We start from the raw sequence: 288,358 nt of genomic DNA, 5'->3' as shown, positions 1-288,358 counted from the left end.
CCTTAAACATCTATAACACAATAAGATTGAATCATTCTTGTCAGTGAATAGCAACAAAATTTATTTCAAGTAAATGCATACAGTAGTTAGTAAGAGTAGATATCTTACCTGGATGCCTACAGATGCAGGGTCTATTTTAGTGTGATCTAAAATGACTGACATTGCTTTTGTTGCACATGCTCAGTGACTACAGCCAAAATAAAGGTATAATTCTCTTTTTGCCTAACCATCCCCATTCCACATTATTTCAGTATTTTTTACCATTAAAATTTAACTAAAATTTATCACTTTTACTTCAGTTCCTCCAAACCCCACCCCCCACAACAAGTCTATTGCACTTGAGAGACCAAACTCCAAAAGCATTCTCCGTTCTCTTAGATAATATGTAAGAGAGATGTGCTCTGTGTTCTTTCCTTTGAAGGCTGACACATTTGGTGGAGCAGAATGGCAGCTTCTGGTTCATGATCTGAAACCATACTTACGAACGTGTTCATTGCTTATTGATGACCTTCCATTACAATCTATCACTGCCATCGATGCAGATCAGCAATTCCTGGCCATTGAACATTAACAAGCTCCATTTTGGATTTAAGGATCACTTTCCCTTTGGGTCTCCTATTAGCTATTTGAAGTTATTTGACTGCTTTTTGAAGGGTCTTTGCTAAGATATGAGGTTTTTTTCTAAACATATGATGCCCAGGTTGATGCTCTATGTATATGATGTATAGATTTGTGGCATTCACTGTGATCATTTCATTGCATAGTTTGAAGATTTCTTTCTCTCATTATAATTAGAGATACCTCAGTTTCTGCAGGCTTTACACTAGCTGGAGAAATTTCTGAAGCCTCGCTTGCTTTATTGCTGATTGATTTAGTACAACATTACTTTCTTGAGTACCAGTGATGATCCAGCTATCTGGTCTGGGAGGAACTTTTTCTCTAACTGCAATTGCAGTTGCTGTTTCTGCACCTCCTTAACAATTTCTGTAAACAGTAATATAAATAGATTGCTTCAGTTGTCATCCATACTCTTGAAGAAAGGACCGATTCTCCTTATTTTCAGGGACTGTATCACCTGGAAGAAAAAATACAATAATGTTTGAAGTTTCAGATTTGTGTAAAATAATGGCTTGTGTGCTGGATTTTTTCTCTGTGGCTATGTTCTGAAAAAAAAAGACTGCTGTTTGGTATCTTTTCTTGGGGATGACCAGTACCCCTTTTCCTGTCATTTCCAGCTTCTGTTTTAGAAAATATAGAGGGTCTGCACCATTTTCTGCCAATGCCACAACAGGTATTGTGTTTGATCACTGCTGAGAATGCCTAAACCCACGTAAATCAGGTCCACCCATTTTAAAGTAAAACTGTATAATAATTAGGAATAATGCCAAAATTGCTATAATCTATTTTTCCGCTGGGGTGAAGCACTGGACCTTTCAATTGTATCGTTCCTAAGCCTCACGTGTGGGATATAATGTAGGTTGGTCTGCAAACATCTTGTTTTTACAAAAAGAATCAATAGGTCTTTCCTTGCATCCAAATTCAAATTTTTTTTGCCATTTACCATAACATCACTTCATGGGTCTTTCACTGACTGAAGACGACGCCATCTGGTACCCCTAAGGACGAAGATGAACCTACTTCTTAAATCACCACAGATGCAGAAGTCTGTCTTTAAGAGTCTAAATTATTGGAATCTGCTTTGTCAAACTGCCTGAAACTGATCTAACATGATGCTTGACATTCTGCATCAATGGCTGGGCAGGGCTATTGTTGATGTGTGCTTTTCTGATCACATTTTTGAGCAAAATGCAATGGTAGAAAAAGTTATGCCTTCCCACTGTGACTGAAGTCCATCCAGCTCGTTAGTCCTGTTCTAGATAATGGACTGGACGAAATCAGAGTCATGCACCAAAGACATTCTCAGTCTTTGCAGATAAAAGTCTGTTTTGCTTGCATGGTTCAGCCCATCCGGCATATTGGATGGCTTTTTGAAACGTAAGATCTACTCCAGTCTATAAAACCTGATCCTGCACTCCCTGTCATAGTGCAGGCCAGTATGAAATTGCCTTTCAAATTCCTATTGGCAAGTTTGCATGAGGCAGTATAAAACACTCGCGAAAGAGTCAATTGTTTCTCCTGATTCTTTTAGTTGGGTTTCTTCTTTGGGCTGAAATAGAAATTGAATACAACAGAAACTATTGCTGGAGAAACTCAGCAGGTCTGACAGCATCTACGGAGAGAAAACACAGTTAATGTTTCGATTCTGACAACCCTTCTTCAGTATTGAAAATTTTGATTACATTGTGAATCTCACAGTTTCTTCCATGATGCCTGTACCTTGTCTTGAAAGAATGTTATCCACATGTAACCAATCACATGCAACAATAAACTGATCTGGTCCTTGTTTGATTTCTCATTGCAATCCACCACAATGCGGTATCTGCTGAACTGTTGGTGACAATTGATCCACTATTAGAGCCTGGTCTGAGCACTCTATATATTTCTAGTGGTCTGAAAGGATAAATGTTTTTTCCAACATCAAACTATTCATAATGTCAGCCATGAAAACTAAATCATTCTAATCTCTCCTTTCCTTTTCCAAAAGTTGCACAAGTCTTCACTTTCAATTGGGGTTTTTCAAAATTCAGTTAAGAATGAACTTTTCTTATAATTATCATTTCTTTTTTTAGGAAAGGTTAAGCTATAATACTAGTGCATCTGTAAGACTGACAGTATGAACGTCGAGAACTACCCCTGCAACCTTGCTGTGCTCCACTGATTTTAAATAGCCACAAATGCTTTTTGCTACAGTAATTTCCCAATTTTAAATATCTGTGCAGAAACATTTGAAAAACTGAGATTTAGAAAAAATTGAAAGCTTAAGTTGAGCTGTGAAACTTGTCAATTCCCCATATCTCTTTCATGTTTGCAAGACATCACAAAGTATATGAAAATGAATAATGCATGATAAAGGTTTTGTTCTCAAAGGCTAGTTAACTTTTTTTCTAGTGTATTTTCTAACAAGATGTGTTTTTCTTTAGAGGTTTAAAATGTCAACTTTATTTACTGAGCAAATTATTTTACAATGTAATTGATCTAATATGACATTAAGAGGTGATGACTTGCAAGGTTCTAGTAAAACCAGTATTCCAGAACATATCATTGACTTGTCAGCTTCATCAGATCATTCTGTTTCCCTTGCTTCTTGATATTACCTAAAGCTTGTACATTTATTATTCTTTTCACATCCCTTTAAAATCATGTCTTGGCAAAGTGAACAACCTTGACTCTAATGAGTTGTAACTAGGCGATATGCTTCTGTTTTGAAAAAAAAATGTTGGATTACTTTAAAATCTCATTATAAAAGTAAGTACCTGCATTGAAACCATTGACAAAAGATGTTGGAAAATCTCAGCTGGTCTGGCAGTATCTATGAAGAGAATTCAGAGTTAAAGTTTCAGGTCTGGTGACCCTTCCTCAGATCTGATGGTAGCTTGGAAAATGTCCATTTATATGCCGACGATACGGTGAGTGGAGGGGATAAGAGTAAACAATAAGTGGAGGTTGAGGTTTAAGAGAGAGAAGAACAGTTGGGCAACGCAGTTCTGGTTAAGAGAGCGAATAGCTGTTAATCTGACTTTTCTTCACAGATGCTGACAGATCCATTGAGCTTTTCCAGCAACTTCTGTTTCTGGTCTTGATTTACAGAACCCACAGTTCTTTTGATTTTTATTGAAGCCATTAATTAGGATTACGTGCTAATAGTTACAGATAATCTGCATATTGAAGGAATGTTATCTTTTCATACTGATGTTTTAACATTGGCTTAAAGAGTGGGAAATATATGGGTGTAAGAACAAGTTTAACACTTGATTTTATAATTCTCATCCTTGTTATCAAAGCATTCCATGAACTCACCCCTTTCTATCTATAATCTCTGGCCTGTTGCACATCTCTAATTTTATCGCTTGCTTGTTGTTGGCCGAATCTTCATCTGTTGATGTCTGCTGCTCTGGAAATCCCTCTCCAAAATACTTCATGCCTTAACTTCTTTCTTTAAAACCTTCCACCAAACCTCTAAGTTAACAAAATTTTTGTCACCTATCCTAATATTTTCTATTTGTTTATTTGATAATGCTTTTGTGAAGCGCCATGGAAGTTTTTACCTGATTAAAGGCACTGTATAAATGCAATTTGTTGTCACTGTCAGTCATTCAGCATGGGAAGAGACTCTTTAATTCAACCAGTCCAATCGAAACATAATCCCTAACTAAATTACTTCCTGCCTGATCCTGCCCCCTAGTCTTAAAATCCCCCATTCTAAGGAAAAGACGACTACAAGTAGCTCTATCTATATCTCCCTTTATCTTATAAACTTTTTTCAGGTTGCCTCACAATCTCCTACACTCCAGTGAAAAAGGTCCAGCCTATCCAGCCTTTCTTTACAACTCAAACCTTCGATAACTGGCAACATCCTGTTAAATCTCTTAGGAACCCTCTTCAGCCTGATAATATCTTTCCTATAACTAGACAACCAGAATTGGACAGAGTATTCCAGAAGAGGCCTCACCAGTGTCCTGTACAACCTCAACATGACTTCCCAAATGACTGAGTAATGAATGCAAGCATGCCAAATGCCTTTTTGGCCACCCTATCTATATGTAACACAAACTTTAAAGAATTACGTACCTGCAACACTAGCTTCCTCTGTTCTACAACACTACCATTAATTGTATAAGCCCGACCCATGTTTGTTGTACCAAAATGCTATACCTCGCATTTATTCAGACTGAACTCCATTTGCCATTTTTTAGCCCATTGACCCATTTGATCAAGATCCCTCTGAAATCTTAGAAAACCTTCTTCACTCTCTACAATGCCACCAATTTTAGTGTCATCTACAAACCTACTAACCACACCTGCTACATTCTCATCCAAATCATCTGCATAAATGATCCAGAACAAATCCACAGGAACACCACAGTTCACAGGCCTCCAGTCCAAAAAGCATGCCTCCACCATTATTCTCGGTGTCCTGCCATTAAGCCAATTATGTATCCAATTGACAAGGTCACCCTGCATCCCATGTGGCCCAACTTTACTAGTTAGTCTACCATGGAGAATACTTTACTAAAAACCAAATAAACAACATCTACTGCTCTGCCATAGTCAATCTTTTGGGAAGCTCCTCTAAAAGAATTCAATCAAGTTTGTGAGACGCAATTTTCCTTGCACAAAACCATAATGACTATCCCTAATCAATTTTTGCCTTTCTGAATGTCCATAAATCCTGCCTTTTATAGTCACCTCCAACAATTTACCCACAACCGAAGTCAGACTTACAGGTCTATAGTTTCTCCTTACAACCTTGCTAAAAACAAAGGTACAACGTTAGCCACCCTCCAGTCAGCAGGCACCTCACCTGTAGTTATAGATGATGCAATTATTTCTACAAGGGGTCTCATAATTTCTTCCCTTACTTCCCACATTGTTCTAGAATACATTAGATCAGGTTCCAGGTGTTTATCCACCTTTATATTCTGTAAGACCTCCCAAGCATTCTCTTCTGTAAAGTGAACTGTTTGTAAAGCATCAAAGTTTATTTCTCTGCACTCTGGAGGCTCCATTTCTTTCTCCACAGTAAAAACTGATGTGAAATATTCATTTAGTATTTCAACCCATTTCCTGGACTTCCACACAAAGATGACCACTTGATCCTCAAGAAGCCCTTCACTCTATCTATTTAGCCTTGCTTTTTTTGTATTTGCAGAATCTCTCTGGATTATTCTTAACCTAATCTGCCAAAGCTGTCTCATATCTCCTCTTTGCCTTCCTGACTTCTCTCTTAAGAATGCCCCTACACTCTTTACATTGATCAAGAGATTCAATTGAACCAAGATGTCTAAATCGAAAATGAGGTTCTCTTTGATTCTTGCCTGGAACCTCAATATCATTATTCATCCATTGTTCCTTAATCTTACAAGCCTTATCCTTCACCCTAACAGGAGCAAAATGCCTCTGAACTGGTGCCTCCCACTTATCAGATGTCATTTTACCTGTGAATAGTCTACTTCACTCAACTTTTGAAAGCTTTTGTCTCATAGCATTAAAATTTTCCTAACTCCAGTTAAAAGCTTTAACTTTTATGGAAGGCTTATCCTTTTCCATAACCATTTTGAAACTAATAGAATTATGATCAGCAGACCCAAAATGTTCCCCCACTTTTACTTCAGTTACCTGCCCTGCCTTATTGCCCAAAAGGAGGTTTAGGTTTGCTCCTTCTGTAGTAGGAACATTCACATATTGATAAAGAAAATGTTCTTGAACATATCTGACAAATTATTCACCATCCAAACCAATAACACTATCATAGTCCCAGTCAATCAGTGACGGATGAAGTGAAGCTGACTTGTAGGTCACTTTGCAGCAAATAGCATAACTCAAGATATTTTTAATTAGAAAGTAAAGATTTGACAGGTTGTGATTCTCAACTAAAGACAGATAGAGGCACTTCTAACTGTTGGTGGTCTTCCTGATGATATGACTCACTGAGGTAACGCACTATAAATTAAGCCCCTCTATTCCTGGAGTTCTACCAAATATTAAAGCCTTTTTAGAAGTTATTCACATTATCCCAATTTATCTTACTCTGAGTCCAAGACTGATAGAAATCACAGACCAGGTTTCTGTATTAAACAAGTATTATTATTTACTATAAATAATTAAACTAGATCTGCAAATAAACACATATAAACTGTTGGTCTATAATGCTGTTAACTAAAGCTCTAATGCCGTTTATAAACACTCTCACTCTCACACTAGTCGTGGAGGTAGTCAGAAAGTCAGACCAGTGGCCTTTGTTTCCTGGTTATGATTTTGAGCTTGGCTGCCTGGATAGATGCAGCTCTGACAACACTCAGGCTTGATGCTATCTATTACAAAGCAGCCCATTTTATTGGCACTACATCTACTCCCTCCACCACTAGCTGTAGTGTGTACTATATCCAAAATACACTGCAGAAATTCACCGAAGATCCTTAGATAGCTCCTTCCAGACTGATGACTACTTCCATCCATAAGGATAAGGGCAGCAATTACTTGGGAACACTGCCACCTGCAAGTTTCCCTCCAAGCCACTCACCATCCTGGCTTTGAAACATCTCGCCCTTCATTCACTATCACTGTAAAAATCCTGATTGGAACATGACCTCAGAGAATATGATACCCCTGATTGGGGCTGTTAATCTTGTCCAATCAGGGAGCCTTGGCTGATAAGTATAAACAGGAGTGTCAGAGGTTCTGCTCACTCTGAGAGTTGACTTTGAGGGAGCTGCATTGGTGCCAACGACTCTCAATGTGTAAATAAAGGGTGAATTGTGATGAGATACTGACCTATCTGGAGTTATCTCAAGTTTCACTTTAAAAATTTTGTTCATGGGATCTGGATGTCACTGACAAGGATTAATTAAGTCTTTATTGCCCCCATCCCTGAACCAAAGTGGGGAGTTAAGGCGACTTCTTGGCTCCTGATCCTCTAAACAGCCCAGGATCCTATAGCTACAGAGATAGAGTTCACAATAGTATTGAGATCCTTGTTATGAAATTATGAACCCACTCTTGTAAATCCTTGTTTTAAAAACAGATTTTTTCATTACAGCTCACAGCTTTTAAAGACATAAAAATAAGACGACACAATCCTTATGCTGACAAATCAGTGAGATTCACCTCTGGTGCATCCCCACCAGTTGGCATTCTTCCAAAACACTTATTTCTTGCCTTAAGAAGCAAAAAGAGAAGGGATTTTCCAATATAACGTTATTCACCGTATGAAATGATGGGATGCTATGAGAATGGCAAATATCCAGACACATAGTATAATCAGATGAAAAGACTGTTGACAACAGCACAAATACTGCACATAATAAAGCTAAATTCTTGTTCTTTAAACATTTCTCTGCTTACAGGATTGTTACAATAACGTACAGCACAAGTAAAAATTAATCAATGCAAACGAGATGGAGGTAACAGAAATTGATTTCAGAAATTGGGGCATGCACTCAGACCAGGCAAAGATGTGATATTGCAGATCCACATCTGTCTGTGTTATGAATACACTAACTGTAGGTGATAGCCTGTGGAAACCCAAAGCCTCAGCCAGTAGGAAAACAACACTTATTTGTGGAAGAATTGTTCTTAATCACTGTGGTCACATTTCAAAGTGTTAAAATGTGCTGCTTGAGAGTGGGAGTTATAATTTCTGTAACAGTTCATGCACGAATAGTTGAGATGAAGTCTAACCGTGACAAACCAGTCATCCACTGTTAAATGGGACGTTAAAACCATTACCTGACTGTTGCAAAGAAATGTTTGAAGTTCAATGAAATTGATATCCTTTAACACCAGAACTTCCAATATTATTCTGATTTTACTCCACTGTGTTGGGAAGGTGGATAGAGGGGGCTCTTTGTGTTATGAAGTTTATCTTTAATTATCTTTAGTTATATGGGCTGAAAATGTAATCCCACTTCAATGTTATCACAGGGCTGGTGCTCACAAGCCTTAACCATATCTGTTCATGTATTTGAACCTGTTGTTCTTGCCCAACCATGCAAGGTCTGCTCATTTACTTAATTTGAGGATATTTTCCTTGCTTTAACGTGCAGTTTAGTTGTTGAAGGAATTGAAGCTCTTCTTGCTTTTAGAGGGCATTCAAAAAAAATTCGAGGCTGCCACAGAATGCAGTTTGGATCTTTACAGGAGACTGCAAAACCACACAACTGTATTCCATCCTGCACTGCTGTGTTGCTGTAAAACAAAGATGTACTCCTGAAAATCATGTCAGTGACCAAACAAGAGTCTGTTTGAATTGGACCTGACACGATAGAAACTGCCTCTGCTAGCTTCAAGTAGGCCATGTCTTTTGAAGCTGAGTGCAATAATCAGTTTGTTAACCATGAAGATCAAAATATAGGTAGATGAAGTTGACTTGACGACCTCTTGTCAAAAGTCACAGTGCTGACCAACTACTTCACTGATTTACAGCTCCTAACGTACATTCTCATTGACCTCTGCTGTTTGTATCTTCAATGGAAATTAATACCTGGTCACCCATCAATACTATCTGACTCTTTTTCTCCATCCTCTGTTCTGCCTTATTCATGGTAATAACGTACAACAGTAGGCTCATATGTAATGTTCCAGCAGCTGCTGAGAGCCTTCACTGTGCATAAGAAAGTGAAAGATATGCTGATGAACTGACTCTATCAGAATCAAGTCAATGAATCTGTAATCAGGAATTCCTCCCAAACCAATTGAAAAACACACTGTTTAACTCCCCAGATTTGCAAACACCTGATGTTTGCTTTTGATCAGTTTAGCCTGGCAGCTGCTGTGCGTCTTGTGTCTGAGGCTAATTTATCCAGGGTTCATAAACACAGCAAATCCAGGAAAGTTGCAGCTGCTACACCATTGGCTCACACTCTGACATATGTAAATATAGGAAATGTTGGGCAGATTGCAGGAAGATACAGGAGCAAAATAGCACGCAATGGGGACGGCGCATGAGTGAACGAGGTTGAGAAACAATTTAATGGCCCAAAATGGCCAGAAATGATTTATCCCTGATTTTCATACTTTTAAAATTAAAATTTGTCAAATATTAACAGAAAATTCCCAAATATTGTTTCACATTTTCAATACATTAAGTCTGTAATAACACCACCCCCCATCCTTAGTTCTGGACACATTTGACAGTGGACTAGAGAGAAAGAAAACATCTGCATAATACATAGTAGCATCAGGGTGTATTGTTCCTAGCAACAGAATGTACCATTGGTTAGACAAAATGTCCCTCTGCTGTGTGTTTTCAATGGTGAAAGCTTGTAAAGAATGTCAGGTGGCTCATTCACCTCCTAGTCATCCACCTCTGAGTTGACTGCCAGCATATACGATTTTGGCAGAATTAAAAATCCATAATCTGCCAGTTTAAACAAATGATTAAAAGTCTATCAGCCTTGTTAGTGAACCTACTAATTAGGATAATATAATGTCCATGTCATGCTTCTTGCCAGCATGTCAGCTGACTCTCTTTCAGGGCTGAGCAGTCCATTTGTAAATGCAATTTTTGTTGGATCAATTTTCAGTTGATTTGGTCAGCAAAGAGCAGGAATCCTCAGTGGGGTGAAATGGGAATACAGTCAATTGGAGTTACCTCTGCAGTTGTTGTCCATTGTGAACCATGCATTTAGCCCCACAAGAGCCAATGGATTTGTGTCCTTGCGCTTGTGCTTCAGGGAAGGAAATCTGCCATCCTCACCTGGTCTGGTCTGCATGTGACTTCAAACCCATTGCAATGTGATTGACTCTTAATTGCCCTCTGAAATGGCCTAGCAAGCCATTTAGTTGTACCAATCACTACAAAATCTCAAAGAAATGAAACCAGACAGATCAGCTGGCGTTGACCTAGGCACTGGAAAAGGCAATGGCAGAAACAGCCCTGTTGACACTGGAATGTCCTCCTCGCTCCTCACGACCAAAATTGGGAGAGCTGTCTGACAGACTAGTCACGCAACAGCCTGATATTGTCTGTAAGGGGTGATTTTACGAGTATGATTATGTTCCAGACCCCACCATCACCATCCCTGGATATATCCTATCTCACCAGCAGGACAGACCCCAGAGGTGGCACACAGTGGTATACAGTCAGGAGGGTGTTGCTCTGGAAGTCCTCAACATTGATTTCAGATCTCCTGAAATCTCATAGCTTCAGGTTAAACATGGGCAAGAAAATATCCTGCTGATTACTACATACTGCCCTCCCTCATCTGATGAATCAGTGCTCCTCCATGTTGAACAACACTTGGAGGAAGCACCAAGGATGGCAGGGGCACAAAATGTACTCTGGGTGGGGGCAACTTCAATGTCCAGCACCAAGAGTAGCTTGGCAGCAGTACTACTGATCAAGTTGGTTGGGTCCTAAAGGACATTGCTGCTAGATGGGTCTACGGCAGATGGTGAGGGAAATAACAAGAGGGAAAAACATACTTGACCTCATCCTTACCAATCTGCCAGCTGTAGTTCCATATGTCCATGACTGTATTCGTAGGAGTGACCACTGCATAGTCCTTGTGGAAACAAAGTCCTGCCTGCACATTGAAAATAACCTCTATCGTGTTGTGTGGCAGCACACATCCTGCTAAATGGGAGAAACTTTGAATAGGTCAAACAACTTATGTGTGAGCATCCATGAGGTACTGTCTGCCATCAACAGCAGTAGAATTGTATTCCAGCACAATCTGTAACTTTGTGGCCTGGCATATTTCCCATTCAATCATTACCATCAAGCCAGGCGATCAACCTGGGCTCACTGGAGAGTGCAGGAGGCCATGCCAGGTGCAGCACCAGGCATACCTGAAGATGATGTGTCAAACTGGTGAAGTCACCAAACAGGACTACCCGCACGCCAAACAGCATAAGCAGCAAATCATAGACAGCGCCAAGTGATCCACAAACAATGGATCAAACATAAGGTCTGCAGTCATACCACATCCAGTTGTGAATGGTGGTGGATGATTAAACAACTAACTGGAGGATAAGGCTCTGCAAATATCCCCATCCTCAATGGTGGAGGAGCCAAATACATCAGTGCAAAAAATAGGGCTGAAGTTTTTGCAGTAATCTCCAGCCAGAAGTGCCAAGTGAATGATCCATCTTGGCCCCCTCCAGTGGTCTCCAGCACTCCAGATATCAGTCTTCAGCCAATTCAATTCACTCCATGTAATATCAAGAAATGGTTGGAGGCACTGGATACTGCAAAGGCTACAGTCCCTGAAAACATTCCAGCAACAGGGCTCCAGAACTCGCAGCTCCCTTGGCTAAATTATTCCAATACAGTTACAAAACTGGTATCTACTCGGCAATGTGGAAAATTGCTCAAGTATGTCCTGCACATAAAAAAGCAGGGCAAATCTAAACTGACCAATTACCGCCCATCAGTCTACTCTCAATCATCATTAAAATGATGGAAGCTGTCAATAACAGTGCTATCAAGTAGCACCTGTTTAGCAATAACCTGCTCAGTGAATCCCAGTTTGGTTTCTGCCAGGGCCACTCAGCTCCTGATCTTATTACAGCCTCGGTTCACTCATGGACAAAAGAACTGAATTCCAGAGGTGAGGTGAGAGTGACAGACCTTGATACCAAGGCTGCATTCAACTGAATGTGGCATCACAGAGCCCTGGCAAAACTGGAATCAATGGGTATCAGGGGCAAACGCTCCAGTGATTGGAGTCATACCTGACATGTAGGAAGGTAGTCGTGGTTGTGGGAAATCAATCATCTCAGCTCTAGGGCATCTCTGCAGGAGTTCTTCAGGGTAGTGTCCTAGGCCCAACTATCTTCGGCTGTTACATCACTGATATTCCCTCCATAAGATCAGAAGTGGTGTTGTTGGCTGAAGTTTGCGCAATGTACAGCACCATTCACGACTCCTCAGATACTGAAGCAGTCCATGTTCAAATGCAATAAGATCTGGATAATATCCAGGTTTGGGCTGACAAGTGGCAAATAACATTTGCACCACACAAATGCAAGGTTATGACCATGACGAATAAGAGATAATCTAACCACTGGTCTGTGGCATTCAACAGTGTTATCATCACTGAATCTCCTACTATCAATATCCTGGGGATTATCATTGATCAGAAACTCAACTGGACTCACCACATTAACACAGTGCTGCAAGAGCAGGTCAGAAGCTAGGAATATTGTGGTATCACACCTCCTGACGCCCCAAAGGCTGCCCACCATCTAAAAGATACAAGTCAGGAGTGTGATGGAATGCTCCCACTTCCTGGATGAGTGCAGTCCCAACAACACTCACAAAGTTGGACACCATCCAGGACAAAGCAGCCTGGCTGATTGACACCACATCCACAAGCATCTATTCCTTCCATACTGACACTCTGTAGCATTAGTGTGTATTATCTACAAGACGCACCACAGAAATTCATCAAAGATCCTCAGTCAGGACCTTCCAAACGCATGACAACTTCCACCTGGAAGGACAAGGGCAGCAGACATAATGGGAACACTACCACCTTCAAGTTCCCCTCCAAGACACTCACCACCCTGACTTGAAACTATATTGCCATTCCTTCACTGTTGATGGGTCAAAATCCTGGAATTCCCTCCTCAATGGCATTGTGGGTCAATCCACAGTGGGTGGACGACCCCCGTGGCTCAAGAAGGCAGCTCACCACCACCTTCTCAAGGGCAACTAGGGATGGGCAATAAATGCTGGCCAGCCAGTGATGCCCACATCCCACAAATGAATGGAAAAAAAATTTGAGGGATTAGGCCGTGGTCAGTCCTACAAGTCAAGTGCAAATAGTCCAAGGATTACAGACAGATCAGTCAGGGTGCAATGGAGACCATGGTGTCCACAGTTTGGGCTGTGATCATTCAGGCAGTCCTGCCAAGTCATTCAGGGGTTGGACCAGTCAGTTCTGGGGTGATGGGCACTAATGGTCAGTTCAAGACCAAGGATTATTGTGCTGGGTTACTTGGGGAGTGGAGACAATGGTGGGAGATAATTGTACATGGTGGGGTGGGACTAGAGAACAATGCCACACTATTGTGGAAGTTGTGCTCGTCACCACTGCAGCCAACAAATAAAGTATGTCCTGGGCACATTCACGGGTGAATGAGAACAAACTTTTGAAGATGAAGATGAGCTTGAAGTTCAAGACATTGAATGCGAGGGCTGCCCATGAAAGCATGACAGAGCACTGCACCATAGAATCTGGAACTAACTTAACTGAAGCTCACTTGTTGGAGGTATGCACTAGTTTAGGACTTTAATTGTTAAACTTTTTGTTGGTAATATGGAAAGCAGCTTTCACTTAGAGCAAAGGATGTGCAGACAAGGTAACTTGTGCAGTCCTTGACCTTTTATGTTGCTGAATAAATGTCTTGTAGACTAGAAGATTATGTGCTTGATATCATTCAGTGATCCTTCTTTCAAGTATCCACACACAACCTGTCCTACTTATGTATGAATAGAATTGGTTTGGAGTGCCCAGTGAGTGAGTAGGAAGCACACAGAACAGGTTTGTTACAGGCTGGTAATGATTGTTGATTAGATTTGATGCATGCAATACAGAATTACTTCCCACAAATGTTGGTGAGAGGTGTGTGCAGTAGCAGAGAGTCTGTGTGAGTGCGTGTGCGCACACGTGCGTGTGTGTGTGTGTTGGGGGGGGCGGGTAACAAAGAAAAGATACTGTCGCTTATCCTCACAGAATACACAAGTTCGTTGATCTTCTTCCTGCAGGACTGGAAATCCCTGGGGCACTTTCCCTGGGTTACAGCACTGACCCAAGCTACTGTTAGTTCGGCTGCAAGTTGGCTTGGTCTGGTGGCGAGGCCTCCTCTGGCAGTCAGCTGGGAAAATGATAGCATGCCCCATTCTTTGATATCTCCACGTTCCTTCTGTATAGCAGGGAGCGTGTTTTCTGTTCCTCTATGCCATGTGTTCAGTAATAACCATTTAGCACCATAATATGAGGAGCACTCCCTGGCCTACAGCATCTGAATTTATTTGCAGCAGTGTTGTGCCTGCCAGGACGTCCTGGCAATGGGGGCCTCTCTGGATGTGCAATTCCTGGAAAGGTGTCTGAGATAATGAGAACTGAAGATGCTGGAGAATCTGAGATAACAAGTGTGGAGCTGGATGAACACAGCAGGCCCAGCAGCATCACAGGAGCACAAAAAGGCATCTGAGAACCCAGTTCTATGATTCAAGGAGGAGACGGGCAGGAGTTTGATAAGTAAAATTATTCTGCACCATCGTGGATGCCATGGATCTCTCTCAACAAAATGCTTTCATTTAAAATGGGAAAACTATAGTCTGGATACTGTGCATTTGATTCTACTGAACATTATATACACTCAGCTGACTAACTGGACACTAATCTGACTCATTGCACAAAGACAGTGTAGTGAGCACCTTTTACAACAATGTCATGCAGTTGTCTTGAAGAGACACTGCCTGATTGGTCTGGAATCTATACAAAAACATAACAGCTTCCTTTTTCCCTTTAAGGAATGTGAAGAACTTTCTGATAACAGATAGTTACATTGACTCAGATATTCAGAAACTAGAGATTTTCTTGAATAGTGAAGACTGGAATTGTGTGTTTGGGCCATGTGGAATCACAGCTGACTTTGGGGGTCTGTGCTTACTGATGTTACTTTACGTTACATAAACATAACTAATTGGATACTCTGCACTGACTCCATTGTACTGTGAGCCTGATTGAAAGTGAGGTGAGTTTCTTTATACAAAATGTCACGTCAAAATGTCACCTAGTTCTGTTCAAGACATGCTACTCATTCAAAAACAGAAGTTGCTTGAAAAGCTTAGCAGGTCTGGCAGCATCTGTGAAGAAAAGATCAGAATTAATGTTTCAGGTCTGGTGACCCTTCCTGAAAATTAATGTTAGCTAGGCGATGTTGGTTTATTTGCAAAAGATAGGGAGGGGAGGGAGTAAGGAGTAAATGATAAGTGGAGATAGAATCCAAAGAGAGACAAGCAGTTGGAGAGGCAAAAGAGTTGATAATGATCTGGCTAGGATGGTGAATAACTGTTAATGGGGACTGTTAGTGGCTAACAATTGGTTGTGTGTAATGGCAGGTTACATACGAACAAGGCCTGGTGTGTGGGGTAGGGGACTAGGACATTGGAGAGATGAGAAAATCTGAAGAAAATCTGAAGAAGGGTCCCGAACCGAAACGTCAACTATCCTGCTCCTCTGATGCTGCCTGGCCTGCTGTGTTCCTCCAGCTTCACATTGTTAATATATTTATCATGCTTTGGCTAAGTCAATTATCACCAGTTGAGCTTGATTTGCTGTCTATGTTATATGGAAAAACAAAGCCCAATTAGAATAATTTTCAAATCATACGGCCTCAAAATTATTTTTCTCAAGTGATTTTCTCTCTGGTATGATATATTAGAGATTACAAAAGGAAAGATAACGTGTACAATGTATTGCTTTCATATTTCCAGTGGTTTCAGTTCAAGTTTTGGAAGAAAGAACATTGATGGGCAGAGATTTTAAATTTGTACAGGAAAATGTTGTTTTCAGACAGTATTGGTTCAGCTGCCCATCAACTTTCATGGACCATGAAATGGATGGGGTGTACATTGAGCAATTCATCTGATTACATTGTTTAAAGCCCCTAAGGAGGTGGGAGTTTCTGGTAGATGTGTGGAGCACGGTGCTTTTTAAGTGAATTCTTTAAGCATATTTCGCCAAGTATGTTTGGGTCAAAATGTAAGCTTGATATTTTGGATTTTAGCTTAATTTACCCCGTGGGAAATGGAGACGCTTTGCAATAATTCCTCCTTGTAAGATAACATAGGGTTGAGTAAAACTTGTGGAAAACTGGGATGCGCTTGGGTCTACTGGAAGAGATGAGTTTGATAGAAAAGGGAATCCATTGGAAAACATTTTTCAGTTTTCACATGTTTATTCAGTTCAGTGCTAATTATTACCAGCAATAATTTACACTTGGCAGATGATTTTTTTTAAACTGTCTGTTGCTCAAATCATGTAAAACATCAGTAAACAGAAATTTGTATTGACATCACTAATAAAGAGAATTAGTTACCACGAGGACTTATGAAGTCAGTGACTATTTGCCATGTTGTCAATAATTTCTGATTAAAAAGGCAATCATGACTTTAGCAGGAATGGTTAATTGTATAATAACAGTATTAAAATAGTCCAGAGGAATGTTTTGTGCTGAGTAAATGCCAGAGTGCATTCCCGCTCTGTATTTCTCTGACCTCTGTCCCGAATACTTTATTTGAATTCGCTTTTGCTTACAAATGCATTATTTGCCTGCCAGCATGTTTATGGCGCTTTATGTGCTGACATCCTACATTAACTTGTTACTCAATTTACTTGTTCAGCCTTTTATGTGCTGTTTCAGTCTTTATTTATAATCAACCATAAATTGGTTCAAGTATTCACCTCATTCGTACATTTAAATTATTCCGAGAAAGATTTAACAGAGCATCAAATTAAACTAACTTCAATTTTTAGTGTTACTTCAGTTGTTATTTAATGTAGTCCAAATTTTAAAATTCTCTGTATTGTTCCTACACCTGTTCAGAATTCTTACAAATGCAGAAGGTCATATTTCTTTATTGTTTATGAGATCCTGCTACATGCTTAATAGCTTCTCTGTTTTCCTACACAATATTACATGATACATTTCAAAACAGTTGATTGTGTACAAAATGCATTGAGAGATGTTGGGTGTTTATGATTACAGCACGCTGGAACACATTCAACCTGTGCCTGCTCTTTACCAGAATAATTCAGCCACGCCTCCTCCTTTTTCCCTGGAGCAATGCTTTTGCTTCTCTCATGAGATATTGACCCAAATCTCTACAGAAAGCCTTGATTAAATCTGCTTCAACCATATTCTCAGGCAAAGCATTTTCGATCCTACCCAGTCAATGCATACAATAATTTTACTCATGTCACCCTTGCTTCACTTACCAATAAGGGACTGACGAAATGCATCTCTTCATTTCCTTTCAGGTTTGAATAGAATGCAAGAACGGGAAGGAGAAAATCGCTACTTACTTTGGTTCAAGGTAAAATGCTCAAAGGAAGACAAATCATCAAAAGGTGTCAGAGTATGGAATACAGAGTAAAACGCCCTGAAATATATAGGAATATAATTGAGTAGCCTGTTACCTGGCCCTGCTTTAGAAGAACACAGCGTAAAATCACTTACTTATAAAACTACATCAAAGACTGGGCTGAATTTTCCCGAGGAGTGATAGTCTCTTTTCTTTTTATGAATGGAGGGAGCACCTCATTGATGAGTGGAATTTCCGATCAGGATGTCCTCAGAGCTGTACTTCCATTCTAAAAGTTTTGTTTTTGTAATTGCAGAATTCTCAGAGGCAAACGAACCACACCCCTTTCCATAGCAGCTAGCTACCAGCTGCTGAAATTTGTAGGTTTTGACAGCCATTTTGATAGTTGCTGTCAAATGGTAAGTACAACAGGCAAGAGTGATGTTGCAGTGAAAGGTAGGACACCAATGAGCAGGGAGTAGGTTTCCAGCAGGGTCAGCTGCCAGGACATTAGATACCAGATGGTGAAGGTGTTTCAGTTCCATTGGGCCTGGAATGGAGGAACGGAGTCAGCTTCTTGAGTGTGAAGGCGTTCAGCTGCAGGATGGAGGAAGTGGAGTAGGGGGAGGTGTCAGCCTCTTTCTCAGAGAGGGGGTGCAGAACCGGGGAATAGGATGGTCAGGTCCAGTGGTGCTGAAGGAACATCAGGTTTAGAGCAGTGGAAAGGGATGTGTGGGTTCAGAGTGGATGAAGAGAACTGGGTACCAGGGCTGTCAGGTCAGAATCTGTGGACTGTATGTTGTCTGCAGGATGTATATTTGGTGAGTGTCTGAGATGATTATGGTGTCACTTTAACAGTTATCAAGGAATTAGACTATGTATTTAATAGTTTAACTTTTCCTCAGTAATTATTTTCATAATTTCATTGGAACCCTCCAAATTCTCCGATTTGCAATCAATACTTTCAGAAGGTTCCACGACTAGAGGAATTGTGCCATAGAATCTTCAATTTCTCAGCAATTCCTTCTGTCTGCTACAACAGGGATTCTGCGAGGTCCCCATGTAAAACTCCCATCCATGCTGGAACAATGAATGCCAGGACATTGGAAAAGCAGACCAATGAATTACAGCATTGTAAAGCATCGCAATTGATTTAATCCATAATATGTTAAATGTGAATACATTGTTCTAGGTGACCACCAGTCACTGTCTTGGTAAATAAAACTATAATTCCACTTTGCATATAGAACCACAGAATTTCTTCATAAAGCTATAACAAAATTCTGTATATTTACAGCAACCACTGGGATCTAATGCTTTGCTCAGTTGTTGGTGCTCTTTCATTTAATTAATCCTCTCATTTGCTGCACATGTGGCCTTGCTTTATTCAAATTGGCAACTGTGTTTGCCTGTGCAATAACATTGATTTCTCTCCAAAATGCAGTGACTGTAATACATCCTGAAAGTGTGATAGGGTTTTAATTCTTTTGTTACATTCAACCATGAGGTTTCATAATAGATAGTGAAGAACTTGGATCTTTAAGGAAAAGGTTGAATATTTATGAAGATAGTCAACACCAAGTTAAAATTCTACTTCCATCCCAAAATTGTGATCCACATTCTATTCAGAGTCTGTGTAATTAACCAGGGCTGAAAATTCAATGTTAGTAGAACATGGTTGTTGGACTTGCACTGATTGTTCTGTGAAGTCATCATGATATTTTAGATAATTAAAATCATTAAATCAACAATGTTTGATCTATGAATACTGGATATCATTTTCATTATGAACTATTTATTTCAATCATTATACCCTCTCAAATTAAATAATTCCTTTTAACTGCTTTTAAAACTCAGTTTTCCTCCCACATAATAGAGTGAAGGTTGTTCTCATTATGGATGGCTGAATTGGGAAGGGATTGAACAAGAGGATAAACAAGTTTGTTTTCTTTAAGTTTGGATGCTTCGTCAGAAATCAGTTGTCCCAGTAAGTGAAATATAAATCAATTTAATAAATACAATAAGTAAGAACTGGGATAATTTCACCGAAATTTGCTCATTTCCATGTGTTCAAAATGTTTTTTGTTTAACAATGGCAAATTTTTAAAAATCATCCAAAAAGCATATCACACATATAACAAAAAAGGAGAGATGAATTCTTGATAACAAAGTGTGGAGCTGGATGAACACAGCAGGCCAAGCAGCATCTCAGGAGCACAAAAGCTGACGTTTCGGACCTAGACCCTAGACATCTCTGATGAAGGGTCTAGGCCCGAAACATCAGCTTTTGTGCTCCTGAGATGCTGCTTGGCCTGCTGTGTTCATCCAGCTCCACACTTTGTTATCTTGGATTCTCCAGCATCTGGAGTTCCCATTATCACGAGATGAATTCTTGATGGTTTTGACTGAGGAGGTATAACTGCTCACTAACATTTGCCTGAACCTGTTACCTTTTGAACGATGAAGGCAGAGGTATTGGGTCATTGAAATTTCCGTATATTTCGCACTAACTTGTAACTATTGGTTTCTGAGATAATAAGGTGTAGAGCTGGATGAACAAAGCAGGACAAGCAGCATCAGAGGAGCAGGAAGGCAGACGTTTTGGGCCTAGGCCCTTCTTCAGAAAGTGGGTCTAGGCCCGAAATCGAATTCCATAGATTCACAACCCTTGGAATGAAATAATTCCCCCTCATCTCCGCCACCTCTGAGCCTACAGCTATGACTTCTCATTACCCCACAAGGGGAACATCCTCTCTACATCTACTTTGTCAATCTCCTTTAGTATCATTTATACCTCAGTTAGACTTCCTCTCACTCTTCTAAACTCGTGTGAGTATGGGCCTAAACAGCTCAATCTCCCCTCATAAGACAAACTTTTCATCCCTGGAATTATTCTAGTGAACCTTTTCCAAAATACCTCTAATGAAATGATATCCTTCCTCAAGTAAGGTGACAAAACTGGATGCTGTACTCCAGATGTAGTCTAACTAATGTCTTATACAGCTGCAACAATGCTTCTCTACTTTCATACTCCAATACATGAGCAATTAATACCAAAATTCCATTTTCAAGGAAGCCGGGGTACATATTCCTGTACCATTGGCCCTGCTTTCTTGCCTTTTCATATGGGCATCATCTCCGTAAATAACCACAAGAATCAAGATGGCACAGTTAACCATGTAGGCCATGAGAACTTTGAGTCACAGAAACAGCACATGTTCACATCGGAGAGCTGGAATCCCAAGGTAGTTCGGGGTGAGGATTGTGTCTTAGCACTTTCATATCTGTCCTGAACAGTGTGTTACAGTACAGAAGAAATTAGGGAGTCACTTCAAATAAAGACTGCTACGGATGTTGAAAAATTTCAAAAACAAGAAGAACTGGAAATGGAGAAGACTGCGGCAGCAAGAATAGAGTCTCAGAAGACTTCAGTTCTAAGGCTGGTGAGCAGAAAGACTCTAAAGGGTGGGAAAAAGGAATGTGAAAACTTCAGAGCATAAAATGACAGTACTCCTATGAGGACCTCTTCAACAGGTATGAAGGAAAAATCCAAGTACTCATCCATGCCAGTCTGGTACAATTGTCGAAAGTGATAGTAGCTTTGATAGAAACATTACACTGCTTGAACCATTTGTTAAACCGGAAAGCCCACAATGAGGCTAGAAGTAATATTATGGAAGTGACAGTTCCATTTCTTTAGTTCAGCTTCAGGCTTATGTACAAAGGAAGAATGAATCACAACATTTTTATAGTCTTTCGCTGCAATAGCTGGTGATGTTCTTGCAAGGCAAGGCATGGAAGAAATGACAACAAAGTATAAAGCAATGATTAAATCATTCAACGTACACTTTAGCCGCAAAAGAAATTTAGTGATAAAATGGATGAGAATTAATCAGTAATCTCAATGTTTGGGAGAATCAATAGAAGTTATTTTAGTGGCGTAATATTGTTGAGCAGGAAATAGTGAGTATAGATTTTGAAGGATGAATTAGTTAGAGCATGTATAGTAATTGGTGTCACCGATAAAGATTTATCAGAGCCTTTTCAATTGAAGGAAGATTTCATACTGGATGCAGCAATCCAATTCATTGCACAAGTAGAAATCAGGATTTAAAATCATTCAGTAGTCTGAAGAAATATCATGAATTTTCCTGTGTAAGAACTATGACAGCTTATTCTGAATTTTTAAAATTTGTGTGTTGAATTGAGAAAGCTGTTTTAAAATCAATGTTTGAAAGGTTGGATGCAGTTTTAAAAAAACTGTTAACCTAACATGCATGTCAGGCATTATGTAAATAACCATTTGAACAAACAATAATTGAAATTTGAATTCAGAGCAGAGGGGTTGCACAGATACAGCTTTTGCTGGCAACAAGTTGATTGGTCTAAGGACTGATGACCATTTGTCAATGACAGAGGCCTTTTGTCTGTCAATAACTGTGGTGGTTGCTTCTTAAGTAAGTGAGCAGCTTGGATTAGAGAAAGACAGAAAGAGAAAAGTGTTGCATTTTTCTCTAGCTCAGGAGCAGGGTCTCTATTCTTTGCAGTGAAATCTCACTGTAAACCTGAGGAAAGCCAGCTTTTCTTTTCTTCATTAGTTGGTGTTTTAAGCTTTGATGTTTTAAATGATAAGTCAGACACATGTTCATCATTGAACCAGCCACCTTTTGTTTCTTACCAACTCGTGAAAGCATCTGGAGAAAGAGGACTGAAGCAATATGCTGGATGAAAGAAGAGTTAAAAGTATCACCTCAACAATAGAACCTGAGAACCAAGACAACTGAACTGTTTTTTCCAGATTTTCCCCTCTATCTATAACCTTCTCTTACTCTGTCTTTTTGCCTGTCTTTATTTGTTATAAGGGTGAGCTTATAAGGCAATTAGAGTTTTAATAGTATTATATGCCACTGGTTTATACTTGCTCACCTGTAGCTATAGTCTCATTATTTCTAATTCTTGTTCAGTACTTAAACCTAGTCTGTGCTTCCTATCAATCCTTGTCTGGAGGTCAGCTCAATTAGGAAACTTTGCACAATTCATAAAATCTTTAACTTCTGCCCTGACAGCAGTACACAAAAGTCTGACACCTTTGCCAGCAAAAGTGGTCAAAATACAATCCAGCAGACAAAATGCTGATGAGGTACTACAAGTTTACTGGACTTGAATTCCATTGCCTGCTTTCCTTCTTGTCAGGCTGTCTGGTCTCGTTAAAGAAAGGAAGAAATTATTCCGTATACTCACTCTCAGTACTCCATTGTGTAATCATTATGAAACATATGCTGAAGTTAATCTTTTTATAATTCTGAACTTAGACTGATGTTTGTGCTAGAAACTTCTCGCTCAGTACCACTCCTTTCTAAACTGGCTGCGATTCCTCCCTACTGATTGGAGTCAGTTTTCTGGATGCCCTGCTCAAAGTTCTGCTTTGAACCAGTTTCAGAGAACATATTGGCTAGTAGTTCATAGCAAATCTTACAAAGAACAAAGCTTAGTTCAAAATGGCTGCCAAATTTAGCAACATCATAACTGTTCCAGTTTTAATAAAACCTTAGAAACATGGTAAAATGTGATATATACTGTCTTTTTTCTCATGTTTCATGATATCTAAACCAACACAATAATTGGATCACCTTACTTATTTTACTGCACTCTTTTTGATTAATGTCCAATTATATATTAAAAGCACAGAATTGTTTGAGTAGAGGAAATGTTCAAATATTAATAAATCAAAATATCACATGAGACTAAAATAGCTTTCTTTACAATACATTATCAGTGTAGCTAACAAATTCGTATCTCTCAATCAATTACTGGAGGGTATGGTTGATTAAAGCAAAACAACACAGCTAGTAGGATGTATTGCAAGCAAAATCTCTCTCATTAATATGTAACAAAGTACTGTTAACTGAAGAGAGACTAATTTATTTAATTCATCACACACAGGATCCTATTTTTCTTAGAATGTCTCCATTGTAATTTATTTTATTAATCATGTGTTTTGAAACTCAATGTGCTCAGAAAGCTAGAGAGATTTGACTCTCAAAAGATATATTGCAGAATTTGCAGACTACTTTCTGCTGACATTGGCACTCATTTACAAATCATTGAAATAAAAATCCATTTAAAAATAAAGTTAATCTTCCTGGAGGGATTATTCAAAGTCTGTTTTGCCTAACTATCAAATTTCTGATAAGACAGAATCAAAATTTGATGAGGCCTTCCAAATTGCGAATTTCTCGTCAAATTGTCACAGATCATTCCTAAAGTCTGTCTTATCACAGAAAGACTGCAAATGAGTTAATTCTAATGAGAATAAATTGCTGGTTGGTCTCTGCTTCTATGCCCTTCTCTCATCCTCATTAAACAGGGATTAGGATTTGTATCCTTACTTTCAGAATGTACAATAGAAACTCTTTGAAGAGTTTCACTTACAAATACAAGTAACTGTGGCCGTCAGGTAATTGTGAGGGAATCTTAGTAATGGAATTGATCAGAAATTTGCAGCTGTGGTATTTCCCCAGATGACCAATGCTGTTATTTATATATGTAATATTTGACATCTCCACCACTATGTGGTACTGAGTAAAAGATATCTGAGGTGCCTAACTACCACCAGTCCTCCCTTGTCTTTAGTTTCTCTCAGGACTAGCTAGTGATTTATGGGAGAGGACACACAATCATAAAGAAGAGGCAGTGTTCTTAGATAACAAGGCGTTTTATTGCATGCTACTGAGAAGTACAACTACATTAAAGTCAAACATGATTACTAGAACCTTAATGGAACTGGTCCAGATACATCTGCTCTCTGTGAAATCTAAAGTAAACCCCTTCTCTGAACCCAATGACTGTGTGAGACATTAGTGGAATGTGTGGAGCCAATGTAACCTGAGCATGAACTCCTTCAGAACTATGACCTTATGAACAGTAGCCATAATTGTTAGCTTGAAGTAATAAGAAGTATGCCACTTACATGTGGTTATTCAGTTCTTTTGAACAATTGGGATGATCAAAACCATTGAGGCAATTGACTTTTAGTTGTTTCTGTTGTTCAGCTGAATAGATCAAGTTACATGTGCAGATTATGAAAGGGTGTGGCCAGGACCAAGGGAAAATGTCCAATGCGTCTCCACTCCACCATGGCCAATATTCTCCAAGCCCATATTGTGGACGGGATATCTATTGAACAATATTTTCTAGATCTTCTTAGAGGAGTCTTTTCCCACTAACTTGAAAGTTTATTTAAGCAATAAACTTAATTTTCACTACCTGAGTGTATTTTTTCATTCAGCTGATGAAACACTTTATGCAATTATTCACATTTTTATTATGTGGATTTAGCAATTTAGAACATGCTCGAAGATGTGCAAAACAATTTTAGGGATGGAGTATCAACATGCTTCTAAGAATCTTAGATCTTAAGTCTTAGATCCAATCATGTCATGTCAAGGTGACCTTTATTGCTGCCTGGATATACAGTCAGACAATTTATGAAAGCTCACATTTCATTGAATTTAAATCAATTTTAATTCTTTTGATCAGTATGGTAACAGAACACAAATAATTCAAAATAAATGCTTCTTTGGAAAAATTAAATTCTGGCAATATAATTGTATCCATGTCAAATTTACGGTTGAGGCCATCACCTCAAATTCTTTAAATGTGATAGTTTCCTTTTACCTACTTTGAATTAATCTAAAAGTGCTCAGGGTCTCAATAATTTACTTTGACCTACTATGTAATAAATGATAGGTTGTCAACAATATTTTCCTTTTGTGTCAGTGAGATGGAGCATATCATGTTCCTGTACTGGTTAGCAGCTGATATTAGAACAAACTTTCTGATGCCCTTAGATAGATTTCTGAGCATTTCATTAGCCTTAATTTGTAAATATTGCTTTAATTTGCAAGATTATGGAAAGAACGAAATAATGCTGCAAAAATGAAATATGCTTACCTGAAATATTCCCTGTCCACTACTTATTGGTATTAACTACTTGGCAATACATAGATTAATACTTTATCAAAGTAGAATGCATTTCATAAACACAGCTGGATTGTTGCTACTGAGACAGCAGTGTAGCTTGAATTGGGAAATTACCTAATTTGAAGATTCATCTTGGTTGTGCCTATTTAGATACAAATTTCATTTGGTGGTAGTTTGGGACAGCAGATGAAGAATAGACTTGGTCCAGAAGATCTTGGAAACAGGTCTTAGGGGGTCACAAGCCAGGCATGTGAAAGGGCAGGGCAGGTTGAAGGGCAGGAGCATAATGGGGCAGGCTAGTTGGAAGGGCTAGGATTTTTTACAGTTGTAATAAAAGTAGTTATGCCTAGATCTCATCCCTCATACCACTCCTCTCCCTTCAGCCAGACCCAGGGCGGCATGGTGGCTAAGTGGTTAGCACTGCAGCTTCACAACGCCAGGGACCCGGATTCAATTCCCGCCTTGGGCGACTGTCTGTGTGGAGTTTGCACATTCTTCCTGTGTCTGCGTGGGTTTCCTCCAGGTGCTCCAGTTTCCTCCCACAGTCCAAAGATGTGCAGGTTAGGTGGATTGGCCATGCTAAATTGCCTGTAGTGTTCAGAGGTGTGTGGACTATAGGGGGATGGGTCTGGGTGGGATGTTTCAAGGGGCGGTGTGGACATGTTGGGCCAAAGGGCCTGTTTCCACACTATAGGGAATCTAATCTAATTATTCATAACGTCTATGCCAACCTGTGCACCCAGCAAGTCCTATTAAGGCCTCATACTCTCCCTGACCCACTCGCACTTTCAATCAAGCCAAGGGGTCAACTCTGGTTCAAACAAGAGAGCAGGAGAGCATTTCAGGAGCAACACTAAGTATATCTGAAAATGAAGTATCAACTTTGTGAAAATACAAAACAAGGATATTTGCATTTCTAACTAAGAGATTCCACAACCAATGTTCCATATGTAAGCTCTGCGGTCTTTCCACATCCAGTCATGAATGGTGGTTCACAATTATGTAACTCAATGTAGAAGGAAGTACCACAAACATCTACATTTTCAATGATGGAGGATACCAGCACGTCAAGAGGAAAGAAAATGCTGAAGTACTGACAATAATCTTCAGTCAGAAGTGCTAAGTGGAGGGTCCATTTTGACCTCCTCGCAGTATTCAGCCAACTGAATTCACCCCATCTGAAATCCAGAAACAGGTGGAGGCACTGGATTTTTCAAAGGCTATGTGCACTGACAACGTTCTGGCAGTAGCACTGAAGGCTAGTGCTTTAGAACTGGCTGTGTCCCCACCAAACTGGCATCGATGCGACAATGTGAAAAATTGCCCAGATAAATCCTGTGCACACAAAGCAAACAAATGACAAATCCAACCCAGCCAATTCCCCCTCACCTTCTCAACATCAGTAAAGTGATGGAAGGGATCATCAACAGTGCTATCTAAACAGAGGACCTTGATCGGCGCAGGTTTGGAGGGCCGAAGGGCCTGTTCCTGTGTTGTAGGTTTCTTTGTTCTTTGTTCTTTGTTCTATCTAACAATAACCTGTTCACTGACACCCAGTTTGGATTCCAACCTGACCACTTGGTTCCTGACACTATTATAGCATTAGTTCAAATGTGGACAACAGAGCTGAATTCCAGAGGGGAGATGAGAGTGGTTAGCCTTGATACCAAGGCAACACTTGAATGAATTTGGCATCAGAGTCCTAGCTAAACTAGAGTAATTGAGAATCAGGGTAAATCTCTCCACTGGGTGAATCATAATTGGCACAAAGGAAAATTATGTCTCAGCTTCAGGATGTCATGCAGGAGTCCCACAGCACTGTGTCCTAGGATCAACTATGTTTTGTTGCTTCCCCAATGACCTTACCTCCAGTATAATGTCAGGAGTGGGATGTTCATTGATGATTGTATGATGTTCAGCACCAGTTGTGACTCCTCAGTTATTGAAGCAATCCATCTAGCAATACCTGGACAATATCCAGTTTTGAGCTGAGAATTGGTAAGCAACATTCATGCCACACAAGAGTCAAGCAATGACCATCTTCAGTAAGAAAGACTTGAACTAATGCATTGACATTCAATGGCATAGTCATCATTGATTTCCCATTTATCAACATCGTGGGGGTTATCATTGACCTGAAGCTGAACAGAAATGTCATATAATTACTGTGGCTGAAAGAGCAGGTCAGGGGCTAGAATTGTTGCTGTGAACAACTTATCTAATTTTCCAATTCCTGTCCATCATCTACAAGGCCCAATTCAGGAGTGTGATAGAATATTCTCCACTTATCTGAATGAATGCAGCTCCAAAAATGTGCAAGAAGCTTGAAAACATCCATGACAGAGCAGCTTGCTTGATTGGCACCATATCCACACACATTCAGGCTGTCCACCACCTGCAGCAGCGGTGTGTACAATCTACAAGATGCACTGTAGAAATTCACTAAGGACCCTTGGGCAGAACCTTGCAAACCTGTGACCTCCACAATGTAGAAGGACCGTTATAAAGTGGAGGTGCTGATGCTGGATTGGGGAGGACAAAGTCAGAAGTCACATGATACCCGGTTATAGTCTAGCAGGTTTGTTTGAAATCACAAGCTTTGGATTGTAGTCCCTTCAGTCACCTGATGAAGTGGCAGTTCCCTGAAAGCCTGTGATTTCAATAAACCTGTTGGACTATAACCTTTTATCATGTGACTTCTGACTTTGCCTGCCCCAATCCAACATCGGCACCTCCACATCATGGCTTATAGTAAGTTGTTTGTTCTTTGATCTCTTTTGTATGAACATAAGAAATAATGAGTTGATAATTTAGCCCTTCAAGCCAACTCTGCTATTTAGCATGGTTATAGCCGATCTCATTTCAGCTTTAACTCCAGATTCCTGTTGGCTCTTGGTAATCCTTTAACCTGTTAGTAATTAAAAATTTTGGGGTAGTGAATTCCACAGATTCATAACTGTTTGAGAGTGGTAATTCCTCCTCATTTCTATTCTAAATCTGCCACCTCTTATCCTAAAATTATGATCTCTATTTTAGATTGCCTCAAGAGGAAACATCTGCTCGTGATGTTAAGTGATATGAAAGGTTTGAATGATCTGTTACTGATACTTAATAATCTGTCTGATTTAAACTTGTATAGGATTATAGAATCAGCAGCTACTTTACAGGAAACATCTATTATTAACCCACTGCGAAGCATCTGCTATTTTTCTTTAGCTAATATAGTCATGCTTTGTTGTTATATGGTTTGTTGGTTAAATACACACTGCATTTTGAGTGAGTGAGCATGGTAGGGGCATGAGCTGTCATAGACAATACGAGCCACAGGGAGTGGCTTGGGGCATGTACTGGCACTGAGTTGGTATGGAGAATTTGAGAGGTCACAGGGAGTTGCTGGAGACACACATCTTTCAAAAGGTCTCCAAATACAGAATTTCAAGACTCCTTTGGGAAGCTATGATTTACAAGTCAAGGATAAACTGGCCTGACCATGTAAATTATATGGGGCTTGAAGTTGTCCAGCCCAAATGGAGCTGACCAGTTTGGGAGGGTGTCTTCTGGGTGTGTTGGTTATATTCTTATCCTTCACAGGTCAAAATGACCAGCGCCTGGAATGGTGTGAGAATGTTGGAATTTTGCCCTTCCCATCATTTTTAACTGCCCTTGGAATCACTCTAACTCTGAAAGTCCAATCCATAGTATCTGATGATCTAAAACGATTGAATTCCCACCTTTATATTGCGGTAATAAAAACTTGTACTCGAAGTGCATATAATTCCCAAAGCGCAGAATGATTCTACACATTAACTGATTTAATACATCTACAAATTTATGATAACCACAAGAATGGTATATTTATAGGTTTTGCACATTACAGCAAAATGTCATTACCAAAGAGAAACCACATCAGAAATAAGTCCTTCATTTATAATGAAAGTCATTGAAATAAGAAGAAAAACTTACATTGTCAGAGTGTCTCTTATACTTTTAGCACATCCCAATTGCAATTGCAAATGGATGAATTAATTACTTCTTTTATCTTCAGTGTAACTATTGCTGTTTCACGCACTTTACAGTTTGCAAACTCTAATAAGCCATTAACTTGTCCTCTGTTTGCTACATTTCTGCAACAGCTGACTTGTAGAACTGCACCCTCACCTCATACTTTGCTGTTTAATCTCCAAGGAAAATCATAAATTTCTCATATGCACAATTCACTCTGTAGTCATACATACAACTGTTTAAGTCAAAGGGACATGGACTTGAAAACATTTTCCATGTAACCGATTAATTCATTTTCCATGCAGTCTAGTTGGGCCACATAAAGCACTGTCCTGTTCTAATCTTTTAGAACTTCTCAAAACATCATGGTCACCCCAGTGTACAAAGATAATTGCAGGTTTCTTTCCTCTGTTAGAAGCCGTCTTCTCCAACTACACGAACTGACGAAGGCCTTGAAGTATATAAGGAAAGTAGGAAAGAAATTAAACAAGGAATTAGAAGGGCTAAAAGGGTCATGGAAAGTTCTGGATGTGAGTTTGCTCACTGAGCTGGAAGGTTAGTTTTCAGACCTTTCGTCACCATTCTAGGTAACATCATCAGTGAGCCTCCGACAAAGCGCTGGTGTTATGTCCCGCTTTCTATTTATCTGGTTAGGTTTCCTTGGGTTGGTGATGTCATTTCCTGTTCTTTTTCTCAGGGGATCCTCCAAACAGGGACATCGCCAACCCAAGGAAACCTAACCAGATAAATAGAAAGCGGGACATAACACCAGCGCTTCGTCGGAGGCTCACTGATGATGTTACCTAGAATGGTGACGAAACGTCTGAAAACTAACCTTCCAGCTCAGTGAGCAAACTCACACCCAGAACCTCAACCTGAGCTACAAATCTTCTCAAAACTCGGTCATGGAAAGTTTTTAGCAAACATGGTTTAGAAGAATCCCAAGGCTTTTTTTACTCATATAAAGAGAAAAACATTTGTATTTCCTGTCTTGATGCCTCCCTGAATTTCAGACCCTCTTGATTAAAATGGTAATTGTAATGTAATTCATGTGGGTTCTCTTCAGCTTGTTAAATTATCACAGCAACCATTTTATGCCAGTGGTGTCCTTCTTAAAACCATTCTTAGTTCATTAAAGTTGCAGATATTAAAGTCAAATGACTTGAATATGAATGAAATGAATGATTTGAAATGATTTGAATATTGATAGTTCACTTTCATAATGATTGTAGTGTAACACCATTAAGTTCTGATGCTGCTGCTTCCCTTCTTTCGCTAGCTCACCAAAACCAACATCCTGTAAGCTTCCCCTACCCTCTGCTTAATCTTATGTCTTTGTCTAGTTTCTCTCATGTCTCCTTTCATGCCCGATCTGGGCACAAAATGACAAGAAGCCCCACCTTTCATACCTCCATTCCTGTTCTCATTAAACTTCAGACCACTGGAATGTCACTCTTAGTCCTCATATTACCAATGTTACTCTTCAGATTATCTTTCCCCTATTAACTGCTTTTCATATCGCTGTCTTCACAACCATCCCTCTGTCCAGCATCAGACTGTGATCATTCTTTTCAGATTTCCTATCAATCTGCTTTAATTTAGCATATTTTCTTTTCAAACTTGGCAGTGGACTGTATTTTAGACCTTGAATTAAAAAAAAGGTTTTATCTCAGGAAACATCATAACTGATCATTTATAATGTATTACATTCATGAACTTTTCAGTAATCACTTCTAAATAACAATTGGAAATAGGAACATGGGGTTTTTTTTGCCTTTACTAGTCTAAAGACACTAAAGTCAATTATAAGGCATACATTGTTGCCCCAAGTGAAATCAACAGGCTTAAAGTAATCCTACTTTATAATGGAATGGCCTGCACTCTGATTAGTATTAATAGGATTACTAATTGATGTCAATTTAATTGGTGAGCTTCCCAGCAACAAACTCCAATTTGCCAAATTAACTACTTTGATGATGCCATCACTTCACACAAAATAATTACATGTACACTTCTTAGTAGTACGATCAATGCTCATAAAACACTACTATTGGAATTAGCTCAAAAAATTGCTGTATAAGGATGGCATCAAGCTTCAAGGAGGTTAGATATTCAGACATCTTTTAAAAAAACACTCTTCTTTGGTCTTGATAAATGACGTTGCAGGCCTTGAAGCATTTTGTGCATTGTCAGCTTCTGTCTGTCAGTAGACGAATAGAAGGAAACAGTTTCCCATTGCTTACTTAGGCCCCTTGTTGCTTACTTACTAACTTGTTCTATTGTATTTTCTCAGGCTAATCTGATATGATATTGGCAGTGGTAGAAATGCCAATCTGTTCAGCTAACATCTTACAGATCACATGAAATGTAAGTAGTTATGAAATCAGGTAAGTAACTTGGGGCACCCTGGGTAGTCTCTCTGCCTCTGACTGCAGATGCATGAAATAGAAAGAAAAGCAAGAAAAGATTATAATTAAGAACTACTTCCAAAATTGAAGCGATGGACAATAATTCATGTGACTTTTGGCTGAGTTCAGAAGGTCGGTGCCTATTAGAGGTTCTTTACCATGCAAACAAGGATTCAGACAAGTGCAGTTTACTAAAGGCAAGAATTTGTTGCAGAATTCTTTTTGACGTTGTTGAAACCATAGCAAAACCTTGGCATACTGAATCAATGTTAACAGCAGTAAGAGATAACAGTGTGGAGCTGGAGGAACACAACATGCCAAGCAGCATCAGAGGAGCAGGAAAGCTGATGTTTCCGGTCGGGACCCTTCTTCAGAAATGTGAAAGGGGAAGAGAGGTCAGAAATAAATAAAGAGAGGAGGGGTGGGCTTGGGGAAGGTAGGTGGAATGGTGATAAGTGAGTACAGGTAGGGCCTGGTGGGGATTGGTCAGTGGGATGGATAGGTGGGAGAGAAATGGACAGGTTGTGTCAGATCAAGGAGGCACGGATGAGAGGGTGGGTTGGACATGGGATGAGACCAGGTAAGAGATTTTAAAACTGATGAAATCCATGTTTAGGCCACCCAGCTGTAAGCTTGGGGTGGCATGTTGGCTCAGTGGTTAGCACTGCAGCCTCACAGCGCCAGGGACCTGGGTTCGATTCCAGCCTCGGGCAACTGTCTGTGCAGAGTTTGCACATTCCCCCCATGTCTGTGTGGGTTTCCTCTGGGTGCTCCAGTTTCCTCCCACAGTCCAAAGATGTGCGGGCTAGGTGGATTGGCTATGCTACATTGCCCGTAGTGTTCAGGGGTGTGTGGGCTATAGGGGGCTGGGTCTGGGTGGGATGCTTCAAAGGGCGGTGTGGACTTGTTGGGCCAAAAGGCCTGTTTCCACACTGTAGGGAATCTAATCTAATCTCCCGAGATGGAATATGAGGTCCTGCTCCTCCAGTTTACAGGTGGTGTCGTTGTGACACTAGAGGAAGAAGGTTAACACCAAGTTGCTTCAGTTTAGCTTCAGTTTGGTAAGAAGCAAGGTAGTACAAATTAGTTAAATTCTTTTTCAACATTTCAGGAATCTCAGGATACTTTGCTTTTAACAATTCCGTTGACTTTCAGGGAAGGTTTCTCTCCATGAGGTTGAGTGAGATTTCTCACCATATCATCCTAAACTCGCCTCATTAATTATATTCTACACCTCTATAACACCCCTTTTGTCTAACGCAAGCCTGAATCTAACGTTTAGCCATAGCTGGAAGAACTCATGGCTCAGTGGATATCCTGGAAATGACTGGCACTCATGGTCCAGTGTTAACTTTACAATGCTGTTGCACACACGCACTGCTCTAGGATAGGTCAGGCTCACTCCACCCAGCTGTGGAACCTGGGGATGCACACAGATATAGTGGAAGGACAAAAAAAAGAGAATCTTTGAAGGTCACATTTGTGACATGGGTGTTCATTTCACTGCAAATATGACCTGATGTTTGAGGGCTTCTCTAAGCATGATTTAACAAGGTGTTTACTCATGGCTCTGTGTAACCGACTGTAACTATCACACTCTGAGTTCAGTTCACATACATAATGTTCCATGAAGCAATGCCTGGTTTATGTAGCCGCTGCACCAAGTGAAGGCAATGTGAACATCTCATTTAGAAGGGTCTCTGGCAACAAGCGCCATTTGTCTAGGTGCACAGACATTGTTGGCCACAGTGATCAAAGGGGTTGGTCTTGCATGAAATGGTCCATAATGTTTGGAGCGAAGAGATGTAAAGCACACAGTAAGGCAATGCATAACGGGTCACCAGGGAACAAGCATCTACTGGTGTATCTCCTCTAAAGTGAGTAGGTCTATATGTTGTCAGCCCTTGAACGTCCTCACTTTGCAGTGTTTTGTGGTCCCCTCTCTCATCGGTCAAGGAATTTACCCTGTCCTCTCTGAGTGTGGGTTTCCATTGCACAGTTGCGATTTCAATGATAATGGAAGGCAATGGTGACCATTCCTTATAAGGTAATTTCCAGACTCTGCTGATATGTACTGATAGGCCTCGAACCTCAGAGTCTCCCACATGGTAACCCTTCCTGTGAGCCCTGCAAGCTTTGCACCATTTCAAGGCCAATCCATGCCATCTCTGAGCTTTCGTTTGTCTGCCTTACCCTCCCAACCTCCAATAGACTTTGGCCTCTGAGGTGACTATGCCAGGTCTGCTAAAGCACTGTCACACCAGAAGCCAACAAACATGATACCATTCCAATTTCTGCTTTACCACATCTTATATATAGTTGTGCCTCCTACAGAATGTTCAACCTACCTCCTCCCGGTGTAAGTGTTAATTAAGTAGGTGCTAAGTGAGCAAGAAAGCAATTCTGAGACAAAGCTGGGCCCAATTTGTGAGCTGGACCACCGTCCCTAAAAACAAATGTCTTTGCAACATTATTTCATTGTGTAGTTGCTGGTGGCTTCTGAAATACAGCTTTTAAAGGCAGAGGCATTCTTCAAATAGATTGGTTAAGCTAGCAGTGTTTCAGATGCCAGTATCCATGGAACTGTAGCTCCGTAGCCATAGGTCCAGGTTACAACACGAATGTTGCTACTACAAGCTGGACTCTTTGGGAGAATTGTTTTGGCTGGATTGATGGTGTGAATCAGATGTAAACTGACAGTAAAGGGTTTGACTCCCTGTTCTGGGTGGCATGGCTTCAGAACCTACCTCCTTGACTGACCTATGGTAAAGGCCATGGCTTTGTGGTGGACCTACCACTGGCCAGACAACTGAAAAAGTGTACTGATGTAAACCAATATTTACTCATTTAAACCTTAACCCTTCATATTTTGCTTAACACCGATCCAACTGCATGGAAAATATTTACAGGGATATAATTTTAATTAGTCACTGGCAATTTCTGTTAGTCAGCTCTTTCCCACTTGAAGAACTTCCTTCTTCTGAACTACAACCACCTTTTGAACATTACCTTCTCTACTATTAACAATTCCAAGGGATGCCTGACTTGTTTTAAATTACACATGCACAAAACCTAGCCTGCTCCATCCTGCCTCCAGGAAATTGGAAAGGCCATGTTCGACTAGTAATTTTGGCCCACATTTGACATTTTCATAAAACTCCATAAGAGGTTTCTGTGTTGAGAAATATGACCAATACCTTCATGTTCTTCATATGGTATTCTTGAGGGTGTAAGTGCTCTTCCTATACAATTATGCTATCCCCTCTTTGCTTCAGCAGCGGTATGTAAGCAAAAATTGGGAAATTGAGATATTTTACCCGAGACTGTGGTGTCTGCATTTTATCAGTAGGCTACCTCCAAAAATGCAGTCTACAGCTCAGCTGTTGTGGGATATTTGAGGGTTGGGCTTCTCCTCTAAAGGGAGATACATTTCTTTGTTATCACTCCTGCAGCACTTCTTTAAATCTCTTCTGACAAGTGAAAAGCTTACATCTCAGGCCTTGTTTCACATATTAGAGCTGTTAAAAATTTACACCAGGATTTCTGTGAACAAGCAACAATTTTAACAAGGCATGACATTCTTTTATTGAGGCCAGTGATTAGTCTTTTAAAATTTGTTGCTGCTTAGTTTGATTCCCTCCTTTACCAGCTAGTGGTGCTATTAGTTGGGCTTTCCTTTGTCTATTTAGTCCAGGACATAATCTTAAAATGTTAAGGCTGCTTGCCTCATGCCCAGCCGCACACATCTGTGTACCATAGACAAGTACAGCACTAATTTTTATTAATATCTAACAGTTAAACCACTTGAGCTGTTTTATGCTGGTCAAAATTCAACTGTGTATTGTTTCAGACCTTCACAGGTATGTGACTCTGAGGAGGCATGTCAGAATATTTGTGAGTTTGCTCTGAAAGAATTTGCCTTTGATGTTATGTCAAGACTTATTTTTGGAGCATTCAATGTTGTGTAAGAAATAAAGATTTTCCCTTGGGGTTTCAAGTTCCTGTTTTGGCTGGTTATTTCCACATTAAAAGGTGACCAAGAGAAATTCCTTTCAAAAATCATTAGAAGGTCAGCATTTCAACAGATTCTGTTAAGAGATTCCTGAAAGCATGTCAAAACTTTTTAAAAATCTTCTTTGGAACCATTTGATTATTGTTACCATCATCAAGTATTGTATTACTTGTGTTACTTGCGATGTTGGCTTGTTTCTGTATCAGTGTTCCAAATAAATTTGGTGACTAGTTTCAACCCAAGTAATGTGCTCCAATCATCGGATATTTGAGTCTTTCATGGACAGTTCATGGACAGTTCATGATATCTCCTGTCAACAAAAAAACATGCTTTAAGAGTAATTGCTTCACACTGTCCCACACCATCATGCAAAAATTGCAAGTTTAAGTTTATGCATCTAGATTCATTTATGAAAAGTTCTTTTCTTTTGCTATGATGAGAAGAGCACAAGAAAGCATTAATGGTAACAATTATATGTCGAAATAAAATCAGAAATATTTTTCTGATCCTGTGCAATATAATTGAATTAAAATAAATTAATAAATTAAAATAAGTAAAGTATCTTGTTTTATTATGACTGCCTAGTTTCATAATTTACATTTTAGCTTTGTTTTTAACTTTTAACTAAATAACGGGCAGAATCAACACAGTCTCATAGGGCCATAGCAAGAAAATTGACAATGTCAGATGAGCAGTCTAGTGAGGACCTTCCCAATGTTAAGATCAATGAATTTCCCATTGACTGACCTCATGTTGAATGATGAGATCCTGCCCAGTGAGCAATGAAAGGATTATTTACAAGGATCATACGTTGTTCTCACTCTTTATTACTGTTTAATCTCACTTTATTAACATGCAATTTCCCATTCTTAAATTGGGGGAGTGATAGGAGGCAGATGAATAGTTACTCAGATGTTAGATTTGGGTTTTAGCAGTCTAACTGTTTCCTAACCCTAATCCTAACGCTTACTTCACTGCATCAAACTCCTAGAAATTTCTGATTTAAATGGAAAATTTTGGAAGGTTCCATGATTAGGGGAATTGCCCATCTCAATCCTTGATTTCCTGGGAAATTCATTTGGATCCTGCTATGATGGAAATTGCACAGTGTCCCCATATGGATCTCTAGGCAATGGCACAGCAACAACTGTCCAACCATTGACAGGGATTTGCCAATGTATTTTGTCATTTTCTTTAAACTTTTTTTTAAATTGAGGTATTAAAGTAATGAAAATAGGAGGATATGAGGATGTTTGTCTGACAATAAAGCATCATGAATTTGAGTAATGAACCTTCTTGCTTTCCACTTGACATAGGAAGCAAGTATCACAAGAATGGGTGTATAGGTTGATTCTTAGCTGAAGCATGGGGAAGACGAATGAAACCTCCAGGAATATATTTCATCACGGTTGGCAACACCAGCCTCTGGCAAAAGGTAATTGATTACCAGTGCATTTTTCTGTTGGAAAATCTTCTCTGCAGCCTAAATTGAGCTGGAGTACAGCAGAACTTACACTGACCAAGAACAATCCTATTCAGTGTTTCTGCTTGAATTCCTGAAGCAGGGCAGGAAATTCTTTCCTTTTGCTTTTTCTCTGCAAAATTTTTTGCTGTTGTGTGGATCTGGGATTATTGCTTTTTAGGTATAAGAGTTTTAATAAGTGTAATAATATCCTTAAATATGGAAATGGATTGATAATATGGATAGAGATAATGGGAACTGCAGATGCTGGAGAATTCCAAGATAATAAAATGTGAGGCTGGATGAACACAGCAGGCCAAGCAGCATCTCAGGAGCACAAAAGCTGACGTTTCGGGCCTAGACCCTTCATCAGAGAGGGGGATGGGGAGAGGGAACTGGAATAAATAGGGAGAGAGGGGGAGGCAGACCGAAGATGGAGAGTAAAGAAGATAGGTGGAGAGAGTGTAGGTGGGGAGGTAGGGAGGGGATAGGTCAGTCCAGGGAAGATGGACAGGTCAAGGAGGTGGGATGAGGTTAGTAGGTAGCTGGGGGTGCAGCTTGGGGTGGGAGGAAGGGATGGGTGAAAGGAAGAACCGGTTAGGGAGGCAGAGACAGGTTGGACTGGTTTTGGGATGCAGTGGGTGGGGGGGAAGAGCTGGGCTGGTTGTGTGGTGCAGTGGGGGGAGGGGATGAACTGGGCTGGTTTAGGGATGCAGTAGGGGAAGGGGAGATTTTGAAACTGGTGAAGTCCACATTGATACCATTAGGCTGCAGGGTTCCCAGGCGGAATATGAGTTGCTGTTCCTGCAACCTTCGGGTGGCATCATTGTGGCACTGCAGGAGGCCCATGATGGACATGTCATCTAGAAAATGGGAGGGGGAGTGGAAATGGTTTGCGACTGGGAGGTGCAGTTGTTTGTTGCGAACTGAGCGGAGGTGTTCTGCAAAGCGGTCCCCAAGCCTCCGCTTGGTTTCCCCAATGTAGAGGAAGCCACACCGGGTACAGTGGATGCAGTATACCACATTGGCAGATGTGCAGGTGAACCTCTGCTTAATGTGGAATGTCATCTTGGGGCCTGGGATGGGGGTGAGGGAGGAGGTGTGGGGACAGGTGTAGCATTTCCTGCGGTTGCAGGGGAAGGTGCCGGGTGTGGTGGGGTTGGAGGGCAGTGTGGACCGGACAAGGGAGTCACGGAGAGAGTGGTCTCTCCGGAAAGCTGACAGGGGAGGGGATGGAAAAATGTCTTGGGTGGTGAGGTCGTATTGTAAATGGCGGAAGTGTCGGAGGATGATGCGTTGTATCCGGAGGTTGGTAGGGTGGTGTGTGAGAACGAGGGGGATCCTCTTGGGGCGGTTGTGGCGGGGGCGGGGTGTGAGGGATGTGTTGCGGGAAATACGGGAGACGCGGTCAAGGGCGTTCTTGATCACTGTGGGGGGAAAGTTGCGGTCCTGGAAGAACTTGGACATCTGGGATGTGCGGGAGTGGAATGTCTTATCGTGGGAGCAGATGCAGCGGAGGCGGAGGAATTGGGAATAGGGGATGGAATTTTTGCAGGAGGGTGGGTGGGAGGAGGTGTATTCTAGGTAGCTGTGGGAGTCGGTGGGCTTGAAATGGACATCAGTTACAAGCTGGTTGCCTGAGATGGAGACTGAGAGGTCCAGGAAGGTGAGGGATGTGCTGGAGATGGCCCAGATGAACTGAAGGTTGGGGTGGAAGGTGTTGATGAAGTTGATGAACTGTTCGAGCTCCTCTGGGGAGCAAAAGGCGGCGCCGATACAGTCATCAATGTACCGGAGGAAGAGGTGGGGTTTGGGGCCTGTGTAGGTGCGGAAGAGGGACTGTTCCACGTAACCTACAAAGAGGCAGGCATAGCTGGGGCCCATGCGGGTGCCCATGTATAGCTGCTTGATGTCTGGAGGGGATAGATGGCCCTTCCCCCATCATTTTCATAGGTTCGTATGTTCATTACAGCAGCAAAACCGACAAGTTTCATTTATTCTGCTATTCTTGCAAAAAGCAAATATCACACATAGCTCAACAAACTGGAATGGATATGAAAGAGGTATAAAGAGGAAAACTTAAAGGGTAATTTAAAGGTATGATCAAAGTGAAGAGCTTTCAGGGCTCCTCCATGGGAGATGGGGTAGGGTAGAATTTGCTGATTATAACGGGCATCTTGCTTGTTATCTGCAGAAATGCTGGAAGCCCGATTTTCCTCCATTCCAAATGGCCTTGCTTACATGGAATTAAGGGCATCATAAGCAGCTTACCACACAGCTCTCCATTGTTGGTGTACCACTTGGAGCAGTGAAAGCTGCTGGTAATGCACTCAACAGAAGTCAATGAGGGACCCTCAGATAATGAGTGAAGGCAGCTGGGATAGTTGGGGATGATTTTACTGGAGGAAGTGGTGAGGGGTAACAGAGGCAAGGCTAAGGGGTTTCAGCAAGCTTCTACTCCATCCTGATATTGTGTCCCTCGATCAGGCACTGATAGCCTTCGTACAAAGGAGGCCCTTCATTTGCCTCCCCATCCTCTACCACCACCAGAAGTCTCAAGTAAACTTCACAGGCTTATTTTTCTGGCTCTCTACTTGATGACTCCCCCATGTGCTGCATTGATTGTGTGTTTAAAGGCCTCAATCAGCATCTGTATGGTAGGGTTGTTCATGAACTTACTTTCTTGGGTTAACACTAATGTGGGAAGATGGTGGAGGTCCCAAACTTTACCCTCCTGCCTGATTAAATACAGCCTTCCAAACGTGCCTTTGAAGAGGCATTAAATTCTGCCCGTAGTGATTAAATTCAAATATTATAAAGATGTGGTAACACAGTGGTAATATCACTGGATTAGTAATCTGGCATGCCAGGCTAATGTTCTGGGGTTTTGGATTTGAATCCCACCATAGCAGCTGGTGAAATTTGAATTTAATAAAAATCTGGAATTAAAAGGTGGGCTAATTGTAGCCACATAACTATTACCCATCGTCATGAAAACTCCATCACATTGTCCTTTAGGAAATCTGTCATCCACACCTGGTCTGGCCTACATAGGACTTCAGACCTCCAGTAGTATGATGACTTTTAACTGCCTCTTAAAAAAAATCACTGTTTCAGTCGCAAGCCACTCAGTTGTATCAAAGACTACAGCAATTCAAGAAGGTAGCTCTCCAGGGCAAGTAGGGGCAGGCAGTAAATGCTAGCCTAGCCAATATTGGTGTATTGCCTGAAAGAGGCCATTGGTGTAGCAGTGAAGCTGTCAGGCATTTTGATTGGTCAGTTGAAATTAGGCAATAGCCTCTGGATTGCTATTCCTGTGACATTCCTTACCATTCATAACAGTCTAAATCAGTTTATCTCAAGTCCAAGCTCCTGTGGTACACCACAAAATAAATTCAACAGTTTAATACCTTTTACAATCAAGGATCCTCAAGAGGCCAGCTATGGAGAATAGCAGCTGTTTCCGAGGGTTGTTGGTTTGGAGAAGATTAGTAAAATGGGGATAGGTGGGTCAGAGAGAAGAAGGATGAGAATTTTGAAATGGAGGCATTGTTTCCTGGTCCAGCAATGTAGGTCAGTGATTTAATAGTTGAAACAGTGTGCATTTATGCACGTGTGTGTTGGGGGTGGGGGAAGAGAAGAGAGAGAGAGAGAGAGAGAAGCAACACAACAGGAAACACCAGTCCAATAAACAAAAGCATACAGGAGGTCTATTTATAGATACATTGTTAGTGGGGTAGTCTTAAATTATTTTTGTTAGTCACTCAGTCTAATTATAAATATATTGTTAGCATTCTCTATGAGCAAGAACATAGAGAACTTACAATTATGTTTGCGTCACGGAAGTCATTTTCTGACTGGTTCTGTCAGAATGTGCATCAGAAATTTCAAACTAATGGCTGCAGAGCTTTGTTCAGCACTTAAGCTGAGTTTACACAATGCATTATCACTGGTTGAGTTTTCTCATGCTGTGAGAGGTTGGAAAAATAACCCTTAGACTTCCTTTCTCCCTTTTAAACTGTACTATGTGTCTGAGATCCATCGTTGCAATAGCTAAGAGTAACTCGCTAATACCTGTCATGTTATAGGTTGCATCATATTGTGAATCATACTCTACTTACCAGGACCGAACCCCAGCAATGACTGTTTCAACACGTGTAAATTCCTGTAGGCTTATTTAAAACAAAATTCCGGGGACAGCATCATCTGCTTCCAAATATCATTAAAGAGACTATCAAGTATAAGAGTGACCAGGCAGTCCAAGTGCCTGCACAAGTTCAATCTAAAACTGACTTGACAGTGTTCCGGGAGATCTATGGTAGGGTCTGTGAACCATTTACATTTTAGAGGTTAATTGCATGGATAGTCACACTTTCACTTTTACGAAGAATGTTGGTCAGAACAACAAATCAGTGGAGCAGGACTTCATTCAATCAATATGTGACCACATAAAAGCAAAATACCTCAAATGCTGGAAATCTGAAACAAATAGAGAGAAAGCTGCAGCAGTTCGGATCTGGCAGTATTTGTAAACACAGAAACACAGTTAACACCTTAAGTCTAGTATGACTCTTCTTCACAAATGAAAGATGCTAGAAATTTTTAGCTATACTTTTGACTGAGGTTGGAAGAGGTGCAAAGAGGAGGCAATGACCTAGTAGTATTATTGCTAGACAGTTAACTTCGAGACCCAGATAACATTCTAGGAATCAGGTTTCAAATTCTGCCACGGCAGATGGTGGAATTTGAATTCAGTGAAGTATCTGAAATTCAGAATCTAATGATGACCATGAATCCATTGTTTGGATTGTCAGGAAAAACCCATCTGGTTCACTGATGCCCTTTAGGGATGGAAACTGCCATCCTTACTTGGTCTGGCCTTTATGTGACTCCAGACCCACAGCAATGTAATTGACTCTCAGTTTCCCTCTGGCTAATTAGGGATAGGCAATAAATACCGCCTAGTCACCGACACCCTCATCCCGTTAATGAAGTTAAAAAAAGGAAACAGACGGTGGTGAGGTCCAGTGCCGTAACAAGAACTTTGAAGGTAGCAAGAACTGCTGATGCTGGAGTCAGAGACAACACAGTGTGAAGCTGGAGAAATACAACTGGCCAGGCAGCATCAGAGGAGCAGGAAATCTGACCTTTCGGATCTGGACCACTTAATCACCTTACAAACCTGTAGGCCTCAATATTGAATTCAGAGCCTGGCCACATACGCCTGATCTTTATTTTCCTCGTATTTTTGAGTTAAAAAGAGAGAGCATTTATTTTCCAAACTTTAGAAAAAAAATAATAATGCAACATGCATGCAGATTAGGATGAAGAGTCAAGTAAAAAGGAAGTTTATAAAGATAAACGATCAGGGGCAGTATCCTTCATAATCAGTGGATGGTAAAATATTATGACCACTATACTGATGGCACTAGTGTTTAAATATCAGAGGGAAATGGCTGAACCCCTCTGATATCTAAGCCAAAATACAATCCCCAATTTGTTATGACATGAATGGATGTTCCCTTCTAATAATTATCCACAAAACGCCTAGTGAAGCATGGCATTCTCCTCGTAATCTGTTAAGAGGGTGGTTAAAAGAAAGAAAATCCCTGACCCACTTTATAAATAATAAGAAACAATTTATTTATTTGACTCTAACAATGAAAAAATTAACAGAATTACCAACAAACTGAGTTATTCCCACCTAAGTACTAACTACTACCTACACTGTCTAAATTCTACTGGAATGCCGTTTGAATAAACACAAGTCCCGCTTATATAAACGCAATTAATACAACAGTGATAAATTACAAACTTAATCTCTCCAAGTTTGCACAAATTGTTTTCTGGAGCACTCTGTCTTCTCCAGCCTTTCTCCTGTCGATCTCATGTCACAAATGTCTTTCTTCTGCTGATTCTGCTGCCAGAGATGTTTTTCTCTGTAATTGCTTATATGAGGACTTTTAGCTAGAAATACCATGGTACCTTTTAATTAAGTGGAGTTTTCTCCAAGAGCTTAAAAGGTATTGTCTTTTGGCAGATGGCTTACTCCAATTTTTCAAATGCTCTCATCTTTCTACCCTTGATGACATAACAATATTTCTTGTGTAGGATTGGTTCAAGGTTGTGCACACTGTCAGGTTTAAATTTAGTAGGCTTTTATTATCTAATTTGAAAAGACATGTTGTCTTGATAAAAAATGCTGCTTGGCTGCTCAATGCGAAATGTTTCTATTCGGGCACTCTTTCTGTGCACCTCCGTTTCCAGCTGCTGGTCAGACATCCATTTTAATCCTAAGCACTGAAAAGAAACACCATCTTTTAAAAGGATGACACACTGCTTTTCTGCACTATCAATTTTTGCCAACAAATTCTAATTTCCTACCTTCCGATTCATGAATACTCTACACAACTTCATAAGACTGATATCATTAACATTGGTAAGTAAGCAGTAGATATTGAGGTTCATGGTTGTGCAGCTTGATCAAAATTCTTTTGTCCTGTTCTTTTCAGTGGTGTCTGGAGAACACGAGAGTATCTGTTTCCCCTTACCTGGGGTGCAATGGTGTTAACAGCTTCTGTCCAGCTGTTACCTTCATCACACACGAGGGTTTTAAGTCAGCTGTTAGCTGCTTTTTCTTAATCCCTGGAAGAGAAAAACACATTTTGGAATTAAAAGTCCAGTATGACCTTGTGTATTTCTAGATTCTGATCTGTCATCATGACACATGCCAAGATAGTTGCAAGAAGATAGCAGCAAAGCATTTGTTGAGTCCTCAAAGTATTTCTGAAGAGATAAAACTTACCTGTCAATTTATGGGAGTCTAGTTCCTAACCAAAATACGGAAGGTTTATTCTGGAAGGCAGTAAGCACCTTGCAAGACTTTGTAAGGAATGCACAAGTACAAGGCTGAATCATCAGAGAAAGAATGTAAACCTCCAACCTCTCATTCACCTAACCCTCCAGGCACTGCTTACATCACAAATGGCAGAGTCTGCAACTGTATATTGAATTTATTAAGCATCTCCAAACCCGTTGAACCAGAACGGAAGCAAGTCATCCTCAATTCTGAGGGACTGCTTAAGAAGAACAGCGCAGCATAGAAATTTCTGCCCGCACCCACCCCATCCTCTTCCCATTCCCCTCCACCTCCAACAATCTCAATTTGGTTTTTGAATTGGAAATTCCTTCTCTCTGATTGCCTCAATATTAAATATCCTGCCTGGAAAGTATTGATCTATGCAAATGACAAGAGCCAATATTCAATTCCCAGTGTTTAATCTGATTGCAAAGAAACTAGTGACAGGCATATTCTGATTACTTTTGTTGCTTCAAGCCCAGTTGTAAAAACAAATCAAATATTTCTGTCCTTGTTTAGTTTCCTTTAGACTCTAAAGTGACCTTGATGTTATGAAAAGAAGCTCTGCGTGTTGGGCTGAATATAATCTCTTAGACCACCCTAATGTAGGTGATGTGCATAATTTCAAATACAAATGATAGGCAAGCTGAACCATTTCAAAGATTTTGTATGGTATCCACAATCTTTGCTGTTGGAAGACAGGAACCTTGTTTTACCAATGACGCTGGCACTCTGAAATATTAGGAATGGGGTTAAGGTTGCACAGGATGTGTGTGGGGATTTGCTATGTTCAAATAATTTACATTCACTTGCTGTTTACATTCTTAAATGAAGTTGATTACTTGGGTAAGAGAAGTGTATTTCATGGGATTGTTCCAACTATTTAGCTGAAACTTTCAGAAGAGGAATGCAGATGACTGTAGCTATCGATTGGAACAATTTGGCTTTAATAAAATTCCTCTTTCCTTGCAATTCTTTAACTTTCTTCAACGACTCAAAACCCAATATCCAGACCCTTCCCTCTTGCTTGATCACACGAAAACATGCACACGTGTATAGGTTTTTTCCTGATTTTTGATCTTCCCCTAAACCTGTGTTCTGCAACATAAAATGTACAGTCTCCATTTATAGATGCACAATCGTTATAATTATCCACAAAGTCTCAATGTGTCACTAGTTCTTTTCTACCATGATGTCGACTAAGACTATGCAGAACATTATCACCGATTGTCTGGGTTTTATTTGGTATTTCATTTTCATTTTTGAAACAGAGGCAACAATTTAGTTCAATTACGTATCCAATCCTCACCCGATGTTTTTAAAGCACAACCCTGCTATTTAAAGACTTTCTAATTGTATACTGCATGCATAATAACATGTTGATCCTGTTCTGTGCTATGATATTGTAGTTGTATGGCAAAGAGGATGTCTAATTTCATGTACATTGTTACTGTAATTAGTTGATACATCCGTCACTCCTTATTTCACTGACTTAAAATCAAAGGCCAAGACTTCTAAACCCGATGCCTGAAAGTTCATAGCAAAATGAAAACTTCAAAATCTCAGACCGACAAATGTACTGTCGTGGCACAACAATATATCATCTGTGGAAGGCCGGAGATTAGACGAAGAACTTAATTTTCCCAAAGGGGTTTTCTGCTGCAAATTACTTCATTAGTGAATAGATACAATTACTGGTTATAGGAAGATATCTTGCCAAAGGTGGAACAGCCTATTGTAATTCTGCAGGGAAGACGTAATTGAGGACTTTAGGAGTTATGAGAATGAAGATACTTGTTTCACCCACAGAGTTATACTAGACATGAGGAATCCAGCCAGAGAGATTCATCACTATCGCTGAGAAGTAAAGAGGAATCCGCTTTCAGCCTCTGTGGTGTCATTTATTTGACTTAAGCATCTTTCAGTCTAACTTTGAGTGCAACACTTTCAGAATTCTGCCGCTGAGCCCTATTAAAGGGGATCATTTTCACTCATCTTTGCCAGTGCCAGAAATGCACATGAGAAAGCAGAAGGTCCAATAAGAGAGGTCAAACCTATTTTAATATGTACAGTTTTAAGAATGTCCTAAATGACTACAACAACTCAATTTCTAAAGTGTTTCTAACATCCCAAGATTGTTAACAATTGAGTTACCACATGAGATTTAACTTTGGGCCTCAAAAGGGTTTATCAAGACCGGTGATGAAAAGCTTGGTTTAATTAAAGGAATGTCATCAAAGAGGGTTAGAGAAGTGGGGAGGAAGGGATGAAAAGTGAAACAAACGGATACTTGCTAGGGAAGAAAGTTTAACATGTTTTGGATAGCTCTTTGATACCTTATGGCAAAGTAAAATGATTACTTTACACTTGATAGGTCATCAAAAGTAAAATGATTACTTTTACGCTTGATGACCTATCAAGTGTAAAGTAATCATTTTACTTTGCCATAAGGTATCAAAGAGCTATCCAAAACATGTTAAACTTTCTTCCCTAGCAAGTAGCACTCTCCATCTAATGGTACTCAGGACAGGACTACCAAGGAAGACCACACAACTGCAACATGAAGGCCTAACATACTTAATTTCACCATCTGACTGTGGATGCACTGCCTCTTCTCTGAGCTGGGAATTTGGAAACCATCAATACAAAGAAGCTTTGCCTTCTCCTGTCACTGGTCTTATTTTGGAGTAGTGAGATACTTCACACCCATAAAAAGAAATGTAAACTCCAGATACACCCAATCTAAGTAGCATTTGCTTCAAAGCTTTTTCTTATATTAATAATGATTAGAGTTTTTATTCTCCAAATAATTGCAAATCTCCAGCAATATTTGAAAGCTCTATAAAAATAAACAAAATGGTTCATTATTAATGCTTTGCGTTACTATTAGATGGAATCTTCACATGTTCAAAGTGTCCTTTCTATATGGTATAAACAAAAAGCACCAGCCCATTAATCATAGAAGCCTTACAGTGTGGAAACAGGCCATTCGACCCAACAAGACCACACCACTCCTCCGAACAGCAGCCCACCCAAACCCATTCACCGCCCTGCACTTTCCCAATGTCTTAGCTACCTAACCTAAACATCACTGGGCACTATGGGCAATTTAGCAGGACCAATCCACCTAACTTGTACATCTTTGGACTGTGGGAGAAAACCGGTGCACCTGGGGGAAACTCTCACAGGCGCAGGGAGAATGTGTAAACTCCACACAGACAGTCACCCAAGGGTGAAATTGAACCCAGGTCCCTGGTGCTGAGAGGCAGTGGTCCAATCACTGAGTCAACGTGTTGCCCCTTTAATGTCCCTTTAAAATAGCGGCGAGGCTTACCCAAAATTCACAGTCTTGGACTTCCTACAATCACTGTGTTCAACGTCAAAACCATCAAGAGATCTGTAGAAGAAACAGCTATATCATAATTAGGTGTCAATGACCACCAAACACACCCTGTTGTGTAGTAGTGGCTTAGGATTTCAAACCATTCCAGGTAGCCAGTTTGTAACACAGATGGGACTTAAACCAAAACTTCCTATCCCAGAGGTTAGGACACTACTACTGAATTGCAAGAGCCCTCATCCCAGGAGGATAGTGAAGGGAATAGTCCGTAACTTAACCCAATTACAGACAACAAAAACTTAATTTCCTCAAGAACCAGCGAGAAAATGACAGTCTGACAACAACAGTAGCAAAGGAAATATCATCAGTCTCATAAAACTGGAGAACAGAAAATCCTTATGTCTCCATTTGAAGTCAACCAGTACAAGAATACACTTTTCACACATGGTTTAAGACCCTGCTTGTTAGCATTCATTGTTGGAATTCTGCAATTTTTCTACTGCATTTGACTGAAGTGGTTTGATGCTGCTTCGTGTTTGACACACTAACCATCTCTAATAAATCAGCACTTATCCTTTAGCTGTAACTCTTGTCCTTTAAGTATTGTTAGTTGAAGTGCAACATTTAAACCATAGTTGGCTTATATTTTTCAAACAACCATTTAATTAAAAATGTAATGTAATTCCCAGCCTCTCTATGGTATGCATTATAAACAGGTTGAATCCTTTAATCACATACCCAATTAGAAATGTTATGGCAATTACAACCTGCATTGATGCTGATAAAACACTGCAGAATGAGACAATTCAGTCACTGTCTGTTTACTGTCGAATTGTAAGTCCCACAGATGGCCTTGCAAGGCTGACTAGTAGCTATCCAGTTTTAGTATTTCATTCACTAGCGTAGCATTATTTTGCTAAATCCAAAATGAAAGCAGGGCAGGGTAAGCCTGGGGTTATGAAGGCTTCTGGTCTCTGCATTCTTCCTGGTGAAAATTCACAGAAAAGGTTAATAAAACTAATACCATTAGTTATTGAGCACTGTCTTCTATCTATTCATTTCACTGAAGTAAATAATTGGCCTTGCTTCCATGATGTTCTGCTATTGGCAGCTGGGGAATGAGCTTTTCAGCCCCTAACATTAACTTAGGAATTTCTGCCCAAGCATAATTCCCCAAACAAAAACAATCGAAAATTGAAGTTTCATATTCCACTGATTCAGTTTCAGGCTTTGTATGCACGCTGCCTGCTAGACGAGGGGCCTAATCTTAACTGTGCAAGTAAATAGATTTTGAGTGAGTTAAAATCTTATCTAAAGTTTCACATTTATAAAAGTAGAATGTATCTGAACTGTTCCAAGTGAACAAAGTTATGATTTCAATGCAGAGCCATTATGCAGTAGATTCATTTTCGCAGAGTGGCTTGGGCAAACTGTTTTCATTTGTCTGCTGCTCACCTGAATTATGCGTCACTGGCAAAGAAAGAAACAAATCATGAAGGAAAACTGAGAAAATAAAATGGAAAGGAAGCATTATGTCAGGCATGTATTCCTCTCTGAAAACATTCTGTAATGCCAAAAATAACTGTGCAGAGATTGAGAAAAGATTTTCCCAATCCTTGATGAGTTAATAGACCATTTGCAGAAATGAAAAATGTTTGGAGTTCTGTCTATTTCCATGCTTTAGGACGATATGACTGTGGTAAAGCTTCTTGACTCTATCATCTGCGATAAAGGAGGTGAAGCACGAGCAGTCTAACTGCTAAGTGAGTAGTATCTGAAAGCCAACTCAACACAATGAATTCTACTTGGTCCACTTCCTACCAGTTTCTTACTTGGTGCCAGCTGATTATGGTGTTTGGGATTAAGGTGCTTACTTCCTTTGCTCAGAAAACCAACGGTTTCTCGAGCTGCAAAAACATACGTAATTGACAGTTTTTTATAGTAGTCGACATAGATATCTTGAAATCATCCTGCCTCTGCCAGCCTTAAATTCAAGGCAGGAATAATGTGGTCAACCATCATCAATCAAGGATTACTTAAGGGCCTCAGCCCACCACATTTGAGATTAATTAAGCTTCAAACAGGCCTGTTGCCATCCAGTATGCACAACAGCTGCTACCCTATGGATCAACACAGTGTGGAGCTGGAGGAACACAGCAGGTCAGGTAGCATCAGAGGAATGGAAAAGTCAACATTTCGGATTGGGACCCTTCATCACAACTGATGAAGGGTCCCAACCCTGAATGTCAACTTTTCTGTTCCTCTGATGCTGCCTGACCTGCTGTGTTCCTCCTGCCACACACTGTATTGACTCTGAACAGCATCTGCAGTTCTTGATATCTCTGCTACCCTATGGATACCATGTCATCTCAGGATTGGGAGGAGGGGTCAGCTGGTGTCCCTTCATCAAAGACTATGAGTATCTTATTGAAAAATAAGAAACGGGTGCCCTCTGTCCTGGTCTCCAACCTCCTGCCACTCTGTGCCCGCGATCCCCAATGTGAGAAACCCACATTCTGGCCCCGCCCACATTGCTTTTGTTTGTCCTGTATTCTCCACAAACTTGGCAGTTTGGGATTCCAGAGGTAGTATACTTCCTTCAAAAGAGCCACAGCCTCTTTTGTGATACTGTTGTACACAAGAGCAGCCAGCCTCTGATAGGAATAGCAGCCCTCACTAGGTGAGATTTCAACCCTGGGTACCCGATTTCAGGGAAAGACCAGCTGATCACCTTGGCGCTGCCTGATTAGCTTGTGATTTGGTGGGCCTTTCCTGGAAATGGCAGTGTAGGTCTCTTGTCAGCTCTTGAATCAGCTGGCAAGTCCCCCAACATGTCAATATTCCATAGCATGCCCTTGGTGGGGTTATTAAAAACCTGGGCCATAAGCAGAAGCATAAGATAGTGCAAATAATACTGGTAAGGAATAGCTCCTCCATTGAGGGGTTGGAATGTGGAAACTGATATGTACAGATACAGCTGATGTCTAAATGCAATTAATAGGAAGCTAGAAAATACTTGAAGCAGCAAAAAGTGGAAGGTTATGCTGATGGTTAAATGAAATAGTTGGGGTGAGGAATCATGTGGAACATAAACACTGGCACAGGGATAGTAGGAACTGCAGATGCTGGAGAATCTCAGATAACAAGGTGTCGAGCTGGATGAACACAGCAGGCCAAGCAGCAACATAGGAGCAGGAGAGCTGACGTTTCACACCTAGACCCTTCTTCAGATTTTTTCTGAAGAAGGGTCTAGGCCCGAAACATCAGCTTTCCTGCTCCTCTGATGCTGCTTGGTCTGCTGTGTTCATCCAGCTCTACACCTTGTTATCTCTTAAACACTAGCACAGTTGGGTTGGTCAAGTGCTTTGCTTCCATCCCACAAATTTGATGCAATTCTTAAAAACAAAATCAGTGCAGTTATTTTATATCCTTAAAATCCAATATTTTTTATTGCCTCAAAGACTTATTGCATAACACAGTGATACTTGTGCCACACAATATATGCAACATATATTGTACAAATTTAGCCAAAACTGGAGTACATAGGTTTAAGGTGAGAGGGGAGACATACAAAAGGGTCCAGAGGGACAATGTTTTCCATAGACAGTGGTGAGCGTCTAGAATGGGGTGCCAGAAGTACTGGTGGAGGGGCATACAATATTGTCATTTAAGAACAGGACAGGTATATACACGGGCTAAAATAGAGGGATATGGACCAAACACAGGCAAATGGGACCAGACTAATTGTGAAAGTTGGGTGACATGGACAAGTTGGGCTAAAGGTCCTGATTCCTTGCTGTAAACCTCTATGACTCTAAATTTATAATCAGTATGCTTCCGCTGCATTTTTGTCTATATATACACACTTCTGTCTCACAGAGACTGGTAACAGACTTTTTGTTAAAATATATTCTCATGAAACATTACATTAATGCAACTGTTCTCTGCTACCTCCCCAAAGTAAACTTTCTTCATAAAGGAGTTAGGATAAGGAGTGTCTGCAAACTATTTCATCATTGTCAGCTGAAAGATTAACTCAATTGTCACCACATCTACAAGATTTCCATTATGAAGAAATGGTCACTGAATAACCTGAACCGGACATATTATTATTACATGATTTTCTCACCTTTTCAGCCAAATGACATTGAAGTTGGTTCTGGTACCCTTGTTGTTAAGCAGTGAATCCTTCACTGGCTGATAGCTGAAAGTGGGAATTAATTGGCTCAAAATAATGACTGTGCACCTGCTGAATAATTTACAGACAGAGGCAGAAAGATAATTAAAACTTTCTCTTTTAATATCCATTTCACAGAGCAATGATATGACAGGCTACCAGCAAATCCAAAGAATTCAACTTGATTTCAAATGTCTTCAGTAAAAGAACTGACAAAGTGTTTACAAAGTACAAACATTCATGGAAACTAGATGGTAATCTAATTGCTCATTTTTGTTCCTGGCAGGTGTTTGTTTAATTTGCTGTCTTCATGCATGCACAATATGCTGGTGAAATACAGGATGAGGAACTATTACTTAAAGATTTGTTGACAGTTCTTTTCAAAGTCACAGTTGCATCAATGTCAAAATCAAGATTATATTGCAATGAAGTCCTGCGGCTGATTATGAGCAGTCATTTAGTATGAAACAGTATAAAATATTGAGAAGTTCCAAACAACATGTGGTAAGATACCTTAGAGACATTCAAGCGACTCTCAGATAGGCATATGGATGATAGTAAAATGTGCTGTATGCTGGGTAGTTTGACCTTAGAGTAGGATAATAGGTCCGCACAACATTGTGGGATGAAGGGCCTGTACAGTGCTGTACCGTTTTATGTTCTGTTAAGTTTGGCCCATGTAGGCATTCTGGTAGAAAATAGAATCTGTTGGAAATATCAGTTTATTGCAAAATGTTACAATATTATGTGTGCATATGAAGTATTCCATTCTGAGCCACTTAACAATTAGACAATCACTGAAGTTACAGTTGTACTAATGATTCTGCACGCTCAGCTCTCATATTTTTCTTGAAATACTTTAAATTTTCTGAAGCTCAGAACCTTTGTTGAAGGAATCAAGTTCATTGAAGAACATAATAGCCCAGAGATTACAATGATCAGATAGTCATTGAGGCAGTGTAGATTGAAGTTGACTGTTGAGACTATGCAGAATTTCCAATGCAACCGTCTCTATAGGAATTGTCTGGGAGATTGAAAATTCGGAACGGCAATTCCCACGTAGCTAGAATTCTCTAGAAAATCTTAAATATTGACAGGTATTGAAGGTAGATCCTTTCTAACGCCTGGGAAACTATTAAATTGACCTCCTGCATCACCACTGAAATGCCACTGCACACCCATGTACTTTGATACTCCACCGGTGTGATGCATATATCCTTCTCCCCTTGGCCCCAACACAACACATCAGACCAGACTGGAACCTGACTCAAACCAAACACTGAAATGCAATCATGTACAAATATCTGTCCTAGTGTGGCATAGTTATGTGACTTCTACCATGACATACACACACTAAGCAGATCTCCTAAACCTCACTTTCAAAAAGTTAAATTGAACACACTGCTCTGTCATATAGTTTAAACACCACAGACATGACTCATGACCCAAGACTGGTATGCCACCGAACCTCAAACCACATTTTTTACTTCCCCTGGCTTGACCCAGCATTCCCCCTCTGGCTTGACATCCCCCTTTCCTGTCCCCAATCTGTCTCAAAACCCTCACACTGGTCTCCCTCAGCTGACTGAAATATCCCTCGTGTGATTTGACAATCTGACACCCCTTCTAACTAGACAATCAACTCATTCAAACCCCAACTGCTGAGCCCAGCAGGCCTCCATCTGATCTCTACATGCCCCAAATCAATTTGACACAACAATGACCAACCCAAACACATCTGTCGTGGAACTCATTATTCCTCACCCATCTGACAGCACAGTAAGCTTGCTCCCTGGTCACCCTAACCCCTCTACCCACCTTCCAACGTAAATGCTTCTCTTACCTATAGATCTTTGACACAAGCTTTTAAGGTTTGTGCTTGGAAATATAATCACTGTTGCTTCAGAGTACAACTCCCTCCCCAACAGCATTGCAGGTATCCCTACACCAAAAGGACTGCAATCGTTCAGTAAGGCAGCTCACCATCATCTTCTTAAGGAAAACTAGGGATGAACAATAAATGAATAATTTTCCAGAAGAAATGGAATTACTGTCACATCTCTTACTGTTATAGATCACATAATAGCTCCAAATCACATACTGTCTCAAAGACCACTGATGGAGATCCTTGAAACTGAGTTCTGTAGTGGTAAAGTTTGTCAAAGACCTTCATAGTGAAGCTCTGAATAAGGTATTGAATTCAGATAATTGAGGAACGAGGAGGCCGTTTCTTATTTAGGTGTATTGTAGCACAGTAGCCACAGTCACAGAGTACCATAACACTGCTCTCTGAGTTTAACCCAAGGATCACCATGCCTCAGACAAGGGGAGATGAAGTGAAAGTAAGACTGTTATGGTGACCTCAGCTGGTACAGGAATTAAACCAATGCATTGGCATCACACTGCATCTCAAACCAGCCTTCAGCCAGCTAAGCTAGCAATTTTAGAAAGACTTGCACACTTTAGCCTTGGAGATGGATTGATACAAGGGGATCAGGATGAGGTAAATAAGATGCTAAGTAAATAAAAAGGTTTAATTCTGAGCTCTTTTGAATTCAGAATAGCAGTAAAAAGGGACATAATTGCAATTCAGCCAAGATCATTACTGGTATCATGAATCATTTCCTCCAGAACTTGAAATAGTCTCAAGATAATGGCTTCAAAAAACTCAGCTTGAACGTAGCAAATGATAGCTTCATAAGAATTGGATTGTAATTTATTATCAACAACAAATCAGATAGGCTATTTTGGTTCATTCATCTACACAAATCTTTTTGAGCTTTGTAAAATGCCACAGCCACCCTTTAACTTGTAGTGAGCTTGTTGACTTGTTGGCCAAGCTGGTTTTTGTTTACGTTCAGATGTTTCGTCACCATGCTAGGTGACATCATCTGTGGAGCATCCGATGAAGCGATGTTATTCTACTCTGCTTGGAATTTATACTGTCTGGTTATACTGTGAACATTATCACCATAACAGACCAAACAGTATAATTTCCAAGTGGAGTAGAATAACATCGCTTCATCAGAGGCTCCACTGACAATGTCACCTGGCATGGTGACGAAACATCTGAATGTAAACAAGCCAGCTTGTCCACCTTATCCACAACCTGAGCTATAAATCTTTGCCAATGCATTAAAGTAACTTGTAGCTTTGCCATTTTGATGTTGACTTTTTTAATACTAAAATTTAAAATCAATTAAGACGCATGAAAATGTTATTCACATGAACAGATGAGATTTTCTGCAGTTTGGTAAATGTCATCTTCTAACAGCCTAAATGAAGAAGACTGCAATCTGTTATTTTATTGCTAAATGTTAATTTGACGACCCCTCAATTTCCCCTGTACATTGTTCACTTTTTAATGTGAGCAAAAATGGATTCCCTTCCTTGCTTTTTTTGATGGCTGGTATTGGATGGGGTGGAGTTTAACAAACCATCCAAAAGCCTAGATATCCACAAGCTTGTTGAAAAACCTGGGCCAGGGAAACCATTGCTTGACAGGTTTGACTGTCTGATTTCTGCTTTCAATTGCACAATGTTTATTTCCACAAGATTAAGAGGTTTCAATTGCTTACAGTTTCTGTTATTGATACTTTAAAGCTAAATAGATGAATGATACTTTTATTGGCCTGTAGTAAAATGGAAATTTTGAACATAGCAGTAAATTATTCATGATGACTTTCTTAAAGTTTTTCTCAAATATCCTATTGGCATTATGGAGTTCATTGATTCTATGCAGTGTACAGTGGGTCAATAGGCCTGGGGTCATGAAAAGCCACAGGGAGATGGGTGCTGCACTTGGTGATATGTTTTTTTTGGTGTAGGCAGGTATGTAAGGGCCATTTACAGTGGATGGAGGAACATAACCTGGCATAGGGACAATAAGTTACAATTAGGTGTTTTGAGGGTCTGAGTCAGGTATGAAGAGCCGGGGGGTGAGCAGAGGGACATGACTAAACAGAGTGGGAGGGGGCAGCACCTGACATAGTGGGAGGGACAAAAAAGATTAAGCATGATTGCTTCTCCTGCTTTCAAGCACCTTATACACACCCCTGTCCCCAAACTAAACAAACATTTGGGTACTACTGGCCCCTCAGATTCTATTCCTTTCTCAAATATCTGTGGCCTTGCTCTGATTGGTCACCACTTGGAAGAGGGGGCAGGACTGCCTAAGCCCAGGCCCCGAAGGGACCTAGTAATTAGTACCTTTACATCTCCATTGCCAGGGCTCTGATAAGAGAAGGGGCTTAATGTGGGCATGACCCTTTAAAAGTCTGGTGCAACTCTGAAAATTGCAGATGTTTAGGCCATGCTAATTTGTAAAGAAGAGCCAGCTAAGTCAGGAGTGTAGGGTGTAGCCTTGTGACCTGAACTAGGGGCCTTTAAAGGTACTCTCAAAAATCTGAAACTCTGGGAACAGGGCTGGAAGCTTCCAAATCAGGACTCACCCACGTTATTAAAGCGCTCCCCACGTCATCCCAAATCCCCGAAAATCGAGGCCACGTTCACTAACTTTCCATTCTATCAATGTGGGGTGAAGTTAAATAGAAATTCCTGATGTTTTCAGCCTTGTAACTTAAGAAATGAGAGTCAATTTTTGTTTTACAAATTCTTGCAGGAATTTTTTTTTAATAGTCAGATTGTACCTTCAGTATAATGACAGCAGTTGTGAGCAAGCCATGATTTTGCACCCTACTTTGCAATTGGACCTTTTTAGATTCAAAATATAAAAATCTGAACAACAAATCATTTCCATGTGTTAAACTGCCACTTTCTACATTTATTTCTCCAGAATTTTACATTTATAGGAGCATCTGTGTACCTGCTTTAAGAATATAATGTCATGTTAAGTTGAGAGCTGAAGTCACATTTTTTAAAATAAATTTTATGTTAATAATCATAGCATCACCATAGTGTGGAAAGAGCCTATTTAGCCTGTTTGCACCAACCCTTCAAAGAACATCCCATCCATATTCAGCCTCCTCTACTTTCCCCATAACCCCAACATTTGCCATGGCTAATCTACCTAGTCAGCACATCCCTGGGAACTACAGATAATGTTAGCATAGCCAATCCACGTAATCTGTGCATCTGCGCGAGCAGACTGGAGCACATGGATGAAATCCATGCAAAAATGGCGAGATAGGCAAACATCTGTTTGGAGTTTGCACAAAGTCTGGAATCTAACCTGGCTCCCTGATGCTGTGAGGCAGCAGTGCTAGTTGCAGAGTGACTAATTGTTGCCCCTGTTAATACGGTTTCATTTCTTGTACTTTTTGCTAAGGAGACCTGATCCCTGATTGATTCTGGAATATGTATGTATTTACATTGAAATGTCCACTGGTTTAGTGGTGTCATATGTGCTTAGCTTCCTCAACAATTCAATTTGGAGGCTACATCTTGTTTTCCCCAGTTAATTCTGAATCTAAAGAACATGGGTTCCGGGATCCCTGATGCAAATGCGTATTTCCTTGTGATGTGAATGTGGATGAAGGAGGAAGGAGCAAATTTATCAAAAGTAGGTAAAGTAGGAAACTGCTTGTGTTGCCTGAAGAGCTGGATGACAGATTTTGATTGGTCGATTTTAATCTCACAACTACCTAAATTTTATAGACTCCACCCTTTAATATACTCCATTCCATTTGGAACTGGTATCATTTCTACATTGCAGTGAAATTTCTTCCATTTTCAAAAATAACAGCAGCTAAGAAAATAATTCATCTTTTCAAATGGGTGAAGAAGAGGAACCAGTTTGTCATTAAATATTTATACTATTTTTAACTTTTTACATTACACACACCAGTTAAAAGTTCTATATATCAACAGAATTGTTTTTATACAGAGCTTTGAATGGAATTCTTTTCATCCACAAACAATAACAAAGATGACAATATAATTAACCCATGAAATACATCAGGACAAATTTCTTGATAGAATACGGTTCTTCTTCGAGGCACTGTCTAAACATGCTTGCTGTTTCTGTTGCCTGCACACCTTTTTCGTCATTTAACAGCAACAGGAGATTATTTCTTTATGGTTACTGTTCTGCTGTCGCATGCAGTGTGCTGTTATTCTCCTTTCATTGTCAGAAGCTCTCCCTCCATGGTGCAAATAATTCTCTCAGCAAACAAGAATAACAACTTTCTTCAGATTAGAGTATTTAGGTGTGCCTAGTGTACAATACACGAGCTTCTAGAAACTGAAGCCAAATCTTCAGATCTAATAAAATTATCTTCTTCCAGTTTTGACATATTAAAAACAACTTTCCATAAGCTAAAAACATGTCTTGAAAGTGCATTTTCTGGAATACAATCTCTCTCCAATGATAAATTGTGAACATAATTATCATAAATAATTTATAAATTCAATATGATAGTAGTCAATCTGTCTAAGGCAGCTCTTGTGCTACCTTGAGGGGGCACAATGCGTAGTCCAGCACTACCTGGAATAATGCATGTTTTTTTGGGGTGTAGGGGAATAGTGGATGGGTCAGAGTTACATTTCAGCCTGGCCTTTGACTTTTATCCCTGATGTGTAAGGAGATTCCTGGGGTCTACAAATGCATTCCTGCTGCTGCTCCAAGCAGTCTAAAGGGTCCGGGACAGGGAGGCCTGACAGAATCATTAATGATTTGTTCCAGATTGTGAATGTGGGGCACACAGGTAGAGCAAAAGAAATGTCAAATGTGTGCAGATGATGCACGTTCATGGCATCATAGAATGACAGCGTGTTACCATCGTAATCGAGAAGGACACCAAGTCTTCGCAGCTGATGGCTAGCATCCACTGACATCTCTTTGCCACTGTGTCTGACAGCAAATGTGTTATTGCAGCGAGAGAATACCCAGGATGACGAATTCTTTCCATTCCACTCATTCTTTGGGGCTGATTTATATGAAATGCCAATAGAATACCTGAAGAATAGAAACAAAATTAAAATTTGTGTTGCATTCCTAATAGTTGATCATTAAATTGAAAGAGTTTGGCATTTTTAATCTTAAGGAATTGTGGAAGAATTGATTAGAAAGTTTAAAGAGGCCATCTTACATTGGAACATAAAATTAGTAACTTAGAGTCTTTAGTCAGTTGAAATCACACTGTCTTATCAGCAACAGGTCATTTGTTCTATGAAATTTCTTTCACTGTTATGTAAAAAAAGTTTAATAGAATTGAAATTTCCATACTAGCTAAAACAAACAGTCATAGAGTTGTACAGCATGGAAACAGACTTTTCAGTCCAAATTGTCCACGCTGACCAGACATCTCAATCTGACTTAGTCCCATTTTCCAGCATTTGGTCCTTATCCCCACCCATCCAGATGCCTTCTAAATGATGCAATTGTACCCACCTCCACCACTTCCTTTAGCAGCTCATTCAATACATGCAACATCCTCTGCATGAAAAAGTTACCCTTTGGGTCCTTTTAAAATCTTTTCCCTCTCAACTGAGAGCTATGCCCTCCAGTTCTTAGACTCCCCCACCTAGGAAAAAGACCTTGACTTTATCAAAATTTTACAAAAAGTGATTCAATTGCGAAATGTGTTCGGTGAAGATGTTACTACAATTATGGCCATTGGAGGTGGGTCAGCTGAAGCTGGTGGTGTTTTTTGAAAAGCTTTTCCATGGGATGTGGGTATCACTAGCAAGACTAGCATTTATTCATTATCCCTAAGTACCCTTAAGCAGGTTGGTTTGCTGGGTCATATCAGGTGTCAGTAACAGTCAATCATGCTACTACGTATCTATCAGACCAGATTGCCTTCCCTAAAGAACATTATGTCTTTATGACTATCAATGTCAATTCTCTGGTCACTATGATTGAGACTAGCTCTCAATTCCAGATTTTCAGTCATTTGAGTTTAAGTAACGCTCACTGTAGTGGGATTTGAACCTATGACCGAAAGCATTAGCTTGGGCTCTGGATCATTGTCTAGTGACATTTGCGCTTTCCTAATGTCTTCTCCTATCACAGGAGTCAGATCTTCCCAGAAAGCATTTGGAATCATCAACAAGGGAAGCTGAATGTGGAGGTGAGCTGGTTAAGAAGACTGCTTATGTATAATGAAAGAAATAAAACCGAACAGAGCATTGTGATCCTCACGATCGACAACTTTTCACCTTGCAACATTCTCATGCCTGCTCCATGTCAGCCCATGCCCCATGGCTCCTTATATCCCCCATTGTCCACTTTTGCCAATGCACCTACTTCCAAAGCCTGTCATAGCCATCATGTCCACTCACCCAGTACAAACTCTGTACAGAACCAACTCACCCAACAACGTCACGTCATTTATATAAAAGCTTTTAGTAAAGTTGTTCATTTTCAATTTTCTTTAAAACAAAATTGCTGTTGCCTACCCTGCGAAAGTTAAAGTTGAAAAACTGAATGACAATGAAGATCACATTCACATTAATATCTAACCTAGATCTTTGAGTTGTATTAGCTTCATGCTTCAGTCTGAATCAAAAAATGATGTGGGGTATTTAGTGGGGTTTGAGGAGTTTGGATAGGAAAATATCTCTTAGACTTTAACCCAAACTAAACCCCCTCATCCACCTTGAACTCAATGTTGCCTATACTATATAGATTAAATATAAACAAATTTAAGAGCAGCATCTTCTCCACTGTTATCAGATTTATAAATAGACCTCACATTTTAGAACTGATTTTTCTCTGCACCTTCTCTGTAGCTGTAACACTGTATTCTGCATTCTGTTCTATTACCCTGACATACTTATATCAGGAGTGATTTGTCTGGTTAGCATGCAAAACAATATAATTCATTGTATCTCAGTACATGTGACAATATTAAATTAAATCAAATAGCCCTTATATTTCCATTAATGATGGTAAAGTGTAAATTTCTTCATCATAGTATAATTGCTTTTTCCTGTTTAAATATTTCTTAAGATTGTCAGATGGAGAAAATAAATCAAAGGAAGATTGTTCATGGCTTAATAGATCAGTGCATCACATAAAGGCAACAACAATATACAGAGCTAACTAAGCCTATTCAGTTTGCAAGCCCACTGGAACTGGCCATTTTGGGCAAGCTTAATTGCTCATAGAATAGCTTTTAATGAAAGTTTGCAGATGAGTGCCAGGTCTTGCTTGGGTGCTGACACTCATTGTTCATATAACATGACAAACTGCTATCTGGTTAAGATCATGGAGAGGTGCTTAAGCTACTATAGTACAAGTTGCTTTCTTAAAAGAAACCGCAAAGGAATGAGCGTTGGGAGGTAAGTTTATCAAAAATTTCAAGCTATCATTCTTTAAAACTCTAACTCTGGTTTATAAAACAGACACGGCTAGTAATGTTTGCTGTTATTCATTTAAAACTGTATACCATGTGCATCCACCAAGGAGAACTTCCCAGTAATGGCAGCCACTGTCGATGTATACATTCCCCAGTGCTCCATAGCTCCCTTGGCTGCTAAACCGCTCAGGTGTATGGCTTTTCTTCATAGAATTCTCATCCCGTTCCATAGCCAGGCCATCATTGGAAAGCTTTAACTTCTTGTGAGCTGTTTTGGGATCTAGTTTGAATGGCTGGCCTGGAAAAGAGAAAGAACAAAAAAAATGCAAATTTAAATAAATAAACAAACAAACCAACAAACATAGTTCCCATGAATGCTACATTTCCTCTCAGCTAACATTACCTTGATTTTGACTGATACTTACAATTTATTTATAATCTATTGATAGGATTTAAAAATCATCACTAATGATAGTTATATCACTTTTTGAAGTAGTAGGATATTTCAAACCAACCTTTATTGACAATAGCAACTGGATTTCCAAAAATTTTTAGTTAAATACGACTAAAGAAAGATTGAATTCCTATGTTATTCATTTTCTAATTACTTTTCATCAATAATTCCCATTCCTCAAAAACACAGGAACAGGAATAAATCCGTTGTGCCACTTTGAGATCATGCTGGTCTGCCTCTGACCTAATCAACTCATGTTAGTTACATATCATTTGATAAGTTTGATGAACAAAAATACACTTACTTCAGTGTCGAAATTAGCAATTGATTTAATAATCTCTGGGAAGTGTACGGAGATATGGAGTCATGGCCGCGAACTGAAAACCGGGATGGACCTGTGTTGCAATTGTGCCTGTAATTCATTGAATTTATTCCTACTACTCCATGCCCTGTTGTAAAGATGTACTTGGGACAAACACCCCTGACTGTCCTTCTGCTCGGTTGACTTAGTCTTACATTTCTTTGTTCCCTCGTGATTTAAGTTCTTTACCCTATTAATTTGGGATGTACCTGAGTGGACAAAGTAAATTGTTGTTTGTTATCTTGCTCTTGCTGTTTCATTCTTCTATTATTTATACTGTTTAATACTATCCAAGCTCTCTCTTATCATGTAATATTTCTTCTGTATTGTAGATGAAATTGGAGTTGAGAATGGGGGCGGGGGTGGTTTTGGGGAAGGCTGGGCAAGACCAAAAGAAGGTCTTAAGAATTATTTTTCGCTAAGTCTACATTACTATAATTAAGTGTGAAGCTAGATGAACACAGCAGGCCAAGCAGCATCTCAGGAGCACAAAAGCTGATGTTTCGGGCCTAGACCCTTCATCAGAGTTTGGGGGGGGGGGGGGGGGGGGGGGGAAGAGGGGGGATCTAGGCCCGAAACGTCAGCTTTTGTGCTCCTGAGATACTGCTTGGCCTGCTGTGTTCATCCAGTTTCACACTTGGTTATCTCGGATTCTCCAGCATCTGCAGTTCCCATTATATCTATTATTATAATTAATTTACTTTGATGATAAACTGGTTTGCTCTTGAAAATGGATGTAATTTGATTTACTCAAAATTGAGACAAAGATAAACTGTGATAGATTTACAGTTATACAGTCGTAGAGTTATAGGAATGTACAACATGGAAATAGACCCTTCGCTCCAACTCGTCTATGCTGATCATAGATCCTAGATAAATCATTTGCCAGCATTTGGCCCAAATAGCTCTAAACCCTTCCTACTCATATAGCCATCCAGATGTTTTTTAAATGTTGTAATTGTATCCACCAGCATCTACTACTTCCTCCTCTGGCAGCTCATTCCATACACACACCACTGTCATGAAAAAGTTGCCCCTTAGGTCCCTTTTAAATCTTGCCCCCTCACCTTAAACCCATGCCCTCTAGTTTTTAACTACCCACCCCAGGGAATAAAGCCTTGTCTATTTACCGTACACATGTTCCTCAAGGCTTTACAAACCTCTATAAGGTCACCCTTCATCCTTTGATGCTGTAGGAAAAATAGCCCCAGCCTATTCAGCCTCTCTCTATAGCTTAAACCCTCCCACCCTGGAAATGCCCTTGAAAATCCTTTCTGAACCATTTTAAGTTTCACAACATCCTTCCCTTATCAGGGAGACCAGAATTACACACAGTATTCCAAAAGTAGCCTAACCAATGTCCTGCAGAGTCGCAACATGACCTCCAATTCCTGTACTCAATGTGTTGTCCACTATACCAAATGCCTTCTTGACTATCATGAGGGGTATAGACAGGGTGGATAGCAAAAAGCTTTTCCCCCACAGAGTGGGGGACTCAATTACTAGGGGTCATGAGTTCAAAGTGAAAGGAGGAACGTTTAAGGGAGATATGCGTGGAAAGTTCTTTACACAGAGGGTGGTGGATGCCTGGAACGTGTTGCCAGTGGAGGTGATAGATACAGACACGTTAGCGTCTTTTAAGATATAATTGGACAGGTACATGGATGGGCAGAGAGCAAATGGACACAGACCGTTAGAAAATAGATGACAGGTTAGTCAGAGGATCTTGATCGGCGCAGGCTTGGAGGGCTAAAGGGCCTGTTCCTGTGCTGTAGGTTTCTTTGTTCTTATCCCATCTCCATGCAATTCCACTTTCAAGGAACTAAGAACCTGCACTGCAAGGTTTCTTTGTTTAGCAAAATTCCCCAGGACCTTACCATTAGGTGTATACGTCCTGCCCTGATTTGCCTTTCCAAAATACAGCTCCTCACATTTATCTAATTAACTCCACCTGCTACCCCTGGGCCCATTGGCCATCTGATCAAGATCCCATTGTACTCAGAGGTAAACTTCTTCGCTGTCCTCTATACCATCGATTTTGGTGTCATCTGCAAACTTACTAACCTTAACTATGTTCACATTCAAATCATGTAGATAAATGAAGTAGTGGACCCAGCACTGATTCTTGTGGCACACCACTGGTCACAGGCCTCTAGTCTGAAAAGCAACCCCCCACCACCACCATCTGTCTTCTACCTTTGAGCCAGTTCTGTATCCAAATGGCAAGTTCTCCCTGTATTCCATGTGATCTAACCTTGCTAACTAGTTTAACATGAAGAAGCTTGTTGAACATCTTACTGAAGTCTATATAGATCACATCCACCACTCTGCCCACATCACTCCTCTTTGTTATTTCTTCAAAAAAAACTCCATTAAGTTAGTGAGACACAATTTCCTACACACAAAGCCACGTTGACTATCCCTAATCAGTCCTTTCCTTTCCAAACACATGTAAATCCTGTCCCTCAGGATTCCCTCCAGCAACCTGCCCACCACCCATGTCAGGCTCACTGGTCTGCAGTTCCCTGGCTATTCCTTACCACTTTTCATAAATAGTGGAAGCACTTTAGCCAACCTCCAGTCTTTCAGCACCTCACCTGTGACTATCGATGATACAAATATCTCAGCAAGGAGCCCAGCAATCACTTCCTTAGCTTCCCACAGAGTTCTAGGGTACATCTGATCATGTGCTAGGGATTTATCCACCTTCATGCAAAATCATGAGGGGTATAGACAGGGTGGATAGCAAAAAGCTTTTTCCCCCCCAGAGTGGGGGACTCAATTACTAGGGGTCATGAGTTCAAAGTGAGAGGAAGAAAGTTTAAGGGAGATATGCGTGGAAAGTTCTTTACACAGAGGGTGGTGGGTGCCTGTAACGCGTTGCCAGCAGAGGTGGTAGACACAGGCACGTTAGCGTCTTTTAAGATATATTTGGGCAGGGACACGGATGGGCAGGGAGCAAATGGACACAGACCGTTAGAAAATAGATGACAAGTTAGACAGAGGATCTTGATCGGCACAGGCTTGGAGGGCCGAAGGGCCTGTTCCTGTGCTGTAATTTTTTTTTTGTTTTTTTTTTCCTTTGTTCATGTATTTTAAGATGTCCAGCACCGCCTCCTCTTTAATACAGACATTTTTCAGGATGTTGCTATCTATTTCTTCACATCCTGTATCATCCATATCCTTTGTCTTTTTAAATTTAATGGTCAAGTATCTCATGATGAGTTTTTCTTACAATACCAAGTTTAATACAATAAAAAAGAGGAACAATGTTGTGACATATTTAGATGGCCTGAGGAACATACTGGTTATCCCCAAATGGCTTCTCTGCAAAAGTATTTCATCCAGTGCAGGGCTATTCTCCCATCTTGTCCCATAGCTCTCAATGTTACACCTTTCCACATAAAAGCCTAATTCCCTTTTAAACTTTGTTACAATTAAACTGGCCTTCACCACACTCCATTCAGTAAGGTCTCAAATATTGCAAAGAAACACGTAACCAGGTAATCTGTTTACAGGAGCAAAAACAAAGGTGCTGGAAAAGCTCAGCAGGTCTGGCAGCATCTTTGAAGGGAAAAAAAAACAGAGTTAACGTTTCGGGTCCATTGACCTGAGTTCTGAGGAATGTTTCTCAGGAATGTTCCTGATTTACAGCATCCACAGTTCTTTTGGTTTTTAATCTGTTTCGAGTATCTTGTTGAGTGACAGGTTTTGACCCAGACGTCATGGCAATACCCACAATCCCTTCAACCATCTTCAAGTGATACTAAGGGATCTTTCACATCCAGAGAGAGCAGTCTGTTTATTTGATCCATCTGAAAATGGCACTTCTGCCAGTATAATACACCTTCAGCATTGTAGTGAGTACCTCCAGCAGCATGGGTCAACTTGCATGAAAACCTTCTAGTCCAAGCAACTTACTTTCCTTTGTTACCCCAAGCGTCAAGTGTCACCCGGTAATTTGAATACAAACAGCATGACAGCTGAAACAGTTCTACGTTTACATCAGTGACTGCCTTTCAAAAGTGCTACATTGGCTGTGAAGCAATTTGTGATTTTATTTTCTTATCATGGCACCAATAAAGATGCAAGTTGTTTTGTAGGTGCCCTTAAGTTTGAGATTCATTAAATACAGAACTCTACTTCTCACCAGCTCAAATTAATGGACATGGATTCAAATTATAGCACCCTGTCTAAAATCATTTTTAATTCGGCATTGATCAGGGATTAAAATTTACACATTCCTGAACTCGGAACCATTTATTTTCTAAATGTAGAATGTAGTTTACATTCTAAATGAGTATTTATACAGCCACTTAAACTTCTTTAACACCCAAATGGTTATTAACACTTTCCAATGTATTATCTAGTTACACACAAATCAATGTGTCCAAGGTTTGATCCTTCTTTTGAGCTGTAATTATTTAGTTTCAGCTGTAGCATAAATTGAGATGCAGAAATTGGCCTCCATGACCTTGACTAAAGACAAATAAACCCTGATACCTATTTCTACTACATGCTAAGTGGATGTCTTAGGAATATGTGACATTTAGCAATCAGGTAAGTACAGAATTGGTTTAGATTATAACGTCTCCTCAAGATCAAACAGCTGGCACATACTTGCATATGATGAGTACTGAGTCACCAGTAACTTCTTCAAAAGAGAGGAAAATGGAAACAAAAAGAATTTCCAATCTTTTTCTATTTAAAAAAACATTGCTTTAAGCAACAAGGAAGACTCGTCATTATCTACGCATGGTTCAAAAGTGTTTCAGTGTAATCATTTAATCTGGGTGATTAAATTCATTCCCCGCACACTGTTGGATTTCACTCATTTTTGCCTCATGGACGAAAGGTCTTTTTCTGCTGTACTTTTTTGTATACTGAAATTTGACCCAAATTGTAAACACTAATGCAAAAGTTCCTGAATGAAGTAATCAAAGGCATCACTAAATTCACTGTGAGGAGACTTTTCAAATGGGAGTAGACAAACATAACAGTTTACTTTTCTTTGATAATGGGAACTGCAGATGCTGGAGAATTCCAAGATAATAAAATGTGAGGCTGGATGAACACAGCAGGCCAAGCAGCATCTCAGGAGCACAAAAGCTGACGTTTCGGGCCTAGACCCTTCATCAGAGAGGAGGATGGGGAGAGGGAACTGGAATAAATAGGGAGAGGAGGGAGGCAGAACGAAGATGGAGAGAAAAGAAGATAGGTGGAGAGGAGAGTATAGGTGGGGAGGTAGGGAGGGGATAGGTCAGTCCTGGCAAGACGGACAGGTCAAGGAGGTGGGATGAGGTTAGTAGGTAGGAAATGGAGGTGCGGCTTGGGGTGGGAAGAAGGGATGGGTGAGAGGAAGAACAGGTTAGGGAGGCAGAGACAGGTTGGACTGGTTTTGGGATGCAGTGGGTGGGGGGGGGGGGGAAAGAGCTGGGCTGGTTGTGTGGTGCAGTGGGGGGAGGGGACGAACTGGGCTGGTTTAGGGATGCAGTAGGGGAAGGGGAGATTTTGAAGCTGGTGAAGTCCACATTGATACCATTAGGCTGCAGGGTTCCCAGGCGGAATATGAGTTGCTGTTCCTGCAACCTTCGGGTGGCATCATTGCGGCAGTGCAGGAGGCCCATGATGGACATGTCATCTAGAGAATGGGAGGGGGAGTGGAAATGGTTTGCGACTGGGAGGTGCAGTTGTTTGTTGCGAACTGAGCGGAGGTGTTCTGCAAAGCGGTCTCCAAGCCTCCGCTTGGTTTCCCCAATGTAGAGGAAGCTGCACCGGGTACAGTGGATGCAGTATACCACATTGGCAGATGTGCAGGTGAACTTTTCTTTTCTTTGAATCTTGTTATACAAGGTCCTGATGAGAAACATTTGCTGAGAGTTTTCATTTTCTTGTGGCTGCACATGGAATAGTCTATTAATATAAAATCCCTTTGTGTGCGACTGTAATGCAATAAATCTGTTAATTGCATTTAAACAGCACACAAAGGAATGTAACACAAACATGGTAACCATTGCACTGCAGGAGCAAATTAAATGTATTTTGATTATTATATTGCCATAACACATTCCAATAAGAGTAGACATGGAACTGAATGATAACAAGTAAGCCTTGCAAAGTGGCTTTTGCAAGGCCCTGGAGGCTAATTCCAGTTCTAATCCGCGCTAAATTATCAACTAGCAGAAATTACGAAATAGACAAGTGGAGGAGAAACAAAATATATTTTTCTCCTCTAACCAAGGATTTCTTAGTGCTAAATTTACGATGTCTCCTGCGCATCTAGCTAAGATTAGTACGCTGACGTTGAAATAAAAATGTTTTAGTTTTGTGCTGTCTTTATCAATTTTTTCAAAGTCTAACTGTTGCTTAAAAGTAACCAAATGAGTGACATCAGTTCAAGATGTCTTAAAACCAAACAGCTGTATGAAATCAGACTTAGAGTTACTAATTTGTTAGCTACCATCATGAAGTTTATTAATCGTCAGTACATGATTTCCATCTTGTTAATTAACAGTGCAATCTTGAGCAAACAACATGAGAAAGTAATTAAAAAAGGACAACTTACTGTTAGTTTTCAATCTGGTTGGTTCACTGATGCGACTGCCAGCCTGGTTAATTGCCTTCACAATAAAGATATATCTGGTCCCAGCCTGAAGTCCATGCACAGTGTAATGGTTTTGCTTAACGTTGGGGACAATCATCCAACTGTCAATGGAATTGTACAAACCTGTAATGAAAAGAGTTATAGCTAAATATAGGGACATGCACAAAAAAAAAGGTGGCTGAGCTGTTTTTGAAAGAAACTAAACTGAGAGACTTGCATAAAAGCTTGAATTTGCCTGTTGCTTGTAAACTATGACTGTGGCTATAGAAGACATTCAATCGTTGATGCAATGATAAGTGCTTTTAGAATTGCATTCAAATGGTCCTGGTGATGGAATGATGGAAGATTTGACCAAAAATTTGATTGTTGCCAAGTTCAGAACAGAAACGTGGCAGGTCCAAGTTCCTCCCCAAATTCTGATCACCATTTTTGCTCAGCTACCCAACTTCTGAGTTCCCGTTGGAAATTTGTGATAAGATTATTACGTGCGTTAATATATATGGTGTTGCTCACAAAATGTTGGAACACTTATGACATACCATTTTATGCAGACACAAATGTTATGCCATGTAATGTACTACTAATTATTCAGAACATAATTGAAGAGGTGTACTTACGAATGCACCAACTTGGGCTTTTGCAAAACAAATACTGGTTGATTGAATTTGGTATTTAATTTGTATTCAGGCTGCAGATCAGAAGCATGTACTTCTTTGTTTAACTGAAATAGTAAAGCTAATTCTGACTTTGGATATTCTGATCTGGATTTTATCCTCAATGTGGGCGGTGAGAGTCAGGGAAATTCCTGGCACAGCCTACCCTACTTGGGAGGAAGAACTAGGAAGGGCAGGGTCTTCACAGCATGGATGCACGAGGGCTGCAAATGGGCCAACCCAAGAAATAATTCAAAAGCTTGCCAGAGGTACTGTCAGGTTTGAAGGAAAGCTGTTTAAAGAGGCCCCCTTCATGCTGTGGATCTTCATCATAGCTGTCATGAGAAAGTTCAACCCTGCAGCCCTCACTCGTCCACCATGTTATTTTTGAAATGTTTCTCTGATGTGCAGAATATTAAGTGTGGATAAATGGTACATAAACTTAATCATCCAGCTTGATATAATGGTTCAAGATTACAGTCTCTGCACAAGACGAGGCATGAGGTGGAGCAGTGAGCACAGCGTCAAAGAAGGATTTAACGTCACATTCGCAGCAAGTGGTAAGCCAAGTGCTGCGAGGGCAGCAGGGTAGTAGGGTAGCATGCATAACTCACAGCAAGACAGCGAGCTGAGTAGCACAATAGACCGGGCGCTAGAATGATAAGCCCTAGTGGAACAATGAATGGGCCTATAAGCATAACAATGACATCAGTAACACTATGTATGTGCATATTGGCAAAGTAGGTACCAACGTCCTGTTCCAGGAGCACATCAATGATGTCAGTGCCACCAACTTTCTGTACTTTCTGCAGTGGCAGGAGCTCCAGTTTAAAGAACATCAGATAGTGCCATTTATATCACAGTACAGAGGATGACATCACAGACTGGCTGTCTGGTCATTTTTCACCGCATTTTGATGTCTTTTCCATTGGAAAACCACCAATGTATGAAAAAATATACAAGATTGATCAATACAAGGATGAACTTACCTTTACAGGTCAGATTCCAATGATGAATCACTGTATCAAAATCTGCATTGTTATATAGCACCTAAAGTGATATTTTAAGGTGAACAAACATCGTACGTTTACTTTTCAAAATGCTTCTGAATCCTCCTCAGGCTTTCCAATTCTTTCACGTATTCTCACAGGTACAATACTTTCAATGCACTCCCATAAACCGACACTGACAGATAAAAATGGTGTGTTGGGCAGAATCTGATTTAGTGCTGCATATTTGCACCAAAACATGCTGCCATATCCAGACATACGTATCCAAGAATGACTAATACCCTAGCGGTCCGTCTTTGTGCTAGGTGTCCATCATAGCCCATGTCATCTGGCTATCTGCACCTGTGAAAGATTTATAATTTATCCCACGCTGTCCTTTCTCATACATGCGCAATAACGCTAATTTACACTTTATGACTTCACCCCTTATTCTGAACCCACTCTAATAACTGAGTTTCTTACTGTAGCTCTGTCTCTCTCTCTCTTTCTACCCCACACCCAGCCCTCCCCCTCCCCCCCCCCCCCCAGTATTCTGGGCAGTTCAGGATTCCCCTTGGCTATTATCTCGTGGTTTTCACACATTTGATAACCAGCTCCCTAAATTCTCATTGGAGGACCATATTCATCTTTATGTGAAAAAAAAGTTTTGAAGGAAGGTCACTGAACCTGATACACTAACTCTGATTTCTTTCCACAGATGCTGCCAGGCCTACTGAACTTTTCTAGCAATGTCTGGTTTTGTTTCAAATGTGGACCAAATCAGCTGACTGTTAATCCACTGCCATTCGTCTTCTTATTAGACAGTAAAACTTGTCAATAATAAACTTTACTACTTAAAAGAAAGAGAAATACTCAGTACCAACTCACTCCCCATCTACTGACACCACTTAAAAATCATGGGAAAATGAATGCTTTACCTAATCCTTTTGTCAATTGTAAATGTTAATTTTCCAGCCCCATAGAATAAACTGCTAACTTGAGAAAGGGGAATACAGCAGGAATAGGCATGAGCCAGTCAACACTCAGCCCTGGTGTAATGTTACAGGCTGATTTTTCTTTTACATTTTCTTTCAGTGGCCGTGTCTGCTTCAGCTCTTGATTCTCTCCAAGTGAAAAGTTCTGAGCCTGGGCCTCAATTTATCTTCACCCCATGCTCCTGATTTCTTTCAGATCTGCTCCAGATTCAATTCTTTAAGCTTATTCTTGTTTGTATGTCTGTTTTATTTGTTTCAATTAAGTTATTTTAGCTGTGAAGATTCAGATAGTAATCCATAATTTATATTAGACATTTGTCAATAGCCAATTTTTTTTAAATAGGACACAAAAACATGTTCATTTTTATATATATGTATTACACACACATAATTGCATACATTGTCTTCATTATATGTCTTTCCGCTTCTGCTTTTTATTTTGAATCGTGTCCTTGCATAATCCCCTTATTTTGAATCTTCATTACCATCTTAAGTGACTGCAATGTTGTAGAGTGTGCACCATCTGGAAAATCATGTTTTATGTGCCTTCTTATAATATTATTATAATGTCATTAGAAGATGAAGCTTTTGAGTCCTGCTGGGAAAGCTTCCAGAGCTTCTTTAGTCAAGCTGCTGTTGCATTTTAGGCTAATAATAATTTCTCTTGTGGTCAGGTAGGGAGGCTTGGAAGTATACAGGGTCAAAATGAATGACTCGTGCTTTATCTGCCCTGTACCAAAGATCAAAAAATATAATTATGCGGTTTATGATTTATACGTCTTGACCACTTCTTTCATAAAATAAACTACCTAATTCTCACTTACAAAGCTACTCTTCATTGATTTCAGGTTCTGACTGAAATCAGTAATAAAGGTTTTAGGGATATTTGGGGAATTCTGAATCAGTTGGATCTCAGAATGTGTTGTATGCTGGCCCAGAATAAGGTGGAAAGATCCAAATCAAAAACATCAGGACATCTTACAAACATAGGATTTAAAAAGGCACATGGAACTTTTTGTCGAAAGTATTCCTTCTAATTTTAGTTTTCCATCCTAGAAGGTTCAATGAATAGTTACTTATTCAGACCAGTTAGTATTGTATAATAGGATTCATGGAGTAATACGATGAAATGAAAGACATTCACCAAGCACACTGGCTGGCATTCTGAGATAAGGTACAGGTTATTAAGTATGTGCACAGTATGAAGAGAAGGATTGTTTTAAGCTGACAGCGTTTCAACCCATGGAACAGTTTGTTACTGCTTCACAAGAAACTCAGCCTTTTGCACTTGAAGTGAGAGCTGTTGCTATCCATCAATCAGGTCTCTTGGAGGACTGGACAAGAACTTATCAGAATCAATTGGATGTTATTGTCTTCCACTATTAATTATAACAAACTTGAGTTAAAAGACTTTCTAAATAAATTGAAGCAGTTTGAGAGCTATCATAAGAGTTGCATTAAGTTATTGCTTATCCATTACCTCTGGAGTCCCCTAACCATCTGTGCTGGACCCCAATGGTGAAGGCTAATGTTGAGGGAAGCCTGATCTTCCTGTCCCAGCAGCTGGAAATGAAAGCGGGCAGGTCTTTTATGAGGAGTTCCCATTCCCATTCCCACCAGCATTTTGTTAAAGAGTATGGAAAAGGAGCAGTTTGCGAGGCCACACATTACAATCTTGTGCCGCAGAAGCAGGCATTTTAGACTCATTGAAACATTTATGGATTCAGTCACTGGCTTCATTAGCTGTTGGAGTATAGCGTATGTTAGTGAGGGTGGTCTTTCATCTTGTAGTCACTGGCAGTCATCCCACACTTTCCAAAACTAAAACAATTATCGTTAACAGGGAAAGCGTTGCACAAGAGGCTCCAGGTCCTTGTCCCAGTTTATTTATTGGGGAATGAAGATCAGAAAAGAATGTTGAAAACTTGTTTTATCAGGTCTCCCCACCCCCTCCCTCAGTAGCCCAGAGCATCTCCTCAGAGGTAAAACTGTATTTTCACCACAAGTAGATATGGGCCCAACATATTAATACAAAGAAAGTTAATAATGCTATTTCCTACTTCCACCATTCTTGTTTATTGCACAGTGATGTTTCCTGAAAGTTCTGCACAGCCAATTTTTTATTAACATTCTGATAAGTCTGTGCTGGACCTGCCATTGGCTGAAGACAGTGAGGAAATTTGGAGCCATGAGGTTTAAATGTATTGGGAGAATGGCATTGAGATATTTTCCAGTTTTCTAATTACTAAACTGCACCAGTAGCCAGAAGGTCGTGGTCACAGTGGTCCATCACAGCTGTAAATCTTGGAGGCATTTTGGATACATACTGTCCATACTCCAGTCTTGGAAAGGAACAAGAGCATGTGACCTTGATTTTCAGTTAAAAAGAAACAAAACTCAGTGGGGCAAGTAATTGGATAAAGTCTGTCACAATGTTCAGCTCCCTGTGGTTGTTCCTGTAAACCAGATTTTCATGCACATTTCTTTTTCAGTTAATGTATTGTGTCATTAATGTTGTTCCTGGAAATAAACCATTTTAAAAGGATAAGGAAATGGAAAGGGATTGATTTTCATTGATTACACGAATGAGTGAATAGGCAATAGTAAGGCATAGATTAGGTGCAATGTAGAGACATTTGACAGCTGTCAGAAAAGCAGGTACAGTTTTATGTGATGTCTTGGTGGTATGAGACCACAGTTATGTATAAATGGAATAAAAATCCCTCTGATTCATGAAGGCATGTGAGGAAATATGAAAGAGCTAGCAGAGGAGCCTGAGTGCAATCAGTTGTACTTGGACTGGTGGGATTCCTCTAATTTGCTGAGCTACAGAGCTTGCCTGCTCATGAGGAAAGTAAGAAAAGCATATGATTTTTGCAAACAGTGTCAGTCACCTGTTTAGTGCAAGCATGACTGCAAGACAGACTGATGTTACTGACCTCCCCTGAGGTTGCCAGGGAGGAGATAGAGGCAAATAAATTCAAAGCTGCAGTGATTTTGATGGCACAAGACAATGCTGTGCCAGCTGAGGACGGTTTTTCTTTTAATGCTGTCACAAAATGTCAGTGTTGCTGCCAATGCTAGCATTTATTGCCCATCACTATACCTTTCTTTTCTACATTCATACATTATAGTTATGAAGAGTCAAGCATCTTGTTGCAAGTTTGATGTCACACGGACAGGGTAAGGTCAAGGTACTTTCTACTCACAGTAGATCAGTGAATCAGTTGGATTGCTATGACAATGCAATGGTTTCACTTTCATTTTTAGCACTAGGTTTTTGTTTTTAAGTTAACTGAAATTAAACTTAACAATCACCATAGATTAAAACAAATATTTCTGGATTATGATGTTAAGGTACGAGGAAACAATTCTTTCTACCTCTCTAGAGGAAAACACACCACAGCTCTGGGAAGAAATGAAGTGGCAATCTGGTCCAATACATTATCGGAAAGGGAAGAAAGCCAGATTCTTGTAACATGACCCTGTTGTCTTCATCCTTCCCATCATCTCTTCGCACAGCAAAATTGCAGAATGACACAAGAAATGCAGAATACTACAATACTCTTTATGAATTCATGACATTCTGTGTATAGCTATTTTGCAAATTTATCCCAAGTTGCAAAAACAATCAGAGCAGATAAGGTTGCTTGAAATATTGCTAGCAGAATCATAATGCCCGTGTATGGAGGGAGATATCAGAATTTATTGTTAAAATCTAAAGCAGAAACAAAAATGGCAACTTGTAAACATTATGGAAAAAAATTTCCTCATATCACCACTTAAGAGGTGCTAATTCTTGAAGTAAAATTGCAGTATGCTCTCTCCAGCAACACTGGATAAAATAGGCTAATCCTCAAGACGATTAAAATAAATGAATATAAACTTGACGGTGATGACTGGCATCTTAAAATAGGCTAATGTATAAGTTATTAAATAAAGAAGAAATTTCACTATAAAGATCAACTGCCCCTTACTAGTCTTTTCAAGTGCCATAACACTTGTATAAAAATGGTTAACTTGAAAAATGTAGAACATTAACACAAAACCAATAGTATATATAAAAAAGGTAATGCCCTAGGCTGGTCTCTTGTTAATGCACACTTATGCCAAGATTGAGCACACACCTTGAAAACACAGTGGCCTTGTATTTACCACCTTCCCATAATGTCCATCAATGTCTCCCAAACCTCCTACCAGTCATTCTCAGCATTCTGTCATAAATAGCAACATTTGTTTAGTTGTTTATCTCATTGTAATTAAAGATAATTTATATTACGGAGGATCTCCAATATAGAAAATGTTCAACACTTCTTACAAGAACATATTCAAAATCAAAACTTGGGACTAAGTCAAAAAGTGACTTACTGGGAGGGATAAGTAAAGGCTTGGTCAACAGATGGATATCAGAGGGGAGTAGGGTCAAGGAATATATTTCCAGAGGTCACTGCCTAGACAGCCTTAAGCATGGGCACCCATGTTGATCTGAAGTGAGTGAGGACACTCAAGAGGCCATAATCAAACAGTTTGGGAAGTGGATGGGGTAGGAGCATAGATGGTGAAGACAGCCCAGTTAGCTAGTAAATTAAGGTGGGAAAGGAATTGAAGGATGAGAATTTTAAAACTGGAATTTATTTGGAGATCAGTTAATGGTAGGGCCTTGCATAGTGATGTAGAACAGAGGCACTGAGGGGTGCAGGTACATAATTCTTTGAAGCATACATCACATATAGACAGAGTGGTTAAAAAGGTGCTTGGCAAACTTACCTTCATTGCTCAATCATTTATGTACAGGAGTTGGGAAGTCATGCTGAGGTTGTACAAGACGTTGGTGAGACCTCTTCTGGAATACTGTGTCTAATTCTGGTTGCCCAGTTATTGGAAGCATATTATCAAGCTGGAGAGGGTTCCGAAGAGTTTACCAGGGCATTGCTAGGTATAGAAAGTTTGAGTTATAAAGAAAGGGCGGATAGGCTGGATCTTTTTGCATTAGAGCTGAGGTGGTTGAGAGGGGACTTGATAGAAGCTTTATAAAATAACGAGAGGTATAGATACAGTTAATGGTAGTTGTCTTTTCCATAGGATTGGGGATTTGAATGCTAGCGGGCACATTTTTGAGGTGAGAGGAAAGAGATTAAAAAAGACATGCGAGACAAATTTTTTTTACATAGAGGGTGGTTTGCCTGTGGAATGAACTTCCTGAGGAAGCAATGGGTGTGGGTACAATTACAACATTTAAAAGACTTTTTGATTAATACAAGAATAGGAAAAGTTTGGAGGAATATGGGCCAGAAGCAGGCAGGTGGGTCTAGTTTAGTTTGGGATTATGTTTGGTATGGACTGGTTGGACTGAAGGGTCTGTTTCTGTGCTGTATGACTCTGACTCCATCAAGACTCAATGTAAATCAGCGAGCACACTGTCAAATCAAAAGGTGAATGTGGCATGGTGAGTATTTGAATATAAACAGTAGAGTTTTGAAGGAACTGAATTATTTGGTCTTTGTGATGTGACGATAAGATACAAAGCCTCTACTGAAATGGGGCCACAAAGTTGCAAGCAGTCAACTTCAACTTGACAGAATAGCTGAAAAGACAGATTAAGCAGCACAAGGGTGGACTAACATTCAAGGTAGCTGTATTTAGTGTGGAGAGAAACCATTACAGGAGATTGTCTGCTCACCATTTCATCAGTAAGAGTAAAGCTAGACAAGGTCAATTCCATATGATTGGTGCTGAGGAGAAAAGTGTGGCAATAATTTCAAAGACTGAAGGGAGATCGAAAAGGATGAGACAGCATAGTGCACCATAACTGCAGCCACAAGGAAGTAATTACTTTGTAGAAGTAGTATTGTATGTATCTAAAAGGATTAATGCAGAGGAGTGCCACGAGCACCATCCATTGCATTATCACATGTGCCAATGCATACCGTCCTTTAGAAGATCTCGAAGAAGTCAGGATCTGTGGAGGAGGGTCCTCCCCTTTGTCTGTTAAATTAATGTAACCTGTAACTAGTCGCTAACATGCAATAAAATGACAAAAAACTCTTGCTAAATCAGGGAGTTTTCATCTATCACACGAGGCTATGCAAACCCCGTTGACTCCTACACCTAAAAAGGATGGTGGTAGCAACTTTCATCGTGAGCAGCAGTTCCTACAGTGTGGTGAGCTGGCTTGTCCGTACAACATATTAGATAGCAGTGCACAATTGAATTATCTTTATATTTCATGTTGAGCAGTGGTGAGAGATCTTCAGACTTGGCTTTAAGTAGCATACAATGCACCACACTCAGCAGCCGATAAGAGCAGAAGATTTAAAACCTTAAAAAGGAAGTGTCATGATAATCTTCGGCATGAAAGTAGTAGTGCAAAGAATGGTAAAAGCATTTCAGACCTCATAAGAAATGTGACGTAATGGAGACCATTAGTCTCCCTGGAGAAGAATTAGTAAATCAAAAAAAAGAGATAAAGGCTGCACAGTAGAGAGGAGGTTTGTAGGAATGGTGCTGAGCCGAGGTTTAGTGTAGTAATCCAGGCTGAAAACGCAGTCAAGTTTAAAATGTTAATTAAATTTCTGATGTGTCACTGCCATAGAAAGCATATATCACAGGGCGTGGCTATCAGAGTGTAAAGGGCTGAAAAATAAATATTAATTCAAGGTTTCAGATCAAATAAGTCAGCAAAGATTCTTCATGACAATAAACCAGTTGGTGAAAGGTTCGCCTGACTTGGCAACTACTACAGAACCACTAAGACAATTCTCTTAGAAGTCACAAGGATGGTGTTGTGACCTGCATTGTATGATCGAGGATAAGCTAACATCCATGAACACCTTGGCGTACTATAATCCATGCTTTCTAACCATTATAGCAGCCAATGCTTTAGCTATAGGTTTAGGAGCAGTGTTTTTCGATGAGCAACCGGATGGCAGTCACAAATCTCTCTATTATGCATAATAAGCATTTATTACACAGAAACATGATGAGCTGTGATTAAAGAGGGGAGCATGCTTGGCTACATGGACTTGCAAGAGATGTTCAGACCACATACTTATTTAAAAAATGGTCATAGAAATGGTTATTAATCCTCTAGTTTCTCAGCTGGATTAGAAGGAGCTGGTAAAGATGCCTGCAGGAATGCAGAAAGACTCTGGCTTTGTCATATGACATTATGAAATCATAACTGCAAGAAAAATTATAAATAGCAGCAGATGCTGTCTGCAGAGGGTTGGCTGACAACCTTACTAGGCATGATATTGAGTTTATTCATGAAACCAAGTCATACACTCAGCCCATGGTGGTACTATGGTCAGCAAGCTGCAATCAATTTATTCAGATAAGACAGGAGTTGTTGAGGGAGCAGGGGTGTCTCAACCTCTGTTGGCGTTGTGCGCAATGTTGACCAAATCAAAGATTCAACAGATTTATCATGAAAACATATTTTGATCATCATATCATCAGATGATCATCACATCATACTAATAAATGACAAACGACTTATCATTCCAACTGTACTTCAAGCTGCACCAGAGACACAGGGAGATCATAAAGTGCAGAGCCAGAACTTGGTAAGTGATGTGGCTTGTTAGATCCTCAAAGTCTGCAGAGATCCTAACGGTCAGTTGATATCTGTGTCAGCCGTGAACTAGAGCAATTATAGCTGTTGACAAACACCTTTTCCACCTGACCATGGGAATGTGTGGCATAGATTGTATGATGGAAGGGAATTGGTCATTGTCATCAATTAACTCTTCCAGAAGATAAAGTTTAAAAAATTTGATGCCATGACAATGAATGTGTTCTCTCAATCTTAACGAGATATTTGCAATAGACAGTATCCCTGATGTGGTAATTTTTGACAACGGGCCACAGTTTGCTGATCTGTGTTTCAGTCAATTTGCAGCCAGTGCTGGATCTAAGCAGGCCACACAGTCACATGGGAATCTCACGGCAGGATCAGGCCTTGAAGAAAACCAAATTCACTCAACCACTTGCACCAAGTTGCTGATGGCTAGGAAGCTGAACTCTCAGCTCCTGATTCTACCAAAGGATCTGTATTAACATTGATGGGACTATTGAGATATGTAGAACAAGGAGAATAGTCCTATTGGGTTCTCAGACCACAATCTTCAATAGGTGCTACAATATGAGACTGTTGTTAGAATTGTGTGGGAGTGGAGGAGGGGTGGGAGTGGAGGAGCGGTAGGGGTATGAAACAAGTGTGGATCAGGGATTGGAAAATAAAAAAGTAGTCATCCAACTATCTACAGACCAGCAGAGATTGCATATTGTTTGTCCAACCAAAGTCTTCCTAAAAAGGAACTGCAGGAACCTTGCACCATTACAGAATAATCATCCACCACTGATCGATTGAGATGATTCCCGTGGGGAACTTGATTACACAAGGGAACAACAGATCTTAGACAAGCGGGAAAAGAATCAAAGTCAACCATGGAGTAACACAAAACATAACTAAATAAACAAATGTATATTGTTAACTAAAAATGGGGCAAATAGGTGTGAGAAAGGAGGTGCCATAAGTACTTCCCACAATGACTTGTTATGAACTTGTGGGCAGAACAACATAGATTTCACTCCTTCAAAATTCTATCATCTGGCCCTCCTCCAAGGTCTCAGCAATAATGCCTATCTTATCAACACAAATTGTAATAGTTTCCGATCATGAAACAAACTGTACCTTGTTAACTACACAAGATTCTTCTAATCAGACCAGGAAGTAGATTGTCTCTCCACACTAGGCAGAAGAATACAGTCTTGGCTCTTATTGAAAAAGAAATCCGTGAACTGCTCACATTTATCGCTGGAGGTTAAGGATTAAGGGTAAACGGAAGAGAAAAGCTGGTTATCTTTGTTCAACGTGGTGCTCTAGAGGTGGTGAATAGTTTTTGCAGAGGTCATCTGGTCCCAATAGTGTGTTGCTGGCAGAAATGGAAATGAATGCCTCAATCTATACTGTAATGTCTCTTGGTTGTGAGGGGACTAGTCTGTTTTGAAGAATGATCGACGAAAGGGAGAGAGCAACCGTTTTATTGAAAACATGAGTATCAAAGGCATTGGTGTGAAATTAATTGAGCTCAAGAAATTTGAAAACAATGAAGTGTCTAAAGTTATACAATCGGTATAGAGTGAGTGAGCTGCTACATCTAACATTAGCCCACTCTCTGTATTATGGGGTCTGTGTGAAGTTTCATGGGGTCAGAGTCTTCATTAATGGAATTGATAGTATTGACAATAATCTACCAATCCTATTCATAGAAAAGTGCCTGATTCTATATCAACTTCTATAATCTTTTTCAGACTTACTGATAAAATTTGCTTGTCCTGTGAAGATAGTGTACTGCAACTCATAGGAAACGATGCTGAATTCATCTTCTGAGGTCCAGTGAACAGTAATTGTGTCATGAGATGCTGTGCAGAGCTCTTCTCGAATGCTTGGAGGATTTGGGGCTGCAAAAAAGACGTGGCAGAGATTGTTTCCATGAATGGCATTGTGAAAATGCTTCCACCAAAATGGTATACACATTCTCATTGTAGGATGCGTTATGAAAGGTTACCTAAAATATTAATTTATAACATCTGCACATACATATAGATATAAATATACATTATTTATACATATGATGATTTGAGTTTTTAAAAAAAATACTTTTTAATTCAGAGGACAGTGATTGCAGCAGCAAAAATATTGTATTTATAAAGAACACGCCCTGCCAGACAGAGGCAGAGATTCTGCGATGTTTCCAAAGAGCCATATGATCCAGTTTGTGGACTAAAAACTTATCAGAATGGAATCAACCTCAGCCCTCTATCTTTTCCTGAAACACCTATCATCAACACGTACAAGTTGAAAACTCACAAGACCTCACCATATTCTTAACAGGAGATATCTAAATTTACATCAGTGTTTCCAGAAAAAGATAATTCAAGCAATCAGAACTGATTCAAAAGGAAAGAGGATCCCCCTCGTTCTCACACACCACCCTACCAACCTCCGGATACAACGCATCATCCTCCGACACTTCCACCATTTACAATCCGACCCCACCACCCAAGACATTTTTCCATCCCCACCCCTGTCTGCTTTCCGGAGAGACCACTCTCTCCGTGACTCCCTTGTTCGCTCCACACTGCCCTCCAACCCCACCACACCCGGCACCTTCCCCTGCAACCGCAGGAAATGCTACACTTGCCCCCACACCTCCTCCCTCACCCCTATCCCAGGCCCCAAGATGACATTCCACATTAAGCAGAGGTTCACCTGCATATCTGCCAATGTGGTATACGGCATCCACTGTACCCGGTGTGGCTTCCTCTACATTGCGGAAAACCAAGCGGAGGCTTGAAGACCACTTTGCAGAACACCTCCGCTCAGTTCGCAACAAACAACTGCACCTCCCAGTCGCAAACCATTTCCACTCCCTCTCCCATTCTCTAGATGACATGTCCATCATTGGCCTCCTGCAGTGTCACAATGATGCCACCCGAAGGTTGCAGGAACAGCAACTCATATTCCGCCTGGGAACCCTGCAGCCACATGGTATCAATGTGGACTTCACCAGTTTCAAAATCTCCCCTTCCCCCAATGCATCCCTAAACCAGCCCAGTTCGTCCCCTCCCCCCACTGCACCACACAACCAGCCCAGCTCTTCCCCCCCCACCCACTGCATCCCAAAACCAGTTCAACCTGTCTCTGCCTCCCTAACCGGTTCTTCCTCTCACCCATCCCTTCCTCCCACCCCAAGCCGCACCCCCATCTACCTACTAACCTCATCCCACCTCCTTGACCTGTCCGTCTTCCCTGGACTGACCTATCCCCTCCCTACCTCCCCACCTATACTCTCTCCACCTATCTTCTTTACTCTCCATCTTCGGTCCGCCTCCCCCTCTCTCCCTATTTATTCCAGTTCCCTCTCCCCATTCCTCTCTCTGATGAAGGGTCTAGGCCCGAAACGTCAGCTTTTGTGCTCCTGAGATGCTGCTTGGCCTGCTCTGTTCATCCAGCCTCACATTTTATTATCTTGATTCAAAAGGAAACCCCACTTTGGAAAATGACTTTGGTTGCAGATAAGCATTTGGACAAATTATGAACAGGTTTTTATCCAAATTTAACCATTTCTCAGCCAAAGTACTTTAAAGATAATACTTCTTAGGATTTTATGTATTTTCTCCCACATCCTGCCAATTTGGGAGGTGGTGTACATGGGTGTTATTTTGCGAGAGGGGGCAATTGGATAGATTTTCATGTTTTAAATTGTCTGCAAACAACTGAATCTTTCCATGCGCAATTCCATTTGCAATAAACTAGCTCTTCATTTGTTAAAAAATTGAATCTCACTGATTTGTTTCTGATATGAAACAGTACTGTAAAAGTCTAAATTATGTAATTGGGAAACATCATTTAACTCCTTCAGTGGCCAGAACAATGCCAGCAATCACTTCACTCTTCCTAATTGGTTTGTAACAGATGGAACAGCAGAGAAAATAGGGTGGTCAATGTTGAAAGGACAGAAGGTAAAGGGAAGAGAGCCCCCAAAATTTCAATAATATAGTAGGTTAATCAGTTGACTGAGGGTTGCACCATTGCCATGAAAGGAATGAGGTTAAACTGAAAAAAGAAAGTTATTAATGAAATTACATTACTTATTTCCTTACTTTGTTGGTGTTATACGATCTTTTATTTCCACGTTTGTTTCCATATCGTAGTTCCTCACTACCCTACATGTTAACCCTTTACATTTATAAACAATATTACTTATTTGATTTGATTTCTTTGGCCAAAGTTAATTTTATATCAGTGAGGGTTTGACACCAATGATGATCACGGTCTCTCTAGTTATGTTAGCCCACTAAAACTAAAAACTAAACCCTTTCATCATTTGGCTACGTTTTGCCACCTAAACCTAACCACTTTTGCCAGGCAATTGGGACAAGGTCTTGAGATATCAATGTAAATAGTGAACTACAATTTTTTCTACACAGTTTAAATGGCACCCATTAATCATCAGAAACATTGTGTCACTGTACATAACTTTGATATATGAGAAACATTGCTAATAGTAGATGGGGCGGAACTAGGTATGACAATGCACAGATCAAAATGCAAGAAACATCTATCCGTATCACTTTCAACTGTAGAAACAGCAATTCCAATAATAGAGACATAACATGCAATAAATATGGAAGTTGAAAACAAGAACAGGACATGCTGGAAATACACAGCAGCCCTGTAGGAATCTGAAAGGAGAAAAGAGACTAAAGTTTCCAGTTGTGTGAAGAAGGATTCTGTTTGAAGCAGTGGTATTTAAAAGGGACAGGTATGCTAATCAACCCACCATGTATTTCATGTACATTTAAAACTATTTCAACTTTTCAAATGACATAATATTTCCAAATGTAGGGGTAGGAGAACTAAAACTCAGCATTATTACATAAAGCAGAAGGCACTATTGTGAAGCTTATAACTAGTTGCATGAATTGAGCATCTAAGATTAAATCAATATAGTCTAATATTAAAATATCACTAAAACAGAGCAGCAGTATGACAGCGATAATGGGAACTGCAGATGCTGGAGAATCTGAGATAACAAAGTGTGGAGCTGGATGAGCACAGCAGATCAAGCAGCTTCTTAGGAGCACAAAAGCTTTTGTGCTCCTAAGATGCTGCTTGGCCAGAGGTAAGGCAGCTGTAGGAATTTGAAAGCTGGTTGAAACTGGAAGTGTAAAGAAAACGTTCCTGCGAAGTTGAACTGCAGCCAGTTCAACAATGTTTTGTATCAAAAGAGGCTCTCCAGTTTAAAGTTTGTTCCAGATCTTTAAGAGATAATAAACAGTATAGATCCTGTTTTACCTGAAGGCATGTGTACAGGAAATTTTAATAAAATACGGGTTGATAGGTATAAACAGGTGATGTCATGCCATCTGGTACCACCTTGTTAGCAGCTGGATTATCATATAACATCAAAGCTAGTTGAGCTAAAAGTTTTAGACTGAGTCCCTCAGACCATTCCTACCCTGACAGCTACAATAATCTCTTTTAAACTTGGTACATGTGCAGGCTACATTGTCTGCAAGATTCACCATAATGTTACAATTCAGTTACCATATTGCATTCTGGATATATGCTTACTATTCTCTTATCAACTTAAGTTACTGAGCTCAGCAGAGTGTGAAGTGGATTAAGTCAGTGCCAATTCAATGTGTGACACCGCGATAGGAGTAATTCAGAGACTGAATTCAACTAAAATTGGCAAAGATTCAGTCATTAAGATTGGTTCTTGGCTTTTTCAATTAGCTGGGTACCTGAAAGCACCGCTGCCTCTCAGTGCCAGGGACCAAGGTTTGATTCCACCCTTGGGTAACTGTCTATGTGGAGGTTTCTTCTGGGTTCTTCGGTTTCCTTCCACAGTTCAAGAGATGTGCAGATTAGGTTGAATGGCCATGCAAAGTTGCCCATAGTGTCCAGGGATGTGCTGGCTAGGTGGATTAACCATGGGAAATGCACGGTTACAGGGATAGAATGGGATATCTTTGGAGAGTCAATATGGACCTAATGGGCCAAACGGCCTGCTTCCACACTGTAGAGATTCTACGATTCTATGGAAGTGTTGGGCATTTATAACCATAACGAAATGCTTTCAAGCCAAAGTGCAATCATATATATTAGATAACTTATGTTGTGTCCTCAAATGTGGAATGCCCATACTTCATGTAATTACATTCCTACTTACCCAGTTAAATCTCAGATGCGGAAATGTTTAAAATCTTCATATAAATGCAGATATAAAGAGTTAAACCTCAAACCTCTTTTCTCATTATTCTTTCTCAACTTATTGATCTTTACTCTATCATTCCACCATCAACAACTCAGTCCTCTAGATCCACATTCAATAATGTGTACCATTTAAGCAATAGAATTGGAATTCAATATTATGAAGAGACACTTCATAGAAATTGAAATTGATGAAATGGGCTTTTGAACAAAAATAACAGGCGTTTCTGAAATGAAAACAAAAATTTAAAATGCTTTATGAGATGGAATACCATCTGATTAATGAGGTGGAGAATTTTGAGGTGGGCTTAAGGTTAATGTAGGCAGAGAGATCCTTGGAATGACTTCAAGAGAGAACGGGCATTGAGTTAAAGGCTGAATCTAGTGTTCCAAAAGATTGCAAGGTGCACTTAATTATAATGTTGTGTCAGCCAATTCCTGCCATCTTCCCACCTCTATCAGAATTAAATTCTGAGTGGGAAGGGGCAAGGTCAATCTCACTACCCAGCCATTAATTGAGATCCTTAACTCACAAATTAAAGATCACTTAGAGTCCTTAGCCCACTACTACAGGGATTAACTCTAACACCCTCCTGGGACCTAATTCCAGAGAAATGTATCCTTGTAGGGCTAGTACCAGGATATTCACAAGGTAATAATATATGACAAAGAAAATTTCCACCATTATTCTTACATTCTTACCAGTAAGATAGTCCAAGCTTTCAAGTAGTTTCTTCTCCCTTGAAAAATCTAAGGTAAAATTTTCAAAAGCCTCATTCAAGTTAATGTCCGGAATCAGAACTTGAGAAGATGCTGTTGCCATAGCAACCCTGCCAAAACAACAAGAGACAAATGAATTTTGAACAAGAACCAGAAAATAATTGAAGTAGAATCTTACTTGTAAAACAATTTTAAAAGGCTCAATAACTTTAGGCCTCATTGTTTATTGTCATCAAGATTACTTTACAATTGTTGAGGAATTAAAATGTCTTGTTTTCAGTAGATTTAAAAGAAAAATCACTTTCTCCCCAAATCTTGAAGGTCAGATTTGTTTGCTTGATGGCATTTTTATGATAATCAAGCCAGATGTGGAATGGGGTTGAACTGAATTACTATAGTGAGAAAAGGTAGGAAACTGTATGAAATAGACTGGTCATTTTCAATATCTAGACAAAACGAAGGAGAAATTAAGGACTAATAGAATGCTGGAACATAGAGAAAGAACAGTAGTTAGCATTAATTTCAGCAGATGTAGAGAAAAAATGGAAGGATAATTGACTGCAAACCAACAGACCTTGAGTAAAAGCAGAAACTGTTGGAGAAACTCAATGGTCACACAGCTCATGTGGAGAAAAAGCAGAGTTAATATTTCAGGTCCAGTGACTCTTCTTCAGAACAGGTTCAGACAATCTTGGGTTGAAAGGGATCGAGGTGGAGTGTCAAATAGGAGGGAGGAAAGGAGGTTACTATCTTCTGGGGAGGTTGGCCTAACTTCGCAAAAGGGTCCCTATCAAAGATAGTGCTCCGCTCAGCTTCTCTCCTCCCTGCACTTCTGAAAGCTTATGATAAAGGACTTCCCACTCCCAGCCACCTGTTTATGTCAATCTTGTTATGAATTGAGAAGGGAATATTGGGCCTATCAAAATTTTACCAAGCTCAGTTAACCTTTTTTTATACATAGGATGGAGGGGCTGCTGCTGTCAGCACCAACCCACACTTCATTTCAAGGGGAAAATTCGGAACTGGGCATCCTCCCTATTTTATACACAACTCCCGTCACTAAAAACCCACATAGTTGAAACATATAATATCTAGCCATGTGTCACAAAAAAAATCATTGGACAGATGCAAAGGAAAGCAACACTACTGATTCCAAGCATAAAAAGGACTATAACTGAATATTAAAGACTTCCAAGCTCTTCAGACCAGAAAAAAAGTTCACTACAAGCCTTAAGGGATTTGAAATAATAAGTTGCCTACACAAAATAACTCCAGTATTATTTCCTTGTAAGCCATGAGTAGAATCAATCTTCGTCAATTGCAAATTTAAAGCTGGTGGTTGGAAGTGTTTTTTCATTCAAGGCAGAAATATCTTGAACAAATTTCTGCACAAAGACCAAAAAGATTGCTCATGTGTACTAGGTGTTGAATTGGGGCCACTGGGGTACCAGAAGGATGAAATACAATTTGCTAAAGGTCCTTTCTCAAACTTGAGCTCCATGCTATTTTGAAAAACATCATGAGACATTGCTAGTGATAAGGATACAATTATGTTCAATGAGAAATGTAATTGGTTCTGTTGGGTACTAAGAAACATGGGATTGTTTAGCAAAAATCTTTGTAGTTGATTTTATGGAACTGTTTATAGCTGTACAAACAACAGCAAAGTCTGGTCTGCTTTCTCTTCTGTGATGCAGAGTGCTGGAAGGCATTACTACTATTGCAATGCAGTCACGGAGTTATTGAGCTATTGAGCGCTGTCCTCCTGCATTAACTTCACAGTCACAGACAATTGCCAGCAGAAATTTAAGCCAAAGTTTCATAAAAACAAAACCAAAGATTCAAATCCTTGAAAATATATCATAATGTGAAATATTTTTAAAATGCATGTTCAATTTCTGAACAGTCTACTTGAAAAATGTTTTATACTGCACCCACATTTCACACTGTGACCTATTGATAGTTCAGGAAATCTGCTGCAGATGGAATCTTTGGTGATGGAAATTTGGCACTTTGCATTTTCTCAATTTAAGATGAGTTATTTTGGTAGCTCAAAGGGAAACCTGGCACCATTATAAAACTGAGCTAAATAGTCAAAGCTGTGTTAGCAGATCACGTCAAGGACAACAGCAGGGGCACCATTGCTGGTTTCAATTCCTAAAACAAAGAAAGAAACTTCAGCCAGACCAACCTCTCCTGAAATCAATGCCATGATTTCCAATTAAAATTTCATCTGAGTCAATTGGCAGGACCAAAGTTCAGAAATTATGAATTTTATGAGACAGTAGCATGGAAACACAAGTTCTGTTTGTCTGGGACAATGGGAACTGCAGATGCTGGAGAATCCAAGATAACAAAATGTGAGGCTGGATGAACACAGCAGGCCAAGCAGCATCTCAGGAGCACAAAAGCTGACGTTTCGGGCCTAGGCCCTTCATCAGAGAGCGTTATTCTGTTTCTCTGGAATGTCTTTGTCTAAATTGTAGACTTGCCATAACCATTGATCCTGTATGAAAAACTAAACCAAATGATTACTTTAAGCCCATAAAAGGTTGCAATGTCTTCTCAAATTTTGACTGATCCATTCTATAAAGTTGTTGCTTTATATTACATGCCAAAAATAAAATTTTGCTAATGATCTTTCACTTTAAAATTAATAAAACAGAAAGAACTAAATAATTTACAATCAAAGGATTCATGGCTATGCCTTGCACAATGTAGATCTGAGCCACATAAACTGAATGCCTAAGGATTAATCTCTTATCAGTGCTGTGCTAGCTGATTTCAGCTGGAATTGGATTAAATCATGAGTCATCAGCCTTAAGAGGTGAGTTTAGTAAACCAGAGAGAGAAGTTGTCTTTTACAATATATGGGTGGTCATGTTCGTCATGCTTAATATATAAATACAGTTGGCCTGTTGAACCAGAGAATGACTAATATTCCCAGCAAGTCTGTCCCACCTTTCTGTTACATTTTTGGCTGTTTGTAAAAAGCGCGCATGATCATTCTCCTTCAGGCTGTGTTCTGCTTGATTGATGAGAGCCCCTGACCGCTCCAAGCATTGCCGGCAATTTGCTATCTGCTGTGCTAGTTTTCTCAACTTCATAACCTTGATGAGAAACAGATAGAAAGAAAAGATAAATAAAAAAGGCTTAAAATTTGAACACAGTTATTAATCAAGGTGTGAGCTGCTTCTGAAAAAAAACTTGCTATATCTATACCTTGTTTGATGACGTTGCTTTGAAGTGACGAAAGGCTCTAACATAAATTATATAGTAAGAAATTCCAATTCTTTGAGCACACGATTTTATATCCATTAAAATAACTGGGTTGGAAAATAGGGTTGAAAGAGATAATACAGGCAAGAAATGAAATTCCTTTCTCCTACTAGTGAATAAAACAATCTATTCATTGATGGTTTAGATAACAAATGCAACCGTGTGAAACGAAGAACTCTTAAACATGGGGAAATACCAAGTTCAATTTAGGTTCCATGCTGAATAAAGAATTGCCATGAAGTTAACTATAGTTCGATTCAATCAGATTAAACATGAAACAGGATAAAAGGAAATGGCCATTGATAATCTGGATTGAGTTAATGCATGGATTTTAAGCGATGAAAGAAAACAGCTTGACTGCAATATCAGCCCTCAACTTCACATTTGAACAGTCCATTAATGCGGTCAATGAGAATGAAAACAAAGTTAGTAAGTTATTGAAGATCTGTCCGTGGCAGCGTGCATATCATTTTAGGAGATGAAAGGAAAACTGGAAATGGGAAGGCAGAAAATTCCCCTCCAAGCGATGCAATACAGAGATTAGATCTCTGGACATATGGAATTGCTACAAAAAAACAACTAATCTATAAACCCCAGCTGCAGAGAACATAACACAAATATATTGAACATTAGTGAAGAAACCAAATCCTGCCTGTCAGAGGAGTTCATGTGCAGTGATCATTTTCAAATGCATTATAGTTTTTTTAAAACTTACCATGCCTAAGGACAACATAAACATTGATTAATACGTTCAGTAACTGCTCACTGCACTCTGTAGGAAGATTTGGCAGGTCAAAGATAATTTTAGGACAACACTGAAGTAACTGTTCCATTATTGCATTTAAACAACTGTTTTAATAACAATCACAATGAAACATTTATTGTAGAATATCAAAATCCTGTTCAGAGACCTTGAAATGTAAAATCAAGATTAGAATTGCATTGCATAGAAAAGTAAAAATGCCACTCACTTTATTCACTCGAATTAGATCCAATATAAGGAGAAATGTAATTCAACAGACCTATTTTCTGAATCAATGTTGCCCAGCAATGGACTCAAGGAAATGTTGGTATGGCACAGCAATGGTGACAATATTAGGTACTTGGCTATCGTTTAAGAGTTGTACTGTCACATTTCTACCAGATAGTAAGGTGGACAGTTCCCCTTCAACTGTGGTGATAGGCTATGATGCTAGATTAGAATTCTAATCCATGTCAGGTTATTGAAGCTCACTCAACATAAGACATCATGTAGGGCTTTGTTTTTACAAAAACATACAATCCGATGCCCGACTGTCACTTTAATACTGGGCCAAATACACGCAGTGCACTTTCATCTGTTCAGCTTCAGCTGGCAGACCAACTAATGGGGAACATGGATAGGGCTGGACTCAGCTCAGTGTTACTACACAGCGCCAGAGATCTGGATTTGGTTCTGACTGTCTACATGGAGTCTGGAGATAGAAACATAGAAGATAGAAGCAGGAGGCGGCCATTCAGCCCTTCGAGCTGCTGTGTCATTCTACACGATAATGGCTGATTGTCCAGCTCAATAGCATAGTCCTGCTTTCTCCCCATAACCTTTGATCCCATTTGCCTCAAGTGCTATATCTAGTCACCTCTTGAATACATTCAATGTTTTCACATCAGCTACTTCCTCTGGCAATGAATTTCACAGGCTCACCATGCTTTGGTTGAAGAAATGTCTCCTCATCTCTGTCCTAAATAGTTGACCCCAAATCCTCAGACTGTGACCCCTTCTGGACACACTCACCATTGGGAATATCCCCCCTGCATCTGTCCGGTCCTGTTAGAATTTTATAAATTTCTATGAGACCGCCCTGATTTATCTGAACTCCAGTAAAAAACAATCCTAACCTAGTCAATCTTACTTCATACGTTAGATTCACCATCCTGGAATCAGCCTGGTAAACCTTCGCTGCATGCCCTCGAGAGCAAGAGCATCCTTCCTCAGAAAAGGAGCCCAAAACTGTACACAATATTTCGGGTGTGGTCTCACCAAGGCTTTGTATAACCGCAACAACATATATCCTGTACTTGAAACCTCTCACAATGAAGGCCAACATACCATTTGCCTTCTTTACCACCTGCTGCACCTACATGCTTACCTTCAGCGACTGGTGCACAAAGACACCCAGGTCCCACTGCATGCTCACCTCTCCCAATTTACAGCCTTTCAGGCAGTAATCTGCCTTCTTGACTTTGCTTCCAAAATGAATAACCTCTCATATGTCCACATTATACTCCATCTGCCATTGATTTGCCCACTCACCCAACCTGTTGAGATCATGCTGAAAGATCGCTGCATCCTCTTCACAGTTCACCCTCCCACCCAAGTTGGTATCATCTGCAAACATCCTCGCAGTGTCTGCATAAATTTCCTCGGTGAGCTCCGGTTTTCTCCAACAGTTCAAAGATGGATTAGTCATGCTAAATTGCCCATAGTAATCAGGGATGTGCCGGTGAGGTGGACTAACCATTGTAAAGTTGAGGGTGACAGGATAGGAGGTTGAATCTTAGTGGGATGATCTTCAGGGAGTCAGTGTGAACTTGAAGGGCTGAATGGCCTCCTTCCACACTGTAGGAATTCTATGAAGTCAGTGTTTATTTGCATGTGGGTCCATAACAGGCTGGGGTGTGGTGAAGCAGTGGAGGGGGCTCTCATTCTTTCCCCTCAGCCTGATGATCCTGAACTAACATGACTCAACATTCAACATGGACGAGATCTCCTTTTTCTGGTCCATATTCCAGCCAGCTGCACTGGTCATCTGATTAAAGCGTGACTGTAATTAGTCAGTATCTATGCTTTAGTGATTAGAGGGCAAAAGCAGCTTTTAAAATACCCAGCACCATAAAGCAGAACAATTTAGATTATATTCAGGGTGGGCCCAGGATTTCCACGAACATGATTCAGCTGTTGCATTGCAATTTAAAAAAAACAAATTCTAAAGCCTGCTTTATATATATTGAATGTAAGTGCCACGAGTTGTAATCTGCCTGTGTTGAACTGAAATGTGACTGTTCTTAACATTCGAGCTATATTTATACACATGCTGCTTAGTAGATCTCAGGGTAATCTTAGCCATAAAGTTCAGGATCGCTAATACATTCAAAGGTGAAAATACTTGGGCCAACATTTTCCAATTAGACAGAAATTTTTGATTATGATTTTTTTTGCTTTGAACTTCAAGCATCTTGGAGTATGTACTGAATTAGGCATCAAGCACAATTTATGCATTACATTTGTTCTGCTTGGATCAACTTTGATTATTCCAATCTATCAAAACAACCTCTACATAACAAACATATCTAATATTCATTCCATTGAACAGCAGGGGTCTGGAGAATGGTAGTGGTGACGTAGAGGAGACAGTTTGAAATTTTAAATATTAGCTGCAAAAAAAATTGTTAATGTTTGTCTAGTATGAAGCAGCCTCTCTCTTTAAGTTAACTGTATCCACAATCATGAATCCAGCAGTAATGTTGGGAACAAGGATTCAAAAGCTTTGAAATGGAGTTTTCCAAGACAGAGCAAAATAAAAAAAATGGAAAGTTTCTTCAGCAATCTTAATAATGAGATGCTTTTTAAAGCTGAAAGCTCACATTGCTGAAGAAGGAGAGAACCTTGGAAAGGTACAGTTTAAATTTGAAAGCTTTGCTGCGAAGTGCTTTTCATAAACAGCATAGAACTTAAAGAAATTCATTCATGGGATCTGGACATAGCTTGCTGGGCCAACATTTATTGCCCATTCGTAGATGCTCTTGAGATGGGGATGGTGGGCTGTCTTCTTAAAATGCTGGAGGGGGGTTAGTGCCAGGAATTTGACCCAACATCACTAAACGAACAGCAATGTCTTTTCAATTCAGAATGATGTGGCTTGGAGTTGAACTCTCAGATGGTGCTGTTGCCGTCCATCTGCTGACCTTGTCCATCTAGATGATTGTGATCATGGGTTTGTTTAAAGCATCCTTGGTGCATTTCTGCAGTATGGCTTGTAAGTGGTATATGCTACAACTGAGCATTGGTGGTTGAGGAAGTACATTTTTACGAGTGTAGTGCCAATCAAGTGGACTGCTTCGTCTCGATTTGTGTCAAGCTTCTTGAGTGCTGTTGGAGCTGTATTCACCCAGGCAAATGGGCAGTATTTCATCACACTCCTAACTCCGGCCTTGTAGATGGTAGACAGGCTTTGGGGAGTCACGAGACTAGTTACTTGCACTGAATTCCTTAGAATCCCTACAGTATGCAAACAAGCCCTTTGGCCCAGCAAGTCCACACAGACTCTGAGCATCCCACCCAGACCCATCCCCCTATAATCCACCTAATCTACACATCCCTGAACACTGTGGGCAATTTAGCATGGCCGATCCACCTAGCCTGCATATCTTTGGACTGTGGGAGGAAACCAGAGCACCTGGATGAAACCCACGCAGACACGAGGAGAATGTGCAAACTCCACACAGACAGTCGCCTGAGGGCAGAATCAAACCCAGGCCCCTGGCGCTGTGAGGCTGCAGTGCTAACCACTGAGCCGCCGTGCTGCCCAAAATGAAATTAGCAGAGTTAAATTTTTGCTGAATTCAAATTCTACCATCTGCCATGGCACGATTCAAACCAGGGCCCCCAGAACGTTAGCTTGGTCTCTGGATTAATAGCCTAGCGATAATACCACTTAGCCATCACCTTGCCAGCCACTAACTTTCAGTTGCAGCTATTTACGCACATACGCGCACAAAACCAAACTTAGATATTTTCTTGGATTGCCTGCATTTGGGCTGAGACTACTTCAGCATCTGAGGAGTCATGAATGGTGCTGAACATTGTGAAATTTCTACTTTAAGCATCCTAATTTCTGACCATATGATGAGGGGAAGGCCATGAATTAAGCAGCTGAAAACAGTTGGGCCTAGGGAGCTAGCCTGAGGAATTCCTGCAGAGATGTCCTGGAGCTGAGATGATGGACCTCTAACAACCACAAAAATCTTACTTTTTAGCTAGTTATGACTCCAACTAGTGCAGTATTTTACTCAGATTACCATTAACTCTAGTTTTATTTGGCTTTTTGATGTCATACTCAGTCAAATGCAGCTTTGATTCAAGGACAATCACTCTTCTCTCACCTCTGAAATTCAGCTCTTGTTTCCAGATTTGAACCAAAGCTGAAGTGACTGAACTTGGTGGCAACTAAGCACAGTCAGTGAGTAGGTTATTGCTCAGCAGTAACAGCACTGTTGAACAACTCTTTCCATTTCTTGACTGATGATTGAAAGCGGACTGAAGGGGCAATGATTGCTCAGGTTGGATTTATCCTTTCTTTCATATACAGGGCTCCCCTGGATGATTTTCCACATTTTCAAGTAGTTCCAAAAGCAGAATCATATCAAATTGTGGAAATACCATTCTAAGCTTTGCAAGCACAGGCTGATCAAGAAAAAAAAAAATCAGCATTCTACTCACTGAGATGGTTGACAGGTCATGTTATTTGATATAATCCACCAGCCATTGGGGAATATCGCCTACATACCTGACAATTATCGATTACTCAGCAGACAAAAACATCTTTTTGGTTTGACAGAAACATCCTCTTAGTGGAGAAATTCACTCCTGGGTTCACCATAAAGGAGCAGCATTAGATGGCTAGCTTCACTTGTCGTTCAAAGGTGAAGCACCTTCCCCTTCCAGGATGATCTGAGGTAGGACATTGCACAGGGCCAGAAGTGGGGTCTTAAGCCCTCTCATGAGATTGTGTGATATTCATTTAGTGACTATTTGACCTGAATAGCTATTATCATGCAGGATAGTTTTAATTTGCCATATCTTGTGGCTTCTAGTCAGCTTTGGCTTTATTCATGAGATTGCCGAGATTCACCTTATAATTAGTGAAGCTGTAGGAATTCAAGTTTGTATTGAACCAGTGAACCTTTGGTAGTTTCGGCAGATATTAGTAGAAACCCACTGGCAGATTTTTCAACTAACACTTTGTGGATAAGGAGCTTGTCTGAATGATATACTTCAATAACAAATTTGACCAGATAATGGATTTTATTAAGCTGTGTAAGCAAATATTTTCGACCAAAAGGTCTACATTTTTTGAGGTGAACAGGGTTTGTGTAAATAAGTACATGCCAGTAATGATGTCAACTATGACTGATTGAGGTCCAAGATTCATTAGCTGTAGATGATGCTTGATAAAGCCTATTCTACAAAATTGTTTAAATAGTTAAGTCACTAAGTTTTGTTTAAGGGACATAAACATATCCAATTGATAATAAGACCATATGACACAAAACAGAAGCAAACCATTCATCACATTGTGTCTGCTCTGCCATTCAATGACAGCATGGTTGATCTCATATTCTTAACTCGACTTTCATACCTCCTCCCGTCCCCAAAAAGATATGTTTCAATAAGGTTTTGTCATTCTGCAAACTCCAATGAGCAGAAATCCAACCTACCCAAATTCTTTGCATAAGAAAATCCCTCCATAGCCAGGTTTGACTCAGTGAGCATTCTCTGGACCCCTCCCCTAGGTTTCTTTCCATTGATAAGGGGGCTTTCACGTGGCTCATGTTCCAGGTGTTATTTCCGATAATAGACATGGTTGGTTTAATGCATCCCATTGTGCTGGAAATGTGATATCTGGGCCCATGTAATCAGGCAAAGAGGCCATACATCAGAGACCAGTGTTAAGTTAGAGGCTAGAAAGGACCACAAGTGGAACTCACTCACCCACAGTTTGATGTTAATTAGGCTAACTATTGAGATAAGGCCAGTGCAATTTTGTGGTTGCTTTGACATTAAATGAGAGAGTTGTAACTTTTCTATGCCTCATGAAGGCCTCTAGTGGCACTTTGAAGTAGTCAGGGATAACCACTGAAAGCCAACACATGTATTTGCCTTCCAAACCCTACTCCTGCAACCTCCAACACCGAGCCTCTCTTCCAAACTCGTCCAAGTCCAAGTCTCCACCAATGATCACTGGTGAAGCCACTGGATTAATAAAGGTAGCAGCATCTTTGGCAGGAGAGGCTATGAGCCGTTGATGGGCTGTAGCTTTAATGGGCTGCAAGTCTAACCTCAGGGTCTTTGATCCTGGGGATGGCCTATCACATGCTTGACAGGCACTTCATTAAGTCAGGGCCTGCTTTCAAAAGGAAAACAATTTCCCTCATTATTGTCTAACTGATGGGCCAGACTTGAACAGTTACCTTGAATTTTGCCCATTTTCTTCAAAAGAATTTAGGAGTTGTTAAGTCATAATGTCTCATTTGTGAGAGATATTTATCAAGTATTGAGGAGCATGGTTTCAACAGCTCTTTAGTGGATTTGAAAGATAAGAATGAAAGCAAAAAGCTTCAATTTTCTTGTTGAGTTGATTACTCAAGCTATTCATTTGTGCATTTTAAAAGTGTGTCAAGCTTACACAGTGTTTTGTTATGAACTGTAACAAGATGATGATTGATTAACAACAACCTGGATTATTTTTACTGTATTTTCTTAAAAACTTAACAGAGAAACCCCTACCTTTCCCTCTTTGATTTTCACAGCAATGATCTGTTTCCTTTGCCTAATAATGTCCATTAGCTCATCACATTCCTCTTTTAGTTTGTTCTCTTGTATTGCAGTGTTTACCTGTTAGTAAATACATCAATGGAACAATTACTTACTCTTTTCAAAAGCACTGACTCTTGATCTGCTTTTTCCTGTTTTAGTACAAATATATTCATACATTGGTGAATATAGGCAAAGAAGGAGAGGTTACCAATGATATTAATACTTACATGGAGCTTGAATATGCTATTTCCCCTCAAGTGTGATGGAATATCTTCCACACCAGTGGCTAGGATGTAGCCGCAATAACACTCAAGCAGCTCATCAACACTACTTGAGGCAAAGCAATGGTTGCTCATATCCACTGGCTTAAATCACTCATTCTCTCAACAGTCGGCATGCCGTAGTTACATATACATGGCGTGTATCATGTACAAGCTAAAATACAGCAATTCAGCATGGCTTCATTGATTGCACGTCCTAAACCTGTCACCTCTACAAACAAATGAACAAAGGCAGTGCTTGCATGGTAAAACCACCTTCAGCTTCCACTCCAAAACACATACTGTCATTGCTGTCACCTCTTCATTGCAAGGTCAACATCCTGGAATTTCCTATCTCATAGCTTGATGGAAGAACTTCCACTGCTTAAACTGCAGACATTCAAGAAAGAATATCATTACTATCTTTTCAAGGGATACAAGTATGAAGGGCTATCAATCTCCAATATACATTTTTTTCAAAAACTACAACTGCGAGCAGGGTACAACTTTCCCTTTTTTGAAGGTGGTGACACTGATGGAAAGCAGGGAAGAAAAATTTGTGAAGCTGACTCTTGACTGGGTACAGTTGCCAACTGCCTGCCAGAAATGTGCTCGCTTTCCTATCTTGATAACTGAGGCAACGTGTTTACTAGGCTCAGGTATGGAGGCTTCCTTCAATGTCCTAACAATCTGGTAGCAACAGCTGGTCCAGAACGGATGCAAGGGGATGGTCTCTGGAAGCCATCACCTCACGTCCAATCTCATTGACCATTCATTGTCAAAGATCTCTAACCCGAGAGATGCAAAAATAGAAGTACCTTCAACTGTTGGATTCACTGAAAAGTAGGTATTGCCCAATTGTATCCATTTTTTTTAAGCTTTATTTCTTATTTTCCTAACTTATACTACGTATATCTATTGTGTAACTTTCTTTCTTTATTTTCTTTGCTTTTGTGCGCCCGAGATTTGTACCTGGGTCCTTTGGGCCAAAGATGGCACCTTGTGTTTGGTGAAATTGTACATATTAAACTGCACTTATGTTGTTTTGTAACTTGAGTACGTTACAACAAACCTAATTCTAATTCTAGAATCTGCAAGGTGGCAACTTCTAGTGAGTTTGAACACCACTGTCGAGGCCTTCAATAAACAGAGGAGCTCACCAAGCTGACAGACACATGACCTTGGCAAGTGGGGCAGTGAGTAAATGGACATCTAACAGAGTGAAAAAAGGCAAAACTATGGCCTGGGTAATATTCATACCAAGAATAACACAGCACAGGCTGAAAAATGTCTTGAACGGGGGTTGGATGGGGAAGAAAAATTACTGATAGCTATGCTTTCTTTTCTTCTGACAAATGCTCCATGAATGAAGCATTGTTTGTTCAAGTATTGCAGTTTACAAACTCAAGCTGGGGTAGTCCCATCTTCAGATAAGTATTTTCTCCCATGCTAGTGGGATGCTTCAATCTTTAACTGCATCCATTGTTTAGTCTGACTAAGGCCACTAATTTTACAACTACAAATAAGGCTAGTTTTGGGCTGCAGGATTATGCATAATGGCAACGGGATGGGTTTGTTCAAATCTACTGCAAGTGGAATCCAAACATTAAAAAAAAATCAAAACACTCCGGATGTTGGAACTCTGAAAGATAAACAGAAAATACTGAAAATCCTCTACAAGTCAGGCAGCATCTGTAGAATGTTAAACAGTTAACATTTCAGATTGATGACCTGTCGTCACAAGAAAGCAGAAACCTAACTGGAAGAATTCAGAAGAGACTCTACATCCATCCATGTAAACTGAATTTGAAATCAACATTTGAGGTAAAGAGAATGCAGTAATCTCATCAAATAACTTATCGTTGCAATTCAGCAATAGTCTGATTAAATTGCTGGTAGCTTGCGTTTATAAAGAAACTTTTACACAGTGAAAGGTGCTTCACAGGATGAGTGGGAAACATTCCCAGAGTTTACGATTGAAACAGAAACGTCAATTGCCTCCAGATTCAGCTGAGGATTGCAGGCTGCCTCCGATCTTCTAAATAACATATGGGGTTAGAATAACACTTTCAAAATATTTTGACACTTGCTCCTCACCCATTATTTAGCAACTTTCTGTATTATGTTAAGGATCAAGGGGAAGAAAATTCGAGTTTCACTCCTGGTGGCTGTTCTACAGTCACTGCCCCAATCGACTCATAATTGGACATGGTGTTCTCTTTAAATTAAGCATCCCGGCAAAATCCCTGTCTGGGTTCATAGGTTACTACAAATCAATGTCTGGAAATTACTTTAGCTTGTGCTTTTGACTTTTGCAAGGAGGAAGTGAGATAACGGAAAAAGTAAGATAAGTTAGTACCTATTGAGCTTTTGGGATATCCCAATTCTTTTCTTTGGTCATTCTTCAAACCAAAACCACCCACTTAGAGCACCTTATGTTCCTTATTAGTCAAGAGGATGCCTCTGTCTTTAAAAGGTAACTGTTTTGTTTGGCAAGGGTTTGACTTGTGCATCCCTTTTACATAATGGTGGCATTAATAGTTTTCACAGAATTTATATCTGTGCCTATAGAGAGACAAAAGCAAAGAACCATTCGCTATCTTCTTCTTAATAAACTGCCTGAGGATTGCTTGCTCAGAGTCTCAGTTCAAGCTGGGTATGGCCAGAATACCAGAGGCTGACACAGCTGGACAGACCTCATTTACCCCAGATGTACTGCTTTTGAGAGGGTGAAGGATAGAAACAGACCGTGCTGCTTTGGTAAAGTATTAGTTCCAAGGACTGAGAAATATAACCTACAAATAACAGGTCTCAACTGAATCTGGAGGTGATTGACTTTTCTGCTTCAATCATAAACTCTGTTGATGTTTCCCAAATTGCTAATTCAAAAAAAAAACACTTCTCCAGCGTCCACATCCCTTGATTCTATACTCCACAATTCTCATTCTGTGAAATACCTTTCGTTGTGTAAAAGTTGTTTTAAAAATGCAAGCTACCAGCAATTTAATCAGACTATTGTTCAATTCAAACGATAAGTTATTTGATGAGATTATTGCTTTCACTTTATCTCAAATGTTGATTTCAAATTTAGTTTATATAAAAAGTTTAATTTTAATGTTTAAGTAAATATTTCTACACCTATGCACAATGAAACTGAAGAAGCAATTGTTTTTCTTTATCAAGACCACAGAAGTCACAAAGGCTGGGTTGTTAAGGGGGTCCATTCATACTTTTAGTAAGACTGAATTAAAAAGACAACAGGCTGCTCAGTGATCATCAAAGCAAATGTACCATGTCTGTCTTATAAAACTCAAACAGTGAGCTATAAATGTGAACAGCCTGATTTATCTTGTGAATTCTTTTCAGGTGTAATAACTGTCAGAAATACTTATGACAGTTTAAGAAAAATATATATAGCCTCATTTGTCCATTCTGGTAGCTTCAAGAGCTGCTTTTCTTTCTTATTATTTTTAAGATTTTGTTTGTCCTTTGCTTGTCAAATATTCTGTCTTTTTGAGGGGATATCATCTTCACAGAAGGAAATATATAACATTATTTTAGTTCTGGGAATAAGAAAACTCAGACTTATTGTTATTGACAATTACATATTAATGGCTGATTTTCATTATTGCTTTTTATTCAGTGATAAAGGTGATATTTGCTGTATATATGCGGCAAGAAATTGAGAAATTTACAAAGTGATCCAGATGCATAAGACAGATAAAAACAAGGCATTTGAGCTTTGGAACTGACCAGGTGAATTATTATTGGGTATTTTGGTTTGGCTCATCACTAAGTTTCTATATCATTACAAGATGTGTTTTAGAACAACACGGTATGGAGGATCAGTGGTTAGCACTGCAGCCTCATAGTGCCAGGGACCCGGGTTCGATTCCAGCCTCAGGTAACTGTCTGTGCAGAGTTTGCACATTCTCCTCGTGTCTGAGTGGGTTTCCTCCGGGTGCTCTGGTTTCCTCCCACAGTCCAAAGATGTGCAGGCTAGGTGAATTGGCCATGCTAAGTTGTCCGTAATGTTCAGGGGTGTGTGGGATACTCCAAGGGGCGGTGTGGACCTTTGGGCCGAAGGGCCTGTTTCCACACTGCAGGGAATCTAATAGAATCTAATCTGAAAAAATCTATAAGAATCTAATCTAATCTTGATCATATATAGTATGGGTCAGATAAAGAGTAAAGCTTCCATGATAACAAAATGTAGAGCTGGATGAACACAGTAGGCCAAGCAGCATCTTAGGAGCAGAAAAGCTGACATTTCGGGCCTAGGCCCTTCATTAAATGCCTGAACATTTTCTGATCTTTATGCCTTTGCACTGTTATTCAAGCACTCTTAGCCAGCAGAGGGAGACCATACTTTGATCACTTAGTCTCATTCAACTCAATCCAAGATCTTGGGCACACATTCATTATTTCAGGCATCATTTCCTGGAGAATTACTGAATTGTAAACGGATCAGGGAGTTACACATCAATATCTTTCATAGCCTGATAATTTTACATGTAATGATATCCAAGGTATTGATTATACAACATCACTACTGAGCTCTAGATACATCCTAGTCTCTGTACCTCACCAGCAAGACACTGTCCACAATTGATGAGAATGGATTTTAAGCTTTGGTGAGACTGCACAACATTTTATCACCAAGTTGTATGCTTTCGAAGGCACCAAACTACCCACTAGAATTACTATTCTTAAAATCAGAAGTTGCTTTGTATTCAGCTGAGAAAGGTGGAAGAACATCTCTCCATTAACCTGTTGACAGCAAGTGGCCTATTAAAGGAGGACGACAGTGTCTTGTAGAGAAGTCAAAAGAAGGCTGTGTGTCCAGTGTTTAAACATGAAGTCTGTAACATCCATAAACATTTGAAAATATTGATACTATGTTTAGGATTGCTGGTAAGAGTCATGATCATAGTATTCTGGATGGGTGGCAAGGTATAATAAATTTCACCTCTATAAAGGAATGTGCATGATTTTGGTACAGATAGTGTCAGTGACAGAATTTGGAATTGATACCTCTAAATAGCAAGTGTGTTTACCTTCAATTTAGATTGAGTCATCTAAGGTGAGAATTATACTATAGATATTATATCAAACATTGATATAGTTGGGGGAGGAGTTACAATTAATTATGACCTTTGTTGAAAAACTCTGAAATCAATGAGAAAGCAGAAAAAGCTTTTACATTGCTTTAGTAACTCACAATATGATGAAATACAATATTTTTCAGTAGACTACAGCAGTACCTGTTACATAAGCAAATGTGACAGTCATGTTTCACACAGCAAGATCCCGTAAGTGGCTATGAAATATTAAACAATGCCCGGGAAAATTGGCTAATGCAACATGAGATCTTCATAGTCATTTCTAAAGGGTGCCACGCACCTTCAATGTTTGTATGAATTACTGGAGCAGCAGACAGGGTGCTGGAATGAGGATCCAAAGGGTAAACCCTCATTCAGTAATTGTCAGTATTATGCTGCTGCATGGTTATGAGCTGGCGTCCTGGAGCACAATTTAGAAATCACAAATTTTGACACAAGTCAGAATGCTCTTAATCGTGCCAAGCTGACAAACCTCAAAGCATAATTATGCAAAGATGATTTGACGAAAACATTTTTTTCTGTGTGGCATGTTTAGGTTACATCTCAATGAAGGAAATTTCATTGAATGGTGCACTCTAGACTTCGACATTTTTTAGGCAAATTGAGGGAAATGGTAGCATAATGGCAATATCACTGGGCTGCTCATTCAAAGGCTGGAATAACACTTTAGAGTCAGGTGGTCAAATTTCAGCATGGCTATTGGAAAGAATATTAAACTAGCTAATAAATATAGAAACACTAGTCTCATTAGTATTATTGAACTACCAGATTGCCCTAAAAATCCATTTGGTTCACGAATGTACTTTAGGGAAGTTAAACTTGCCGTCGTTATCTGATGTGTGACTATGACTGTGGAGCTGCAATGTGATTGACTCTGAATTGTCCTCTGAAATGGCTTAGCAAGTTGCACTGTACAGTTCGAGGACAATTTGTAATGGGCGGTAAGTGACAGCAACACCCAAAGCTAGGTAGAAATAAAAATAACATGCTAAGTACAAAGAAATTTCAAGTCAAAGGTTGTAGTAGATGTTATAATATCTCAACACTAGTATTTTAATTACATACTTGGCTGATGGCCCTCAGAAAATTACGTCTACAAATGTGACAGGATTATGAGGGAACCCCAGATAACAGTTTTAGTATCAGTTAGATAATGCTGTAGTTTTGAGAAAAATTGAATTCTATTATTGAGTGACCTGTGCATCGTATGAGATACGTGTGGCATGAAAGAGCATGTTACTTTTGCTTTCTCTTTGAAGTCGTTATGAGGCATCTAGTTTACATAAAAAAACAGTTTAGAGCATTATTTATTGAGATTTCTAAGTATTCTCAAACCTTTCAAAATTATTTTTCTGATAAATTCAGCTTCTCTGTAAATTGCTCATAAGTGACTGCATTTCATAATTATTTTAAGAACATTTTTTTCGACATCAACATTCAATTATCAGTTAAATTGAGATGCAACCTCTGAACTTGACACTTAGAGTCCCTCTATAAATTCACTCAAACAGCACTTTTGATTAAAAAAAGGTAGTTCAGTCTCCGAGAACCCTCATCAATTGTTAGCAATAAATCTCCTTCTTTTAGGAAGATCTAGGATGTCCAATTAAGTCTTCATTCCCTATAGGATGACAAATAGCACCCTTTAAGCTAATGAGGAGACAAACGATGAATCAGTATCAAAAATATTATTTTTCAATCTCCACTACTGCTGTCTAGAATGCTGCAGTGAAATTCCACAAATCACTTTGCACTAACTTGTAGCTCAGTGAGGTCAGGTAACTAAGCTGACAGCATAAAGAAAGAACTCACCTCCACCTGTTGGCAGATTTGAATGAGTCTCCCCATCTGTGACTCCAACTCCGTGTTCCTCTTCACCAAATTCGCAAGATTGCTTTCCAATGCTTGCTGAAGTGAGACAAAAGAAAACTAGTCATGAAAGTTTCAGGTGCTGTTATGTCCTTCCATATTAGCTTTTTTTAAAAATGTTTGTCAAGGTGAACTGTATCAGCACACTCAATTCTGGCATGTTAGGTTGAAAAAAATCCAGGGTCAAAAAAAGTACTTTTCTCTAAAAATGTATCTACTATTCATTACAAGTAATGTACATTAGTCCAAAGTCAGAAGAACTTCCCTTTACCTGCACCAAGCTGACATTTCTTCATTAATGTGATCGACTATTAACAGAGGTCACTGTGTCCTATGGATTCTTGTTCACTAGCCAGCTGGGTCAAAATGGCCTAAACTTCTGACATAGGACCATTATAATGGCAGAGGCAGGGAAAGAGGCAGCTCATCTGTCTGGTCTAGATTCAAAATTTCCAAGTTTAAAAGGAGATCCATGATGCCACCCAAACCACACACAGTTGAATTTAACGTAATGTTAAAGTCCAAAGGAGGTAAATGTGACATACACAATCTTAGAGCACTTGGCCATTTTTTAAGGGATGTAGAAGAACCTTTATAAAACTGAGTAATAATAGCCAATAACGTATCAAACAAAAAATGGCAGCGAATAATGAATGCTGGAAGATAATTACAGGAACATATGCCGTCAAACACTGAGTCCTAAATTAATGGCAGATCACTTTGCCTAGTTCGAGCTACATTTCTGGGGGAAATGGACACCTGTACATAGAGTCTGAGACTCTACAATTAATAATATAATCTGACATAGGTGTAAAATATCAACCGATGCAGAAAACAGAATGGTCATAGAACAAATTTCACAGCGAAATAAAATACAATAATTAAACGAGTGGTGCAGAGCAGGGTGGAGGTGTAGCTTTTGCCCCAATACATGCAGTGGTTTGTGTTATAGGCAAATGTTTCATTTGTTTGTGGCTTGAACATGATCAAATATTTGATTAAAATACTAAGTCTACAAGCTAACTGCAAATGGAGCAGAGAGAGAGAAGGTTCAGGATAGGGTATGGATCTAACAGAGGAGCAGTACTTGTTTATAAATCCAAAAACAATAATATAATAAAAATCACGGAGTCATGTTACAGGATAACAACTGTTAATTGTTTACGGAGTGGTCTTTTATTTTTGTCCTTTGGGCAGTGGGTTATCCTAAGAAATTTAGTTTACAATTTGTCAAAAGTGGAGAATAATTAGCTACTTGCAGGTAAATGAGTGCCAGGGCAGTAGAAGGCATTCAAGCAGGACATGAGGGTGAGCACAACATTCAAAGAGCGGCACAATATCCTCAAGGCATGCTTTCCCCAGCCTAAATTTTAGGGGTAGGGCCTGCCTCTGCTTGGCTGGCTCAACCAACATTAATTTTTCAGGCAAGTTTTGTTTTTATTAAATTGATTAAAAAAAAATGACTTCCCTCCATCTCCAGAAGAACGTCTCAGAGAGATGCCAGCCATTTGAAAACCAGCAGCTCTGTACCACAACAGCAGCAGCAGCGGCCACTGTCAGCTTTACAAGAGATCTTACGGATGTCCTCAAATGCTGCTAAGTCACAGTGATCAGATCGGGAAGCCCGAGAGAAGGAGATGGGGCTGTTTGCCGCATTTTGAACAGGCTGGGACTTGGATGTGGGGAAGTAAAACTCTGGGTTGGGGAAGGGGGATGCACTCTGATTGCCATAGAAGACCTCTGAAGAAAAGACCTCTTTCAATTTGACTTGGGGCCCATGCCTGCTGGCTACTTATTGGATGTAGATAGTAGTGGGATGAAGCACTTAACTGCCCACAAAAGGGTCTCAGTCATGTGATGACTGAATGGCTCACCTGACATCTTGGCCTCAGCCCTAAAATTGAATGGTGCTGTGAGGATCAACATGTTACCTATGGTACAGCCTAATTTATAGGTCTGCCTACCCATTTTCCTGTCTACAGATTGTCCATAAAATGCAAGCCCGTATTTCTCTGTTTTGTTGGGCGTACATATCTATACTTGTGTACCATGGAGAGAACTGGAATATATTCAACTGCTTGGACATTTTTAGAATTAAAAAGGTTTCTGTTTTAAAAAAAGGTTTTCGGGAACCTATGTCATTTCTTGGGAATGTAGCCAGTTTTAATGCAGGTTGTGATCCAAATACTGATTGCAGAAAGTCAGATTACTTCAGAAACCCATCTCTTGTGTTGCTTTGCTTGGCTTAGAGGTGGGAATTAGTGCACTTACTTGCTGGAAAATCTGGCTTTGAAGAAAGTTTAAAAGATCCCTGTGCTGATGGTTGCTTAGCAATATGTCAACTTTGGGTTGCGTTTCCAAAAATCTAGAGAGTCCAAGGAGGGAAGAAACTCCAAAGCAACAACAGACCTGCAAAACTCATTCAGTTGAAGTATTTGAGAACGTGTTAAATTTCCACACCTAAATATTTTGATTACCTTGTAAAACGCTGAAAAGCTGAACTGTCTATTATACAAAGACTTCATAACAGCCTGATTTCCATCTACACTGAAGCCTTGTTTAATAGATCCATCATCTGGTAAGGCTGTTAGCAATCTGATTTTGTCATCAAGAAAGCTAGTAGACTATGGGAATCTTCAAATTGTATTATTGCTTCCAGACCATTGGCCAATAGCTTTTTATATACCTTTTAAAAAAATTCACCTCTTCGGGGATTTGGTTGTTATTTCTGTTGTGAGAATGTGTCAGTTTTGGGACTGAGAGAGGATACAGTTCTAACTCTGGATTATTATCTTAGATGTTGACTAATTTTGCTACTTCTTTTCAAAAATAAGATCTGTTATGGAATAGACTGGTTATTTTTGTGTATTAAAGGAGCCTAGTGAAACATGATTTTTAATTCTGGGTAGCAATACAAAAGGGAAACAATTGGCTATTTTGCTTAATAAAATGTGAGGCTGGATGAACACAGCAGGCCAAGCAGCATCTCAGGAGCACAAAAGCTGACGTTTCAGGCCTAGACCCTTCATCAGAGAGGGGGATGGGGTGAGGGTTCTGGAATAAATAGGGAGAGAGGGGGAGGCGGACCGAAGATGGAGAGAAAAGAAGATAGTTGGAGAGGAGAGTATAGGTGGGGAGGTAGGGAGGGGATAGGTCAGTCCAGGGAAGACGGACAGGTCAAGGAGATGGGATGAGGTTAGTAGGTAGGAGATGGAGGTGCGGCTTGGGGTGGGAGGAAGGGATGGGTGAGAGGAAGAACAGGTTAGGAGGCAGAGACAGGTTGGACTGGTTTTGGGATGCAGTGGGTGGAGGGGAAGAGCTGGGCTGGTTGTGTGGTGCAGTGGGGGGAGGGGACGAACTGGGCTGGTTTTGGGATGCGGTGGGGGAAGGGGAGATTTTGAAGCTGGTGAAGACAACATTGATACCATTGGGCTGCAGGGTTCCCAAGCGGAATATGAGTTGCTGTTCCTGCAACCTTCGGGTGGCATCATTGTGGCACTGCAGGAGGCCCATGATGGACATGTCATCTAAAGAATGGGAGGGGGAGTGGAAATGGTTTGTGACTGGGAGGTGCAGTTGTTTATTGCGAACCGAGCGGAGGTGTTCTGCAAAGCGGTCCCCAAGCCTCCGCTTGGTTTCTCCAATGTACAGGAAGCCACACCGGGTATAGTGGATGCAGTATACCACATTGGCAGATGTGCAGGTGAACCTCTGCTTAATGTGGAATGTCATCTTGGGGCCTGGGGTCCCATTCTTTAGATGACGTGTCCATCATGGGCCTCCTGCAGTGCCACAATGATGCCACCTGAAGGTTGCAGGAACAGCAACTCATATTCCGCTTGGGAACCCTGCAGCCCAATGGTATCAATGTGGACTTCACCAGCTTCAAAATCTCCCCTTCCCCCACCGCATCCCAAAACCAGCCCAGTTCGTCCCCTCCCTCCACTGCACCACACAACCAGCCCAGCTCTTCCCCTCCACCCACTGCATCCCAAAACCAGTCCAACCTGTCTCTGCCTCCCTAACCTGTTCTTCCTTTCACCCATCCCTTCCTCCCACCCCAAGCCGCACCTCCATCTCCTACCTACTAACCTCATCCCACCTCCTTGACCTGTCCGTCTTCCCTGGACTGACCTATCCCCTCCCTACCTCCCCACCTACGCTCTCTCCACCTATCTTCTTTTCTCTCCATCTTCGGTCCGCCTCCCCCTCTCTCCCTATTTATTCCAGAACACTCAGCCCATCTCCCCCCCTCTGATGAAGGGTCTAGGCCTGAAACGTCAGCTTTTGTGCTCCTGAGATGCTGCTGGGCCTGCTGTGTTCATCCAGCCTCACATTTTATTATCTTGGATTCTCCAGCATCTGCAGTTCCCATTATCTCTAGCTATTTTGGTGACTGAATCAACATACTTATTCTAATGATATAACTCATGGAGTAGTGCAGTTTAAATCATCAGCACATTCATCTCATCTCTATCATAGTAGTTTGCAAAAACATCTTGGGCTATACCTTTCTAATGGACCAAAACATTTTAATAATTCCAACAATGCAGCATTGTTTCGTTATTGCATTGAGGTATCAGGTGAGGTAATGTATTGTTTTTTCTAGTTTATGGGATCTGTAAGATTTCTTCACATATTGAAATTTGTGCAGAAACTAGCTCTTACATTGCTTTAATTCTGAGGCAAATACCCACACATCGGGAAAGGCAGCGAGGGAGATAGAAATGTTGTTTATTTTTCTATAAATTTTGAGTTTAATTCAGAATCCTATGTTGTTCATATGGATTTGACACAAATAGAGGTACAACGTTTAGAATTTCATCACAATGCCTTGCACATTTCAGACGTGCGCAGAATAGTGGAGGGACAGTTTATTCATTTTGTTATTGAGTAATAAATCAGCTAGCATAAGACACCATCTGGAATGCTGACCTTGCAATATACAATGTCATGCAGTTGACAATTAAGGAAGAAAAAATCTTGATTGGATTGAATGTGATATAGAGAAAATCAATAAGCACTAGTTTGACATACAAATAATACTTTCATCTTTCAAATTCTAACATTTGGCATTGGCTCTAATACAGAGGAAATATTGTTCTATTTATTTCGTTAAATCTTTGCCATTGTGATACAGACAAATCTTGACGTTGGATTATACTAGATTGCTAAAGAGGAAATTGCATTTGCAATACTCTGCTCTAATGCTCTGCCAAGTATTAGACTCGTATGACACATTTCATTCATTAGTGCAGCTCCTCTATCAGTGCCACATCGGCAAGCACCTCTGTGGAGCTGTGTAGCACAAAATATTTTCTCCAGACTCAACCAAAATTCGAGATGTTATTGTAGAATAGATTCTCCAAGTCCACACAGCAAGTACCTCATGTACCTTTAAGACAGAGAATAGAGAGCCGGACTATAAAATTTTCATCGCCGTGTCATGAAAGCTCTAGTGCTATTCCTATCAACAACACAATGCACAGTGGTGTTGCAGTTACAACTAAACTACGTCAGAGATCCAGCCAGACTACCACTGGGAATGTGGAAGTGATCGAGCCAGTTGAAAAATAGTAGGGACTTAGGGAAAAAAAACTGGGTTATCATGTTCCTCTAGTCAGCCAGAACAAAAAGCAGATATTTTTCAAGGCCATTCATTTCAGGTATGGTCGTTTGTGCAGTGTCTCTGTCTACTTGGGCAGCTCATAACTCCCCAGTTCAAATGGTAATGTCAGAGGCCAATGCATTGAGATAACTTACTGACCTGGAAGAGGGCAAGGTTTCTTTTTATAAAAATTGCTTCAGTCCTCTTGCACAGTGGCTTGAGGGAAATCTGAGCAACTCTTGTTCCAAAACAAACATACCACCTCCCCTCAAAATTGGAAAGCATGTGCTCAATTGGCTGACCCCAGAAAACTTAGGATTGCAGCCCACTTATGTTAGGGAACAACAAATTTTTTGGCCAAGGTAATACTGTCTATTTTCACAGATGTTCCTCAACACATACCGTGTTGCAAGAGCTAGATTTAGATTTGTGTTTCCAATACAAAAGCATTTTCTTTTGTAGAACCACCCAGTTAATTTTAACCAATTTTAAAGCCCTGCATGCCACTGCTGGTCATTGGCCTGTTTCAGTATTAGGTTGTTTGATTGACACACAAATTGAATTCAGAGTGGATTTGGGACAGTTTCCTAGAAGAATATGTTGCAGATCCAATGAGGAATTACTTTTTTTGGATGTGCTGATGTGCAATGAGGCAGATTTAACAAATGATGCCAGAGCGAAAGATCCCCCAGGAGAGAATGACCATAACATGATAGAACCTAGCATTTAATTTGAGAGGAGGAACCTTGGTTTGGAAACAACTACACTGAAGGTGATTGTAAAGGAATGAGGGCAGCGCTACCTGAAGTGGACTGGGAAACAATGGCATACATTTAAGAAAATAGTTAATGACTCAAAACAAAGAAATATTTCAATTGGAAAGCAGGATTCTATGAAGGGTAATAGCCAACCATTGCTAACCAGGAAAGTTAAGAATAGCATCAGATTGAAAGAAAGAAAAAATATTGAGGACGTTTTAAAAACCAAAATAAAAAGTTGGAGGAGGAAAAAATGAACTTCAAGTGTAAACTTGCAAGTAATATGAAGATTGTCAGCAAGAGCATCTTTAAATATAGGAGGAGGAGGAGGAGGCACGCCAGATTTAACCTAGGTTCCTTAGAAAATGAGGGTAAGGAAATAATAATTAGGAACTAGGAAATAGCAGTGGAATTGAATAAATACTTTGCATTGGTCTTCACTGTAGAAGATGCTAATAGCCTTCCAAAATGACTCAATAATTAAGGGCAAAAGGAGGACAGGAAATAAGTATAAGAACTGTCACTAGAAAAATGAAGAGGGCTAAAGACACACACATCTCAGATCCTAGGATATTAAACAAAGTAGCTGCAGACATAGTGGAAGTATTGGTAGCAATCACCCAAGTATTATTAAATTCTGGAAAGGACCTGGGGATTGGAAAACTGCCAACGTAACACCTTTATTTAGAAAGGGAAGGAGACACAAAAGAAAAGTACCAATATGCTAGTTAATTAAACTATTATTGGCAAAATGTCAGTCTATAATAAAGGATGAAGCAGAGCACTTAGAAATACTTAAGATGGTTAAGCAGAGCATAGCTTCATGAAGAGGGAATAATGCCTGAGAAATTTGCTAGAATTTTGAGAAATTACAAAGACTAAGCAGGATAGATAAAAGGGAAGTAGGGGACATAATATACTTGGATTACAGGACGCGTTTGATAAGATACCACATATTAGGCTATTTGAGATAACAGCCTATGGTGTTGAAGGTAGTATATTAGCATGGACAGACAGTTGGCTAACACACATTTGGGATAAGGGAGTCACATTCAGGATTGCAACTTGTAACTAGTCAAGTTCAAAAGGGATCAGTGAGGAAGCTACAAATATTTACAATATATATTAATAACTTGGATGAGAAAAATAAATGTAACTATAACCAAGTTTGTGGATAACATTAAAAATCGGGTGGGGGGGGGGTAGGTAGGAGAAGTGGAAGGCAAGTGTCAGGATGACAATCTACACAGAGGGATATGGACAGGTTAAGTGAACAGGCAACAACTTGGCAGATGGAATATAATGTGGAAAAATGTGATGTTATGCACTTTAGCAGAAAGAATAAAAGGATTGAATATTACTTAAATGGAGAAATACTGCAGAACAGTGGGATTTGGGAGTCCCTGTCCATGAATCACAAAAAAGCCTAACATCCAAGTTCTGCAGTTAATTGGGAATGCAAATGTTGAGTTGACCTTTGTTGAGCTGGAATACTGTGAACAGTTTTGGATTTTTATTTGAAGAAATACATACTGGCATTGGGGGAAGACCAGAGAAGTTCCACTAGGCATATACCAGGTATGGGCAGACTGTTTTATGAGGAGAGATTGAGTACATTGGGCCTGTGCTCATTGGAATTTAGAAGAATGAGAGGTAATGTTATTGAAACATAAACGAATAAGGGGTCACAAATTTAAGACAGATGAAGAGAAATCTCTTCTGAGCATAGTAATTCCGTGAAATTCTTTACTGCAAAGGGATGTCAAGGCTGTGTCATTAATATAATGAATTCCAATGATAGGCAGATTTTTATTCAGCAAGGAAAGCAGGGGTTAGAGGCGAAAAAACACACAGGAAAGTGGAGTTGAGGATTATCAGATTAGCAACGATCTCACTGAATGGTGGAACAAATTTGATGGGCTGAGTGGCTTACTTCTGTTCCTAAGTCTTATGCTATAATGATTCATCTCAATCCATGGATGTGTTTCAAGGTAGCAACCCCCTAAAGAAGGATTATGATCTAGGATGTATTTTTTGTCCCTCATTAATCTTAAAATCTATTTCCTGCCAGTACCTCAGCTCAATATTAGGTAAATTCAATATTCCCTAGATTGAGTCTTGCTTGAGGTTACTGGCCAGAGATAACTCTGATTCATCAACGTGTGCTCCTCGGAGTCTGGTTCACATCACGTTGCACACGGTGATCCGAGCTTTGCTTCAAAAATTTCAAAAGACACCTTTCCAGAATCATACTTCAAATCCCAATGCAGTACAGTGAACATTCAACACAGCAGAGGCTTCCATGGAGAATCAGCTTACAGCAGTCAAAAATTCCCTTTTGCATACTGTGCAAATAACGTGATGAAATCTAATTTGTAACCTAATATATTTTACATGAACTGAAACTTGAATTTGAATTAAAATGACTGAACATTATTTCTATTGAAAGAGATCACATATTTAATGTTTTTCTGAGTTAACTATAAATTGTAAAAAATGTTTGATGGCTTTAATTGTGGAAAAGAATGAAAGTTTTGTGATTTGATAAAAATTCAAGTGTTCTATGTTGTTGTAATGTGCCTTACAATGGCATTTCTTTAAAGCCAAAAAAAAGGGACAAGTTGAGACTGAACAGATCAAAAGTTGGCTGAGTTAAGCTGCAGAGTGTTACAAAGCTGTAAATGCCAAGAGCAGAAGAGAATAGACAGCATCCTTTTTATCTTCCTGTGGGGAAGAGACAGAAAACCCAGGAAGTTTAAAGAAAATTCATACAAAAAAGACACCTGTTCAACCATTGAGTCAAATGGTGACCATCACCATGTAAACAACATCACACCGTTACAAGAACCAAAAGGACTGAGAAAATAAGGGACTAACCAGATCATAGTTTAAGCTATTATTCTTCAGAATTTTGTTTACCCTGGCTATACTCTTTTTTTTCATCATATCACATTTATTCAACTGTTTGTTTTTTATTTGCCCTGAGTGATTGAGCATGTGTTTAGGAGTTGAAGGCATATACTTCAAGTTGCATAAATTAGAAACTGTCTCTTATTATTCTAGTTAAAGTTAAGCATGTTACAAAAGAGTTATTTTTGTTGTTCCTAAGTGAACCTGGTGTGGTTTGCTTTTGGCCTGGGCAGCAGCCAAGCAAATCAGTCATGTTAGTTGTCTCATTAGGATTCTGATATCTTTTATATACTTTGTGAAGATTTGTGTAGCAGCATGGTCAGTATGATCTATGGCGTACTTTCCCAGTCACATCAATAACAACCTCTTGAATATTAGTTGACAGCCGACTTTCCCTTTCTGTTAAAGAATCTTTTGACCACTTTTGACAGAAAAGGACTAGGAAAGAAAGTTACTTTAAACTTGTGTATTAATAGTTAATATATTCATGCAGTGAGAAATTGTAAACAGTTAAGAAGTTAACAGCGTAGCTTTTTTCAATAGCATAGTGGTATTTTCAATGACCAAATAGAAGTGATTGAATAAACTGCTTCAGGAATCAAAATTCACCCCAAGACTAATGAAACGCAAAGTCCCAGTACACCAAATGTGGAAATGCTAATTTAGAGCATAAATAAAACAGAGGTGTCAAAAAAGGACTACATTGTAAAATCTATTTCCTGTTGTCACAAAGAGAAGGTATGCCAAAACAATGGTTGTGAAATATTGAACTGATGGCTTGCACTAATAAACCAGAGAAAGTGAATTTAATTCTCTCATTGGTGGTTTGAAAACTTGAATTATATTGGAAACAAAAAAGAAATTTAAAAATAATGGTAGTGAAAAGTGACATGGACTTATCAAACATTCATGAAAACCCAATCATTCATTAATTACCATTAGGGAAACAAACCTAACATCATTACCCAAATTAAGTTGTAGAGAAACATAATCGACTGCAATCTATCCTTTTGACGTGGCTCAGTGAAGCATTCGATTGTGTCAAAGGTAGGTAGAAATTGGTGACTAAAGCCCTATCATGAAAATAAATTATTTTGTTTAAAATGTGTCAAGATTATGAGTAGCAAGGGTGTATTTCTATCTTTACAGCTTGTGTTAAGTACAGCATAATAATTCATTCTACCATTTCACAGAGATATTACTTTTAGCTGTAAAATATTGTCCCATAATGCAAAAGCGACAATTCCATTTTCTACATCAGCCAGACTATTGCTCTAAATAATGTTGCTCACTTAAAAGTCAGTTGGTAGTCTTTTAATAAAAGGTGGCTTGGTGTTAATTACTAACTAGGTTGAGACTAATATAACTCACCCTGGGAAGACTACCAAAGAAAAGAATACTTGCATTTTCAATCTGATTTCAATGGAATGAAGATTGCATGAGTTCAACAAAAGGAGGCAAAAGCTTCACCAGGTCGTTATCCCAGTAGTGAAGATCACACCCCAACCCCCCATGATGTTTACAATGCGGCTTTGTAGATCTAGATAACAAAGTGCGGAGGTAGAGGAACACAGTAGGCCAGGCAGCATCAGAGGAGCTGAAACGTCAACTTTCCTGCTCCGCTGATGCTGCCTGGCCTGCTGTGTTCCTCCACCTCCACGCTTTGTTATCTCTAATTCCAGTATCTGCTGTTCTTGCTATCTCTTTTGCAAACCTAGACATGTACATGTCAAGATATAAAGGAACACTTCAATTCGGAGATAAAGTGTGGAGCTGGATGAACACAGCAGGCCAAGCAGCATTATTGGAGCACAAAAGCTGATGTTTTGGAAGGGCCTAGGCCCGAAACGTCAGCTTTTGTGCTCCTGAGATGCTGCCTGGCCTGCTGTGTTCATCCAGCTCCACACTTTGTTATCTCGGATTCTCCAGCATCTGCAGTTCCCATTACCTCTGACTTTAATACGGAGATTCAGTTTCTTCGACCCTTATGAGTGGTTAAGATTTCATTACAAACTGGACATTTTATTTTAAATGGCTGCTCTGCTTCAATATAATAATGGGCTTTCAAAAGTTACATCGTATGGTGGATGGCATAAGTCGAGAGGAAAGGCTGAAGATAGATAGAATCTTTGGTCTTGAGAAAATTTGATTGAAAAGGATTCCTCTGCAAGTATATCTAGCCACCTCCCATCTTATTAACAAACTCCTTTATCTATATACACTTTCTATTAAAACTAAACCGTACAAGCCCATTGACACATTCTTATCATGTGCATTTAAATTCTTATTATAAATTGTAATTATCCAAATTTAGAGTGGAAATTACTTTGACTGCTAATCTTTATATAGCTCAGTTACAATGTTTCGATGCTCCATTTTAAGAAAATAAATTTAAAGAAAGAGCCATCATTTAAATAGCCTTTTGACAATTTCCTTTGCAAAGTACTTCACAGCTAACAACATAGTTTTGAATTGCAGTTATCACTATAATGTCCAAAAAAAAAAGAGAGTGCCCTCCAATTTGTACAAAACAAGGCTCAACAAAGAACAGAGATAAATGAGCAACTAGCCTGTGGCGACGATATCATCAAGGTAAATGTTGCTCATGAAAGTTGAAAAACTACCATGCTTTTCATTGGAAGGGTCATGGAAGCCTTTAGGTGCTGAATGAGAAGACAATGGTCCATATTTTATTATGGCTAATGGGCCCCAACATTGTCACAAAGAACAGAGCCTCAACCCATGCTCGGCATACAGTGGAATCAGTTTAGCAATTTTACTGCAGCATCCTAATTGATTCTTCTGGTGACTGACAGTTTATGGGGCAGGTGGTGACCCTAATGACAGGAGCGAATCTCTGCTGACCACAAGACTGGAGGCTCAGTCTCCCATAGGCTGTCCTAGAGACAAGGGAAAGATTAATTCTTGGAATAACCTATAAAAATATAACAGCGATCAGATCCTCACTCAGAACGTGTCCTTAGATCCTGCATGTACCAGCTGGTAGGAGTATTTGCTGACATCTTTAACCTCTTCTTAGTATGATCTGAAGTCTTCACCTGCTTCAAGAAGACCACCATCAACCCATTACCAAAGAAAACTCATGCAGTGTGCCTCCCTACAGCCCAGTGGCTCTGACCTCCACAATTACAGCTGTGTTGAGAGGTTAGTGATGGCTCAGATCAACATTTGCCTCCCAGCCTGCTTTGATACCTTGCAATTCACCAACCATCATGACAGGTCCATGGCAGACTGTCTCCCTGACCCTACACTCGTCCCTGGAACATCTGGGTGACAAAGAAACCTATATCAGGCGCCAAGTTATTGCTTCCTGATCCACTTTCAACACCGTAATTCCAACTAAACTAATCTACAAACTCCGAGGCGCAGGTCTCTGCTCCACCCTCTGCAACTGGATCCTCAACTTGCTGACCCACAGACCTCAATCAGACAGAACAGGCAACAATACCTCCTCCATGAAAATCCTCAACAGCAGCGTCCCACAAGGCTGCTTACTCAGCCCCTTACCATACTCCCTATAAACTCATCACTGTGGGGCCAAATTCCATCCTCACTCCATCGACAAGTTTGCTGATGACACCACCATTGCAGGAGAGCTCTCAAACAATGAGGAGACAGAATACAGGAAAGAGATAGAGGGCTTGATAACATGGTGCAAACATAACACTGGTAAAGTGAAAGAGCTGGTCATTGACTTCAGGAAGCACGGTAGAGAGTATGCTTCTGCCTACGTCAACAGTGTGAGGTGGAGAGAGTGAAAAACATCAGTGTTGATCATCAAGTTCCTAGAAATGTTAATCATCATCCTGGTCCACCCACGTGGATGCTATGGTCAAGAAAGCACAACACTATCTCCATTTCCTCAGGAGGCTAAGGAAATTAGGCATGTCCATAAAAACTCTTCCCAGTTTTTGCAGGTGCACCACGGAAAGCATGCTAACCAGATGTATCACTGCTTTGTATGGCAACTGTTCTGTGTGGACAGAGTAGTTGTGAACACAGCCAAGTCCATCATACAAGCCAACCTTCCATCCACTGACTGCAAATACACTTCTCACTGCCTCAGGAAGGCAGCCAACATAATCAAAGATCCCTCCCATCCCAGTTATAATCTCTTCCATCAGGCAAAGGATACAAAAACTTAAATACACATACCAATAGATTCAAGAGCAGCTTCTTCCCTGCTGTTATTGGACTTCTGAATGGACCTCTCAAATTTTAAATTTACTGTTGATCTTGCTCTTTGTGCACCTTCTCTGCAGCCGTAACATTGTATTCTTCGCTCTGTTCTAATACCGAAAGACACTTTGTATGGTATGATCAGCCTATACTGTAAACTTTGCACTGTACCCAGATACTTCGCAATAACAAATCAAACCAAATCAAATACTTTCTGTAATTTAAATTCCCAAAGTGTACAGATGGAGGAAGAAACTTTAGTACTGTCTTATTCTTTTTCTAGTCTTCCACATCTTCCTTCTCCACTCTGGCCATGTAGAATTGAGCAAAAATCACCATAATCTAAAATACTGGGCAAGACTGTGGACTTTTCTAATATCTGAAAACATTAGGCAAAATCCTGAGGTTGGGCTGCAACAATGGTACACAGAGACTGAAATGATTTCAGTCTGGCACTATTGGTCAGCCTGGAATTCATATTTATACCTCCACTTTAAAGAGAAAAAACTTAACGAAACCTAACACCGGACCAAAACTAACTTTTAAACCTTGGGCTGCGCTGCACACACAGCATGGACCCTACAGAGATTTGGGACATTCAGCTTCAATCAAAGTACATTCACACATGATCTTAACTATCAGAAGGAAACATCATGGTGAACACAGATTTGAGGGGGATAACGGGGGCGGGGGTGCGCAGTCTGTATAACTGCTAGCCCTGATCTGACCCTTTCAACAAGCTTCTGCACAAACAGCTTCCCCACAGGCTCCAGCCCCAACAAGCAACATTGGAACCAACGCCCACAGAGGCCGAACAGTAAAGCTTAGTCAGGAAACCAAACCAAGAGCATGCCTGGAACAAAGGGCATCTGGAAGGGGAGGGGAGGAGGGGGGTGGGCAGAGGTGGGGTGGGACCCCTCCAATCACTATCTGAACAACAGCTTCCAGACACAGGCCTGTTCTGAACTAACAGAAACAAAAGCAAGAAAGTCAGCAAACTGGATGCACTTTAAAACTGAGATCTTTCCTCAGTGGTGAGCTGAAATTCTTGAGATCCTAAAGTTTCCAACTTAGCTGGCGGGTGGGGAAGGTGGGTGGTGACAGTGCAGGGAACACCAAGGGTAGGAAAGCTGATTAAAGAGTTTGTGATTAAAACTGTTGTTTATGTTCTAATAGCGTTTAATTTAACAGTATATTTAATTATCATCCTCTATATAATTGTGTTAATTGCCCTTTCCCATACTTTAAGTGCTGAAGTAACAGCATCTCTGCAGCATTGGCTGATGTTGCTGAATGACATTGCAAGACCCCTCAGCCCCAACTCTCCCTCTTGTGAATTAGGGATGAGGGTAACACAACTAAGGGAGATAAATGTGGCCATTGCTGGCTACATTGATGCACATACTACCTGAACTACTGGAACACTTGTAACGACAATGCACCTACAGCAATGTTAAGTAGAGATTCTAGGGCTCTGACAAGGAAGGCTATATTTCTCCAAAATCATAAATGCATGGCTTGTAGAAGAACTTAGGAGAGCTAGTTTCTCCTAACTTTACTTTTTAAAAAATTCCTCTTGGGTTAAGAACCAGAGGACTAAGAAACTGTTAAATTAACCTTGGCACATTGCTACAGCATCTCTTATAAACCACAACAGAATCAAACCAGTGCGCCAATTAGAGAGGAGTGCTCACCATGGACGGGTAATGACACCTATACTGAATGAGAATCAGTGATAACCATGAACAAAAGAAAATGTTTGACACAAAGAAAAATGCAACATTGTAGCAACATTCTAAAAAAAAAAGCTTGAAATTATAGTTTCAATGTACTGTGTTTTTGCAGACAACAAAAGCTTGGTTTATTTCAGGAACATGAATGGTATCAACTTCAAAAAGATAAGATTAAGAAAAAGATGACTGCTTGTTTTGGACATGAAGGAAATTGAACAGCCCCAGGGGTAAAGAAGAGCTCACCCAGTTTCAAAGTATTGCATCAATTTCCTCTTGACAGCTGCACTAGTCTAAATTTATGATACGACTAGTCAAGGCTGAACCAGAAGAGCTGCTGCTAAATTTGATGATGACTGAAGGAAGAAGCTCAAGTCACTGGTTAAAATCTCTGTTTGCCTTCAATATGTCAGTGTTGGATTGAGCAGACACAGAGGATATTATGCCTGTGCTTGATAACTGTTCACAACATAAGAAAAAAAAGTTGTCAATCTTCTCCATTTCTTGAACAACTATGCTTTGCTAAACCGTCAAATTTCGAAATAACAAGGCCAGGGGTATAGATGCATTACAGGTTGCAACCTAATGATGAGCTGGGAATTGTTTCTATCACTCTATAATATTAAAATCCTATAAGTTTGGACATATCCACTAATTGTAATGCCACTATTACAACAGTACCAATGCAACAGGAGTAATCATTACAACTCAGACAGGGCTCCCCAAGTTGTTGCAGTTCCTAAATCATTAAACTCTCCTGATGGGAAGGATGAACTAACTTCCCTCCTCATCACCAACACACCCCCACCCAACCTTGGTTGGTCACAAGTTTAATTTAAAAGAGATTCCTCCCTAAGGATGCCTCTCTTCCAGATAAAACAAACTTATAAAGCCAAAGTAACCAGGCTTTCTTGATTTAGTCAAACAATGAACTTATTTTTCTGAAACACAAGAAATATTAACTGACACAGAAGAAATGAGAGGAGCAAAGTCAGGAAAAAAATTAAGTGAAAAGATGTACACACAGTCTCGCTGGGTAATTTGTGAGGAGTGGATGATGGCAAGCTAACAGTTAAATAATAGATTTCAAAACTCTTGGCTTTACAGGTTGAAATGACTGTATCCTCTTTCCTTTCAGAAATAGTCAGCTGGCAGCACTCAGAGCAACAGTCTTTATTTTCTCTGGTTTTTATTTGACTAGCTTGCTGACTACTTAGCATCTAGCACTCAAAGTGAGGGTATCATTCATTTGCAATGTAGGAGTGACTACTGGAGTGGTTTTCTGAATACAATCTTCTCAGCACACAAGTACACAAACTCAGGCTAGTATCCAGGAGCACCTCAGACAACTGGCAGACATGAGCACCTCAGCTCACTAGCACACCTTCATCCCTAGGAACCCACATACAATACTGATCTGGCTTTTAACCCCTGATCTTGTGTATTTTTGGAAGGGAAGACAGAAAGCCTCTCTCTCATCCAGACTGTTGTCTTTTCCACATCAAATGATGAGATAATTCCAGGAAATTACAGTTCCATTTATTCTACACCAATGCCCCCGCCCCCCACCTTTTAAGTGCATCTCTTTGAAGTTTGCTTGACACCTTGTCAGGTGTGACATTCCATTGTATTTGTCACCAGACACAGTGAACTTAAATTTAGTCATCCTCTGTCATTTTTCTCAAAAAATACTTTTAATTAAAAGTTCAATACATCCATAGGGTCATCCAAGATTATGATTCCAGCCCATAATGCAATATGAATCATTTTCTTAAATAATAGGTTTCATTTCAATTATAAATATCAGAATTTGTAATGGAAATATACTTTTAAAATGGCCCAATTACACTCCACTCTCTAACCTCACATCACTTGAAAATTAGAGATAATGGGAACTGCAGATGCTGGAGAATCCAAGATAACAAAGTGTGAAGCTGGATAAACACAGCAGGCCAAGCAGCATTTCAGGAGCACAAAAGCTGACGTTTCGGGCCTAGTCACCACTTCATCATCTGATGAAGGGTCTACGCCTGAAACATCAGCTTTTATGCTCCTGAGATGCTGGTTGGCCTGTTGTGTTCACCCAGCTTCACACTTGAAAATTAGATTTTGTTTTGTTCAGCTTGTCTGGATTTTCCTCGTCCTTGATTTATGTTCAAGTCACATTGGTTACACGGTGCAGTGAGGTTAACACTATCAGGTATTTTTAAAATATTTGTTCATGAATGTGATGCTGCTGCTAAGGCCAGCATTTATTGCCCCTCCCAAATTTTCTTAGAGGGGCATTCTTGAAGCACCGTAGCCAATGTGGTGTAGGTGCACTTGCAGAAGGCTGTGTTCCTATGCATTGGGGCCCTGAAATTTATTGATTGATTGAGTGATTTATTGACATGTGTACCAAAGTACAGTGAACAGCTTTGTTTACAAGCAGTACAGACAGATCATAGTAAGAAAGGATGTATGAATGAAAAATACTTAGAGGTGTACAGGTTAAATTGCAGAGGACATGTGCTAGGCAAGATCAACATTAGCAAGATTCTGGCCACAAGATCACAGCAGTGTTATCGAATTCTACAAACGGGTAAGTGAAAAAGATAAGTACATTGGAGATAAGCAAGGCCATTTCCAGGAAGTTCTCTACAAAGCACACCGTTCCAATAGTAAACTGAACACTGTGGACTGAGATGAGGCAACTGCAAAAGGACTTCTTGTTTTCTAAAGGAAACAATGCTCATTGCCCCTGTTTGTTATGGCATACACAACCTCCAAAATGTGGAATTCTTAGAAATGATGGTAAATTGGCCAGACAGAATGAATTCCCATCACTTACAAGCAGTGATTTGCTAAAGGTAATCATTGAAACAGAACATACATTGTATATCCAAGAGCAGAATAAATATGAGAAGCAGAGAATGATACGTGATTGTGAAAAGAACAAGGGAGGTAGTGAGATTAAATTTGGATTTGCTATGGTAATGCGGTGGTATAGATGAATACAGAGTGAAATCGCAAGACATTAGTCATTCCACTGCATCCACTATGTATAATCATGTGAGACCTAAAGAATGAGAGAATCAGAGAAACTGCAGATTCTGTTATCGGGTTCATGGCAAACAGCACATTTGATCATTGTTGTATAGGCTGGATCTGTACGTGATGAACCACATAAATATCATGTCAAACAAATGACAAACTCTCTTCTGGATGTGGTTTATGGTGAGAGTAGGTTGCTTGGGCTCTGAAGAGTTATTACAATAAAAAGAACGCACACAATTTCAATGCACAATATTTTAGTACATTCACAGCTGAGACAGTTACAAGAGAGTTCATTCAACAACTGAAGATCTATTTGCTCTTCAAAGACCATTACCACACCAAGTTGGCTGTGTAGTTGTTGAAATGTACAAATTAGTAATGGCAGACACAATCAATGGTCATTAGAGCTTATGGAGCTGAGAAAGGTCAAGCTGGTTCTCCATGCTCATTGAGCTAGTACATTATCCCATCCATGATGGCATTTCATGATAATTCAACCAACCTCAGTTTTTTCCTCTCTTACTTTAATTACAAGTTTTCCTTGCTCTAATTTCTAGTTGTATATGTAAGCTCCTATTGTTGCTTTGATGTGGTTTATGCAAGATCAAGGGCAATGACATTTTCAAGGAACTTGCCAGAATAAGGGAGTGGGGGGTACATGCTCTCAGTGAAAGATGCTTGAGTAATTTTTAACTTCTGTTTATTGCGATATTTATACAAAAAGAAAATGCAGTGAGCTTCATAAGCAATGTCTTTCCAAGAATTTGCCATGAGAACAGGTGGCAAAGTGCACAAAGAGTGTAAACAAGTGGCTAACTTGAACATATCTTGCCTAAGTTGTTACGTTTGTGGATCATTTCATTTGCAAATAAATTTAGACACTAGTCTAGCCTGTACAATGTGACCCACTATTGTTAAATTCATTTCCAAATTCACAAATGTACACACTTTTTGTTCCTCAGTAAGGAGATTAGTAAAGAGATCAGTGCAGCACAAGCCTATTTTTTACTGTGTAATTTAAAAGATACTAGTCTCAGTTTATAGAAGACAGATTTTGCTTACAGAAAGTATTAAAATTTTTTTGCATCATAAGAGAGATGCAAGAGAAAATGCAAACCACAAATGGTAAACAAAGTATCCAGAAACTATCAGAGGTGATTATGGGAAATTATCCAATATTTATCAAATGATGCACCTAAATAGATCCAAAATTATAAAGCTAGGGAAGGATTTTTAAAAAAAAATCTTCAAAAACATGGTAGCTTATATACTTATTTTGGTCATTCCAAATTATAATCAAATTAATGAAACAACCGAAAAACTTCTACATTTTTCTTCAAATAAGCTCTCTGTTTAAGAGCTTGCAGTTCAAAAATAACTCAAATTTCCATTTTCAGTTGAAACTGAATAAAAATTCCATCAGCTACTTAATTATTTATGAGCCACACTTCAAAGAGGTCCTTTAAAGAATTCCATCTTGTGCTCTTAATACCATTCACCATGCGGCTACACATTCAGTAATAGTAAACTACCAATTACTTCCTCGCTCTGCCTCAGGAACATCAGCCTTAACCACGTCTATTCACCGTAAACAACTGTAAAATCACTAGAACCACCGTGGGTGAAACTGGTCTAAGTCAGTAGCACGAAATAAGCTTGCAGTGAATTCGCAGGCTATTTTCACACAACAGCCAATTTTCAGTTCCATTGACTTCACTGGAAAGGATAATTGGGTGTTGTATAAAATGGGCTGCCAATTTGCTAGGGACATGTTTCAGATGTAGAGCAATTCCACTCATCATTCCCACAAGAATCCATTGCATAAGGGAAAGGAAGATAATCAAAATACTTACTTTTTAATCTTTACTCAATTACTGTTGCTGGCAAGTGCATGTTAGGCAAATGTATATGGCTTCCTCCTTCTCAGACAGAGTGATTGGATCAAATGAACAACTAAACAAGTTTTAGTAACTTGGGCAAGTTGATGAGTTTGGGCGCCAAACTATGAAAAATATTCCGCAAAATTCTCCTGTGTTTTTGTTTAGTTCATAGAATCCCTACAGTTTGGAAACAGGCCCTTTGGCCCAACAAGTCCACACTGACCCTTGGAGCATCCCACCCAGACCCATTTCTCCTCCATCAACCAACTAATCTACGCAGTGGGCAATTTAGCATGACCAATCCAGCTGGCCTGCATATCTTTGGACTGTGGGAGGAAACCAGGGCATCCAGAGAAAACCCACGGAGACATAGGGAGAACCTGCAAACTCTGTACAGACAGTCACCCGAGGGTGGAATCGAACCTGGGTCTCTAACACCATGAAGCAGCAGTGCTAACCATTGATCCACCATGCCGCCCTTGTGTACAACCACGCTTGCCACTGTACAGCCATTGTAAGATGGGTTTGGTTTTAAAGTACAAAATCATATTGCAAACTTTAGATTTTCAGACTCACCAATTACCTGAAATAGGCAATTAAGAATTTAAATGGATAATACCTTAAAATATGTTAACTAAGAAGCAATAGTTTAAATAGGATATAATCTAAAGAGGCAGAAAAGCCATGCCACCTATTACAGGGTGAGAACAATTTACTGGTCCCAAGCTTGGATAGAGCGATCACGGAAGATGAGGGAAGCTAATCTGCACAGCCAAAGGTGGCACTTTCTTCAGATCACTTTTCTGGTCCTGAAGCAGACAGATGGGTGGATGAAATGGATCTCCCTGGCTAGAATAGGCAGTTTCTTCTCTTTTCTTTAGTCTTCTTGCACAATTAAAGTGTTAAACCAAAGCTAACATGTAAAATTTTGAAATTCTCAACTGTATGCAATGTCTTCTTGAGCTAACCTAGAGTATAGGCTCGTTCACCTCGAGAAGCTGTCACCCAAAGTAAATTTTCCCCTCCACTGTGCTGACATCTTATTTCTGAAAGTTAATGGCAATCATTTATTCAAGTCCCCATTGGTAAATACAAGGATATACAAGGTAACTCATCCTATTTCTGTCAAAAGCCCTTGAACTCATTTTGTGGTTCATTGTTTGTTAAGACATTTAATTGTCAGACAGTCGGTTTATTATGGGTGATGAATCACCTTTCATCTTTCAGGATTGGCAATGTCTTGATTCTGTGCATGTGCTAGAGAGCTGTAGCTAGGGAGTGCTTGTCAACCAGGAAGTTGCTATGGGAGTGTGTGCACGTATGTGTGCGCATTGTCATGTCTGTGTATGTGTGCATACAATAATATTTAGTGTATTTAAGATCTTAATTGTTACACGATGTTTCCTTATAGTTCCCAGATTTAAAGAAATATCATTAGGCTTCTCTATTTATTTTTAGCTGACTGAATTTGCTTTCTCCTCCCACTGCTCCTACTTACCACTTCTTGATAAAACATTATAGACAATTTACTAAAACTGCTCAAACTCCCAACCCCAAGAGCAGATTTAGAAGATGGTCCAGTTAAACACCATAACTATAAAGCACTGAAAACAAAAAGTGCTGGAGATCACAGGAGGCCAGGCAGTATACAAGAAGAGAGAGCAAGCTAACATTGAGTCTAGATGACTCTTCAGAGCTCAGCTTAAGTCTCATCTCGACTCAAAATGTTAGCTTGCTCCCTCTCCATGGATGCTACCTAACCCACTATGATTTCTAGCAGTTGGTATTTTCAGTATTGATTGCAGCATCTAGAGTAATTGGCTCCTACATCTTAACTATACAAGTTAGATTTGCCTTCTCCAACTGCAGATCAGTTCTCAAAAGGAATTGTTGACATCATAAATGAGTATGCATACTTTTATGGAGACCAAAGTGTAGAGAGAATAATCTCCAAATGAATCTGTAGTAAGAAACAAACAGGAGTGATTGGTGAACTAAGAGAAATATAATGCTTCAAAATATGTATAGGAACAAGGACAAAGAAAGACATTTTGACAATTTCATTGAAAGTCTATCTTCAGCCCTGTACTGAGCTCTTTGCAAGTTAAGGTTTGGATCCTTCATTTTAAACATTTGAAAAGCTTCCACTTTTTTTTTTCTGAAAACAAATTTTGTGATGCTTTCCAAACCTGCAGCAGCCCCCTTCCTAAAAGGGGATAGTTGCAGAGATAGCGGGTGGGTTGGTCATAATTTCCACTATTTAAGGAGGAGACATAATGCAGGGAACTATAGGCCAGTTACCCTGATGTCAATCATCAGAAAAATATTAGAACCTATTAAGGCAATCTTAATAATCCGAGTTTTCATGGCAAGATCGAAAAAAGTCAACGTTTTAAGAATAGGAATGCATGTTTGACAAAATTAAAGTTTTTGATGTGACAAAGTGGGGTGCAACAGATATAGAAAAATTGAACTTCCAGAAGATGTTCAATAAAGTGCCTCACAAACGATTAATATCCAAACAGTAATGTTGGAAATAATACATTAGAATTGATATAGGATTGGATAAAATAGGAAACAATGTTTAAGAATAAGGAAAGCACTTGAAAGTTAGCAGGCTGTGAATAGTGACTTAGTTAAATCATCACTGTTGGGTTTCAACTACTTACAACCAACATTAATGAGGGTATATTTATACAAAAGGTACACAAAATTAGCTTGCAGGTACTGCAAACAATTAATATTGTCTTTACAGCTGGGGATTTGGAGTAAGTCAAGGAAGGATGAAATTGTGACAGCACAGAAAGTGTTCATTCATTTTATTGTATTTGCGTGAGGTCTGAATGAACAATTCAACTAATGCCATCCTCTTTTTCCCTGTAACCCTGCAAACATTCTTCCTTTCCATAATAATCCATCTCCATGTTGAATATCTTCATTCGGCATAGTTGCATTGAAGGCACTACAGCAGTGGTTCATTGAATTAGATTCAGACAGTAAAGTCGCCTAAGTACCCAGAGGAACAGAAGGCTGCTCTGTCATTAAAGAGAGATGACTGGTGATGGCTTAACCTGAGGGTCACCACGCTCAAGTGAGGGGTGAGCATGGGAAAATGGGAACTTCATGACAACCTCAGTGGTGTGGGAATTGAACCCACATTATTGGTGTCACTTTGCATCACAACCCAGCAGCTGAGAAACGGACCTCCTAATTCTCTCTCAGAGTTATCAATATACTGAATGGATGCTGAAACTTGAGATCAGGTCATAATTACATTGCACCTGACACTTTCTTGGCGACAGTTATAGGACCCCAATATAATAGCAGTAACTGCTTATCAAAATAATCCACTGCATGCAAAATATTTGTAGGAAAGTGATGGCTTGGTGTAACATTACACTGTATGTATTCCCTGCATATGCACTGATCAAAATGTCATAATCTGCCCTTGTATGGTATTGATGATATCCGCATCATGGCTATTTTTACAAGAAAACTGGTAATACAGCACAGATTTAATTGCAGAGCAGCAAAGTTGGCTTACTTTCCCAGGGATTCATACTGCTGTGTAAAATCAGCTTATGTGAGCTGGCATAAACAACAAGTGACCATTGTTGAAAAGTTCTTCTGTGCAAGTGCACTGCTAATAAAGTTGTTTTAAGAAAGTTTCTAAACAGTAAGCTTATTAACTTGTGTCTGTGAAAGTAAAGGAGCTTAAAGTGGGAGTATAGCCTTGGACTTATAGCTATCAAGGGAAGATGTTGGGCTAGTATTAAAGCCACTGGACCAATAATCCAAAGGCTCAGGCTAATGCACTGGAGGTGTGTGTTCTCAAACCTCACCAGCTCAGCTGGGGAATTTGAGTTCACTTAATAAAATCTGAGATTGAAAACTGCCTTTGGAGGAAGAGAGTTCCAAACATCTACCATCTTTTTATTAGTAGTAGTGCTTCCTAACATTTCTTCTGAATGGGGATTCTAAACTAGGGGGCATAGCCTGTAAATTAAGGCCAGACCAATGAGCGGAAATAATTTCTTTATCTATGCTGTCTTTTCTTGATAACAATCAGATGATTCTTAAACTTCTAAATTTAAAATTTAAAAGAAAACAGGCACAATTTGTCTAATTGCTTTTTGTAACTTGACCCCCGACGTCAAAGTGTTATTTTTGTAAACGTCTGTTTTACTCCCCTCAAAGCCAATACATCTTTCTTTAAGGGAGGTGGTCGCAGTACTCCAAGAGGGGTCTAACCAGGGTTTTGCATAATGACTGCTTAACCTTTGCATCCTTATACTCTAGTCCTCTAGATACAAAAGGCCAGCATCTCATTAGCTTTATTGTTTAGCTTCCACACTTGTTTGTAACATTTTAAATATCTATACCCTTGAATCTCCAAGTCTCTTTGGACATCCAGTATTTCACTCCATACCATGTAGAAAGTAGCCTGATCCATCATTTAAGACCAAAACAGATAACCTCTCATTTGTTTATGCTGAACTCTGTCACAGTTCTCAATAAGTTTCTCAATATCCCTTTCTAATGTTATGTCATCACCTTCTCCGTCTACAATGCTGTCTAACTTGATGTCATCAACAAATTTGGATATATGACTTTCTATGCTGTATCCAACTCATTAATAAATAGTGTAAATATATGAAGTCTACTGGGGATGTGTGAGGAATCTCCCATTCTCAACCCACAAATGTATCAAGCCTATTACACATGCAGTTTGTGCAATATCACACCGTTTCACCTTTGTCCCCCTGATGAGGTCAGGACTACAGCCTGCAGAGGGTGATTTGACAATATTACATGGATTTCCCCAGATGCTTCAGACTTTCACTTTAGATGGAACATATCATGACAGCTACATTATATGAATTCATATAAAGGGCTCCACCTGATCAACAACCAACACATCTATGATCTGATGTGCATCAGGTATCATGACAGGTGCCATGGTGCTCATGTTTAATCTATCTGTTTGAACATGTTAATGGCATATGTCTGTGGCAGGGGAAATTAGAGAAAGGGATATTACCACTGTACCATCAGACAACACTCCTCAACCCAACTTGATGTCTACATTGATGATTGTCAAGTTCCTGTTGTTTCATTGAAAGGGGCTAAACTCCATACAAAGTGATACTGGGAACTGCAGATGCTGGAGAATCCAAGATAACAAAGTGTGGAGCTGGATGAACACAGCAGGCCCAGCAGCATCTCAGGAGCACAAAAGCTGACGCTTCGGGCCTAGACCCTTCATCAGAGAGGGGTATGGGTGAGGGTTCTGCAAGTGTAGCACTTCCTGCAGTTGCAGGGGAAGGTGCCAGGTGTGGTGGGGTTGGAGGGCAGTGTGGAGCGAACAAGGGGGTCACGGAGAGAGTGGTCTCTCCAGAAAGCAGACAAGGGTGGGGATGGAAAAATGTCTTGGATGGTGGGGTCGGATTGTAGATGGCGGAAGTGTCGGAGGATGATGCGTTGTAGGCAGAGGAATTGGGAATAGGGGATGGAATTTTTGCAGGAGGGTGGGTGGGAGGAGGTGTATTCTAGGTAGCTGTGGGAGTCGGTGGGCTTGAAATGGACAGTTACAAGCTGGTTGCCTGAGAGGTCCAGGAAGGTGAGGGATGTGCTGGAGATGGCCCAGGTGAACTGAAGGTTGGGGTTGAAATGGACATCAGTTGTACCCTCCACACTGTTCCCTTGTTCGCTCCACACTGCCCTCCAACCCCACCACACCCGGCACCTTCCCCTGCAACCGCAGGAAGTGCTACACTTGCCCCCACACCCCTATCCCAGGCCCCAAGATGACTTTCCATATTAAGCAGAGGTTCACCTGCACATCTGCCAATGTGGTATACTGTATCCATTGTACCCGGTGTGGCTCCCTCTACATTGGGGAAACCAAGCGGAGGCTTGGTGACCGCTTTGCAGAACACCTCTGCTCGGTTCGCAATAAACAACTGCACCTCCCAGTCGCGAACCATTTCCACTCCCCCTCCCATTCTTTAGATGATATGTCCATCATGGGCCTCCTGCAGTGCCACAAATGATGCCACCCGAAGGTTGCAGGAACAGCAACTCATTCTGCTTGGGAACCCTGCAGCCCAATGGTATCAATGTGGACTTCACCAGCTTCAAAATCTCCCCTTCCCCCACCGCATCCCAAAACCAGCCCAGCCTGTTTCTGCTTCCCTAACCTGTTCTTCCTCTCACCCATCCCTTCCTCCCACCCCAAGCCGCACCTCCATTTCCTACCTACTAACCTCATCCCACATCCTTGACCTGTCCGTCTTCCCTGGACTAACCTATCCCCTCCCTACCTATACTCTCCTCTCCACCTATCTTCTTTTCTCTCCATCTTCAGTCCGCCTCCCCCTCTCTCGCTATTTATTCCAGAACCCTCTCCCCATCCCCCTCTCTGATGAAGGGTCTAGGCCCGAAACGTCAGCTTTTGTGCTCCTGAGATGCTGCTTGGCTTGTGTTCATCCAGCTTCACACTTTGTTATCGTAAACTCCATACAAATATGGCTGCTAGGAGACAAAGGCTATCCGCTTCAACTTTGGGTGATGATTCCTGTGAGGTAGTTCCATTCTTCTACCAGAGTCATAGTGGAACAGACTGGAGTGGGGGGTGGGAGGTGCGGCATCTTGAATTACTCTCCCAACAGAGTGTCCCCTATAATCCTGACATGCTTTGCTCAGACAACTGGAGCAGGCAAACATGCAATGTCATAGATGTCAATAAGCTGGGAGTGTAGCAGTAATTGTTCGAGGAAGATGAGGACTTTGAAAGAGGGAGATATAGAAACGTCGAAAATAGAAGCATTGCAGATTCAATTTTTCCATGATAGAGCAATGCAGCATCAAGTTACAACAAGTCAGACTGAATTTAAGTGATATCTACTTCCATGAGATATGTTGTGTTCACTCAACTCATTCAGTGAATTTAGAGAAAACGGTGGCAGTAACAACCTGTGCAGCACAAAATATCGTGAACCCTTTTGCAGTTTTGATGTATGTTCCTCTGAACTGAGCATCTAACTGATCCTGGTGGCTTTCTCCACAAGCTGGCATGGCTTGGTGCTGTGGTCTCCTTTGGGACTCCTAAATAATTTTCTTCTGGCATGTCTTAGCTTACTGTTAATTGCCTCTTACTGTTGCTCAACATTAATTGTGCCTTTGCAAAGACATTTTGGATCTTTTATTAATTTTGAAAAGTACTGCATGGTGTTGCTATGAAATGCAAATGGATTGAGAAAAGCTAAATATGCAACATGATTAAGTATGACCGATCTCAGAACGCTGCTATTCATACAAGAGTGATCATAAGGAGGAAATGAACCTCTGGGAGGATAGTGGAGGCAAAGCTATGAAATAATTTATAAACAGATGGTGTGATAGGGAGATGTGCTTTCTTAATGGATGAAATGGAATGGATTGAACAGAATACCTTATCTGCGTCTCTTTGGTGGACTTGCAGAGAGTTGTCTATTCCTATTTCTTAGAATGCTGGCTAGTCTAAGATTTTTCATTCTTCGGGTGCTTGGCTAAAAATCAATCCTGCACTTCAGGTATTTGCTCCGCTGAATTCATAAATGCAGCAATCTTAATTAGCATCCCCTGGCATTTACAGCACAACTGTTTGCAATCAATAATTATATGACCAAATGATAATTAAACAATGTCGCTCCTCCCTATTTCTACTTCAAGGCAGTGAAAACGAAAATCAAAGCAGCATCCAGAACTAAGGAGGCTTTAAAATTGATGTTGTTTTAAATGTGGATCAAACCACAAGTGTGTGCAATGTTATATCATTTCACAGCAAATGCAACCATAATAGCATGTCCAGCATTTTATGTCTTCAAAGATTTATTAGTTAAAATTAAGAGCATCCTGAAATTAATTGAAGGCTAATTAATCTTTGGAACCTTTGAAGGACTAGGAAATAGGATAATCGAGTATGAAAGCAAAGCATAAGATATTAGCTGCCCCCATGCCCATGATGGCAACCTACTAAAATGACGTGAGAGAGCATAGCTGTCACGAAGCAGGCTTCCAAATCCGACAACTCAAAGAATTTCCAGCGATTCTTAAAAGATTGGAAACAGACAGTCCCAATCATGGCCCAGATTTCAGAAATCCTGTTACAGAGGCTGTGCGTTGAAGATATCTCAACATATCTAGACATCAGTTCAAATATCATCAGTTCAACTTTCTCTTCAGTCTGAATCTGGGGACAGATTAGGTAGACAGACAAAATTCTGTAGCCTAACCAAAGCTGCAAGTAACAGCATTTTAATAAATGGACTTGATAATTGTCCTTTTAACCCCATCATAAGGACAGAATGATTGTTGCAATTTGAGGCATGCTCATTTCTTCTATTTCATGGTGCTCATGTTACGGCATTACAGCATGGCTCTGTGGACCACTGAATGGGTTTACTATCAAGTACCAAAGACTGTGCCAACATGAAGTGTCTTACAGTTGCGTGCTCACACAATTTGTTGTCCTAGCCAGAGCATTAAAACACAAATTGTCTTATAATCATCTCTTTAATATACTTCTTTCACAATTACTTGCAGAACTGAGTTGCACATTAGGAGTCTGTGAATCGTAAGTTCATTGCTAGCACCCTTGGATTTTCGTTGAGCATAGAATAAGTCAACAAAGGATAATTACTTCCTCCCAAAGGGACATATGGATGCATTGTAATTCAATGCCCTTCAATAACATCAACACCCTGGAGGTTGCAGAAGACCAGAAATTGAAAGAGGCCACCCAAAAATATATTGTGTATACAAGAGTAGGTCAGTGACTCTGAACTCTCATGAATAACTGTCTCCTGACCTAAAGCCTGTCCACCTTGTAAAAAACACTTCAAGTCTGTGAAGGAATACTCTCCACTTGCCTGAATTAGTGTAGCTCCAAAAACATGAGAGACTCAGTGCTTTCCAGTTGATAAAGTAGCTCAGTTGACTAACATTCCATTCACCAATTTAAACATTTATCCCCTCTAGCACTGATATATAGAGTAGCGGCGATGTATAACGCAAATAAGATGCACTTCAACAGCTCGCTAAGGTACTTTCCAAATTCACGATCTCTGCCATCTAAGGTAAGAGCAGCTGAATGTGTGAATAGCACCACTTACAAGTACCCCTCCAAACCACACACCATCCTGTATTGGAACAAATTGTCAACACTACTTCATTATTGCAGAATCAGAATTCTGGAGCTTCCTTCCCAACAGCACTGTGGATGTATCTACTCCACATGGATTGCAATCGTTCAAGTTAGCCTATCACCACTTTCCCAAGGGAAATTAGGAATTCAAGGTGAGCTTCTGGCCTCATATTTGTGGCACTCGGGCCATTTATTTCCATCACCCTACATCATCCTGTCCCAGTTCCCTTGAAGGCAAAACCTGCAGTTATGCCTTTGTTACCTCTAGACTCAACTGTTCTCAATGCACTTCCAGTGGTCTCCTACTTAACACCTTCAATAAAATTGTGGTTATCTAAAGTTCTGTTGCCTGTCTTAAGTTACAATTGCTGCTATTTCACTGTGTCCTATTTGCTTGCTGACTTAAATTGACTCCTGGTCAAGCAATGCCTGATCTTTTGAATTCTCAGGTCATTTTCAAATCCTTCCATTACTTTATTCTGGCTTTCGTCTCATTTTCTCCAATACATTGCTTCCCCCTTTCTTCCAATACATCTGCATTTTCTCCAATTCTGGCCACCTCTGCAGTCCCAATCATTTTTCAATCACTGGTTGCAATGTCAGGAGAGAGAAGATGGCCACCCTAAAGAATTTCTGGTTTAACTCAGGCTTTGTTTCTTTCCCAAATGCTCTGACTGACAGGATAGACAAATGCTTTAAACTTACAATACATATATTCTCTTGTCTATCCAAGTGCTGAAGACTGTACTCTCTGGAATTGCTGTCGGACTTGAGTTTACTATAACTCTGCCTTTCAAGCCAAATTAATTTCTCTTAAATGTCTTAAAAGTTAAATTAATTTGAAGTCCAGAGATAATGGGAACTGCAGATGCTGGAGAATCCAAGATAACAAAGTGTGAAGCTGGATGAACACAGTAGGCCAAGCAGCATCTTGGAGCACAAAAGCTGACGTTTCAGGCCTTGGCCCTTCATGGTCTAGGCCCAAAACGTCAGCTTTTGTGCCCCTAAGATACTGCTTGGCCTGCTGTGTTCATCCAACCCCAACACTTGGTTAGCTTAACTTGAAGTCCATACTGATTAATTACATTAAAATATGTTAATTTAATGTTTCTCTTTGTTAAGTGTTTCTTTGTTGTTGTGGAAACTGCAATTTCTGGCTTACGTTGCTCTTCTGGACCTTTCAAAAAGAATAATTTTCTTCTACTTATTGATTACAGATTTAAACCATTAAAAAGCAACATACACCAATGATGGAGTTGTGAACACAGCCCAGTCCAAAAGGGAAACTGTCTTTCCAACCATTGGCTTCATCCATACTTTCCACTTCCTCGGGAAAGCACCAACATTAAAGACCCTCTCTGATGAAGGGTCTAGGCTCGAAACGTCAGTTTTTTGTGCTCCTGAGATGCTGCTGGGCCTGCTGTGTTCATCCAGCCTCACATTTTATTATCTTGGGTCACAGGTAGTACTTCCTTCACATACACACAAAGCAGTTACTAAAAATTTTAATGGCATCACAGATCTCAAACTCGGATTTAAAGTTAACAATTGGGTGAAAGGTAAGAACGCTGAACCAAATACAGTACATCAGCAGAAGCCTTTTTGATTGGTAAACATAGCATTTGAATCCGGCCGTTACAGACTTTCACGATCTCCACACAAAAAAATGGTCAATTTAGAAACCTGTGCATGATGTTTGTGTTCATCACGATTTCTATGACTTAGTCAAAACAATCAACAGCCAACAATTCATAAAACCTTATAATTTACTCAAACGAGTTCCAAACTGTTTTGCTAGCTCCAGCTGCACACTGGATTTAGATTGACAGTTCTTTGTTATTAAACTTATGCAAATGATTTGTGATTTATCATGTGGAAACTAGAAAAGAATCGGGCAGTATTTTCTGCTTTAATCAGAATCTTGCTTTGATTTTTTCAGTATAATTGGAAATTTAATCCAATATTTGAATGCATATGGTAACCAACATGTATGAAATTTTACAAGAAGGTCATTAAGAAAATCAAAACAAAGCTATTTTCTATTTTCTTCAGAAGGCATTGAAACATGGCAGAGTGTAAAGATGAAATCATTCAGGGAGGAGATCCCACAAAACACGGCTCACCAGAAAGTTCTCTCAATCCTACATATCTATTCTTTTAGCAAGTGTTGAATTATTTCAGACTCATCACGGATTGGAAGAGACAGGCTGAGCCCAAAAGTGCCAACCTTGGCTAATATGCCAAAAACCCAATGGCAATTTTGTAGCTGGCCGATCTGTCCTCAGAAGGTAGTAATGCAATAAGATCCAACTGGTTTCAGAGAAGGACAACTGGACTCTAAATGCTAAGTTTGTTTTCTCTCCATAGATGCTGCCAGACCTGCTGAATTTCTCCAACCATTTCCATTTTTGTTTCAGAAGCTCATTAAAAGCCTTGACAAATGTAAAAGGAGGCTGATTTGAATTTCCCAATCAGATGCCAGTTTCCCTAAAGTTCTTCAGCAATAAAAATAGAAAAGCAGATAATTTGTGATTGATTGATTGATTTATCATTGTCAAATGTATAAGAATGAAGTGTGTCGTTTTGTGTGCTATACGGGAACATCGTACCATACAAAGTCCATTAGGGTAGCAGAACAGAGTGCAGAATATAGTGCTACAGCTGCAGATAAAGTGCAGAGGCACAGAAATCAGAATTAACATTTGAGCAGTCTGTTCAAAAGTGAACTGCTGTAGAATTCTGAAGTTCAAACGGAATTAATGCATAAATCACAAAGTTGGTATGCAGGCACAGAAAATTATTAAGGCAGCTAACGGAATGGCACCCTTTAGTATGAAAGGAATTGAACGTAGAAGTAAGTTTGTTACAGAGAGTTATACAGGGTATTGGTGAGACCAGATTTTGAATACTGTGTGCATTTTTTTTGTCTCCTTATTTAAAGATACAGTATAACTGTTTCTGAGGTTGTTTGTTGATTAATATCTGGAGGGTGAATACCTATGAAAGTAGGCTGGAAAGACTGGACTTGTCTTTATTCAAGGTTAGAACTGTACTTGGTGATTCGATGTTTCAGATCATAAATGGCTTTGACAAGGGGTGATGGAAATAATGCTTCTTCTGGGCGAACAGAACTAGAAACATTTGTAATTGGGGTCTCCCTCTTAAGCCAGAGGGCAGAACCCCTCGGAGTTCTGCATTTTTGAAACACCACCTCAGAAGGCAATGGTACAGGGCAATCAAACATTTTTAATGTGAGCATAGATTCTTGTTAAGCAGGGGAATCAAATATTCTCAGGGTCAATGTCAGGGTTACATTTTGAACATAAACAGATCATACATGATTTTAATGAACTGACAGACTGTTGAAGCAGGCAACTGCTTCTGTTTTATACGTATGAATAAATGAATCTGGACAATGGTTCTATCATCCACTCACACTCAAAAGGCACAAATCAGCCAAACCTTATTGAATCTTTACCTCTGCTCTATTTTCAAATAGCAGTCAGGAATAGTTAGAAAAGAAATGCTTTTTAAATAGCACCCATCACAACCTCAGGATGTTCAAAAGCAGTTTGGAACCAATGAAACATTTGAAATGCAGTGTTGTAATACAGAAAATACAGCTGCCAATTTTTGCACAGCAACGTTCCATAAATGGCAGTATGAAAATAACAAAGCACTGTTTTTAATGTCATTTAGTGTGTTTTTTTTTCAGGGATAAATCTCAGTCAGGGCTTGTAGTTCAGGATGATGTCATAGGATTATTCAGAGAAACTGCAGTAGAGAGCTCAATTTAACATTTCATCCATACGTTAACACTTCTTACGCATTAACACGTCTTAAAAAGCACCACTTGCTGAATAGGCACTGGAGCATCAACCCAGTCAACCCAAGTCTCTGAAGTGAGACTTGAACTCAGAAACCCAAGTCAGTGGAAAGAAAGTTGTCATGAGTTGGAACATTCATATTTTATCTTCTCCTGTGTGGCTAAATGAAGCCCCTTTGCCATCATGTCAATTAACCAATGCCACAGAGCATAGATAACAAAGTGTGTAGCTGGATGAACACAGTAGGCCAAGTAGCATCTCAGGAGCATAAAAACTGATGTTTCAGGCCAGACCTTCTTAACTCACGTCATTATGAGCCACACATAGCACCGAGCAACTTAAAATTCAAGTACGTCATGACCATGCTGGACCTGTGAAATGTAACTACACCCTAGATTATCTTTTACCTTTCTGCAGTAGCTTGCACAACAGAATGGCTTGCCAGGCATTTCAGAATCATATCTAGACTAGACAAGGACAGCAAATTTCCTTTCTAAAGGTCATTAGTGAATCAGACAAACTTTTATTTAAAAAAACAATAGTTTCATGATGACTGTTAATAAGCTGAGCATTTTATTCATCTTTTATTTGATTTGTTGATGAACTGACCTTAAAATGGTAGGATTTGAACTTATTTCTCCTCAGCATTAGTCCAGACTGCTAGGTCATAGTCCAGTGACATAACCACTATACTACTCTTTCATTCTGCTGAGGCCAATGTAATAAAATAGCTCGTATCAACTTCCAAAGATAAAATACTTGTATAATTGAAAATAAATCCCTGACAAATCAGATTTCAGATTTAGATTTAGATTCCCTAGTGTGGAAACAGGCCCTTCGGCCCAATAAGTCCACACCGCCCTTTGCAGCATCCCACTCAGACCCATCCCCCTGTAACCCACACACACCTGAACACTACGGGCAATTTAGCATGGCCGATCCACCTAAACTGCACGTCTTTGGGCTGTGGGAGGAAACCGGAGCACCCGGAGGAAACCCACGCACTCACGGGGAGAATGTGCAAACTCCACACAGACAGTTGCCTGAGGCTGGAATCAACCCCGGGTCCCTGGTGCTGTGAGGCTGCAGTGCTAACCACTGAGCCACCGTGCTGCCCGAAAGGAGATTGCTAGGGCAATTCTATATTGTTTTAGAGGGGAACTGAAAGATCCTTTTGCTTGCTAACTTCTAATAGACATTATAAATCAAGGTCACTCAAAACATCCACCCATCATTCATATGTATATATACAATTTCATTCTTCATTGTGAGGTTTGAATATCTATCTCTGACTATCCTTGATCCCAAATACATACATACTCCATTTCTTCTATCAAATTTTGTGATAATTAGTTTGATATTATGCCTCAGAATTGAGAATAAAATGGCACTTCAAACTAGAAACCAACTGCTATCCCTACCAACGACTAAATGCAGATGCTTGGAACTAACTGAAATGTTGAGACTGGATGGCAATTTTGTATTAAGAGCAGCACTCATTACTTTTCCTGAAGACAACAAAATCAATGTCCATCCCCCCCACTGGACTGAAATATGCTCGGATCAGCAGTAAGTTTATCTGGAATTGGTTGAGATTTCCTTTCAATGCATGAACAGAAAGAGATTAACTTTGTCAGGTCAGGTTGGGGGGGTGGGGCATGGGGGGAGTGACTATTGTTTTTTTGCATGTTGTCAGGAAATCTGAGAGACCTTGATTTGATAGATGAGGAAACAGAAGGTTTATGTCTGAAAGACAGAGAAAGCCTTCACCAGAATTCAATGCAAGCCAATACGTCAGAAAATTCCTATAGATTTGTGTGTAGACCAGTATGAACGCAATTGTGGAGGAGGATGAAGGAGCAGTTGTGAATGACACTGTAAAAATCAATTTAATTTCCATGAGGAACCATTGATCTATTCTATTACTTCAAGCATAGTAAACCCTTTTACAATCCAAAGCAATTCGTAAAATGTTACGAAAAAAACCCATTGATTTGAAGGATTCTCATCTTGTTGACTGATATTGTGTACTGAGCTGGTAGCCTTGTTTCTCAGAATGGTTTCTATTACTTTCAGTGAACACCTGTTCTTTCAATTAACTTTACACTGAGTAGGTGGCACAGTGAACCATATGTTGGGTTCAAAGTGCCCTCTGAAATGGCTCACCATACCACTTAGGCAATCAAGAATAGGCAAAAATTATGAACCTTGTGATGCCTACATCCATAAAATACTGAAACACCACCACCAACGGGGACTTGGAATGTGCTCAAATTTGAGTCCAACTCACTTGGCAAGGTGGTTTTCTTTCTGCCAGCTGCAAAGAATGTATGTGAAATTAGAATCAGAATTCTTATGGCACTTAGGGTGGTTATTTGGATGATCAAGTCTATGTTGGCTCTCCACAGAACAATTTCAGGTGAGCCCCATTTCTCCACTTTATCCCTATAGCCCAACAAATTAATTTCCCTCAAGCACCCAACAATGTCTCTTGACACCATTCAGTATCTGTTTCAAACACTCTTGTAGGCAACAAGTTCCTGGTTATTACTTAGTTACCTGCCACTTCAACACTCCACCATGTTCCTTGGCCAAAATCTCTAGTATGGGCTTGGTTCAGTGCTCCAAAGCCCAGCACAAGCTGGAAGAACAGCATCTCATTTTCTGTTTGAGGACCTTACAACCTTCAGGACACAATATGAAGTTCAACCAATCTAGGACCGGTGTGCCTTCCAACATGTCCTTCCCCTAGCCCCAAACACACCAGGCCTTGTCACCACAAACAACGCATAGTCAGCCACTATTAGTCCCCATTATCAGCTCTTGATTCTCCTAGGCTGACCGTTACCCAGTCCTTTCTCTGCCCAACCATGTTCTTTTCCCTGTTTAACTGCTGTTCTCTCTCGGAGCTCCATCTCCACCTATCGTTTACTCATTCTCCTCTTCATCTTCAGCATATGTATCAACATTTTCCCAGCTACAATCAGTTCTGAAATAAGGTCACTGAACCCAATACATTAACTCTGCTTTCTCTCCACAGCTGCTGTCAGATCTGCTGAGTCTCTAGTAATTTCTGTTTGTGTTTTGGATTTCCAGCATCCACAGCTCTTTTTTTCTGGTTATTACCTTTTACTGTGTGAAACAATTCTGCTTCAAAATTAATCTGACATGTCAGTCAATCTAATTCCCAGTGGATTCACTGCACAAAAAAACTGTCCAGAATTTGACAAACCCTTTCAGTGAAACCAGCAGGATGAGTGACTTGGGAAATTAAATATTTCACTTAAGAGAAAGGGGATACTCATAAAAAGTTGGTTTGTGACAGGTTTCTTTATCTTTCATGTAACTTTAAGGGTGGAATTTTCCCAAATTTATTTCATATCAGGCTATTGCAGCAAGCAAGGAGAATGGGATTTTCATATTCTGGCTAGGGTGGATCAGAATCCGCACCTGGATACTGCTGGCATAGCCAGTCTGGAATCTTGGATCCGAACTAATGGGAGCAAACTAACTGAAGGGCATTTATGAAATTTTCCGTCATACAAGAAACTGTAGTTAAACTAACTGTGCTACAATTCGCAGGTATGGCGCCAGGCTGTCTTCTCAGCTACATATAAGGAAAAAGAATTAAACTGTTATCCTAATGCTGCAATAGGATAAACACACTAAGCTTTAATTACATTGATCTCCTCCTCTAATCAGTGCCCAAACTTTCATTCCTGGGCCAGTTTCACAGAGGTGTAAAGAGTTCGGGATCTGCAATCTGACTCTAGAAATTCTTCTGTTTCAGTTTGAGAGATAACGAGCCATGGAGCTGGATGAACACAGCAGGCCAAGCAGCATCAGAACAGCAGGAAAGCTCATGTTTCAGGCCTCGGCCCTGAAAGGTCAGCTTTCCTGCTCCTAAGATGCTGTTTGGCCTGTTGCATTCATCCAGCTCTACACCGTGTTATCTCAGATTCTCCAGCATCTGCAGTTCCTACTATCTCTGTTTCAGTATATGCTGGATTGAGAGTCTGACCAGGCAACCCGGGGAGAGTCGAGGAGGCTGCCAATTGCCAAAACAGGCTCCGTAGAAAACCTGGCTCAGGAGCCCAGCTTAGTATAAAAATTAAAACAGAAAAACATTGCCCACTTCACCGCTCATTTCCACACACACAGTACATACACCTTCCATATAGCCATGTCATCTATTACTACCTATACAACCACACAGACCTTCATAACATTCAGTGCTCACTCAGGCTTCCCCTCAACATCTCTTCCCGATCATCCCTCCAGTTCCAAGCACACTGGATAGAAAAAAATAAGTCATTCGATTTAAAGTCTACATTGCAAACTACACAGCTGAGGAAAGTACATTCATTCACTTACCAAAAAAATTGGCAGGTCTGACAAACCAAGGAATTTATGCATCGTTTATTGCACAACCTTCTCTATTTTAACAACCTGTTGTGGCCATCTCCACGAAGGATGCCTGGATGTCCCCAACACTCATCCCGTCTGAAGCACCGTTGTTCAAATTTTGCATTCGAGCTGTGACAGAGGCTGAGAAACTGGGAGAATGGAAAGGAGCACTTAAGGGAAGTAGAGTGTGAGAAGCATTATTGATGTCGTGTGAAAGTTGGTGGGTTTGTAACAAGTATTAATGGACAGCCAATATCTGGAATTAGAGCCAGAGGAATCAAAGCACAGAAGAACTAGTGATGGGCCAGATGAAGTGAGAGAAGGCTAGAAATTAGAATAGAAATTAATGATTTCACTTCACTTTCAGGCAAGAGCAGGATACAGCACCAGTGCAGATACTGAAGATCTGGGGGAGAAAACAAGTATGGGACAGTATCCCTAGTAAGATTGGAACATTCAACAGCTTTTAATGAGAGATTGGGAGAAAAGTCGCAAGTTGTTCCAGATCCAAAAACAGATTGTTGCTGGAAAACCTCAGCATATGTGGAGAGAAAGCAAAGTTAAAGCTTGCAAATCCAGGGACCTTGCTTCAAAACCTGTATTCCAGATATTAGATCATCTGGAATGATATCCAAAACATGTGGCTCTGTAGGAGATCGAGGCCTAAATGTGTTGCCTTAAAACACGATCACCCTGACGTTAATGGTGAATGAGTGAGTTGTATCTCAAGTTCCTCTGCTTTGAAGTTGAAAGTAGAAATATCTTTAAGGGACATCATGGGCATACATATTTGCATTTCTATTGCTGACAGAATTAAAAAGTCAGCTTTGTTTATAGATTCCTTTGTTTAAAATGTAGCAGGAAGCTGCATTAACTCACCATAGTTTCTGCTTTTGTTATTAGGGATCCTCCTCAGTCTGGCTTCTAAGGGAAAAAGCTGTTGCTTCTGAACAAGCATTCTAAATTTAGACAGTTGCAATTTGAACTCACTTTAATTCCTGCCAACGAGAAAGGCGTCAGGTTTTCTTTGATATTATGTTGGATCCAGAACTAGATCTGTCACTTGTGCCTGTTTGAATAATAGCCTGAGTGTTGGTAAGTGGTGTTGCTGCTGGGAGGGATGGTTCCAGTCTAGAAAAGGTAGGGACAGGGTGTGAAATCATGCCTGGAGTTTTCATGTTTACTTCATTATTGACTACAATTCACCAGAAAAAAAAAGCTTTTTTATTAACTTGTTTTAATGAAAACCATTTTTAGAGGGTGATTCAGCTTTCTGTGGGTGTATAATCCAAAGTAAGTGGCAAATTGTTTAGCACCCTGTGGCTTGAATTCTGAGAGATTATAACTCCTGCACCCAGGTTCATAGCTGCCATTGGAATCAGAGGACCAGTAAGTTTTTACAGACAATAGGAACAGGTCTCTGGCACTGAATGGAAGTGGGAATGAGCACCTTGTGGTCAGAGGAGACAGCTAAGAAGCTTGGGGATGGTTTCCATATAGGAGCCTTGTTTCACTAGGAATCTATTAAAAAAAAACACATGTTGCCTTAACCCTTTCCGCTGGTTTGACAGGGAATCTCAAGTTTCTGGTTCAAATTGTAACACAAAATACAATTTTGCGTATCTGGAGCCAGAGCTGCCTGTTCAAAGGCAGACACCATTTCCTTTGGCTGAGTCTTCCCCATTCCTACTCAGGGATCAGCTTAAAACCAGAAATCATGAAAAGGTAATGACATTGGTGTGTGCAAAAGTCACATTGTTCACCTGCCTACTTACTGCCAAGGAAATGCTGTTTAATCTGTGACTGATCTTCATTATTAATTGCCAGGCTTGGTTGAAAAACAAGATTCTTTTTTGTGCTAAGCCAGATAAGTAGCAATCCTACTTCAGCGCAAGCGTAGAATCTAGGTTTTGCAGGTGCATGTTAGAGAATTCTGCAGCCATAGATAATGTTGAAGGGAGACGTTGAAGGAAGAGGCAAACAGCAAATTAAATGCTATCCCAGAGGTGAAATAGAGAAAAGAATTAAAAGTTTATTATACTTGAGATTCTCTCGCACATTTGTTTGCAAGTAAGAGTGCCACCAGGGAGTAAGAAAACAGCTTGCCCGCTCTCGAAATGGGATGTTAATGTACACCATTTCGAAAGTGTCACTTTAAAAAAAATGAACATATCTCACTGTTTAGCATATAATTTTAGGACGTACAGGAAATTATACTTCACACAGAGTTCCCCACATAATTGGGGGAGTGTTACTCTTGAAGCTTTTGTTGTTAGCAAAGGATTGCACCTCAGCAATAAAAAAGCAATAATTTCAATAATCCTTGCTGCAAGTTGGTGTGAAATCATGGCAGTTTTCAACTTCTTTTAATTTTAGGCCAGTTAGCCTCTAAGTTTACTCTTCCTTCACGGAGAACGAAGATAACAATACGATACTGTTGAATTGAAGGTAGAAATTAGTGAAACAGCTGCAGCAAATTTCAAAAACTGTACCCTGTTTTCTCAAAATCTATATTTAACTCAGTTCCCGTTGATTACTCACCAATGATTTTCTTTTGGTTAATTACTTGTTATTAGGCCTCTGCTAAATTGAGAAAACCCTGGTAGGATGAAGTACCTAGGAGTGCCTTGGACTTTTAACAGTTGCAGAAAATTAAACACAAATTCAGTACAGTGGACATTCCTAAAGTGTAATTGAAATTTTTCAACATTGGAATGATTATCTGGAATATAAAATGGCTCCCACGCATGTGCAGATGTGGTCCTTTGATGGCTGGCTTTGCCAGAACACGGGAAGCTTCTGCATGCACGTGCATCTGGGTGGGGGGTGAGGGGATCAGAGAGGCTGGGAGTGAAGAAGCACAGCTTGCCCTCCCCAACAGCAAGTGTCTGCAGTGTAGATCTTTGCGGTGCTCACTGTCACCTCAATGCACAGCTTCCTCCAGCTGCTACAATGCCTGGACGGGGTCTTCATCCCGTACCCCGGGGCTAGCACTAGTGCAGTGCAAATGTCCCATTCCCACCCCAAACTGCTGCTTAGCTTTCAAAAGGAGGAGCGATCCGCTTGTTTGTTCAGATGCCAAAATGGCTGCTTGTGCCTGCACAGACAGAGCTGGTGATGTCAGCTGACCATGATGTTGTGCCCCTGTACATGTGTTCTTGTTGTTCTACCTGGGATGCTGGGAAATGCAATAAACACATTCTTTCACAATAATGTCCTTTATCCTGGGGAAAAGGACAGGAAAGTGCAGTCGAGGATTATCCAACTGGACATGATGTTAATTAATGGTCACATATACTGAATGGCCTATATATTTTATTATAAATAATCAATAATGTGGTCTCAGGGAACATGGGGTGAAATTTACGTTGAAACTTTTTCTTCAAGTGAGATTCATAGCACTATCTGCCTGGCCTGAAGCAGTGCCTCTCTTGCAATCACTAGGTCATCACCTCAGTTATGTAATCAAGCTCTTCAGCACTCTGCCTCTGGAATCATGTGGCCAGAAATAGGACAAAACTCAAAATGCTGTGAATTTGTGATGTTCCTGCTGCTCGCGTCATTTTAAAATCTAGCCGCATGCCACTGCAGTTGCTACAAACCAGGAACTAGCCCTCACTCTGTGATAACATAAATAAAACAAGACTGTGGATGCTGGAGATCAGAAAATAAAAAAAAATTCTGGAGGAACTCAGATCTGGTAGTACCTGGAGGAAGAAAGCAGAGTTGACATTTTGAATCCCGTGACCCTCCTTCAGAATTGTCAGCAGCTGGAAAGTGTTATTTATGCTTAAGTGGAGGGTTAGCAGGGGCTGTGGGGAGGCGTGCTGGAGAAGGGTTGAGGGGAGAGATGAGCAGATAAGAAAGAGATAAAAGGGATAAGTATACAGGGAGAACGCAGATAGCAGGCCAGGACAGAAGAAAAGCTGAATGAGTGATAATAATGAGCCAAGTGTGAGAAGTGGGTGAGCTGTGCTTAATGCAGCACATGTAATGTGATAATGGGTCTTGGAGTACACATGAATATCTGACTGTCATAACAGGACTGGGTGGTGGATGGGGACAGTTCAGGCTGAAGAAGCAGAGAGGAGGGTCATTCTTGTTCTCGGTGACTGTAACAGGATGCCCCGCCATCATACACAGCCAGGCCAGACTGAGATTGCAGGCTGGGTCACTGGTGGGTAGTGGGTTGCCCAGAAAATGATGTAGAAAGAATGTTATGAACAAAACACCCCCCAAAAAAATGAGACAAGCTGCTCTTACAGGTTCTCCATTTCAAAGTATAAAAGACCAGAAGGCCAGTATGTTTCATTTAAGAGTTTAAATGTTTCTTCCAGTTGGGGAGGGCAAGAGCCACCACCTTCTCTTTTCCACCTCACTCACGGGAGGGCCACCACTTGCTTCAACTAAAGAAATGTAAAAAAGGCAAGAGAATAAGAAAGGCATTATTACAATAATAATGAACAACTTCAGCATCCAGGTGACTAGGTAAATCTGGTTGATTGCAGATCCCAGGTAAAAGGATTTCTGGAACACGTATGAGAATTTGTTTCGGAGCAGCTTGTGGCAGAACCCACTAGGGAGCAGGTGATATACTTGGGAGAGGATGAGACAATCGTAGCTGATAAGGGAAATCAGGAACAGCATAAAAGCAAAAGAGAAAGCTCAACTTGGTGGAGATTAGTGGGAAGCCAGGGGATAATTAGACCCTTTAAAAACCAGAGCAAAACTGAAAAAAAAAACAAACAAGGAGGGAGGAAGATGATGAAATGAGAGAGTAAGGTAACTAGTAATATAAAAAGATTGCAAGAGATGTTTTAGATAGTTATAAAAAGGTAGGAGGGAGGCAAGAGTGGACTTTGGAACATTGGGAAAATGAAGCTGGAGAAATAGTAATGGCGAACAAAAGAAATGGCAGAGAAATTGCTAGATACTTTGCATCAGTCTTCATGATGGAAGGCACCTGTAGCATTCTAGAACTTCAAGTGAGTTGGGGGAAAGAGGTGAGTGTAGTGGCTATCTGAAGGACAAGGTACTGAGGAAGTTGAAATATCTGAAGCCGCATAAATCAGATGGACTACGCCCAAGGTTTCTTAAGGAGAAATGCCGAGGAGATTGGGGAGGTATTGGTAGTGACCTTTCAAGGAATCACTGGAGTCAAGGAGGGTTCCAGAGGAGTGAAAAATGCTTATTTTAACCATAACACCCCTGTTTAAGAAAGGAGGGAGGCAGAAGACAGGAAATTATAAGCCGTTCACCTGATGTCAGTGCTTGGTAAGGTTTTGGAGTCCGTAATTAAGGATGCGATTGCACAGTACTTGGAAGTGCATGGTAAAAAGGGGACTGACAGCAGCTTCATGCAATAAAGATAATGTCTAACAAAGGTGTTAGAATTTTTTTGAGGAGGTAACAACCAAGTTAGACACAAATGAACAAACAGAAGTGATCTAATTGGATTCCCAGAAGGTCTTTGACAAGATATTGCACAAGAGGCTGCTAAATAAGAATCCATAGTGTTAAAACACAAGGTATTGGCTTGAATAGTAGATTGGCTGACTGGCAGAAGGCAGAGAACATGGATAAATGGGTCTTTTTCAGGATGCCATCCAGTGGCCAGTGAAATTCCGCAGGTGTCCATGTTGGCACCAATAACTAGTCATGATACACACTAACGACCTGGACAGAGGAACTGAGGCCATTGTTGCTAAGTTTGTAGATGACACAAAGTTAGGTGGAAGGACACAGTGTTGAGGAAGTGGACAGCTGCAGAGACTTGGACAGGCTCGGCAAGTGGGCAAAGGAATGGTGGTTGGAATATATGGGGTTACACATTTTGGAAGGAAGAAGGCAGGTATAGGCTATATTCTAAATGAGATAGGCTTTAGAAATCTGAGGCACAAAGGGATTTAGGAGTCTGAGTTCAGGATTCTCTTAAGATTAAGATGCAGGTTGATATGGCAGTTAGGTAAACAAATGCAATGTTAACAATAGAATGAAAGAGCAGAGATGTACTGCTGAAAATGTACAAGGATTGGGTCAGACCGTATTTGAAGTATTTGAGAGAAGTTTGGGCCCTGTATGTAAGGAAGGATATGCTGATATTGGAGGGAGTCCAGAGGACATTTGCAAGAATGACCCTGGGAACGAGGGGCTTGTCACATGAGGAGTGGTTGAGGACTCTGGATCTATACTCAATGGAATTTAGAAGAAGGAAGGAGAATCTGTTTGAAACTTACAGAATATGGAGAGGCACAGATAGCGAGGACACAGAAGATGTTTTCACTAGTAGTAGAAACTAGAACCCAAGGGCCTCAGAGTGAATAGATGATCCTTTAGAACTGAGATGAGAAGGAATTTCTTCAGCGAAAGGGTAGTGAATCTGTGGAACTAATTGCTGTAGAGGCCAAATAATTGAGTGCTTTTAAGACAGAAGTAGATATGTTTTTGATTGGTAAAATGATCAAGAGTTACATGGCAAAGGCAGGAGGATGGGGTTGAGGAATCTCTCAGCCATGATTGAATGACAGTGCCACTGCACACACATCTCACCAAGGCTTATAGACTACAAATGCTCACTTACAGTATGTATCATTCCACTTCATGGCTCTTACGCACCACACACTTCAAATTAGCTGACGACCTCCTGTACTTCCCATTTTCTCACTGGAGACACCTAAGCACCTCTCCTGTTCTTGCATCTCCACAAGGTTTCTTCCATCAGACCCCAAACCCCGAACTACTCACTGGAGAAAATATTGGTCCTCTCAGCAGACTGATGGGTCCACAATACCCTAACTGACCTACTCGTAAGTTCTTACATTAGGGCTGGCCATGGCCTAATCCACAGATTTCATGGGCCTGGCTGATCATGACCAACCGTTGTAGTGGAATTTGACAAGGCTTTTGACTGACCATGGCAGAGTTCTTATTGACTTTATTGGGATTGCTCCGCACTGACTTTCAGACAATTTTACTTGAAGTATATGCAATGCTTGGCACGTGAACTGCTGGTACGTGATACAGGTGTGGTATGGATGTAGCATGGTGCCCTACTGTGACAGGTCCAGCTCCTTCACTGTTCAGTCCTTCGTACAATGGCAAGTTTCCCATCTTTCTCTCTCTCTCCCCCCCACCGTGCTAGAAAAACTATACAAGCTGTAGAGAATGGCAGCCAGTAACTGAGCACTGAAGAGCCTGCTGCTAAAAATGTAATGGGAGTCAAGGAGGCGGCAGCCCATAAGTCAGTAAGTGAGCTAAGAGAACAATCTGAAATAGACAGAGGCTGGCAGTCTCCAAGCAAATGAGGGAGGAGAAGAGGGCCAAAAGGTGCATCAAATGCTAATATGCAAGTCGTGTGTGTATCCTTACGTGCAAAGTGACCTGCAGAAGTACACAAATCATACATTCCCCAAACTACCAAAGTAGAATATTGAAGAAGCGAAGTAGGGAGAGTTGGTTTGACAGAACACATGATGTGGTGAGGGTGATGATTTAACAATGTCAGCTTGCGTGGACAGAGAGTGGAGGAGTGTGTCCTTGCAGCATGCACGCTGGTGGTGCTGAAGACACAATTGGATGATGGGTAGTGAAGACACAATTGGATGATGGGTAGGATAAACAATTGGTGAGCTGCCACTGGCCAGCTACCTACTTTGAATTAAAGTCAAGAATTTGCACCATTTACTTTATTGGGGAACAAGAGAAATGGAAGTGACATATAAATGGGGTGAATTAAAATTTTAATCTGAAGTCACCAAACTCAGAGTGGGGGGGGGGGGTGGAGGGGAAAGAGGTGGTGGGAGAAGAAACATTTCTTCGACGCCAAGACTGATTTTTCTTTTCCATTCTCTCCCCCCAACTTTCTTAGCACAGCTTAAGTTACATCAGTGAGGGGGAGGTTCTGCCATACTATAATCAGTTAAGATATTTATGATAGCATGTTATCTGGAATTGCTGGTAATGAAGGGACGCACACACGAGTTTAAATTTCAGTCGCAATGCAATGGTTAATGTGTTTATATAACATCTGCTTGTACTTTTTTTGAAAGCAGTCATTAGTCAGTAGCAATTAATATAATGTATAAAAAATGTATTACTGGTGCACCGTTAGAGTCAATTAAACCTAAAATGAACTCAATATCAGTTGTAGTGCAAGCTCTCCTATGTTGTAATAACTTTTGCCTTGAAAGCATTAGCCAATGTCACTGATAATCACTGTGTTCTAGTTTTTTTTGACACACATTAAAAACTAAGCCTGTGCATCAGCTCCTGTCAAATACATTGCATAATTCAGCTTGCTCCAGTGAAGCATAGAATGTTATCCTCATGGGTGATTGGATCAGTCAGGCTCTCAATCACCTACCAAGCTGGTTTGGCAATCTGTCAGCATGTTGAACAATCTCACATACTCTATGCTGGATGGAGCTTGATCATGCTTTGTGAATAGTTAGATTCACAACTTGAGGAAGGAAATCACCTTAGTTCTCTTGGAGAGGGGACTAATTCAGGCTTACATGCAAAATATTTTCTAAACATTTGAACTTAAAATAGCTTGAACTTTAAATGTGTACGTTGATTCAAGACAAACATAGATTCAGAATCATAAAGCCCACACTAGGAGAGAGGACTTTTAGCTGTCAGAATGTCATGATATTTTCTCACAAGCCTTCTGTTATTCTTTACCATTAAGGTGAAGATGCTTCACAGAAGTAATAGGGGAATGGGGGAGAAAAAGCGCTTCCTACTCTGGTTTTATACAAAGCAGAACAATAACTTCCAGTTTCCCCTTCCACTGCAAGATATTTCCACAGTTTTCCAGGCAATACATCTTTGCTTGCCTCATCCTTCCAAAATAAACTTCCCTCCACAGTGGTAGCATTTTTAAATTATAATTTTAAAACTGTCTCTAATTTGAACAAGTAACTACTCAACTCCATGCTAGAGCTCTTATATTTAAAATATACAACCCATTTCTAAAATTTTTACAACTATTACCTGATATTAAGCACTAGCTTCACACACTTATCCTGCATTAGGGGAGGCCATGGCCTCACAGCATTATCATTGGGCTGTTAATCCAACAGCCCAAGTAATGGTCTGAGGACCGGGGTTCAAGAAAGAAAAAAAAAATTCTGGAATTGTGTCTAATGAGGACCATGAATCCAATGTCAATAGTTATAAAAAATCCTTCTGGTTCACTAATGTACATGACTCCAGACCTGTAGAACTCTCAGGGTAATTAGGGACAGGCAATAAATGCTGGCCTAGCCAGCAATGCCCACATCCTGTGAATGGATAGAAACAAAAAAAGAGAGCATGAATATGAGGAAAGCAGAACCGTCAGGTCACTCAGCACACAGAATTGGAATGATGGAGTTAACATTACAGATTGATGCTGTTTTCATCAGAATTGGAAGTGGCTAGAGATTAAATAGTTTATAAGTATGTACTGATCTAGCAAATGTATGCGGTGGGGGCAGGGAACGTCTGACATGATGGAGGGAAGATAGAAATGTCTAATTGACAAAAAGGATAACAGAGGCAAGAGAAGATGGTAAAAGTGAAGAATGCTTATTCGGTCTATCAGGACTTTCAACTAAATAATGTGCATTTTGTTCAGCTGTACTCAACTTACTTCAATGCCTGCTGTCACATCATTATAAGTATCTTGACTTTTGTAGTTTGTTTCATGGGAAGGGAAGTATTGTTGAAATAATGATGCAATTATACACTCCACTGTAGACCAACATCAGATATTCCACATTCATATAAGCTGCATGCCCTCTAATTGATGTCCAGGTCTGATCTTCCCAGAGGGAAGCTTTTTCTGAGAACACCATCAAGGTAAGCAAGATAACAGCATGAAGCTGGATGAACACAGCTCGCCAAGCAGCATACCAGCCCAGCTCGTCCCCTCCCCCCACTGCATCACAAAACCACCCAAGCTTGTCTCCGCCTCCCTAACCTGTTCCTCCTCTCACCTATCCCCTCCTCCCACCTCAAGCCGCACCTCCATATCCCATGTACCAACCTCATCCCGCCTCCTTGACTTGTCCATCTTCCCCTGACTGACCTATCCCCTCTCCACCTCTACTCTCCTCTAACCATCTTCGGTCCGCCTCTTCCTCTCTCCCTATTTATTTCAGAACCCTCTCCCCATCCCCTTCTCTGATGAAGGGTCTAGGCCCGAAACGTCAGCTTTTGTGCTCCCAAGATGCTGCTTGGCCTGCTGTGTTCATCCAGCTCCACACTTGGTTATCTTGGATTCTCCAGCATCTGCAGTTCCCATTATCTCTGATCAAGGTAAGCATTTCAAGCATCCTGGTCTGATTTGGTGGCCCACAGCCTGTGTACATCAATTTGAATTATCATACAGTCTTTACATTAGACCTTGGCAATAGTTTTGGGACAGAATATGGCATAGAGGAAAATGTCAGCAGAGATACTAGTCCCAGTCACAGTGACATTGTGCTCAGGTGATGCGATCTGCAGCTTTTGATCAAGCTGTGTCATGGACAGACTCGCAACAAATTTCAGAGCGAAGAGGGATGAACTGGCTCCCAATTATTCACTGGCTTCATCAATTGGTTGCAATGAGATTATTTTGAAAAGGATCCCTTCACTTGTGGACACCTTCCTCAAAGGGCCAAATACTTGTAATATTTTAAAAGAATTCAATTTAACCAGGCACTCATGAACTTACAAAACAACTTAATTAATTGCTAAACAGAAGAAATGTTAACATAACAGATACTTCTTCCTACTCAGAGTCCAAAAACTTAAAGCTAAAAGGAGGACTCAGTCTCTGAATTGTTCTTGAAAGATAGGTGAGACTAGGTGAAAGAAGAGTACAGGGAGACGCAGAAGGGGATGGACAGAGGAATTTCATTTCATTTTACCTACAATGCAGGGGTGTGTCAATTGGCTGATTTCAAAAGCTCTTGCCTGCACTATACTCCAAACCAATCTAATCACTAATCTATGTTACTAACTGGATGTTCTACAGTCACATTGATTTGCAGTTAGTTTTTAAATTTTTTTTAAAAGATATATTCCTGGAGGATAAAATACACACTTGTAAAATGTAACTTTCTGTTGAATGGGGGATAGTCAGCCCCTCATGGTTTCTGTTTGAAATTTCCCAGCCACTTCTCCTGTGATATTCCAGGGGTTTTACAGACTTTGCCAGAAGTTAACTGAATTCGGACTTTTTAACCCCTGCAGCAGTCCTTTCTTAAAAAGAAAGAATATAGAAAATTTCAAATAAAGATAGAACAAAGTCTATAAACACTTCGATTACAATGATGAATTAGAACCCGAATAATATGACAAGGAAAGCAAACAGGAATGGGTATAATTCTGCTTGAGAGACAACAGCAAAACAAATGATTGCAGATACCAATGGTATAATTGAAACTAAATCTTAAATAACATTATGTGCCTGCCTAAAAGCCTTAGTGATAATAAGGGTCATAGAGCACAAAAATGGACCTGTTGGTCCAACCACTCCACACCAATCATGTTCCCAAGCTAAACTAGTCCCACTGGCCTGCACTTGGCCCATGTCCCTCCAAACCTTTCCCATTCATGAATTATCCAAATGTCTTTCAAATATTGTAATTGTACCTGCATTCACCATTTTCTCTGGCAGTTCATTCTAGACATTGTGTAAAAATGTTGCCCTCACATCCTTTTTAAATCTTTCTCCTTTTGCCCCTTGTTTTGGATGCCCACCCTTGGGAAAAGACCCTTGTCTTTCAACTTATCTACAGCCCTCATGATTTTATAAATATCAAAGTCATCCCTCATCCTCCTATGCTTCTGTGGGGGAAAAAACCCAGCCTTTCTCGTCTACTTTTATATCTCAAACCCTCCATTCCCAGCAACATCTGGGTAAATTTTTTCAGAACCTGCTCCAGTTTAATAATATCCTTCCTGTTACAGATCAACCAGAACCGCACACAGTACTCCAGAACGGGTCTCATCAACATCCTGTACAATTTCAAAAACACATCTCATCTCCTCTACCTCAAAAAGTCTAAGCATGCTAAATGTCTTCTTAATCACCTGTGACGCAAATTTCAAAGAATTATGTACCTGAACCCCTAGGCTCTCTGTTCTACAACACTACCCAGGGCCATAATCGTATAAGTTGTTATCGTTGTTTGCGTTACCAAAATGTAATATCTCACATTTATCCAAATTAAACTCCATCTGCCACTATTCAAGAAAAATAACCCAATTAATCAAGATCTCTGTAATGTTAGATAATTTTTTTCACCGCCCACTTAACCACCAATTTTGGTGATATCTCAAAAGTTATTAATCGCGTCTCCTATATTCTCATCCAAATCATTTAAATAAGTGACAAATGAAAGTGGACCCAGCAATGATCCCTGTGGAACAATGCTGGTCACAGGCTTTCAATCCAAAAAACAACTCTCTACCACCACCCTCTGTCTCCTACCATAAAGCCAATTTGCATCCAATTGGCACCCTGAATCCCAGTGATTCAATTTTACTAATTAACCTACCGTGCAGAACTTACACAAGTCCAAGTAACCTATATCTTATATTAATTTCCTCAATTTGAAAAGTAGCAAAACACATTTTGGCATTAATAATTACACTTTCTAAAAATCATTTATTAAGCAAAGTGGTTTCAGAGTTTAGTGATGACGAGAATGACTAGACCTCATTGGCCAAAACGCATGTCAGTTGAGGTTTCGAAAGATTCAATGTAGGTTTATTCAGAAGTATAAATTTGGAACATACAGAGAAGTGAGACATAATTTTTTCAAATAACTTAGTCAATGCAAGATTCTGACATATGGCTGATAGCATGAAGAAATGTCAAGCTATTATGAAAACTTAGATCAGAAAGTATTCTGATCGTTGGCTGATTGGAATCTTGGGCAAGTAGTTTCATCTGCTAAATTCTACAGTAAGACAAAGAAGAAGAACTGGGCTATGTTAACTAAAATAGCCAAAGGGTCACCAGCTTAATAAACTAAACTGCCATATATGATGCAACTCTAAGTTTACTGTATAGTAGCAGAGAACAACAACAAAATAATGGTTAACTAATCAGACGAATAATAAAGTAATATCAAACTAATCAGGTTGGCTGAGAAGAGGCTTCACCCTATTATAGGGTGAACTAATCAGTCAGAAGACATGCCAGTGATCAGTGACTAGTCAGAACTAAAGTTCCCAAACATTGACATGAACACAGAGCTGTGAGTAAAAGCAAGTCTTATTTATCAAACAATCATTTAAAAAACTATTCAAAGCAAATTGACGTCTAACCAGCTAATGCTCTAACAATTCGAAGAAGTCATGCTTTGTCAGAATTCGGTTTTGGGATTGGATTGCAGAGTCAGTTGGAACCCTTTCCTTTCATCGAATCAAAAGAATATTTATTGCCTTTAGCATATAAGCCTTCCAAAGTATTTCAAAGAAGCTGAATTCAATAAAGCCAGATGACAGGAAATTAAATTTTTTGTCAGAGGTAGGTTTTTTTAGTGAAAGCACATTGAGATTGTGAAAAAAAAGGTGTCAGTTCTCATTCTGGCTAGCAACATCCTTTAAGAAATTACACTGCCCAAATAAAATGTTCTTCTACAGTACTGCAGGCTCGATCTTGGCTAGACACATTTCCCTCAGTGTCAAACATTACTAATAATGTATGCTTTGCATTAGAATTGTTAGACTTGTCCATTATGCTACATTTTTAAGTGGCGTCAAAGACAGGTGAAGATTTTTAGGGAGAAAGTCTAAAGACAGAAAGTCTTTGGTGTTTGAAGGAAAGTCGAAGACACAGCTGCAATGCTGAAGCAATTACATTTATAAATGTTTAAGATAACTAAATTTCAAGTTGCACAGATATCTAAGGGTTTTGTGGAGTTGAAAGAGGTTACAGAGGTTGGAATAGGCAAAGCCTTACAATGGTTTGAAAACAAGGATGAGAACACTGGGATAATGGCTGAATGAGACCTGGTGCGAGCATATTAGGATCTCAGCAAGGTTGCTAATCAGACCAGAAAAATAGGATGACCTCTATGTGACTGCAAGCATTATGTGTAATTTGTCTGGACAGTCTCAGCGGTGATTCAAATCAGGTGGGCTTGACTCGCAGGTTCCCACAAGCCTACACAGTCTCAAAGCGGCCAGTGCAAATGATATTCTTGTAGAAATGGGAACTCGGACTGCGGCTAAATCTTACTAGTCAGGCACCTTATTGGGAGCTTTAACTCAACAAATGCAAGTGATTGCCACTTGATATAATATGTAGCTGCACAATAAAGAATAAAGGAAGAAATGTATCAGGAGATAGGCATCTCCCATTTCCAGATTAATAACAAGGAAATACACTCTAGTTGCAGGAACAAATCATTGCTGGAAGCTGCATAGCACCACTGGAGTTCATACCTTGAAACAAATCAGTTGGCAGACTACAAGGAAGAAATGGAATTTGATAGAAATAAGATTGAAATGTTCAAGCTAGTTCTCCCTTACAGGATGCATACGTGTTTTAAATTCTGTTTTGGTGCAATAGTCCAAAGTAATTCTGGAAAAGTGTATTAAACAACAATTTCTTTGTTGCCCACAGCATTGGGTTAAGAGGTTTCGTGTATATTTATGGAGTTTATTCAAAATAAGTTGTTCCCTTTGGATCGCGCATTAAACACACATTGTATTGTTTTGACACAAATCAGTAACAGTTTTATGAAGTGGCAAAAGTTTCCACTTATACCGAGCTTCAAATATGGGTTAAAATCAAGTAAACATAAGAACCAGGAGCAGGAGAGACCATTTGCCCCTTCAAGTCTGCTCCACCATTCAATAAAGTCAAGGCTGATCTTTCCATGGTCTCAGCTCCACTTACCCAACCTTTTGCCTTAACCCTCAATTCCCTTACTGTTCAAAAAGTTATCGATCATTAAATGTTTTTAAGGCTGAGTAAGCCTGAACTTGGCAGGGAATTAGACAGATTCACAATCCTTTGGGTGAAGACGTTTTTCTCAATCCCGTCCTATATCTGCTCCCCTTAATTTTGATGCTATGCCTTCTTATTCTAGTTTCACCCACAATGGAAACATCTTCCCTGCTTCTATCTTATCTATTCCCTTCCTAATTTTTTAATGTTTCAATAACAGCCCCCTTATTCTTCTAAATTCCAGTCTACTCCGTCTTTCCTCATAAGCTAAACCTCTCAAGACCGGACCAACCTAATTAACCTTCTTTGCACCCTCTCCAGTGCCAGTACATCCTTTCTCACATAAAGGAGACCAAAACTGCACTCGGAACTCCAGATGTGGCCTCACCTGCACCCCATACAGCTAGAATGTCACCTCTCAGCATTTAAACTGATCCCTCTTCCAATGAGGGACAAAATTCCAATTGCCTTATTAATTACCTGTTGTAACTGCAAACCAACCTTCTGCAACTCATGCACAAGGACACCCATGTCCCTCTGCACTGCAGCATATTGCAGTTTTCTACCATTCAAGTAGAAGTCCCGTTTCCTGTTATTCCTACGAAAATGGATGACTTCACATTTATCAACATTGTATTCCATCTGCCAGGCCTTTGCCCACTCACTTAAACTATGACCTTCTGCAAACATTTCTGTTTTACTCATCTTAGTGTCATCCGCAAACTTTGACACACTACATGTGGTCCCCAATTCCAAATCATCAATGTAAATTATAAACCATTGCAGTCCCAACACTTACCGCCAACCAGAAAAACACTCATTTAGCCCTACTCTTTGCTTCCTGTTCGTTAACCAATCCTCTGTCTATGCTGATACATTGCCTGTAACACCGTGCACCTTTAAACCCCTTAATTATGAAAATACCATTCCCTTCAGAAAATAGCCAGAGTGTTGCTTTCCACTCATAACATTGGACATTTTAAAAATTTGACTGAAACTGAGTTTGGTCGTTTGCTTCAGGCATTTGAGAGATTAGGAAATGCACCTGAGCTCATTTCACACAAAGTTTTTATTTATTCATTAACAGGATAAGGGCGTTGCTGGCTAGGCAGCATTTATTGCCCAGAGGGTTTGAAGTCACATGTAAGCCAGACCAGGTAAGGATGGCAGTTTCCTTCCCTAAAAGGATGTTAGTGAACAAGACGTGTTTTTCTGACAATCGGCAATGGATTCATGGTCAACATTAGATCATTAATTTCAGATTTTTTTATTGAATTCAAATTCCGCCATCTGCTGTGACAGAATTCAAACCTGGGACGCCAGAACATTATCTGGGTCTCTGGATTAACAGTCCTGCAATAATACCAGTAGGCCATTGCCTCCCCAACCAATTTTCACCTCTCAAAGAAAACCCCAGCAACCTGAACAAAATTAGAAAAGTTGAACATGTCAAACCTGTATATCACAAACATCTAATTCTATGTCCTGAGGAAAACAGGTGAAGCAAATATACTATAGATCTTGAAGATTACAACGACAATGAAGAATTTCAGTCATTTCATGACTTTAGCTTTCTGTTTCCAATTACTTTAGATTTCTACATTCTTGCTTGTGTATTTTAGTCACAGGAAAAAAAATTGCTAACCAAGCACAACATCTCAATTTTAATGACTGATCGTATTTTCATATGCAAAGGGGAGTTTTACTTTGAACTCCTAAAGGAAGGGAAATTTTATTTTCACTCTGACTTCTTAGTTTTAGCAAATGCAGGAAGGAAAGAAAAAACAGTGATCATCCCTTTTTGAAATGTCATAGAAAGAAACAGTTTTAAAACTTAATTTTGGGGGACCTTCCCCCGGTAACTTGAAGATTCCAAAAAGTTTCTCATCCAAGTAACAGGTTCAAAGATCCAAGTCGGTCACAGAATTGTATTTCAAAATACCAGCAGTAAACTGCCTGTGGCAAAGCAGTAAATGATGTGATTAGACTAACATATGGCCTGTGCCTATCTGGTAGATAAAATTTCATCTGATTTATTATCAGAAAAATGCAGTTCTTCAGGTCGCCCAAGGCAGTCTCATTTCCCTGTTTCATACATAGCTCCACTCTCTTCGGTAAACATTTTGCAGCCATTGATTCGCACAATCACAAGTACATAAAAATTCAAAAATTAAAATTGCTAACAGCAAAGCTTAGTTCATTCAGGGCTGAACTTTCTACACCCAGGGCAATGTAAACAATGGACAGTCAATCGGAAAAGTATGACAAGATTGTGAAACAAGATTCTCAATGAGGCGGAGGTGCCGGTGTTGGAATGGGGTGGTCAAAATCAAAGGTCAGATGGCACCAGGTTATAGCCCAACAGGTTTATTTCTAATCACAAGCTTCACAGCATTGGATCTTCATCAGGTGAAGTGCGACAGAAGCACACAGGCACAGAATTTAGAGGCAGGGAGAGATCAATGGGCAGACAGATCAAAAGATCATACAAATGGTGTGAGTGGAGTGTCATCAGGCCAAATAATAGGTCTCTGCAGGTGAATTCAGAGTGTCAGACAGTGAGGGTAAATATCGCCTGATGAAGGGGCAACGATCCAAAAGCTTGTAATTTCAAATCAACCTGTTGGACTATAACCTGGTGTCATGTGACTTCTGATCAAGATTCTCAACCACAAAGGGGAGAAAGGTCTGATTTTGCATAAAAAGTTTGAACATAAAGTTAACAATCTTATTAGTAGGTGACAAGAGGCCTGTTTGAATGCATTAACATTCTTCCACATGGCAGAGCAAAACTAGGTGACAGTTCATGTCATGAACGTCAGAGCAGGTACCTGCTAATGCCAACTTACTCTGCCACCTTGGACAGCATTCCCAAAAATTGCAAGGCATACTCCATTGGTAGCAATCACCTTTATACTGCAGTTTGACAGCAGGCACTCACCACATCATGGCACATCTCCAACTCAGTGCAAATACAGGTTCTCAGTTCAATTCCTTACTTTAGAGTGCAAAGACACCTTGCACTATTGTTGTGGTGCCATCTTGCTTGTGCATTGAGGCAGTTTCACATCTCATGAATAGAAACAGGAAACACCCTAGGGCTCTCACTTTGTTCCTTGGTGCTCGGTTTGTATCTACTTCGATATTCATAGCACATGTCCCTTTTTCCACTTTTTCACCTCAGGTCTCAGGAGGAAGGGGGTTTCAGAGGCAAGGGAAAGGAAAAATGCTTTCAGTGGCCGCTGCTTTGCCCTCCATCCAATTTGCCTTAGATGGGATTAAATCAAAACCAGGGCAGACAAGACTCCTTAGTTATCCAGCCTGGAAACTGGCCACTTTTCTCAACTGTAGGGAAGGCAAGAAATCAGGCCAATTGTGAGCCAATTGCCTTAAGTGGTCAGTTAAGGGATAATCACATCCAAGTTTACAGATACTACTGCTCAGGCTCAGATGGAAGCCAAAGAGAGGGATTAATGTGTTATGTATTATAAATGGACAAATGAAAACAGTCACGTTCCAGAAAGATAAAGCACCCTTATAAATTTCATTATTTCGTATTGCAAGCATGTTGCAAAGTTATATATTTGAACAGACGTATTTAGAAATATTGTCTGAATTAAGTACTATAAAAGCATGACATTATCATCAAGCTGAATGGCCCAAAGCAGTTTAGTTGGCTTTTAAGTCATCTGCATGTCAATTAAGCAACCGGTGGATACGGACTGATAAGAGTTCGTAAGCCATTAGGGCACTGTTAAATGCTCCTATTTGAAATTCCATTGAATTCAGCAATAATTCAGTTTTTTACTTCATATTGTAAAATGCTATCTTGAATAATTTTTATTTGCCTGTCATCTAGAATATTAATAACTGTGGGTACCAAACTGCTACAGATGTATTGTTCCAATTTCAACCATCTTTCCATCCTCTTCTTGTCTATCAGAACATACCAGGGAGGTACCTTTTCAATTGAAGCACTTTAGCTCGAATTTTAACTAATTGGACATCTTCAGTTGTGAGCTGGTTGTATTTTCAAATTTTTGGTTAATACCAAATCCAGTATTATTGCTCTAACAATAAGAGAAAGCTATTCTATTCTATCTGTAAATTTGGGATTTCTGGATATTGTACTATGATGGTCTATTTTAAAAACTTCACTGTTTTCTGTGAATGTTAACGGTAGAGGTAATTAGCCCAAGAATTGAGTCACCGTATGTATAAAGAGAAGGTTGAAGCCTAAAAAAAAATGCAGCTGACACCATGTAACAGTTATATTTATCAAAATATTTTTCATTGCACTTTTTTCAAAAATCCCACTAAATTAAAATGACAGAGGTGCAATGGGATTTGCTGCACTTCAGAATGCTCCCTAAAACCAGTTATGGATCACCTGTGTGGCAAAAACCTAAAACTTGCCAATTTTTATTTCCTCTCTTCCTCTTAAACTACTTTGTTACCAATTTCCTCACTGGAATGTGCTGGCCTTATACAAATATGCTACTAGTCACCTTTACTGCATTCAATTATGTTCGAGAGACTGTGACTCGTGATGTCAGGACTTCCCTCAGAAACTTGCTCAGTCACTCTTCATAACTATACCAAAAGCCTTGGGAACATGGAGTTCCTACCGGACATTATAGTGCTGTTTGGGAAAATTCCAGTACCAACTCTCAGCCTGGGCTTCAAAAAAGTATTGAAGCAGGGGAAGTATAGGAGGCACATAGACTTGCCCAGTTTTGCTTTCACACTGCAATGTAAAACATGGCGTATACAGCAAAATGTTATATCTATTGCACTCTAATTTCTGGTTTAAACTGTTTTTGTCCTAGTAATATATTTCGTTACAATGACACTGATTGGGACATGCTGTACAGGGACAAGTAGAATTTAATTGCAAATTCTGTAATATTAAAGTTAAAATAAAACTTGATAAATTAAAATACATGAATTTAGTATAATTTGGGAAGAAAAAGGAAGACTCTGTACATGTGGATGACAATCAGCAGTGGAGCTTAGTTCCTTTCTCTTTTTGAGACACAATTGCCTAGAGGCTCCAGTCTTGGTAGTCACATGAATGGGACCTTTGCCATCACAGCCTTGCATCCGATCACTTGATACATCTCATCTAGCCTCCCCTCCCAGTTGTTGTGTTGCGTATTTTTTCTTTTTGTCAACAGTTTCTATTTCCTTTTGTAACAACAATACTAGTAAGTTACTAAATGTGGCTGAATTGTTCTCCAGACCTGGCTAAATTCCAATGGAACAGATTTGAAACTCATCTACTTTCACACTGTTTCAGGAATAACCTTTGGAGACAACAGTCGACAGCATGTGGTTTTATATTGTCAGATCAGTAGGGTTCATGGAAAACTATCCAATTTCACAAGCATACTAGCCCCTGGGAATTTCCTGAGCTTTGGGTTCAAATAAAGTTCCTTGGGTTCAAATAATTTTTTCTCTTTTGCTACGGAAATAAGTGATGGTAGTTTGGAAGTTACTTTGCAGCTAAACCTCTCTAAGGTGATTATTTTCTGTTTATGTGACTGGCCATTCAATCCTCTGAACTTTCAGCACCTTTAGGTTATCCAGTAACTGAACCCACTTAATTGTTATTTTGACAACTTCAGACACCAGGGCCATAATTTTCCCATTGGGACTGTTCCACAGGCAGCATTTGCCTTGAGGACTTTAACCCTAGTGGCTAACATTTATACATCTTCACCATATCTGCACATACCTACAAATTATTTGACTCAAAGACATTAAGGCTAGTATATGTTTGTCTCCAGCCAGGTACCTTTACTTGTTCTGACAATGCTTATGTTATCTGTGCAACATAAACTAAGGCATGGATAATATGGTATTGAAAGATTAAACAATCATTATTACAGTTCACTAATATATATTTACATAATAATATTTTATATTTATAACTACAAACATATTTACACACACCCACACCGGCACTCAGTGTCTGCACGAACACGGAGTGTTTCCACTATATAAAGTAACTTGCTTCCAACATGCTCCGTCATCCTTCATGGGGCCCCACAACAAAGATTATCTGGACCTTTTATCTTCAGGTCACATGAGGATATCTTGAACATGTTTACATTCCAGCTGTCATCCTCTTGCATTACATTCCCACCTGCTTCTAATTCTCCCTTCTCACCATTGGTACCCTATAAATTATAGTATCTGTATGATCTGGAATTGTCTCGCCTTCACAAATCAACTCAAAACCTTTCCCTTTGTTCATATTTGGCCTTTCCCCAAATTATTTTGATCACGCCCGACCAGCATGGTTTTCTGTAATTTGCTTTAAGAGTCCTTTGGATACATGAAAATGCAAGTTGGTGCTACTGCTGTTTCACTCAAGGAGGGGTCAGTGACTACAATCCATATTCAGCTACATTGATGAGGGCCTCAACGAGAAAGTTTGAGTCCAGTCTAATTTGGACCTGGAGCCTCAAACATTATTTGGGAGAAGATTTGGAATCCAGAAAGAGTATGTCTTATCTGTATCAGGGCCAATGTGAGGGTCAGTGCAGCAACAATGGGAAACTATGGAGTCACAGATATTCTCCTCATCCTCTAGCTTTCTCAAAAGTGCTTTCAAAATGATAAATAATGAAGAGTGTAGTTTTATCAGTCCCTGTTATTAAAGCCACTGTAACTGCAGAAGAATCCACAGCAATTCAACAAAAAAGCAAAATACCGCAGATGCTGAAAGTCAGAAATGATAGTGAAGTTTGAGAGAAACTCAGCAGCTTCTCCTCACAAGCTGTTTTAGGTGGCATTTAGGGATACCTGAAAAGTATTTGGATCCTAAATTCCAAGGTGATCTGTAGAGAGGCCTATAATTCAATGCTAGAGTCAGTGCACATGAAGAAAATGAAGCAAGAGTCAGAAAATGTATGTCTTTGTCAGCATAAGAACAAGCATCCTGTGTTGACGTATAACTTACACAGTTGCCCCTGCATGCAAAACGTCCTGGCAGAAGTCATAGGTGTCTCTCCGCTCCAACGTAAAGTATTGAAAGCCTGAAGTACGGTTGAGTTAATCAGAGGGCAAGCATGATCATGTGCTGAAACTGGTTTGCTGTTTTAGGTTTGTGCAGAAGAACCACCAAGGGGACCAGTGTCCATGGCGAAGGCAGGATTGTGTAGAAACTGTGTTATGATGACTGGGACATCCAATCGGTGAGCTGCAATCATCAGGTACCTGCCCAGTTTTACTTATCAGCAATTTGTACTGTGAGGTTTGCAAAATGGGGGGATAATTGGAAGCAGGATCTAAATAGGACAAGTTGGGTCTTTAATAGGATGTAAATACATGGAGAGTGTGTAGTGGACATTCCAAACTCACCAATTAAAGCTTGAGGAAAGGATTAAACCTCTGCCTTCAATGTTGAGATTGCGACTTTTCATTTTTATTCTATTTGCCATGACACTCCTCACATCAAGGAGGGGTAATTTCTGCCTCCTGTTTCATTTGTATGCCATAAACTATCCCCAATTTTGGGGAAATTCTGTTCAACTCTTGCTTTCATGAACAAACTGTTGGATCTGTGACTCTCTCCTGTTTCACCCTTCCCTGCTGTCTTATGGTGCCAGGTACCCAGGTTCAATTCTAGCCTTGGGTGACTGTGTGTAGAATTTGCACATTTTCTGATATCTGCATGAATTTCCTCTGTGTGCTGTGGTTTCCTCCCACAGTCCAAAGATACACATTAGGTGGACAGGACAATTTATCATGTCCAACAGTGTCCAGGAATGTGCAGGCTAGGTGGATTAGCCATGGGAAATGCAGAGTTACAAGGAAAGGGTAGGGGTGTTAGTCTAGGTGAGAAGCTCTTCAGAGGGTGAGTGTGGACTCGATCGGCTGAATGGTCTGCTCCCACACTGTAGGATTCTATGATTATGATTCTACTAAGATGATTGATACACAACAAATAGCATTTAATGGCTACTCCCATTAAAGTGCATATTAAAGTGAACAAAATTTGATTTTGACAGTGTGGAGAGGAAGATAAAATAAAAACTAAGACAAAATAAACTTAATATCTGCTCCAAATAGAAGGGGTTTCTAACTTGAATTGACAACATATAGCATTACCAATGTACTTAAGAATTTACAGGATTTTTGCCATAGGCGATTTACAGAAATGTGAAAGTAATACCTTGCGCAAAGTGAACAGCTAAACTTTTTGAACTCAATAAAAATTCAAGATAAAGATGAGTAGTGCTGTTCCAAATTGAAGAAAATAGTTACTCAAATAACATCTGGCAGATTAAAAAAAGTAACATATTACACAGATTAACCTTCCCAATAAGACCCCAAAGATTATGACTTCTCCATTAGTGACTTACGATAAAAATGTGCTTCTTGTTAGAGCTTGTCATTCTTAACGCTGTTAATGAAATGGGGTTGGAAGAAGGGAAAGCAAGATCAGATGTACTTGAGACATTAAGATGTCTTTTGTGAAAAAAACTAAGGCTCTCAAGCAAATCTGTAAATTATTTACCATACACAATATTGTATTTTTGTCTACTCTTTAAACTGGTGAAATACCTTGCAAAGATTTTTCAGGCTGTAATGTTCATTTTATGCATAGATTTTGAATGGGGCTATGTCCAAAACACACCTTAAATTTAAAAATAAAAGCACCCCCTGCCCTGTTTACTTCTTCAAGTACTTAATTATTGTCACTTAGAAAGGACAAGTCATGAACATATATATAGATCACATTTCCTATGGTTTTTTTTCTGGGAATTTCTTCAGCACAAAAGGAGATAACTTACTGTATGGAACAAATTATTCCCACTCATCTTTTACAGCCCAGTGGTAATGTTATTTTTTGGATAGGTGTCTATTTCAGATCATAAATTTATTTGAGGAGAATATATAATCTTCTCATTTGTCTACACACCCCTTTCCCATTTGTTTGCTAATCATAAATCTGTGACTCTTCCAGTTCCAGATCATTTGGTATAGCTTGTTCTCAAGTTTGTTCTCCAACTATTAACTCTGCCCTTCAAGTAGGTATAGAGTTAATATAGGTCATGTATAGGAGTTTGCAACACAGTCATGTTCCTGAGGCCAAAGACTGTTAATACTCTGCTCCTAAGTTATGGGTGTACAGTATAATCTAGGCTGACGTGGCAATGCTACATTGTCTGAAGCTTCATCCTTTGCAGTAATATAAGAAACCAAAAAGATGAAATCTACCTATTTAGGTGGACATTTAAAACTGCATTGAGAAGACTGAAATACTGCAAATCAAAGGGTAAGATTATTAAAAGACTTAGTCATTGATTATTCGATCTCTGGCTGTAATATTGAATCCAAATGGATTTGTAAAACAGTGTTTTCAGATTATGAAGATTCATATACTGTACCTTAAGTTTGTCATATCTATCACTCAGTGAGGAAACCTGGTGCTCCCGGTGACGTCCTACAAGTTTGCATAAGGCACAGATCAGCTGATCGTCCGTGACACAGTACATATTCACCTTTTCATCTTCATGTTCCAAACACATCAGTCCGTGGAGATGAGAGTCTGGAATGGGCTCAATCAGCCGGTGGCCAGTGAATGGCTTCTTGTTGGGGTGAGTGGCCCGGAGGCACCGATCACAGTAGGAGACCTCACAGGTCACACAGGTCTTAATGGCATCTCGCGGTGGCTCTTGCTCACAGAACTGGCACTGAACCCTCTCGGAGGACATGGTGACAGGATCCTTGTACGGCCGGTCACGGCGACATTCACTGGGGGAGTTGGGTCCACTCAGCGAGGCTTTCTGAAAGCGATCAATGATGTTCTGCAGAGTTACATTCCGCTTCAAACCCTCCAAGCCGCGATGGTTCAAAGATATAACATACCGGCAGGTCGGACACTGGAAGGCAGCAATCGACTGGATCGTCTCGTTGGAGGTGCAGTGAGAAACGAGGATCCGGTGAGCGCAATTAAAACACAAGCTGTGGGCACAGGGTAACAGCAGAGGATCGTCAAATAGCTCCAGACAAATTGGGCAGGTTAATTCAGATTCAAGTGTTTCCATCTTCAGGCGAAACAAACTTGCATCATCAGCGGTACCCAGGGAAGCTGGTTGGCAACCTACAAGGGGAGGAAACAAAAAAAACAAATCAACTCATATGGACCACGCATCATTAGATCTTTCCCATTTAGCTATGCCTGTAATCTTAAAACAACATTCAGGACCATTAGAGAATGTTGGCAATCTTTAAGTTCATTAGGCAAATACATTCCCTCACACAAGAGTGAACTAGAAAACCTCTGTGTAATCCTGGGATGATGCCAATTAATGGTGAGAGTTTTACAAAACTAGAATAGATATGGTGGCTTCAGGTCTTGCTCAGTTCCTAGTGACTCCTGCTGAAAGTATCATGCGCATAGATATCATTTGAAAAGGGGATCAGTTTTGGGCTGCTCACCCTTGTTCTGATTGAATCTTGTTTCTGTCTGGTCTCATAGGGAAAGTTGGACAAATTAATGAAGGGCCATAGGTATCCAGTGCAGCCAAATCCCAGAAATTTAACATTTTGAATTGATAATGATGGAAAAATATTCAAGCAGGGTGGTGAGGAGGAAAAGGGCAGGTGTGGTGACATTATGCAAAATGTTTCCACCAAATAGAAAAGATCATAGTGAATAAAAAGGCCATTCAGCCCATTAGGGCTATGTTTATAAAATAGCAAAGAAAGCTGTTTATTTTAAACCCAGTCCTCAAGCACCTCATCAATAGCTTTGTAGAATGTAGGGATAAACAAAATAACCCGAGGCTTTCCGCAGCAAGTGTCAAACCAGGCACGAACATCAAGGCACTAACCAGCTTCAGTTTCAGTCATAAAGCTTTTCCTCAAGTCCTCTCTAATTGCTCTGCCTATCACCTTCAATCTGTGCCCCTTTGTTAACTGACTTCACTGCTTGAGGAAACAGGTTTTCTTTCTCTACTCTGTCCAGGCATCCCCATTTGTACACCTCAAAGTCCCCTTCAGCCTCATCTGTTCCTAGGAAAACAAACCCAGCCTATCCAATCTTGCCTCACTGCTGCACATTTCAAGCTGTAGCCATAGTCTAGCTGGGTCCGGCAATGCCTATCTCACAAACAACAGGAAGATACAGTATGCCCCGAAACACTTGTAACGTTACCACACGCCGAGAATGTATCTGAACTGAGCACAAAGACTCCAATGGCCACTGGGCATCGGAGTAGCACACAAACCTACATCAGCCCTAGCCAACTGCTAACAGGAACCAACGACCCCTTAGCCACTGTGGACAGAGCCAACTAATATACAAGATTCCATGCAAGGATTGCGAGAAACATTATATTGTTCAGACAGGAAGGAAACTGGCTACAAGAACACATGAACGCAACTGGCAACAAAAAGGCACAGCCAATACTCGCTTGTCTCCATTCACAAGGAGAACTAGCAGTTTCACTGGGACATCAGATCCTAGGAGAAACCAAACAAATACAGGCAAGGGAGTTCCTGGAGGTCTGGTTCTCCACCAAGGCGGCCATCAAAAAACACAATTAGAATTAGACCCTATATACACACACTACTGCAAAGAAAAAAAACTCCAACGGAAGCCAGAATTTAAATAACAAGCGGGAAAACACAACAACGGCTTCATCGGAGGCTGCACTGACGTTACCCAGCAGGGTATTGAAAGGTCAGCAAACTAACGAACAAGCTCAGTGAGCAAACCAACCACAGCGTCCATAACCCGAGTTACAAATCTACAAGAATCTTACTGTCATATCTCATTATGATAATAAGGGGGTGTAAGTGGTCCCACAAATGTTCTTACGCCGGTTTGTGCAATTGGCTTAATAATCAGTGGCAAATGTTAAATTTAGGATGTAACCAATTATTTCCTCCAAAATAAGGCGATAATTAACACCCTTAACATATCAAAATAATTTAGCCGATAAGATCATAGTTGGTTTCAAAGCAAAAAAAACTTACACAGGAGCAAATATTGATATTTTGATTTAAACACAGGATCTGTAGAAAGACACGAATTATATCGCATCATACAGAAGTTCTGTCTTACTCAAGTAGGCTTGTGCTTGTTGTACAAAATCTGAGTGGCAGTGTGAAATGTTGAAGAAATTAATATGTTTTTTGGAGTTCTTTCTGTACAGTAAACATACCAGCCTTGAAAGCTCTAATATCTCAGTAGTCGAGTAGTACTTTCTTGCTACCTGTATACAGGCTTGTCAGTGTTCTTGCAGGAATACTTTGGAGCAAAGGAGAGGTTAGGTCATGTGAGGGCAGAGAACAAACAGGAGGATTGCATTAGGTGGAGGACTTGGGAGCAGACAAATTGGGACTGTAGGTATAAGGCATAAACTGGAAGGGGTAGACAGTTACATACAGGATTTTTATTAGTCTGTCTGTATGATTGTGGGTGCATTGCACATTTGGAATGGGGGAGAAAACAGAAACAGGTTCTGAATGAAAAAGAACAATGATCAGTTCATCATTGAAATGACACAAGATACTATTTTAAGTGCTGTTTTAAATACTTGAGCATTTCATTTGCTTTGCTGATTGCTGCTTCACAATGACTGGTTATGTTAAGTGCCAAGTCTACCAACTGTCAGTAACCCAAACATCAAATATCACTTTACTGAGCATCATGTCAAAACAACATATGCATTTGAAACTATGAATCTGCTCAGGAGAGGGAGTGCCCTTTAACTCATTTATTTTATGAATATAATCAGAGGGTGGTCTTAGAAGCAGATTATACTTCACAGCAAAAACACAACTTGGATCAAAATGAACTGTACGCTATTTGAGGAATAAATCTGCATGGGAATAGTTGAAATGCTCAAGACAACAGAAAGGCATGTTCGGATGAATAGCCTTCTTCTGTGTTGTAACTTCTCAATAATTCGAGTAACCCAATCAAAAGGAAAGGCTTGCCGGGTTAAGTGATAAAAAAAACTGGTTGACTTACGCAGACTGGACTGACGTCAAGTTGAATTCGTGGTCTATGTTATGTTATCTGTGACTGAATTTTGCCCAGAGTTGGGACGACTTGCATGTCCTGAACCTACTTCAGATGGGAAATTGATTGAAGTAACATGTTTTACAAGAGTTATACCCTTAATCAAATAAGGAATCTCTTGAGATGACAATTAAGGGAGGCAGGCAGCCTACTGAAGGTTAGATGGTGGGGGTGTGGGGTGGTGTTGGGCAGTGAGAGATCTTCCTGCTTCAGAGAAACACAGGGTTGCAGCTTATGACCAGTAACTGGGGAGACCACTGCAGCAAGAGGATGCTCTGTCAGACAGCAACTTTTAAAAAATTTTTTATAAAGTGATATGACTTCCTGTGTAAGTGCCACAATTACATGAGGGATCAACAATTGTAATTTGGTTAATGCAAATAACGCTTGAAATTGCAAATACTTACTCAGAATAAAGCCACCAAAGTCAATTTTCTGAATGAATGAATTATGTTTTATAAAATGGGTTAGAAAAGTAAACAATTAGTGTCTACATATACAACCTCTACTTAACTCCAGAATTGGCATGAAGCGAATGATTTAACACAGAAACTGTGATCAAATACCCAATAAACATTAATAATAGACATGGTCAAGAGAGATCATCCAAACTTTTCAACAACCCTCAATATAATTCCATTGCAGCAGGACACCAAATCAGAAAAACTTTGTTTCCCTTACAAGTGATTCCAATTCTTTACTTTCAAAGATCTAGTTTCAAAATCCCACCATTAACCAATTTGTCAGCATCTTCCTCAACAACCACTCTCATCCTGACAGTTCAATCTATTCCCTTCAGGCTGCATCCCGCTAGATTCCTGACAGTGAACTACAGCATTCTACTTAGGCACAGTTTCAGTTATTTCACAGACAACTAACTTCATTCAGCTGTTACTAATCCTGGGGTTTCTCCAAGTTCCAATGTTTTTCAGCTGGACAAGCAAATACTGACGAGCTCTACTGACAGCTGTGCTGTATTATCAATGGAATCTCAGGACTTTGTCCAAATCCACACTGCTCCAGGCAGTTCCCAGGGCTTCTCCACAGCCCTGGCTTCAACTCTCGGCAGCAACCAATAGCTCCTAGCACTTCTGAGTGAGCCTGCTACAACAGCACCAAGCAGTATGAAACTTTTCCCTTGCTGCCGACAACCAATCATGTGGCTTAACTTAGTCTGCTGTCATAATTTCCACAGTCATGCTTTAAGAGACATACCATAGGCATATTCCTGCCTACACCCATTTAGAAAAAGCAATCCAAAATTCCGGACCAAGTATGTGTAGCCTTTCCCACTTGTTGTATGTGCTGGAACATTCTGGAATTTCAGTGCTTGACACACAAATATTGAACACCATTGTGGTTGGGGTGAGAGCCCCTTTATAGGGCACATCCCATACTGCATCCTCACACATCTCAACAGAGAAAGCATGTCGGCCCTCAATCTGCCTCAGGCAATTGTTACCACCCCAACCTCCCAAACTCCAGAAGGTCCAGAAGCTACAGACTGCCTGAAAAGTCCCAGTGGACTTTCATTACCCACAAGGCTGTTATTTGGAATAATTGTCTATCCCACATCAAGGTGTCATAAGTAAGACAGACAGTGTGCTGATGACCTTGTAACCATTGAGCCATATTTGTTTCTATTCCAAAATTGGTACAAACCAAAAGTCTGTGACGTCAACTCAGAAAGTGATAGATTTACATTGACGAGCCCAAGTAGCCTGGATTACAAACAGTAAACAGATTTGTACTGATCACTTATCCACTAACCCCTGCTGAAACAATGTTGAGCAAGCGCAGAAACAACTGTGATACGATTCCTCGACTTCTTTTGTTAGGAAAACCAACTATCTCTCAAAGTCTCATACGTGAATACAAGTCACTTGGACAAAGTCGGAGTGGACAACCCTGTAGTTCAATAGAACTGTACAGCAACAGGAAGAAAATAAAATTCACAAAAGGGGGAGAAAAGAAATAACTAAAATAAAAAAGGATGAAAGTAAATAATTGCTGAGAAACAGTGTACCAGAAAGAAAATGTCAATCTATAAATGGAGAATCATTTGGTCAGATAATGGCCTGTAAACGGAGAGATCTCAGAGGAAAATACTTTTTGGGAAAGCTTGTTAACCTTGGCTGGCGATGTATTTACAGGACACAGGTATATTCAACAGTAAGAAGGTGTGAAATTTTAATATGTCACTACCTATATTTGATAGGAGAATTTAAAGAAATTATATGGCAAGCCAAAAGACACAATTACATGTTTTAACACTTTCATTCAGCAGGACAATGGTTATCAGTTTGAATGTCTCTAGCCAAGCATCAAAATTACAGATCTGGAACTAAAGAAATTTCTTGGTAATGGAAAAACAACAAATAACAACAGTTATATATTAAGTTGAGAGTTCTATTCCTTGGTGAGAAGATGGGCTTTGCTTTCTGTTGGTTTGTGCCCTATAGTGGTTTCCCCTTAACTGTTAGCTGCAAGACTGATGGGTTTCTTCAAATGCTGATTTACATATTGTACAGAACACTGTTCTGTAAGTGCATCTCTTTTTAGTATAGACTTTGCTGTCCTTTTTCACAGTCCCTTGCTCATGCCTGATGATATCAATGTTACATTGTGTTGTATATCACCATTTCATTATCATTCCACATTTAAATCAATACCAACTTGGGACACAGTCAAGAATTGCCTTCAGTTCAATACTATTTGTTGCTGAATTACCAATCTTTGCCAGAGCTGTAAAGATAATTGATGTGGGAAATCTAAGTAATAGGTGGCAATGTAAGCTTGAAGTTAAGGAACATTTCATCTAATCTATGCTGCATCAGATCTTGCAGAATTTGATGGAGATAGTTTTGAGGGCTTGCATCTGCATCCAGTTCACACTGTAACTGCTAAAATTGAAGCTTTACTGTGGATTCAATGTTGTACCAAAACAAGACTGCATGGAAATTGATTTCTCAGAATCTACTATTAGAGCTCAGATACCAAACAAGGACAAGTCAAAATCTCTCCCATGTGTTTGTCACCTTAATAAAAAGGTTCCTGAAATTTCAATCCAACACCACAATGCAGACCAGTGCGTGATTTAAAACAAAAGGAGGCTTGGAACCCTGAAAATGTCCCCTGCACTTCTATAACAAAGAACATAAAAAGAAGTTAAAAAGAAGTTGCTGGAAAAGCTCAGATCTGGCAGCATCAGTGAAAAAAAAAGTCAGAGTTAACATTTCAGGTCCAGTGACCCTTCCTCCAAACTGATAGTAGCTAGGAAAACATCAGTTTTTATGCAGAAGATATGGAGGGGGCAGAGGGTATGGAGTAAACCAGAGTGAGAATAGAACTGAAAGACAGAGCAGCGCAGTTGGATGGACAAAAGGAGTTGATAACGATAACCTGCAGAATGTAAATTCTCTATGAGATGGTCACCCAGTCTTCATTTCATTTCCCCAACTGACCCAGAGCTTCCAGTTGTCTGCCACTTGAACACACCATCAAGAATGTCCTTCCTGCATCTAATCTGTCCAGGCCTGTTAGAATTTTAATCGGTTTATACGAGATCTCCCCTCACTGTTCTAAACTCCAGTGAATACAATCCTAACTGACTCAATGCCTCCTCATTTATGACTCCTGCCATCCCAGGAATTAATTTGGTAAATATTTGCTGCACTCCCTCCAAAACAAGACAATCCTTCCTCAGATAAGGAAACCAAAAACTGAACAGCATTCCAGGCACGGCCTGAATTATGTCCCGTACAATTGCACTGAGACATCCTTATCCTGTCTCAAATCCTCATGCTATGGCACCCAGGTCTCATTGAACATTCCTGTCTCAATTACAGCCATTCAAGTCATAACTTGCCTTCCTATTTTTGCTATCAAATTGGATAACCTCACAGTTATTAACATTAAATAGCATCTGCCATGCATTTGCCCATTGACTTAGCCTCACTAGAAATCACACTGCAATATTGCTGCAGCCTCAACAGCTCACCTTTCTATCCAGCTTTGTGCTTTTTGCAAATTTTGAGATTTACATTTAGTTCCCTCATCTGAGCCATTAACATGTAATGTGAAGAGGCGGGGTCCTAGTTCTGATCTCTGTAGTATTCTGTTTGCCATTCAGAAAAAAGATCTATTTATTTATCTACTTATTCCTACTTTATTTCCAGTTTACTAACCACGTTTCTGTCCATTTCAATACACTGTTCCCAGTCTTATGCACTTAATTTTACACCTCATTTTTTGGACTTGGTTGAAAACCTTCTAAAAGCCCCAAAAAACTACATCAACTGGCTCCCTCAATGATATTCAGCATTTGAGAGTTTTGTTCATAGGAGACTAAGAAATGAAAATGTCACAATGTGCAATAAAACAAAAAAAAACCACTGAAATTAGTCAATAGTTTTAGCCATGTTTAAAGTTACAGAGGCAGCTATTCTTACGTTTGTATAGAATATCCTTTATTGTCACATGTAAGGGATACTCTACATAACTGTAAAAAATTATAGAGAACAGATCCCTCGTGCTTTAAGACTGAGCGAAATTTAAATATGCAAACAATGTTCTCCCATTTTCAGTGATCTCTTTTCCCAGCATAACAAGTCAAAAGTAGAAGCAAAGCAAAGTATTTGAAGCATTCCACTGTATTCCCAAGATATCTGCTGCCCTGGTTTTCTAAAGCTTAAAAATATATGTTCCGACTTATGTCACAGAAATAATACAGGGAAATCAAAAATGTTTCAACAAAAGAGTATGGAACTGTTGTCTTAAAATCATTCCATGACATCTTTGCAAACACAGCTGGAAAATTAGTGATAAGATCCCATTGTTTGCCTTACCTACTGTGCCTCCAGAGTTGGCTTTTATTGAAATACAATTTTGTAAATATCAGCTGCTTTTGAACTAATGATTATAGTGCCCATACTTCCCATGTGAAGACATATAGCAAGCTATTTGACCATAAAGGGCATGAAGTTAAAAATCAGCCCTGTTCCTTCCCTCACATCCACACATGAACATGAGCCAATGACATCACCTGGTAGTTATCAGAAGTTTAGAAATCGGGTAGATTGTTCCAGAAGCTAATTGCAGTACTTAGTGACGCCGTTGAGAAGATCAGTTGATTGATCCATGCACAAGGATAGAACTTGGGGCTTTAGGATCGGTATTAACCGAATTTCACACTGGCCAGTGCAATTATCAACTAATCTTTCGGGGAGAGGACTTTTTTTAAACACTTAAATCGACTTCAATCATGAAGGAGAAAATCATCCAGGAAATACTGCGGATTTACAATTTTCACTCTTTTACATAGGAAACACCTGATCATAATCTGGGAATAATATAAATAAACAATTTGAGATGCCAAGCAAGTATCACATTTGAGATGTACAAGTGGAAAGGGGAACATGTGCACGGTGTACACAAATTAAATAAGAAATCTCCATCTATTGCCTTGTCTTCTTGACTGAGCATCAATTCTAGTGATTAAAAACATAATGTCAATTTGATTCTGATTTAATAGATGCGTAAAATGTAAGCAGACAGATGTCAGCAAAACGGATGAATAACTTGCAGATTTTTGTTTGACAATATCTTGAGAGAATGGATGTTGCAATCTATTACCCCTGTCTCTTCACTTATGGGAACCTAGTTTTAAATCAAATCTTACCAACCTCCCAAACTCTGGGTACTGACCCAGAGTCATCAATCACTCATGTAACAAGTGCTTCATCCCTGCTATCACTCTTGTAAACTTCCTCTGGACCCCCACAAAGGCTAGCACATCCTCCCTTGGATAAGAAGCCCAAAACTACTTTCAATATTCCAAATGCAGTCTGACCAGAGCTTTATATAGCCTAGCAGTATATCACTGCTCTTGTATTCTAGCTCTCTTGAAATGAATGAAGTTGTATTTGCCTTGCCAACTGAACCTGCATGTTAACCATAAGGGGTTCCTGAACAAAACCTTCCAAGTTCCTTTGTGCTTCAGATTTCCAAAGCCTTTCCCCATCTAGAAAAAAGTACACCTCTATCTTTTCTGTCAACTTGTATAATCTCATGTTTTCCACATTGTATTTGATCTGCTATCATCTTGCCCACTTTCCTAGCTTCATTGAATCCCTACAGTGTGAAAATAGGCCCTTCAGTCCAACAAGTCCACACCAATCCTTGGAGCATCCCATCCAGACCCATTCCCCTATAAGCAACCTAATCTACATATCCCTGAACACCATGGGCAATTTAACATGGCCAATCCACCTAGCCTGCACATCTTTGGACTGTGGGAGGAAACTAGAGCACCCAAAGGAAACACACATAGATGTGGGGAGAATGTGCAAACTCCACACAGACAGTTGCCCGAGGGTGAACCTCAGTTACTGGCACCGTGAGGCAGCAATGCTAACCAGAGAGCCACCGTGCTGCCCAGCTTGTTCAAGACCTTCTGCAGCCTACAGAGCAAAGAAAAATGCAAAGTGGAAACTTGAGATATGGTGGCTTGGGCTTCGGAGCTCAACTCAGCTCGCAGCCATGATGCTCAAATGTGACATTATCAGGTGCAGTCTGAGTGAACCACACGGGGTCTTGAATCTAGGGCCAGGCTGTGGAAGTTTCAACAGGAACTGAACAAGCTATAAAGTTGAAGAGAAATTTTATTTATGCATCAACTGATGTTACAAAAAGCAGGTAGACAACATGTGTCTCTTCTTATCAAGTATAGCAATAGCACAACAGATCAGCGTGACATCAGCATAAGCGGGAATACTGATCGCACATCAAAAGTTCTTTTTTTTTTAAAAAAGGATAGAAACAATGTATACGGTCTTTGTTTCATGATCTAATCTTGTCTTGTGAAATGCAAGAATTCTCATTAACACAATACAATTTCTGTACAGTTTTACCATATGACTTATGACCTACTCAATAAAACTGGGCAATGAGAACACTTTCTCATCATGTACTGCTCACTATGGATAACAATGAGATACAGATTGTTGAACTTGCTCTGTGGAATCATTAACAAAATGACAATAGGATAAGATGTTTACAAATAACAATTCTCCTGCTTAAAAGTAGTGTTTATAAAATGTTGAAATATCGTATCCAGGATCCTACATAGAAGTGAACATCATTCTAGACTTTTCATGCTAATCTGTATTCTTCTTTACTCTGTAACTATAATTTTTTTTACGCTGTAAGATATGTAGCTAAGTACTTGTATCTAAAATGGTGCCATTAAAGGCAGCCATTGTAAAAAACTTTCACTGTACTGCTGTATTTCTGCACTGGAGTACATGTCACAATAAAGGATATTCGTTATTCAGACAAAATGTTGAATTAGTGTAAACATTTTTACTCTTAAAAATGAACACTTGTTGGAAGTGCACAGCTTTCTGACGTACTTTCTGGACTGGTGTGCACTGGGCTGTACTAACACACATAAAACTGTGTGTGGGATCAAAAGGAACCAACAAGAATTAAGCAAACCCATTGAATAGCAACAACCTGGTTAAATGGATGCAAAAACATATTGTGGACTAATTTCAACTCTAGGTCAGTTCTATGATTTGACTTTTTTTATTGTACATGTTTTGTTACAAAATGCGGTCAAAAGCATTGCATAGTGTTGCCACTTTCTGGTGCCATCTTAAAACACAGAAAAATAAACTTAAAACAAACAATGCGGAAAAATAAAGAAATAAAATGTCAACTTTATAGTCCTTCATGTTAAGTGCTCCATCATGGACCAGGAACCTGTTGGCCAGGCAAGAGTCCCTTCGCCAAACCACTGCTGGAACAGAAGTCACCACTCTTTGATGCCATTTCACCTCCCCTGACAAGCTTGCCTCTACGAATCCTTACTGGAGCTAGCCATTCAGATGCCAGCAATGCTGCTGGGTACAGCACCAGCCCAAGGTCGACTCCGCTGATGCCAGGAGTCCGGGTCGGGCTTACCTTGCTGCTGCTAATGCCACTGGGCCTAAACGTATCTCCGCTGCCACCTCCACAAACCTTCACTGGAAGCAGATGCTGCTGGGAACCTAAACTTGCTTCTACCACTCAGCCAAGGGTCAGTGTTGCTGGGCCTACTCACTGTCGCCTCTGCTGTCGCTGTGACCAAGTTGCTCAAGAGGCAAGTAAAATAAAATACAAGAAGAAAAAAAGAACAAGAGAGAATAAAAGGAAAAGAAACAAAAAGAAAAGTAGAAGGATTAGATGAGCCCCCAGCTCAGAAGTCTTACTCCACTGCCTTCTTATTGGAATTTGAGGAATTTAGGTACAGTGCTCGAAGGCATAAATCGCTATGCATCAATTCAACAAGTAGACAATGTGAGCAATGTCCTGTATAAATCTGAAAGGGACGCCCAAAAATGCAAACATGGAAAAGCATAGGAGACCATTATGGTGTCACAAATGAAGAAAAATTAAGAAAAATAGAAAACAAAGAATGTGTGTGAATAAATCATCTGCCAAATGGTGGGAGGACTACATTTAGAAAGGTAGGTGCTGATTGTTAGCTGTGTATTGCATTTCATTGTTAAATTTACTTGAGCCCCTAATTTGCAGCTTTAAATTAAAGCTGTATATGAGGAGGTATGCTTGCAACATGGAGTTCTTTAAATGCAGGTATTTCAAGAAAAGTGTAAAGATTGGATCCAATCTGGGCAATAGATCATTGATGAGAAGTAAGCAGTCGGCCACAGACTGGTCTTAGACCAAAAATCTTGATATGCATAACTCAAGCTTAGACCCCCTTAGATGGTACAAGGGAAAAGTATTAAATGTGATTTTGAACAAGCACAAATGCTAAGAGGGATGGCATACCAAGAACATTGTTTGGAGCTGAACTGTAAATGTTGTCAAGGAGATTAAGTTCATTCTAAATGTTATCAGCTGACCTTGTACGTGAAAAAAAAGGACATCCCACTGAAACAAAGATACAAGTTAAAATAGTTGGCATATCTGTGTAGCTGCATTCCATATAATAGAGATATGACTCAGCGAAATACTGGAGATATATGGCATGAAAACAGGAGTTGCTGGAAAAGCTCAGCAGCACTGTAAGCATCTGTGAAGAAAAATCAGAGTTAGCATTGTGGGTCCAGTGACCCTTCCTCAGAATGGAGATAATAGCATCCCTGAAGGCATGAAGGGCTTCTTCCTATCTCATAAAGATGGAGAACTGATCATTCAGGAGTCAACAGCTGAGAAATGAAAAGATTAATCACCTTAACTATCATAATGCTGACGAGAAAGCAATGACCAATACAAGCATATTAAGTGCCTTTTAGAACATACAACCAACATGCAGAAAGGTTACTGTATCAGACATAATAATGAAGGGTCTAGGCCCGAAACGTCAACTTTTGTGCTTCTGAGATGCTGCTTGGCCTACTGTGTTCATCCAGCCCCACACTTGGTTATGCACTAAGGTTATGTCTAGCCCAAGTGTATTTTTTAAAATCCCCTTTCTCCCAGGTTTTCCCTCGTGGACAGTGCTACAGGGAAAACATGAGAGAAAGGGGACAACAAACATTTGGGCTATTTGAAAAAGTTGAGCTGACATTTTCATCTCCTTCGAGAAAAACATCCTGTTACAACATTAGAGATAATGGGAACTGCAGATGCTGGAGAATTCCAAGATAATACAATGTGAGGCTGGATGAACACAGCAGGCTAAGCAGCATCTCAGGAGCACAAAAGCTGACGTTTCGGGCCTAGACCCTTCATCAGAGAGGGGGATGGGGGGAGGGAACTGGAATAAATAGGGAGAGAGGGGGAGGCGGACCGAAGATGGAGAGTAAAGAAGATAGGTGGAGAGGGTGTAGGTGGGGAGGTAGGGAGGGGATAGGTCAGTCCAGGGAAGACGGACAGGTCAAGGAGGTGTGATGAGGTTAGTAGGTAGCTGGGGGTGCGGCTTGGGGTGGGAGGAAGGGATGGGTGAGAGGAAGAACCGGTTAGGGAGGCAGAGACAGGTTGGACTGGTTTTGGGATGCAGTGGGTGGGGGGGAAGAGCTGGGCTGGTTGTGTGGTGCAGTGGGGGGAGGGGATGAACTGGGCTGGTTGAGGGATGCAGTGGGGGAAGGGGAGATTTTGAAACTGGTGAAGTCCACATTGATACCATATGGCTGCAGGGTTCCCAGGCGGAATATGAGTTGCTGTTCCTGCAACCTTCGGGTGGCATCATGGTGGCAGTGCAGGAGGCCCATGATGGACATGTCATCAAGAGAATGGGAGGGGGAGTGGAAATGGTTTGCGACTGGGAGGTGCAGTTGTTTGTTGCGAACTGAGCGGAGGTGTTCTGCAAAGCGGTCCCCAAGCCTCCGCTTGGTTTCCCCAATGTAGAGAAAGCCGCACCGGGTACAGTGGATGCAGTATACCACATTGGCAGATGTGCAGGTGAACCTCTGCTTAATGTGGAATGTCATCTTGGGGCCTGGGATGGGGGTGAGGGAGGAGGTGTGGGGACAAGTGTAGCATTTCCTGCGGTTGCAGGGGAAGGTGCCGGGTGTGGTGGGGTTGGAGGGCAGTGTGGAGCGAACAAGGGAGTCACGGAGAGAGTGGTCTCTCCGGAAAGCAGACAGGGGTGGGGATGGAAAAATGTCTTGGGTGGTGGGGTCGGATTGTAAATGGCGGAAGTGTCGGAGGATAATGCGTTGTATCCGGAGGTTGGTAGGCCCTTGACCGCGTCTCCCGCATTTCCCGCGACACATCCCTCACACCCCGCCCCCGCCACAACCGCCCCAAGAGGATCCCCCTCGTTCTCACACACCACCCTACCAACCTCCGGATACAACGCATTATCCTCCGACACTTCCGCCATTTACAATCCGACCCCACCACCCAAGACATTTTTCCATCCCCACCCCTGTCTGCTTTCCGGAGAGACCACTCTCTCCGTGACTCCCTTGTTCGCTCCACACTGCCCTCCAACCCCACCACACCCGGCACCTTCCCCTGCAACCGCAGGAAATGCTACACTTGTCCCCACACCTCCTCCCTCACCCCCATCCCAGGCCCCAAGATGACATTCCACATTAAGCAGAGGTTCACCTGCACATCTGCCAATGTGGTATACTGCATCCACTGTACCCGGTGCGGCTTTCTCTACATTGGGGAAACCAAGCGGAGGCTTGGGGACCGCTTTGCAGAACACCTCCGCTCAGTTCGCAACAAACAACTGCACCTCCCAGTCGCAAACCATTTCCACTCCCCCTCCCATTCTCTTGATGACATGTCCATCATGGGCCTCCTGCACTGCCACCATGATGCCACCCGAAGGTTGCAGGAACAGCAACTCATATTCCGCCTGGGAACCCTGCAGCCATATGGTATCAATGTGGACTTCACCAGTTTCAAAATCTCCCCTTCCCCCACTGCATCCCTCAACCAGCCCAGTTCATCCCCTCCCCCCACTGCACCACACAACCAGCCCAGCTCTTCCCCCCCACCCACTGCATCCCAAAACCAGTCCAACCTGTCTCTGCCTCCCTAACCGGTTCTTCCTCTCACCCATCCCTTCCTCCCACCCCAAGCCGCACCCCCAGCTACCTACTAACCTCATCCCACCTCCTTGACCTGTCCGTCTTCCCTGGACTGACCTATCCCCTCCCTACCTCCCCACCTACACCCTCTCCACCTATCTTCTTTACTCTCCATCTTCGGTCCGCCTCCCCCTCTCTCCCTATTTATTCCAGTTCCCTCCCCCCATCCCCCTCTCTGATGAAGGGTCTAGGCCCGAAACGTCAGCTTTTGTGCTCCTGAGATGCTGCTTAGCCTGCTGTGTTCATCCAGCCTCACATTGTATTATCCTGTTACAACATTATTGGATACGGTTTGGGGTGAGGGTTAAATCTGTTTAATTTTCTCTTTGATAAGATAAGGGCATTAGCTGCAAGGTCAATAATTATTGCCAGCCGCCTGTTTGCTCTAGGTCTGAGTGTGTGGGCAGGTCATTTCAGAGGACAGTGAGGATTTATATTGGAATAGTAAAGCCTACAGGAAGCAAAGGCATGAATTTAACAGCAATTTAGGTCAGCATGAGAGATGGAAATTCTCCCGTTCTTGATAGTGTAGATAATGTGGTCAAAAGCTCATTTCAGAATGAGGTTTGATGTCCATTTTATCATGTCTCTGGAATTGCCTCAATTAGTTGTGAGCAGAGATAATGGGAACTGCAGATGCTGGAGAATCCGAGATAACAAAGTGTGGAGCTGGATGAACACAGCTTGGCCTAGTTATGAGCACAGGTTTCTACTTGCTGGATCTCTGCACCTAACACTCAATTTAGGAAACCTAAAGCCTATCTTACACATACAGGTTTGGCAACCTGCAATATCATCCAAATGGTTCCTGCTTGAATTTTGCTTCATACTTCTCCATAGAAGAGAGGTAGCTTCAACATTTAAAAGCATTTCTCATTGATCTTAATTAAGGAATGGATCAGAACTTTATTTGGAACTGTATTTCCGGTACTCCCCTAAATAGAATACATTGCAATGAATATCTGACCGGAACAGCAAAGAAAATGTGTAAAAATACACAGGTTTGTAGAAAATGATGCAACGCATGATTAGATGTGATTGTTGAGAGTATCTTCTGGTAAATTCAGTTTTACTTTCTGTGCATAATGAGATCCATCAATGGCTGAGTGTTTTTAATAAGATTGTAAGGCATGGGAGCAGATGTAGGCCATTGAGCTCATGGAGTTTGCACCGCCATTTAATGAGATGAATGGATGAACGAATGAATAAATGAATAATTGTAGCACGCCCAGGGAAAGTTATAGAGAAATGTTTTCGGTCACCACAATCCAGTACCAAAGAAAGTACAGTCAGAGAGTCATACAACACAGAAACACACACTTCGGTCCAACCAGTCTATGCAGCACATAATCCCAAACTAAATAGTGCCACCTGCTTGCTCCTGGGCCATATCTCTCCAAACATTTCCTAACAAACTTTCAAAATACGGAATGGCCTGGACAAACTGGATGTTGGAAAGATGTTTCCATTGGCAGGAGAGTCTAGGACCCAAAGGCACAGTCCGTGGCTGTGGCTAAAGGAACACTTTTAGAACAGAGATAAGGAGAAACTTCTTCAGCCAGAGAGTGGTGAATCTGTGAAATTCATTGCCACAGAAGGCTGTGGAGGCCAGGTTATTGAGTGCATTTAAGACTGAGATAGATAAGTTCTTGATTATCAAGGGTTATGGAGAGAGAGCAGGAGAATGGGGTTGAGGAACTTATCAGCCATTATTGAATGGCAGAGCAGACTCAATGGGCTGAATGGCCTAATTTTTGCTCCTATGTCTTATGGTCTTATTACTTATCTATATGCTTAAATAGAGTTCATCTTCATTGGCCTGGACCTCAAACACAGTCCAGGACTAATGCAAGATCTCTGGAAGTTCCCCACTCCAGGTCTATTGCAGCCAGAAGTCTCCGCTCTGTGATTGCTCCAGCTGATGTCTTTCCACCAGTTCCAGGAGTCCATGCATTGGGCCTACAAAGCCAGGATTCCTCGCTCTGGTCACTGACGACACCGCTCTGCCCTTCCCGTGAAGTCAAAATGAAGAAAAAAAGAGGAAGAAGGAGAAGGCAAAATAGCAAAAAAACAGAAAAGGTGTTGGCAGTGACAGTGGGAGGGGTGGAGAATCCAACTGGCCAGGAGCAGACAGGCCTATGGTACCAGTGCTGTCATCTTGACTAGCTGGGTTGCTCTCTCGTCTGTGCTACAACGCTCACCGATATTTCCAGAGCTTTTGGAATACTGCGATCAGTTCTGGTTTCCCTGCTGTAGGAAGAATGTTGTGAACCTTTAAGGGGTGCATAAAATATTTACAAGGATGTTGTCAGGGTCGGAGGGCTTAAGCTTTCGGAAGAGGCTGAATAGGCTGGGGCTATTGTCCCTGGTGCAGCAGAGGCTGAAGGGTGACCTTGCAGGGGTTTATAAAATCTAGAGGGACATTGGCACGATGACCAGCAAAGGTATTTTCCCCAGGGTGGGGAGTCCAAAACTAGAGGGCATAGGTTTAAGGTAAGAAGGGAGAGATTTAAAAGAAAGCTATGGGGAAACGTTTCCACAAAGGTTGTACATGTTTTGAATGAGCTGCCAGACAAAGTGGAGGCGTTTGGCACAATTACAACATTTGGAAGGCATCTGGATGGGTGTATGAATAGAAAGGGTTTAGAGGGATATGGTGGAAAATGCTGGCAAATGGGACTAGATTAATGTAGAACATCAAGTTGGCATGGATGAGTTGAACTGAAGGGTCTGTATCTGTGCTGTACTCCATATGACTCCATATTGTACCACCCTTTAACTGAAAAAGTGAAGCTTAAATTTGAGCAGAAAACATACAAGTTACTGCTCTCCATCCCTTGTACCGTATTAGCTTTGAATCTAGTCTTGCTAAAAAAATTGTGACAGCACAGCATTACAGCAGACAGAGCCACTACCAACAGTCATAGTATTTCTCCTGTGTTTTCCAGGAAACAAGGGTTTGAACATATGACTCATCTTTCAGCTGCTTCCGTGAAGAAGCAGAATCTGTAGTTAGTGAACTCTTATTGACTTCACTTTTCCCTTAAAATACACTTCTTTTAAAATTTGGTCAGGTTTACCCCATTACTGTGTAAAGCAAAATTTTCAACATTGCATATCTCAAAGCACAGAAGTAGCACACAGATGTACAGTCCAAAGCAAAAGTAACTTGACATATTTATCATTTCCCTCACCTCCACATGCCCTAAAAAGGTCAAAGAATGACAAACACTGGATTAACATGTGATCATTTGGTGTAGTTTAATGATTCAAAATAAGCTAATACTTCATTAATAAGAGCAAAATGCAGGAAAAACTCAACACATTTGATGACCTGTGGCAAGAGAAAGAGAAAAAAAGAGTTAACGTTTCAAGACTAGTAAGGCTTCTTCAGAATTCCAGCAAGCTGCCTCTTGAACCACTGCAGTCCATTTGGTGTAGGAACACACATAATGCCATTAGGGATGGAGTTCAAAAATCATAAACACCTTTGTCTTTACTTGAGCAATATTCCATTAATACGGTCACATCTGTAATGTAGGTTTGTAGTATATTGCTGTAATTTGGCAAACTTGGAATCAAAATTGGAAGAAAAAGTAATTCCTGGCAACAACTTGGTAAATCATTTTTGAATGCTGTCCAATTTGATAACTCACTTCCTAGAGCAGGGAGACCAGAACTGTCCACAGTAGTCCAAATCTGGCTGCGCCAATGTCCTATGTAACCTTGGAGATAGGAAGATTTGTAGATTCTGGAGTCAGAGACCACACTGACTACAGTGTGAAGCTGGAGGAGCACGCAAGTCAGGCAGCATCAGACGAGCAGGAAAGTTGACATTTTGGGTTTACATCCTTCAATCCTAATGAAGCATTTAAACCTGAACAACTCTCCAGCTTCTCTGCTGCTGCCTGACCTGCTGTGTTCCGATATAACCTCAACATGACGTCCCAATTCCTATACTCAATGGTTGGAGCAATGAAGGCAAGTGTGCCAAACGCATTCTTAACCACCATGTCTACTGTAATGCAAATTTCAGAGAACTGTGTATTTGACCGCCTAGGTCTCCGCTCAATAACACTCCTCGGGGCTATACCATTAATTGTATAAGTCTTTCCCTTGTTTTACCAAAATATAATACCTCCCATTTATCAAAATTAAAATCCATTTGCCACACCTCAGGCCAAAGGCCCAATTGATTAAGATCCCTTTGTAATCTTAGGCAACCTTCCTCACTGTTGGCTGTACTAATTTTGACGTGACCCGCAAACTTACTAACCATGCCTTCAAAATTCTCATCCAAATCATTTATATAAAAATGACAAGTAACAGTGGAGCCAACCCTGAATCCTGCAGAAGATCTCCGGTCCAAAAACAACCCTCCTCCACCACCCTCTGTCTCTTACCATCAAGCCAATTATGATCCATTTGACAAGCTCTCCCTTAATCCATGTGATCTAACCTTACTAATTAGTCCACTATGCGGAATCTTGTCAAAGGGTTTAGTTAAGTACATGTAGACAACATCCATCACTCTTCCCTTAATTTTTTTTGGTCTCATCCTCAAAAGCTCAGTCAAGTTTGTGAGACATGATTTCCCAAGCACAAAGCCATGTTGACTATCCTTAATCAGTCCTCACCTCTCCAAATGCACGTAATTCCTTTCTCTCAGAAGCTCCTCTGACAACTCACCCACCACTGATGTCAGACTCACCAGGCTATAATTCCCAGGCTTCTTTTTACAATCTTTCTTAAATACATTAGCCACCCTCCAGTCCTCCACCACCTCACCCATGGCCATAGATGATATAAATACCCCTGCTAGGGGCCCTGCAGTTTCTTCACTAACATCTCACAATGTCCTGGCATAAGCTTGACAATGTTCAAGAGATTTATTCATCTTGGTTTCTTTTTAAGACCTCCAGCAGTTCCTGTTGTTATATAGACTCTTTTCCAGATGTCAATTTTTATTTCCCCAAGTTCCCTAGTCTTCATGTCTTTCCCCACAGTTTAAAAAAAACTGATGTGAAATATTGACTTACTGTCTCTCACATCTTCTGTAGTTCTACAGATTGATGATCTTGTTGATCTTTAAAGGAGGCCATATTCTCTGTCTAGTTGCTGTACTTGTAGAATCTCTTTGGATTTTCCCTAACCTTATCTGACAAGTCATATTTTCTTTGAAATTATATTTGAACTCACTGATCAAAAATAACTTTCAACATCAAAAATAACTTTCAACTTCAAAATGACACTTTCTCACAGCTAAAACAAAACCCCGTACCACTTGACCATAAAATCTAAATTCCAAAATGATACTACAAACCTTTATCGCAGCATTAGCTCATGTGAATCAGAGTCTAATGAAGGTTTTCTTGAGAGCTTGGAAGCAGTGGCAATGATGATAGAAAATGAATTAGTTCATTTTTCACAACAACAGGAAATTTCTTAGATTCCACGAGTCTGAGAATACAAGCAGGCTTCAGTCAGGGAAGAGCTGTTTGTTGTCAATTCCAATTTTAAAAAGCAGGCTGAGAAAAGACTTTGGATCGATTCAATAAACAAGCAGATGTTTCATTCATGTGACTCAATTTCTGGATGGGCTGTAATGAGGGGGTTTTGTCAAACACCATTGTTTCTAGTAGAAACTAACCATTAGGCTGTTAGCACCACTTCAGCCATAGTAAGTTTCAATGGCATCCATTATTCAGTACTGGCTAGGGTAGACAATATCTGAGAGAGCTTTCTTGCTTTATACATGCAGATGGACACTCTAAAATTCCGTAAGTGATTTATTAACTTTTGCCCTGCCAATCGCAGGAAATTTCTATAAGTAGCCAATGGGTTCATTCAGCATTTAATAGCAACCATTTTAAATTTAACATAGACAAGAACAGAAATTGCCGAATAAGCTCAGGCCTGGCAGAATCTGTGGTGGAGAGAGAGCAGAGTTAACATTTCAGATTGACTGACCCTTCCTCAGAACTCTCAGAAACTTAACAAGGGTTCATTTAAAAAGAAAAAAAAGTAACTTTCATTTTCAAACAGAAAATAAAGAGGTTTCAGATCTCTTCATGCCCACAGGCTTGACATTATCAAAATGAATGTTTTGATCTTGTGTAAAAAGGAAACTGCACAAAGCAAAGCTTTATATACAAATGAACTGTTACTTTATCTTCAACGTATCAATTGAGCATGTGCCAACATTCCCCATTTTGATTGGGTATTTGTTTTGCTGTTTCATCTGGCTTTGTTTGATCTGCAAATATTCATCACTTTTTCCTACAATTTCACTCACGACAACCATATTGTACCAAAATAGTTAGACGAGTCTCATTTTCTGTGAACACCCCCAGGCACAGATTTAAAATAAGTTTTCAATCGAATAGATAATATTTGCTCACCTGTTAGATACCTGTCGAATAACATTAACTAATCCCCTGTTTGTGCTGTCTGTGATGCCACAAGAATGCAGCAGCAAAGTTAAAAATGCTGCCTACAGAATTCCACAATCTCAAAATTTGGTAATTATTCAAAACTGTTTCACACTATAATCTCATTACGTTCAAGGTCAATTATAATCCTTGAGCACAAAACAATTTTTAATCTCAATAGTTTTGGTCGCACTAAACTAGATAGCTGTTACTGGCATAGATCCACAGACTTCAGTGGTAAATATTGGAACTCGAATAGAAAACTTACCTTTTCTTTCGTTCCCACTATTCTGATTTCAATTGTAATATGACTGCTGCTATGGATGATACCAACGAACACAGCATTGAGCCTAGCAGCTCTGAACCTCTGTATTACTGCGGAGTCCTACAGAAATGATTAACTGGGGAAATTCCTTCAGTGCTGTTAACATTACAACCTATTGACAACACATTTGAACTGCAGAAGATTCTGCAGCCACTTCATACAACACTTCTAAAATAGTCTCCTTAACTGGCACAGTTGAATCTGTAATGGGATTGCCACACAACATAAATCTATCTCCTCAACATCTACCTCTGTCACCTGCATAGCCTGAATTTACCCTGACTTATGTGCAATGGAAGAAGATAAAGTGGGTGTCTGTGTTTTCGTGTGCGCGCACGCGCATGCTTATCAGTGGGACTGGGACTCCGAGGAAAATCAGTACACAAGGATCTTGCCACCTACTGCTATCAGAGGGGACTGGCCAAGCTGGTCAATGATGCTTCCATTGCAGAACAGCTTGTCATCACTCCTGGTTTAGGCTTGTACGTAATCAACTACCACTCTGACAAGGTTCTGAGGACTGCCCTGTGAAATGATCAAGTCGACTGATAACATCAGAAAAGAATAAAATCAAAATTAAGACATGGAAACTTACTTGCAGATGCTGTCTAACTTCAGAAACTGGTCGAGCTTCACTCTTGTTGTAACATGGCCACCCCAGTGCCTGGTAATACACGTTCTTGATTTAATTTGACGCTTTTTCTGGTCAGAAATGGTGGGAACTCGCTGCGTCTTCAGTGAAAAGTTATGACTGGCTTTAAGCTTTGAAATGGGGAGAAGGGCCAATTTAGCTCAACATTTCAGTAAAATTCCACACAAATCACTTGGAAAGAATAATACACCAACTTGCATTTATCTAGCGCCCTTGTAAGTAAAACGTCCTATAGTGCTTCATAGAGGTGAACAAGCAGTGTTTGATCCTGAGCCATCGCTGCTCCAAGTAAGCTGCGTGTGCGTACACGGCCTCCCTTCTACCCGCAGGTAATGTGCAAAATCACTCAGAAGTTAAGATCACACACACATGAACGCTCCTCAGAGGAGTACCACGTATTGGAATACATGGATAATAGGAACGGAGGGTCCAGACCCGAAACGTCAGCTTTCCTGCTCATCTCATGCTGCCTGGCCCGCTGTGTTCATCCAGCTCCACACTGCGTTACCTTGGAATACATGAGCCGTGCATACCGAGGACTGTTCAAAGGGGGCCCCATTGCCAGCCACTTTAAAGGGGGTAATGTCAGCATTGTGGCGAGAACTAACCCCCACACAGGGGAGAACAAGTAACTATTACCGTTTCTGAGCAGAGCGCTTGTTGGCGCAGGCACGAAGTGGTAGCATTACAAAAACGCTTGTCCACCTTTGTCGAAAAAAAAATGCACCTTTGTACAATAAACCGTAAACACGTAGTGGACATCACATTTTACTGAATTGCGACTAGAAGCTGCCGTTAGCTTTCTTATGTACTCAGGCTCGAAAAGATGCAGAAGACTGGATCATCTGACTTGCTTCGCAAGTGATTCAAATTTACAAACTTTTGCTTCTAGAAGAACGATTTTATAGCACTTACAATGAATCCTCGTATCTAGGCACTCTCCACACAACCCACCGCCCTCAGACACATTTTCAGATCGATCATTTTACAAGCAATCATACGACCCGGAGGTCGTGAAACAGGCAAACGGACGCATTTTAAGAATCTGAATCTTCAGCACTAAAAACAGATATCTAACACAGAAGTGATTCAGTTAACCAAGCAAAATAAATCCGATTAACTAGTTGAAGTCATACTGTTCCCTTGAGTTCTATTGTGTGTGGCTTAATTATAACACGAGAAACAAACAAGAATAAAAAGAACACGCCTAACTTAAGGTGCTACAGCTCCCTTTCTAATCAGGACACGGACTTCATCAATTGATTTATCACATATTACCACGTGCTCTCTGTAGCAAAATGATGTGTAAAATTATTCTAAAACTCCTTTTGCAAACCGGAGTATCTTGCTCTATTTTCATTCATCATTACTGCAAGTACGCACGTAGGAACTGTGTTATTTAAGTAACATGTCAAACCACAACCATATATCATACAAACTGAAAACACTTCTGAATGAAGAGGCACGTAAATTGCAATATGCAAATTTGTCCAGGGACCAAGATCAAACTGACAGCCTAACAGGTATTGGCTACAAAAGGGAAGGTAGTCTTTTTATATAAAAAAAAACAAAAAAAAAAGGCTGAGCTCAGGCTACCTCGGTTCAGTCGCAAGTCTCCTTCTCTCGGTCTCCCAGCCACTCTAAAATAAAGAGACTGATGCGTAAACGGGGATTCAATCCGGTACCCAAGAAGACCCTGGTGGGAGGGGATACTTACCAGCTGACTCTGGTATACGGCTGACAATCCTGTCATCTTGGAGAAATAGAACCACGTTAAACCCCGCCAAAGCAGAAGAATGGGGAAAAGGAGGTGAGAGCAGCGAAGCTGCCGCGCCGAGTCCTGACAGCAACACACTGAGAGCTAAAATCCGAATATCTAACTTCTGAAGCAATACAATTGCCGGAAAGCAACTCCTCCCACTTTACCTCACTGCCACAAAGGGAGAGAGAGAACGAGCTGCATGATTTTCTGGCGCACTAGACCATGCTGAGAGGGGCTATTTCCTTGGTCGTCACTCGTGTAAAATGATTGAAAAGCTACAATAAAACACTTGTTAGTGACTGTAACTACCGCCTCTTGTCGTCAATATAATTAACCCGTGACTACTTGGCTAGGGGCACAGCAGAAGACTCATTGTTTCCCGTTTTTATTCCCAGGACTTTGGAAACAGCTGATTTCTTTATAGACAGCTACAACTGCTGACAATTTAAAATCTCGCAGTGCTGTGGAGTTTTGGTTCTTGTTCATTTACTGCGGAGGATGACTGGGGGGGGGAAGGGTGGGAAAGGTAGTGCCCTGGTGGATAAAATGGCAATCTTCAGCATACAATGGATCAAAAATAAAATCTGGGCTCCATTCTCAGCCAGTTTTCAGTTATCTCCGTCCACCAGTGAGTACCATTAAAACCTCCCTCAAGGTCTTTGAATGATGCAGGAAAATCGATCAGGTTCCCTGCTACAATACACGTTCATTGTGACGTCTGGCGCGAACGATGCATTATTGCACAGAAGGTGAGCAAGGTACCCAACTCAACTGCGATACACACACATCCGCTTCCACAGCCACCACCCCTCCCCAGCTAGAACGATGGAAGTTTCTGCTGATCCATAAGAAAGAGCCAAGACAGCAAAATTTAACACAGATGCCCCACACAAACGTGCTCGAGGACAGAGTACTGTGATCAGGGGTGAATATGGTGAAACCGAGCATAAAAACATGGTTTAAAAAATGCTCCAGGTGACAAGAGATTATTACTGCGACTAACAACTGCTTCGCAAGCGTGAGACAAGCTCCCAAATGAATGGAGCTTCCAAAACTCTTCTAAATTGCTGTTCAGTACTTTCGTTGTGTTGATGTAGAAAAAAAATGTAGAATTCAGGCAACTTAAGTCAAATTGGTCGAGGGTCGTACGCTGACCAGGAAACCGAGTGAACTTCCCCTTGTTCTTCAACGAGTGTTACGGGATCGTTTACAATAACTTATACAGATAGAAGTCAGTGTAAAGTCTCATTCCAGAGACGATATTTTTGACAGTATAGCGCTATTCCAGTACGACACGAGTGACAATCTATCCAGTTCAGACAAAGCTCCAAAACCGAATAATTGAAACCCTGACCCAAATTAGCACTTCATCTGTCACCATGCTGTACGCTGCATTGAAACAAGATGGAAGTAGCTCCTTGGTTGAGCCTAATAAATGCTTTCCTTCCCGTTCTAATATATTCTTCTTAGCGATACTGGCCTATAGGGGGGACTTAAGGCATGTTACAGTTGTTTATGAGCTGCTCCTATAGCGGGCCAGCGCAGAAAGCCAGACCTCACGGTCACCTCTATTTTGACCATTCTATAACTCCAGTATTGCACGAGATGGCCTTAATGAGCACCCGAGGTTGGGCATTAATATTGAGCTATTTTTAATTTCACACTTATTGTTAGCAATAAAATACGTTTTCGGGTAGGGAGGGGTGGTGGTGTTAACTCATGTGATAACCTCATTAGAGCGCTGTTCTTTTCTAGCACAGCGTTGTTCAAAGCAGCTCTAAATGAGAAAATTCCTAATAGAATTTAAGAAGTTGGTCACCGGGCAACTTGTGAGCCCAGAACAGATCATACAAGATTATGACTGCGTTAGCATTTACTCAAAGGATAACACACACGTCATGTCTTGAATGGAGAATAATTATGACGCATTACACAAACAGTAACAACTAAAATAAAGATAGGTGACGTAACACACTAGAATATTAGAATTTTTGTTACAGAGAATAGGGCATCTGACCCTTAAATAAATTGTTATACAAATGAAAACTATTTGTCTACCCACACAAGAGAAAGTCTCAGTTACAATATTTCTCACTATCGTCCTTATTTTAAGGATGAGTTTAAGACACTTCACCATGTACTCATAATAAAACTCAGGGTTAACGCTTTTCCAGTTACACATCACAGTCAGATTATACAGGTCTCGTGCAGATGAGTTTGTAGCCATTTTATTCAACCTATTCAGAGATATTATGACACACTTCCGGGACAGGTAGGACTTGAACCGAGAACTTCTGGCTCAAAGGAAGGGACACAATAATTTGTGTTTATATTATGGATTTCACAATCTCAGAATGCCCCAAAGTGCTTTACTGCCAATTAAATAAACTTGAAGTCTAGTCGTCGTGTAATCTAGGTAAAATCAAAGTCAAATTGCACAAAGCCAATTCTCAATAAGAGCAATGTGATAACGACCACGTAATCTATTGTCTAGTGATATTAGTTAAGTGATGTATACTGACCAGGAATATCAGGGATTAAAGTATTGCCCTTTAAAATAGTGGCATGGGACCTTTTACATTGATTAGAAAGAGGAATGAATTTTGGTTCAAAGTTTCATCTGAAAAAAGGGCACCTCCAACTATGCAGCTTCAACCGAGTTTTTTTTTGAACTCAAGTCTCAGAGTGACACTTCACCATTCTGATACTCAGGTAAGCCTGCTACCAATTAATGAAGCATTCTTTCTCTGCTATCTTTATGTCTTTGCACTGCCTTCATCCAACCAGATGCTAAATATTCTAGAACACATTTCTGGAAAACGTGAGCGGATTAAACAATCTAGTTAGATGCCATGTCTCAGTTATCTCAAAATTATTATTTCTGGAACTAGCTTTTAGGGCCAGGCTGGTTCTATTACTGTTTATGCCTGTCAAATTTCAGCTCAAGGCTTTTCTTCCTGCCCTGGTTGCAAAATGTGATGATAGAAAAGTGTTAGCTAGGGGCTGCATTAGGGTTTTGGATATACAATGTCATGGTGTCACAATTCCATTTTTCTGCCATTTGTGTGTTCTTGATTGCAGTTCACTCATCAAATCAAAGTGAGGGGAAATGAAGAATTAGAGAAAGTCCAAATGCCTCTAGCATTCTGTTTGTATAATACAGAGATTACCAAACAATGCACATGTTGGCATGTGTGACATGGTCCATGATCAAATCTAAGGCATTGGTCCAAAACTATTGTCAAAATTAGCTAAATTAATCAAATTGAGTTACTTTCTTCATTGAGACTAAGATATTTTCTTGTTCATAACATCTTCCCATTCTATGCCTATTTTGAGATCAAGGGAACAAAAGAACTATTCCCAATCTTTTGAATAGCAAACATCTGCTGCTGAAAAAAAGATTGTTCCATGATTTTAGTTCCATTCTTGCAAGAAAGCATTTGATCCCCTCTGGATATCTCCTACTGTAACCAAGCCAAAGGCTGTACTAAATGCCAACACAAAATTCAGCAACGGAGACAATTGTAAACTACCAGCATTTGCTTTGACAACAATTGGTTTGGGTGGAGATAGAGAAAAGCTAGGCTGAGGTCATTGAGTTTTCTTCTTTAGTTACAGATGAACATTATTGAAAATCTGATCATAAAAAGTTGTATTAAGTGGATAGATATTCATTATTGACACAAATCGCCAAGTTTATCCAGTCTGTGTTTGTCAATTTCCAAACAAACAATCTAGTCAAAAACAGGTGAGTAACTGAGATATTAAAAGTGACAAGTCCCATTGCATCACTCAGTGTTGCAGTGTATTTATTTCTGAGCAAATATTCTACACTAATTGGTTCAGGAGTTTCTAGCTTCTTAATTCAAAAATATGCCTGAATAAGTTGTAAAGAAATATAAAACAATCATTTCCCATTCTGGATCCTCAAACAATAAGACAAAAAAAAACTTACCTAACCATATACTCTTGCATGATCTTTTTGGGCTCAGAATGTTAATGTTACAAACAGACCAAAATGAAAGAGATGCAGAAGTTGACTTAAGTGCAGATTTATTGCAAGTTATAAAACGAATATTTTTGTTTTTGATTGACTGTGTCATTTTGAACTGAATTCAAGCTACAGTTCTTAAATGACAGTAAGAGCAAGGCAGTCTCATAATTAAACACATTGCTATTCTGATATAAGCAAAGTCAATTCCTCTTAGAAGTGGTATATTTGTTTAGAATTTTTATTTTAAATGTGTGGTTCTGTTTCAATTTCCGGTTAAGCTCTTTCAGCAGATGGTTGATTCAGAATTAAATGAAACTGACATGAATTTGACAAGTCATTCATTAATTGAAGGCGTGGCATATTTTTAATGAATGCTTATCAGTTGAATTTCAAGTTCATTGTGTTTGCCAGTGATTTCAACTCTATTTACACAAAGCACAACATTGCTTCACCTTGGATGCACAAGGCAGTTGTTATCACAACTGTATTGAGCTAAGGACTCTGTCCTGCAACAAGGACGTTGGCATTCTGAAACTTAGTTGCCTGGTGAGATTTTTCCTACCATGCTCACTCACCTCATTCCTGGATTTGAATAGTACTCAGCTGACAACTAACTTCTGATTAATTCCAAAATTCAGTGAACGATAATCAATATATGACAGCAACTTATTCCATATGTATTGGTGGCTGATATTTAAATGCAGGAAAGTTGAACATCCACTTGGCCAGGACAGCCCCTGAATTCTCAATGAACATATGAGCACCCTTTGTGATTCAGACTTTCCTGACTAGGGGAGAATAGGATTCTCTGAGACCCATTCTAAGCAGATAGCTTCCAAAAAATAAATTGGCAAAAGAATGCACAGTATGAATCTGCCATGCATTTCCATTCCTCAATGTTGCTTTCTGGTTTCTTTTGCAACATTTTCCAGTTGAAAACTAACTTGACATACCAAATTCTGAACGTGCACCCCCATACAACGTCTGTAGACTCAGATTGTCCTGTGGGAATAATGGTGAAACTGTCAGTATTCATTGCTGTTATTCTACTAAAACTGACAGCAACTGCAGAAAAAGACAGAATAATTCAGAAATCTAAAAGCTGCTCTTGTGTATCTACATTCTCCACTGGTTACTTGTGTAGGCTCTTATACCCTTTGCAAACGTTAATTGACAACAATGTCCACTTTGATGCTATTGTTCTCATTCTGAACAGGATGCACTTTAGAGAAAGTCAGCAACACCCTCAGAATGATGTCCAAGGTTTTGGAAGGAAGAGCAGCTGGTAACTGAATTTGGATCATCTACGTGTAGAAGGTGACATGATGATATTGGCATTCACCAAGACATCGAGTATTAACAAACTGCTGCTGGTAGAAGAAAATTAATTAATTAAATAAATAAATAAATCTTAAAACACAGAAATTCATTTCAAGAATGGGCACATTATGGAGGACATTAGGTTGGCTGTCAGTTTTGCACATATTTGAGAGACAATTAGCTTGGCTGCAGTTAATGGAGTCAAATTTCAGGTGTTGTACGTACTGGGCAGCTGATCTATACCTACTTGTTTTAAACAACTGCTCAAGACAAATGTCTGCCCCACTTGTCTTCAAAAGCAAAACTTTCCAACTGGAAGCTTTTCAAAAAGAGTTATTTTCACAAAAATTCTTTTGGAAATGTTTTCCTTTGAATGTTTATAAGCATTCAAGGTGATGAGTAAATGACATGCGTGTATAGTCAGCTCATTTCTAATGATAATACAGACGTGAAAACTGACAGAAAAAAAAAGAGATTAGTTTGTCTATTGATGCGTGGCCTTCTTCATGCTGGCTGGAGAGCTGTGAATAAACACTTCATGCCCCTCTTTGTCTTTGCCATCTCACACTCATCCTGGAAAAGGAAAAATAAATCATTTCTGGTTCTATTATTCCAAAAAAGGAAAATAAAAAGCTCTTTCAACTACACTGTATTTATAAAATTGTTCTTAATCCAACTTTGATTTAAAAATAAATAATGTAGATTGCAACAAATATTACATGATCCCTCAGGAATTTTACTGCCCATCAAGTACTTTTGAATGATAGTGATTGTTATGAAAGGTAGTGATCATTTGTGCAAGTAAACTTCCACAAACAGCAGCGAGATAGTGACCCATTCGTCTGTCTTAGTGATTTCGCAATAATATCCTTTGTTTTTGCTATCTGTCTCTTTCTGAACTGCTTTTAAACATTCAGGTCTGGTGGCATGATTCAGGAAGCTGACAAGGAGGATCAACACAAACAGGATGAGGAAACTGAATTAACATTCAAAGCTGAAATGACACAAACATCTAGGGCTAATGAGCAGAAGTGCACTTGCTCCTTCATTCTATTTCATGCAGCAATTTTCAAGAGGGTCCCTTTGTGACACCAGCAACAAATGGAGAACAAAACTGCAGGTCAGATGTGCTGATGTTGCAGTTAACTCAAATGCTTCTTAAAAAGGGAATCTAAGATTAGGCAACCTACTTGAAAAGGCAGTGGCATCCCGAGAAACAGTCGGCAATACTATTTTCAAATTTGCCAAGGCAATATTTCCGAAGATATTTTTAAACAACCTTTACGAGACATGTTATGACACGTATCTAGTGTTGATGGGAACTTAAACCAGGCCCTCTTGGCCCAGAGGCAGGGACACTCATAAAAGGCCAATAGCTTTTCTTGTATCCTGTTCAACACTGATCTTCAATCAAAGCCAAATCATTTGGTCATTACTCTCATTGTTATTTTTGAAATCTGAATACCTCATCCTACATATTTGCTTATATTAATAATGGCTATGCTTCAAAAAGCATTTAACTCACCGTGTAGCATTTAGGATGTTCTGAAGACATGAAAGATGCAATATAAATGCATATTCTCTTAAATTATAGATATTTTGGACTTTTTCATATAAAGGATAGTCAGTCAGGAAAGAAAAGGCATGAACATATAAATTAGGAGCACAGGAAGTTCAATTGGCCCTCTGAGTCTGCTCCGGCCTTCTGAAAGATCATGGCTGATCTGATTCCTCCCCTTTCTCAACTCTCACCTTTCACTCCCTTGGATGTTAAAAATCTACCTCTTATAAGACCAACACCTTGGAGAAGTAAGCCATTCAGCCCATCAGGTTTGCTCTTCACATTCAATCATGCTTAGTCTGACAATCCTCAACTGCCCTTTCTTACCATTTCCATGTAACTCCTGATTCTCTTACTAAATTAAATATCAGTCTTGAATATATTTAACCGCCTAGCCTCTATAACCCTCTCCATTAAAGACATCCATAGATTAAGACTTGAGATCATGCTGTGGTCTTAGTTCTTTCCCAAGGAGAAACAACTTCACACCCACCCAGTCAAGCCTCCCTAAGAATCTTGCTTGCTCCAAGGTTGCCTCTCACTCATCTAAATTTCAGTGAGTACAGGCCCAATCTTCTCAACCTCTTCTCACAAGGAAGTCCTTCCATGTCTGGGGCTAACTTAGTGAACCATCTTTGGATTGCCTCCAATACCAGTCTATCTTTCCTTAAATATAGAAACCGAAAAACTGTTCACTATATTCTAGATGTCGTCTACCTAGTTTCCTGTGTAATTTTAGCAAGACCTTCATTTTTATGTTCCATTCCTTTTGAAATGAAAGAAAATATTCCATTTCCCTTGAGGAAGAGAGTTTGAAGTCTCACAATCCACTGGGAAGTTGTAAAGAGAATCTTCCATACAATTCACTTAGAATTCATATTCAACTTTTGAATATTCAACTCAATACCCCTTGCGTATTAAAAATACTGTGGGGCCGTCATACAGAATAAAGTGGGTAAATACAAAATAAAGGAAGCCATATTGTGTATTGTAGACTATATTCATGCCAATTTTGAAAACTAGCTAAGATGGAATAACAGTAGCATAAGTGCCAAACTTCTAAACTGATCCTTAATTGAGGTCTATTTGGTTGGAACACAAGGAGTCGGGCTGAAAATGGACTGAAAGAATGGTTTGCCATCAGTTACACAGCTGGTACATCCAATACACCGTCATGACACAGAGAAAAGAAAATCTAAAGTTCACGAGCAATGCATTTTTTGGCAACAGTGGATCTAGAGATTACTGAAGGGAATGCGAGTCCTGAAGCTTTGAAGTTTATTTTCTGGCCATTAAAGGACCTTGTTCAACTCCCCATTAGGGTATTTTTGTGTCTGACATTTAATTTGACACATTTTGTAGCACTTTGTTCTTTTGACCACGTCAAAAGAGGTTTATTTTCTTTTGCTCTGAATTTAAAAAAAAAGCCACTGCCCACTGCAAACACTTTTTAAAAATAGCCTGAAAATAGGTTGCAAAGACAGTTATATGGATGTTGCATTTGTGCTCTTTGATGATTCCAATTGAATATCTTCAAAGTGAGGGGTGTAATCCATACACTCGAATAATCTCTGCAGGTACAACCCAGGCCTGGAAGGACCGACTCATACTTGAAGTCCTGGAACCGTTTCACAATTGAAATAAACAGTGAAAATGATACACACACTCATCATGCACTTCACTGAAATCCTAGTGATAAATCTGACTCAATGCTTTCAATTACAGACTATGACCTAGAAAAAGACAAATGTCCCACTATGAACAAACCACTAAAATGAAGGCACTAAATAGAATAGAATTACATCAGGAAACCATTACTGTGCCATTATAAATAATCACTAACAAACTTAAAGATTTTTGTTGAGATCAGTGTTGTTTCCTAATGCTTGCCCTGCCACAACAGCTACAGCATGGCACATCCGTGAACACCTTAGCAACTTGAAAATTTGAATATTTGAAAACCATAAATAAATAGCATGAAATCCACGTGTCAAGACCGTATCAATCAACTTCCATTCTCAGAGATAGTAGGAACTGTCGATATTGGAGAATCTGAAATAACACGGTGTGAAACTGGACAAACACAGCAGGCCAAGCAGCATCAGAGCACGAAACTTTGACGTTTCAGGTCTGAAGAAGGGTCTCAATCCGAAACGTCAAACTTTCCTGCTCCTCTGATGCTGCTTGGCCTGCTGTGTTCATCCAGCTTCACACCGTGTTAACATCCATACTCAGTTCTCTGTTACAACACAGAAAATTTTCCACAAGCATGAGGATGGATGCAATGCTTGCCACCGTCACATTTGGGAAAACCCATTAGATTTGTATGCAGCAGACACTTATGCGGTCACCCAGCGGGCCTTCAACTGGACTCACTTCCCAGGACAGCTGTGTGCCACCCTAATGGAAATTCCTGACCAATCAGTTCGACAGTGACAGAGCTTCAGCGCCTGCTAGTGGCACAGCCTGGAAGTCACGTGTTTTACAATGAGAAATACAATAATATACAGTTGAAAGCTTTTGTCATCACAATGTGTCACCACTTTGATAGTTTAAGAATGAGAACAGAATGAAAAGATATAGTTTAATGGAAAAGTTAATTTACATTAGAGTTCTAAGTCTGTTCAGAACCACCACTGCCTCACCAGACCCAGCTGACATCATATTCAAATCGATCCTCAGGTGCCATTTTTTGCTGCTAGACTGATTCACCTCTGCCACTGCCTGTGCTGAACCAAAGAACGTTGGAGTCTCTCACCGTGATCTACCTTAATGTTGCCATGGTGCCCTTCAGACACTGCTTTGCCAGTGCCAGGTCCCACCAATGAAGTTGCTTATTTTCAGGTGCCATCTTTTGCCACTGGGCCTACCTTGCTGATGTCTCCTCAGAGCTCGCTCTCTCCAGTGCTGGGCTCGGTCTTCTCCTGCAGCAGGTCAGCACCTGGATAACTCACCCTTGCCAATTTTGTCTGGAACTCTTCACTGTAAAAAGGCAAATAAAACCGAAGGGAAAAAAAGTGAAAACGAAAAGCTGACAGAGCAGATGAGTCCAGTGCTCAGGAGCCGTAGTTCACCTTCAGTGGATGTTTTATGGAAGGTGAATTTCTCCTTAGACAGCTGTGTTGCCAATTAAATAGGATTATTGCTTGTTAAACACCTTATTAATGCCATAACTCATCTCATTAATATTCAGCGATCCTTTAAAAATGTGCTGAACAAGCTAAATGTTGAAAGATCTTGACATGGAAATCAGAGCAGATACCTGGTGACCTTAGCTTGGGCCTTGCTCCAAATGACCTCCATGTAGGACACTGGGCACCAACAACTCCGGGCATGTTCCCATGGGCAATGGCTACATGCAAACACATCTGCAGATAGTGGCATTCAACACCTGAAAGCCTCAAAGAACACTCATGAAGCTTCACATATATACCTACAGCACGCTTCTGCTGGTCAATGCTACACCTAAGCCCCTGACATGGTCAGTTAGCTGTTCAGTTTGGTCAGAGTCAAGATGTTCGCCACATAAGGGATGGAGAGACAAAAGTCAGGCAGGCCACCCACTGGCCTTGACTTTTTTTTGCCCTATTTGAGTGCTGATTTCCTCCTGGAATCAGAGGGTATTATGGGAGATGAAAGTGGGTGGCACAGCTATTATTTTGAAGAAGGTGGGGAGATATCCCATTGAGTGAGGGCATGCAGGGTTAATAGCATTGTGGATTGGGGTTGGAGACAGCAAGTGAGGGAAAACGTTGCAGAAAATAATGAGGGGGGTAGAGCATGAGCCTTGGTGGGGGGTAGGTACAGTGGCAGAGATAAAATGAGTGTGAGCGTTATCAACAAAAAGATATGAGGGTAGAGTGGAGAAATCATTGACCCTCTCATTATATTGCTATGCATTCCTCCTGACAGCTAAGACTGCAGTTTCCTGGGTGGAAAGGTTGGGCCACGCTGGCTTGGTCTGCTGGTTGTGGTGCAAAAGCACATCTGTCTGTGCAGCACACCATCTAGCAGAGCCACCAGGGCCCTGCCTGTAAAGCAGAATCTAAAATTTTCCATGTCTGCCATCTCCTGGGCCAGTGTCAGTCACAGTGCTGGGCTACTCTGCCTGATAGCACTTGTCCACATATACAACAGCCTTGTAAAGAACGTACACTGGAACCAGCAAGCCCAGGGTATGGCGCATGATAACATGGTTTTAGAACTGGATGTGAGGGACACAATCGGGGCAGGGTAGATTGTTAATGAAGCAAATTCAGTAAGATACAGTGAGGAGTCATGCTAAGCCTCACTGCTAAAACTCTCCAGAAAACTCCACATAACTCGTACTTAACCAAAAAAGATTCTACCAGATGGTCATCATGACTGAAATGGTGTACAGAACCCTCTCACCAATTAAAAAAATAACCAAACACTTGTTTTCATAAAGTCTGTATCCCTTTAATTTTAATCAGAATGACAGATGGATCATGAGCTGCTCGCCTTTATCGCAAGGGCCCTCACTGCATTGCACTGCTAAATGGCTCAATATTTTCCGACAGTAGACATACTCTATCTATTTAATCAAGTTTCTGATGGATCACACTGCTGAACTCGAGAAACACATTCTCAAAAGAGAAGCGGTGATAAAGAATCAATTCTGCTAATAGCCCTGTCACCAGCGGTACTCCAACCATGCATGTAATCAGATCAAATTGTGTTGGAAACAGGAAGGGAAAGCAGAATGGTGTCCTTTTGACAGGAAGTGTTTACAACAAAGTGATTATAGGCCATGAAAGTGGCTTTTAAGCCCATCACCAGAATCCCTGAGCAGTTCTCCCACTTCTAGGGATCTGTCCCAAATGAATTATCTTTAAAATTAGTGAGCATACACAATTCAAATTTCAAAATCTGTTGCAATTTTATTAGAAATAAGAGGACGGAAGTGCAAAGCAATGGATTACTTTCCATTGTGATTACAGCCTAACGCCAAAAACCCACATTGGAAGATAATTAAATTACATATCCCAGCATTGTAAAGTTTTCATTGAGCCAACAGTTATTTTCCCCTTTCAGTTATCTTTTCTTTTCCTATAGGAGACACGTGGGCCAAATTTTCATAGCAGTGTTAGAAATTAAGAATTGGGTCATTTCCTGTCAATGTGTCTTGCCTCCTGTGTAAACCTGTGCATTGGGTGGACACCAAGAACAACATGTTCGAATATCCACCTCCATTTGCTGGGGCATCAGCCATGATCTATTCATGACTATTAGGTTACTCAACACGTGTCACATTAACCTCTCAAGATTTATCCTAAGCCCATCATCTGTTCATAGTTATCCCATGCTCCTTTGTAACTCCAATGCCTCCTTTGCATCCTCACTTATCCTCCTTATTCACTTTCCCAGTATGAACTATGGACAGATGTTATTGTAGTGATTGGAATGAAGTCAGCAAGGTGGACCTCAGAATATGAGTTCCCTGATTAACGATGTTTACCTGGCCTCAACCAGATAGTCCTGGCTAACATATAAACGAGAGTGGCAGGGGTTCTATTCCCTGTAGGAACCAGCTCTGAGCTAGCTGAGTCAATATCATGTACTATGCACGTGAAAGTAAAAGGTAACTTGATGACAGGATCCCAGCTTTTGTGAAGTTATTTCAGTGGCGATGACAGAAATATGTGCACCTGAAGAGATTTGCTCTCAAACAGTCATCTTTGAGTTGCAGTAAGCAGTTCTGGCATCATGCCACTGTTTGGTAAGCTGGACTCATTTGATCCATCCAAAGACTAGGCATAGTATGTGGAAAGAATAAGTTATTTTTATCAGGGCAAATTACATTGAGGCAGACAAAAAGCAATGAGTAATTCTCCCAACAGCTTGTGGACATGCAGCTTTGTGTTATTTAGGAGCCTAACTTTCCCAGAGACAGCAGGTACTAAAAGCTTTTAAGAGCTGTTGGCTTTAGCTGAGGAATATTACTACCCAAACCTCCTTCAATTTTCAGACACCAGTTTTACTCAGCAGTTTGAGAAGCAAGGGAATCTGTACTAGGATTTTTGATGAGGTTAAGATGACTGGCAGAGGCATTTGATTTTGGTTCCAGCTGAAGTAAGATGTTGACAGACCCTTTGGTACGTGGGGTTAATGATGCGACCATGCAAAAGCACCTACTAGCTGAAGCCCAACTGGACTTCAAACAGGTACCACAACTGGCACTGGTCATTAGAAAATGCAGCAAGTGGAGCATATGAAACCGGGTATTCTGATAGAAGTGGTTACACTCACCAATCTGACTAAGCTGGAGGGACATGACTTGAGTGAAGACAATTGCACAGCTTCAGTCCAGACATATCCTGAACAGAAGGACTCGAGGTTAACCCGTAGCAAAACCGCAGGCCTCAATGGAATGGTTAAAATTGAGGGCCTGGGCCAGCAGGCCATTGTAGTTGAAGCCGTTATGCAGACTCAAGACCACAAGAGAGTTCCTGGGCCTGAACTGAGCGAGAGAACTCATAGGCTGGGATCCAGGAGTGTGCATACCCTGGAAAGTCCATCTACATCTGGTTTGGGGCAGTCAAATTGCCTAGCAACATCTAAATCAGAACCAAAATAAACACATGGTTAATTGGTCACTTGGCTCTAATGGAGATTGTTACCAAGCAATGTATTAATGATTGCAGAGCCAGTTTTTGCCAAAATTTGCTCTGGACTCTAACCCACAAGTTTCTGTAAGATCTTGGCCAGACCGAGGACCTCCGTTGAGGAACCCCTAATGATAAAGGCTACAACTTGAGTTCCAGTCTCTTATGAGAAACATTTTACATTCAGTGGTAACTGAACAGTGAAAGTCTTGGGCTCAAGCTTGATGGAGCAAAATCAGCTGAGAAAGATTTAACTTTATTGGCTCAACATTTTTTCACTAGAAAATAACTGCCCGAGTGAAGTCTTAAGTAAATACCCAGATGTTTTTCAAGGTGGTCTGGGGGCTGTCTAAGGGGCCAAGGTACCTTGCAGGTTGACCAAGAGGCAATTCAACGATTCTGCAAGGCCTGTCCAGTGCCATTTGTCTTATGTGCAAGGGTTAAGGGAGAAATCACGTAGCTGGAAGGCAAAGGAATTATCAACCCAGTACACAGTTTATGGAACGGGTAGACCAGTCATCATGACTGAAGCCAGACAGGTTAGTTTGCCTTTGTGGGAATTTCAAACAAAGAGTGAACTGTTTTTCACAGCTGAGTATATATTCAATCTCTCACAAGGAAGACTTAGATGCAAAACTGGTGTAGAAGCTGTCTTTCACAAGGCTGGATGTGAGCCAGGCATACCTGCAATTGTGATCAGGGATTCCCAGAAGTACACTATAACTAATACCCATAAGGGTTTGTACCAATGTATGAGACTGCCACGTGTAGTATTGTCAGCCTGTGCCCATTTCCGACAGACAATGGAGAACATTTAAAAAGGGCTACCCCAGGTTGCCATTTAGCTGGAACACATGCTAGTAACTGGGAAGATCAATAAAGAGTACGTGGAGAACTTCAGCAGTGCGCTTAAACATTTCCTCTTGGCAGGCTTATGCCTTAGAAGGGAAGAATTCATGTTTCAGGCACTCCAAGACCAGGTTATACCTGTTGGAAGACAAAGTGAGAGCGATCAAAGGTGCTCCAGCTCCCACGTCTGCACTGCAGCTTAGGTCTTTCCTTGGGTTGATGAATTATTCCTAAAAATTTATGTGTAACCTGGCCTCCATCCTGACACCCTTACATCTGCCACTGAGAAAGGGTCAGCCTTAGAAATGGCCTAGTAGCCAAGATGCAGCCTTTAGGGAAGTGAAGAAGCAGCAACTGTCATTTAAGGTGCTTGCATGTTATGATTCAAAGCAAGATGTGGTACTGACATGTGATGCCTCCACATATGCTGTTGGCCTAATGAGGCGGGGGGTGGGGGAAGAGAATTCCCCACGGTGTCTGCTTCGCAGGTGTTGGCCAATGCCTAACGAAAATAAACCCAGATAGAGAAGGAAGGTTTGGCAGTCATCTTTGGTGTGAGAAAGGTCCACCAATATCTTATGGATGTAAATTTGTAATTATAACAGACCACAACCTCCTGCTAGGGGCTGCTTAAAGAGGACACCCATAGCCGCAGTTTGAATGCAGCAGTGGACCATTACTCTCAGTGCACACCATTACCTGTTGGAATACCATCCAGGAGGCTGAGTGGCTAATGCAAATCCCCTTAGCCACCTCCCATTGGCAGATACACTATTGGTGGTGGTGTCATCACTGGAAGGGTCCATCCTGGTTTTAAACTTTCTGGACATCTTTCCAATCACCACTGACAAGATCAGATTGTGGACATAAAAGATCCCTAGCTGGCGGTAATGGGGGAAAACAGAAGGGCCATCATAACCAGGACTGAAACGTTTCTGGATCCAGACAGACCAGACCACCATAGAGGATGGCATATTATTGGTGGGGAGCAAGAGAGTGATTATCTGAGCAAAGGTGACCACCAGATACTGGCGGAACGCCACCAGGGGTTTCCAAAATGAAGACGTTGGTGGGATGTTATGTCTAGTGGCCAGGATTAGATACTGACATAGCCATGTTGGTGGGGCAATGCCCAGAGTGCCAACAAGCACAAAAGTTACTGCCAGCAGCAGCAACCCCACATTCGTGGGAAAGGCTGGGTAGACCCTAGACTCTTTCATGGACTATGTTCTTAGTCATTGTGGACACCTATTCAAAGTGATTGGACATGCAGAGAGTTCATTCATCAAACACAGGGACAACGATTAAGCAGCTGTCAGTATCATTTGAAGACTCCCAGAGGTGGTCAGGTACAGACAACAAGCCACCATTTACCATCAGGGAATTCGAGTATTTCCTGAAGTCAAATGGCATTCAACATGTAAAGGCAGTTCCATACCATCCACTGTCCAATAGTCTGGCAGATAGAGTAGTCTACACTTTGTAGGCAGGCTTAAAGAAACACAGTCTACAGCATCACTCAATACCAAACCGTCCTGGTTTCTGTTTGATGAGAGACCACCCCTCAAGCACAGGAACAGCTCCAGCAGAGATTTTAGTGGGGAAGAGACTCCACGCCAGCTTATATTGGAACTTCCCCAGACCAGGGGTTAGGGGGTGGTTTGGTGAGGTGAAACAGCATCAGTAACAACAATACCAGACACAAAACTCCTCTAAGCAAGAGAAGCAGTTTACTTCTGGTGATGAAGTTTCGTGTCAAAACCACAGGAATGGCCCTCTGTGGGGTAAGCAGCATGGTTGACACAAGGTCAGGTCCTGTGATGTTCAAGGTTTGAGGACAAAGCACGTGTACACAATGTGAAAGCTGCAACCTGACAAATCAGGCAGCATAAAAACATAACTGGCCCCTCAGAATATCCAGCAAGGCTGTCAGAACCCGTAGGTTCTCCCCCCGCCTAGCAACGAAGAAACATCTGAGCACGAACTAGACCCTGTAGATATCACATGTTACTGTCTAAAAGATGATTATTTTTTGAGAGCGTCCAAGCACTATGGTGGACTGTGGTCCAGTACACAGCACCTAAATCCGAGATGGAGTCAGAGAAGCTGGACTTGGTGCAAAAATGCCCCAGAAGAGGCTGCTGGAAAAAGACTGGGCTTAAGACCCTGGACTTAGGGAGGGCAAGAGCGAGAGAGATGTAGTGAATGGACAGAGATCAGCTAGACGGACCCGAGAAAAAGAGAGTTCCCCTTGACTGTTACCCCGGTCCAATCAGAGCAGAGGCTGACATATATAAACTGTTACACCAGGAGGAAACCCACACAGACACGGAGAGAAATGTGCAAGCTCCATACAGACAGTCACCCAAGGCTGGAATTGAACCTGGGTCCCTGACACTGTGTGGAAGCAGTACTAACCACTTAGCTACTGTGCACACCAAAGCGGTGATTGGGTACTGGCTTTCATGGAGGTTTTTTTCTGCAATGATTCCTGGAATAATGCTAGGAAGTCTTTGAAATGCTCATGGAACCTTCAAATTAAATTCAAGGTGCTCATTAAATTTTCAAACAAAGTTCATATCCCCTTGGTATGGAACTCAGCCATATATTCAGAGCAACATTATATTGTGCAACTACATAAACAAATTACTCATGGTAAAAACAACAGAACTATTGAAGTTGATCATTGTCAAGGGCTCAAATATCTGACCTTCTAAGACGCAAAGTACAAGGTCCAGATGACACATTAATATCTGATTCTCAACAGTGCTGAATGCATACGACCCCATTATCCACTGAAATAAACATTCTACTACATCTCAACACATGCAATGCTGATCAATTTACTGGTCACGTTTTCAGGACAGAATTTTGTGATAAATTAATTTATGTTTTGAATGCAGTCATTAATCATACAGCATCTAATTATGATATTTGAAACTGATAACATTTTTACACTTCTATCTAATGATTTGCAACTCCACAACACCAGGAACAGTTCATAAACTGACTGACCCAATGAGTTTTAGGCTTTAGCAATCCACCTGCCTTGCTAAAGATATCAAACAAAAGGAAATTCAACACAAACATTTATTTAAAAGGCTGACCTGGTGTGGCAATCCATATTTTCTACTCCAGCTGAAATGGCAGTCACAGGAAACCAGCTGGAAAATTTAAAGTCCCATATTTCCCCTCTAATTGCAGGTGTCTGACGTTGGTGTTGGGATGGTGAAGTCTAGCTGCTGGTGTACAATTCCATAGGCACCAGGTACCTGTTGGCATCTTGCTCAAGTAGCCATTTTGTCAGCTGGGACTGAGAATTAATTATTCAATTTAGGGACGAAGGCCACAACTATACATTTTCCAGCACAGACTACTTGAACTGGATCAGGACTCCAACTAAATATTGTTTTATCTGCAGACAAGGAACATTAAAAATAATTTTAACATTCAAACAGTTGCCTCAGCAGATGCCAGTTGGCTTACTGCAGGCAACTGATTCAATCTGGGGTATATTTGGTACCCATGACGCTGTCAACTATTTGATGAGATTGAAATAATCTCCTTCTGAGATAGCGGACTCCTAGGTTAATAATGGTAATGAACTGGCGTTCATCAATATGATACATTAGTGGATTGTCCTGTTTATTTCGTTGATGTATTGGTTATATTGGTTATCAACCTACATTCACATTGTTCAATTCAAGGTCAACTGGAAAACAAAAAAAAAAAAAGAGTTGGCCAAATAGATTCTTCTGTGGGAGTGGAAATAAGTTTCATGCTTTCTCTCAATTTTTTGTAATGAAATCATACAAATGTTAAAGAAAGTAAGTACAATGTGGAGATGGAGGAACACAGCAGGTCAGGCAGTATCAGAGGAGGAGCATGATTGTTTCAGGTCAGGACCCTTGTCCATACTGGGGAGGGGCCCTTCTCACTGACCAATTCCACTACCCCCAACTGCATCCAATTACCACCATTCCACCTCCCTTCCTTCAGCACCACCCCTCCTCCACCTATTTATTGCCCATCTCCCTTCTCCTTCCTCAGTCCTGATGAAGGGTCCTGACCCAACCTGAAACATTGACTCTCCTGATCCTCCAGCTCCACACTGTATTGACTCTGGCTCCATCATTTGCAGTTCCTGCTATCTTAAAGAAAACAATTTGCTTCCCCACCATTACTTTTCCTGGAGACAATTACACCCATTACAATTAGGTAACAGAGGAAATATTCCATCTTTTCTTGTTTTAATTTTTTTTCATCCTACATTTATAGATGCCAGTGATTATCTGTGAAACATGGGGCTTTTGGAGATTTGTGTGTGGGGAAAAGCATTCCAGTATGAGATGCTTTGATTAGGACTCGAAGTACTGAACTTAGAAGAATTAGCATGCAGATCCAACGCTTGCTTGAATTCCAAAAATCTTCTTTATTACTGTATGTTACTTTTTCACCACAAAAAGGTGGTGTAAAAGCTAATAATTAAATTCACAGAATAGAGACCAGTTTGCAAACAAGGAAGAATCAAAGTAGTCCACCTTTGGAGAATATTAAGTGACATTCAGTTTGTGGGAAGGACATGTTATTGTTCCTACATGAAACCCAAGGAGACAATGATTTTGTCCAGCACTGTCTGGTTAAGTGTAACATGTGGTGTGATACTTAGACAAGAAAAGTTCTTCGATTCAAATCTTTACTTATCTTAGCTAGGCACATTCGAAGTATGTTACAGAATGTGAGCTCTGGTGGTGCTGACATCTATAAAGTACAATTCAGCTGCTTGGGCCATCCAGTTGGGTTCTTCATGATAACTGCAGGGTTTAGCAGGGAAGGTTGTAACAGAGAAGGCCTTCAATTTCTCACTCGGGAGCCTGAGAATGTTACAGGAAGGCGACAAAGGTCATCCTGCGAGTGTGTTAATCCGGGAGGAGGTATGAAGTTAGCAGGGTCCCAAGCAGCCTGGTTAAATGCCTCCTCCCACCACCAAGCCCATGATGACAAGGGCACGAGTCCCCTCAGAATCACTTTGTTTATAAGAATATTCAAAACTGCTACATTCTGTGGAATGCTGGGATGTCAGCACTTGTTTCCTTAAGTGGGTTCCTTTATTTCAAAGATTCCTAAAAATAGCTTAAAAAACTAACTCAAAACTTTTAGTCTGCAAGGGAATTAACAGTTATGGAAGGGAGAGTTGGCAGGAAAGTGGAATTAAAGCCACAATCAGATCCATTGTAATCTAATTGAATGCAGAGCAGACACATGAATGGCAGTTACCCTGCTACTATTACTTATGATCTTGTGAATGCGCCTTCCACAAAATACTAACATTAATAGTTCAGAAAAACTGTACCAGCATCGTATTTACTGGAAACTTACTATTGAGCTGGTTAGGATGGGAAACCCAAGCAAGTTAACCTGGCTTTATTATTGTGAAATACATTTCTGACAGATGTTTGAGGCAAGAAACAGGCCAGGAGAGAGTCTAGTAAAAGGGGGTTAAATATGCTGTTCTCAAATTGAGTGGATGTTGAAAGAGTGATTAAGTTCACAGAAAAAAGGGTAGCATCTTCAGACCATTGCTTTTTCAAGTGGACATGAGAGTTTAACATTCTCCCAGTTGCTGCAATAGTTAAATCAAATACAGTTCAAGAATTGGGACACTGCAAAAAGATTTTGGTCAATTAAGTAGTCGGCATGAAGAACAGAGCAGATTTTAGCAAATGTAGCAGACAAAAGCAAAGAAAAGCTGAAAAGTCAACATAAAGTCCCTACGATTTGCCTGAGCACTGGATTGGGACATTTTGTAATCATATGATTAATACCCTTTAGAATTTACTGTTAGGTATCCACACATACAATCATTTTAAAAGAAAAAACCCAAATAGGATGGCACTAGCCTCATTTTTATTGAAACAGAAGCCACTAAAATTGATGGAAAAGGTGAAAGTCCAGAAGTGCAAAGAAAACATATGCAACTTCCCTAAAGTTTCCTTAAATATTAGATAATTTCTTTAGCTCATAGCAGTGTTTCACCGAGGTAAATATTGGCTTCCTGCGATTACGTGACCATAAACAGTAACTATAACAGTTGGAGTGAACATCTAGAATTATGCTTTGATGTTAAATACGGTGTTTTAATTTTGGAGAGCAGCGTCACAGTGATTTCTAACCGTACACTGGAGCCCACACATCAATTAAAAACCAAAAGAACTGCAGATGCTGTAAAATCAGGAACAAAAACAAAAAGTTGCTGGAGAAACCTCAGCAGGTCTGGCAGCATCTGTGAAAAAAAAGTTATGTTTCGGGTCTGGCGACCCTTCCCATCAATTACTGCGAGTTACTCATTGAGATCAGGAGGATATGAAAAGCACCCCTATATTATTTTTTGCTGGATATTCCTCTGACTGATATTTCTAGAAATTAAGCTCATGGTCCATACAGTTCAATTCAGTCGTTGCTTCTCAAGCAAAAGAAGCCTTGCCCTCGATATCAAGACTGAAGTAATATTTATGCGCCACATGTACTTTCCACTCTTTGAACAGAAATATGGCAATGGGTTACGGCTTCAAAGCAGCCACTGACAACGCATATGAGATGTGCGACTAAAATCTCACACAGCTTTCACAATGTGAAATTTCGGAATTAAACTCAGTTTTGGAAAAGAAAAATGTCTTGCATTCACACAGTATCTCATGACCACCTGATGTTTCTAAGCACTTTACAGCCGATAAATTAAAACATGCAACAGTTGTCGTGCAGGAAATTGAGCAGCCAACTTGCACACAATAAGCTCCCACGAATTCTAATCCAATAATAATTGGCTGCTCGGTTTTAACACTAGTTAAGGGATAAATTTTAAACCAGAACCATGGATTTAACTCCCCTGGCTCTTCTTTGAAATAGTACCGTGGAATCTTTTACATCTACGTGAGGGTCTTCAAATTAATATCTTAGCTAAAAGATTAAATGGTTCATTCACCTCAAGTTAATTGTTGCCCTCAGATCTTGGAATGAAACTTGAACCCGCACCTTCTCACTCATCTATCAGTGTGTCTTTGCTCTTTTACATCCAATAAATATAAATTTAAAGCACATTTGCTCCACTGGATTAGTCAACTTTCAATAGATCTGGCTGGAAACGGGACTGCAAGATATCTTAGCTAACAAAGTGTGAAGCTGGATGAACACAGCAGGCCAAGCAGCATCTCAGGAGCACAAAAGCTGAGGTTTCGGGCCTAGACCCTCATTTGTCTGCTGTACCCTCAAGTGTACAGAACAATGGATGGTCTTGTACGTATTGAATGTTCTGCAATTTCAAAACTTACACTGCAGTACCACTCCAACAATAGTGGCAAATGATGCATAAAACGGGTTCCAACGGTGACAATTTCTCACGGATCTATTCACTCAAACTGGGTCAAGCAGTACTCAAACGATCAAAAAGGTTAACTTTTAAACTCTAGTCAATATGGGATTTTTGGATAGCATATTAGAGAATAATTTAGAAGCTACTCAACTGAATAACAATTGTATCGCAAGGCTTCCGGATGGAGAGGCAGCGAGCGAGAAGGGGTGAGGTGCAGGAGGAGAGAGAATGTTGGGGAGAGAGAGATTGTGTGCGCGTGCGTGCGTGCAGTTCTGCTGGGAACTTATTCAAGAGTAGCATTGTTCCTTCACTGTGAGCGCTATGTGGGAAGTAATACAATGTAATACAGACTTTCATCATATTTACCGCATAGTCCTTTTTGATATCTGAAACTAACCATTCAATTTTCCTTTCTTTTTTCCCTGAAGGTCATATTTAAATCAGCATTCGACATAACTTTCAGATTCTAACGAATGTTGTCAAAGGGACATTGTTGAACAGCGCTAAAGGAAAATCTTTTTTCAACTGATTCTGCTATTCCGGCTGAAAAATGTCAAGGCTGGAAAATTAAGATAGTCCCCAACCATCAACAATCGCTTTCATCCGCCTCAGGTACGATACTTTGATGAATATGCGCGAGGTGGTAAGCGTTCTTGGATGCATTAGGATTATTGGAATTTTACAGATGTTAACTCCCATTGCTACAGCCACAGACTTGTGAGATTGCATTATCTAAGGCTGCAGGAACAGCACCCAGCCCTGATGACCCAAGATCTGAATCAGATGTTAATTTCTTTCACACATGGATCTTGAAACTCTCCAACGATGTTATGATGTGGAGCTACAGTTTGATACAGACCATTAAGTTGTTCAACTTCACAGCCTGAAAGATTAGCTTGCTTTCTTTCTCCCCAGATGCTAGCAGAGCGGAGGAGTATGTCAGGAGTTTTCCTGTTTTACTTGACAGTAAGAGGGTATACAAAGCAAAAAATGATGATCAAATTCACACAGTTCAAATCAGTATTAATTTATGTGAACTGCAAAGAATGCAACATTCTTTATCAAGACATCTTATTTAAATTGAAACAAGGAATCATCTGAATATGCTCCAGCATTTAAGATGTTCACCACGGCAAAGTCACAAAGTTGAGGCATAGACTGCAAGTTCAAGCGTTAGCTCACCGACAACTTACAGGGTAATGAGGGATGGGCAATAAGTACTGAAGTAGCCAGCAATGCTACTTCATATGCCACATGTGCCACAAGTGATTTCAAAAATGTCATTTGACCCATTGAGCTTGAAAGGGCACATGCCCCCTACAGGCTTTTTCTTTGAGGCCATATGTCTCCTTTATTCCTTGCTCCTCAAACAGCTGATGTGCTAACAAATCACTCATTGTTTGGGTTTCAGAATAGTACTTTAAAGCCACTATATAACTTCAATTTATTATTGTCATCTTCGTTGTGCTTGGTTAACAATCCCTTCATTTTGTCACAACAATGTACTTCAGTCCTAAACTCAAAAACACCCATAATTCAGGAGGGTGATCATTTCTATTTCCCCCTCTGGCTAACCTGGCAAATGCTGATTCATTAACAGTTTTGCTGGTGAGGATCTATCGTCTGGAAACTAGTTGGAGACAGTTCAGAATGCTGCAACTTTTAACAAGATGAAAGACACAAATGATTCAGAGCTTAAAAATAGTGCCTTTGATACTTCAGTCTTCCAGATGAAGATGCTGCTTATTTATGCAGTCAATCACATCAAATCAACAGTAAATTGCATACACTTTAAACTCAATAAAAATACAGTACAACCATGGGCAATGAAACAAATGAAAATCCTTTCTGGTGGATATCTGAGCTCATGTAGGAGAAAACATGAAGTAGAACAGAGGGTCTTGTGACAATCCTTTGTTTACTGCACAGGCAAATAAACATCAGATGAACAAATGCCTAAACAAAATGATATAAGTATATAATCAAACTGAACAGGAATAAATAAAAGTTCCATATTGTAAAAATATGCAAAAGAAACTAGCATCTAAATGAGAGGTCGCTGAAAGAGGGGACAATGAGATGCTTACATTTGTCTTTTTGCAATAAATATACAATGCACATGTAGCTGAATGGTGTAGAAATATAAAGCTTATATCCTTGTTGTAGCAGGACATTGTAAAGCAACTGAAGCCAGTGATGTCTCCTGCAGGTACCTTGAAGAGTTCTAAAGTATATAAATAAATTCACACCACTGTGTTACTGGCAATGTTTGATAGATGCTTTATTGCCCAAATTTTTTGGAACATCTCACCCAGAATCTTAAAAGTGAACCTTGACCTCTTTAGACCACGCTGCACGTCTGGGCCTGATGATCGATTGCATTGCAGGTTACCTTCTACATACACACACTTAGTTCTTATTAAAGCTCTGGCTTGGCTTTAATGTGGCACCTTCAGATGTGCTTTAAGCAACAGCAAGGCATTCATTCATGACTTTTAACAAGCTCCCAGGGTTAGCTCTGCTGCCTCACAGCGCCAGGGATCCAGGTTCGATTCCACCCTCTAACAGACGTGTGTGGGGATTTTGCATGTTTTCTCCCTGTCTGCGTGGGTTTCTTTGGGGGTGCTCTGGTTTCCTCCCACAGTCCAAAGATGTGCAGTTTAGGTGGATTGGCCATGCTAAATTGCCCATAGGTGTTCAGGGAGGTGTAGATGAGGTGGGTTATAGGGGGAATGGATCGGTTGGGGGGTGGGGGGGTTGGATGCTCCGAGGGTCAGTGTAGACTTGTGGGGCTAAAGGGGCTGTTTCCACAGTGTAGAGATTCTATTAAAAAAAGTTCAATTGAACTTTGTTTCTAGTGTTTCTTACGCCTGTTTAAGGAAAGATTACTTTCCCCCAGCAGTAATAACTATTCCATTGATGTTTTCTCTCCACTATTCCTTATGAATGATACATTTTCTGTAAAGCTTCCAACAGATTGTTGATTTGTTAGTATGTTTAAATGTCTATTTTCTGAAGGAAATGTGATTTTAAAGCAACTGTTGGCTCATCTGTTGAATGAGAGTCTGCCATCTGTTTGCTTTGGCACAACTTGAGATGAATTCCTAACACTATTTAAAACATACATAATGAAAGTGGTCTTGCTTCGCACAATTTCATCTGATTTTGGTGTACTGCTCTGTTGGACATTATGTACAGTTGTTAGTGTCTCTCCATTGGAATTCGTTAAGAGATACACAGTGAAAATGAATTTGCGATGAAGCACAAACACACAAGATGAGAAAATGCTATTACCAAAGTGCAATTGAGAGGAGGGAAGAGAAGAGGAGGTTTTAAAAAAAGGCAGAGTTGTTCACATGGAATGAGTTTCCTGAAAAGTGGGTGCAATTGCAACATTTAAAGACATTTAGATGTGGTCATGAACAAGAAAGGTTTGGAGGATATGGGCCAGGACCAAGCAGGTGGGACTAGTTTAGTTTCAGATAATATTAGGTGTGGATTGATTGGCCTGAAGGGTCTGTTTCTGTACTGCATGACTATGAATTTATGATTAACCCATTCTGTTCATAGACTCTTTAATGCCAATTACATTATTTTGCAAAAAATTGGTCTAATGTCACCTTGATTCTTGAACATAATCAAGATCACCACTAATTAATTCTCCATTAAACACGAACTTGTTTTTTCAAACAAGTCATGTTTTTACCCTCTTCTCCATCACACTACCTTCTCCCCATCACAGCATATTTGGTTGGATTAAGATTTTAGTCAGGAGTCACAAGACAACAGTTATAGTTCAACAGGTTTATTTGAAATCGCAAGCTTCATCAGTTCACCTGACAAAAGAATCAGTGCTCTGAAAGCTTTGATTTCAAATCAGCCTGTTGGACTGTAAGCTGCTATCATTTGACTTCTGATTTCGGATTTTAGATTTCATCCATGCCACTCCAAACACTGGCACCTCCACGTTAAGAATTTAGTGAGAAACTATTGTTGATTTGATCAGGTTGTCCTTTTTCTCAATCTTGAATTTTGTTCCCAAAATAGTTTAGTCACTATTTTCTAAAAGGAATTAATCAATACTCATCAGCTGATAAATCCACAATCCTCCAACTGGGAGACTAACACTCATTCTAGGACTTAAGCAAAAAAATCTAGAACGATGGCTTAAAGTAGCTGCAGGGGGTACACTTACTGCCACTGCAGAGCATCACTAATGGCACTGTAACAGAAGACATCTACAAAGAATACAGGGAATATGAGGAGTTGAGGAAGGGTCACTGGACGAAAAACATGAACTATTTCTTTCCTTCACAGATGCTGCCAGACTTGCTGAGCTTTTCCAGCAATTTTGTTGTACAATACTAAATCATATTAAGGGACAAAAACAATTTTGTATATATTCAAAATCATGAAACCATATTTGCTCCATAAAAGGTTGCTTGCTCTGCTCCTGACCGCTCACCACTGTTGCTTTATTGATCACCATCTCCAGCTATGATAGGGCAAGTAGGAGAGCAGCTGCAAGGATTCAGGAGTCCGTTGAAGGAGCTGGCAGGTAGCACAAATAGGAGAGGGGAGTATCAAGAGAAGTGGCGAACGGGTGGATCAAGCAGCGTGGGAGTAGGACAGCTGGGAAGAAAGAATATTGCATGGTTTGGAAGAGTGGGACACAGTGAGGTTGACAATGGTTCCTTGAATGTCAATGGCGTCATGGGGAGGGGAGGAGTCAGTACCAACTTTCTGGCTCCAGCTTCACATTGACAACAGCAGTGCTGACTTCCTCTGCCAGGGTGGTGGTAGGAGTCACTCAGCTAGATTGCAAATCAAGTGCAGTCCCGACACCTTGAGTCACTATCCAATGACATCTATCTTCAGGTTTTTTTTAAAAATACAGATCCCAAATAGGCAGCTTGCTCACTGTGTTGATTAGAAAACATGAACTTGAACAAAACCTTGAATACTTAAACCAAAAATTACACTAAAGGGTGGAAGTTGTTGAACAAATGTCAAAGCCAACCAATTTAGAAACAAAAAAGAATCAAGAAATAAATTGTATTGGCAAAATTCAGATCACCAATTAGAGTGGAAAATTATTCATAATTTATTGCTATGACAAGCAAAATGCAAGTTTTAACAAAATAATAAAAACTTATTCAAAATAATCCATCAATATATTCTGTTGAGTCACTGCATTCTTTTAGTCCATGTACTAGCAGGCAGATTTGCTGACATGACAGCACCAATCATAAACTGAATAGAAATTGGAAAAATACTTTTGCATGATCAGAAACATTGTGTTAGCTTCAGTGCATTGATAAGCTGCTTCTGAATCTGTGGTATACAATTCCTACTGGCTGTTGCCCTGATATAACTGCTTAAATTATGCAAAGTGACACCAGCTGACATTATCGTTTTTTTCTGGGAGATTTCTACCCATCATTGAAACAGTTGGGAGATAGAGTTCTTGTGAAATTTGTATTGCTTGCTTTGTCTAAATTTTTAAATTCTTTGTGCAGGATTTTAAACAGTCTGAATCAAAGCTTTATATCAGATTTCTGATACAGTAGTGTTGTGCAATTTATATCATCTCTGGTTTCAGGTTCCAAGGAGGATTCTAATGTATAACTTTAAAAAAAGGTTTGTTAACAGTTGTAAAATCCAAATTCTCAAGATGGAGATGGTTTGTGACCAAACTGCCCCAATGCTTCAGAAGGTAGAATTGAGATGCTGTTGTGAGCTCTATTGTATCCTTCCTCATCTAGTCTTATTCGTGCAACCTAAACTATTTTGAGGGGGAGAGGGGGAGAGGGGGAGAGGGGGAGAGGGGGAGAGGGGGAGAGGGGGAGAGGGGGAGAGGGGGAGAGGGGGAGAGGGGGAGAGGGGGAGAGGGGGAGAGGGGGAGAGGGGGAGAGGGGGAGAGGGGGAGAGGGGGAGAGGGGGAGAGGGGGAGAGGGGGAGAGGGGGAGAGGGGGAGAGGGGGAGAGGGGGAGAGGGGGAGAGGGGGAGAGGGGGAGGGATTTTTTGATATTAAAAAAAAACCAAGAGGTTTTTGGAAAATCAGATGAGAGCTGCTGATATTTTTGAAAGATTGGAGGGACTCCTTGTATCCATAGTACATTTGATCACTCCCTTTATTGGCCCTAGGCCTTTGTACAAATGTTGAATTTAATTCAGGATTCACTTCAAAATGAGAAATGATAAATTTATTTTAAAAAATGGCAGTGCTGGAGACTGAAATTGAAAGCTATAAATGTCCAGAAGGTGATGTAGTCCACTCCAGCCTGTACTGAGCAGATTGATCAAGTTTAAATGTAATAAAACGCTCATAACAATGTTAAAGGATTGAAAGTAAAATTATTCAATGCAATACATTGCATTGATACAAGATGGCCAGATATGGGTGACCACTGGAACAAACGGGCAATGTATTTGGAGATTCTGGACCATCTTTGTATATGGCCTTCTTGGGATTTTCTCTACTATAGCCATCAGATTGCTATTCTTCCTTTTGAGTTATCAACCAACGGGTTAGAAAGGATGGATTATTCAGACAATATGTGCTGCATAATCCTTGCAAGGTATGTTCTGCATAACTGGAGCAGATAAGGAGGGATTGGCATGGAAATTGCTAGGAGAACTGGATAGTCTTGAGGAGGATATTTAGCAGGTGAACATGACCTTCTGCACAATAGAATGCTGCTGAATTGGGCATAAGCAGCCAGATGGGATTTTGACACTGGTTCCAGTAAACAACTGTAGTGTTTAATTCATCCACTGGCTAAGTGTGTTGCTGATCAAAAAAAAGGTAGTAGTAAATGCCACTATTGATTTTGTTTTTGTTAAGTAAAAAGATTTAACTATTGTGCTCCCACAATGAATAATGGGAAGGTGTTGGATAACACTGGCACACCTCCACGCACCATCCCCCCCACCCCCCAACCAAACCATGTAAATAGTGAGGGGCAATTCCCAGCAGGCAGCAACTGGCTTTGTGCAATTTGAATTACAAAAGAAAGATGGCACTGGCACAGGCTAACCCCCAATAGCAGGTGCTTCCACCCATGGCGAGGAGAAAGACTGCATGGGAGAGGCACCATTGGCAGTGTGGTACATTGCTAATGAAGTGAGTTGCAGAGAATAGCAAGAGAGGAATTTTGCTGGCGCTCATTAAGCCAAAGCCTCCATGAAAAACTGAAACTGACACTTGGCAGATCTCTGGTAACATTCAACTGTTTTATTTCAGTGATCAACGCAACTTTATTATGATTTTAAACAGTAAATGTTAGCGTTCAAGCAGAAAGTTAAGCTGCAAAGTTAAAATTAGCATACCCTGAGAGGATGCAATTCCCAGAATCTGCCAACAGCCTAAAAAAGGCTGTATTAATCTGCTGGATTTTCCGGAATGACCCCAGTGGATTTGGAACAAAATTGATGAGATAGAACTTTTTTCCCCCCCCCCCAAACAAGGGAAATAAAACAGTGAGGCAAACACCGTTCTTTCCAATGTGCTCACTTCTAAGTGGAAACAGTTTGATTTGCAGGAAATGTAGGTCTGGTAGTGAACTGCTCCCACATTCATTGGCCCTCTGACAATTGGCTGTGTGTGCAGTACAAACATCCTACAGAACTCAGCATGCGACAGCCACGTACAAAAGACCAGCACTAAAACAAAAAAGGTCACTGTCTCAAGATGTAACTTAAAAAGTAAGCGCTGTAAAATCTCTTGGCCGGATACTGCAGCATGTAATATGGCTACACACATGGCAAAGCATCTTGCCTCAAGATGAAAGCACTTTTTTCCCCCCTACATGCAGACTCAATAAAAAGGGGCCAATGCAGAAAAGTGGTTTTGACCATTTGTTTCTACCACTTTGTCCTGAGAGAAAAACCTGGTGATGTAATGTCAAATGTCAGAAAGAACTGAAAGAGGGGAGGAGAAAGGAACAGCAAATAGCTAAAATGAAATAATTGGCCATAACTATAGGCACCCTCCTCCTGCCACTGCTGTGAGGTTAGTCATTTAAAAAATCTCAGCCTTCATATTCTACTGATTTGTTTTCAGGGTCAAAGTCATACAGTTCTCCTTTATAGGATTTGTATTTACCCCAACTGGTCAAGTATAATCAAAGTACAATCCGCTTGTATGTGTTCTGATTCAATTAATTGTCTTTATATTATTTACATGGGATTTGAAATGAATGCTACAGTAGTTTTATCTAGTCAGTTCTTGCTGTATTATAGGTTGTAGAATGGAAGGTTGGAGACAGCTCCACTTCTGTGGGTTTAACGTGATGTCATTTGGTGGGTTCAGGCTTCAGTTTGAGACACTTAATTGGATCCATTAAATATTCCCAACTAGGGAATAATTAAAGGTGAGACAAACAGCAGAAATCCAAGTTGTCATGTGCGTGGACTCTGCGTCAGTGCACTTTCAATCATTACCAGCAGTGAGTAGCTCTCTGACATCTTCGATAATTAGAGACTTGATGAATGGAGTTAGAGGGCAAGGAAGAGGTGCCTAATTTACACTGAATTTAAATGGAAACAATGACTGATATTAAGCATGTTCAATTACAGATGGTGACACCACAAGAGGAGGCCACTTGATTCATTATACCTGTGTTAGCTTTCTGACAAAGCTATTCACCTGGTCAACTCCTGTGCTTCTCCAATATTGCTGCAATTTAAAGAGCCTCTTAGTCCCAGTTTGAACTCAGAGTGGGATTGAGTTGAATCCATTTATCCCTGAATATGATCCCTAGGTGGCTTGGTAGAGGAGTGCCAAGGCAGGCAAGTGCTGGGGGTGGGTTGGCAGTCTCAAGTTCATTCCTTCTAATCATTGCCCTTACCAAGGCTTCTGGCCCTGAATGTATCTGGGTTTCTGAGGCTAGTAGAACTGCCTCTAGTTCCAATAATAACCAAACACATGGAGCTGGTTTTCAGATTACATTCTGCTTTCAGTGCTGTGCACATTTGAAGAAAAAAGGTCTTAATTTTAAGATTTCCTGGAAGTGACTGAGTTGTTCCTGTGGGGATGATAGAATTGAGGTTTTGGACAGTGGATTGGTTTTTGAGGCTTTCTACTGGAACAGCATAGTGGCAGGTTCGCACCAACTTATTTTCTTCAGCCGTTTCCTTAAGCAAGGGAAGCTGTTCCATTCTGCAATTCTTTCATGTTTCTTCTTTGATCTTTTATTTTCCCTTTATTGAAATGGTGTACAATGAGTGAAGACTAGAGTAGGATCAGTAATGATAGCTGTGGCAAAATGCCAACTGACACCACTGGAGTGTTAAACGCAGAAGATACAGATGTGGTGATTGTATTCTGGAAAGAAGAAATTACACAACCTGTTGCTACGAACACAGGAATATGAATAAATTGTTGCTGACGCTAAATATTTTGTCTAGTGTACCTTTGGCACACGAATCTAAACATTAACTTTGATTTATTTTAGCCTTGCTCTTTGTGGACTCCAAGCTATACCATTCTTGTTATAAACCTTTGTGGGTACATTCAGATTAGAAACAGACAAAGCATGTTGCATTGTTTGCTTATGTTAGTATGCAGTTGTATAGCTGATTTGATAGATTTAAAAAAGTGAACATGATTAATCTTCTGCCATGTGTTTATTAATAGTGCATTAGAGAGAATAACTAGCATGTGGTACACAACTGCTATGCAGAGTCCTTGAGGCATATTTCAAAAGTAGTTATCTCGTGTGGTGCATTGAATGGAGAAAATGGGCAATAAACGTAGTTCGTGCCATCACTCGAGGTAGAAAGAGCTGCAGATGCTAGAGCCAGATAATAGCATGGAGATGGGAGGAATGCAGAGGAACAGGAAAGTTGATGAGTGGAGGTTGGGAGTGGTGAGCGAGTGGAGGGGCGGGTAGGTGGGAGAGAAAATGGACAGGATGAGAGAAAAAGGTTGGACATGGAATGGAAGCCGGGGTGGGGGAGATTTTAAGACTGGTGAAGTCCATGCTTAGGCCATTGGGTTGTAGGTTCCCAAAAGGAGAATGGGAGGTGCTGCTTCTCCTGTTTGCTGGTGTTGTCATTGTGACATTGGAGGCAGCCTAGGATAGACATGTCACCCAGGGAGTGGCAGTGGAGGGGCAGGGGGAAGTGAGGAAAAGCAGTTAGTGACTGGGAAGTGATGTTGCTTGTCACAAACAGAGTGCAGGTGCTCTACAAAATAAGAGGAAAAAAAAACAGGTCTGAGTCTCAGATTACATCAAGGAGAACAGAGGCCACACCAGGAGTAGTGGATATAGTAGACCAAGCTGACGGATGTACATGTGAAAGCTTTCACATCAGACAAGGGTTATTGTGCCTTGAATGGAGGTTGGTGGTCTGTAGACCGCAGGTGTAGCACTTCCAGCAGTTGCAGGGAAAGGTGCTGGGGTGTGGAGTGGATGAGCAATCCTTGTGAAAGTCAGATAGGGGTGGGGAGGGAAATATCTTTGGTTGTGGGATTGGTTTGTAGGTAGCAGAAGTGGCAGAGAAGGATAATGATATTGTGGACACAGAAGTTGGTGGGGTCATGAGAGGACTACGGGGGAGTCTGTCTTTATTTTGTTGTGGGGGGGGGGGGGGAAAAAAGGAAGAAGAGGACGTGAGGACAGGGTGCAGGATATGATTCACTGGGGTTGGGGGAGGAATTATGGTCCTTAAAATAGGAGGACACCGAGCATGTGCAGGAGTGGAAGGAGGAGAGAGGTGGAAGGTGCAAGTTAATGAACTGTTCAAGCTCCTCATGGATGCCAGAGGCTGCGTCAATTCAGTCAGTGTAACAGGAAAAAACATGGGGGGGGTTAGTGCCAGTGTAACTGCAGAAGAGGGACTGTTCCATGTGTCTAGTACAGAGGCAGGCATAGCTTGGGTCCATGCAGGTGTCCATGGCCACACTCAGTCTGTAGGAAGTGGAAGGAGAAGTTGAGGGTAAGGAAGAGTTCAGTTAGGCAGATGAGTGTCAGTGGGAGGGGGCACTGGTTGAACCTGTGTGGACAGGAAGGGGAGGGTTTTAGGTCATGTGCATGGGGAATGCAAGTATGCAGGGACTAGGCGTGCATGGTGAAGATGAGGTGTTTGGGTGCCAGGGAAGTGGAAGTCTTAGTGGAGGTGCAGGATGTGGGTAGTGCCGTGGGGGTAGGGGTGGGGCAAGTCAGTTGAACTAAGTGGAGATAACTGTCTTCCTGCTCCTGCCCCACCTGAAACTTTCATCCACTTTACTTATTTTTGTCCCAACCTCACGTTCACCTGGACCAGCTCAGACACCTCCCCTTTACTTCAGTCTCATTTCTGGTTACCACAAAAACACTAAGCCCACCTGACCCCTACAGCTGAGCAGATTACACTTCATCTAACCCACCTTCCTGCAAGGCAATCCCCTACTCTCAAATCCTCTACCTCTGCCATGTCTGCTTCCAAGTTAGGCATTCCACTCCCACATATCCCAGATGTCCTCCTACTTTTGAAAATTGCAACTCCTTCCCCACTTCAGGTGATTAAAAGTGCCCTCAACTGCATCTCCTGCACCTCTGCCCTCATATCCCCTCCACCCCATCCACCGCCCCCCCCCAAAAAAAATCCCCTTGTTTTCACATTACCCTACCAACCTCTGCATCCACCATATCATTCTCCAACACCTGCAATCCAATCCCACAACCAGACAGCTATTTCCATCCCTATCCAATTGCCTTTCATAGGGACCACTCACTCCATGTCTCCCTCATCTGCTCCACATCACCTGCCCCACTAACCCCCACACTAGCCCTGGCAGCTTTCCATGCAACTGCAGAAGTGCTACACTTGCCCCTATACCTTCACCCTCACCTCCATTCAAGGGTATCTGTGTACTGTTGTTTGTGACACACACCTTCTGGTGACAAACCATTTCAACTCCCCCTCCCACTCCCTGCGTGATATTGTGACACTGGAGGCAGCCCAGGACAGACATAAGACAACCTGCAAACTGGGAGGAGCAACACCTCATTCTGCCTCAAGAGCTTACAGCCTGATGGCATAAACATGGTTCTCACCAGTCTTAATCTCCCCAACCCAGGCCTCATCCCATTACCAACCCTCCCCCTCGACCTGACAATCTGTCCATCTTCTCTCCCACTGATCTGCTCCTTCCACATGGCACAGTGGTTAGCACTGCTGTCTCAGAGCCTGTGATTCCACCTCTTGGCTACTGTGAATTTTGCCCATTCTCCCAGTGTCCACATGGGTTTCCTCCCACAGTCCAAAGATGTGCAGGTTAGGTGGATTGGCCATGCTAAATTGCCCGTAGTGTCCAAGGTGGTTTAGATTAGGTGGGTTAGAGAGGGATGGGTCTGGGTGGGATGCTCTGAATGTCAGAGTGGACTTGTGGGCAAAATAGGGGCCTGTTTTCACACTGTAGGGATTCTAATCCTTCTACCTGACCAATTCCCACCACTAATCAACCTACACTGACCTATCACCATCCCAACCGCAGCCCAACACCCCACCGCATCTCCCCCCACCACCTATTTGAGCTCCTTTCCCCCCCTCTCCATTTCTGAAGAGTCCTGACCTGAAAAGTTAACTTTCCTGCTCCTCTGATGCTGCCTGGCCAGCTGACTGTGTTCATCCACCTCCACACATATCTTACGCTACCACTATTTCAGCTTCTGGATGCAAGGTTAAAAACAGAATCAAAATTTAAGTGCTGTCCCAATATCATTCACTGGAGAAGGCTTTGTCACTCATTCATTCTCCATCTGTTAAGAATTCAGTTTTGCCAGATGACTGGAGGATAGCAAGTGTGGTTCCCCTGTTCAAGAAGGGGAGTAGAGACAACCTTGGTAATTATAGACCAGTGAGCCTTACCTCAGTTCTTGGTAAAGTGTTGGAAAAGGTTATAAAGGGATAGGATTGAAAATCATCTAGAAAAGAATACATTGATTAGGGATAGTCAGCACGGTTTTGTGAAGGGAAGGTCGTGCCTCTCAAACCTTATTGAGTTCTTAGAGAAGGTGACCAAACAGTTTGATGAGAGTAAACTGGTTGATGTGGTGTATATGGATTTCAGCAAGGCGTTCGATAAGGTTCCCCACAATAGGCTATTATACAAAATGCAGAGGAATGGAATTGTGGGAGATATAGCAGTTTGGATCGGAATTTGGCTTGCTGAAAGAAGACAAAGGGTGGTAGTTGATGGGAAATGTTCATCCTGGAGACGAGTTACTAGTGGTGTACTGCAAGGGTCGGTGTTGGGTCCACTGCTGTTTGTCATTTTTATAAATGACCTGGATGAGGGCATAGAAGGATGGGTTAGTAAATTTGCAGACGACACTAAGGTCGGTGGAGTTGTGGATAGTGATGAAGGATGCTGTAGGTTGCAGAGAGACATAGATAAGCTGCAGAGCTGGGCTGAGAGGTGGCAAATGGAGTTTAATGCAGACAAGTGTGAGGTGATGCACTTTGGTAGGAGTAACCGGAAGGCAAAGTACAGGGCTAATGGTAAGATTCTTAGTAGTGCAGATGAGCAGAGAGATCTCGGTGTCCATGTACACAGATCCTTGAAAGTTGCCACCCAGGTTGACAGGGCTGTTAAGAAGGCATACAGTGTTTTAGCTTTTATTAATAGAGGGATCGAGTTCCGAAACCAAGGGGTTATGCTGCAGCTGTACAAAACTCTGGTGCGGCCGCACTTGGAGTATTGCGTACAGTTCTGGTCACCGCATTATAAGAAGGATGTGGAAGCTTTGGAAAGGATGCAGAGGGGATTTACTAGGATGTTGCCTGGTAAAGAGGGAAGGTCTTACAAGGAAAGGCTGAGGGACTTGAGGCTGTTTTCGTTAGAGAGAGAAGGTTGACAGGTGACTTAATTGAAACATATAACAGAGGGTTAGATAGGGTGGATAGGGAGAGCCTTTTTCCTAGGATGGTGACGGCAAGCACGAGGGGGCATAGCTTTAAATTGAGGGGTGAAAGATATAGGCCAGATGTCAGAGGTAGTTTCTTTACTCAGTAGTAAGGGAATGGAAAGCTTTGCCTGCAACAGTAGTAGACTCGCCAACTTTAGGTACACTTAAGTCGTCATTGGATAAGCATATGGACAGACATGGAATAGTGTAGGTTAGATGGGCTCAAGATTGGTATGACAGGTCATCACACCAGCGAGGGCCGAAGGGCCTGTACTGTGCTGTTATGTTCTATGTTCTATGAAATGACAATGTGATTGCTAGCCAGAAGATGTTCACAATCCTATGCAGACACTAATCTACTTTACATTTCACTTGTTGATATTATAGCAACAATAAACACAGCAGACTTCATGGAGTCAGAGCCAAACAGCACGGAAACAGACCCTTCAGTCCAACTTGTCCATGCTGACCAGATGAACCCTTTACCCTCTAAACCCTTTTATTCATCTACTCACCCAGAAGCTTTTTAAATGCTGTAATTGTACCAGCCTCCATGCAGAGTGATGTCTGTGAAGCGAGCTGCCAGAAGAACTGGTGAAGTTGCCCTTTAGGTCCCTTTCAAATTCCACACCCCCCCCTTAAACTAATGGCCTCTAGTTTTGGACTCCCAAGGCCAAGACCTTGGCTATTCTCCTTATCCATGCCCCTAAAATGATGATTTTAAAAACAATTTACCAATTGATCAATATTGTGATGCATTTCAAATGTTCAAAAAATATTATGCTCAGTGAGGGTTATTAGCACTGGGAGTGTGGCATTTTTCCTTTCAAACACTGGCAAAAGTCAGCATAGAGAACTTGCAGTTGGACAAAACATACATAGTGAGTAAATGCATTTTTTTTATCCCAATAAAGAATCAGAACTTGACTTAAAACTTCTCCTTCTGCTTTGGCCATATTCTACCCACTACTTTTGAGAAAATGGATTAGGTAAATGTGATAGCCACCAGATATCCTTTTTGATTAGATTATTGGATAAGTGTTGGGCAGGATATCAGGGATGATTTGACTACTGTTCAAAATTGTGACTTAGGATTGCTGACATCCACTTAAGCACATAGGAACTTGGTTTTACATCTCTTCTGAAAGACAACACCCGACAGTATAGTGCAGACTCAGTATTGCAATGGAGTATCTGGATTAGCTGTCATGCTCTGGTCCTGCAGTGGGATTTGAACTTTGAACTATATAGTTCAGAGGCAAGTGCTACCAGCAACTGGGTAATAGCTGACTTTACAACATAGGTGTAACGTTCCGGAGATCAAGGCTATTTACCAAATTTAAAAATCTACTGTCTTCATTTTTTCTAAAAAAATCTCCTTTCATTCATAGATATTACACATCTCTAGAGCATGCAGGACTTCAAACAAATAAACAAGCGTCTCTTGACCAGACACACGGACACCACTGTGCACTTAGGAAATCAAATTACATTCCTGAAGCTCCTTTTTGTGGATTCTGGAAAACCAGGTTCTTAGAATATTTACACTGATAAAAATCAGAACCTCACTTTAGCTGGAAATAGTCACCCAAAATTTCAAACTAAAAAAGTCCAGACAGCTTCAGCTAAATGCAAATACAAATTTAATTTATTCTCGGAACAGCGCCAGCCAGGGAGCAAAATCATGTATTTTAGATAGATGCTGAAAATACTGATTCCATATGGACACCTAACAGTTGATATTCAGAAATGAAGAATGTATTTGATGTACTAGTTTAAAAGGCATCACAGCTATAAAAAGACAAGTCAGAATTTCTGATCGTAAATTTGAGAGATCTTACCCTGGACCAAACTTTGAAGTAATCTCAGTTAACATCTCCAATTCAGTCTACTTTGCTGCCATCTGCTGGTGGTGATTATAAAAAGGTTAAAACTATTTTTGCCAGTGAGATGATGCGCTTACCATCTTGGGGATATAAACAGTAGAGAACAGATGGATGTGAAGTGAGAGCATATGTTAAACAAAATAAATTACAGGATAGCTGAATAAGCAAGAAATCCAATATTTGTTTATTTTCAGGTTGAGGTTAGCCAGGCTACAAACTTCTCAAACAGGCTGAGATGGAACCTATTTAACCTCTTCAGTAGCAGAGCAGAAAGCTATTCTTTTGTTGACTGTAAACACACTTTGGGCATCTGTTGGGACTTGTGTTACATAGCCGGTGTCTATTAACCGCGTCACAGATTGTTTTCTCTCTCAAGGTTTGGTACGGAGGCTCCTCTCCAATTTCCCCAACAGCAGAAGCATTTCAGTTGATATGCTGCTCAGTGCCAAAACATACAGACCAATCCAGCTGAGGTTGTACACATGCTCACCGAGCTAGTGGGTTTTGTTGCAAATGTATCACCACCCTGCTAGGTAACATCGTCAGTGCGCCTCTGGTGAAGCACAGGTGTTCTGTCCCGCTTATGTGCCTCCGTTTGCTCGGGCGTTTGGTACCATATCCAGTATTCTAACCGCAACTCCATCAACAAACACATTGTACATGGGATCTAATTCAAACCGCAATCAAAAATCAATATCAAATGTACAGATAGCATTTATTTAAAAAAAGGGAGCGTTACTTCAAGCAAGTCCTGCCAAATTTAAAGATTAATTTCCTGATATAGTTAGCTTTTACTGTGGTCCAACTAAAGACCCACTCTTAGGAAGATGTTCACACAACAATCGAATTGATCACTGGCTTCCATAAGTTGTGCCGTAGCACTTGAAATATTTCACCCCAAGAAACTATTTATTGCAAATGCCCTGCAACCAAGTTCTCTTGCATTACCACTAGTGTGGTTTAACTAATAGCCAAAGTGATTGGTACAGATCATTTAGCTTCCAGCAATTCTTCCATTGATTTATTGTTTGAATTTATTTATTGAAATAGCCAAGTATTTCACATTGATCTACAAATAAGAACACTCGTACCATATTATTTGTATTTGACCTGTGTTTTGGTTCCCATCTGGAATACAGATGGGAAAAATTGTCTAGCAAACTAACGACTTAAAATACACAACTATGGCCAAATTCAGCTCTAACTCCATTAGAAAATTGGTTGAGATCTAATTTCATCAGCAATGACCAATGATACATTGGCATGATGGCTCAGTGGTTAGCACTGCAGCCTCACAGCACCAGGGACCCAGGATCGATTCCAGCCTTGGGTAACTGTCTGTCTGTGTGGAGTTTGCATATTCTCCTGGTGTCTGCATGGGTTTCCTCCAGGTGCTCTGTTTTCCTCCCACAGTCCAAAGATGTGCAGGCTAGGTGGATCGGCCATGTTAAAATTTCCTGTAGTGTTCCAGGGTGTGGGGGTTATAGGGGATGGGTCTGTGTGGGATGCTTCAAGGGGCAGCGTGGCCTTGTTGGGCCGAAGGCCCTGTTTCCACACTATAGGGAATCTAATCTAAATCTTAGTACAGGAAGGAGATATCTTCACACCATGTCATAAAACTAACAATCTCTCCTGCAATGACCAACGCCTTTAAAAAGGTTTATCTGACAGACTTCAGGAGGCAGAGTGATGGACATGTCCACACTGGTGCTGAGCTGGAGATGGTCAAGAGTGGACTTCCTCGAAAGAAATATCACCACTGTCCTGTTTATGTCAATGCCACAGTCAATAAAGCACACCGACAACTCAAAGCTAAGGGAATTCAGTGTCCATCGTGACTCTTACTCATCTTTATTAGATGCATCATACAAAAGTACGCTGAATGCATTACAGCTTGATATGGCAACTGCTCTGCCCAAGATCACAAGAAATTATAGTGGACTGCAGCCCAGTCCATCACAAAAACCAGCCTTCCTTCCATTGACTCCATCAATATTTCCCCACAGCCTCACGAAAGCAGTCAACTTAAAGATTCCTCCCACTCCAGTCAAACTCACTCTCACCCTTTTCCAGACAGAAGAGTCAATCTTTCTCTATAGCTACAAGATTCTTACACAGGGCATTTGTTTTGCATGCAATATTTTGGTACATGATAATTAACTTTGCTTGGTCAAGGTTGTGCTCCGGCCCTTCTACCAGCTGCTCTTAAACCTAGTTTAAGATAAATCAATGGTCTTGGTTGGCGTATTTTCTATTTGTGTGTGTAAGCATTACATGTGACTCAAAGCACATTGTATCAACAGAGACTGGATCCCACACAATGAGGGGAGTTTCTGGATTGGCAGCTCAGCTCTGTGGTAGCATTCTCACCTCAGAGTTAAAACACTGGATATAAAATTTGCCTTTAGAATTTGAGCTCACATTTCTGTACATTGATGGGTGCCCAGGGGAGTACAGAAAGTATTTCCTAGTGTTCTCAAAATAAAAAAGGGATATCCTGGCTAAGGTGCTAGTTAACCTTCACTGCATTAGTGACTCAGACGTCCCATTCCATATCCTGACCCATCACACTATCCTCAATGCTTGCAGCCGTTTTCCTGAAGACTGTTTCAAAGCACAGCTCTTGAAAATATGAATCCATTGTAAGGTGCTTTCCATATAGAAAGGAATGTTAAAACTAAAATTTGGGTCACAAACCAACATAGCATTGACGTGACTGAGTTCAGCAGCCGCTGCCTAAAGAAATCAGCTCCTTGTGGTCTGATATTGCAGAAGTGGATATTTTGAGAGATTCTGATCCATTGCTATGACAAAGTACTTAGACAAATTTAAGTTTTGATGCCTACCTTAAGTGATGACTGCGGATGTAAATACAGTCACTATCCGGCAGAGTCCTGTGTGGACTACATAATTCATTCAAGGAAACCTCAAAAACAAAGACAAAGACAAAGACATAGCAAGTGGCTGACCAACTAAGGTACTTCCAGCTAAAAGCTATGTCCTGCAAACATCTTCAAAATAAAGAGAAAAACCAAAAACGATATGCAAGAAAAGTCTCAAAACTAACTATACCCCTAGACTGCTTGTATTAGTGACCAGACATGTGTAATGCATGTACTCGTGTGGGGAGTTGAATAGAATGAAGACCACAGCTTGAACAGCAATTAAGCAAAACTGAATTGCACATTTAAAGGCAAAAAAGGACTGCTACTAGTCAGGTTCCACTGAAAAAGTGAGCCAGTACAAAAAAAAAATTTCAACTGTCTACTCAAACATTAGTGCTACTGTCAATATCCAATGTGACAACCTTAACATCTAGTCTCTACATTTCACAACCTACTTAGACTGATTTGCATTTCTGAAAATCATTCTTTTTGAATTTGTTGCTTGTTCCTAAATACCTTGGTGTGCTGCATTATTACTTCTTTTTGCATCTAGTTACCAAATTCATTCACTCTAACTAACTTTCCTTGAGTAAGCAAAAACGGGCAACAAGTGCAGGGCAGGGTGGGAGCAACATGTCAAGGACAAGCAAAAAAAGGAATGTGAACCAGAAGGCAAAAAAGTTTACTATATCTCCTGACGACACCATCTCAAAATCAAAAAAGGCGGAGGTAAATCCGTCTGGTCAATTAATTCCAAAGTTTGATGTGGAGGTGCTGGTTTTGGACTGGGGAGCACAAAGTCAAATCACATGACATCAGGTTACAGTCTAACAGGTTTATGTGAAGTCACAAGCTTTCACAGTGCAGCCCCTTTGTCAGGTGCAATGAGAGCTGAGCACACAGACTCAGTTTGTGGGTAGAGAGATCAAAGCTTCGCTTTGTTGGCTGTTCAGCCGTTGACACTTTGTTCGCTTTCTAACACTCTTGGTCACCTGCAGAGACTTGATATTCCACCCTCACCAGTATGATCTCTCTACCTATAAACTCTGGGTCTGTGTGCTCTGTGCTCTCACTGCACTGATGGTGTTGAATTCAAAGAGCTTGGTGCTATTTCAAATAAAAATTGATCTTACAAAATTTGAAGCAGAGGTGGAAACTCTTGCTTCTTGGCCTATTGGCTCAGACCAAGTGTAGGTCTCAGTCTTTTGGCTAAGACCACTTGGTTGCGATCAAACGTGCTGGGGCTTTTGTCCGAGTGATGGTGAAACCAGAGTGAGGATTTGGGATTGCGTGGGGTCACGGGAAGAATGAAAAAAGGTGTTTAACATCTTGAACTTTTGGCTGAGACCATTTGGTAGGGCGGCATGGCGGCTCTGTGGTTAGCACCACAGCCTCAGTGCCAGAGACCTGGATTCAATTCCAGCCTTGGCCACTGTTTGCGTTATAAAAGGAGAGGAGTCTCCTCGTCCTCCATCACCACCACCAAGGAGGAGGGGTGACCTTAAAGAGAGAATGTGGGGCACAGAAAAGGTGTGAATAGTCAAAGTCTTTTCCCCCAGGGTAGGGTTGTCCAAAAGGCAAACTTTTTGAAATCCTTCCTTACTTTAAAAAAGGGACTTCAGGGGTAATTTTTCATCGAGGGTGATTTGCATGTTGAATGATGAGACAGTAGAAGGTACAGTCACAACATTTAAGAGTCATTTGGACAAGCACAAACAAAAAAGGCTGAAAGGATATGGGCTAAACACAGGCAAAGAGGACTAGCTCAGTTCTGGAAATCTAGTCAGCACGGATGAGTTGGACCACTGTCTGTTTCTATGCTGTATGACTTTATAGTCATCTCCACCCACTGGCAAGGTGAGAAGGGAGAAGTGATAGGAAACTGAGCACCCATATAGAAAGGGAAGAAAATGTTGGCGACTTCCTCAGGATGAGATTGAATGGGGTGGGTCCAGGTGAGGTGATCCTTAGAGGATCAACGTGGGCTCAATGGGCCAAATGGCTTGCTTCCACACGAGATTCTATAGATTCAATGGAGTGCAGAGTTTCTCTGGTAATGTTGCCTCCAATAACCACACACCATTTGAAATTAGGGCAATGAGTTTGGTAACTTGGGCATAACCAAAAACTTCAGCTTTAACATGTGAGTCACTGTCTCCATTTTTGTGGTTCACTCAGTAAAACCTGGGATGTATGGATCTGGAAAGGTAAAATGATAAAGATATTTTTGTATAGTGAAGCAGGAACGATCTTTCAGGATTCACAAGGAAATCATGAACTGGTGCCACCAATTTTTTGAGTAAGGGTCAACAGATCCAAAACATGAACTCTGAATTCTTCAGAGATGCTGCCAGACCTGCTGAGCATTTCCAGAAATTTGTTTTCACCCATTCTTGTGACTGGATCAGTCATCACATTAGTTGAAATGGAATGGAAGGTGCTATCTGGGCTCATTGCTTCAACGATATGTCACCTGGTCCTGACAGTGTCTGATAAAAAGGGACACAATCTGCTGCCCAGTCTGCCTTTTACCACAATTGAAGAAGAGAAAGCTGGTGACAATATAAAAGGGGCTGCTATTTGTTGTAACCTGCTTTACACTATCACAAAATTCAAAACCTCTGTGGTTAACATGCAAATTGGATTTCTGGGCTGGAATCGTTTGAAAACAACAGCTGATTTTGATAATGGTAGAATGTGGCTTCTTTTCAGAGAGCTGAGCTGGGATCAGAAATAATATTAAACATCCCTAATTACCTTGTGATGTGGCTGAACTGGAGACACAGTCATATTGTGGTGTAAGAAATATTAAAAATATACACTAAGCCTCACAGGGTATCACCAAATTTAGTTTACTGGAAGAAACTGAGCTAGTGGGAGAATTAAACATCTCTTGCTTTGCGCACACACCGCCACTGTGCCCCACAATCCATTCTTCTCTAGCATTTAGAGTATAGTAGTGTATTTGGGACACTTGTTCATATTTACAATAGAGACTATTAGAATTGCACATTTAATTTGATTTTCTAGGTCCGAACTCAGGAAACCCACTATAACCAAGTCACTGCCTCCAAGCTAGAATTGACTCTAGAATGGAGAGACATCTACTGATCTGAGGGACTTGAAGAATCACTAGACCCAAAACATTAACTGATTTTCTTCTTTACAAATGCTGCCAGACCTGCTGAGCTTTTCCAGCAACTGGTTTTTGTTCCTGATTTATAGCAACCACAGATTTCACCTTCTGTTCTCTGCCTGAAAGCACATCCTGCTCACAGCACCATGAACTCAAAGAGACAAGTGCCAGTGCAACAGGGATCAACCATATTCCCTTATTATCAAACTGATCCACAGTAGCCATCCAACTAGTTAGAATAATCCAGGTTCTCAAATAGTTTGACTTGCAGGGCAACACACTTTTACATGCACATTGCAAGATAAAGACAGTGATGGGAGAAACTTCAAACTTCTTCCTTTCCCATCACATCACCTTCCCATGCAGAGAAGGTGTTACACCTGCCTATTTACTTCCTCACTGTCCAAGGCCCCAGACATCCCTTCTAGGTGAAGCAGTGATTCATGTATTTCATTCAATCTAGTCTGCCGTACTCACTGCTTGCAATGCGGCCTCCTCCAGTGGGGATAAGCAGCAGATACTGGGCAACCACTTTGTGGAACACCCATGTCTGTCCTCAAAGATGATGCCGAGCTTCTAGTCGCCCACTGTTTCAACACATGTTCGCTGGCCAACATTTGCCTCAGGCTTGCTACATGCTGCAAACTTCAGTTCAAGCCGGAAGAATAGCACCTCATTTTCTGCTGCACTCAATTTCAATAGTTTTAAGGTCTGAGCAATTTCCCCCACGTTGCTACCGCAAACCCCATGGGCCAGACCTCATTATCACATGGACTGCTACCACAAACAACCTGTCAGCCATTGGTGGTGCCTACTAGGGCTATGACCTTGCACCCATTCCTTTCTCTGGGCTCCATCTCCACCTATTGTTTAGTCTTTTCTCTCCACCCATCCTCTTCCCTTTAGCATATATACCAAACTTCTCCTAGCCCTAAATCAGTTGAGATAGGACACCTGACCTGGAGTGTTAACTTTGCTTTCTCTCCACATATGCTGAGCTTTTCCATTTTAATTTGATTTCCAGCATCCAGTTCTCTTAACACTGGGATCAATTTCAACACCAACTCCATACACAATTAAACCCAAGAAAACAAAGTGTGGAGCTGGATGAACACAGCAGGCCAAGCAGCATCTCAGGAGCACAGAAGCTGACGTTTCGGGCCTAGACCCTTCATCAGAGAAGGGGATGGGGCGAGGAACTGGAATAAATAGGGAGAGGGGGGGAGGCGGACCGAAGATGGAGAGAAAGAAGATGGGTAGAGAGGAGAGTATAGGTGAGGTAGGGAGGGGATGGGTCAGTCCAGGGAAGATGGACAGGTCAAGGAGGCGGGAGGTAGGAAACGGAGGTGCGGCTTGAGGTGAGAGGGAGGGATAGGAGAGGAAGAGCAGGTTAGGGAGTCAGAGACAGGCTGGGCTGGTTTTGGGATGCAGTGGGGAAAGGGGAGATTTTGAAGCTGGTGAAGTCCACATTGGTACCATTGGGCTGCAGGGTTCCCTAGTGGAATATGAGTTGCTGTTCCTGCAACCTTAGGGTGGCATCATTGTGGCACTGCAGGAGGCCCATGATGGACATGTCCTCTGAGGAATGGGAGGTGCAGTTGTTTGTTGCGAACTGTGCGGAGGTGTTCTGCAAAGTGGACCCACAATTAAACCCAAATGAGAGTGAATCCATACAGAATAACCATGATTCAATGCAGAAATTGACAAAGTGAAAACCACAGGTTGCCTCAGGGATGGGAGGAAAAAAAAAAAAACACACCAGGTTCAGTTCATGGAATTGGAAAAACACAGGAAGCACTGGAGAACCTCTGCAGGTCTAGCAGCATATATAGAGGAGTTAACCCAGCGTCCACTATGATTCTTCAAAACTAAAGGAGCTGGAAAAGTGGTTTTTAATGCAGTTGACAGATGAAGAGGAAATGCAGGCAGAAGATTGAAGATGCCAGAGCAAAAGACAAAATGGAGTGATAATGGTAGTAATAGGAGAAAATTGTAATGTAGGTGTAAATCTCATCTGTGAAAAAGGGAGAAGTGTCCACCCAGAGCAAGCTAATAAGACAAGACAGGGGAGGGTGGGGAAATGCAAGAAAAATGGAATACAGAGATCATACACAAGTTGGGGAGATCTATTAAATCCTTGTCTATAAATGCCTAACTGGAAATGAGGCGTTCTTCCAGTTTATGTTAAACTTCATTGCGGGCCTGCTACAGCGTTCCATGGAAATACTAGCAAGGGATGGTGATTTATTGAAGTGGCACCAAGTGGAAAGTCAGGGTCATTCCTACAATCAGAAAAGGTACTTCACAAAGCAGTCATCCAGTCTGTATTTAGTCTTAACGTAAAGGAGTGCATCATGAGCAGTGAACCGACTAAATTGAAATTAGTGCAGATAAAAAACACATTGTTTCATGGCTATTTTGGGTCTTGGATGGGGAATATCTTCCACAATTAGAGGGATAGCTGCCACAGAAAGTGAGGCAGAGTCAATAAGAGTGTCATGGAGAGAGCAGTTATTGTGAAATGCTGACAAATGGAAGAGAAGTTGCATTTGGTGCTGGTACCCTGCCTGGAAGTAACAAAGAAAAAGTGGAGGATTTGTAGTATTGTACATTACAGCATGTTTCTGTGTATGTTCTGATGCTGGTATGGCTGTTTCAGATACCAAAATAAATGTGCATTGATGGGATTGCATAGTAGGAGCTTCACTCAGGTTGTTTCACCTTGAATGTTTGAATTGGGTTTGCAGGATTTGATGACAATTTTCACTGTACTCAAAAAAAGGGTACTGAGAGCACAATACAAATAGTGGGTCGATCGTAGGAACTAAATTGCCACTTAAAGACCAGCAATGAGTTTGAAGCATTTTCTCTAAACTACTTGGAAGTAGCGTACTTGTCTTAATATCATCTGAGGCAAGGTAATATTGTGCCAGGTTACACAAGTCCTCACATAGCCCTTAAAATTCACAAAATATCCTGACTCGAGAATATTTTTTTAGCAGTAGGCTGTTTGTGCACCCATGGTCTATAATTTATTTATAAGCCTGGCTGTGTTTGATAATTAAGGGGCCTCCTGACACATCATACACCACTGAATGTTTGATTGTACCAGCAAGCATCAAGTTTGGCAGAAATCTGAAGTGGTCATTAAATATTGAGATTTCAGATTTGCATAAAAATAGTACAACAGTTTTTGGGCCAACAATTAGGTTAGAATGTTCCAAGAGTTGTTGTTTAGGGTTACCTTTGATTTTCAGTAATTCAAGCTCCAGTTTTTTTTTATTATTCATTTGAGATACATAGTCATCACTGGCTATCCAGCATTTATTTATTGTCCGTAGTTGCTTGAGAAGGTGACGGTTAGCTGCCTTGAGTCACTGCAGTCCACTGGCTGTGGGTTGACTGACAAGCTGTTAAGGAATTCCAAAATTCTACCCCAGTGACAGTGAAAAGTGGTGACATTTTTCCAAGTCAGGATGGAATACGGCTTGGAGGGGAACTTGCAGTGGTGTTCCCTAGATATCTGCTACCCTTGTCCTTTTAGATGGAGGTGGTTGTGGGGATGGAAGACAAAGGATCCCTTCGGTGAATTTCTGCCACGCATTTTTGTAGATAGAAGCAGCAGTGTGTACTAAGTGTCGCTGGCTGAGGGAGTGGATGCAGTATTAAAAATCAAGCAAGCTGCTTTGCCCCAGAGGGTTTCAAGCTTCCTGAGTGTAGCTGGAGCTGCACCCATCCAGGGGAGTATTCTATCAGAGTCCAGAATTGTACCTTGTAGATGGTGGACAGGCTTTGAGTTGTCAGAAGAGTGTTATTCATTGCAGTATCCCTGGCCCCTTGAACCACTATTTATTTATATGGCTAGTCAGCTTGAGTTTCTGGTCAATGGCAACCCAAAATTTTGGTAGTTGGGGGATTCAATGATGGCAACTCCATTGAATTTCAAGGAGCGTTGGCGAGATTGTCATTGCCAGGCATTTGTGTGGTGCCAGTGTTGTTATTTGCCACATATCAGCCAAAGTATGAATATTGTCTAGGTGTTGTTGCATTTAAAAATGCATTGCTTCTGTACTGAAGAGTTATGAATGGAGCAGAACATTCTGCAGTCAAAATATCCCCACTTCTGAACTTACAATAGAGGGAAGGTCATTAAATGAAGCAGCTGAAGACAGTTAGGCTTAGAAGACTATCTTGAACTCCTCCAGAGCTGTCTTGAAGCCGAGAGGACTGACCAACGACAGCTGTCTTACGTGCCATGTAAGACTTGAACCAGCTGAGTTTACCTAGGAAATAAACCAAGGGAAGGAGGCGTTGGGCTGGGGGAAGGTAGTTGAGATGATAGATGCAGGTAGGGGTAGTGGGGATTGGTCAGTGGGAAGCGGAGGTGAATAGTTTGGGGGGGGGGGGGGGTGGAGAAAGAGGGGAGAGAAAGGGAAGACGGGAGGAGATCAACAGGGAGTTTCAGGTTAAGGTGGGGGCATGAAGCCAGGATGGGGAGACTTTGAAACTTGTGAATTCCCTGTGTTCCTGAGGCAGAATGAGGTGCTGCTACAACAATTTACTTATGTCATTGTGGTACTGGAGGCAGCCCAGGATGGACATGTCACCCAGGGAGTTGGGGAGAAAGAAGTGGTAGTTAAAAGAGTGGTAGGCAACCAGGTGATGTCATTTGCCACATACAGAGTGCAGTGCTCTGCAGATGGGTCTATGCCTGATCTCACCAAAGAGGCCTCCTCTACATACAGCAATGTATACAGTAGACCAGGTTTAATGTACAGGTAAACCCCATCTGGATATTGGAAGTTTGTCTTGGGCCTCAATGAGGTGAGGGGGGAGGTGTAGGGTCAGGCTGCAGAGACAGGTGCCAGGTGTGGCGCAGATGAGGGAGTCAGAGTGAGCAGTCCCTACCAAAAAAAGGCAGGTATGGGTAGGGAGGGAAATATTTCTTTGGCTGTGGGAATCGGATTGTTGGTGGCAGAAATGACGTGCTGGATATGGAGGTTTGTGGGCTGTGAGGACAAGAGGAATCTGCCTTTTTGTTGGTGGGGGGGCACGGTGGGAGAAGAGGGCAGAAGTGCAGGAAACGCAAGATGTGGGGTTGAGGACATTTTTGATCATTGTGGGGGAGGGGCACAGAGTTGCAGTCCTTGAAGTAGGAAGACATCTGGAATGTCCACGGGGAGTGAAATGCTCCATCTTGGGAGGAGATGTGGCAGAGGTGGAGGCACTGGGAGTAAGGGATTGCACTTTTGGCAGAAGGGCATGTGAAGGGAGGTGTAGTCCAGGTAGCTGTGGGAATTGGTGTTTAGAGATATGTCAGTGCTAAGGTGGTTACCTGATATGGAGAAAGAGGTCCAGGAAGGAGTGAAGTATTGGAGATTGGCCAGGTGATTAAGGTTGGAGATGAAAGGTGTTAGTAAACTTGAACTGTTCAAGCTTCTCATGGGAGCATGAGGCAGTGCCAATACACAGTGTAGCAGAAGAAGTGGTGAGCTTTAGCAGGAAAAAAAGGGACTGTTTCATGTATCCTACAAAGAGGCAGTCATAGCTTGGGCCCTTTCGGGTACCCATAGCCACCTCTTTGGTTTCTAGAAAATGGAAGGTGTTAGAGAAATTGTTCAGGCCAAGGACAAATTTCCATTAAGTGAATGTCAGTGGAGGGGGATTGGTTGGGCCTGCAGGAGAGGAAGGAGGGCCCTCAGGCACCCAGCCTGGGGGATACAAGTGTACAGGGACTGTAGGTCCATGAAGAGGAGGTTTTTCAGGACCAGGGAATTGAAAGTCCGTAGGAGGGAGGAGGACATGAGTAGTGTCCCAAGTGTAGGGAGGGAGTTCCTAGACTGGGGCTTTGTTTGGGGGTGGGGGGGGGGGGGGGGTGGGGTGGGAGGAGAACAGACGTAGGGGGAAATGTCAAGGTACATGGAGGAGTTCAATGGGGCAGGAGCAGGCAGAGACAGGCAGTGGGTTGACCAGGACAGTCAGGTTCATGGATTTAGGAAGGAGATAGAAGCAGGTGGTGCGGGCTTGGTGAACAATGAGGTTGGAGGTCTCCTGTGATGAGGTTATAGATGGTCAGAGAGACAAAGTCTTGTGATCTGGGTGGGAGGTCAGACGTGTCAGTTGGTACCCAGCCTGGGCTATGTAAACATCAGTGTGCCATACCACTACCTCACCCCCTTTATCTGTGGGTTTAAGTAGAGGGCTGTGCATTCCATTGAGGTGAGCGCGAGAGCGGTGAAGAGGTTGAAGCAATTTGCTGGAAATGCAAAGGTCAGGGGATGGTAGGTAGCATTGGGGCGGCGTTCAGGATGATGGGTTTGTTGGATTAGACTCATGGTGAAATGTAGACACTACGGCAGAAATGTTCAACATCCATAGGTGAAAGAGGAATTCATTGATGTGTAGGTGCAGGAGAACGAAGGGGAGTTCTTTGCTGAGGACTGACCTTTGTCCTCAGTGGGTGGGGAGGGAGGAGGAGAAAGTGTGGGCAGGGAATGGTGAATACCTGGCAGGGCTTGGAATGATTTTCTTGCTCCTCTGCTGCTGCCTGACCTGCTGTTCCTCCAGCTCCACACTACATTGAGTCTGACTCCACCATCTCCCCTTGCACTCAATGATTCCAACTTTGACAGCAAAATTACTGACTAGTTTACTTTGCACCAATCCACCTACCCTAAAAACACTGGAGGAAGGCCAATTTAAGTGGGCTTCTGTTTAACATCCAGCATTGGGAACATTTTCCTGAGAGGAGAATTAAACAAATAAACTCAGGAAGCCAAAGCTGACAGACTCCATCAGTTTGAGGTCCATTTGATCTTGGCAAGTGGTTCCCAGAGCTATGAATGAACAGTTGATTCATTGCTTTGGGAGTCTTTCAAATTGTCATTTACCAGAGAAAAACCAGAAGTCATCTTACTTCCTTAGTCTGTCACAGTCACCATCTTAAGTAAACTGCCACGAACCTTTATACTGTTCTGAAGAGTGCTTTCGCCTTCACACAAATATCAGTCCTCCACATCAGTTACTAAGTGCATAACCTAAAAGCCTCCTGTCACCAATTTCATAGCCTATCCTGATATCTCTTACTATAGCACTCATTCCCTCATCACCTAGTTTTTAAACAACATATTCACTTTCTCTTTTGCAGGAGAAATCAGTAAACAGTAGGGGCTGTTACTTCTCAGGGCAAATGACCTGATCAGTCAACCTGCCTGGATTTCAAAACTTGAAGCCTGGCTGTGGAGTATTAATTATACCAATAAAGGGAGCATTCTCTGCTGATCAGAGTCCTCTTGCTAACCAAAAATATTACCCTTTCATAGAGCATAATGCTGATTTTCTTTGAATGTGTTCTTATGACATGGCCTGTCAAGTGCAAGAAAAAAGCTTCACAAGTCTTTTCAGAATAATGAATGCGTAATATTCAACTGAATGCTAGGAGGTGAAACACTAGATGGATCAGCTGGTAGCACTTTCTTTACATATTTATTGCCTGTTTATCCAAAGAGAGGAGAAAAAGGTCATACTATGACATGCCTATGATAGAGTTCACAATTAGGAGGGGCAGCATGATCAAGTTAAAGTGGAAGGATTGAAATTTACTATTTTTAGACCACTCAGATTCTTTAGCCCAAGTCTGATAGCAATATACAAAGAAGAGTAGCAGGAAGTGAGATCAAAATAACTGGCACATATTTCAGCATACAACCGGTGAATAGTGGTTGCTATTTTGTAGGCTGTGCGCCAATTGAAATGTTTCCTATCCCAGGAGTAATATGCTCGTATGTTGTTATCTTCTTAGTGTGCACTGATTGTTTAACTAGGTCATATAAACACTGGCCTTGACGCAATTTCAGTATGTCTACCCTTCATGGAGGGGGAATGGAATGTTCTCACGGTCTCACTATAGTTCTCTATAGAAATGAGGTACTCTATCACTCAAAAGTTCAAGCCTCCTGATTTCCTCAGCACAGCCCCAAAGGAATGTTGCTTCTTTTAACAGAAACCACTAAAACAAGCTTGAATGGCTTTCTGGAAGTGTCTCAGCCTCCATAAACTTCAATTAAAAAAAGGGAGACTCAACAGCACATTAACCCCCAGAGGAAATGTCCCACTTGCTCAACCACGCAAGTTGGCTTCTAAATAGCATTTGGATTTTCTTGGGCATTTTGATAAATGCTTGGCAAGAAGTAGTGAAACAGCAAACATAAAACCATTACCAGTTCTGATGCAAAAAAACCTAAAAAAAGTAGTTAAAACTGGATTTCTAAAACAGCATTCCAATAAACTCCAGTCCCATTTTCAGAAGTTACTGTGAAGAACTCAAGGGTTAAGTGGTACAAGAACACTTCACCCTGAAACTCAGCTGCCTGCTTCTCAGCATGATTGAGTGCAGACTGCAATCAGTGTGCACGAGCAGAGACCAAAGTTATTGACTGATTTGCGTCACAAACTGAGTCTACAATTCCTTACAAAGATAACCATGTGAAGCTGGATGAACACAGCAGGCCAAGCAGCAGAGGAGCATAAAAGCTGACGTTTTAGGCTCAAACCCTTGATCAGAGACTCTGATGAAGGGTCTGGGCCCAAAACGTCAGCTTTTATGCTGAGACGCTGCTTGGCCTGCTGTGTTCATCCAGCTTCACACTTTGTTGTTATCTTGGATTCTCCAGCATCTGCACTTCCCATTATTTCTGACTACAATTCCTTACAAGTAGTTGTGGTACAATAGTGGGTAGCATCACTGCCTCGGAGCTAGAAGCTTCACATTTGACTCCCATCACAGGACTTCACGGCCATAGAAACTGCATTAATAATGCAATCAGATACATTTAAAACCAACCTGAAAATGCTTACAGTTCTTGGCATGGTTTGCAAGAGCAGGAGAGATCCTGGTGAGCTGTGTCGAAAAGAAAGTTGAAGGCTCTATCATTGCCGTCAATCATCTATTGCTAATGATTTTGATTACAACATGCATGCTGCCAAAGTGTATCAGAGTTGGTGATATGTAACACAAAGCCAGTTTGTATCTATGACAGAGGTGGTACATTCTGGCTGAAACCAGCCCTGAAAAGTCATTTAAGCAAAAGGAACACTGAATGATGCTACAAGACAAAAACAGTGCTCCAGGTACCTCTAATACAGCAGTCTCGGCTTTCATGCAGGAAGTGGCAGGTGACAAGAAGTCCCCTATCCAAAGTAGGTCAAAACCCTTTCAACAGAAATTAAAAAGTAGTGGGAGCAGGGAGTTATTACAGGTTGATCAGTCAATCACTGGGATGTACAAGTCAAAACTGCATCTTCCTTTAGATGTTGATAGTAGGCATAGCAGACTTACGTAAGCAAACAATATTTGCAAAACTCCATGTCCGCTGTCAGAATTGGTTCAGTAATTGGATGGCACTAGATAAAATCCTCACAGGTGCTGTTACAATAACTATCAACATAGCTTCAGAAAAGGCTGTTATACTTGCTGCAAGTGACACTTTCCCAAGTCGGGACCCATTCTGAGGTTCAATCCTTGCACCTTATTTCAAATTACTGGGAAGCTTGGTGGAGCCTATAATTGCATTGTCTATTGCTTGCTCCAAGGCAATGTCTCATTAGTCAACTAGCTTACCAATCAGCACCTTTTTGTCTTGCTGTATGATTACCAGATTTCAAGTGACCACAGCATTCTTGCTCATATCTTGATGAACAGCTTCACTAATCACTTTTCAGCAACATTCAAGTTCAAAAATCACACGCCATTGGTTCTTGAAGCTATGACCATCTCCCAAATAGATGGTGGAATGGTAAAACCCCAACCACGATACGAAGCTCATTCTCATACTTCAGAGTGCTGCTAGGTTCACATCCACATCTGTTTGCACACAGCTCTGACAAGCACAAACACATTGCACCAGAGACTCCTACTGAAGTGATTTCCCCTCTTGTTTAGAGCAAGGTTATACATGATTGGACACAGTAAGACTCTACCAGTATGGAACAGACCCTACTGCATGTCCTCAGCCTCATGGAGAGAATGCCCACCATCCTACAAACAACCATAAAGCAGTGACCAGTGGTGGCAGTGAAACCAAACAAAATGTGTTCCTAATTCTTCACATTTATCCATCCCTAATCCCACATTCCAATTTCCAAAATGCTGGTGGCTTAAGGCTGATCTCTTGCATTCATAACCTGTCCTCTCAAAGCAGTCCTAACCTCCAACATCTTCGTAGGCACCAAATGACTGCAAAACCTGACCAGACAGTGACAAATGGACTATAAAATGGAAAAAGGAGAGCCAGCACAATAAAATACTATCACTCACTGACATTCACAGCCACCAGCTTAGACATTGATGATGTGTGCTCGAGTAGGAGAATCTGTACCTGGTGAGTAATTACACTGCAGAAGGAAATGTCAGCACACCTACCAACAGCCAGGATGATGTTCATTCAGAGGATTCTGCAGGCTGTACACAAAACCACTATTCCATGGAATACAAACCTACCTCATTTCTCAGGAATGACAGCATTAATTCTCCCAGCACCACCACTTTGACAGTGTCCTCACTGTTGCCTCAGTCCAGAATGCTTCTGCCCCCGTCAACAGCTGTTGAAATCCAGGCACACGGCCAAAAGCATTGACATTTTCATATAAATCACCCACCACCAAAAGTCAGCAGTCTACTACCAGGTCATACTGCAGTAACTAGGATGGTGCTGTGCAAGTCATTGGGACAGGCAAAGCCCCACTGAAGATGAGAGGGATGCACAAGAATGATCAGTTTGCTTTTGGATAGCTTGTTTTACAAAGCTGGCCTGTAGCTTGTTTCATGGTGCTGCAGTATGACAAGATGAGCAGACAGCCTGGCTGAAAAGCAACTGTTGGCTACTTTTTCCTTGCCTCACCCTCAGCTACCTGCTGCGTCCAATACCAAGGATCATGCCTTCATGATGGCTAGGTTGTGAAGGATTCTGCTGGCTGCAGTGAATCATGTCATAGGCAGTGAGTGTGAGGGCTCCTCCAAACTCAACCAGACAGCAGAAGGGTTAATTCAGCACCCCATCAAGGTCAGTGATGCCACTGCTCTCACTTTACGCACTGCCTCCACAGTTTGGGAGCCAGAGTCCTTAGCAAGGTGGTCAGTGAATAGTTATCAGTTTGTCACCACATTGCATTAGAATGAAAGTATGAAGACTGCTACCAAGATTGAGCACTGTACAGCATGCTGAACAGCAAAGTACACAGATACACACACCCAATTGGGCAGAGGATATGACATTTCTGGTCACAATAGTCATGGCCTGATGAAGGGTCCCAACCCAAATAGTCTACTTCTTTGCTCCTGTGATGCTGCCTGAGCTGTTGGGTTCCTCCAGCTCCAAACTGTGTTGAACTGAACTGCAAAGTGTTGGAAGTGTCAGTTGATCTAGCTGGGAAGCTGATGCAACAGTATTCATCACCATAGCTGCTTTTGCATTATTGGGTATGCTGTCCTCACCATGTTCTCAAGCTGCATTTCTGCCTTCAAGTTCCTGAGAGTACCACTCAGCGGCAAAGGAGACACTGCAAACATTGTTCCTCAGACGTGGCAATGCAAGTTGTTTTTGAAAGTTGTTTGAGAGATAGGGCCACACAGCAGCCCAGCCCAACTACCACCACCTTTTTCTTCCTTTCTCCCAGAGCAAGGTGTTTATTTTTTGACTCTTTGCAGTCTCCCTCTTGCCACACACCAAGGAGCATGGTAACTACAGCATCCATGACTAAGCAATCTGAGCTGAACAACTGAAGGTTGAACCAGGGCCTTCAGCACATGCCACACCACTGAAGCCAATGAGGTCTGGGAGAAATAGCAGTACAGAAGCTGTCAAAACATTTCTAACAGAAAAGCCAAACAAACATCTAACCTGGTAGTGGTTACCAATCCCTTTAAAACAACATTAATGGGGAGGTCGTTTCTGCTGCTAAAGGGTTCAACTTGATGTGAATTAAAGGCATTAGTGGAGTTGTTGAAAACTACAGCATTAGCGATAAATCCACATTACACTAACTGCTGTCATAATTTACCTGGTCTACAACTTCTGGTGCTCATGTAAATAGCTATTCAAAAAAAAGAGTGCTGTCCAACATGACATACTAGAAACTCACGACAGACGTCTTTTTGAATCTGAAATGTTATCTATTACACAGAAACATAGCTATTAAAGTAATGGCATGTGTAAATACAAACTTAATGGCCAAATGATCCAAGTGAAAAATAGGGCAGTTGACAATTTTGCATGCTATTGTAATTATTCTTGATTATGACTGTTATACATTACTCACTCATGATATGGCCTAGATAAAGTATCATGGGTAGTGGAGTTACAAATTCAGGTCAGTTTGAGATATTTTCTTTTGTTGATTTGGGTGTTCTATTTTAATGAGTTGACTCATACTTTTTGTGGACCTAAGGGTGTAATAGTAATGCTGCATTGTTATTTTTTCCAATGGTTACAAAAATGATACAAGCAAACACTTGGTCGGACAAGCTAAGAGGCCATCTCATTTTTGCAGAGGATATTGGTGCCTGATGGCAATGTTGTAACAAAACATTTGGCACTAACATTTGAATTGTTTTGACAGCTGTATTGTTCAGGGCAAGAATAATGCATGGCCAGTATGTTCTGGGGGTGGTGTTCGTTGGGCAGGAGGCAAAATATACATGGAAAAGATAGATGAATGATAATGCCACATGTAGGCAGACAAAGCTCTACTGTTTGGTTGCACCGTATTTCTGTTCTAAGTGATAAAAGCAACATGTTTTGTCATATCTTAGTGAACTACCCATCCAATGGATTACTAGACACATTCACTGCATTCAGATAAATTTCTATGGACTGCAAAAAAAGGATATCCAGACAACGTGCATTGATTTGATGCACACTGGTCGTGTTGATTGGAGACTAATGGGACTAAAATAGAAAAAGGTTAACTCAAATTGTACAACAATTACTTTTATGTCACTTCAGCAGTATGATGGAATTTTGATCTAGAGCTTTGAACAGACTGTCCGATTTACACATTGTTGTACTGAAGGATCAGCTTGGATTATGCACTGTGGTTTCCACTTGGCCTCAAGCCTAAAATCAGAGCAAGAAAGCTTGTGAGCAGAGCTGACATCAAGGAGGTAGGACACTGCATGGCATAGTGCAAATGCAAATTGGACTATTTTAAGGACAGGCTGAATTAAGTAAAAGGAAACCTATCAAAACTTTAAAATAATGTTCATGTATAGAGTACAGATTCTTTGCTGCTTTTTGAAATTAGGTTTATCAAATGCCTGTTGGAACTGCATAAGTGTTAGACCTTACACATGCAACTGGACCTGAATATTAATGCAATGGACCAAAGCATTACAAAGTTAGTTAGTATAGTCAGAAATTAAAATTCAAACCTGCCCACTTCCACCTTCAGTATTGGTGACAGAAGGAATGGTCACTAAGACAATAATTGTTGCATAATTTTCATGCCAGTCCCTATAATGTGCCTGTTCATTGGAATGGACTAGAGATGTAGCACTACTTCAACATGGTGCATGCTCACTCGGATGTTTTGATCAATATAGTCATTTCTTTAAATTTGCACAATTCTGAATAATTCCAAGCAATTAAGAGTTTCCAGTTAAATTTTAAGCCACACATTGAGATTGGAAGTCTGTATCTCTTATTGAGAAGCACTTTATGACTCAATCCACAGGGCCAAAAATAATCTCCTGTCCTTTTAAACTACTGTGTTTCCCAGAGGGCAAAAACAAGCTGTCGGTGGAAAGATAGAAAGGCTGAATCCACAAAGTTATTACCTTTAGTCTGTAGGCCAGGAGGAGCAGTTTTCCTCCCACCTACACCCCAAGGAGGAAGAAAAAAGTACCCTACCCTTGCAAACTTGTTGCTGTCCCCCACAATCAGCAATTCAATCTTGCCAAACATTACCCCAACTTTTCTGGAATTGGAGCACTCATGATCCGGAAAACCTGAAATTCAGGTATGCACTTGCCAAAGTAGGAACTAGAGCCTTAGTGGCCCTATCTGGTCCCCAAGATCCCCTTGAAGCCTTCCTTTCTGACAGACCACCTGCTCAAACAATTCCCCTGTGGGCGCAGAACTGACAGAAAATAATTTAATGAGTTTAATTAACAGAATATTTAGGACATGCATTCTTCCATGAGCATCAAAACAACAGCTCCCACATTAAGTTTTTAAAAACTTAGAAAGTGCAAGCGTTAACAATAAATCTATTTTAGTTTTCACTCTAAAAATGCAAAAACCTAAATGTCAGACATATAGTAAACTTGAAATTGAGTTTGTGGTACTTAGAGTGACCATTGTGCATTGAGGGGAAGCTGTGAACAGTTTTGTTTTAAAAAACACCAAGGCAAAAATCAATGTTTACCCACAAGTTCAAGCTCCACAGTAAGTTTGCTTTTTCACCAAATTCTGATGCTATTTACCACACGGATTCTGAATTCCAGTGTATTAATTAAAAACTGTTATTTTGATAAAGTAACAAAGTGTGGAGCTGGAAGAACAGCAGGCCAAGCGACATCTCAGGAGCACAAAAGCTGAAGTTTCAGACCGAGACCCTTCTTCAGAGAGGGGGGATGGGGAGGGGGGAGGTGGACCTAAGATGGATAGAAAAGAAGATAGGTAGAGAGGAGAGAGTGTAGGTGAGGGGGTAGGGAGGGGATCGGTCAGTCCAGGGAAGACGGACAGGTCAAAGGAGGTGGGATGAGCGGTAGGTAGGAAACGGAGGTGCGGCTTGAGGTGGGAGGAAGGGATGGGTGAGAGGAAGAACAGGTTAGGGAAGCAGAGACAGGCTGGGATGGTTTTGTGATGCGGGGGGGGGGGGGGGGGGGGGGGGCGAGGGGGAGATTTTGAAGCTTGTGAAGTCCACATGGGTACCCTGCAGCCCAATGGTATCAAAGCAGAATAGGAGTTGCTGTTCTTGCAACCTTCAGGTGGCATCATTGTGGCACTGCAGGAGGCCCATGATGGACATGTCGTCATTTGAGAAATGTGAGGGGGGAGTTAAAGTGGTTCATAACTGGAGGTGCAGTTGTTTGTTGCGAACTGAGCAGTGATGTTCTGCAAAGTGGTCCCCAAGCTTCTGCTTGGTTGCCCCAGTGTAGAGGATGCCACACCAGGTACAATGGATACAATATACCACGTTGGCAGATGTGCAGGTGAACATCTGCTTGATTATGGAAGGTCATCTTGGGGCTTTGGATAGGGGTGAGGGGCAAGTGTAGCATTTCCTGCTGTTGCAGGGGAAGGTGCCAGGTGTGGTGGGGTTGGAGGAGAGTGTGGAGCAGACAAGGGAGTCGCAGAGCGAGTGGTCTCTCCGGAAGAGAGAGAAGGGTGGGGGATGGAAAAATGGCTTGGGTGGTGGGGTCAGATTGTAGATGGTGCAAGTGTCGGAGGATGATGCGTTGTATCCGGGGAGGTTGGTGGGGTGGTATGTGAGAACGAGGGGGATCCTCTGGGGGCGGTTGTAGCAGGGGCAGGGTGTGAGGGATGTGTTGCGGGAAATGCGGTCAAGGGCGTTCTCGACCACCACAGGGGGAAGTTGCGGTCCTGGAAGAACGTGGACATCTGGGTTGTGTGGGAGTGAAATGCCTCATCCTGGGAGGAGAGGAGGCGGAGGAATTGGGAATAGGGGATGGAATGTTTGCAGGAGGGTGGATGGGAGGAGGAGTATTCTAGGTAACTGTGGGAGTCAGTGGGCTTGAAATGGACATCAGTTTCTAGCTGGTTGCCTGAGATGGAGACAGAGGGGTCCAGGAAGGTGAGGGATGTGTTGGAGATGGCGCAGGTGAACTTGAGGGTGGGGGGGGGGGGGGGGAAGAAGGTGTTGGCGAAGTGGATGAACTGTTCGAGCTCCTCTGGGGAGCAAGAGGCGGCACCGACGCAGTCATCAATGTAACGGAGGAAGAGGTGGGGTTTGGGGCCTGTGTAGGTGTGGAAAAGGGACTGTTCCATGTAACCTACAAAGAGGTTCTTCCAGGACCACAACTTCTCCTCCTCCTCCTCCCCTCCACCAACAATGGTCAAGAACGCCCTTGACCGCATCTCCCGCAACATATCCCTCACACCCTGCCACAACCGCCCTAAGAGGATCCCCCTCGTTCTCACACACCACCCCACCAACCTCCGGATACAACGCATCATCCTCCGACACTTGCGCCATCTACAATCTGACCCCACCACCCAAGCCATTTTTCCATCCCCCACCCTCGTCTCTCTTCCGGGAGAGACCCCTCGCTCCGCGACTCCCTTGTTCGCTCCACACTGCCCTCCAACCCCACCACACCCGGCACCTTCCCCTGCAACCACAGGAAATGCTACACTTGCCCCCACACCACCTCCCTCACCCCCATCCCAGGCCCCAAGATGATCTTCCATATCAAGCAGATGTTCACCTGCACATCTGCCAATGTGGTATACTGTATCCATTGTACCTGGTGTGGCTTCCTCTACATTGGGGAAACCAAGCGGAGGCTTGGGGACCGCTTTGCAGAACGCCTCCGCTCGGTTCGCAATAAACAACTGCACCTCCCAGTCGCAAACCATTTCCACTCCCCCTCCCATTCTCTAGATGACATGACCATCATGGGCCTCCTGCAGTGCCACAATTATGCCACCCAAAGGTTGCAAGAACAGCAACTTGTTCTGCTTGGGAACTCTGCAGCCTAATGGTATCAATGTGGACTTCACCAGTTTCAAAATCTCCCCTTCCCCCACTGCTTCCCAGTTCTTCCCCTCCCCCCACTACATCCCAAAACCAGCACAGCCTGTCTCTGCCTCCCTAACTTGTTCTTCCTCTCACCCATCCCTTCCTCCCACCTTAAGCCACACCTCCTTTTCCTACCTACCACATCCCGCCTCCTTGACCTGGCCGTCTTCCCTGCACTGACCTATCCCCTCCCTACCTATCTTCTTTACTCTCCATCTTCGGTCTGCCTCCCTCCTCTCCCTATTTATTCCAGTTCCCTCTCCCCATCCCCTTCTCTGATGAAGGGTCTAGGCTCAAAACGTCAGCTTTTGTGCTCCTGGGATGCTGCTGGGCCTGCTGTGTTCATCCAGCTCCACACTTTATCTTGGATTCTCCAGCATCTGCAGTTCCCATTATCACTGATACTATTTTATCAAAATTCTTTGTTGACTCAGATGTATCTGTAAGATTCAACATGTACCACCGTTTGCTTCACGTCCACCTCCACCCTTTCATTACATAACTGCCAGTGTTATTAGCCAAATATTATAATATATAGAACCAGAAAAATTGCCAGGTATTTAAAAGACAAACTGTTCATTTGTAACACGTTTCCTCATTAGAAGATTCTAATCAATGCATTGGCACTTGCCTACAAGTTACTTATTTCCTGATGGGGCGGGGTGGTCTGTTTAATACTTCAGTTCAAAACATTAATCTGAAAGACAAACAGGGGGATTATAGACCATCTTAACTAGATCACAGTACAATCTTTTCTATACTTTAGAGTCAAAGGTTGTTCACCCATGCAAAAAGTCTGAACATGAACAAACCAATATCCCTATAGAATATTTTGGAATTCCTTATGAACACAAAATATAATTCACAAGTTTCAGGGTCTGAAGAGATTGAACTATATGTGTAAACACAAATCAAAACCAAGGGGGGTGGATTTTAGAAAAACAATCAGCAAATAATATGCACTAAGTGTAAAAAACTCAATGAGACTTCTACAATAATCTGGCTTTTTAAAAAAAGATAAAGTGCCTCAGGGGGGTGGTTATTGGACAGAAACCAACATATATAAAAAATGGACCAACCCAATGAATTTTTGTTCAATCTTGGGGTGGTGGATGAAAATATAAACCAATCTTCAGATGCCTTCTAGCCCTGGCACTAATTAGTGCAAGGTATAAAATTTTTGTAATCATTAAGTACATCTCACTCAGTGGCAAATGAGAGTTTACGTGATGAGAGTGTGAAAAAATAAAACAATGTTTACAAAGATTGTTTCATCCATCACCTGGTTTCTAAGAATAAGAAATATTGTAATATTCTTACTGAAATGGGGTCAGAAATGGTTTTTCAGCTAAATTTGAAAGAGTCATTCAGCACCGAAACAGACCTCAGTTTATCTGCTGACCAGACATCCCAATCTGACCAAGTCCCATTTGCCAGCATCCCTCTAAACTCTTCCTATTCACACTCATCTAGTGGCTTAAGTGTAGTAATTTAACCTCTCCACCTCACTAGTGACAGGAAGACTCTTACCCTTCTTTCTTCATTCTATTCAGAAGGTAATCCCCCTGATAAGTTCGCTCTTTGCAGATGCTTCCTGACACGCTGAATATCTTCAGCACATGTTTTTCCAGATTCCCAGGAACCAGTCTCGTCTTCAACAAGATATTACCCTTCCCACGGCCCCACTCAGCAAAGTTTCCCAGTGCCAGTTTTAAATCACAATTTATATCCACCTGATCAGACAAAAGATGCATAGCCTGTTAAATATTCTTTGTATTGTTTGTTTTATCTGTAAAGATGCTAGTTAGCCAGGAATCAATTGTGTCAGTAATCCATTAGGTGACAGTTGTTACTGATACACTGGAAAGACATGCAAGAGGACCCAAGCAGATTGCTAGCTAGACAACATGGCAGTTGTATTAAAGACAGTTGTTATCTTTCTAAACTTCTCTTGGTACTTATATGGATAATGGATCATTGGTTTCAACTCTGGGCCAACGGTGATGTGGCACTGAAAAATCAAAGCTTGAATCTGATGCTATCTCAAAGTATCACTGCTATTCCTGGGATGGAAGACCGAAGAGATTTTTAAAAAGGAAAAAAAGAAACACTGGATCAAGTATGAGACATCCTTCATACCACACATTGGGTAGCAGCAGGTATGTGGGAGCTGAACAGGGAGAACAAGTGGCCAGTCCCACAGCAGGAGTTTTCAACTCAAAAATAGCAATATGCAGGGAGATAAGCATGACAACATTGAAGAAACCTGTCATCACTATACAAATGGATGTTTCTACAGAGACTAGAAGCATCCCTGTTGCCAGAGAAAAGCCAATAACATTTGGATTCAAGGTTTGAACTTCAGTGAAGACCAGCTATGTCAATGTTCAGTGCTTAAATCGTAGTCTCTTGACCTTTTGACTTTCTTGCAGAACCCTATCAGGGGATACTTAATCTGGTTACCATTGATTTGAAGAGAAAGAATGCTCTGACAGTTATCTACAAATGAGAGGTTCCATATTTCTTTGATGGGAGGAAGGTTATCATGGAGTGTAATACAGCATTTCTATAAATAAGAATTCACAGCTTAAGCCCTGCTGTATTCCCAGCTTAAACACTAAAACAAATTCTGATTACATGATATTATAAATATAGCTTTGTCTAGGCAAGATCATGCCTGAAATTTAATTGAGTTATTTGACATGGTGGTAGATGAGGGTCATACTGTGGCTATTGTACGTTGATTTTACAAAAAGCAATGGATTTGATGTCATATGGCACATTGATTAGTAAGTTGGAAACATTTGGGACTGGGTCCCTAGCAGCTTGGCTTAGAAGTTGACCACAAGAACCAGAAAGTAGGTACAGATAGGCATTTTGCAAATTGGAAATCAGTTCAAAGTCAACAGGAACTGGAGAATCTGAGATGACAAGGTATAGAGCTGGATGAACACAGCAGAAAAGCTGATGTTTCAGACCTAGACCCTCCTTCAGAAATGAAAGGGGGTTCTGAAATAAATAGGGAGAGACGGATATAAGATGGATGGAGAGGAGACAGATCAGTCAAAGAGGTGGTTATGGAGCCAGTAAAAGGAGTGTAGGTGGACAGATAGGTCAGTCCAGGGAGCAGGATAAGGTTTGTTGGTAGGAAGTAGGACTGCAGCTTGAGGTTGGGGCTGGGCAGATAGGAGAGAGAGGAAGAACAGGCTAGGGAGGCGTAGATGAGCTGGGCTGGTTTTGGGACCGGGTGGGGGCAGATTTTGAAGCATATGAAATCCACATGGGAACCCTGCAGCCCAATGCTATCAAAAAACGGAATGAGTTGCTGTTCCTGCAACCTTCAGGTGGCATCATTGTGGCACTGCAGGAGGCCCAGGATGGACATGTCATCTGAGGAATGGGAGGGGGAGGGGGAGTTGAAGTGGTTTGCAACTGGGGAGGTGCAGTTGTTTATTGCAAACTGAGCATAGGTGTTCTACAAAGTGGTCCCCATGGGCCCAAGCTATGCCTGCCTGTTTGCTGGTTATGTGGAACCATGTGCTCCTGCGAGGACCTCTAGCAGTTCATCCACTTCAACACCTTCCACCCCAACCTTAGTCCAGGTGAATTTCTCTAACATCTCCCTGGACCCCTCCTGTCTCCTTCTTGGGCAACCACCTAGAAATCGATATCCATTGAGCCCACCAACTCCCACAGCTACCTAGAATACACCTCCTCCCACCTACCTTTGTGAAAAATATGCCATCCCCTATTCCCAATTCCTTTGTCCCCGCCACATCTGTTCCCAGGATGAGGCATTCCACTCCCGCACATCTCAGATGTCCATTTTTCAAGAACTGCAACATTCCTCCCCACAATAACAACCAAAACAGAATCCCCTCATCCTCATGTACCACCTCATCAACATCCGGATCCAACACATCATCTTCGACACTTCTGCCATTTGCAATCTGACTCCACCACCCAAGACAGTTTTCCCTCCCCACCCTTATCTACTTTCTGGAGAGTCTACTCTCCATGACTCTTGTCCACTCCACACTCCCCTTCAGCCCCACCACACCCAGCACTTGTCCCTGCAACCACAGGAAGTACTACGCTTGCCCCTACACCTCCCCCTCGCCCAACAAGACTTTCCACATCAAGCAGATGCTACAACAATGCCACCTGTAGGTTGCAATAACAGCAACTCATTCTACTTGGGAACCCTGCAGCCCAATGGCATCAATGCGGATTTCACCAGCTTCAAAATATCCCCTCCCCACGGCATCCCAAAACTAGCCCAGCTCATCCCCGCCTCCCTAACTTGTTCTTCCTCTCACCTATCCCCTCCTCCCACCCCCATTTCCTACCTACTAACCTCATGCCACCCCCTTGACCTGTCCGCCGTCCTCAGACTGACTTACCTCGTCCCTACCTATACTCACCTTTACTGGATCTATCCCTGCCTCTGATCTGTGTCTCTTCTCCACCTATTATCTTCTCTATCCATCTCCACCCCTCTCCGTTTATTTCAGAACCCTCTTCCCCCTCCATTTCTGATTAAAGGGTCTTGGCCCAAAACGTCAGCTTTCCTGCTGTGTTCATCCAGCTCTGCTCCTTGTTCCCTGTTAAAGCGATGTTTTCCCACAGATTGGTGTTGGGACTCACTTTTGACTTATACAAGTGATTTAGAGAAGTGGTGAGGGAAAACACCTGCAAACATAAACTAGGAAGATGAGCAAGTTGTGAGGATGACACCGAACAGCTTCAGACAGACATTGGCCAATTGGACAGATATCTGGTATTAGGAGTCACTCGACTCAAACATTGATTTTTGCTCCAGATGCTGCCAGGCCTGCTGAGCTTTTCTAGCTATTTGATCCTGATAATTCCAGCATCTGCAGTTCTTTTGCTTTTGACATGGGAGATTAAATTCTGGGCACTGAAATTTATGTATTTCAGTAAAAGAAACAGACACAGGCTCAAGGGAACAACTTGGAGGCAAGTACAGGAGCAGAGGGACCCAAGGCTTCACAGGAATATTCTCTGAAGATGGTCGTTTGTTAAGGAGGATTATTATCTCTTTAATCAACCTAAGGAGTTTGATTATAAGAGCAAGGAAGTTACACTACTCCTTCACAAAACATTGCTCAGACCACATTTGGAGTTGTGTTCAGTTCTGGCCATCTTATTCGAGGATGGATATTAAAGCCTAGGAGACAATTCAAACAGTTACTAGATGATACCAGGAATAGTTGTTTTTTAAAAAGGTGCAAGGAAAGATTAGAGGTATGAGTTTCTTCTCCCCTGGAAGAGAAAAAGAGGAGGCTACTGAAGGAGGTTTAAGTTTGTGAACAATTTGTTCTGGTAAAGAATATTCTGTTTCCTCATTTGTGGCCCTTTTGGTACTGACAATGCCAATTTCCACGATTGCCAGCGAGAGAGCTGGATTGAGACGAGTAGACGTTTCTTCACTCAGTTGATAAGATTTGGAATCTATTGCCTGGGAGAGTGGAGAAGGTGGATTCCAGAGGTTCCAAACAATAGCTGAATTTACATTTGAAAGGAATGAACTTAGAGGGCTGCAGAGGTAGGACTGAAGAGTGGGATATGCTGCATTGCTCTTTTGGGAGCCAGTAGGTGATAGTACAGAAGGAGGCCATTTGACTTGTAAATGTATGATTCTATTAATGATTCGGACTTAAATGCAGGAGGTATGATCAAGAAGTAGGACCTTGGGGAAAAAAAAAGAACTTTCTATACATCCACACATTCCTGAAAAGGTAACACTAGACAGATAGATGTTAAGGCACCACGGGACACTTTCCTTAAATTAGCTGAGGCACAGAATACAGAGTAAGATCTGTATAAAAGGCAGGTTAGGTTACTGAAAAGATTAGACTGCAATAGGGAGGATGCAGGGGTGATTTTCCGAAATGCCACCTAGGCTGGTGAGTCTGAGCCATGAAGAAAGTTAGTATAGCCTTGGAGCAGAAAAAAAAACATTGAGGAGCCTGAATAAAGAGGTTAGATGCAGATTGAGTGACAGATAGGAAAAATACCTTTCAATTAGTAGAGGGACTATTGGATTAAAGTAACAGGTAAAAGGCCAAGATGAGGGGAGGACAGTTCCACAAACTCAGATGGTGACAGGCATCTGGAACTTATTGCTTGAAAAAGGATGATCAAGTTAGACATTCTCAGAACATTTATGCAATACCTAAAACAATTATTCACATAGCCTGTAGTTTGAACATGTCAATGAGCTGGAAGACAGGATGAGTGTTGTTTGACTTTTGTTGCCCAGCTGAACAGAGGCTCAAACAGCTGCCTTCTGTGCTGTAAACATTTGGAATGAGAATATTTTCTTCCCAAGGCTTTCAAACCGGTGAAACAAAGTGAATACAGCAGCATTTAGGTACTGCGGAAAAACAAAAAAATTGTGTCAAAAGGAAATTAATGAGTTACGTTAAGATGACGTGCCAGGTGAAACCAAAATTGCATGAAGATTTTACAGACGGGCTAAGAATACAAGATTGGGCATCTTGGAGTATTCTTAAAATAGAGTTACTTGAAACAAACACTAAATTGCAAGCCGAGCAAGCAAGTACACAAATCTAATAGGACCAACAGTAGATATTAATTAGAAAGAGAAATTTGAAAGTGAGTCAGAGTCAGTTATTTATAGCACAGAAACAGCCTTTTCAGTTTAACTTGTCAGTGATGACCAGATATCCCAAGTCGATCTAGTCCCATTTGCCAGCCTTTAAACCCTTATTTGAGAGTGTATCAGCCCAAGTGGCTTTAAAATGTTATACTTGTACCCAACTCCACTTCTGCTCGAAGCTTGTTTCATGCAAGCACCACCACACACTGCATGAAAGAGTCACCCCTTAGGTCCTTTTAAAAATCTTCCCTCTAACTAATGCAATCTAGTTTTGGACTTCACAAAATGAGGGAAAGCCCTTGACCACTCACCCTACCCAGGTCCTTCATGATTAAGTGAACCTCAATAAAAAGGTCACCCTTCAGTCTGACATTCCAGTAAGAAGTCCCAGCCTATTCAGCTTCACCTTATAAGCTTCCTGGCAAATCCTTCTGAACCCTTCCAAGTCTAACCATGTCTGTCCTATAGCAAAGGGGCCTAACTGAATGCCATGTTTAATTTTTTTGTTCCCAAATTGACAAATTTGAGGAAGTTAGGATTTTATTGATCTTGATTGTAATACAACCTATTTTTCTAAATCAACCTGTTCAGAAGTGTTTTTGCCCACCTCTGGAGGTGGGATTTGAACCTGGGTCACTGTCTGGGGTAGGGACACAATACCACTCTACCACAAGAGGACAAACTGATTAAGAGTAAGGCTATCTTCCAGATGAGATTCAATACTAACCTACTTGCAAGTCCAGAATGATAAGTTTGTCCTTGGCAAGGGTATGCACTAGTAGTTTGGCTTGTATGGCACAGAAGTTGTACACTTGTATCTTCACACATTTGGGCTCCTGGGAGGTGAACTAAGTAGTAATTGTCAGATCAGGAAGGCAGTAGTGAAATGATAATGTCAGTGGGAGTAATAACCCACATCCCCAAGGCTGATGCCCTGGGAACACAAGTTCAAATCCCACAGTAGCAGCTGGTAAAGTTTGCCTTTCATAAAAATCTGAAATTAAAAAAGCTAAATGGTGACTAACTAGTAGATAATTTAAAATCCACACAATTCATAAGTCTTAATGGAAGGATGTCTGCCACCCTTTGCCTATATGGTTTCTGACCCAGAATAACATGACATTGACGCAAGTCCAGTCATATCACAGGCTCGGCCTGAATTCTTCCTGGGCTGCTCAGTGAGTTAAACAAAGCAAACCTGACAGTTTATGACTTGCATGAACAATGAAGTTCTGGTTGAATACGTGTATGCGGTTGTTAAAATTCACAAGAACTGAGGTCAAGGATAGTACCTAACTACTCCAACTCAGGAGAGAAAACAAGTTTCTGTTGAGTCCTGATGGTCATCAGCAAAGTATTTTAGAATGTCTCTTTTGGGAGTCGCATTGGTATCTTAGAACTTGGTTGTACAGGCAGCAATGCCGAGCCTGTAACATTCTTTACTTTCATATCTGTGCTGCTAACTCTACATCAGCAAGTAATTTAAATCCAGGTCTGTGGGATGCCAAAACCTCTATTATAACTGCACCTATAAAAAGCTGGCATAATGTTTGCACCACAAAAATGAAAGGGTGCTGCCATCAGCCAAAATGTTGGCATTTGCAGGACTTGTTCGTCTGCTAAGAAGAAAGTCACCTGCTGGTCCAATGGGACAAGTGTCTTGTAATGATCAAGACAGTATTTAATGTTTATGATTGAGAATATTCTTATTTAGCAGTTGCATCATGAGTGAAACCAAGTTTTCCTATCTTAGTGTTGCTATTTGAGGGTTGCTTCAACTTTTTATGAAGTGTGGCAGTTGGAGGATTCTTTCCAGGGAGACAAGAAAGTGAATTACTTAGCACAAGTGTCTCTTCTGAGTCACTTCAGCAGTAAAAATCATTAATTTTGCTTGTGACCCAATCTGTCCATTCAGGATGACAAGGTAGTGACCAGGACCAATTGGATACTCATTTGAAAGCCAGAATGTTTGAAATGCCTCTTGTGCTGTAACTGATTTTGTAATCATCTTTGGAAATCAGTGTTGCACTCTGTTAACTAAAGTAGACTAACTTCTCATTGGAGGCAGAGAACACTTCAGACTAAAGTGAAGTCTTGACAGAGAAAAGAACATTTTTCATTGCCAAACCTAGATTATAGTAACCTGTTCCCATCTTGCTGAAAGTACGAGACATTTGTCAACATGGTTGATCAACATATGCTACTTCCTTTTGAAGGCTCTGCCACAAAATCAGGTGATCCCTAAAAGGAGTTATTCACAGGTTGTTCCCAGTTTTTTTTAAAAAAAAAGTTTTTCAATTAATTCCAGAGTACTTTGCATCAGAAGGATGGGGAGGATAATGAGGTTTGAATGGAGCACGTGAATGCACTATGGCATTGACAAAGAAAAAATGGTATTGGTCTCAAAAGAGCAGAGCAGAACATTGAGGTAGATAAAAGTCTCCAGAGCTGGGTGGCATCTACCAGGAGATTGGAGGGAGGCAGAAGTTGCTGGGACCTTGACCTAGATCTTTGTATCCTCATTAGCCACGAGAGAGTGGTGCCAGAGAGAAATGGCGAGCAGCTAATGTTGCTCCTCTAAAGTGGAAAGTCTACATTTTCCCTAGGAAGCTATTGGAGAGAATTCTCAGATTAACAAATTTGCAAAAGGATGGTCTAATTAGGAACAGTCAGCATGGCTTTGTTCAGGGCAGTTGGTGTCTTAATAACTTCAATGGCTTGAGGCAAAGATGCTGGAGGGTAGAACAGTGAATATTGTCTGTAAGGATTTTAGTACGGCTTTCAACAAGGTCCCTCACAGTAGGCTCAAGATTAAGATGCATGGAATCCAGTGCTTGACCATATGGATTCAGAATTAGCTTGCACATAGAAGGCAGGTGGTGAAAGGGTGCTTTTCCAGGCTGGAAATCTGTGACTAGTGGTATTCCAGAGGGATCCTACTGGGACCTCTGTTTGTCAAGTCACTTTATATATTGCAATGTAGATGGGTGGCATAGTAAGTTGAGGTACAGAGATCAGCAGATTTATGGATAGTGTCAAAGGTTGTTAAAGGGTACAGTGGGAAATAGATCCATTGCAAATATATACATAAATGCCAAATGGGGCTTAATTTGGGTAAGTGTGAAGTGCTGCACTTTGGGAGATCAGATGTTAAGTATAGTTAAGAGCAGAACCCTGAACAGGATTAATGTACAGAAGGATCTTAGGGTTCAAGTCTGTAGCTGTCCAAATGTGGCCATGCAAGTACATAGGGTGAAGGCTTATTCCATGTTTGCTTTTATTGGTCAGGGAATTGACCAGTCAGGTGGTCATGTTGCAACTTTATAAGCCTTCAGTTAGGCTACACAAGTATTACAATCAATTCTGGTCACCATATTAAAAAGAGTGTAGAGGCTTTGGTGAAGGCACAGAAGAAATTTACCAGGATGTCACCTGGATCAGAGGGCATGAACTTTAAAGGAGGTGCTGGGAAAACTTAGGTTTTCCTCTGGAGTGGAGGAGGAGGAGAGACTCGATTAGAATTTTAATCAAAATTGAGATGCATTCTCTGCTGTCCTCTTGCACAGAAGTTGAAGTGTCTAACGTTGGGGTACATTCATTTAAAAAAAAAGGCGGCAGGAGGGAGGAAGGTAACAAAGTTCAAAGGAGAGGTGACAGTTAATTTTTGTTTTTAAAAGGAGTGGTAGGTCTGTGGAACATGCTTCCAGGAGTGCTGGTGAGAGGAGGCAGATACAAAGACATTTAAGGGACTTCCAGATAATCACAGTATACAAGGAATGGGGCAGGGGCAGGGGGGGGGGGGGGGAGAAGAGAGAAATATGGACCAAGAGCAGACAGAATAGATTAGTTTAATTGTGTGTGTATCATGCTCAGCACAAGATTGAGCCTTCAGCCCACATTCTTATGCTGTACAGTCTTATGTTCTATTCTGCAAGACTGGAATTTGGGGAGTTGTTTAAAAACAAAAGCTTTAAACTGAAGTGCAATGTCTGCCTGAGCAGCAATGTAGTTGGTCATGGACAGTCTTCTTCAAAAAGATGTCCTTTAGGGAAGGACAAGTATGTTAGCCTACACATGGTTCCAGATAAACAGCAACCAGGTTGACTCAAGTTCTGATATGGCCAAACAAGCCATTCAGGTGTATCAATACCTGGAAAAAAGTGGTTGTAAAAAGCATAGTGAACAAACCAGGCCAATCTGATATCAGACATGCCAATCTTGTTCTCTTCAAATGCTGTGTGCTGTTTTAAACAGGAAAAAAAACACACCAAACCATAAAGTGTGTTGAAGCCTTACTGTGAACCGAACCCTGAACTAGAGTTCAGAAATGTTCACTCCTCAGTGGATAGAGGCTATGACAATTACCTGGAAATTGTAGAGACAACCATCTGCCAGAATATCAGAAATGCATGATGGAGCCATGTCAACCAAGCCTTTTCCTTTCCTCCCATCATCCACTGTTAAGCTTTCTGGCAGGGACCAAGAGGCTGAAAATTACTAATTGACTTTAGATAGGACATGCTCAAATCAACTTGAATCATCTACAACTCCTGATAAAAATCTTCTCCTCCTCAAGAGATTGAGGGCATGATCAAATACCATACCACAAATTTACACAAAATCATGTGAAGTGGTGCTCAAAAACACTGCATAGTTCTATAATCTGTTTTGTCTTTCATACTGCATACCCTTCGGTTATGTGCTTGTACAATCACTTGTTTTAATCAGTCTGACCATTGTGACATTTGTCTGTATTGGATACAAGCAGATCAGGTATTCTTGGTGAAAATCCCTTGGTTTACTGTGGCTGAACTATCTATGCAAAAAACCCAAATCTTTGCAGAAATGTAAAGTTGTATCGCCATAAAAATGCCTGACAGACTTAATTAAGAGGTTGCCTTATTAAAAAAGTGGAATCTGACTCCCCTGCATGGAAAAGCATTCTTGCTACTCCCTTCATGTTAGTCATCTTTGTACTGCATGTCCAGTGGTCATTAGCACCAGAGACAAGTTACTTTTATTCTCAGCACACAGGTGTTTAGTTTTATAACCATTACCCTAGACATTCTTTGGAAGCAATGTCAATTGCTATTTCAACTGCTTTTGAATTCCTTTGCAAAGAGAAAAACAAGAGAAAAATGTAAACCTGGTCACTAGCTTAAATGTCACTATTTTATTGCAAGCTGATATTCTACAAGTTAGAAAAAAATCCTTTTAATGCAATGGCAAAAAAAGCATTACCACAAGCAAGGGGAGCAGTGCTAAAAAGTGCAGTCGTACCATAAACAACTTTGCCTAAAAAACAAACATTTGGGTTGACCTGCTGAAATTGTGTTGACTGAGCAAGCCTGATTTGCCAGTGGGAACTCATTTAAACTGAGACGGTTGTGGCACTTTTAGCCCAGAGGTAGTGTCCCCGTCTCAACCAGGAGCTGCGTTCAAGCCCCACTTATTTCAGGTGTGGGTAATATTATGCAGGTTTATCAGGAAAAGTTATAGTTCACTGCCTCAGATCCATGCTGTGCACGCTAGGTGGTTCCTTACAAAGAAGTTGACCTTGCTGTCAGCACATCACATCCTTGCAAGCAGTGGGCTCCTTCCTACTCAACTAGCTCCTCTAAGACTGCTGTCTGATTAGATTGGAATCTCACCAATCTTTCCAAAGAACTGGGCTTCCTTACCTCCCAAAACTTGCCCTCTTCCTGAGGAAGCCCTCACTCACTATTTGCCCATTAGCCTGATGCCAGCTTGCATTGACAAGCTTGGATTCTGGTTCATGTCTAATGGATCCTGTTTGTTTGCCAGACAGTTACTGATTCATCAGCAATCTATTTATCATTTCACCTGTTGTGTTGGCTGGATACAAGTTTTAATGCAACTACTCAAATTCACTCTCAGTGAACAAAAAGTAATTCTAGAAAGTACTTTGTCCCTCATTTGGTGTCCCCACAGATGGCTTTCGTATTAGGGACAAAAGTTTGCAGATGCCAGAATCCAGGATAGATAAACAGGAGCCTGGAAGAACAGCAAGCCAGATAGCACCTGGAGCAAAGTAGTCAGTGTTCCAGGTAGTACTCCTTCAGGGCTGGGCGTGAGGGGGCATGGTGGGGGAAGGAGGGAGCAGCAGATTGGTGCTAGGTGGACACTGGTAACAAGTAAAACCCAGTTGATGGGAGGAATGACTCCACTTGGTAGTTGGAAGGGAGATGGAGTTGGAAGAGCTGAAAAGGTGCTGGAGAATAGACAAAAAGTTATTTGAAGTTAGCGAACAAAATGCTAGTCCTCTGGGGTGTCAGGCACCCAGGCTCAGGATAAAGGAGGAACTATAGATCTTTCAGATGCAGCTTGGCTTGATTTGCCCATTTATGCATTTCCTGACTTGTAGTTTACCAGGAGAACAGATGTGAGAAAGATTCACATGAGTTGCAATCAGGGGCCATGGTGAAAGTTGTTCATTCAAGAGACACTGACCAATTACATTAAAAACAATTAGAGATAAAGATAGTTACCACTGAACATCCAGGGGTACTATACTTTAATTTCCCTTCAAAGTTACAAAAGTTACTCTGCTGCTTTGTGATTTGTCTAGGTCACCTCCTGCAGAGATGGATGGAGAGATTGCTGGAACTTGGATTGACAGCAGCTGTCTTAGCTTGAAGCAAAGATTGAGATCACAGGCAAATGGTTGGTCGTTCTGTACAATGGGATAGGTTAGTCTCAATCCAGGCCTGCTCTGATGTAATTGTTTCCTTCAGGGTTGTGGTTTAAAATTGCATTTTCTGTAATTGTCAAACACTATCTTCTATAACTGTTAAGTGATAAGTGGGGCTGCTGTAGAAAGTTGGAGTCTCTCCATTGAAGGAGATAAACAGAATCAGTAGGAACAAACCTGTTGTTTTTCAGAGCAGATGGTAGTGTCAATGTGATAGTGATCAGTTCTTGGTCCCCTGTTAGTCACTATACATGCAGGTTAGGCGGGGGGGGGGGTGCGGGGTGTGAAAGGAAGAGGAAGAGAAGGAGTCATGTATTATATTTCCACGTTTGATCGCAAAGCTAGGTAGGAGCAAGTGTTAACAATGATGTTATGGCCTCAAGGTGGTTTGGAAAACTGAGTGGTTTCATAGTGTAGATGCAGTATTAAAAAAGGTTGACATGAGAATTTAAAGTGTCAAGACTGGGAAATGTTGGCATTATAAAAGAGACAGCGATGTCTTTGTACATGGGCAAGAGACAGCATATAGATGCAGAAAATACAAGGTAGACCAATGGTATGTTGATCTTTAGTTGCAAGGAAGTTTGACGACAGGAACAAAGTTATTCTCCCGCAACCGTACAGAGCCTTAGTGATACCACATCTGGAGTATTATGCAGAGTTTGGGTCCGCTTAAAACATTTGCAATAGCAGAAGTGCACTGAAAGGTTCACCAGACTAAGTTTAAGAAGGCAAGTTTGCCTTGTTAGGGATTGATTGGGACTGTATTCACTGGAGTTGCATCTCACTGGAAAAAACTCTTGCTACCCATTTCTCGGTAGAAGACAAATGTCACAACTTAAACTTTTCAGAAAGGATGCTTGTTGGTCAAAGAAAAAAATTGTTTGAATCAATTTCAGATTCAGGGTTGCGCTGCATGTCTTAATTGGGGCATATGACCAGTCCTAACTAATCCTATTGGGAATATTTGCACAAGCCATCAGTAACACTGTCTCCATGGGCAGATTATGGCTTTACTTTGGAAGACACGTTATTTGACTTTCTTTCAGCAAATGTACAAATTTGAAGTTAGATAGGGTACAGGTGGCCAGAAGAAGGTTTACATTGTGGGAGGTTTGGTCCCCTAAATTGCCAACAGAAGAGTCAAGAATGAGACTGCTTTTGCTTGCATGGTCTATGTAGTCACAATATCTGGAGCTGGATTCTAAGGTCCCCATGAAGAGCAAGTCTGGCCATAAAAGCTGCCAGTCAGTTAGAATCCACAGGCACATGCCTCTGGAAGCAACACTTTCAAGTCTGAAGAAAACAAGTGATTATCCATGACAGTTATTTCAGTCCAGACTCAGACCCTGGTTACAGGGAAAGTGTGCAGTCATGCTGGGGAGTGCTGAACCTTGGAATTCTGATGGTTATGGGGTGCCTACTCCAGCACTAGGTTTTAACTGGGGCCTGGCAAGCAGCCTTGCATACCCCTGGGCTTCAGCAGAAGTCCACTAGTAGTGGAGACGACCCTGATCTGACCACGTGCAGGCCCTCAAATGGCCCACAGGTGAGTAGGCTGCCTGACTCTTCCCCTGCTAGGAAGTTGCAAACAGGGCAAGGGGGTATGGTGCTAGGAGTGCTGTGCCAGGAAGTGGTTATTCTAGTGATTATCTAGCACCAAAACCAGGATGGGCCATTGCCATTCTGAATAACCATTTTACCCTACACAGATCCATATAATATGCACCCCAACTCCATCTACCACCGTTCCCTGACATACCCTTGCAGAGCTACACTGCTCAGCCTCCATTGTTCCACATCCAGTACTTTTGGAAGCCATTTCAGGTTTTATCATGCTGAAGGTATACTTCCGGAATTAGTTTGTTCTTTCAAAATTAAAGTTACAGACAGAATCTTAGCTTTGCAAAGTTTCCATGTAGGAAACCTTGTTGCAATGCTCACCAAGTTCTTAACAGTTTGGGAGGCTGCTGGAGACCAAATGCCTGCTCGGCCCTGGGCAGGAGAGAATCCTGTAGTTTGGAATAGTGAGATCTTAGCCACATGCAGAAAAAGGAACAGAGGCAGCATAAAGATACTTCATCCCCATTTAATGCGGGAACAGAGGTGGTAGACAGGCATGTAGTTTTTGGCTCTCATTGCCCAGAAGCAACAGCAGTGCAGACAGACACTTGACTGTTCCTAGGTGCAGACAGACAGTGGCTGCTATGGAAAACCAGCCCAATGTCAGAATATGCTGGAGAGGTGTGCACACCCACACTTTGCCCAAACACTGGTCTGGAGGACCAATGGGTGGGATAAAGATAAGCAATTGGATCCTTACCCCAAATCAGGTACCCCCAGGAGGTGCTTCCTGACTGTTCTGAACAGGAACTACACAGCTGTCTTGGTACACAGAGCATGTAACAGTACAGCACAGGAACAGACCCTTCAACCCATGCTTGTGCCAACTATGGCAGAATTCTAAGCTAATCCATTCAGATGTAGCTGGGCCCCCCCACTTCCCTTGCCTCCTGACTCATCATTTTGTTGAGGCTCAACAGTCCTGAAAGGGAGGGTCCTTAGCACGTTTGTGTTATCTAGGTAAACAACCCCAGCATTACCCCAGCCAACTGCCAAGTCAAACCAGCTCCTTTCAACCAGCTACTGAAGTGGAGAGCACATGACAGTGCAGAGGTGGTGGGGGTGCTGTGTATGGAAAACAAGTGTATTGAAGGACTTGTGATATGGTTAATATTTTGCAAAATTGATAAGTGCCTCAGTGTTTGCTGTTCAGGTTATTTTAGTCCATGTAGTGTTGAATAGCAATCCACAGTTCAGTGCTGTCTGCAAGCATATGGAAAGTTTCCATAACAGCAGCCTCCAGAAGAGTTGGTTTATTAGTGAGGGATGAGATTTTGACCACTTGAAATAAAGCATTGTAGAATATAGCCATGAACTAAATAATTGGACTTCTCACGCTGTGGTACAATGTTTCAGCCAATGGGTATGAAATCTGCTTGGACATAGCTTCCTGGATTAAGTTACAGCCGAAAGGACAATATCCTTAAGATATATTGAGCTGGTCAATTCAGACTAGGACATTTGTGGGTGCATGATGGCATTACAGTTTGAGGTTTAAAAATGGTGAAGTGGTTCTGTTTTGGAGTGGTGAGGAGGGAAAGAGAGGGCATGAGAGCAAGAGCACAGTTCAGTCAAATGAAACCCTGTCATGCATTGGTCTTCTTCCACGATTTATTTTCATATTTAAAATAAAAATGACCATTAACCCAAATCAGTGAATTTTACTTGTATTTCACTGCCTTTCATTCAATCAAGAGAACAGCAGAGGTCAAGAAAAATTCTTTCCACATGTTGACTATTTTCTACATAAATCTCAGGATGCTTCACCTCAACATGAAGGATCAAAGATGTACACAGTTCCTCTTTACACAGCAATGTAGAAGAGGTGTGCTAACTCAATCTGAAAGAGGGAGAAAGGTAAAAAAATGTTAGTGAGATTGATTACTACCTTCTTCCATGTGAATTTCTGCTGGGAGTGATTTCTTACCATTAAAGAAACTTTGAGGTAAAAATCTGGTACAGCCCTTTTCCTCTCAGATCCAGAAGTACAATAAGTAGAAAACATGCCCAATTATTAAAAAAGGTCATCCTCAAAAATGAGGTGACTTGCATTTTGTTTGACAAGTTTTTTGTTTATCCAGCAAAATGCTTGGAGAAAAGGCCATTAACATACCATTTGTTTTTGCCATAGAACATGCTTTCCAGTAAAGTTAGTTGGCTATAAGGCAACTAATAGGGAAAACACAATGTTAGCGCAAAAGAGTCTGCTAGCAGTAAACCAACTTGAACATAGCAATCTCAATCTCCTCCCCCAGGAAGTTGTCTTGACATCAAGGTCAAGTGTTATATTTAAAAACTTTGTATCAAAGTGTTTGTTCAAATTGTTACAGATAGTAGGAACTGCTGATGGAGAATCCAAGATAACAAGGTGTAGAGCTGGATGAACAAAATTTCTAAAGGGTCCCAACCTGAAATGTCCAGCTTTCCTGCTCCTGGTGCTGCTTGGCCTGTGTTCAGCCAGCTTCACCCCATTTGTTCAAATTGTGCTTGGTTGTACTTCAAAGTCATTGGTGGTCTGCCCCAACCCTACTTTCTCCATTGGCCCGGTTGTTTGATTGCACATTTTCTACAAGTTGATGTAGAGACAGTTGCATTCTTGCACATTTAGTAGACCTTACATTCGATGGTTAGAGAAACTGCCTGTCAAAAATGAAATCACTGATCAGTTCTCTAGGAATGTTTCAGCTTTGAATTCATTGGGAATTTAAAAATCCTAATGAATTTTGGGGAACAGTCATACAGCATTGAGACAGGCCCTTCTGTTCTTGTCAATGGTGTTTCTGATCAGTAAGCTACACTAACTGTTTAGTTGTACTTGATCCATAGCCCATGCCCTGGTATTTGAAGCACACACCAAGATGCCTCCAACTCCCCCTCAGGCAGCACATTCTAAATATCTACCACTCTCTGGGCTTGAGCGATTCCTTCCCCCCCACCCCTGTCAGATCTCCTGTGATCCACTTGCTCCTCAAGTTTATGCCCACTGATCTTGGTCATAGGAAAGGGGAGAGATGATAGGCATGCCTGTTAGTGTCAAAAATCTGTATACCTCAGATTATATACCCAGAGAAAAAACCCACTTCTGCTCCAGGGAAAAACAGACCCAGCCTATCTAGTGTTGTCTAATAGACAACCTGGTCATCCTAGAAGAGGATCCTGGTGAATCACTTCAACCCAGAAGCATTATGGCCAGAACTGCACACAGAACTCCATTTATGGCTTAGCTATTATTTTAAAGTTTCAACAAGACAAGACTTCCTTGTTCCTATACTTTGTGAATCAGCTGATGAAGGCAAGCAACAAGTATGCCTCATTACCTTCTCTGCCTGTGCAGACACCTTCAGGGATCAGCACCTGTACACCAAAATCCTTTCTTGGTACTCCTGAGGACCCACCATTCATTGCATACATCTTTCTAATGCATTGAGACACACAGTCTCCTGTGCAGTTATGGTGATTAAGTTTCATTTCTGTGTCCAAGTTGACTAGCTGGTCAGACTGTAGCCCAATACCATCTTCACTATCAAAACAAATTTGATAAGGTTCCCACAGCAGGCTCATTCATAAAGTCAGGGGGTATGGGATACAGGGTGATTTGGGTGTCTGGATTCAGAATTGGTTGGCTGACAGGAGGCAGAGAGTGGTTGTAGATGGTAAGTATTCTGCCTGGAGGTCAGTGCTGAGTGATATCCTGCAGGGCTCTGTTCTTGGGCCTCTGCTCTTAGTAGTTTTTATGAGTGACTTGGATGAGGTGGTTGAGGGGTAGGTTAGTATGTTTGCTGATGACACAAAGGTTGTGGTGCTGTTGATAGTATCGAGAGCTATTGCAGGCTTCAGTGAGACATTGACAATGCAGAGAAGTGGCACATGAAGTTCAACCTGGATAAATGCAAAGTGATGCATTTTGGAAGGTCGAACTTAAATGCCAAGTATAGGATTAAAAGGCAGGATTCTTGGCAGTGTGGAGGAACAGCAGGACCCTGGTGTTCAAGTGCATAGCTCCCTCAAAGTTGCCACCTAGGTGGATAAGGTTAAGAAAGCATATGGTGTTTTGGCTTTCATTAACGGGGGGAAAAATGAGTTTAAGAGCTGCAAGGTTATGCTGCAGCCCTACAAAACCCTGGTGAGGCCACACTTGGAATATTGTGTCCAGTTCTGGCCACCCTATTATAGGAAAGATGGAGGCTTTGGAGAGGGTGCAAAAGAGGTTTACCAGGATGCTGCCTGGACTGGAGGGTTTGTCTTACGAGAGGTTGACTGAGCTCAGACTTCTCTCTGGACAAGAGGAAGAGAGGTGATCTGATCGAGGTGCACGGATAGAGTCGATAGCCAGAGACTTTTCCCCAGGACAGGATTGACTGCCATGAGGGGTCATAGTTTTAAAGGTGTTAGGGGGAAGGTATAGGGGAGATGTCAGACAGAGGTTCTTCACCCAGAGAGTTGAGCGCATGGAATAGTTTGCCAGTGGTAGGTCATGAAAGCAGAGTCATTAGTGACATTTAAGCAACTGCTGGACATGCACATGGATAGCAGTGAATTGAGGGGAATGTAGGTTAGGTTATTTTATTTTTGGATTGGAATTATTCCACAGCACAACCGTGGGCCAAAGGGCCTGTACTGTGCTGTACTTTTTCTATGTCCTAAAATTTGTCATCTGCAAGCTTACACCTACATGTGCTTTGCTTGAATGTGAAATTCGTTAAGAATTCCAGCACTGACCCCGTGATCTCTCACTGATCACAGACTTAAAACTACAAACAAAAAATTCTCCATGTCTATTAGAAAGAAAATTTTAGCTCCAGCTTACTAGCTAGCCTTGGATTCCACAGGCTCTTACCTTTTGTCACTCAAAGGGTGGTCTAGTCATTGGCCTTCCTGAAGTCCACATAAGCCACAACTGCTCTACCTGCAAATATATTTGGTCACATTTTCAAATAAAATGTAGCTGGACAGGATTTCCTTTTACCAATCTACACTGATCAGCTAATTCACCCTTTCCAAGGGAAAAATCCTGCTCTTCAGAACTTTATTTCCCTGCCAGTCTCTAGTTACTTGGCCTATCGCTGTTGCTCTCCTTGAAAGCAGTCACATTAGCTATCCTCTAGTCATGTGGCACTTCACATGTGGCCAAAGTATGAGCTATTTCCTCCATGACCCTATGAATCTCCACCTGTATACCTGAAGGCATTCTGAAATCTCACTATTGTAACAAAGCCATCAGTAGCAATGTGTTCACAAGTGAAAACAGAAGTAGTTATTGAAGCCTCCAATCTTACTTGCTCCACACAATGACCCTTTATCTCCAATGGTCTCTCCCACTTACCCCAGGAATTCTTATAGCTAGTACACAATAGAAAATTCTTACATTCCATCTACCACAGATAGGCAAAGGAGGGGACATGAACTATTTAAGAAGCACCTTCTATATATTACTTTGCATTTAAAAACAGGAGAATGTTCATTGTTTGTGGCAGTTTTTGCAATGAGAACACATCCCTTGAGTATTTTCTGGACTTGTTGCTCTGGTCCTTCACTTAGAATTCAAAGCTAGTCTCTGAGGACCCCTACTTTTGAAAGAGAGTGGGCACACCTACAAGTAGCTGCTCCTAGTCTAGATCTGAAAGATCCTGTCTGATATTAAAAATTGGCCTCCCCAATTTCTGCTTTAGCCTTATCCCTTTCCAGAAAGGCTTTGAAGTTTTATGGCCACTATCCCTGAAGAATGCTCACCCAAGCTTCAATCACTTTACCAGTTTCATTCCTTGGGATTAGGGCTATCTACATATTGGCACAAAGTGCTCTTGCAGACACAATTGAAAATTCCACTTGTATCTTTTCACAATTTGACTTCATTCAAGCCTGCTTTGATTCAAGTAATCCATTGACTCTGCATGTAGTTCCTTGCAGATACTGTTTACCTCTTAAGGGGAGCTTGGTGGGTGAATCCAACATGATTCATTTCCCTCCTGGCACAGGAGACAATTGGAACAATCCAAAACAGCTTTTAGGATTGTGTTCAATTGTTTTAACAGCAAACTTCAAAGGAATTCAGATATTTTGAAAAATGGATAATGGCAAAGCTTTAAGACCCATTCTCACCCAAGTGGTCATGACAGTTGAGTAGAAAGCACAATGACAGGATAGGCATCACAGCTGAACCAGCAACCCCTGCCAAGCAAGCAAAAAAGTTCATTGAAGTGTAGGAATATAGTGCTCTTTGAGGAAAGAATCCAATTCTTTCAACCCTTTAGTTACTTTTGAATCAGCTGAATTTAGAATAGAGTGGAATGAGTGACCCGAAATCTAGCTTCACACAATCCCGTTTAGTGCTTTATGAATAGAAGTCCAGACAATACTGAAACATTCACGTGTTTCATTAATAAGCCATGAATCAAAAGTGTAATGTTTGCCAAAAATGATTTAATCACACCTCAATTGTACATTGATATGATTTGTATGAATGACACTGCCCACCTTAGGTGTATGTAGTTGGATTAGACAGTGTAATGAATGACTGGACTCAACGCTAATGAGCTGTTACAATTCTTGTTCAGTTAGTTCCAACTGTCACTTAGGCTGTGAAAGATATTATCTGCCCCCATCTAAATCAATAATTGAATAATATAACCCTGTAACACTCCAAGACAAGTGAGCTCATTATAAATGCATGCTGACTTAGCGATTATGCTTTAGAGCAGTGAAAATAGCACTGAATGACTAAGAATGTCAGTAGCTTTTGGAAACCCTTAGACCGCCAAATGTTTGTTCTATTCTCTGTCCAGGTAGATAGATCCTAACAGCACTAGCTAGGATCAGAAAAAAGTGGCACTGGAAATTTTGCAAAAGTAATGATCTCGAATAGCCAACATGAATGAAGCTGTAAATAAACAAACAGGATTGACAGTTTATTGAAGAAAACATTAACCTTCAGAATTAGGACACATCTTCAATTTGTCCCGATTACTGGCATCATTATGCAGTGTAGATATGGAAGAAAATGTGTCAAACAATTGACAAATGCCAGCCTCAATGCACATACTATTGAACAGTTTGTCTTATGATTAATCACCATTGGCAACATTTGATCCAGGAATCAATGGCTGTCCCTTTTAACAGTGTTGCCATGTGTCATTGACTAGAGAATGTCACATGATATATGTTTGTTGTCTGAATATGATGTTGCTCTACTTATGTGGGCCAGCATGCTAAAGCTGGTAAAGTTCATGAACAGGGCAGGAGTGACAATTTTCCAAACCCACCATGAAACTACCATCAGTATTGGAAGCCTGTTTTTTTTTTGATAACCAAACTTCAGAACATTCAGTCCTGTGACTGAGGAAGACAACACTACTTCAGATCTCTAGCAGCTGCCAAAAGATTCCTACAGAACCTTAGGTCTGGCAGTATCTGGAGAAAAAGTAGAATGATATCAAGTCCAAAACCCTTCAGAATTGAAGTGAACTCATCGATTGTACTCCTGTTACATGAATCCAAGTTATGAATTCAGGTAATAGTATGCAGACATGTTTTCCCCTAACACATCAGAAACAGAATTGTTCATGCACTCCAGTAGCTTGATTTTTAATCAATTAATTTTGACATGCTTGCATTGAAATCTGGCTTATAAAAGTTAGCTTTAGTCACTGGTGCAATCTGTCCTACTGTATGGAAGGATACATTTCATTGATTTGAAAATGTAGTACATTTCACAGTTAAGCATGGGCATAATCAGAATTATGCTCAGTTAAGTGAAGCTCTCCATATCCAGCTTTACTTTTTGTACTGAATTGAATGAAAAACAATTCCTCAGGTTTACATAAGTGTATTGAGTGTGGAGCTGTCTAAAAAAATATTCACAATGGTTTTTTTTGGCAAAACAATTTAGCCTGAAATGACCCAAAAAAACTAAAAAGTGGAGAAGCTCAACAGGTCTTGCAACATGGTGAATTTTCCTAGTAACAGGACTTTGTTGCAGCCAAGAAAATTTCTGAAGCCATGGGGTGTGACATACAAATGATGATGTTGTGGTTCTCAATTTAGAAACAATCTAGAGTCTGACTACAATTGTTTCTTGAATCTTTTCAATGCAGAAGTTACGCAATTTATGGCAGATTAGAATGATTATCATGGTGCATATTAATATGCGACAGTCAAAGAAGAAAATTTTAAATTCAGGTGAAGTATTACCAATAAGTGCTTGTATTTTCTGCTTTACAGATAATGTAATTTTCTTTTGACATGGCTGTTTTACATTAGATTCCTTTTCTTTCAGTAAAGGCACTGTTTTAAATTAAGTCAGCATGACAGGTTACTAAGCTTACCTAATGATTGGACATCTCTGAAGATTCTAGATTAGTTGATGCACAAGTGACATGGATTACAAAGAACAAACTTAGAATGTTTTAAACAACTCAAAGAGCTAGAAAGCAAAAACATTTTCACAGTTGGTTCAGTCAAGTCTCAGGTGGGGGAGGGAGAAAACCCAAAAGTACCATTCCAAAATTAAGTTTAACCCATGCGTGAGAACTCATCTTGGGAAGTGCCTTTATCCAAACAAAAAAGAAAGAGAAAGAAATTCAATGCCATCCTGACACTCTCAATAGATGACAATCAGGGGAATGTTGCTGAGTGAAAGTTCTTGATAGAGAGGGTGCCAGAAGATTTTTTTTGGTGGCCAGAGAATAATCCATAAGTTGGAAAAAATGAAATCATTCCATATAGTAGTGTCCAGTCAGGTTGAGATTTGGCCTTTCTAACTGGGAGCATCTGAGGTGTCAAGCCAAAAATCTAAAAGGTGAATTAGCTATTTTTAGACTCAAGATCAAATTCTCAAGCGACATTTGAGAATCATTCATACAAGTAACAGCAGCTTTACATTTAGGACAGTTGTCTGGATTAGTCATACTTTACTTCAGTTGCGGGGTATCCAGTCTGTGCTCAAGCTGGAGAAGGGTGTGGTGCAACATGACCTTTGACTTGTTTCAGCATCATTTAACACTATTGTCAATATCTTCAGTTGACACCTCTCCAGGATGAGCAGCTCTTGAATAATGAACATACTTTAGCACACAACCAGGGTCAAATAATGGGAGGTGCCAGGAAGTCTGCATCTTTAACTGTTCTGAGCATATACAATGATGATTTCACTTTTACATGGCAAACCTAGGCTTTGGGGCAGACCTCAAATACAAGTGAGCACCAAAAAATTCCAGGATGATCAGGAACTCTGGTCTAGCCCAACAGAAGTTTGCTTGGACTGCCAAGTCTTTTGGGTTTGTACGTCCTTTGCTTGCAGTGATCTGCATGTAAACAAAGTTTTTCACTATTTTGGCATGTGACAGTAATACAATAGTTTGATTAGAAAAGAGGTTTTCCTACCCAATGGATCACACGTTTATTTTGGCTTTCTAATGGATTCAGAGGATGTGAACTTTGTTCCCCCCCACCCAAATCTATTTAGTGGGATGCCTCTCTCCCAAGGGAGAAGATTTTGCTTTCTTGAAAGAGGCTGTCACATGAGCCCAAAGTTGGAATTCAGTCAGATATGCCAATTTCTAGGTCTGCATTTGGAAATCTTGTTGGCTCTTAGCATATTGAGGTTAGCCTGTGCCGAACTGTCAACATTGGGAAGGTGTTTGAGACATGCGATGGATTGTCAATGTGGACATGTTTTAAAACAGAGCAAATGTGACAATACATTTTCAAACTGAAGTGTGCAGATCATGGCCTGTCAATTTGATGGATTTTTCCATATGAGCCATGACCAATGTTGATTTCAGTTTGCAGACAGTTAGCCAAAAAAGTGGCGATTAGGATAAGAATGCCAGTCATAAACAGCTGTTATCATGCCAAGTCAGCCTTCATGATCGCAATCTAAGCAAATGACCGCACTACAGACTAACCTTGTTTCCAGATTGAAAGAACTGAATTGGTGTCAGGAGATTGAAGATTCTCATTGAGCACTCACTGTCCTCTTAAGTGTGTTCCTCTATTACACCTTCAAAGCAGTGTTTAAGAAAGGAGCAGAGCCTGACGCTTCCACAAGCAAGACCAATATATGGGGGGAGTGCTTTTACAGTCATCTCAGACCCTTTCAAATAGGCCCCAGGCACACCTACCAAGTTTCATTGGGAATTGAAGACATGTCAACTGTTCTAAGTAGACACTGACCAACAAGGCCAACCTGAGATGCAACCAAGGCACTTGCCCAAGTGTGAAGCATGCATACTTTCCATTGATTTTGATGAAATACTGAGGATTTCTGTGAGAAGGCTTGGTCAAAGGCAGTGGTTCATGTATCTTGCCCTTGAAGTGTTCGTGTGGCAGGTATTTGTTATACATCCTTGTATTACAAAGTCTAGTCTGGATAACAAAACACATTGTCAATCAGAGGGTGTCAAAGTGTAACAAGAGGTCGCCAATGATCCAAGGCAATAGTTTGTCATTTATGACATGCAACATACCTGCACTAGAATTAGGCATTTAACTGTGATAATTAGAGCATCTACAGATTGATAAGTGGCACAAAATACACAGCAAGAGTACATAACTGCTGGAAAAGACCTGTAGGTCTTGTATGCAAATGAATTAAGTGGTCATTAGGTAAGCCTGTTTGCTACTACATTAAATAGTGGCAAACAGATCAGCCGTAAAGATCAGGATAAACACAGCAGGCCAAGCAAAGGAGCAGGAAGGCTGATGTTTTGGACCTAGACCCTTCAGAAATGGGGGAGGAGGGGGGAAGGGAGGGTTTTGAAATAAATAGGAAGGGGAGAGAAGGCAGATCGAAGATGGATAGAGAAAAGAAAGGTGGAGAAAGGAGACAGACAAGTCAAAGAGGTGAGGTGGAGCCAGTAAAGTTGAGTGTAGTGGGGAGGTAGGGAGGAAATAGATCAGTCCAGGGAGGACAGACAGGTCAAGGGGTGGGGCAGGATGAGGTTAGTAGGTAGAGATGGGAGGAAGGGACAAATGGGCTGGTTTTGGGATGTGATGGGGAGGGGAGACTTTGAAGCTTGTAGTGAAGTCCACTGATACCATTGGGCTGCAGGGCATCAATGGACTTCACGCATGAAATTCCCCCCTCCCTCTACTGCATCCCAAAACCATCTCAGTGTGCCCCCACCTCCCTAACCTGCCCTTCCTCCTACCTCAAACCCTATTCCTACCAGCTAGCCTCATCCTACTGACTTGGCTTGTCCATTCACCCTACCTCCTCACCTCTACTGGCTCTATCTCTACCTCTGACCTGTGTCTTTCTCTTATATCCATCTTCAATCCACCACCAACGCCATTTCAAAATCCCCTTCTCCCTGTTTTCTGAAGGGTCTAGGCCCAAAATGTCAGCCTTCCTGCTCAGCCTGCTGTGTTCATCCAGCTCCACATCTTGCTATTTCATTCTCCAAAGATCAAAGCTGTTTAATCAAATAATCTTACTGTCTTTACTGGAGTAAAAACATTAAAATAAGACTAAATCATAGCAGCTATAGGAAGAATTCTACTCAACATAGGAAGTAAATTCAGTAGAGATGGAAGTTTAAAGAGAACAAGACATTGAGGATGATAGTTTCAGGCACACTGGTTATGCTATTGCACAAAGTATAAGCAAACAAGAGCAGTTTGTAACAAAGGCAGTACAATACTCAGACTGATCAGAACAAGCTAGCCAAAACACTGTTGAATGACTTAGTGGAGTGCATTCAAGAAGCTTCCTGTAATAGACTGTAAACATCAACAGGGGAGAAACTTCTCTTCCAGTTGAGTAATGAGAACACATTTATGTAGCAATCTCAATGGATTCTCTGGGGAAAAGGAATCAGAATTTTGCATTAGTTTCTGAATTATATAGGTCATTATTTAAGTTCAAACTCAATGTTTAACAAAGCCAATGACTTGCAAGGAGAAAGTCTGCTGAATTGAAATAGGATTCTTAAGTAAAACTAAGCCAGTTCATGAGCAATGTGGAATATTTAAAGAAATGTTTCCTTTTTCAAAAAATCTATATTACCTGCAAAAAATAATAACTTCATGCAAAGAGTAGCTCAATGGCAGCTGATTCAGGAGTTGAATGATACTAAAGTAGAACATTGCAAATTCTGGGGCTGGGGTGGGGGCTGAAATAAAAGTGCAAAGTGCAGAAAGTTCAATAGGTTAGGCAGCATCTTGAGAAATAAACAGATCTGTGATTGTCAGAGATAATGGGAACTGCAGATGCTGGAGAATTCCAAAGATAATAAAGTGTGAGGCTGGATGAACACTGCAGGCCAAGCAGCATCTCAGGAGCACAAAAGCTGACGTTTCGGGCCTAGACCCTTCAGAGGAAGGGTCTAGGCCCGAAACGTCAGCTTTTGTGCTCCTGAGATCTGTGATTGTCAGAAGTATGGCATGCAAAACAGACCCTTGGGTCTAACTCACCCATGCCAATTAGATATCCTAAATTAATCTAGTCCCATATTCCTTTAAATCCTTCCTATTCATGTACCATCCAGGTGCCTTTTGTAGTTGTGCTAGCCTCTACCACTTCCCCAGCAGCTCACTTCATAGCGAGGAAAAAGAAAAAAGTTACCCCTCTAAAATATTTTCCCTCACTTTAAACCTATGCGGTGTTTTGGGCTCCCCCACTATGGGGAAAGGACCTCATCTGTTCACTATTCAAGCTGCTCATGATTGTAAGCCTTTAAAAGGTCACAGCCTCCAAAATGAGGCAAGGAAATAGCCGCACTCTATTCAGTCTTTCCCTACAGCTCAAAGCCTCTAACCTTGGCAACATCCTTGCAAATCTTTGCTGCACACAAGTTTAACAAACTTTTCCAAAGCTGGGAGACCAGAATTACAGTATTCCAAAAGTGGCCTAACCAATGGTCCTGTATAGCCACAGCATGAAGTCCCAACTCCTATGCTCAAAGTACTTACCAGTAAAGGCACGCATACCAAGTGCCTTCTTCACCATCCTGTCTACCTGGAACACGATTTAAGGCAATATGAATGTGCACTTCAAAAAAGTTTGCTTGACCACACTGAGTCCCCACCATTAAAGTGCACAATTCCTGCCTTGATTTGCCTTCCCAAATTACAGCACCTCACATTTAACGTGAACGCCATCTGAGGAAATCCCCATTGTACTCCCATCGCATTTGCTGCTCATGTGGTCTCCTCTACACTGTAGAAACAAAGCATAGGTGTTCTGCTCATAGAGACCCTGAACTACCTGCTGCCTGCCACTTTAACACCACCCTGTTCCCTGGTGAGCTACAGTATTCCATCAGAGCACACGCAAGCTGGAGGAACACCTCTTTCCACTTGGGGAGCCTACAGCCCTCTAGACTCAATACGGAGTGCATACTTTTAGGGCCTAACCTCTATTTCCCAGCCCACCACCCCACACACTAGACCTTGTTACCACACAGCCTGCCATTACAGATCCCTTAAATCACTGAGTCCCCATTAACACCTATTCGCCCTCCCAGCCTGATCAACTCCTTTATCTGTCCAACCATTTCTCTGGGTGGTTTACTCCCTACCTGACCTACTTCCCCATTTTCTGCAAGGAAAGTGGACATTTTCGTAACTACTACTACCAGTTTTGAGGAGTCACCTGATCTAAAACGTTAACTGTATTCTTTCAGGTGCTGCCACTTGACTTGCTGAGCTTTTCCAACTTTTTGTACTTAAGGTAACCTTCTTCAATGTCCATTTTTGACAAATTTACTAATATGACTTCCTAAATTCACATCCAGTCATTTTTATACACTTAAAAATGGCCAAAGCAGCAGACTCAACACCAATCCATGCAACATTACTGGTCACGTGTTACTAGTCTGAAAAACAACCATCTACCACCACCATATGGGCAATTTTATTGCCTAGTAGCTAGTTCTCCTGGTATTCCAGGTGAAACTTGTTAATTGGTCTACCAGGCAGAACTGTAGACACCTTTCTGAAGTCCATATAGACAATATCCACCACTCTGCACTCAATCCTGAGCCTTTTTGAAGTAACAATCAAGTTAGAAAGACATCTTGCCTGCCACTGACGTCAGTCTCATGAGTCCTAGTTCTTTTTCCTTCCTCACTTGCTTTGATGAATGGCACCACAATTGCCAACATCCAAATCTTCCAGCACCTCACAAGTGGCAGTCTATGGTGGAAGCATCTCAGCAAGGGGCCCAAGCAATGTCTTCCCTAGCTCTTAGGCATTGAACCAACTTTCTATAGGAACCTTTGATTCTCATTTGAGAAGGTAGGGAAGGAAGCGGGTGGTGGTTCTGGGTGGGTGCTCCTCAGAGGGAGGTATGGTCTGTTTCCACACTGTAGAGATTCTATGATCCAAGATAGAGTGAAGTGGTCATTGGCTTTCAGACTACAGAAAAGCTGACAGCAGACATAAATACACAGGATAAGGTTTGTGATAAGTGATTAAATTATCTTGTTCCTCTTGAACAGAAAGGGAAAGATGAGGCTTTTGTCCTAGGATTCACTCTGCCCTTGACTGACATACTGTGCTTCTACCACCTCACTAGTTCTAGAAGGTGACACTTGTTAGTTTCCATCCTTTCCTCTGTACGTGCTTCAGAAATGAAGCAGTGTGCAGAAAGAGATCAGGATTTGAATGAATGGAGGAAGCCTCATATTCCAAGTTTGGGCAGATCACCACCCCCATTTACTCACTGTGTTAACATGCAAGGCTTTATTGAAATAAAACAATTTTAGCTAAATCTAAATTCCACAAGATGGTTTTGTTCATGCTTTTTTGAAGTGCCAACATGCATTTACTCAATTATGAATGGCCAGCCATTTTAACTCCAAATTAAGTGCCCATTCCATCATTTGTCCAGGCAAAGTGCCATAGATCAGGACCTCAAAAACACTAAAGGGTTTTATCTTGTCCTGCATCTGCAGCCCCCACCCCCTGCAGAAAAACCATACTATTGACCATTCTTCTCTTTCAGTAGAAACTCCCAACCCCATTCATTCTTTAGGCTGAAACTTCATTGGTAGCTACAATATTGTGGTGAGTTCCATGACATGTGTTCTGTCACATTCCAGAGCAAATTCTTTGAAGCAGTTTTCACTTTTTCAACCTAATTATGCAACTAAAACAGGGAGAAGTGAAATGGTGAGCAATACAAAGGATTGACCTCTGGTCCCATATTTAAAATTCAGTTGCATTCCAGTGCACACAAGTGCAATCCAGAAATGTCTCCTCCTTTGACTGCCAAACGAGGCCACGCCAATGGACTGAGCCAACCTGGCTCAGTGGCCATGTCCTGTGTCATAAGGGACATCCAGAAATATCAACATCAATAAACACATATGGTCCACAAGGGCAAGAGCAACCATCATCTCTATCCCATTGCAGTTACACATGCATCTCACCACTAACAATGGACAGCAACCCTCAGTTACAAAAGTCATCACCACCAGGATTCCCACCTCCCAAAAGAGTAACTTCCGCACTTCCTACATTGGGATGGAAAACAGAGGATGTATTATTTGTTACATCTTCTACAGTAGGACTTTTACTTGGGGACAAATGCTCCTCACACCCATCTTTCAGTTGGAATGACCATTTACAGGAAATCTCAGGGATAGCAAATTAAGTACTATGCAGGGTGGGTTTTAAATGAGAAAATTCTTCAAGTGTTTGACAAGGTAAGTTCATAGCTTAATGCATTTAACTGGAAGGACAGTCTCAGAAAAACAGGCAGATTTAGCAGTGCCAAGAGCATAAATTGCCTCCGTCAGGAGGGTAATGAATACTTGGAATTCTCAGCTGCACTGTTTGCACAAAATTATTGAATATATTCAATGCTACACAGTGTGGGCACCGCTTAAGGGATATTTGGAATAGAAGGGAAACAGTTGAGGTTGATCAGCCAAGAGCCAGCAGGTTTGAAGGGCCAAATGGTCAACCAAACCTCATATTTCCTGCAGTTTTTTTATATCTATGCTTTTTCCCCCTCTGTGAAAGAAAGCAGTCTTTCACATAGACATTTAAGCACAAGCCTTAAAGATTGTTCAATTGTGGGGGGGGGGGGGGGGGGGGGGGGCAGGGGAGAAGAGAAAGGAAGAGAAGAAGGAGAGGAAAGGAAAAAAAGAAGAATGTTGTGACTGTGTCCAATCCACTCCAATGATTGATAGTGGATTTATCTAACTTCCCAGCTTATTGGCTGGCTACAAGGCTATGTTTTCTTGGGTCAACATAGCATTTCCAGCCCTGAGTAATAAGTAGTCATATTAACCCCTGCTGCCACTCAAGCCATTATGTAGCTACAGAAAAACAACTCTGCTAAGTAGCAGCTCAGGACTAGAACATCTTGCACATACAGCATTGAGCTTTAAAACAAGCCTTCGAGAGGCATGGAGTAGAGACAAAAAAAAGCAAAATAAGAAAGCCTAACATGCAATTTCTGAAGCACACCAGTTCTTTTGCAATATTAAAATTCAATTATTACCTTCCCTTTCTATAAAAACGGTGATTTTTAAAAAAAACTCAAAACTGTGGATACACGATTTGCCAGCCCAAGTGTCTTTGTACTACTTAGTAACATACAGAAAGTCAGTCAACCATACGGATCTGTAACTAATACCGTGCTGTTGAAGTGAGAAATCCAACTTGTCCTTCAAAACATCCTGTCTCATTTGATAATTCTTTCACTGGTGCTGAAAAAGAGAAATCCTAACATTGACTCACTATCAAATTCCAGTCTTTTAAAAAAAAAAGTGCTCATTTTTTCCATTCGAGAACCCCAGGCTGAAGAAGTGCATAAGTAATATTTGCATATGCCCTTAGCAACCTGCCGTCAAAAAGCGTTTTACAAGACATTTGAATTTAAGCTAGGCACACAATAATAATTTCATCACCGAAACAGCATTCTACTGCAATTCTCTCACTGGTAGGTGTAGTTTTCTCCGTTATTTACTTTATGTTAATAAGAAAAAACCACTTACCTTTATCTGTCAGCGTGCACGCTCCTCACCAAGGATCTGTGTTAATCACTCCCTCCCAGTATCGTTTTCCCGTCAGCTGCCTCCTAGCAGTAACGCGAACGAAGTTCAGTTCCTTTGCTATGTTCCGGTCTCTCTTCACAAAGATTTACAAACTATGCTCATTCAGCTTCAATGTATCACCCACCCCATTCCCAACCCTATCATCAAATAGCAAGGCAGGAGCAGAGATTCAGTGAATCATTTCCTTGGGGACACGTGATTTAAAGCTGCTAGAATGATTTTCCTCTCACGAGCAGCTGGGATCAATTAAAATGCTGCTTCATTGCAGTTGGCTGGACCACGGATATCCTCCCACCCTTCTCACTGATTGCCTTTTCCTAATTCGAGCTCTGTCGGAAGCACCAACATTCTTTGTGTTATTAATCTAACTGTCTGGAAACATTCTGGCTTGTGGAAAAAAAACAATGGTATTCTCTTGCTGCTATATATGGTCACAAAGCATCCATTTTAATGGTCTCAGAGGAAATCAATTCTTAAATTGTTTGCAATCAATTTTTTTTCTGAAAAGGAGGTTCTACTGCCTTAAGCAATCGGCTGTAGTGGTGTGATGCTCGAATGGGGATGGAAGTTTTTTTCGATTTAATAAGTTAATGTTTTAAATGTATATTTCTCTTTCCAGATCATGTTGCCCTTGTTCACTTACTGTGACTGGTACTCTCACTGCAGAGTAAAAAGTGCATGGGCTCAAAGCCCTTAGAGGAAACATGAGCACATAATGTGGGCTAGCACTTCACCGAAGTGGTGAGGGAGTTCTGTTGTGTCAGACGTATTGTCTTGCAAATTATTTGGTGCTATCAGAGACTCTGCGTCCCCTCTCAGGTGGATGTAAAAGATCCCCAAAAATTGTTTTACTTCAAAGAAGAGGACAATTCTTCCCACTTATCTGAAACGTCACCAAGCAGAAGACAGATTACCCAAACATTGTGATCAGAGATAATGGGAACTGCAAATGCTGGAGAATCCAAAGTGTGGGGCTGGATGAACACAGCAGGCCAACCAGCAGCTTAGGAGCACAAAAGCTGATGTTTGGGGCCTAGGCCCTCATCCAGCCCCACACTTTGTTATCCAAACATTGATCCAATGTGATCTTGATTACGAGAGAGCTGGATGCTCAATCTTCGAAATTATAGCCATGTTTATACATTGAAAGCGCTTCGAGTCTGTAAATTGCAACGAGACTTCTTAAGATCGTGAAAGGCATGTTACAAAAGAGAGAAATAAAATGATTTCTATTTAGGTACAGTTCTACATCATTTCTGTAGCTTGATCATTCAGACATGGCCCATTTCCAATACAAGTATCAATCAAATTTGCCGCACATTGACCTGATATCTACTCTCATACTTAGCTGCACATTGTTGTGGGAATGTTTCTCTTCTGGTGGTCAGTGGTGCTGATTGAAGTACCTCACGTAGGATCAACTCGGTTGGTACAGGCTAGCCGTTAAATCTGGGCACTTGCCCTCTATCCCTCTGTCAGCTCTAATTCGTGTTGTGCACTTATGAGTTAATTCATTGGCTGTGAAGCAGAGGGAGTGGACAGTGGGGAGTAGCTGGGGAAATTGGAGAAGGGGGCCAATGTAAAGATTTATTGTTATTTTAAAGTATGGGGTTTAAAACACCCTAAATGGTGATAATATGCAGGGCCATATGCTACTTGCAAAATTATATTTTCTAAATCCCGATGTAAATACATTCAAATGCAACTCATTAACTCAGATAAACAATAACAGATATCTTGCTGCACACAGCTAAGTGGTCTTCTGTATATCTAGGGCTGAAATTACCAAGGATATAGGCAGGTGGAAGGCTCAGAATCTCACGACTGCCTGAAAGAGATAGCAAAGATTAGATGTCGGGGTGAATTTGTAATGATTGTCAATCTCGAGCATTCCTGACCTGCCTGGAAGTCTACAATCATGTAAACAGATGTTTGCAAGTTCATCATTAAAGTATTGGAAACAAGATAGGGGTGACCAAAGCTTTTGTCTTTAAGGTGCGTGTTTGTTTTTCAGGCCAAAATTCGATGTAACATGATACTTAACAGCAGATAATTAGTTAGACCGAATCTTCACCTCAAAATGTTTTGATTAGAACTTTGTTGAAAGTGCAAGCTGATAACGGTGGGAGATAGACATTGAGAACTGATTGATAAGTGCTACTGATAACATTTGCTGCATTCTAATAAGATCTAAGAATTGAGAAAAAATAACAGGGATGAGTGAGAAAGAGGCTGCAGAAAAAAGGGATGAATTCAATATTAAATCAGGTACAGAAGAGAAATAAAGGGAGGGAAAGCAGATTGGATTAAGAGAAAGGACGAGAGAAAAGGAAACTGAAAAGAAATACTTTATTAAAAAAATTTGACATTTTTAAAATATCCCCAACTTATTCAAAATCTGAAGGAACAAGACTCCATACTTATGTCACTTTCTGTGTTTAGATGTTAATTGACAATCATTAACATAAACAGTAAATTATGCTGTATTGACATGGAATTATTTTGTGTTGGGTTTTCACAGCAGCTGATGAAAAAATACAGCAAAATGCAAATAAAAGGGAAGCTGAGGACAGGATGATGCCTTTACACGACTGACAGTGGAGAAGTGTAAATTGGACAGCAACTTTAGGATTTGACAATATATCCAGTCCTCCCTTGAAATTGCTATTCCATTTTCATAAAATAACTATAGCATCTATTAGTTTTACTATTATTTTGATTGCATAGTGACACTATTTAAGTCCATATTCCAATTAAGTTCTGCACATTGCAACTTGCAAACACATGTTATGTTATAAGATCATGAACAATGTGGGTAAAAGTGTGAAATGTGGTAGAATCACATAAGAAGTCCACAAATGTCTATCACATCAGGAATAATTCACTTTCTCTTTTAACTGAGTTTCAGGCATTGAGGCAAGATGCTTGTGAGGCAGTTGTGAATTGCCCATTAGGGAGGATTATTGTCTGTAAACAGTCATATTAACTGCAGAACTCACCTCATTAATAAGTAGCTATCCATTGCTTGCATGGCTTGAAACAATCTGGCTGCCAGCAATTCTTGACATGGAAGTCAGAGCAGATACCTGCTGACAATCAGGAGAACCTGCTGATTTCAGCTCACCACTTGTTCCAAAGGACTTGCATGTTGAGCAGCAAACACCAGCATCTCAAGGCACACTCCATGGGCACTGGCCATTATCACCCCATGGCCACAGGTATCCAACAGGTGCCAGCCATCAAGCCCTCATGATGCATCTTCAATCCACTTAAAGGACACTTCTGCACATCAATATTGCACCTCAGGGTGTAATGACAATGTTGAATGTAGTTCTGGACACTTTGCCCTCAGAAACAGATACCTAATTCATGGCCTGAATCCGATTAGCCCTGATTCATATCAAGCTCACCCGATGGTCAAACCATTCCTGCCTTACATGGACTTGCCTTACCTTTTTGGAACTTGTCCTTCACCCAGAGATATTCAGTTCACAGTACTGCTGTAATTACCATATGGGTTTAGCACAGTCAAAAAGCCAGGGAAGTTTATCATGGTTGTAGCTGACATCAGTCAACTCACAGGGCATAGTTTTCAGACAAGGGCCCCTGGCATAATAAGTTAAGAGCAGTATTGAAACATTGGAGATGAGATAGTGGCAATTGCACTGGAGGAGTGGAGAATGTCATTGGCCTTCTTCCTACAGCACATTCCTCCAGCCAGTTGAGGGGGCACTGACTTGGACCAGGCTGATGTGGTCTGGTGTTGTGACCTTGACTGCCTCTGCACCACCCCATCCAGCAGGACCTCCAGGTCACTGCCCAGAAAGCAAGGTAGAAATTTCCCCTTGTCTACCATTTCCAGGGCAAACGTCAGGAACCACGCAGGGCAGCTGTAGACAGACAGTGCTTGTCTAGCTGCACAATCGCCTTGTAAACATAACAGCGGCACCAGGGAAGCTGGTGCATTCCAGGCTATTCTGGCAGTGGTGATTTGTGGAATGGAGTGAGAATTGGGTAAAAATGGCACCAGTGAGGTAGGGTAGGTGGCTAATGAGGTGAATTTAGTAAGTGGGAGAAACCCTCCAGGGAGCTTGCCAAAACTTATACCTCTCCAAAAAACACTCACCACTAAGTTTCAACCCAAAGAGGTTGTTGTGTTTTGATTTAAGACTTTACTAATACAAAATCAGAGAAAATTACAGTGGAGAGGAGACCAATCAGCTCATTAGTACTGCATCTGTGTTGTTCCCCACATGAGCTGTGTTATGTAATCCCTCTCTCCTGCTCACTTACAACATTTCAAGCAACAATTTATTGCCTTTCAATTAATTTATTAACAACCCTTTGACAAAGCTTTGTTGCACAGAATTCCACATTCTAACCGTTTTCTGTGTAAAGACCTGACCTCTAATAATTACTTTGGTAATTACCCTAAATTTGTGTTCTCTTTTTACTGTTTAACCAGCAAAGAGAAATATGACCCTTCTTACTTGATCATAATTCTTTGTAACCGTGAAGAGCTTAATCGGGTAATTGCTTATCCTTCTCGGATGCAATGAAAAAGTAAAAACCGAAAGGACTCCGAATGCTGGAGATCAGAAACAAAAACTGAAAATATTGAAAAAGCTCAACAGATCTGACAGCATTTACTCTGTTAAGTGTTTCTTCGTAGCAATTATCCCTTGTAGCATCCAAAGTTATGCTGTATGCTTTCACTGCCTTTACATTCCATGCTAATAGAGGTGTATGTACAATGCCTGTGATTTAACCTCTTGAACAACTTCAATATTAATATCTTTCATCTGTATGCCGTGATAGGCTGAAACTTGGGAGCTTCGATTTCGGAGCGGTTGGAAGGGTGTATTACCATACCCAATGTCCAGTCGTTTCCATGATATTTATAGCAGCAGCGAAGTAGCTGCCGATCTTTACCTCCTACCACCACTGCATGTGACTTTATTGGTAATAAGGACTGGTAATGTTGCACTTAAATAAGTCGCTCACAAGCATAATCGTGCTGCTCTAATTAACATCGGGGAATTCTGAGCAGAAGCGGGTGGGGTACGGGAGATAAGCACAAAGTCCTTCTGGGAGGGGTCGACAGTTCTGGTGAAGGGCCACCTGACCCGAAAGCTTAACTGATTTTTTTCTCTGCCAGATGCTGCCAGACCTGCTGAACCATCAACTTCTGCTTTTGTGCCTGATTTACAGCACCCGCAGCTCTTTTGGCTGTTAAATTGTGTTGTTTCCTCTTAAATAAATATAACTTCTGTACTAACAAACTTCATAATCACCAATGTTTAAGATAATAAAGATGATAAAAACAAAAATATACAATCAATGGAAACAGAGTTGATTCATGCTTTTAACCGTGAAGATTTTATAAAACGTTGATTCATATTGTGTAGCAATGGAATAACAGTAATGACAAGCCCATGACATTTATATAGCCGAACCTAGTGAATGAGAAGCGAATAATTCTCTATATTGGTTTGAGTTTCTCGAGCTACGAGAGCTGAAAGACCAGAGCATAAGTCACAAACTGGATTTTGAAAAAAAGTTTGCATTCGGGATGATGATACTTTGGTGCTGCTGTAATCACTAAATCGCATGGAAGAATTTACCTTTTGTTAAGTTTTCCCAGAATAGATCTAAAAACGTACCGCAGTTCATTTTTCAACGTAAGAACGTTTCAAGCCAGCGCCAGTCTAATTTTTTTTTGTTCAGCGAGTCTGTAGTCATCTGCACGAAATGCAGCGATGTATTTTAAACAAATTAACCTCCAGTTTATATGTGCACAGAAAATAGTTTTTAGTACTTTATCTGGAAGACACTGCCCATCCGGGTTCAATGCCTTCTGCCAGGCACTGAACCCTCCTGTTTCAATTAAAGAACGCTTCCAGAGTAATACCCTAACCCCACATTTGGGATTTTGAAACTGCAGTTTTAACCAATTACACATGAAGTCAAATTGCTGCTCAGCAACAAACTGGAT

The 288,358-nt window shown here is 40.9% G+C and overlaps 1 protein-coding gene across 3 annotated transcripts; it reads right to left on the bottom strand.

Annotated features, from left to right (window-relative positions):
• Positions 1 to 54,923: 54,923 nt before the first annotated feature.
• On the bottom strand, positions 54,924 to 282,397 carry LOC125459065 (probable E3 ubiquitin-protein ligase MID2). Of its 3 annotated transcripts, none has more exons than XM_048544993.2 (10): positions 282,304 to 282,397; positions 165,717 to 166,432; positions 103,778 to 103,873; positions 96,553 to 96,660; positions 88,689 to 88,837; positions 85,710 to 85,837; positions 80,543 to 80,686; positions 68,546 to 68,707; positions 61,256 to 61,463; positions 54,924 to 58,818 (listed from the first exon to the last, which is right to left on the bottom strand). In XM_048544993.2, the coding sequence occupies exons 2-10, from the start codon at positions 166,374 to 166,376 to the stop codon at positions 58,401 to 58,403; spliced, it is 2,073 nt and encodes a 690-aa protein (XP_048400950.1). In that variant the 5' UTR covers positions 166,377 to 166,432; positions 282,304 to 282,397; the 3' UTR covers positions 54,924 to 58,400. The 3 variants fall into 3 exon arrangements, with proteins under 3 accessions (XP_048400950.1, XP_048400952.1, XP_048400951.1); XM_048544995.2 differs by lacking the exon at positions 282,304 to 282,397 and adding an exon at positions 190,044 to 190,181; XM_048544994.2 differs by lacking the exon at positions 282,304 to 282,397 and adding an exon at positions 189,923 to 189,992.
• Between the last annotated feature and the right edge of the window lie 5,961 nt (positions 282,398 to 288,358).

This window comes from Stegostoma tigrinum, chromosome 15 (assembly GCF_030684315.1).
Source record: "Stegostoma tigrinum isolate sSteTig4 chromosome 15, sSteTig4.hap1, whole genome shotgun sequence".
Taxonomy (NCBI): domain Eukaryota; kingdom Metazoa; phylum Chordata; class Chondrichthyes; order Orectolobiformes; family Stegostomatidae; genus Stegostoma; species Stegostoma tigrinum.
The sequence above is the reverse complement of the archived record's forward strand: the minus strand, read 5'-3'. Positions and strand labels throughout refer to the sequence as shown.

What these genes read in the sequence shown, in the direction of transcription:
- LOC125459065 (XM_048544993.2), bottom strand. Translation starts at nt 166,376, where the DNA reads ATGGAAACACTTGAATCTGAATTAACCTGCCCAATTTGTCTGGAGCTA. An exon ending in TGAAAATCAAAGAGGGAAAG is followed by an intron (nt 88,838 to 96,552) that starts GTAGGGGTTTCT and finishes TTTCTCATCAAG; the next exon opens with GTTATGAAGTTGAGAAAACT. An exon ending in AGGACAAGCAAATTTTATCA is followed by an intron (nt 68,708 to 80,542) that starts GTAAGTCTGAAA and finishes TTTTCATTACAG; the next exon opens with GTTTGTACAATTCCATTGAC.